The sequence below is a fragment of the Girardinichthys multiradiatus genome, chromosome 14, assembly GCF_021462225.1.
Source record: "Girardinichthys multiradiatus isolate DD_20200921_A chromosome 14, DD_fGirMul_XY1, whole genome shotgun sequence".
NCBI classification, from domain to species: Eukaryota; Metazoa; Chordata; class Actinopteri; order Cyprinodontiformes; family Goodeidae; genus Girardinichthys; species Girardinichthys multiradiatus.
Genome location: NC_061807.1, coordinates 26195385 through 26483742, shown reverse-complemented (window position 1 = coordinate 26483742; position 288358 = coordinate 26195385). Strand labels below are relative to the sequence as shown.

At 40.1% G+C, this 288358-nt stretch overlaps 9 protein-coding genes, 3 long non-coding RNA genes and 2 other non-coding genes across 23 annotated transcripts; 3 read left to right on the top strand and 11 right to left on the bottom strand.

Annotated features, from left to right (window-relative positions):
* Positions 1-13145: 13145 nt before the first annotated feature.
* LOC124880946 (alpha-2 adrenergic receptor-like) lies at positions 13146-18363 on the bottom strand. Its single transcript, XM_047386400.1, has one exon. The coding sequence runs from the start codon at positions 18107-18109 to the stop codon at positions 16787-16789; it is 1323 nt and encodes a 440-aa protein (XP_047242356.1). The 5' UTR covers positions 18110-18363; the 3' UTR covers positions 13146-16786.
* Positions 18364-19460: 1097 nt separating this feature from the next.
* LOC124880298 lies at positions 19461-27705 on the bottom strand. Its single transcript, XR_007041291.1, has 2 exons — positions 25671-27705; positions 19461-22774 (listed from the first exon to the last, which is right to left on the bottom strand). It is a non-coding gene; the product is annotated as an uncharacterized LOC124880298 (long non-coding RNA).
* A 2375-nt stretch (positions 27706-30080) lies between these two features.
* Positions 30081-45796, bottom strand: LOC124881051. Its single transcript, XR_007041519.1, has 5 exons — positions 45442-45796; positions 32641-32866; positions 32337-32568; positions 31559-32240; positions 30081-31399 (listed from the first exon to the last, which is right to left on the bottom strand). It is a non-coding gene; the product is annotated as an uncharacterized LOC124881051 (long non-coding RNA).
* A 36911-nt stretch (positions 45797-82707) lies between these two features.
* LOC124881034 (protein Dok-7-like) lies at positions 82708-130111 on the bottom strand. The gene is made up of 12 exons (XM_047386519.1): positions 130053-130111; positions 129913-129958; positions 128100-128330; positions 122615-122815; positions 115238-115357; positions 110902-111000; positions 109759-110561; positions 108036-108084; positions 101891-101979; positions 99454-99523; positions 89498-89677; positions 82708-84032 (listed from the first exon to the last, which is right to left on the bottom strand). Exons 1-12 carry the CDS (start codon positions 130104-130106, stop codon positions 83878-83880), a joined length of 2097 nt encoding a protein of 698 aa, XP_047242475.1. The 5' UTR covers positions 130107-130111; the 3' UTR covers positions 82708-83877.
* A 2303-nt stretch (positions 130112-132414) lies between these two features.
* Positions 132415-149172, bottom strand: LOC124880279 (hepatocyte growth factor activator). Of its 2 annotated transcripts, none has more exons than XM_047385314.1 (14): positions 148876-149166; positions 148755-148797; positions 146747-146840; positions 144896-144957; positions 144669-144806; positions 142804-142935; positions 141087-141197; positions 140562-140736; positions 139831-139928; positions 137788-138052; positions 136628-136767; positions 135961-136101; positions 135705-135847; positions 132415-132797 (listed from the first exon to the last, which is right to left on the bottom strand). In XM_047385314.1, the coding sequence occupies exons 1-14, from the start codon at positions 148924-148926 to the stop codon at positions 132624-132626; spliced, it is 1767 nt and encodes a 588-aa protein (XP_047241270.1). In that variant the 5' UTR covers positions 148927-149166; the 3' UTR covers positions 132415-132623. The 2 variants fall into 2 exon arrangements, 1 of the variants encoding a protein (XP_047241270.1); XR_007041283.1 differs by having other exon boundaries at positions 132660-132797; positions 135705-135821; positions 148876-149172.
* Positions 149173-150164: 992 nt separating this feature from the next.
* rgs12a (regulator of G protein signaling 12a) lies at positions 150165-213331 on the bottom strand. Of its 3 annotated transcripts, none has more exons than XM_047385612.1 (18): positions 213125-213331; positions 208282-210116; positions 207056-207148; positions 179697-179718; positions 176412-176581; positions 175673-175765; positions 172673-172816; positions 171978-172160; positions 171717-171867; positions 170481-170578; positions 170139-170330; positions 169953-170026; positions 169745-169871; positions 169217-169313; positions 168206-168264; positions 167645-167756; positions 166875-167438; positions 150165-152766 (listed from the first exon to the last, which is right to left on the bottom strand). In XM_047385612.1, exons 2-18 carry the CDS (start codon positions 210043-210045, stop codon positions 152480-152482), a joined length of 4230 nt encoding a protein of 1409 aa, XP_047241568.1. In that variant the 5' UTR covers positions 210046-210116; positions 213125-213331; the 3' UTR covers positions 150165-152479. The 3 variants fall into 3 exon arrangements, with proteins under 3 accessions (XP_047241568.1, XP_047241570.1, XP_047241569.1); XM_047385614.1 differs by lacking the exon at positions 213125-213331 and adding an exon at positions 179320-179431 and having other exon boundaries at positions 208282-208297; XM_047385613.1 differs by lacking the exons at positions 207056-207148; positions 208282-210116; positions 213125-213331 and adding exons at positions 179320-179431; positions 186902-187000; positions 187076-187107.
* Positions 158501-161459, top strand: LOC124880475. 2 transcript variants are annotated; one of them, XR_007041358.1, is made up of 3 exons: positions 158501-160061; positions 161069-161311; positions 161384-161459. It is a non-coding gene; the product is annotated as an uncharacterized LOC124880475 (long non-coding RNA). The 2 variants fall into 2 exon arrangements; XR_007041357.1 differs by having other exon boundaries at positions 158515-159046.
* Positions 213332-217687: 4356 nt separating the features above from the next.
* msantd1 (Myb/SANT-like DNA-binding domain containing 1) lies at positions 217688-223381 on the bottom strand. Of its 2 annotated transcripts, none has more exons than XM_047386239.1 (3): positions 222651-223381; positions 222264-222557; positions 217688-218313 (listed from the first exon to the last, which is right to left on the bottom strand). In XM_047386239.1, the coding sequence occupies exons 1-3, from the start codon at positions 222902-222904 to the stop codon at positions 218001-218003; spliced, it is 861 nt and encodes a 286-aa protein (XP_047242195.1). In that variant the 5' UTR covers positions 222905-223381; the 3' UTR covers positions 217688-218000. The 2 variants fall into 2 exon arrangements, with proteins under 2 accessions (XP_047242195.1, XP_047242196.1); XM_047386240.1 differs by having other exon boundaries at positions 217688-218292; positions 222651-223379.
* A 3466-nt stretch (positions 223382-226847) lies between these two features.
* Positions 226848-246090, bottom strand: dtx4a (deltex 4, E3 ubiquitin ligase a). Of its 2 annotated transcripts, XM_047386926.1 has the most exons (9): positions 245899-246089; positions 245442-245656; positions 241275-242460; positions 230981-231042; positions 229796-229957; positions 229646-229707; positions 228567-228887; positions 228389-228478; positions 226848-228300 (listed from the first exon to the last, which is right to left on the bottom strand). In XM_047386926.1, exons 2-9 carry the CDS (start codon positions 245647-245649, stop codon positions 228070-228072), a joined length of 2322 nt encoding a protein of 773 aa, XP_047242882.1. In that variant the 5' UTR covers positions 245650-245656; positions 245899-246089; the 3' UTR covers positions 226848-228069. The 2 variants fall into 2 exon arrangements, with proteins under 2 accessions (XP_047242882.1, XP_047242883.1); XM_047386927.1 differs by having other exon boundaries at positions 245442-246090.
* Positions 246091-246573: 483 nt separating this feature from the next.
* Positions 246574-246645, bottom strand: trnaa-cgc. Its single transcript has one exon. It is a non-coding gene; the product is annotated as a tRNA-Ala (tRNA).
* Positions 246646-246976: 331 nt separating this feature from the next.
* Positions 246977-251917, bottom strand: si:ch211-119e14.1. The gene is made up of 4 exons (XM_047385227.1): positions 251757-251917; positions 251367-251457; positions 251043-251181; positions 246977-248347 (listed from the first exon to the last, which is right to left on the bottom strand). The coding sequence occupies exons 3-4, from the start codon at positions 251048-251050 to the stop codon at positions 247729-247731; spliced, it is 627 nt and encodes a 208-aa protein (XP_047241183.1). The 5' UTR covers positions 251051-251181; positions 251367-251457; positions 251757-251917; the 3' UTR covers positions 246977-247728.
* Positions 251918-254689: 2772 nt separating this feature from the next.
* coro1b (coronin, actin binding protein, 1B) lies at positions 254690-265272 on the bottom strand. Of its 2 annotated transcripts, none has more exons than XM_047386718.1 (12): positions 265016-265272; positions 264721-264898; positions 261912-262117; positions 261569-261691; positions 260244-260373; positions 258638-258819; positions 258399-258518; positions 257761-257865; positions 257532-257677; positions 256604-256661; positions 256166-256504; positions 254690-256090 (listed from the first exon to the last, which is right to left on the bottom strand). In XM_047386718.1, exons 3-12 carry the CDS (start codon positions 262113-262115, stop codon positions 255968-255970), a joined length of 1530 nt encoding a protein of 509 aa, XP_047242674.1. In that variant the 5' UTR covers positions 262116-262117; positions 264721-264898; positions 265016-265272; the 3' UTR covers positions 254690-255967. The 2 variants fall into 2 exon arrangements, with proteins under 2 accessions (XP_047242674.1, XP_047242672.1); XM_047386716.1 differs by having other exon boundaries at positions 264721-264880.
* Positions 265273-266669: 1397 nt separating this feature from the next.
* On the top strand, positions 266670-266757 carry trnar-ucu. Its single transcript is given in 2 exon segments — positions 266670-266706; positions 266722-266757. It is a non-coding gene; the product is annotated as a tRNA-Arg (tRNA).
* A 687-nt stretch (positions 266758-267444) lies between these two features.
* On the top strand, positions 267445-288155 carry LOC124880888 (oxysterol-binding protein 1-like). Of its 3 annotated transcripts, none has more exons than XM_047386289.1 (17): positions 267445-267763; positions 269837-270012; positions 270246-270454; positions 272400-272568; positions 272714-272825; positions 273120-273303; positions 273740-273857; positions 274412-274469; positions 274608-274772; positions 278701-278946; positions 280728-280848; positions 281116-281219; positions 282722-282817; positions 282910-283097; positions 286101-286336; positions 286453-286491; positions 286588-288155. In XM_047386289.1, exons 2-17 carry the CDS (start codon positions 269876-269878, stop codon positions 286728-286730), a joined length of 2325 nt encoding a protein of 774 aa, XP_047242245.1. In that variant the 5' UTR covers positions 267445-267763; positions 269837-269875; the 3' UTR covers positions 286731-288155. The 3 variants fall into 3 exon arrangements, with proteins under 3 accessions (XP_047242245.1, XP_047242247.1, XP_047242246.1); XM_047386290.1 differs by lacking the exon at positions 267445-267763 and adding an exon at positions 267819-267988; XM_047386291.1 differs by lacking the exon at positions 286453-286491.
* The last annotated feature ends 203 nt before the right edge of the window (positions 288156-288358 follow it).

Here is a 288358-nt window from a genome sequence, read left to right as displayed (position 1 = left end):
CATTTGATGTTGTAATTATAGTAATATTTAAGGCTTGTTTAAAGAGGGGGTAAATTGGACATATAATTGTTACTGAATATAATTTCTCTTCTTCTTTATAAAGCCAGAGGGAATCTAAATTAGCAGCTATTTATCAGGCTGATTTATCGAACCCTACAGCACATTCATCACAAGCATCTCAGGACAAGTTCATTTTATTCTTATTGCTTCTCAACCAGTATCTCACTTCAGTTACCTGGATTTGAACATTATAAACATGAGGCCACAGACATCAAAAGGCTCCTGCCATGATCACAGATGTCATGAATGTAATGTAAAATGTAAGAATCCATTCAGTCATGCATCCCAGGGAACAGCTGTCGTCTGCAGTGTGAACTCAAAAAGCTGCAGGATGACGTTAAAATTTTGTAAAATGCAGCAGAAGCTTTAGAGGTAATCGGAAATATTTATCCAATAGATTCCAGAATATCTCTATGATCTTTACTTTTTTTTGCAGCAGCTGCAGACAGATTAAATAGCTTCTATTATTGCAAAAGAAAAGTAAAGGCAGTTTAGAGTCAGTTCACCCTTTAGATGGTTTTGATTGTATGATATGCATGGCAGAATAACCATGATGAATTGTGATTAAATAATAAATAACACTCACACAAAGGAAATGTTCTCACAGTCTTCTCGGGTATTAGACACTTTCTTTCAGGAGGCAGCTTCAACAGACCTGGCTGACATTATGTGCCAACTCCGCTTTTACTAAAGCTCCAGGAAACCTTCAAAAGCTGCTAAAAAGATCCAATATTGATCAATAGTGCAAGAACATCTTGAAAATTTGAAATGAAAGAATTTTCAGTTTTGCAAAACCTTTCCACACAATTTGTATAGTCGGAAAGTATTAAACGTAATGTTTTTTCTTAGTAAATATATTTCTAAATATATTTTCTAATTCACACCAGAGGTCCACACATTTAAGTAAATTAAAACAAATACGTCCATACATTGTTTATGTAAAATGAAGTGTAATGACGCAGGGAGTAAGTATGGAACACCTAAATAAAGGCATAGAGAGCCAACAAAGTAATTCAAATCGGTCAGTTTGCATAAATCAATCTTGCCCAATATTAGTGCAAATTAATATCAGCTGGTTAATTCCTAATTGATGAGCTTTAGAAAATGTTTCGCATTACCAAGGTACCAAACAAGAAGCAATCTAATGAAGGGAAGCAGCTCTCTCAAGACCTTCATGACATCATTGCTGCAAAGCTTACTGATGGCATTGGTTACGGATGTATTTCTAAACTTTTAAATGTTCTGGCAAGCAAAATTAAGGCCGTAATCCGGACGTGGAGAACAGAATGTAACCAGGGGCTCATCTCAACAGTTTTGACAGAAAAATATTCAGAAGAGGTGTCCAAGAACCATGAATCACGCAGTAAAAGCTTCAAGAGTTGGAATTAGCAAGTACAGTTTTTCCATCAAAATAGGAAATACTGCATTCAACTCCCATAGCCTCTTTGCACACTCACTGCAGAAGACTCCAATGTTGACAAAAAAGTATGTTGAAGGTCATTTAAAGTTTGTTGCAGAACATTTAGACAAACCAATGAAATGCCTGTACAATATAGTTAGGTCACATGGGAACCAAATGTACCTCTTTGGATGCCATCGCAGTCACCATGGTTTCAGAGAAAATGACTACATTTCAACCCCCAAAACACCAGTGAAGTTTGGAGATGATATAAAGCTGTTTTCAGCATCTGGTACTGGTAGACTTCCTGTAACTGATAGAGGAGAAATGAACAGGGATATTCTTTCCAAGAATCTGAAGTGAAATGAGGACAATTATTTTTCTGCAAGACAATGATCACCAAGCCACAGCCAAGAAAACTCTCATCTGCTTTCAGAGGAAGAAAATAAAGCTGCTAGAATGGCACAGTCAATCACCTGACTTTATATTGTTGAAGCTCTAGAGGGTGGATGTAACAGGAGATCAGAGTGCACAGAAGAGGCCACTGATCTCATTTCCTCAGAAAATGTTGGAGTAGAGCTTAAAATGGTGTTTGGTAGCCTACAAACCTGACTCAGTTATGCCAGTTCAGTCAGGAGGAATGGGCTAAAATTCTAGAAAACTATTGTGAGATGCTTGTGAAAGGACAATAAAAACATTTCACCAGAGTCAAACAGGTATAACTGTTTTAACAGTCAGAAGGTAACAGGCAGAAAACGACTTTTTTAATCCATTTGTTTGCATTGCCCTCTAGTGGTAAAAACACACATGGATCTGAAAATGTGGAGTAATGAAAAACTTTTACTATCCACATCATCGGAAGCAAGTAGCACACAACAATTGGCAGGATGGGAGAGAAGCCTTATAGCAGACCGACTGCTGTGTTTGTATCTGATGATGGATCACTGCCTCGGGCTTTAAAGTAGAGCATGTTTAGAGATGAGAGACGTCCCACAGTGGCTTTTTTAATTTATGGGCATTTCTTATTGCAGCTGGAGTGAAAGTCCAATTCCCTCAACAATTAATCTAGTAAAAGAGTTTTAAGCATAACACAGATTTTCAATAATTCCAGCTTGACTTCCACTGTTGTTTCCTCCAGTAAAAAAGCTATTTTTATCACAAGAGGCGGTCACAATTAAACACAATGAATGTAATATTGTTTCCTGTGCCTTCCAAGTAATTATGACATGTAATTATATCTGAATTTGTAACATGCCCCTGGGTTGACATCCTGTAATAATCACACTTGATAAAAAATATGTCTTTACATGGAAAAGCAGCTCATTATGGCGGTAGTTACGCTGGAACAGCTGCAACAAGTTTGGCAGAATAGATTCATCTTGTTAATCAGGTTCTAAAAGGCCTTCATGCCTTCCCTGAGGCTGCTTTACTCTCTGTGCAAAAACAAAACAATAAAAGTGACTTAAGGGGTGTTTAAGGATCTGCTCTTGTTCTTCTGCATCTCAATAAAATCACTTCCCTCTCAATGAAAACAAAATAAGAATAGAGCATTGCAGTATATATATATATATATATATATGAATAAGGGCGTGAACTCTTAACAAATAGATAATTTGTACTTTTAACTCAAGTACACACTCAAATGTTTCGCCACCATCCGCACCCTTCAAAATGTTTATGTAGAAGGTAATATAGAAATCTGTCAATTAGTCATCTATTACATTTATGTTTAGAGGATAAATGTAAGGATTTTTTTATATGGCTTGAAATCTCATACAAATTAAATAACTGGAACGAAACCTGTCTTATTGGCTATGTCATATGATTTTTTTGGTCATATTTTGTCTGGTGAACTATTTCTGTGTTTAATTGGGCACATGTTTCAGAACAATATCCTAACCTATCATTTTTTTGGCTAAAGACATTGGATATTTATTTAAAATACTCTGGTATTTCACAGAGTCCATATGGGTTATGCATTCTAACAAGATTTGAAGAGTGTTTAGAAGGCCCACATCATCAAAAAATCCCCATCATGCTTAACAAGGGGCATGAGGTGCTTTCCACATATTAATCAATTTTTTTCATACCCCCAAAAGCTCTATCTTTGCCTTATCTGACCAAAGCACACAGCTCCAGTTCCATCTGTTTCTGTTTGTGATGGCAAGAGAGAAATGACTTTTTCCTGGCATCAATTCCAAACAGACAGCCAGTATGTAGGTAGTGTCTAATGGTTGTTATGGAAACTTGGTAACCCCAACATACTTTGGTAGTGCACAGCGTCCTCCCTTACCATCCTCCTCAGTGATACATTTAGGTCTTCATCCACTGTTGTTTCCAGTCATTCTTAACTTATTGGACAACACTTTAACTGTAGATATGGCCAACTATAGGTGAGCAGCTACTTACGTTTTCTAATTTATGAAGATCATAACACCTTGGTCTTACCTGGATGTGATGTTCCCTTGTCCTTATCATGTTAAAGAGCTGCTAAAATGAAATGGACCTCTGTGTCACAGCATATTAATATGCAAGGGAGACAGGAATTCAGTAATTACTAATTAGAAGTTCCTTGACGCTTTGACCAACTCAAAAACAATGCAAATGCCAACATGTTTTAGTTACACTTATTTGAAAGGAATTGTTAAACATACCAATTAGTGTGGTACTGATGATTTTGTTAAAAAAACGTCTTAATGTGTTTTTTTCACGTTGTCCTTAAATTTAAAGTTGATTTTTCTATATTTTCAGTGTGAGATTTTGGTATTGGATTGCTTTTTCCACCTCTTTATGAGTGATGCCATTATAATCACGCTGAAAATACTCATCCATACCACATGACTCCTGGTCCAATAGCTTGTGAAATAATATCTCTCTTCTTTTGTGTGTTTAGTTGTTTTCACATTTAGCAGTGATGGTAACCCCACAAGCCTCAGGCCACTTTTTTCAAATTTTGCCTAAAATTGCAGAACAACATTGCTGAAGGACTTCCACTCCCATTGTGGTAGCTGATGAATATTGGAAGTGAACTCATAACAAGCTATACTAGAAAACAACAATGCTACAGCAAAGAACACCATAAGCAGCACTGCAAACAAAATGAGATAAGCATTGAAACTGTCACAGAGGAGATTACAAGTGCAAAATCTCATAGTGGTGGAACCTCCTTTCTACTTGTTCCTGTTCACTTAAAAGCTAGTGCAAGCACTGCAGCACAGCTAGTTGCTACAGGAAGTAAGGAATGTAGCTGTTAAACAACTTGGGACCTCCATTAAAACATTGCTACCAGAAGAGAGGAAAAAACCCATATTTATGTTTGTGCATCTTGTTTTCCCTGTACCAATCATGAAGTAGGAACATGTTGCATACAGGGCTTTTTCCCCGTTGCTAATGATGATGCAAAATGTTTCAAAACTAACACTCATATTTTACCAATGAGTCAATATTTGACTGAAGATCTAGAGTATGGTTGGAACTAAAGGTCAGAGTGTGTACAGAAGAGGCGCCTAGAACTTTAAGATTTGAAGAATGTTTGTGTGGAAGCAAAGGCCCCGATCTCATTTCCAGTGAAAATGTGAGAGTAGGCTGTTTGGTCGCCTGGAAACTCGATTCAAATTCTGCCAGTTAGAGGGTAGTCCTTATACAAGATGCCTTGTTATTACTAAGCAAGCCCACATGTGAGGTGTTTGTGGAATAAATATTTTAAAGACATGAGCTTGAATGCAGCTCCTTTCAGAAGAATATGGTCCTGTGTTCTGATGTTTATAATGATATTTGTCTTAAAATTGGTTAGATAAACATTTATTGGTTCTGTTTCTGTGGAACTATGTAATATCTCATTGGGATCATTTTCAGAAACTAGTATCTATAGGTGAAATGACACTTTTTGACGTTGAGTGATTGTTTTAAGCTTGAATATCTTCCACTCCGAAAGGATGAATTAGGTTTCTAATAGTTTATCAATTGCTTTATTAGCCTCTGATAAGAAATTGTTTATATGTAGAAATGAACATCCAGTTTTGTCTTCAATGGGAAAATAATTCACTGAAACTGAATGTCAGTATTTCTTTTTAAACTACATATAAACAGTATTTCAAGCTGAAAAGACTCACAAAGGAAAGGGATGGCAATTAGAAAGTTTTAATGATGTGAGATTACATGGTTATTTCTTTGGCGCTCGGACCTAGGAGGAAGACATGAATGCTGAGAATGACATGAGTTAATATGAACATTTGTAAGATTTAGATTTAGAGATGTCTTCCCCCCGATCCGACACTGGTGGTGGATTGGTGGGCATGGAGCAAGGAAGCTGGAAGGAGGTGGAAAGGAAGATGGTGGAGGTGGGGTGGAGGAGGGATGAGGTCAGCTGACAAGCGAGAATGAACACCGCTGAAGGTCCTTTAAAAGCAAGGCGTCGGAAGGTGATTGGATGGAGAATCAGGCGGACAGGATGCTGATTGGAAGGCCGGGAGACGCGCAGAAGAGTCATTGGAAGGTGGAGGCAGTGAAGGTGAATCTTTCATTCTGAATTTTCGTCTGAACTCCATATCCTTTTTTTTCCCTCTTTTATCCTCTTACATATGTATTTTTTACTATTACTACAGGCCATACTGCATACATAATCATTTAATTATTCATGTGTTTAGATCATTACACTAGATATGTTTGAAGCCTTTCAGGCTCTATGATGAAGAAAGCTCAGTCTACAGACCCATTAGAGACTTTTTCTCACGTCTAAATGTTTTGGATCATCGAAGAGAAGTTTTTATTAGACAAAGATAACCAGTCTAAACACTAAGTGCACACTTTGAATGATGATTTGATTGATTAATGGGAAAAGCTATAAACCAAACCAACCTGGCCCTTTGTGGAAAAGTTACTGCCCCCTAAACATAATGGTTGATGGCAACGACTGCTGTCAGGTGTTTACATTAATTGGCAAGGAGGCTTTTACATCACTGTGTGCATGTTACATCACTCTGCCCACTTTTTTTTGTTAAGGAATTGTTTTAATTCAGCCACATTGGAGTGGTTTCATGCATCAAGGGCTTGGTTAAAGTTGTCTCAATCAGATTTAAGTCTGGACTTTAACTGTGCCACTCCAAAACCCTCATTTTCTTTTGAGTCATTCGCAGGTGGACTTGCTGGTTTTTGGATCGTTGACTTTCTGTATAACCCATGTACCCTTAAGTTAAAGGTCACAAACTAACAGAAGGACATTATTCTTAAGGATTTTCTGATGCAAAATTCATGGTTTCAGCAATCATAGCAACTTGTCCAGGTCCTGAAGTAGCAAACAGCCTCAAAACATCACAAAACCACCACCATGTTTTACTGTAGGTATAAAAAAGTCTTGGGTATCATCAAGATGTTCAAATGAGACTGGTTTTTGTGTTCTTATTGGTCAGCAGACGTTTGGGCTCTGGGACTCTCCCGGGTTTGATGAAACCATGAATTTCACCAAGTCTATTTCCTATCGTTGAATCATGAACACTGACCTTAATGTAAGCAAGTAAAGTGTGTTGTATTTTAGGTGTTCTGGGTTCTTATGTGAGCCTTTGATGTGCTCTTGAGGTAACATTGTTAGACTAGCCACTCCTGAGAAAGTTCACCATCGTTTCATATTTGTGGATAATGGCTACTGGTTAACTGCAGTCTAATGGCCTTAGTAATGACTTTTTAATTATTTTCAGACTGATAGCCAGTGGCCTTATTTCTCATCTGTTATTGAATTTAGTTAGATCAAAACAGGACATGTTGCATTTAGTATCTTTGTGCATGTGAAATCTGCTTTTTGTATTTACTCATGTTCTCTGTCTGATATTAAAATCAGTTTGATGAATTGAAACATGTTAGTGAGACAAAAGATAAAAAAATGGGTGAAAATTGTAAATACTTTCATTTAACAGAGTAATTATTTTTGAATTCTCAAAACTCACTTTGCAGACAATGAGGTTTTCTAAACTGGTACAAGTTCAAAGGTTTTTGACTAAATTTGGACTCTGTAGGGATTTTTACAGATTATTGCACCTCTCAGCCATATTTTCTAATATGGAATCATAAGGTTGGTGAAAACCCCAACTGCAGACGCCAAGTTATAAAACAATATGAAATGCTAATTTCAGCTGTTAAATAAATCAAAGAGACAACTTCATTTGGCTTCCAGCTGATTCAGTCTCTAGTTCTCATTTCCAAGCGGTTTGACAGGATGGCAAACGATGACTTTCAGCTGCAAATTGCAAAAATCTGCTGTGGCAGAGTATTAGGAGCCAGAAAGCTCAGAAAACCTAATCATATTACATCACATCCAACTTTCATGTCAAATCCTGCATTTATGCGGGGTTGTAGCAGCCTCGGGGTGTTAATGACGTATTAAATGTAAGTTGGGGTTTCTTGGTTTTACTCCAGTCTCTGAGACATCCATTCATTCATTGTCTATACCCGCTTGTCCTTACAACGTTGCAGGGGGGGGCTCTCTGGTACCTTCCTCCAGCGGTTATCGGGTGAGAGGCGCAATACACCCTGGACAGTAGCCAGTCCATCACATGTCTCTAAGACAGTTTCCTCTTATTCATTGTGATTTTTAAGGACAATGTCTGAAACAGCAAAATATCAGACAAATGTATTTTCAAAGCAAAATAAAGTACATATATTTATTTTTTCTGAAGGGCTCACCCTTGGCCTGTGGGTAATCATGCTGTGGCAGTCCCATGAAAGCCTGCACGCATTTTTCACTTTTGGGTCCAATGCTTCACCAAAAATTGAAACCAGTCAGGTGTGGCGGCATTTTTTCCACGAGACTCTGAGGCTTTTCATCCTTCATCAAAATTTACCTGCTGCGATAATGAGAAGGAGGACCTAAGGGGCTTTTTCAGACATATCTCGAATAGCTGCATTGCATATATAATGCACCAATAAAACATGCCTTCTGTGAAAACAGAGCCAGGTTCCTACTTTCTTACATAGCATCCTCCACACTTACTTGGCCCCTTAGCAAAGATGGGGAAAAAAGCCCTAAAATAAATTAATCGTCTATTATAATAGAAAAGTTGAACATTCTGGAAAAATCCAAACTATAAGTTAAATACATTTATTCTAATGTATTTATGTAAAATAATTGTTCTCAACACATTAGCCGCTTGCACACTTATTGGCTTCCTGGTTTCTGTTTTCCAGGAGCATAAATATGATGTCAGGAAATTGCTACAAGACAGTCAGAGCTATAATTAATAGGTGTGAAACAACTGTAACTGTAAGAAACAAGGCTTGATAAAGATGCATATTTATCTCACCACCCGCACAGTAAGGACGATTGTAAGGAAGGTGATAAAAAGATCTCCTAAGCTCTGTTAAGTAGGGTGGAGGGTCTATGATCCCTTTGGGCCTTTTTCTTTTCCAAAATCCAGGGGAACATTGCATGGTGTCCTAAACTCTGAAACACAAGGACATTTTAAATAAAAGTCTGTTGGGCCTAAACTAAACATTGTCATTTGGGTCTGTCAGCAGGATAATAATCCAAAACCAATAGCTGGATCAACTCAATGGCTCACCATCACTAATGGCTTATCTCAAAAATAAACAAAATAAATTTTACCAACATACAGAGGCGTTCAGATCTGCCTGAGAAAGAAAGTTGCAGCAACATTAAACCTGCAGTTTTAGGAGTATGGAGAATCCTGTCGGTTACACCTGTCTGTTTATTTTTATAAAGTGGACAAAAGCTGTTCTTACTAAACTGACAGATCTGTGAGGGTACACTTTTTCTTTAAATCTGAAGGATCTTTGTTAGCTTTGCAAAGAAAAATCTTCTAATTTTTGGTAAAGGTTTAAATCAGTAGGGGTCTTTTCTTTTCACCATTTGCAACTCTGTGTATAAATTCAGTCTGCGCAGCAGGTACATACAGGTCCTTCTCAAAAATTAGCATATTGTGATAAAGTTCATTATTTTCCATAATGTCATGATGAAAATTTAACATTCATATATTTTAGATTCATTGCACACTAACTGAAATATTTCAGGTGTTTTATTGTCTTAATACGGATGATTTTGGCATACAGCTCATGAAAACCCAAAATTCCTATCTCACAAAATTAGCATATTATTAAAAGGGTCTCTAAACGAGCTATGAACCTAATCATCTGAATCAACAAGTTAACTCTAAACACCTGCAAAAGATTCCTGAGGCCTTTAAAACTCCCAGCCTGGTTCATCACTCAAAACCCCAATCATGGGTAAGACTGCCGACCTGACTGCTGTCCAGAAGGCCACTATTGACACCCTCAAGCAAGAGGGTAAGACACAGAAAGAAATTTCTGAACAAATAGGCTGTTCCCAGAGTGCTGTATCGAGGCACCTCAGTGGGAAGTCTGTGGGAAGGAAAAAGTGTGGCAGAAAACGCTGCACAATGAGAAGAGGTGACCGGACCCTGAGGAAGATTGTGGAGAAGGTCCGATTCCAGACCTTGGGGGACCTGCGGAAGCAGTGGACTGAGTCTGGAGTAGAAACATCCAGAGCCACCGTGCACAGGTGTGTGCAGGAAATGGGCTACAGGTGCCGCATTCCCCAGGTCAAGCCACTTTTGAACCAGAAACAGCGGCAGAAGCGCCTGACCTGGGCTACAGAGAAGCAGCACTGGACTGTTGCTCAGTGGTTCAAAGTACTTTTTTCGGATGAAAGCAAATTCTGCATGTCATTCGGAAATCAAGGTGCCAGAGTCTGGAGGAAGACTGGGGAGAAGGAAATGCCAAAATGCCAGAAGTCCAGTGTCAAATACCCACAGTCAGTGATGGTCTGGGGTGCCGTGTCAGCTGCTGGTGTTGGTCCACTGTGTTTTATCAAGGGCAGGGTCAATGCAGCTAGCTATCAGGAGATTTTGGAGCATTTCATGCTTCCATCTGCTGAAAAGCTTTATGGAGATGAAGATTTCATTTTTCAGCACGACCTGGCACCTGCTCACAGTGCCAAAACCACTGGTAAATGGTTTACTGACCATGGTATCACTGTGCTCAATTGGCCTGCCAACTCTCTTGACCTGAACCACATAGAGAATCTGTGGGATATTGTGAAGAGAACGTTGAGAGACTCAAGACCCAACACTCTGGATGAGCTAAAGGCCGCTATTGAAGCATCCTGGGCCTCCTTAAAACCTCAGCAGTGCCACAGGCTGATTGCCTCCATGCCACGCCGCATTGAAGCAGTCATTTCTGCAAAATGATTCCCAACCAAGTATTGAGTGCATAACTGTACATGATTATTTGTAGGTTGACGTTTTTTGTATTAAAAACACTTTTCTTTTATTGGTCGGATGAAATATGCTAATTTTGTGAGATAGGAATTTTGGGTTTTCATGAGCTGTATGCCACAATCATCCGTATTAAGACAATAAAAGACCTGAAATATTTCAGTTAGTGTGCAATGAATCTAAAATATATGAATGTTAAATTTTCATCATTACATTATAGAAAATAATGAACTTTATCACAATATGCTAATTTTTTGAGAAGGACCTGTACATGCAAAACGACAGAAATGTATTCATCAAATAGCTTTGGATCACAGAAATGGCGACAGAATTCCCTGCTGTCTTCTATCACACTTCCCACTCTCCATGATTACACATGCTAAGGAGCTGCTTTATTTTTATGTGTTTTTAGGACATAAATCCCTGGTGACTGTGAATAGCAGTTGGAACAACAGCAGATGGGATCGTAACCTGTTACAAATGGCTTTTAGCTGAATGTGCACACTTACCCACAGGAGGAAAAACTGGAGTTTTGTGTGGGGAATTCACTTTCTTCTCTGTCTTGCCCACAGGGGCTCTGGGGAGTATTAGATTATGATGTTGCCAGAACCAACATCAAACTTGCTGTGCTGAAAGGTCACCAACACTCTGAAACACATATGGCAGCGCACCATCAGAGAAACTGAATGCCTTGTGCTTCTTTGTTCCTATTTCAGACACCTATATTGCTTCCTTGGTGACCCACACCTGTGTCTTAATGTCAAATTTGTTGCTACCAATAAGATGTTTAGCAGTTTTCCCACAACTTTAAAGCAATATGGCATCTTTGTTGAGTGGGTGTTTTGTCGGGTAGTCATGGGCAGGCAGTATTTTACCAGCTTCTAACAACAGTCTAACTTAGTTTGCATCGGAAAATCAACACAAGGAATTGAAAGGAGAAAACATAAAAACTATTTTAGGCGGAACCTGTTCAAGGGGGGATTTACACCATTTCAAACAGCAGAAACTCCATCCATCCATCCATCCATCCATCCATCCATCCATCCATCCATCCATCCATCCATCCATCCATCCATCCATCCATCCATCCATCCATCCATCCATCCATCCATCCATCCATCCATCCATCCATCCATCCATCCATCCATAATTGTTTTACATAGAGAACAGGTCCCCAGCAACACTCTCCTGCTCCTCCCGGGAGTTCCCAAACCTAATTCAGATACTTTAACAAGGTCAGCTAACTACTTTCGATGTGGAGGAGTAGCAGCCCTACTCCAAGCTTCCTGCATTTTTCTTCCCACATTTCTGCAGACTAAGCCATGATCTGTCTGTTTGGGACATAAAAAGGCACTAAGAAACTTGAACTTTGCTCACCCCAAGAGAGTAATAAAAAAGCAGGGCTGCACTCTCTTTCTGCACTTCACTCTATATCCACACTTTATTTTTACACTGCCACCTCTGACAGAACCTGACTATTGGCCTTCGGTCTTAGTATCTTATTGTTGGCTTGATATGACTCATTTAAATAAAAGCATCTGTCAAATGCATAAACATAAACTGTCATGAAATATGGATCATGATTGAAAAACGACACCTAAGCAGCTAAACAAACATCACCTGTGGAATGACTCGCCTAAGCTCTCAAGATAAGGTGAGGAGCTCCATCATCAGGGGAGAGCTTAGTGTTAAACCCACTTTTCGCCATAGAAAAGAGTAAGCTGTAGTGATTTAGACATCTGATTAGGATTTCTCTGGGGCATCTTCCTATTGGGGTACATTCCTCTGCTCTTTGTCCATGTGATGTACCAAGGATGACCCAGAACTTGATGAAGGTATCACATATTCCTTCTCGCTTAGGAACGCCTAGGGCTACCCCAAAACAGACTGGAGATGCCACTATTACACAAACTCAGACATCAATAAGATGATAGATGGACGGACGGACGGATGGATTTAAGTTTCCCCTTTAACAGGTTAATCTTTTCTTAATAGTTACGTCCACCATGACAACTACTATCCTGATTCCCAACTGCCTACTGCAGGTGAGATACTGAGTACACATAACTACACCACACAGCCTCACAAAAAGGTTGTTTACATCAAGCCTCAGACAAAAGCACAATTGAACACCTCACTCTAATGGGCATTGCATGTTTTTGTATTTTTCTCTTTAAACTTAATAGTAAACTGCTCAGCTGTATTTAATTTATATTATCTGTTAAATACTATTTTATTGGAAGATAACACTTCTATAGTCCATTTTTCTTTTTGTATATAATAATAGGGTAAGTCAATGTTTTAAATGAAAAGCAATAAGTTCTCCAAATTTTAGGTGTAGATTAACTCCCTCTGTATTATCGGCCAAAAATCTGAGCATTTTCCAAGCAATGTATTCACTATTACTGTGCATGTTTCAACATCACACCAGGTGACATCAGGGCTTCTTTATCTTTTATTTTTGCACAACAACAAACAGATTAAGCAGAAGAAGGGTGTGTACTGCACTTTGCCAAATCCAACAGCAGCAGCAGAACATAACAGAGGTAGTTTTTTTTTAAATAAATTAACTGCAAAGTAAATGCATGTTTCTTAGCAGTTTAGGGTCATTGTGAAAATTTTGACCTCTATTGCACATCATAAAAAACGTTTCTTATATCTAAGTAAAGATAATGCCAGCACTTCTCACAGTCTTCTCAAAGCTAAACACAATGCAGATGTCAGTGTCAGAGACTAACTTATTGTGTTCAAATCATCATTAGTCAGGTTTGTGTATTACTGTGACAACGTTCAAAGCCTCCAGCCTTACTATTACAGTATCAAGAGTCTGTTTACAGCAGGGTTCATGAAAAATTCAAATGCTGACATCGGCACGAGCAAGCTAAAGCAAGGAAACAGGATTGCAAAGGAAATACTGTTAAAATTTAAGGTAATGGTTTCCAACACTGTGGACGCAAATCCTGGTCAAAGATTAAAAACATCTCTGCACACCAAAAAAACTGCTGGGTTATTTATATTTAGCCCAATTGGTGTGTTTATGATATTTAACCAAACACCACATAATTCACTCTCATCATTCATTCTACACAGAACGACAATTTTAACTAAACATCTTGATTAGATTTCACTGAACCTTTTTCACACAATGAAACAAGAAATGATAAGATAGTAAATGTTGTATTATAATGTTAAAGATAAAGCATTATTTAATTATTAATAATTATTGTATTATTATTTCATTTTATGGTCATGCTGCGGAAAATCAAAGTTTATTTGATCTCTTAGCCTTACAAAGTTGTGTTAATGACTTTAGTTCACAACTGAGATCCAGTTTGTTCTATGCCTATTGTCAGCTAAGTAGTTTGGTAGTTTGGTGGCTAGTGGTAGCTAGTGATGGTTAGGCCTACCTTTTCTTTGACCAACTATAAAAAGTGCAAGCTAGTGCTCTCTTTTTATTATTTTACCAACTAAGTAGTTAGAACAAACTAATGGTAGCTGCTTAGCATTTTCCTCTTAAGTAGCTAGGAAAAACTAGCAGGAGCTACTTAGCCTTTTAACTACAAAGTAGCTAGCACAGGCTAGTTTTAGTTCAACAGTCAAACTTTGACCAAAGACTTAGTAATAAAGTCAATACAAACATACAACAATGTATATGTATTTCTACTTTAAGTTGTCTTGCATTGTTTCTGTATTAGACATTTATGCCTGTTTTAAGTTTGTCAATTGTTTTGTTTTGGAGTTTTAACAGAAGAACCATAGACGGGAACAAAGTATTTAATACAGTTTTATAAAATGAGTTATATATATATATAGTGTTAAACCCTATTTCCATTGATAATGGTTCTGATCTGTTTGGGCCAGTTATTTTTATGAAATATTACATATTATGATCCATGATCAAATCAAATTAACTCCAAGTGAAAACATGTGGGTAATAGACTACTGTATGAGGAAATTACAGAAAAAAACTAAGATTCCTTTAATTCATCAGTTGTCAAAGTAGGTATTGCTCAATTATGTAATCAAAAATCATGGGTACTACAGTATTAAAAATGCAAAGGTTTAACGTTTTGAAAGGGTACAATGACCAGCACTCTATATTATGACTTTGTTGTGTTCATATTTTTTTCTATTTCATGCATATTGGCTGAATTAAACTAAAAATACATATCATTCATCCTATCTAAAACATCCCTGGTTTTGTATTTTAGGTAAATTCTTGCCAATCTGTTCCTAGGTAGCTTTAACATTAGACCTTAGTCCCTTTACCTTTTTGGGGGGCTGAAAAGCTAACCCAGTATACTGGCTCACACCCAACCAATCAACTCAGGAATATTTGACCCAGGACTGGGTTTGCAAAATAGCCAAATTAAACAAATAAAAAAATGAACAGTCAAAGTTTGGTTACAATTTCAATGTAACTAAGAAGTTTCATTTTTAAGAAAAAGTCAACCAAAAAGTGCTGAAAGTTACAGTTGTGTATATTTTTTATGGGTCAAATTGACAGATTCAGCAACAAACCACAGAACTGCATAACAGGTCAATATAAACTGGAGTTTAAATTCAGAAGAAAAGCTGAACTTTACGTGACTAAGGCCTGAAATGATCAGGATTCTGAAAGCAGGTTCTGTTGAAAAGTTATCAAAAGTCAATCTACCACCTCTAATACCTCTTTCTATATTTAATATATATCCAGATCAGTTGGTCTTGGGGGCTGAAGATAACATAAAGTCCAAGAGGGCCCTAGACCAAGGTTGAGCTCTACCATCTTAAAACAACTCCAATCTCAAAAACATCAAATGAGTTTATATAAATGGTGTTTTATGAACCTAAAAGCCATCATGTATCAATTGGATAGGATTTATACTTACAATAAAGATTATTTACTTAGCAAATGATGGTTAGAGGAGGAGCTCCACCAATGATCTTCTTGTGTGAAACACGTACTAAGAACAGAACATTTAAAGTTCAACTGTGTGGTACAGCAGAAATATTTACACTGATTTACTTTTAGATCCCTTTTTACATTTTTTATTATAGCATTCACATAAACTGCAGTGACATTTGTGAAATTGGAGTTGTTTTCAGAAGGTAGAGGTCTTCAAAGCCTCAGCTTCTGAAACCAGTTTATCTGGATTTATAGTAACAGAAGACTGAAGGAGAGTTGTCTACTGCAGGTAAGATATTGACTGCTTACAACATCTTAACAGAAGCTCACTTCAAAATTTTGAACAATTTTTTTACATTTATTTGAACCTGGATTTATTTAGTTTAAACTGGAAAAAATGAAAGTTGGTGGTAAGGATTTGTCTCAACCAGAATTTCTTTAGCCCATAAATTAGCACATTAAACATCCTTTACTGTGCAAAAACTGAAGCTTAACATTAGCAATTCATTCAGGAAGACTCAGCTTGCTACTTCATAACAAAAACAGACACCTCCCTGAAACAGCAAGTTGGCTTTTTTTGGCATTTCCCACAGGTGCCTTCTGGGGTATCTGATAATTCTGGGGATCATTTGCAAACACAAATGCTAACAAAGAATAACCTGTTGCTTTTTCTTGCAATAGATCTTACCACTGGAGCAATGTTTGTTTTATCAGATATAAAGTTATAACTAATATTTCCAAAAATGTCAAGCTGTTTTTTAAACTATTTCACAATCTTAATTGGAATTCTCACTTTGTGCTTCTTGCATGCATTATGCACTTCTTAATTGAAGCTTTAAATAAAACTGTTGATTTATCTTAACAACAGAAAAATGGGAAACTCACAAAGAAAACGACAAACTGAAAAAGGCATGTATCTACTGTACTTATTTTACCTTTTAGCTGCCAAATAATGGTATCTTTCATTGATTTAGAGTTTTACTGAAAATACACCTTTACAGCATTACAGCCCAGACATAAAGGAAGGCCCCACTCCATAATCAGATCAGGAAGGTCTGTAAGAAGCCTAGTGATGAAAATATACAGTATTTTGCCCCAGCAGCTAGTTGAGGGTGTGCGCTTTCGTGACAGATACACATAACAAGACAATGAGATTTAACAAAGAGCAACACAATTCCTTAAATTTTCCTTTCAGGCCTAAGGGGACTTCTTCCATGACTTGCAGAGGATCTTCTGAAAGGCACGCCTGAAGTCCCGGTTGAAAATGGTGTAAATGGCGGGGTTGAGGGAGCTGTTGCAGTAACCGATCCAAAAGAAGAACTTGAAGAGTGGGTCGGGAATCTTGCATGAATCTCCACATACTCCATATAGGCTGTAGGTGAAGAAAAAGGGGAACCAGCAAACCACAAACACTCCCATGACCACGGCCAGGACAAATGTAAACCTCTTCTCTCGTGCCTGGGAGACCTTTTTCCTGGCAAATGAGCTCCGGCGACACTTCCTCCGTGAGGCAAAGAGATCCATGGACTTGTTGCTCACCCCAGAAATACGAGTTGGAAGAGAGCTTTTCTTCTGGCCGCCCACAGGGGCTCTCTGTGATTCCTGCTGCTGGGGTTTGTGACTTTTGGCCTCTGAGGAGGAGCTCTCCTCTATGTCAGCCTCCTCAGTCTGTGGACCCATGGTGACCGTGCGTTGGCTGGGTGTAGGAGGGCACTGGCAGTGACCGTTCTCCTTCTCGCCTTGGAAAGGCGAAGACGGCTTGCTCAGTCCGTTCTCAGTTTGTGTGACACCATCTGGTCTGGGGTTCTTCCCTGATACGCTCCTGGTTCTGGTTTTGGCCACCTGGTATATTCTGATGTACACCAGGATCATGATTAAGCAGGGTGCGAAGAAGGAGGCAGTGCTGGAGGAGAGGATGTACCAAGTGTCATCATTAAGCTCACACTGAGGCTGCGAGCTGGTGTCCTTGTTGCTGTCAACTGACATGAGCGGCGGGGAGGAGATGACGGCAGAGATCAGCCACACAATCAGGATGATGCACTTGATGCGCTTTGGAGTCCGCTTCAGGTTGTACTCCACAGCTTGCGTAACGGACCAGTACCGGTCAAGGCTGATTGCGCACAGATGGACGATCGAAGAGGTGCAGAACAAAACGTCCAAAGCCAGATAGATGCCACACCAAACTTTCCCGAAATACCAGTAGCCCATGAGTTCATTAGCCAGAGAAAAGGGCATCACCAAAGTGGCGACCAGGATGTCTGCGGTGGCCAGAGACACCAAAAACAGGTTCTGGGGGGCTTTCAGCGCCCTGCTCGTTAACACGGCGATGACCACCAGAATATTTCCAACTACCGTGAAAAGAATCAGAAAACTTACGAGAGCCGCGATGCCGGCTATCGCGGCTAGAGAATATCCGCTGTCCAGGCTCCAGGAGGAATTCAGCTGGACCACTGTGAACGCATCCATTCCACTGGCGTTAAGCGACTCCATGGTGGCTGAATTCTGGGATAAATTCACCATCCAGCTCCTCTAACAACACAAGGAGTCCATCAATTGCGCGCGTCGCCGCTGTTGATTTACCAGTGTGATGGGATGAGGAACATGGAGAGGCGCACATGAATAGATCCCCAGTCAGGGTGCAGTGTGCAGCCTAATGATCCGCCTCATCTGAGGATTACACACATTGACAAAATAAATCTGCTGCATGTTGGAATATGAGTGCCATGCCCTCTCCTGCTTGCGAGCCGCTGAGCAGCGTCCAGCCGCAGCTCTGCCTCCTGCAGCACTTGTGCGCTCTCGCTCCTAATAATCCCCATGTGTTCTCATAAATAACACTTCAGCTGCTGCCCCTCCCTCTGCACTGAACATTAATTTCACACATGTGACACGAAACGAACGCAACGTTTCCTCTACATATCCCAAAATAAATAAATGCCTGTTATTAACATTAATATCGGATTTCTAAAAGTAGATTTCCTCTTTGTCTTATAATAAATATCCCTTCCCTGGAGATCTTTATTGCAGCGCTCGCATTCAAGTGTTTTCTCTCTGAAAACAGTTCTTAATTGTCGCTAAAGATCTTGCAAAGTGAGCTGAAGTAAGAATAGGAGTTCTGGAGCTTTACCAGATTTATTTTAGGAACATCATGATGGAGGAGATGTTGGTAGATCATCAAGCTGAGGGAGGATGCTGTGTAAAAATCAGGAGCAGGAAGATAGATCGGTGCATCATCCGCTCACACACAAGTGGTGAGCTTGTATGTTTTGTAAATGTAGTGGTTAGTTTGGAGGATGTGCAGCATCTGTTTTTATAGCTGACAGGCTGGAGAGCCAGACTGTCATCATACTGTAGTCTCTGATTTTAATGAGTGTCAAGTCAATCATCGGAATATGATTTATTTAATTGTTTACTTACTCTTTCTTTCTTTCTTTCTTTCGATTATACTTTTATACCTTCCTCATTCATTTATTATATCTTTAAGTATTTTGTACTTCAGTTTTAGCTCTTTTGGTCAGTAAATTATAAAAAAGAAGTTTTTCCGTTGAAAGGTAAATATCAAGAAACATTAAACCATTTCATTCGTTATAAACCTTTATCCAGATGTACCTTACACTTCTGAAGAATATCTCCTGCTTTGGTTTGGATTTGAGGCACAAAATCAAAACCAATGAGTGACTTAGAAAAAAGAATGTTGTGATGTACTATTAGTTTACAATGCGAACTACAAAAAACTATCATAGACCTCTTGTCTTTTATTTTGTTTTTACAAATTACTATTTCAGACTGACATCTACAATAGTTTCATTTTTTGAAATAACATATTTTTTTATTTTTAAAAACGTAAAACTTTACAAAAAACGATTCAAAAGTATACACTTAAAATAATAATTTTTATGTAAATTATTTACTTAACACTTGTCAACAATGACAAAGTTCAATCACGCTGTTAAAATGAATTCAAATGTATATATTGCAGACTTTTAAAAGTACTCTACATGAAAAAAAAGTGCAATAACAAAGGAAAAGCCAGGTGCGTTCACGGACCCATGGACAACTCAGCATTAGTCGTTAAATTAACAATTTACAACATCTGGGGGTGCCACCGGGGTGGCCAATGTTATTCAAGGCGGGGGAACCTCCTCTGATGCCGCCACTGGTGCCAAGAAGTGTATAGAGTTATGTAAATACAGACTCATTCAATAACTTTAAATACTACTGAAAAGTCCATTTATTTTAGGAACTCTATTAAGTGAAACATAACATAGACTAATTAAACACAGACTGATGTTTTCAAGACATTTGTGTTAATCATGATGATTTTTCTGCTCACAGTTAATGAAAACATGGCATTTAAGATTAGAATATTACATCAGACCAATAAAAAAACATTTTAATACACAAATGTGGGATTAATGAAAAATATGACCCTATTAATAAAACAAAAACAAAAATCAATGCTTCTCCAATAGGTTGGGTCTCATGAAACATTTTTCTTACTGCCTTTGGTGTTCTTCCAGTGATATTTAGTCTATAAATTGTTTCTCCTTGCATCATTGCACACCTCCTGAATTAAAAGTAGTTCCTCTAAGACTGCACAGATTATAATACTCCATATTTTATTCATGTCAGCTTGTTGAGTGTTCCTGGAGGATGTAGTAATACCTAGAAGTTATTCTCTCCAGTTATTTCTGATTGTAAAAAGTTCAACTTCTAAAAATGCTTTATTAGCTTTTGTTCTTCTTGATTAATAACATCTCTTTTTGGGATCACCAGTTGTTCTTTGTGTGTTTCAGGATACATTTTTACAACCGAGAGGCTCACACTTTAATATAATCTTTTAAAAAAGTGCAGGCTCCTGCCTGACCTAAAATGTATGTAAAACGCTGTGATGATTCGTTGGCTCAGATCATTTTCCTTTGAGGAATGATGTTTTTGTTATATAGGGGCGAATACACCATGCAGAAATGGGCTTTGCCCGCTGTTAATGAAACATAACAGCATTTTGAGTCTAGTGTTGCCATATTTTTCATTTCATGCAAAAAAGGAGCATGGAAGGTAAAATGTTATTGGCTTGGGAACTATATTGCACAAAAATAAAATCTCCCAGAAACTCTGCCATTGCTTGTTGTTAAAGCGTTCTGTTCCCTTAAACGTTTGGCAAATGGTTCTTTACCTCTTTAGTGCAAAAATCATTACAGTGTTCCTATACAGAGTCTGAAAAAGTTTGGTAATTAACATTTTTTTAGGCATAGGTGTGATATGTCTTAAAGGTCCATCTATCCATGTGCATTTATCCTGCAGATGATGATCTTGCAATGTCATGTTTTTGAGTAGAAAGTTATTATAACAGTTTATTAATAAACTTTTTATGGCTATTGTACAATTCTGTAAGATTTCAAAACTGTTCCAAGCTACTCCATTAGTCAGTGTTTAATGACATCACAGTGGGGCGATTTCTGTGCTGGCTCAGTGCTGAGTCAGATGAAGAAGAAAGTTAGAGAATTAAGGTCTGACCGACTAAAAGAGACAAAAACAGAACTAAGTAGAGGGACCAGTCAAATGTATAAAAACGTATTTAAAAAAAAAGTGTAGTTTTGCATAGATGTTATTATCCTTGTCACTTTTATAGTTTTGTGACTTTTGATACTAAAAGTGATATTTAATAATAAGTGTGATTATGCAGCTTCAGCAGCACAGCCCATCGCCTGCCTCTGTGACAGACAGGGGTGAGAGCATGACTCACTGCCTTGCCTAATCCTGTTAGCTCATCCAGTGAGCTGAACTGTTGATCTTTCTCTCACAAGTCTGTCTTCACCAGCTTCCTCACACACCTCCTTCTGTGGACGTTTCCAGCAACACACTCGAAGGTCTGAGCATGCTTCCACAAATCCAGTAATGAGTAGTTACAAAGGTCTATTTTATTCTCTTACACACGTGGACAAAATTGTTGGTACCCTTCGGTTAATGAAAGAAAAACCCAAAATGGTCACAGAAATAACTTGAATCTGACAAAGGTAACAATGAATAAAAAGTCTATGAAATTGAACAAATGAAGGTCAGACATTGTTTTTCAAACATGCTTCAACCGAATTATTTTATGTGAGGCGTTTCCTTTGGTGTTTTTCAGAGTGTTTTAGATTGACTTTACAAATCCCTTACAGAGGAAATATTATGATGGTGGGTTGGAGTTGAGATTCATCCAAGATCCCAAGCTTTGGCAGATAGCAAGCACAAGCCATTCATGAATGGCTCCAGTTCCTCTGCTGATGTCTGTCAGGATCATTCCCACAAAGAATCTGGAGAATGTCGGAGGGGTTCGGTGTTATTTCTCAGAACCTGCTTTGGAATGAACAGATCTTAGTGAATGAATCGTCCTTTCCGATTGAAAAATCACGCAATGAAAAAACCACAATATTCTCTTTTGCCATGAAGTTAAAAATTGTTCTGAACTAAACTGAATCAGAAAATCACTTAGACGTGACCTGTTTGACAACATGAAGGAGGCTAGACGTTTTCAAAAAGCAACACATTGTTTTGCAATCTGAAGAAATTTAAGAACAGATGAAATAAAGTTATTGACATCAGTCAGTTTGAAAAGGGTTACAAAGCCTTTTCTAAGGCTTTGGAAATCTGTCAATCACGGTTAGAGCCAGTATTCACAAATGGAAGTGGCTGGGCAACCAGCATTTTCCAAAAGCACTTCAATGACTGATCCAGGAGGTCACAACAGAACCCAGAACAACATCTGAAGAAATGCAGCCCTCGCTTGCTTCGGTTAAGGCCAATAATTCAGCAACAAGAAAGAGAATGTATATAAAAAAAAAATCATTGGCAGGAGAGATCCAAGGCAAATACCTTGGCAGGTCATAAAGAACATATGAGCCTGTCTCCAAAAACTGATCTTGGTTAAGCCTTTTGGGAATATATTTGTCGACTGACAAGACAAAGGTGAATTTTTGTGTTGTACAACTAACAGAACAGTTTAAAAATAAAACATCATACCAAAGTTCAAACGTGGTGGTGGTAGTATGATAGTCTGGGGTTATCACACTACCTGCTATTCTTCTCTCTACCAGAGAATCTGGGATGAGGATGTCACGAGTACGTGACCTTAAGCTCCAGCACACTTGGGATATACAGTAGTACAATGGTCCAAAGATCACCAGCAAGTTCTCATCTAAATAGCTAAAAAAAATAAAAATAAAAATAAAAAAAGGATATTTTAAAGTAGCATAGTCAAAGTCTGGACTGAAATACAATTGAGATGCTGCAATAACCTTAAAGAGGCCATTAATTTTTTAAAGCCCTTTAGTGTCGCTGAACTAAAACAATTCTGTATCAAAGAGGGACGAAATTCCTCCACAGTGAAGTAATCATTATCATTATCTCCAGCGCTTCAGGGAAGTTGTTGCTGCTGGTTCCCTTATAAATGAAATCATAATTTAACTGTTTTTGCATTCACTCAAGTTGTTTTTGTCAGATATTATAAGTTGATGAAGATTTGAACATCTATTTTAAAAAAATAATGACAGGTAGCAAATTTCACAGTAATGCACAGTACTGTGCAAATGTTTTAGGCAGGTGTGAAAAAATGCTGTAAACAAAGAATGCTTCAAAAATATAAATGATTTTTTTTTTTTTTTTTAAGTAAGTGAACCCAAACATACAGCCAAAGTCATTAAGAACTACTGTATCTTCAGTGTAAAGAAGAACAAGAATTACTGAAAGTGATGGTGTGGCTCCCACAGAGCCCTGATCTCAACATCATGAGTGTGACTGGGATTACATGAAGAGACAGAAGGATGTGAGAAAGCCAACATCCGCAGAAGATCTGTGGTTAGTTCTCCAAGATTTTTGGAACAACCTACCAGCCGAGATCCTTCAAAAACTGTGTGCAAGTCTACCTAGAAGAATTGATGTTGTTTTGAAGGCAAAGCGTGGTCACACCAAATATTGATTTGATTTAGATTCCTCTTTTGTTCATTCACTGCATTTTGTTGATTGATGAAAATAAATGATTAACACGTTTTGAAAGCACTCTTTGTTTAAAGCATTTGTTCACACCTGCCTAAAACTTTTGCACAGTATTGTACATGTCCAAGTACAAAAATTATTTGACAAATAAAGTACAGAAAGAGTCATCACTTTCCAAAGAAGCAAAATGGGATGTGATTCAGCATAATTCACATGCATTAATACAGTCCCCTTCCAATACTAACTGGCCAATTAAATGAATAGTTCATAAATTACTTGTGAAGAAATATGTAATCAGGTTTATTAGAGGTTTGAATTCATTTTGATCAGTCAAGAAAGGGGTTCATGCTGAGCTGAACCTGCTCTTTTGTCTCATAGTTTCTTGCCAAAAGCCTCAGGACTACATTTGTGCTCATTTAACATGTGCTTCTTTGATATCCAGTCAAAACTGCTGAACCTGAAGTGTAGAAATCACCAAAGCCTTCATCAGCTTCATTTCTGCCTTTAGGATCATTTTGAAGCCATTGGGAGTGAGGATTATCTTTCTGCTCCTGATTACAAAAACATGAGAATGTCAGCTTCATTTGATACATAAGATTAAGAGTGGCTGACATTTTATAACCCATTTAGACAAATAACTCAAGGGTTTTGAGTTATTTGTGTGAATTCTGATATGTTTTTAAGACGAGTAATATTGCTCTCTGCACAGGGTGCCATGCCATCAATTAAATTCAGTTCAAATCAGTTTTATTTATATAGCACCAATTCACAACACATCGTCTTAAGGCATGTTACAATGTCTATTCAGTCAAATCATACAGATTTCAAGTTGGGTACATATATTCCAGTTAATTCAGTTAAAAGGTTTTCTATCTAAGGAAACCCAGCAGATTGAACCAAGTCAGTGCCTTGCAGCATTTAGTCCTCCTGGATGAGGATGTAGAGACAGTGGACAGTCGCTTGCATTGACTTTGAAGTGGATCTAAACTCCATGGAAAAAAATAGCTCCATCCCAAGAAAAAGTCTGAAAAATGCCACCAAAGTGGGCAGGCGCAAGTGTGGGGATGAGTGAACATAAAGATAGCACACTTAAGACCCAGTTTATATAGTTTATCTGCAAAATGAAGTGGAATTGGAGTTTAGTTCCTCTTAAATCGGAGAAACACCATTTCAATGTTTTTAAGGAATCTAGAGTATATTTGATTATTTTTAACTGCAAATCAAAAACTCTTTGAAGGATTAAACCTTAACTGGATTAGTCTACACAGAACAGAGATTTGTAAAAATCCATTTTAACTCCATGTATTGTAGTGTTGCAAATTAGTATCGAAACACCATGAAACCAAGGTGGCATGTGCAAACCACTAATGCTTGTTAATGCATTAGTGGAACACACATATGCAACACATATCAGGGATCAAATTAGAAGCACCTTTAGTGGTTGGGGTCATGCCAATTATTGCTAATTTAGCTAAATTCTTAAATAAATACCTACATTTATATCTCTTGTATGTGCTACATTTAAATGAACAATCTCTTGCTAATTAAGAGCCTGACAGCAAAATTTAAAATCGCTTTAATATATGTAATTTTAAATCAGTTCAAGCAGCAAGGGGTTTAGATTTTTAAAATTTTGGCCAGCCAGACAACTGCAATGCATAAATGAAAACTTGACTAAATTATTCGACCCTCATTACAGATTGTTTGAAACACAGTTTGTTATTTAGTGAACCTTTACTCGACTCAAGAAAAAAAGTGTGTTTTTAGTTTTCTCAAAAAAATTGCTAAAATCAACATCATGAGTGGTCTTGTCATGTGAGCTGAATGTACACACCTCATATACAGTATTTATGTAGAAAGGCCTGGCCAGGGTGCCAATTATGCAAGATTCACTCATGGATTTTGGACTGGAGACCCAATATAGTTTTAAAACTACAAACAAACACTGAAGGCTAAAACGGAGGAAAGACAAAATAAAATCGCATTTCATTTTATTATTATTATGTCATGTGTAGAAACTGAGCAGGAACTGGAAAAATCTTTTATAAGCTGCCCGTCTCGAATTGCAATACAGCAGAATAAATAAAGACAGTTTATGAATACTCACTGAGTTCGACATGTCCTGTTATTTCTCAACCGGATTTGTTCATTTACTCCATCAACTGGAATATACTGTGCATGTCTGTTTTTTAAACAAGGAAAATAAAGGACATCTTTAAGCAAACTGAAGATTTTTCCTGACTCCTAACACAAGAAAGCTAATTAAAAGTTGCCACAAACGTTATTAAATTTACATGAATGGAAAATCAGAAGCTTCTGTAGTAAAAAAGCTAAAATAATGGCTTCCTGATCTCTGAACTATATAATTTTCAGATGAGTGGATGATAAATAATGCATTTTAATGGATGTTATGATGTTTTATCTAATGTGTGACCTTCAACCTGTGTCTATTGAGGTTAACTGCCTCCCGATTTGAGTAAAGGGGCAATACAGTTTTAAAATGCCAAAGCTCAAAATGCAAATCAGGTTTGTGAGCCTATTTGGGCAGTCACATTCAGCAGCCAGATGAATGCTCCACATCATAATAAAATGTAGACCCCAATCGAAATTTAAAGAAGCCCTGCAATCTCTCCAGTTTTAAGAAAAAATATAGTATCTTTGTATGACATTTTCATCAGCGAATTTGTGTTGACAGCAGGTCCAAGGGGCTGACACTAACCTGGTATCTGTGCATATGTAATATGGATTTTATTCTCCCTTAATGTTTGGATCTCACAGCTAATGCAATTGGCCACATTGCATTGAGTCATATTCTTGTCAGTTTTGAGGGACAGATGCTGTGCTAACTGTCAGATCTTTCATATTTGGAGAGTTTGTCTGAAAAGCATCTTTGTTACACTAGCAGACACCTCAGAATTTTCCTTTGAATGCTGAGCACAGTGTCAAAATGGAGGCTGACACCGCATCAGGAAAATCTTTTCCACATTCAGTGTACTGTTACTGTTTCTATTTGACTAAAATGATAGAGATATCTCCATATGCTAGCTACACATTTTAAGATATAAAAGTATGCTTGGGTGGTCTGAATTGACAACATAAACAAATTAAATCTCAGTTAGGTCAGAATGCTGATTAATTCCTTTAAATTAGGCTCATTGTCTCCCACTCAAAAGAATCTTGAGCTTTGATCTAGCTATAATACTGTATACTTAGTCTTATGCAAAACGTGTGCATATCTCTTTATATAATGCTGCATTTAGAATCCACCACACATCCTAAAAGTGCAAAAAGATGTTAAGCACAAATTTATATTTACTTAAGTAAATATACATTTCAAAACTCTAAATCTGTTATAAACAAGATTTTTACTTACTCATGTCTTGTGCTGAATGCAGTTAGAGTTTTGAAAAAGGCATCAGTAGTTTAGTAGTGAGAACAGTCCACCGTGCTTTTGTAATGAACTCAGTCACAGTGATCAATGATGATAATATATGAGCAGCCTGCCTGGCAGCATTTGGACCTGATAAGTAATGAGATGTGCATAATCTCATTAAAGGGTATAAAGTTCTGTACCGCCTATTGATGGATGTTTAATGACAAATAAATGATCCAGAATGTTCTTAGCATTGGGGTGTCCAGTGTCATGATGCTTGTAGGGGAAGTTTTTATCTTTTAGCTAAGGTGCTGATCGGTGGAAGTTCCAGAAAAACTTCAGCTTTACTCCACATTGAAACAGTGGACATTTTCTACAGTTTGGTGTTAAAGTTCTTTTAAGTATATCTAAAGTCATTAAATTTTTAGTTTGGCATTGTTGTTAGGATGTTTTGAGCTTTATTTCACAGATTACTGTATATGGCCTATAATTTTCCTGGCTTAGATATTTTTATGACCAATAGGTTATTAGTAATAGTTGGGATTGGATCAGGGTCCTGATCATAGTATATTTGAAACATGCACATCTGAATCCCTGACATATCTATACATAACTCGCTACACCTGTTATTTCAAAGTAAAGAGTGAAGATGCTAGCCTTAGCAGGAAGTTGCTCTGCAAGGTACTAGGTGAGGCAGGAGGGGACCTCATACGTCTCCAGTGACTTGTTGAAGATCCTTGTGAAGATCGGAGCGAGTTGATTTGCACAGGCTTTCAGGCATGATGGGGAGACGTTATCAGGTTCTCCAGTTTTCTTTGTTTTCATGTGCTGAAAGAGCCTGTTTACCTCTTCCTCGGAGATCTTTAGTGCAGGCAGAGGATCTGAAGGTAGGGGGTTGGTTACTTTATGGGAGGAATTTGTTCCTGAATGGGATGTGGAGGGGATGATTTGAGGTGTGAATGGCTTCTTGTCATGTCTGCAGTAGAAGCCATTGAGACGGTTCGCCAGGAGACGACTCGGTTCAGGATGGGTGGGAGGGCTCCTATAGGCAGTCAGGTTTCTCAGACCGGTCCATACAGCTGAAGTGTCACCAGTAGAAAGGCTGTACTTAAGCTTCTCACTGTAGCTTCTCTTGGCTGCTTTGATCTCTTTTGTTAGTTTGTTCCTGGCCTGCCTGTACCGCGCCCAATCTCCACTGCTGTGAGCTTCTTCCTTTTCCCTGCGCAGATTCCTGAGGTGTGGAGTAAACCATGGCTTATTGTTCCCAAAGGTGCAGAAGGTCTTGGTCTGCACACACATGTCCTCACAGAAACTGATGTATGGTGTCACCACATCAGTTAGTTGGTTTAGGTCAGTGGCTGAAGTTTCAAAAACAGTCCAGTCTGTGCATTCAAAGCATTGCATCTGCTTTGATTCCTCAGTCCACTTCTTAACAGTGTGAACCTTGGGTTTGGAAGCTCTTAGTCTCTGTCTGTAGGTTGGGATGAGGTGGATTAGATATTGATCCGAAAAACCCAGAGCAGCCCTGGTAACAGCATGATATGAGTCCTTTAAAGCTGTGTAACAATGGTCCAATGTGTTTTTGTCTCTGGTGGGACACTTAATATGCTGTTTGTATTTGGGGAGTTCATTTGAGAGGTTTTCTCTATTAAAATCTCCCAGTATTATGATGAAAGAGTCCGTGTATTTTTTCTCCATGTCTGTAATCAGCTCAGCAAGATGATTTTCCGTGGCTGAAGTGCAGCCATGCGGAGGAAAATATGAGCCAATTATTATAAACAAGGAAAACTCTCTCGGTGAATAAAACGGTTTACAGATTATGGAAAATGACTCCAGATCCGGACTACATGTTTTTCCCAGCACTTTTACGTCTCTGCACCAACCTTAATTTATATAAAAGCAGATTCTGCCTCCTCGGTTCTCCCCCGATAGCTCCGCGCTGCAATCCGCTCTGAGCATCTGGAAGTCCGGCATCAGCAGTGCGCGGTCCGGGATGTTTTCACTCAGCCATGTCTCGGTGAAGCAGAGAACCGCGGATCCACAGAGGTCCGTGTTTTTACCGGTGAGAAGAAGCAGCTCGTCCATCTTGTTGCTTAGAGAGCAGACATTTGCCAGGTGGATTGAAGGCAGTGGTGTGCGAAGTCCTCTTTTGCGGAGCTTCACCAGCGCGCCAGCACGCTTTCCCCTCCGACGCTTTCGGCGCAGTATCCCGAATAGAGCCGCAGCTCCGCTTGCCAGGAGCTCAGTGAACCTCGGATCAATGAAAGACGGTGAAAAAAATCCCAAGAGAGGACTCTCTGATGTTGAGAAGTTGCTCTCTACTGAATGAGACCACAGGATTGTGGCCCGACACCACAGTACTGTGGCTCGAAAAACATAAAAACACACAAAATACAAAAACAAAGAGAGAGCGAAGCTCCGAGGCTGCCATCGTCTGCGCCATCTTGGTTCCAGAAACTGATGATTTAATGGGTTTTTCATGGGTTTAATGGGTTTTTCAACAATGAGTTTTGGTCCACAAAGCTGTTGCTCAAAAGATATTTTGTCTCTTTCAGTCATTCTTAGTAAACCTGAGAGATGGTTGTGCATGAAAAACCCATTAAATCATCAGTTTCTGGAATACTCTCAAGGCACCACAGTGTGGTGTGTCATAAGTGTCAGTGTGCGAGCTCAGGCAGTAGAGACGCAATTCAGCTTTGTGATGAACCACATTGGTAATTTAGGCTTCTGCATCTCCCATCGCTTTAAACTTGAGTATTCCTCCTTGCTTTTTGTCCAAGGATGTACCTGGGTCAAGTTCGGACGACAAATCTTTCAAGGGCTACAATGGTGCAGTGAGGAGGCAGGATGGGTTCAGGGGGCTCCTTGTCTTTGGGGAAAATTGCAGAGACAAGGAGTCTGGTTTGAGGTTTTTAGACCCAGGGTGATAAGTGATGTTGAAGTGAAAGCGAGAAAAAAATAGAGACCATCTAGACTGTCGAGGCGTTTGGTGGACCGTAGGTATGAAAGATTTTTACGGTCAGTGAATACTTGCACAGGAAACACTGCCCCCTCCAGTAGGTGACGCCACTCTTCAAAAGCCAGTTTTATGGCTAATAACTCTCGATCCCCCACATCATAGTTTCGTTCGGTGGGTGTCAAACGATGGGAGAAAAAGGCACAAGGATGAAGCTTATGATCTGAATCAGAGCGTTGAATGATAGCTCCAATGCCAGATTCCGAGGCGTCAACCTCTAGAAGGAATTCTTTGTCAGGTTGCGGCTGGACCAAAATAGAGGCGGAAGAGAATCGGTTCTTGAGTTCGAAGAAGGCTGACTGAGCTTTAGGAGACCAGGACTGTAATTTTTAATGAACCTCCTATAAAAATTTGCAAACCCCAGTAAGCGCTGTAGCTGCTTGAGAGTCTCAGGAATGGGCGAGTCTTGTACAGCCTTGATCTTCTCTGGTTCAGCTCGGACCTGTCCGCCCTAAAAAATGTAGCCCAGAAAAGTCACTGAAGAGAGGTGAAAGCCACACTTTTTGGCTTGAACATAAAGTCTGTTCTCCAAGAGACGTTGAAGGACCAGGCCGACATGTGTCTTGTGTTCTTGGAGGTTTTTTGAGAAGATTAGGATGTCATCTAGGTAAACGAAAACAAAGCTGTCTAGAAAATCCCAGAGGACGTCATTAATGCCTGGAACACAGCAGGAGCATTGGTAAGGCCGAAAGGCATCACCAAATATTTGAAATGTCCGAGTGGTGTTCTGAAGGCTGTTTTCCACTCGTCACCTTGTCGAATGCGGACAAGATGATAGGCATTACCGAGGTCAAAATTGGTGACAATAGTGGAGCCTTGGACCAGTTCAAAAGCGGAGGAAATCAGAGGAAGGGGGTATTTGTTCTTTGTTATGCTGTTTAGTCCTCAATAATCGATGCAGGTATGGAGTGAACCGTCCTTCTTGGAAACAAAGAAGAGTCCTGCGGCCACTGGTGATGAGGAGGGACGAATGATGCCTGCAGCTAGGGATTCATTTATGTATTTTGTCATGGTCTCTCTTTCTGGTTTGGACAGATTGTAAAGACGACTGGAAGGTGGGGGGCCCCAGGGAGCGCATCTGTGGCACACTCGTATGGATGATGGGGAGGCAGAGTGAGATCCTGATTCTTACCAAACACCTCCTTGAGGTCATGGTACTCTGGAGGAATTTGAGCAACGGGGTCATCCTCTACACTGTTAACTGGCGGAGGACAAGGAGGAACAGCCGACTGGAGGCAGGAGGAGAGGCAGGGTATGGACCAGGAGTCAATTGTAAGTTTGTTCCAATTAATGTGGGGATTATGTTTTTGAAGCAAATTGAACAGGGATGGATTGGGGTGAGAAGACATAAAATTCTGTAAACCTCTAAATGATTGCCAGAGATGACTTCCAACAGGATGGTTTGGTGTGTAATCCAGGGTAATTTTTGTCCTCCCAGGGCAGAAACCTTAATGGGGACAGGAAGAGGGACAGTCTTAATGTTGTGGAGTGTAACAAATGTAGTGTTCATGATGCTCTGTTCACACCCAGAATCAATCAATGCAGGGAAGGAAACAGACTTGATTTAACATGATGGTGCCAGATAGAGTGGGTCGGAATTTCTCACCTGATATTTCGTTTTGGTCCACCAATGCTCCCGGATTTACTGGTGGACCCTGTCTTTTGGCTGCAGCAGACAGGCACCCTTAAAATGTCCCTTCGACCCGCATTGCAGACATTCACCTTTTACAAGCCTTTGTTGACGTTCCACGGGTGATAATCGGGTGTGTCCCACCTGGGACACACCCGATTATCTGGGTTCATCTCTGAGAACAAATTCCTCCTTTAAAGAGTCATTTAGGGAGTGAGGAAAAGGCTCCTTTTAGAGCGCTGGGATTCCAGCCTGAAGATGCAGCGAGGGTGTGGAACTCAATGGAAAATTCAGAAACAGACTGATTACCCTGTCTGACTCCACATCTTTCTGGAAACGTCTGTGTCACTGGGTTTGTGATCAAAAGTGAGCTTTAATTCATTAATGAATTCTTGGAAAGAGCATTCAAAACGAGAATACTGTTGAAAGCGGGCTTCGGCCCATCTTAAAGCCTTTCCCCGAAACAACGCCATCATGTAGGAGATCTTAGTCTCATCACTGGGGAAGGATTGGGGTGAGCGGTTAAAGACCAGGGTAATTTGTAAAAGGAACCCACCACATTGTCCGATTTCACCACAGAAAAGTTCAGGAGTAGGTATAGTGACGTCACAAGGGGTAGAGTGAGGTTGCACTGCCGGGGCCAGAACGCTAGGGGTCTCTGTAGGAGAAGAAACAGGTGGAGGGTTAGTTTGCATACTGTTTAGTAATGCTGCGATTTGTTCCATGTTTTGAGTCGTTTGGTTTTGTTGTTTACCAAACTTCGTAGGACACACTCGTGGGTAAGTAGTAATGTTTTCTGTTCGTTAAGTACTGATCTTGAGGCTTCGGCTGGGTCAGACTGGGCTGAGTGTTCTGTCAGTTTTTTCAATTCTTTTGACCCACATGCAGAAACTTGAGACAGCTGATTGTTTTACAGGTTTTATTTTTTGTGCAGTAATGATATTCGGTATGGCAGGAACTCTCAGGGACCGGTTCAGCCTCGCCTTCTATGGAAAGAAGTAGCGGTGAGATAGTTGACCAGAAGCAGAGAGGAATTGGGAGAGTGAATAACTGCTTACGGTGAGAATTGAGTTTTTGGTCCAGGAGGGTGTCAGGTCGAGGAGGCGGCTTGTTTTGCTTGTTGGTGTAGGTTTGGTTCGTTGGAGGGCAGACAGGGTTTTCGGCTTGGGTTCGGAAGTTCGGAGTGCGACTCAGATCCAGAGAGATGGAATCCGGGGAGGTTTTAACCTGAGCTTGACCGTGAAAGAAGAGGGTCCAGGAACAGCATTCAGGTAACCAAGGCACCTTAAAAGAACAGAATACACGTTAGAGATCTCTTCACAAGAAGTCAGGAAACAGCAAGGCACAGAGGACTGGAGGTACCACTAAGGTTGACACTCAGCCGTCGACTGATCTGCAGCCTCCTCCTTTAAAGCTTCCAGATGAGCCTGATTGCACACCAGGTGTGAGAGAGCGCAGCTGCACAGCCCACCCTCCAAATTAACCTGCTAGAGCAGCAAAAGAAAACTGCACAACCTGCAACCTGACAAGTTCAAGTTAAAGCTGTGAAATTAGTTCAAAATATTTAGGCGGGGAACTATGAACATGAATCACTTAATTTTGACCTGGCTGAACTGAATTTAGAACTAGTTCTTATTAAGAATGAACTGGCATAACATTGCTAAACCTGTGATCTGAGCCCTTTGAAGTAAGCCACCAATCTGCACAGGATGTGATTACTACAATTATCATTTTCATTGATTCATAATAAGTTTGTTTAAAGTTATAGTTAATTTCTTTTTCTTTATATAACATATTTCCACAGACACAGCATCAGGTACTGAAACATGTCACAGAGAATCTAACCTGAGCTGCACCACGTGTGACAGCTTCCTGCTATTAATGATACATTTCTTTGTATTTGAGTCTTCAAAGCAAATGAAATATCAGTAGGTTCCTTGTTCACATGCACATTAGTTAATAGCTGCCCTCCGCTATCTGTCTTTGTTCTGAAGTCAAGCAGTTTAACATTCATCAGGTTGAGTCTTGATGAGTTTATTCGAGTTATTTTTTTTCCCCATTTCAATTAGTTGTTTGCTCTTTTCATACAAAGTCATTAGACCAGCTTGGATTATTTATTTATTATGAAAGTTCACTAATGCTATCAAATAGATTTAAAGTGTCAGTTTTGCAGCATAAGTCAGGATGTATGAGCATACAGTGATGCAAAGAGCTTAGGAGTCAGCATTCTGAAATCTTGATCTTCATTTTCTGTATCATTTGCTCTATGTTTCAGGATATTATAAAAACATAGATTTTTCCTTCACTTTCTACTTTAGTGCAGAATCAAATATGTAGAGATATTACTTTTTTATAACTTTCAGTGAAAATATCTGCTTTGCTAAGATGTCCTTGACTGACCATTCACAACCTCCCAGCTGAAAGAAATAACTCGGAATAGATTTGTTTTATTGTTTCTTTCAGGACATTATGTTTCATTTGACAGCATAAAAATCAAGGGCAAGAAACTCTTGTTAAAATGGATGTCAACATTGCAGAAAAATAAAAAGCTGAAAAATGCATAAAATTCTCTCTTTTGTATTATTTTGACTTATCTATAAAAAAAAAATAACCTTGTATCTGTGCAAACGTGATGATATGTTTTATTGGGATTTATCTATCGTTTTTACTGCAGTAATTGAGGAACCAAATGGTCTTGTGATATTTTATGATTTTGTGGTGGCTTCACGTCTTTATCCCATTGCCTGGTTTACTTTCCTCAAAAAGCTCCAATTTATCGCAGGTTAGGAAGATTTCTGCCAAGATAGATCCAACACAAACCAGCAGAGGAACTTAATAGCTAGAGAACATACTGAAGCTTAAGAACCATGTTAAAAAGATCACATGGCCAATAAGGGACATTAAAGTCTGCATGTAGTAATTTCAGAAATCCTGAGGCATTTTACCCTCAGCACATTTCGATGTGAAATAAATCACATAAAAAAGGTTTTTAAATATTCCATCTGTTGGAGGAGTAAATGTCCTGTTTCAACTACAAGATTAGGCTAATAAAAATTGTTTTCTTCAGCTCATCTGATGAAAGGTTCTGCAATGTCCAAATTGGACCACGTTTGTGGAGACTTGTGACTGTAAACTGTATTGCTAAGTCTCACCATCATGAGGTCTTTTAAATTAGCTCACAGCTAAAATCTGTTTTTTAAAAGCCCAATACCTGATTTCTTAGAAAATATGATTTTAGCTTTCAATAGTTCTGATAAGTTGGAAAAAAAATTATCTTGTGCAAATGCAATTTTTTGTTTGGAGGGTGGGGGAGTAGGAGGGTATCGCCCGGGTCGGCACTCATGCATCAGTGGCGACTATCAACAGCGGTTGTTAGCCGAGAGACACCCTGGACAGATCACTCCATCAAATGGCAACACAGAAGCACACAGAAACAACAACAATGCACACACACTCACTCCTAAGGGCAATCTAAACACCCATTCAGCCCCGCATGCATGTTTTTGGACTGTGGCAAAAAGCTGGAGCACCCAGAGAGAAGCCACAAATGCACATGAAAAACTTGCAAACATTATTTAATTTTAATCTCATTTACAGACCTGTACACAAACACAATAATCATAAAACTTCACCTTGGCATTTAAAAGGAACAAAGTACAAAAAAAAACTTCTAAACAGAATATAAACTATGATTTTTCTATTTTTTAGCGATCAAGGTGAACCATTTTAATTCTTGCAGCAGTATATTCCAGGAAGATGGAGCAGAATAAAAGAAGGCATTTTTCCCAAATTCTGTGCAAAATGAGAGGACATAAAATAAAAACCCATGGTCAGGAATTGACCCCAGAGCATTCTTGCTGCAAGGTAATGTCTGCAAAACAGTTCAGCCCTGCTAGAGCTGATACATTACAATCACAAAACAATATATATAAACTTTGGAACAGAAATATTGATTATTTCGAACAGATTCATTTTTAAAAAAGTGCTGGCATATATTTAAGAATGTATTTTTGCACTTTTTAACTTTACCAGTAATAGATAGTATGAGTACAGCAGTGATGGTGAGAAGCAGAGCAACAAAAGCTATTATACGCTACTATAATTTCTTGTTTGGGGGCCGGGCCCAGTATGGCTTTAGATTTAGCGCAAGAAAATTGCCATCTATTGTTCTAAATTTCTGTTTCCTCCTCTGGGATATTATTTTAGATGGGAGCACTCAGAGCTTAAGCAATAGTCATTACTACTTTGCAATGAAAATGAGAAGCAAAGTGTTTTATCTTGGCACTCAGTAAATAACACATCAAAATGAATAAATTTGTCTATGTTAATGTGTCTGCTGTCTTGGAACATTCTCTTGCATGCTTCAAAAGATGGGTTCTGTTGGCAGATTTAAACAAAAACTGTCATAATGCTGGGTTGTTTTGGACCATAATGCAGATGAACACTCTGAAGCAGCATTGCCATATTGAGAGGATTCTTCTCGTTTAATAGTAAAGGTAAGCAACACTTACATGGATCTTCAGTACACGTTCATGAAGCAGGATGGCAACATGGGGAGTAAACAGGAGGACCAAGCAAGGAACAATGATAACAACCAAACTAATATACAGAGGGAGGTGGAGTATGGACCAATGAGAGAGAGGGGAAAGCAATCAGAGGAAAATGGTAACAGGTGAGAAACTGGGTAGCAGGGAGACAGAGGGGAATGTGACTAATTGCAACTGATGAGACCTGACTGCAGAGAAGGGTAAACAAGAGGGACAGAGCAAAAGGAAACTGGGCTAGATAACAAAACGTGGGGAAACTCTGACCTAAAAGGAAAATAAACCAACACATGAACACAAGAATCTAGAAAGTGATAACTTAACAGAAGTAACTACTTAATCAGAAGGAACAGAAAAAAAAACCTAACAGAGAAAAAGTACACTAACAAAAAACCCAAAATGGCAGATCCTGACAAATACAAACATTTATGATTATCAGAGATGCTCTAAAATTCCATTCAAATGGGTTAAGTTGCTTCTGTTGTCCACTAAGGGACAGAAAAAAAAATCATGTTTAAGCTTTGTGTTGTTTCTAAAAAAAAAGAACAGATCAACAAAACATAACATTGTTATATTCATATAAATCTGAATACTATTGAAAACTTCATCTATCTCAGTAACCTGGTTCACAAAATAAAACATTATACAGATTAATTACACACACAGCTAATGAAAAAAGAAAATTAAAGTTTTGAATATTAGATCAGAGCAGGCAGCTCCTGGTGTAGCAGTAGAGGTGTGTTAATGGACTCTAGAATTCAAAAAAATATATGATGACGGGCATGAGGAACAACATCAACCACTGTGGAAGGATAAGAAACAAACACTGCTACTATAAATTTACACCTTTGAGCTTCTAGTGGATTTACACCTCAGAAACGTTGGTGTTTTCTTAAATCCATAGTTTTTGGTTCTGTGTTCTGATTCTTCTGCCACATTGTCATTATGATGGATTAAAATTTTCAGAGTAGCACTCAGAATTGTTGTCTGAGTGACAAAAAGAAGCCCAACAGATTTACTTTCACAAGAAGAGCATTACGGCTAATGCTATAATGCTCTGCTTGATATTCATAAAAGTAACTTTATTAGAAACTGCTTTGGGATTATTTCAATTGCAATGGACATGGAGACGGAAACGAAAAGAAAAAAAGAAGCAAGAAAGAGAGAGAAGTGGGGCAAAAAGGAAAAAGGGAGAGAAGGAGAAAACAATAGTGGAGAGAAAGAAGGGTGCAGAGAATACAAGATAACAGCTGAGGAGACTGATTCTACGCCTGCAGAAACATATATAATAACAGCATTGTTACCGAAACGTGCACGGTACTAATGAATGCAAGATGTATTCGGTGGTAACTGCGTCTTCGTTGGGTATTAGTGTGAGCGTGCTTGTGTGTATAAGGTTTCTCCATAAAGATATGCAATAGCGAGTGTGAGGAGCCACAGACCTGACCTAACCTGACACAAAAACAGGCACACACAGTCACAATCATACATTCCCACGCTCATGTGTACACACAAAAAACTCACACCCACGCACCCAACGTAAAGACAAACAACAATGGATGCCATAGACTCACTCACACTCCTCATACATACTCTATCCTCCCAGGTCCAGGTACCCCAGAGGGGCAACTACCTCCCCGGACCCAGGAGTTTGTCCCCTTCATTCCAGGGTGGAGACAGGCAGACTGATGTACTTTATTTCTTTCAGTAGTGGTGACTCAGTTAGTACACTTTTTGTAGTGTGTATTAAATCCGTGCATCATATAAATCGGTTTTACCATTTGAAGTTTGTCTTGTGACACAGGCCTCAAGAAGCAAATCTTTGCTGTCTTTGTCTTAAAAATGTTTTAAACAGAATGTTCTGAAGATGTCGGCTACATAGACCACAAGGAACGGATTATGTCCCTTCAGGCTAGATAAAGACGGTTTTTCCTTCCTGTTTTTGCAGCCATTCTATTATAATACTATAGCCTCGGTTATCATGTCTGCACAATGATGATTCCACAATCCTGTCATCTGTGGGGTTTCCCTAAAAACATGGAAGGTTTCTGCATCTCCACTGTCAGTTTTAGCCTTACTGCAAAGGCAGAAACAGCATCAGGACTTCCATATTAGTAGAATAAAAGGATACAATTGAAAGGGTTGCAGCATTGCCCAAGTCCAGTCTTTAAGGCTATGTTCATGCTGCACGCAGATGCGACCCATATCCGACATTTTCATGGCAGTCAGAACAGCCCGATTCTGATATTTTCACCTCCAAAAAAATGCTGCCACTTTCATATGTGGTACAGAATCAGATATGTGTCCAATTTCATCCAACTTTTACGTCATCGTCCTGGCTCCGACTACACATCCACAAAGACTGCTCCACAGAAGTCCATTGTTAATAGTTGTGCTCTCTTTTTTTTTTACCTTTCTTCGTCTTGTTTCTTGGTCATAACATTTATTGTCAGCTTCCGTTGCTCAACAACTTAATAATAACACAGAGACGTCGACATCCATTATTACTTCCATAAACAGTGGACTGCTGTGTGATGTCTACATTCTTCATACATACCTAAGTACTACCAATTGTGAACTAAAAGCTAACAAAGAAACAGGAAATTAGAAACTAAACTCTATCAAATGTAACTGAAGACTGCAACTCAGAGCAGAATAGAAATGCACATGAAATACTAAAGTACAGAACAAATCTACAAGGAAGCTTAAAACTAAGGAATGAAACAAATATGAAAAATAAATACTTGACAAATCCACAAATAAAGGAAAACACACACACAAGACCCAGTCCAAAAACTAACATCCAACAAGTTTTAGATGCTTCCCTACTCCAACTGATCTGAAGTATGCAATAGATGAAAAGAAATCCTTAAAGAGGGAAAAATAATCTGTAATCCCACGGAATTTAGAACTCTACCTTGGAAAAGCGGAGGTCTCCTCAACCATACCAATTTCAAAATCTAACGTGGTTGCCTTAGATACATAAAAGTAGTAGAAGTTGCAGTAATAAAGTGTTTATTCATCCGATTGTTGGTTCGTAGTTAAAATGTGTGGCACAAACTGTACTGTACAACAAGCATCTTTTTTTATTTAAATGCATAAAATGCAAAAAAATAAAATAATTATCAGCTTAGATTGGTAATCAAAGTTACGCAACACATCGACTCAAACCTTTGCAAGAACCTGGAGAAAAACATCCTAGAGCAGCATTTAATCTCACCAGCTGACCTCTGTGTTTGCCCCAGCAACGGGTGTGCTTTTGCCGGAGAGGTGGAGTCAAAACATGGTACAGGTGCAAACTTTGGTGAGCATACACCATTAGAGGGTTGATATTTATGTTAAAACTCAGCACAAACAAGCAAATCATAGGCAACAATATATGGCAAGCCTCACAAACCGGCACCATATTGCAACTCCTAGTTGTTGTGGGGAATACTGGATCAGCTGTGCAATTTGGAGGTGTGTGCACTTCTCCACAGCTGGGAGCCCTAACCCACTAGAAGGCCAGAGTATATCATTTTTAAATATAAAGGGTCTAATCACGACGTATTGTTTGGTGTGGAAGTTTTTGGCGGTGGTCATTATATTTCCACATATTATTAATCACACTAAGATTACTGATTAGCTACTTAAAGAAATAAGCCAAACATAAGTATGATATTTAGCTACTTAAAAATAAATTCCAAAGGAATTGAAATTTTGTGTTCAGATAATCATTAGTTGGTTGAAATTTAAACTACCAGTAAAATGTTTTAGAACACCTTTCTCATTTAATGGTTTCCTTTATGTTAATGACTATTTACATAGATCATCACTGAAGGCATCAAAACAGTGAATGAACACATATGGAATTATGTAGCAAACAAAAAAATTGTAAAATAACTTTAAATATGTTATATTTCAGATTCCTTAAAGTAGCTGCCCCCTGCTGTGATGACTGAAATATTAACTTCTGGCCGTGTCTCATTGAATCTCTGGGAAGTTCTTTCAAGACTCTTAGGAAAACTATTTCAGGTGACCACCTCATGAAGCTCATGGAGAGAATACCAAGAGAGCAAAACAGTAAGCAAAGCAAAGGATGGCTATTTTGAAGAATCTAATATATAAAAATGTTTAGAGATATTTCACACTTTTTGTTTACTACATAATTTCATGTGTGTTCATTCATAGTTTTGTTGCCTTTGGTGAGAATCTACAATATAAATAATCATGAAAATAAAAAAATCCATTAAGTGAGAAAGCGTGTCTAAAATCTTTGACCGGTATTGTAAAGTTAAATGGTTTTGAAGAAACAAATGTAGAGTTCGAAGTACCTGACCGCTGGATTCTGGGAAAAGCCTCTAGGTGTCTTGTCCTTTCTGAAGATTCAGAACCAAGTTATTAAAAGTAATCATGCTGGATAAGCTGGGCTTCATCTTACCATGGATATATAAAGTCAAAACAAGAAATAATTTGTAAGAAATGTGATTTAATTGGTATATCTGATGTTTTTTATAACTCTTTAACTTCACAGGGGTGACAATTTGATTTGCAGCAAACTGAAAACCTGTGTTATCTGCCCATGTAAAGCAACCCAAAACAAAGATCTGGTGGTCTCTTGCTTCACCTCTGCTTCTGATAAGGGGATGAATGGTGAGGTTAGAAAGAATTTATCATGTGGTGCTGAATGCATTCAGGTTGAATTTAAGACCTGTGTTAATCAAGGCTTTTCTGGTTAGATTGGAGAGATGGGCTGATGAAAGCCCCTTGACAACAAATTTATTCTACTTGCCTGCAGGCTTGATAAGCGGGACCCACTCAGTTGATTATCATTTAATTAGGCCTGTTATGAATCATCAAACATTGTGCTCAGAATGCACCTTCTCTAAATCTGATTAAAATCAAACTTATTGATGAGCCCCAGAGATTTCAGTATGTCTGCTGCACACACTAATTTGTGAATCCTGGTCAGCAGTGCTGTGTCATGCATACTCCACTGGAAGAGCTTATACAGCATGTACCTTTGGGCTAAAGGCTACATATACAGGTAGATTAACCTTGGTGTCAAAGTTCCTTTTGTGAGGATATGAAATATGCTTAAAAGCCTTAACTGTGTTCTTGGAATCACTGAGGGTAGAGACACTAATAGAAAGAGACAATGGTTTCAAGGGATTGGTAGAGAGTGCATAGGAGGGTGTACTTCCTATCATTCAGTCAATCAGGTGCAGACAAAATATGAAGTCATGGATCTTCTAAACATTTCAAAAAAGAGAGACCATCATCTCATTGTCAGTAATCAGCCTTTTATAAAGGGAAACTTGTTATCAAGCATCATGGTTTTCTTAATATTCCCGTGCATTTAGTCAAGAGCTCCCGTGTGCATGAAAAATAAAATTTATGCACAGAATACTGAAAGTTTAAAAAAAAGATTTAAAAAATGTACTTCCGCTTATCCGGGACCGGGTCGCGGGGGCAGCAGACTCAGCAGAGACGCCCAGACGTTCCTCTCTCCAGACACCTCCTCCAGCTCCTCCGGGGGGAGCCCAAGGCGTTCCCAGGCCAGCCGAGAGACATAGTCCCTCCAGCGTGTCCTGGGCCGTCCCAGGGACCTCCTCCCGGTGGGACGTACCTGGAACACCTCCCGAGGAGGGCGTCCAGGCGGCATCCGGTATAGATGCCCGAGCCACCTCAACTGGCTCCTCTCGATGTGGAGGAGCAGCGGTCCCCAAACCAGACCCCCTCCGGTCCTTGGCTGCATCTAGAAATCCTGTCCATAAAAGTTATGAACAGGACCGGTGACAAAGGGCAGCCCTGCCGGAGTCCAACATGCACCGGGAACAGGTCCGACTTAGTGCCGGCAATGCGGACCAAACTCCTGCTCCGCTCGTACAGGGACCGGATGGCCCCTAATAAAGGGCCCCCGATTCCATACTCCTGGAGCACCCCCCACAGGGCATCACGAGGGACACAGTCGAATGCCTTCTCCAGGTCCACAAAACACATGTTAATCGGTTGGGCAAACTCCCATGAACCCTCGAGCACCCTGTAGAGGGTATAGAGCTGGTCCAGTGTTCCACGGCCGGGACGAAAACCACACTGCTCCTCCTGAAGCCGAGGTTCGACTATCGGCCGGACTCTCCTCTCCAATACCCTGGCGTAGGCCTTACCAGGGAGGCTGAGGAGTGTGATCCCCTGTAGTTGGAACACACCCTCCGGTCACCCTTCTTATGAAGGGGGACCACCACCCCAGTCTGCCAGTCCAGAGGCACAGTCCCCGACCGCCACGCAATGTTGAAGAGGCGTGTCAACCATGACAGCCCTACAACATCCACAGACTTGAGGTACTCAGGGCGGATCTCATCCACCCCCGAAGCCTTGCCACCGCGGAGCTTTTTAACCACCTCGGTGACTTCAGCCTGGGTGATGAAAGAGTCCAACCCCGAGTCCCCAGTCTCTGTTTCCACCACGGAATGCGTGATGGCAGGATTGAGGAGATCCTCGAAGTACTCCTTCCACCGCCCGATAATGTCCTCAGTCGAGGTCAGCAGTCTCCCACCCCCACTATAAACAGTGTTGGCGAAGCACTGCTTCCCCGTCTTGAGGCGCCGGACGGTTTGCCAGAAGGCCAACCGGTAGTCCTTCTCCATGGCCTCACCGAACTCCTCCCAGGCCCGTGTTTTTGCCTCTGCCACAGCCCGGGCCGCAGCACGCTTGGCCTCACGGTACCCGTCAGCCGCCTCAGGAGTCCCACAAGCCAACCACAGCCGATAGGACTCCTTCTTCAGCTTGACAGCATCCCTTACTGCCGGTGTCCACCACCGGGTTCTGGGATTGCCACCGCGACAGGCACCGCAGACCTTGCGGCCGCAGCTACGGGCCGCAGCATCGACAATAGATGCGGAGAACATGGTCCACTCGGACTCTATGTCTCCAACATCCCCCGGAATCTGGTCAAAGCTCTCCCGGAGGTGGGAGTTGAATACATCCCTGGCCGAGGGCTCCACCAGGCGTTACCAGCTGATCCTCACTATGCGCTTGGGCCTGCTAAGTCTGTCCGGCTTTCTCCTCCTCCAGCGGATCCAACTCACCACCAGGTGGTGATCAGTGGTCAGCTCAGCCCCTCTCTTCACCTGAGTGTCCAAAACATGCGGCCGAAGGTCTGATGATACGACAACAAAGTCGATCATCGACCTCCTGCCTATGGTGTCCTGGTGCCAAGTGCACTGATGGACACCCTTATGTTTGAACATGGTGTTCATTATGGACAATCCGTGACTAGCACAGAAGTCCAATAACAAAACACCAATCGGATTCAGATCAGGGAGGCCATTCCTCCCAATCACGCCTCTCCAGGTGTCACTGTCGTTCCCCACGTGGGCGTTGAAGTTCCCCAGCAGAATAATGGAGTTCCCGGGAGGGGCACTATCCAGCACCCCCGACAAGAACACCAAGAAGGCCGGGTACTCTGCACTACCACTCGGCCCGTACGCTGAAATGATAGTCAGAGACCTCTCCCCAACCCCAAGGCGCAGGGATACGACCCTCTCATCCACTGGGGTATACCCCAACACAAGATGGTTGAGCTGGGGGGCAACAAGCTAACCCACACCAGCCCGCCGCCTCTCCCCATGGGCCACTCCAGAGTAGAAGAGAGTCCAACCCCTCTCAAGGAGATGGGTTCCAGAGCCCACGCTGTGCGTGGAGGCGAGCCCGACTATTTCTAGTCGATATCTCTCGACCTCCCACACAAGCTCAGGCTCCTTCCTCCCCAGCGAGGTGACATTCTACGTCCCTAGAGCCAGCCTAAGCATCCGGGGATCGGGCCGCTGAGGTCTCCACCTTCGTCCGCCACCCAATCCTCTTTGCACCGGTCCCTCATGGTTCCCCCTGCAGGTGGTGGGCCCACTGGGGGATGGCCTCGCGTCTCTCGTTCGGGCTTTGCCTGGCCGGGTCCCGCGAGGAGCAACCCGGCCACCAGGCGCTCTCCGACGAGTCCTGACCCCAGGCCTGGCTCCAGGGTGGGACTCCGGCTCCGCCGTACCGGGCGACGTCACGTGCCTCGATATTTTGTTCTTCATGAGGGGTTCCTGAACCATTCTTTGTCTGACCCATCACCTAGAGCCTGTTTGCCATGGGAGACCCTACCAGGGCATTTAGGCCCCAAACAACATAGCCTCTAGGATCATTTGAGCACTCAAACCCCTCCACCACGTTAAGGTGGCGGTTTAGAGGTGTCCATCCCTTAAGAGGTCAGGGTTATTTTGGCAGCAAAATACGGACCAGCACACTATTTAGCAACCCATCATACTTTTATGTCAGGTTTTATGATTGGTGAAGGTAGATCACTGAAAAATACTGGAAATCAAAGCAGGCACTAAAAGCCCCCTTAAGTAGGTTGAAATTGACTGAATAAGTACTGTCTACTATCTCAGATCAAAACTATACCCTTTCTCTATCACAATGCACACTCTTCTCCCCTCAAACACAATTTTTGTTTTGTGTGTTAGGGTTTTATTTCTGTTACTCTCTGAATAGATTCATTGGCAAGTGTGTTTTCCCTTCAGGATTTCCTAAATCCTCCTCAGCATCAGCACCAGTTAGATTGAAGTGCCAAGTCATGTTCAGGCAAAAATAAGTTCCATCACGAAGCCTGAGGATCAGCAGTTAAGGGCTTTTCTTGCTCTCTTACACAGAGGACAACTGTCCATCTGCTCTTTGCTGGCTTCCAACAGAATCAACACTTTTTCTCCAAAGATTCATATCTGGAGTTGTTTCAAAATTAATGCAAATGTCAACAGGAATTTAACATTGTTTGTCCATAAAGCACTTTCTTTGCAAAGCAACATGTTCATTCCAACAGTGGAAACATATGCTTTTCGTAATGGTACCTCAATCAGATCCCCAATAAGCCTTAATTTGTTTTTGTTTTTTTTGTTTTGTTTATTGCTTACACGAGCATGACAAAATCCTTCCAGCCAAATGATTTCCATTGTTTCCCTGAGGTTTCTTGCTGTCACTCTGCTGTTTTCAGTTTGCCTCAACGACTGCAAAGAGATGGGTGAGGTTAAAAGGGGGGCAAAAGGGAATTTTTTCCTTTTTTTGTTTTTGAACAGCTTGTGCTTCTGTGTCTATCTCCACATGCACCTTGAATTCTACATTGTGACTGTTTGAAAGCTCTCCTGCTGTTTCATGGTTTCAGAGGAAGGACAAACAGGGAGAGAATAATTTTCAGCCACACACAAATCCTAATTCTCTATACTAACAGAAACCCGAAACCTTGCAAAGGCATTATCTTTCCTGAACATTTTCCCATTTTGACACAATACAAACACAAACCTCAATATATTCTCATCTTCTTCCTGATCAAAATCCACAGCTGTATCTGAATAATTCTCTATGTCAATATCGCTCAACCTGGTAATTTCCTCCAACGCTTCCAGAGCGGTCATCTGCCTCTTCTGCGCCATTATTATAAAAGAAATCTAACAAAAAAAAACACAGCCGAAGCAAAACAACAAGCTGACTTGGACTACAGCTGTGCGTAATGACGTAATGTGCGCAAAACAGCTGAGACTGTTAATTTTATAACCTCCGTTGGGCACGGAAATTATGGCATAGGAAATCGTCGGGCAAACACGTGACGTACCTCGTTCGAAAGGTGAGGGTCTCTAGTTTCTGTACATACTGGTCAAGTGGGGGCGGACAATACTATGTCTGTGTACAGAAGCATTTTCCCGAAAGAAACACCACTTCCGGTAGGACCTTAAAACAACTTCCTTTGTTTTTAAAGTGCTTTAAAACCCAAAGAATTTGTGAGAAACAAATTTGACAACTTGATTTATCAACATTAAAGCCTCATCTTCCGAGATATTTAGAAAAATAAAAACTTAACCGTGTTTTAACCACTTTTACGGCCGGAGAAAAGTGGGCGGGGCTTTAGCGTACCAGCCCTGGAATGCTCGGGCTTAACAAGTTAGAGATAGGGTGAGACGCTTGGTCATCCGGGAGGGACTCAGAGTAGAGCCGCTGCTTCTCCTTGTCGAGAGGAGCCATATGTGGCTTGGGCATCTGGTTAGGATGCTTCCTGGACGCCTTGCCTGGTGAGGTGTTCCAGGCAGGTCTCACCGGGAGGAGGCTCAGAGGAAGACCCAGGACACGCTGGAGGGACTATGTTTGTTTCTCGGCTGGCCTGGGAATACCTTAGGATTCCCCCAGACGAGGTCGGCCAAGTGGCTGGGGAGAGGGAAGTCTGGGTCTCTCTGCTTAGGCTGCTGCCCCCGCGACCCAACCCCGGAAAAGCGGAAGACAATGGATGGACGGATGGACGCTATAACTGGGAAACAACAACAACTAATACACCTAAACGTTAAATTGAAATTAATTTGATTGAATACTGATAAAATACACAATTGCTTAAAGGCTATGTAAGACAAACAGAGAAAGGTAACTCTGTCTTCTGGAGGAGGTCATAAGAAGGCTGTACAGTGATGGTAATATTTCGCCATTTTAGGATGTGGAAGTATCAGTGAAATAGCTTTAATTACAGCTTCAATTTCCAGTGGTGATATCTATAATGCATGATTACGTACCCAACAAACCTTGCTGTTACGTTAAATGAAGCCTTGTTGAATGCCTGCATTAAAATACTATTTTCTTATTCTTGTCTGAATTTATTTCCTGCTTTGTATACTGCCATTTAATGTCAATGCCTTCGGCTTTCCAAAAGCAAACAGTGATTGGTTTAGACAAACAAGTCACTATAACACTGATGCCGTGGGATTAGTGGTTTGCTAGAATGATACAAAACATCCATTGTTACAATATTTCACTTGAAAAGTAAGAAAATCCTGACAAAGCTTCATTTCTGGGGAATGACCTATCACTAAAAAGCAATTAAGAGCTGTGAGGATGTGGTTCTCGAAGTAGACTCCAAATGCAGACACACAGGCAGAAGCAGCATGGTAAGTAAAAAGGTTTAATAAAAAAAAGCAAAAATGAAAAGCTCGCATAGACATGTGTCTACATAGCATGAGCGAAACAGTATTCACCAGCGACAAGAGAACAGACCTAAGGAGAATAAATAGTGCAGCAAACAGGTAAAAAAAGGAAGACTGATTGGCATGGAGCAGGTGGACTAAATGAAGCTAATTATGGTGGCAGTGGCTGAGAGTAGGAACAGAAGATGATTGGAACTAAACAGAGACACAAAGACACATTAAAACCAAATGACAAATCTTACAGAAGTAACAGAATTACAATGTACCATAAACAGAACAAGTTAGAAAGTAAACCTAAAAGAAAGACTTGACAGATCAGACTAACGATCAGAGGAAAGGCCCAAAACAAATTTACACAATTACCTTGGGGTCATAAATTTAAAATATTATATTAAACTCTAGGTTTTAGATTCCTTATCCAGACAGTACTGTTATAGCAGCTTGGTATTTTTCAGAGTTTTATCCCAAGAACTTGTCTCAGGGTTTTGTTTTCTCTAGTATTGATGATCTATTAAAAAACGTTACTGATAGATGAAATATAAAATGTATTGTTGCCTAACAGATCACAGTGAAGGCATTGTAAAATAGCAGTAAATTACTGGGCTCTTTTCTTGTTGTCTTTTAATATTATGTTACTGTTTTTACTGCATTCAAATCAACAAAGGGGGTAAACAGTCTATACTCAACGCTAGCAAAGCAATTTGAATAAAGCTCAGAATGCACCAAGGAACCTTTGCCCCATGACACTTCATGGTCTCTGTAGCTAAGTTAGAAATGTATTTCTCTCCTATTGAGTCTGTTGATTTTTATTGCGTGTGACTGAGCCTTGCTACAACTACTGCTGAATTTGTTTTTCAATGCTTTTCGACAACTAAGGTGTTAAGGTGAATCAATCTGCCTCATAACAAAGAGGGTGTTATTTAAACAATTTCCTAGGATGCTGACTTTTCAAATCTGTTCAGTAGAGTAGAACACAGATCTTGGCATTACTTTCTGCGGCATTCATATATTTATTTTTTGCTTACACTGTCGGTAAAGATTTACAGTGTCTGTTGACAGATTACTGGCATTCATTGGCACTGTTAGTTCCTGAGTGGGCCACGCACGGTGGGTTGCTCCTTCTTGATTTAGCCCAGAGTGGGGATAACCGTATTGATTCTGTCCTCGTCTTCAATCCATTACCAATCCTCTTTCAAGCCAGCCAGGAAGCCTGTGGTTATCTGATTTTCCTTTAAAAAGGCATATCAGTAAACAGCCACCAAACTTTGCAGTCTGGTCTCAGTGTCAGTGTGTTTACTTGTGATACTCTCAGTTGTATATGTTTGTACTTCCACTCTACATACTTGTTGTTCTCATATTGCTGATTCCAAAGCAGAGTAAGTGACTTCGATATGCCTGAAGCCTGGTTTCTTAATTGCCCTGCTAGGTCTAATAATTACTTTATAATGACTTTGTTTCCCTTTGGTCTCTTGCTTGCCATATTTCCCGGTCTCTGAACAGGCACTCCTCAAAGCTGTAGTGTATTTCCCCTGAGCGCGCCCCTGCTGAAAACTCAAAGAGTCTCATTATGTCTTGCTGAGGGTTTTCGTTTTAATGTTGTTTGCCTTTTCTGTAAAGGAATCAAAGAACCTGTAATTGTTAAATCTCATTTTTATTTGTCTGGTGGCCACAGGTTTGAATCTAATGTGATCATATTTTTCTGGTTTATTGTGCGTTTAGGATCAATGTGTTGTTGGAACATCCAAATGTCTCCCAGTTACAGCGGTTTCCAGTTAATGGCAGACCTGAGGCTTCATTGTTCCTTTATTTGTTCCCAAACATCCTAACCATTTTCCTTTAATTTGAGGGTGACAATTTGGTCTTCCTCCACACCGTTCCAAAGTCATGACACTTTTGAATAACACACATATGTACCATTTCTTAAAGTGATTAACATATAATCTGCAATGTTTTAGAAATTGATCCAAAATGCTTTGAATTCTCTGAAACTCTCCTTAGATCCTCACTAAGCTCCTTGAGTATCCCTGTTCCTCTGTGTTATTTAATCCAATGAATGCAGTCAGATAAATCTTTTGTCAAAGAGAAAATAGTAGCTGCAATCATTCCTGATCACTAAAAACAAGTTAAAAGACCTCAGCTTTATTTCATTAAAAGACTGTCTAAAATAGATATGTCAAGCTTAAGGTTCGTGGGCCACATCTGACCTGCGAGACAATTGTGTCCATACTGCGAGATAATTTCATGTATTTGTTATTAATGGCCACCGATCACACTACATATCCTATAATGGGGCACAACAGGTTCTACTTGCTTGGAGGTGCAAAAGCTTCACTTGTGTGCCAGTCAGATGCTACAAAGAAACTAATGGCAGCAACACACTTCAAAACAATGATAAACCAAATGTTCCTAAGAGCACATGTTGCACAGTGAGTTCACCCAGCACTTTGTTGACTTTGAAGCTCTACAAAAAAAAAACTGACCAAAATAATTGATTTGTTTATGATATGGAGAGAGCACCTGTTCACATCCAGATTGAGAAACTGCAGTGAACCAGCAGAATCAATGCCAAATATGAATCGGTTTGTCCGGCACAGCTTTCCACCTTCATCAATCAGACGATGTTACAAATTTCACGCCCTGCATGTTTCATACAAAATTCAAGCACGTAGTTAATCTCTTTTATGAGGGTGAACAAACTGTGCACAGAAGCCAACTTATTGATGAGCACCCCCAAACTATTGTAAGAGGTTCACACCAAACATTAAAGGCGACATATCATGCTTTTAAATAGGTTCTGATGCTGGGGGATGGTGTAAGGAATTGTGTGGGTCGATACACCCAACAACTGAACATTTAGACTTATCCACTTGCAACTTCGATGTATTTGAGCTTGAACTACAAAATCGCAGCGAGAAATAAAAATGGCGGATACGCAAATTGGTCAACTGGAAGTCCGTGACCTTGTTTAACAGTTCCGCACCAAATACTGTGATGTAACAGTTCAATAAATGTAACAGATAATAGAGAAAACTGAACGGACTGAAAAATATGACCCAAACAGAATAGAGACTAAATTCGACTTTTTTTCCACTCCTACAGACTCCAAGTACACAACAAAATTTATTTAAGGGCTAAACAAATGGATTTTGGCGACCTCTCCATGGGTGTACCCCACCTCCCGCCCATAGACTGCTGGAGATAAGCACCGGTTTCCCTGCGACCCACTACGGAAGAAACGGTAAAGAAAATGACTGACTGACAAGTGGATTTTGCATATGTCTCCTTTAAAGTTGCCAGTTAAAAAAAAAATCCCTCCACAGAAAATGACATAAAGATGAGAAAAATAGAAATGGTACAGCAGTTGGATAAAAACCTCCACCATAACAACTGAGCAGGGTCCTATATTTCAGATCCTACATGAGGAGATTCCTGCAAGAATAGGCTGGTTGTTTTGACTTGACCTATGTTTCTTCAAGGATAATTTAGAGTGACCTGGAGAAAAGCACTTAAGTTGGTCAAAGCTCACATATGATGGCAGGCCGCCCAACAACACTAATGGCTCGGCAGCAGTTTTTTTCCAAACTAAATTGGAATACAGGATGACCGGCAAAAATATTGATGGAACAAATAAGAGCTTGTTGAATATATGATATACTGTTCTGCTTCCTAAGCAAACAGGGACAAGCTGTTTCTTAAACTAAATAAGCACTGCATGTTAAAGTCGTGTTAATCAGCAAACATTATTGTTTACTGTTTTAAGATAAACTACTCTAAGACATGGTTATAGCATCAGCTCTATTGATGGGGATTGAGCACCTGAGTGTTGAAAGTAACGTAATTTAACGCTTGAGTTTATAAGTAGTGTAAAACAGCTGCCAACTGTTCACTACTGACAGTGTAAGACACAGTTACATTTAAACAGAAATCAATTGGAACATGAAACATGGCTGGGAGCACACAGTCACTCTTCTGTCCTTATTTATGAGCTTCTCAACGCTGTCTGAAGATAATACAATCAGCAGCGTATTCACCATGAAAGAGCATTCAATACCGATGCCCCACGACACTCATTACAGTCACATTTTATACAATACACCCCACTATGTATCTGCAGTGATGGCTAATCACAACAGAATGTATGTGTTTCATTAGCTGTTTTTTCATCACACATCATTACTCTTACTTAAAGGGAGCAACCATTACCCTTCACCAACAAAGCCATGTCCCCCCGCCTGCATTAAAATATATGTGAGCCAATTATTCATGAGAACATTCATTACAAATTGCTAGAGGTGCAGCGCTGCTGCGTAGGTCCATTGTGTAAAATCTGTTTGAGGTGGCATGCTGTGACAACACCCACTCATCAATTTGTGTTCACGGGAGGAGAAAATGAAAAAGAGCAGGAAGATTTTAGACCCATTTTAAAGTACTTTGTCTGATTAAAATGGGATTTAAATAACAAACACTGAACTGCAATGTATTGTTCTAGCCTATATAATACTCTATGATTTTGTTATCACACTCCTCAGCCTCCCTGGTAAGGCCTACGCCAGGGTATTGGAGAGGAGAGTCCGACCGATAGTCGAACCTCGGCTTCAGGAGGAACAGTGTGGTTTTCGTCCCGGCCGTGGAACACTGGACCAGCTCTATACCCTCTACAGGGTGCTCGAGGGTTCATGGGAGTTTGCCCAACCGGTTCACATGTGTTTTGTGGACCTGGAGAAGGCATTCGACTGTGTCCCTCGTGATGCCCTGTGGGGGGTGCTCCAGGAGTATGGAATCGGGGGCCCTTTATTAGGGGCCATCCGGTCCCTGTACGAGCGGAGCAGGAGTTTGGTCCGCATTGCCGGCACTAAGTCGGACCTGTTCCCAGTGCATGTTGGACTCCGGCAGGGCTGCCCTTTGTCGCCGGTCCTGTTCATAACATTTATGGACAGGATTTCTAGACGCAGCCAAGGGCCGGAGGGGGTCTGGTTTAGGGACCAGTGGATTTCGTCTCTTCTTTTTGCGGATGACGTGGTCCTGCTGGCCCCCTCTAGCCAAGACCTACAGCATGCACTGTGGCGGTTCGCAGCCGAGTGTGAAGCGGCTGGGATGAGGATCAGCTCCTCCAAGTCCGAGGCCATGGTACTAGACCGGAAAAGGGTGGCTTGTCCTCTTCAGGTTGGAGGGGAGTTCCTGCCTCAAGTGGAGGAGTTTAAGTATCTTGGGTCTTGTTCACGAGTGAGGGAAGAATGGAGCGGGAGATCGACAGACGGATCGGTGCGGCCGCCACAGTAATGGGGGCGCTGTGCCGATCCATTGTGGTGAAGAGAGAGCTGAGCCGAAAAGCAAAGCTCTCAATTTACTGGTCGGTCTACGTTCCTACCCTCACCTATGGCCATAAACTTTGGGTCATGACCGAAAGAACGAGATCCCGGATACAAGCGGCTGAAATGAGCTTCCTCCGTAGGGTGGCCGGGCACTCCCTTAGAGATAGGGTGAGGAGCTCTGCCATCCGGGAGGGGCTCGGAGTAGAGCCACTGGTCCTCCACATCGAGAGGAGCCAGTTGAGGTGGCTCGGGCATCTATACCGGATGCCTCCTGGACGCCTTCCTCGGGAGGTGTTCCAGGCACGTCCCACCGGGAGGAGGCCCAGGGGACAGCCCAGGACACGCTGGAGGGACTATGTCTCTCGGCTGGCCTGGGAATGCCTTGGGCTCCCCCTGGAGGAGCTGGAGGAGGTGTCTGGAGAGACGGACGTCTGGGCGTCTCTGCTGAGTCTGCTGCCCCCGCGACCCGGTCCTGGATAAGCGGAAGACGACGAACGAACGAACGAACGAACGATTTTGTTATATTGTGAAACATGGTGTAAAACTAATGGTGAATTTACACTAACAGGTCAAAAACATTAAAATGTCATAAAAAAGTTTAAGATTTGTGTCCCTCTTTTCAGAAAGAGGAACCTATATATTATATACAATAATATATAATAAATTAGAATATGCAATTTGATGAGGTTTGTTGGTCAGATTAAAATTATCTTAAGAAAATAACAACCTTTTAGTATGTATTTAACATACTTTTCACTTATTAAGCATACCATTCTGTATTAAAAATGTGATTTTATTACTCAAATCTAAGATTCTAAACTTTATTGTTGTGTTTTCATTAGCTGTAACCATATGCCACCATTTGCTCACAAAACAAGATGGAGAATGCACAGCTGGTTTTTTAGCTTGTGGTGTTGTACCACATTGTAATAGCAAAAAGTTTAATAATGTCTTAATGGGAACAGAGAACTCAGGCAGGGTACAGGCAGGAACACAGGGACACAGAACAGAGAATAAGCACAGCCTCCAACAAAGAACAATGAAAACCAGAAGATAAAAGTTCTGAGGTAGGGAGAAGAATGGACCAATAAACAAGGAAGGTTAATCAGAAGGGATCTGGAGCAGGTAGGAGATGCATGACAACTGAAGGAGGGAGGCTAATTAATTCAGATGATCAGGGAGTCCAGGGACAAAACGAAAAATCAAGTGAACAGAAGTAAGTAAACAATGGAACTAAAGAACATGAACAGGGAGGAAACCAGATCTACAATGAAATATAAATTTACACATCTAGTCGAGGAATCCAAGACATTAAACACAATAATGAATCTAGTCAAAATGAATGAACTAAAATAACAGCAACAGACGACATGGCAGTGAAGAGAAAACAGAAAGAACTCAACCCTAAAAACTAACAACAATCATGACATCAGGTACTCTAGAATTTCCTGGCAAATGCCCACGTTAGTTGTGGATTTTTTGAGCTGCACTTTTACTTCCTATTACCATATTTTAGATCTTTAATAATATTTATTTAATATATGCTATGCATGGGGCTAATTTCTATCTCAGATATTATTTTCTGTTAAATGTTAACTGAGTTAGCAAAGGGTTTTATCATTTGAATAGTTTGACAAGCCTTTGTCCTGCTTTTTCTTTTCGGTCGCACTTCAGACTATCTTAGATTCTGATCAACAATTAGATCTCGAGACCTCAGGTTGGGCTTGGGGCACATTTTTAAGACGAAGACATATGCTGAGAGGGATCTAAAAAAAGGCTAAAGATATGAATGCCTGACTGTGCACATAGTTGTAGCTATGCTAAGAGGTAACAAAGCTATATATGGGAAACCGTATGTGCGCTGTCTGTACGTTATTCCTTGAGATTTCTTCTATATTCGGTTTAAAGGGGACATGTCATGCTTTCCTTCTTTTTCACCCTTAAATCATTACTTGTGGCCTATATAAAGTGGAACTGCAATGCTTTGGTCTGAACTCCTTGTTATTGCAGGCCCCTCTTTTGCCCCTATTCTGAGGCGCGTCTGAGAGCTACTTGTTTTGGTGCCATCTCTTTAAATGCTGTCAAGGCGCTTCACACCCCGCCCTACTCGAGGTCAAAGAGCACCTCACCTTAACCCCTTTGGCCACTTTTGTACTTTGATAACAATTATCTATCGCAGCAGAAACAAGAAGAAAAGAAAAATAATGCAAAACTGTTTATGTAATAAAACTATATAAAACACCCAGTACGGTTTTGTCCTCAAGGAGCTAAAAGCAGCACATAGCACTAACTAACCTATCCTCTTGCAGCTCTGGCATATTTGAGCTTGGGCTACAAAATTGTAGCGAGAAATAAATATGGTGGACATACAAAATTGATCAGATGATAGAGAAAACTGAAAAAATGACCCAAACAGAATATAAAGGTATCTACCTGGAGTGACTAAATTCAACCTTTCTGCACTCCTACAGACTCCAACACAACTAAATATATTTAAGTGCTAAAAAAGTGGATTGTTCATGATATGCCCCCTTTAAGACGCCTTTAGTTCAGTGCCCAGATCTGTAATTCTTGATGTGAGCCTGGTTGAAATAAAATCCTTCTTTGATCAGCTAAGTCAGAAACAATACCATTTAAAGATAACCTGAATAAACCCAAAATCATCCAAACTAACCTGACCCAACTTCTTACAGCATAAATTAACAGTACAAACACCACCAAAATATAGTTTATAGAATTTGATTTACATGTAGCTTAATTTCAATAGCAACACTTCAGATTCAAGAAATCTCCTGACTGGAATGTGTCTGACAACATGAAGTAAGTCCCGATTTCAAGACATTCAAGAAAGTATAAAAAAAAAAAAAAGTTATTGACATAAGTCTGGAAAGGGTTACAAAGACATTTCTATAACTTTGGTCTCTCTGTGAACCACAGAGAGGCTGGATCTTTGGACTGACAAGACAAAAGTGAACGCTGTTGCAGATGAGCGTCCGGTTACATCTTACACAAAACAGCATTTCAGAAAAAGAAATCATACTCACAGTCAAATATGGTGATATTAGTGTAAATAATTTATCTTCTATTGACAGAGAAATGTGTGCAAGGTACATGCACTGGCTACTTGAGATCCAATGCTCAGGTTAAGAGGAGAATCTAAGAGCTGCATCCCAAAGTGAAGAGTAAAAATGACTTATTTAACAAACAGCCCATTGTCAGATTTGTCAAGAAGCACCACAGTATCTACAGAGTTCACATTTACTGACCAAGCTGAGATAATCGTGCAAACATTTTGCTGAGCATTGCTTCTCCATTCTCACGGCCCACACTGTTGAAATCTTGTGACTCATTTGCAAAATGTCAAGGCTTTCTGGGTGTGTGACGAAGGCCTCATCTGGCTCTGCCTTGAAGAGCTAATTGAAACCCACATTTCTGCTCCACGCAGATATGCAGGGAAGCCCTCCAGAAGACATTAAGCTAATAAAATGTCCCTGTCGAAGGCAGCAGATTTTATTTCCTCATAAATCTCCAAGCCCTCGAGGAGTAATATCTAAATAACCATCTTTGACCAACATTTAATGATACCAGGAGTATGCTAAAGAATGTTTTGAACTAAGAGATGGCTCCTACACAGTAAGCCAGAGCGTGTAATATCAATACTTTGACAGGTTATTTATTCATAAAAGCCCAGTAGTTCTCACAGTCTGCTTGGAAAGACAGATGACGTTATTTAGTCAGTATGTGTCACCTACAGGGGTTGGACAATGAAACTGAAACACCTGGTTTTAGACCACAATAATTTATTAGTATGGTGTAGGGCCTCCTTTTGCAGCCAATACAGCGTCAATTCGTCTTGAGAATGACATATACAAGTCCTGCACAGTGGTCAGAGGGTTTGTAAGCCATTCTTCTTGAAGGATAGTGGCCAGGTCACTACGTGATACTGGTGGAGGAAAACGTTTCCTGACTCGCTCCTCCAAAACACCCCAAAGTGGCTCAATAATATTTAGATCTGGTGACTGTGCAGGCCATGGGAGATGTTCAACTTAACTTTAATGTTTATCAAACCAATCTTTCACCAGTCTTGCTGTGTGTATTGGTGCATTGTCATCCTGATACACGGCACCGCCTTCAGGATACAATGTTTGAACCATTGGATGCACATGGTCCTCAAGAATGGTTCGGTAGTCCTTGGCAGTGACGCGCCCATCTAGCACAAGTATTGGGCCAAGGGAATGCCATGATATGGCAGCCCAAACATCACTGATCCACCCCCATGCTTCACTCTGGGCATGCAACAGTCTGGGTGGTACGCTTCTTTGGGGCTTCTCCACACCGTAACTCTCCCGGATGTGGGGAAAACAGTAAAGGTGGACTCATCAGAGAACAATACATGTTTCATATTGTCCACAGCCCAAGATTTGCGCTCCTTGCACCATTGAAACCGACGTTTGGCATTGGCATGAGTGACCAAAGGTTCGGCTATAGCAGCCCGGCCGTGTATATTGACCCTGTGGAGCTCCTGATGGACAGTTCTGGTGGAAACAGGAGAGTTGAGGTGCACATTTAATTCTGCCGTGATTTGGGCAGCCGTGGTTTTATGTATTTTGGATACAATCTGGGTTAGCACCCGAACATCCCTTTCAGACAGCTCCCTCTTGCGTCCAGTTAATCCTGTTGGATGTGGTTCGTCCTTCTTGGTATGCTGACATTACCCTGGATACCGTGGCTCTTGATACATCACAAAGACTTGCAGTCTTGGTCACAGATATGCCAGCAAGACGTGCACCAACAATTTGTCCTCTTTTGAACTCTGGTATGTCACCCATAATGTTGTGTGCATTTCAATATTTTGAGCAAAACTGTGCTCTTACCCTGCTAATTGAACCTTCACACTCTGCTCTTACTGGTGCAATGTGCAATCAATGAAGACTGGCTACCAGGCTGGTCCAATTTCGCCTTGAAACCTCCCACACTAAAATGACAGGGGTTTCAGTTTCATTGTCCAACCCCTGTTTAATGTAACACAGTAGGATCTCTGCTCAGATCTAACCCCTAATGGTGCTCCAGACCATTTTCATTTACCTCACCACATCAGTGATCCCACGGGAGGCACCCAACAACTGCAGCCTTTCTCATTTTATGGTGCCAGGCCCTTTAAACTCTGTGAAAAAGAAACACAATGGGACACGTGACTTACTTTGAAGCAACACTTACAGCTTTTCATGGAAATTCAGATGGTTCTGACCACAAAATAAAGAAAAATAAACAGGTGCAATTATCATATTTTAATAATTTATCTTACAGAGTAAATAAAGACAATTTTTATGTTTAGTTTCCAACAGTAATAAGCTAAAAGAGGACATGTATGCACTTTTCAAATTAGTGCAGAATAGAAGAACATCTGGAAGAGTCAAGGTGAGGCTTTCAGACCTTATGAACATTGTAATAACCATCAAGCATAGTAGTGGCAGCATCATGCTATGGGACTTCTTTGCCATCAGTGGTACAAAGCGGATGGAATGATGAAGCAAGAGGAATACCTTAAAACTCTTAAAACATGACAAATCAACAGCTGGATTTTTGACACAACTAGGTGTTCCATCAGGACAATGACCCACAACCTTCTAGCTGCAAGTCAACGGTGCCAACAACAGTGCCTTTGCAGCCCTATACTCACAGGCCCCCAGCTGGACAAACAGGTTGGCACATAATGCAGTCAACTTGGCGTTCATTTCATCCTGCATCCTGCATCTTCTCCCACACAAGATCAGTGAGCACTGGCGCCCCCAGGTGTGTGTTCTCTCCCCACTCCACTTCTCCCTTTACACAAATGCATCTCAGCGGGCCCATCTGGGAAAGTACTGAGGTTTGCAAATGACACCACTGTCATTGGACTGACCAGGACAGTATTGAGTCTGCATACAGACAGGAGGTGGATGGGCTGGTACACTGGTGTGGTCTGAACCATTTGGAACTTAACCCACCCATTCTGCTGTGGACCACTTCCGGTTCCTAGGAACCACCATTTCTCCAACCTGAGATGGTCCTCACACATAGACGATGTTTGGAAGAAGGCCCAGCAGAGAATGCACTTCCTGAGTCAAATCAAGAAGTACAACCTTCCACAGGAGCTGCTGGACATCTTCTACACTGCCATCATTCAGTCTGTCCTGTCTTCATCCATCTCAGTGTGGTTTGGCTCATCCACAAAACAGGACAGGTCCAGACTGCAAAGAACAATCAGGTCTGCAGAGAGAATCATCAGGGCGGACCTTCCGTCTATCCAGGACTTATACAGGTCTAGGGTCAGGAAAAGAGCTGCTAAAATCTCTGCAGACCCCACGCATAAAATGTTTAGTCTTTTACCTTCAGGTTGAGGTTACAGAGCACTGTCTGCTAAAACCAGCCGCCACAGAGACAGTTTCTTCTCCCAGGCTGTTTCTCTGATGAAAACCTGACAGTCAGAGCTCCAGAACAACACCATGCATACTTGGACTGATCTCACATTATATTCTTAACTTTTATTGTAAAGTCACATGTGCAAATGTAGATTTAAAAAGAGATTTCTTATCACCATTTATTATATATATAATAAAAAAAAGTCAAATTCCTTTGTTTGTGTGCACAAACTTGGCAATACTGAAACACTTTGGTACAGATAAATATTCAGCCAGCAAAATTAATTGCGTGATGGGTTCGTATGAATGAGCTGCATTCAGATCTCTGGTGCTTGCCCTATTTCTGAGAACAATTCGGTTCTGCCGTGATGCAAAAGGAGACCGTCAGTGTACCGAACAACCTGGGCCTAATGGAACAGAGCAACTTCTTTAGAGCAACTTCAAATTGATAACTTGATTGGGTCGAGACTCAGTTGTCAACCAAATTGGGTTGGAAGGGCATGTTTGCAGAGACCAATCCGGTCTTTTGAGATGTGAAACAACAGAATTCTGACCCAAAGTACACAAGCGCTCCAGTGTTTCTGCTGTAGCTGTTGCCTGGAGCTGGAAGTTGGCTGACCCAAAGGTAGTTCTAAAAACTTTGACTTTCTCCATTTCTTTATTTTAAAGTTAGAATTAGGCCATAAAATCATTCCTTTTGGCCTCTGACAACTCTGAATGTCTTGGAAATCCTTCCACTTTTATTTAGTTAATTAATTGTGGTTACAATGTTAATTTCCTGAAAAGCAATTCCAGATGGCCATTTTTTTTTTTTGTTAGTTCTTTATTTTCCTTTATTTTCCTTTATTTGTTTTAATTCATCTGCAGTAAGTAGAAATTAGTTTTTGAATAATAAATGTAATTCACGATTTTATTAGTGACCAGCTTTCGTTAGTTTTTACTATTTGAATAAAACGTTTGGTAATCTTTGAGTTAGTTTTCAAATCCTTCTGAATCCTGAGAAATATACAGAAATATTTTTTTTTTGTGTGACAAACGTAGCCATTCTTTTGAATAATTTTGATAAGTTATAGGACTAATTGGATGATAGACATTAATATGCTTTAATCCATTTTAACTACATTTTAAAGGGGGATTATTTGCACAGTGCTTGTACCTTTTTTGACAATAAACGAATAAAAATCAAGAAATACAAATAAACTGTATTACATTGATTTTCTTACTAAGTGGGTTGTTGTTTTCCTCTGAGTCTGTTCAGTGCTTTTGTTGTTCCTCCCTTCCAAGTATTGTTGATTAAATGAGCATAAGGCCAGCATGTTTGGGCTCTATTCCCCGTTCCTCAATGGCTAACAAATAAATGTCAGCCTCCTGTATGGCACATTATGTAACTCACACCGAAACAAAGCTCACTGCAGCGGTACAGCTCCCAGGCTGTTCCACAGAGAGGTCAGAGATGGAGCATTTATTTTCTTTTTTACCAAAACAATCGCTCAGTTGTTCATACACAACAAAACCACAGCAGCTGTTGGTCAGTTTCACACGTCATGTTGTGAGACCGAATGTTCAGATATGTCAAGCGTACAATATTTGCCATCCTGTGTCCTGAAGCTATTAGTGAGTGAACCATGACCGCAAATAAAAACATAGCCTGTAGCTGCTTTAACTGATGATGTGAGACTGAGAAATGACACATTATATATGTCAGCTGGACTGATCGCTCGATTAATGCGCTGTCAACTGTAAGAATTAAGACCCCTGGGAAAATCTAACCCAAATACTTTCCTTTTGTTTCTTCTGACAACTTACTAAACTTTTGTTAACAATGAGAATGTATCTGTTGGTTAAAGAAAGCAATTTACCTTCAGGGTTTACATTAATGTTCCACAATTTGTCACTTTACAACAACAAAATGCAATGTTTTTTATTGCGATTTTATGTGACAGAACATTACAAAGTAGAATATAATTGTGAACGGCAAGGAGAATGATGAAGGAAATTAAATTAATTATAAATGACTTAAGACTCTGAAAAACAAAGTGTACATCTGTATTCAATCCTCTTTACTCTGATATCCCCAAATAAAATAATCTGCATCCAGTAGTCTTCAGAAGTCAGTCGCCTAATTTGTAGATTTTGTTCATCTGTGTGTAATTTGAGTACTTCTGTTCTGTGAAGGCTTCAGAGGTTTCTTAGTGAACCTTATCGAACAAACAGTAAAGACCAAGGAACACCAGACAGGTTCAGGGATTACGTTTTGGAGAAGTTTAAAGCAAGATTTCTAAGCTGAGCAGTGTACAGTTTAATTGTGGAAAGAAAGCTATAAGTCCCCTGTGCAGTTTGATGCAAACAGTCTAAGGGATACAACAAACATGTGGAAGAAGGTGGTCTGCTCAGATGAGACCAAAACAGAACAAGGTGGCATTAGTGCTGGAAATCTAAGAGTGAACATTACCCTCAACATACCATCCCCACTGTGAAACATGATGGTGGCAGCATAATGCTGTGGGGATATATTTCTTTAACAGTGACTAGGAAGTTGGTCCAAGTTCATGGGATGATCAATGGAGCTAAATGGAGGTCAACCCTGGACGAAAACCTGTTAGAGGCTGCAAAAGACTTGAGACTGGGAAGGAGGTCCACCTTCCAGAAGGAAAACAACCATTAACACACAGCCAGGGCTACAATGAAATGGACTAGATCAAAGCATATTCATTTGTCAGAATGGTCTAGTCAAAGTCCAGACCTAAATCTAAAGAGACAATTTGTGTCAAGTCTTGAAAACAGATTTTTGCAGACGATTTCCATCCAATCTGATTGACTTAAGGTATTTTGCAATGTAGGAATTGTTGAAATATAAGTCTCTGGATATGCAAAGAAAGAACTTTCTCCATTACTCCCAGTACAGTACTCTCACTTCTCAGAAACAGAGCATTATGAGGGAGAGAGAAAGTGCAGATTTAAAGAGGTACTGTAGCATAATGTATGAGGTTGAATTTCAGTGAGCCAGATAATAATGATGCCTGTATCCCCAGCTGCCCTTTACACCACACTAACCGTCTGGAATATTGCACTGGTTTATGAGACCACAGTGTAAGTATCGCAAATTATACTCTGTTATTACCCACTGAGCACATTTGAATCCGAACACAAATACAGAAATCATGAGGGTATCAGGCAACTGAACAGCTGTGGTTCAGTTAGAATGAAGGTTGTGTAGAGAAGTAAAAAAAAATAGATTAGGGCATTTCCTTTTCAGATGCCTCGTGGGCAATGACTGCAAGAGCCTCTTTGTGTGTTTTTGTGAGACATTAGAAGTTGTAATTGAGTTGGGCTGAACATGGCCAATGACCAGAACAAAAAGGTCAGTGGCTCGAGTTTATTGGGTTGGCGTTTGGAAATGCTACTGAACCCCGCAGGCTTTGACCATTTGCAACAAATCACCTCCGACAGATAAACTAATCAGCTGCTATTTGTGGATGCATAACATTTACTTTGAAAGCATAAGGCTTTAAGCATCTGTGTCTTATGAATTGGGAAACCTCAGCTTAAGACTTTGTGAAGCCATTCTAGACAATTCAGCCGTCTAGAAAAAATGAGCATTAGATTATCTACACTTCAAGTCAAGTAAAGTCATCTTACAAATTGCTGATTTCAAAGTGCTCTGATGAACACCACTTGAAGAATGTGAGTGCGGTAATCTAATCTACTGTGCATCCCTGATGAGTGTATATGTTTAAGTGGTAATTCAGAGGTGCAGTCTAGAGATAGAGGAGGTCCATTTCAGCTCAATCAGTATCCTATTTTTGCATTTAGCAGATGATATTGCCCTAGCAGAGCTGGCTTATACTCACCATAGTCAACCTTGCAAACGCAGAACAGACCACAACTGGTGTTGCAGTACCTGACCCACTAGGAACTTCTGGCAATTTCATTAAAAATAAACCCTGATATAAATTAAACTATACATTTAATTGGTCAGTTTGACAATAATCTGTGCTTAACTGAGAAAGGTAACTAATTTTATCATTGTAATGCTTGTTAATGATGACCTGACAATAATATTCTGGGCGAGATATATATATCTATGTAAAGCAATTATGGGGAAAAAATATTTTCTTAGGTCAATAAAAAAACAAAGTACACTCTTCCTGCTTCCATAGAATTAAAAAAAGAAAGGGGATCAACCGGTCATTGGCAGGTGCTACCACCTCAATGAAAGCAGCAGATTTGATAGTTTTTTTTTGTTGGGTCTGAAACATACTCGGTTAGGTGCAAATACATTAACAATCACCTTAGAGAAGCAAGTTTTTTGCTGCTCATTAATCTGGGAAGAGTTAAAAAGCTATTTTAAAAAAATGATGTCCCTGCAGTAAGAAAGATTATTCACAAGTGCAAAACATTTTAGTAAGTTGAAATCCTTCCCTGGAGTGGATGTCCCAACAACACCCCATGTTCAGACCTTGCAATTCTCAGAGACATATCCAAGAATTCAGGGAGCTCCTTCTCAGACTCTAACGGCCTGCATTAGAAGGGTAAATTGTAAAGGAATTGTAAGAAAAAGATTATCCGTGTTAAGCCAGCTGTTATCAAACTAATTTTCTTCCTGATGTGGACCCTTTTGTAATAAAATTTTGGAGATTGAGCCATTCAGTTACCTTCATAAAAATGACATTTCCTCTCTTTGGTCCATTTATTTTCAATAAAAATGTTAGGACTCGCGAGATAGAGGACCCCAGAATGCAGACTCGAAGGCAGCATGTCGGTAAGTGCAAAAAAAATGTAATTAACAAAAATTCACTCTCAGTAAGAGGCAGGAACAAAATAACAAACGGGCAGGCAAGATAGGCAAGGCATGATCCAAACAAACAAGGTGTGATTAAGAATTGACTCCGCGATGACTAACTGAACAGGAGTGTATATATGGAGAGAAAACCAGGTGGAGCAAGGAGACAGATTAGCTTAGAGCAGGTGAACCGAACAACGATAATTGACAGACAGAACAGAACGTGGCTGGAGCAAGAACAGAGACTCATGAATACAAACAAAAACTAAAGCTTGACCAGAACCAAAAACCAAACAACCCCAAATCATAACAAAAAACTCATTAAGCGTTTCAGTTTGGAAGGAAATTATCTAAATGCTAAAAAACATGTTTATCAAACTGTGCCATCAACAACACAATGATCCCAAGCACAGCAGCAAATGTACAACAAAAATGGATGAAAAGAAAAGATCAAGTTGTTGAAGGTCACAGTCAAAGTTTAAACACTAACCAGATTACAATGCTATGCCAGGGCATTAAATGAGAGGAGCTTTAAATTACTCAGTGGCAATGCAGATTCACACATTTATTATGTTTAAATATGTCTCATTTACATATGGTAAAAAAACATACATTCTATACTCTTTGGATTAATGCACTGGTAATTACAAAGTGTGCTTATTGTTCCTGCTTAATGTTACGTCAAGAAGCTTTTCACATAAAGGGGACATATGCAAAATTCACTTTTTTAGCCTTTGAATGCCTTTTGCGATGTAAGAGTGCAGAAAAGTTGAATTTAGTCTCTCTAGGTGTTGCTACAAAATGGCCAAACGGGTTAAAGTGCAGCGTTCTTTGACCTCGAGGGGGTAGGGTGTGAAGTGCCTCCACAGCATTTAAAGAGACCGCACCAAAACGAGTTGCTGTCAGAGACACCTCAGAACAGGGGTAAAAGCGGAGACTGTGGAGCTACAATAACAAGGAGTTCAGACCAATGCATTGTTCCACTTTATATAGACCAAAACGGAATGATTTAAGTGTGAAAAAGAAGGATTTAAAAGCATGCTTGTCCCGTTTAAGTTTATATAAAAAAAAACAATGAATTTACTTTAGTGTAAAGAAGGCTGAGTAAAACATCAGGTTATGATAATTTAACAGACAGTGATGGCTCAAGTTCCTGTCTGAGCAGGCAGTAATGTATGTTATTTTCTTGAATAATTATTAATGCACTTCATTGTGGAAATGTACAGGCTGGCCTAAGTGTTTTTTGGTGACCTAGATCCAACTCTTTCTCATTGTTCCTACATAATTAATGACATTTAAGTCTTTATTTCCTCTGTGAAGGCAAAAGCAACCCTGGTGAAAGAGCGGTTAAGGGAGAATGACCTTGAATGAATAATTAAGCTGACTGAGATGTTTGAATTTATTTGCCGAGAATTGTATGTAAGACTGACAAAGCAAAGCAGACAGTTTGATTAGCAAGTACCAATTACTTATTCTGCAGCAGTAATTTTCTTAGAGGCAGAGAAGGTTTCACATGACTGATCCAGTACAAAGAAGGGAATTGAATGTCTCAGGATTGTATGTGTGGCCTTTGTTGTTTGATCCTAGAAGGGTTATCACTCTACAAACACTGGCCTGTCATACTCATGTGAACTACATGCATTCTATAATATTGGGTGTTCAGGCATGTCAGACTAAATCTAAACATTAACTCTGGACAGAGTGGCTGTAAGAATCCAAATAGATATTTTACCTTTCAGTCATAAATTGCTATTGATGAAGTCAATAACTGAAGCTGCACTCCAATGCCCCTTGATGTTGATGTTGGCCAAGCTCTGCACTGGTGGCAACACGTTTCTGTGGTTCACTCCTGGCTCTTGCTGTAAATTCAGACTTAAACTAGATCATATTTACAGTTGAAATCAGATATTAACATGCACGAACACGTGACTGTTTGACAATAAATAAGACTACACTACTCCTGATTTGGTAGTAGTTAGTATTGACAAAATTCCTTCTGGTTATTAATTTTGTTATTGCTTTATTTTACCTCAAACGTTTACATACTCTTACTTAGTTTCTGGGAGAATTCACAACTTGGTTCAAATGTTTTAGGTATAGTTCTTCAAGATTCTCTCAATTGCTTCCTGCAGTTTGGTTTAATCCTACTGACAAAGGTGATATAACTGCAGGTCGCCTTTCTTGCACTCATCTTTTCAACCCTACCCTTACATATTTTATGTGAACATGTTTTCTCAGAGTTGCTCCAAATCAATTTGTTATTATTTGGTGGTATGTTTAGTGTAAATGCCCAATTTGAGGACCCATTTGCACGAACTTCAATTTCACTCCTGATGTTTTGAGATGTTGTTGCAAGATTACCACATAATGTTTTTTCCTCAGTGTGCCATCTAATTTGTGAAGCGCACCAGTCCATCCAGCAATAAAAGAAATGCCCAAATAACATAATGTTGCCAAAGCCATACTTTACAGCTTGGATGGTGTTCTCGGGCTTGCTAACTTCTTAATTTTAATCTAAATCTAACTTTGGACTTATAGTCAAACACTTGGATTTTAGTTGCATTAGACCTGAGGACACGTCCCTAAAAACTAAGGTTTTCTTATCTGAATACATTTGCATTTTACGTCGAAATGCCTTTTTCTTGACTTGGGCCAATTCTCTTCACTATATCTATGCTTCCAATAGGTAAAATTATCAGGCAGCATGGGATAAATTTTCACTGTTACGCTGATGATTCTCAGCTTTACTTATTGTTGAGGTAAACTAATTCCACCACGTATAATAATACAGCCTCAACACCCCAGTCTGGATGTTGTGAGAAAGAACAGATGAAGAGCAAGAAATTAAGATTAACACAAGTTTAATTTGGTAAATGATAAGTCCAATAATTCCCAATGCATAGTGAATACAAAAGAATGATACAGAGAAAAAAAAACACAGTTTACCAAAGGGCCCTCTGGGAGAGACTCGGTCAGCAAAACAAGGCCGTATCACTGAGTGCTCTGTCTTACAATAAATGTTAAAACCTCTTATACCTTTTGCTTGAAAGCTTACAGACTGACCCTCCCCTCCAAGAATTATTACGAAGTCTGTGTCGGCGCTGTAAATTAGCCAACCCCAATGTGAGTACTTTATTATCTATACCATGCCCAACAGCCGACATTTATTGCTTTAATGCCCATACAGCCGGCTTTTTACTGCTTACAGCTGCTGGGAAAATCCTAACCTGGAATTCACCCTTGTTCCAGCCTGAAGCCTGCTGTGACCCTGTGACTTCTCTCCCTAAGGCTCACACATGTTAAATCTCAGTTTTATGGTTATACGTGCGAACTGAACTAATAGCATAAAAGTACATGATTTTAATCCTCAACAGTTCCCCCTTTTGACCTCTGCAAAAGAGGTCAATATTCAAAGACGAAGGAATGATAAGTAACAAATAAAAAGAATAATGTGGTCAAATTGGCACACCAAAAGATTAGTACTCTGCGAAGTAACAAAGGAAAGCCATGAATTACAAATGACCCACTAATTCCCAAACTACAGTAACAACATTTTGCATCATATTATATGGAGGTGCATGAGTCAGTGCCCCTTTTTCAATAGTTGATGTTGTAAGCCTTACTGTAAGTGAGCGAATACATGGCACACAAAAACATCCACACGTTACTAGAATACCAAAAATACAGACAATGAAATCAGCAATGAGATAATTATATTCCTCCACTTACCAAAGGTGTTGGTGAACCACTCCTCCAGTCCCCCACCAATTCCTGAATATTCATGCATTTCCTTTCTTAACGTATGCAAGCCTTCTAACGCTCGAGTCACTGATCCATCGGGAGCAGTATTATTTAGAATAAAGGTACAGCACATGTCACCAAACATTGCACACACACCACCCTTTTCAGCCAACAACATGTCCAGAGCCCATCTATTCTGCACAGCCATAAGAGAAGTAGGTGCCAACTGCTCTGCCAACCCTTCAACCGCGTCTCGTGTCAGATTAGCCAACTTTTAGACATCGTAATGTATGTAATTGATCCTGTCTACATTTTTATTTGGGGTCACAGGAAAAACTGCTGAAATTACCGGTACATTTTCAAAATCAGCTTCCACTTGATCAACTAATTTATATTCATCAGGAACTCCACGCACAACACCAATTGCATAAATATAAGTTAATGAATTGTCCATAAGATCAAAGGACCTGGTCTTCCTCACCTTTCCTCCATGTGGTGATTTCTCCCCCCACAGAAGCAATGACCAGCCTCACCATTGCACAGCTTCCTACTGCCATAGGAGAAATTTGGACTAACAAAATATTTCCACCACAATAGTAATATAAACCTTCTCGGGCCCAGTGTCCTAGAGTGCCAGCTGGGTAAGTTGTGTTACACCATGATGGAGAGACAGTTCTCGGTTTTAACTGTGGGTTTTTAGTAACCCCTGTAAAATTGAAACAGGGGTAATCATATCCCTCACTGCGAGGAGAAAAAGGGCCTACCAGTGAGCTATTGCTAATTACTGGAAACACTTTTGCTAAGGTATGACATGCAGGGTTTTCTTTACCATGAGTTAACAAAAGCATACATTTCAATCCTAGTATATGGGAGCAGGTACAGTGACCAGAGAGGGTCTAGCAGCCGCACATGCTATACAATTGCTGAATCTGATGTTTCAGTCATTTTCCGGAGTAGATGACAACAGCTGCGGAAATTGGGACTGGAAGTGTGCTCACCACTCTGTAAAACATCACACAACAAGAATACAATTATTCCCACAAGTGTCATTATTAAACCTCCCCCACATTTCCATTTCCAACTAACATCCCAACCATGCATCACCATTTTTATGCTTTGTACCAGATGAATACCACTTACCCAGGAGCTTAGAACCTGCACACACTGTGGGATTTACTCAAGAATGTCGATTCAATGCCATACATCAAATGCATAAAACAACAATAACATAAGCAATCCAAAGATTAATAAACAGAGAAAGAAACACTACATTCAATGATCACATAATCAGAATCAAGAGGCACATATGTTCCTGATTCCAAGTCCTGAATTTATCTGTTGGGTAGTTGAATGTAATGACTCCTTGTAGTGGATAAATCCTCTTCTTTTAATCTTGAAAACTAAAAGAAAAAGTCTCTGGAGTGGATAAATCCTCTTCAGCTCAGTGCGATCACACCGGTGAGCCTCCAGGGGAATTATTATGCCCCTTTTAAGAAACTTCTGGTGCCTGTGATCTTTTCCAATGATACCAGGTTTCTCCTTTTCCTCTCAGATGAACCGCATGAGATGTTTTTTCCATTACTTGGAACGGCCCTGTGAACCTGGGTTCCTGCCACTTCCGCTTGATGACCTTGAGCAACACCCAGGTGACTCCTGGTACCACAGGGGAGCCTCTTGTTCCCTCAGGTCCTCTGGAGAATTCTGCCGCTAGGGTCTGCAACTCATTAAAGAAAGTGTTAGAAGATAATTGTGCAGATTCACCTGTTTGTCCTGGGATCCGCTGTGCTGGTCCCAGTCTGTAGTTAATGTGGGGCATAACCTGTGGACTGATTAACAGACATCCTGACAGACATCAAAGCAACTGGCAAAGCATCCACCCAATTTAATCTGTGCACAGATTTTAGCCAATTTTGTTTTCAATATTTGGTTTATTCTTACAACCTTGTCTTGTGACTGAGGATGATATACTTTACCGAAAGCATGTTTTAGTCCCAACATTTGTTCCACCTGTTGTAGATCCTTGTTCCTGAAATAATTTCCATTATCAGACCATATCTTTTTCCAGGAAGCCATGTATGGAAATGCTATGATTAATTAAACATATTACCACAGAGTATCTCTTTCCAGGTTGGGTGTAATTTTAAACTTACCTGGAGATGAATGCACAGTAAGTTTTGGATTAAATTATCCACAGATGGAACAGTTCTTGATCTTGATCGTATCTTTCACCATATCTTTAAATATGGGTGCCACCATGGTTCCAGATTGATGAGCACCTGCGAAATACCTACATGCAATGTTCCATGTGCCTCTTCCAAAATGTGTTCTCTCATGTTTGGTGGCATCACAACTTTACCATCCGGGCCTCTCCAAAGGCCATCTTTTATCTTTTGCTCCTTTTCTCTTCCGCACAGTAAGTACTCCTGGATCAGTGCTTTTTTGTTCTCTTTGTGTCTCTGCTCTGTTCTCTCAAACCCCCAGTCGGTCGTGGCAGATGGCCGCTCACACTGAGCCTGGTTCTGCTGGAGGTTTCTTCCTGTTAAAAGGGAGTTTTTCCTCTCCACTGTCACTACATGCATGCTCAGTATGAGGGATTGCTTCAAAGTCAACGCCAGTGACTGTCCACTGTCTCTACATGTTCATCCAGGAGGAGTGAATGCTACAAGTCACTGACTGGATGCAATCTGCTGGGTTTCCTTAGATAGAAAAACTTTTTATCCAATTTGAATAAATAACTGAATCTGACTGCACTGTTCAATGATTAGGATTAACTGGAATTTATGTACATGACTGTTGTGAAGTGCCTTGAGACGACGTGTTGTGAATTGGCGCTATATAAATAAACTGAATGAATTGAATTGTCTGAGTGCTCTTTTCACTTATTTTGTACAGGACTTGTTGCACTTTTTATGCCTGCATCTTCACCAGGTCTCTTTTGTGTGTATTCTGAGGTTGATATGCACGTTTTGGACCAAAACAAGTTAATCTCTGGGATACAGTACTCATCTACTTCCTTTAATAAATGGACATTCCCACTATGTTTATACTTGCATTTAATAATTTGAACAGACTGATGTTTGAAAGAACCTTCAGGCATCTGGAAACTGTACCCTGACTTGTGGAGGTCCACAGTTCTCATCCTGATATCTTAGCTGACCTTTGACGTCCCCACGTTGTCACACAAGGAACCTGAGTATTTTTGGTGTTGCCTCAAAGTACATCCACTCCAATGCCCCCAATTTACTTATATGTTTTCAGTTATTACTACATGATTTGAGCTTTCCCAAAATCATTTAACTGTATTGCAGAATTAGTGCAGGTACACTCTTGAATTTGAATAAGCAATGAAAATGTTCTCTTTCATTATTCTGGCATTAAGCAAATAGAAATAATTTTGGCCATTATAACTAACATAAATCAGACAAAGTTTAGTCTGATTTAATGTCAGACAGTGAGAAAATGTTTTTTATCTTGGTATACAGTGTGTGTATGGATAAAATAACTTTCAGCTGCATAATAAAATGGGAGAAAAATAACTAAGGTCTAAAGGTGCAAGCTCATTAAAGCTCTTGTGTGGTGAATGATTTCTAAATTGTATACATTTGTAAATGTTTAACGATTGTTCAGCTTTTTATATGAAAGCCTCAGAGTGCTCGCATTCAGTTCCTTTGTCAACATCTCTTTTGCTGTCACTACAACAAAGAATGATGCATATCTGACGTTTAGAGCCGGTGGAGACAATGACATGAAAAGGATCAAGAAAGAACACCTTTTCAAGGTGATTACCTTGTCAACATTCAAAGAGCATCTCAACTTCAGAGCTGGGTCCCCCCAAAATGTTTTATCTTTTATCAAAAGATATCTACAGGGATGTTATATAAAGTCGGTGGCACGAAAAAGTTTGTTTCCTCCCCAAAAGAAATAAAGTATTAGAACCTTTAATTATTGAAGGTGTAAAAGTAGTGATTCAAAAGATTATAGTGCAAAAGTTTTAAAAACAGTCAGACCTCATTGTAAACTTCAATGTGGAGTTAATCAGTCGTTCTCTAGACTTTCTGAAGGTCGGTTAAAGTTTTAATCAAATACATGCTTGAGAATGATGTACAAATTATATTTCATGTCATACTGAGTTTTTTTTCGCATTTTTCATAGATTCAGCTTAAGACATTGGAGCAAATCATGCCTTCATGACTAGCTGCTGGTAACAAACTGATCAACTAGGGAAACTTAAAGCAGGAACCCGTCAGGAAACTCATAATTCCCTGTCTGTGCACACAGTCTTGGCCAATAAAGCTGATTCTTATTCTATCTAAATCTGGACCGAATACAATTAGCATACCACAATTCCTTCACTTTCATTTAACTAACTATAATTCAAACCGAACTATAGCTATCTTAGTGATTGAAAATATATTTTACGTGCAAAAACAGTATGTCTGACACAGAAGGGAGATTCATAACTATTAATATATTTATAAATGACAACGATGACTGTGTTGTGCACGTGGTCCGAATGTGAATGATCCCAATTTTTAATCACACTTTCTTTTCTATACTTTGAGCTCACACTGACACAAAATTGGTGGTAGTCAGGGATTTAACCTCATTTTTAACCTAATTTTCAAACAGGTTCAGCAGATCCTCTATGCTAAATAATTAGTAACCAATTGCAATACATAAAAGTAGTATGAATGATTTTGGTCTGTGTGATCCCTGGCTCTCATGCCACACAGAAATAAGGGGGTACCATTTTCTCACCTTTCCACCTCCTACTCCCATGTAGACTTCTCACTAACCAGCAACTCTAAAACAAAACATCTATATTATGCACAAATTCACCCTATTGCTCCAAGTTGCAACACGTCAGTAAATGTGATGGAAAAGGGGAAAAACCAAACCACCCGCTGTGAAACTTTGGAGATTTAACGCTGATTATTTGAGAAGGAGTGGACCATCTACTTTGAGATACAGTAAATGATCAGGTCAATATCTCCCATGGTGTCCTCTGGGGGACAGCAAAGGTTGTCATGTAAGGCAAGATCATTTCTTATTTATCTTACAAACACAACAGAAAAAGTAACTAAACTGGAACTAGACCAGAGAATAAAACTAGAATATAACTTTAAAGGCAGTTCATGCCACATCCCAGGAGGAAAACCGGAAACAAAATAATAAAACTAGGACTAAACAGAATACGATAGGGCAAGGACAAAGAGTGTTAGGATTATGATTATTGATTAATTAATATTCATCAAGAATTATAATTAAAAATCATAAATTTCTAAACCAAAAATCCTCATTTATGAATCGAAACCAGAGATGTCTTCTGGTGTTGTAATTGTGGCTCAACGCCTTTGATAATTACAACCGTTAACTACTCAGTAATAATTAATAACTGTTACCAGATGTCACTGTTTAATCAACCATTTCTGCCGAAACGTGGGGAACTTTGACCTTATTTTGACTGATGAATCACTCTTGCACAAAATAAACACAAACGACTTCTCTTCATCTATGTGAATATTTATTAAATCAACAGCCTGATCCACCTCGCTATTCCGATTCAATAATCTTCACCCAATCAAACATGCAAAGTTCTACACAGAAGGGTAAAATATCTAACTAAACAAAATCAAACAAAACAGCAGTGGGTGTGTATGGAATCAAACCAGCAGTTATGGCAAAGGTGATAATATGACAAAGGAATATGGTGTTGAACGGAGTTTTGAGAGCGTAGATCCCCCAACATGTAGCTTAGTTACGGTGAGCCATAAAACTTCCCCCACCGCTGGGGATGTTCAAGAACACAAAGGGTTATAAAATTTTTGGCGGCAACTCATAAAACCCGAAGTTGGAGACAAAGAAAATGGTGAATTTCACCATGAGGTTATTATAGCAATCAGTCTTACGGCGCACCTACACTCAGGTGTTCGCACGGTAAAAACACAACTTGAGAAGCGCGGCGGCTTCAGAGTCCAACAGCAAGTTTCAAAACAATGGCATGTACATACAATTCAGAACACATCAGACTATAAGTGGCGAATCTAATCGCACTAAAATCCTATCTCTACCCTGCCCAGACTACTTTACTAGAAATAAAATAATAAACAGAACGGAGTTACTTGGTGGAGTCTTCCTTCTGGGGCAACGAGTGAGGAAAAGGGGGAGGGAGTTACTGCGCGTCCGCAGTTAAACTCTAAGAAGAGCGGTCAATCTCCGTCCTGTGGCCTCCTTTGGCGAAAGGGGAAAATATGATCTGACCGTCAGCAGTCGACTGGAACAAAACAAGGTGGTGATCCGTCTCCTTGAAACCTCTGTGAGGGTTTTTTTCTTCTGTTACGTGTTAAACTCACGTCTTCGATCGGCAGAGTGAAATTTCTGGCCTTCTTATTCCAGAAACCTCTTTCATGAATTCTTCTTTTTTGTTGGCCAACGGAGGAGAATAAATGAAAATCCACGTGGGATCTCTTATCCAGAATTGATGCTCCAGTTGCGTGGTAACCGTGTCGAGGTCCCAAGCTGAAAAGCAAGCTCCTTACCACGGCCACCTTCCTATATACTTTCCTGTGACGTCAGACTTGGGACGCCCCGTCATATCACCTGCAGTGCCCGCTGGGATTTGTAGTGGCGGACTATACTGGGATACACAATGGCCGATGATGTCGGAAGGCCTGGTGGTGTCCAGCAACGTGCAAATGGTCCAATATTCAGCAAACAAGTGGTCCAACAAGAGTATACCCAAGGGCAAAGCTCCAGGATCTGACAGCTTCCCCACACAATTCTTCAATGAAAGGCCACTAATGTCCCCATGTTCTACAGGATGGTCACAGATATTAGGGACGCTTTGACAACCCCTGACTTGAATTATGCAAGTATCAATCTTATCTTTAAGCCTGATAAAGATCCTACACTGCAATCCACAGACTGCCCAATATCACCTACGAGCACAGATCTTATATCATCTGCAAAACTCTGGACACTAAAATTTAAAAAAGTAACTTCTAATATTCTACATCCTGCCCAGACAAAATTTATAAAAAATCTTTTTAGTATCAAAAACATAATACTCTTTAATTTAATAGATTACTGAAATATCCAAAATTAGACACTGGTTTCATTAGATTTCATTAGATGGAGAAAATAGCTTCACGGGTGAATTAGCAATGTCTTTATACCGCACCACAGAAATTCACAATTATATATAATTCCTTGCCATGGATCAGGATATTGTAGAGCTTATAATATTTGCAATCAGACATATACAATTAGTTTATATGCTGATGAGTTTTTGCTCCTTCCTGAAACCTTTCTCCTGCATAAATAACCAATTCAGATTCTTCTACTATTTGAAAAAAATTAAAAGTTCATCCCACCTCTTCGAATATTCATCTCAATGTTACAATCCCATTACAGACTGGGGACATCTGGTACCTGGGCATTAAACATTTTCTAGCAGGCTGCACTATCTGATGCAATTATATTACATCCCATTACTTTAAGCAGTAGATGTTGCCTCCAAACATGGCGGCGAACCGTTCACCTCTGTCTTATGGGAAAAGTTGTCATGTTTGCTTTAAGTTTGATTCAGGTGAAGGCAACAATTACGGACACAGCATTAAAGTGTTCTATGTCTTTGTTTCTTTCTTTCCAGGAAGAGGTACTGTGATCAACATTCTGTGCATCCCCTTTGACACTAATTTCAATTCAGTTCAGTTTATTTATATAACACCTATGAGTCTCACAGGTTTTTATATCTGTTACGTACGTGTCTGTGGCTGTGTCTAACAGTTGGTGCTCTCCAATATGTGGTGCAGTGAGTTTTTTGTTGTTGATATAATCCATGGGAAGAATAAACGCTATGGTACCTTCCTCACAAACAGCCACTGTGTCCTGTCAGTGGGTTTGCAATCTTATTTCTTTTGCTTTATTTATACCAATATGTGGCCACAGAGACAGTGAATCATACATTCTCTGCTCTCTCAGTCCATTTAAAGCAAATCAGTTTCTAAGAAACACATTACTGTGTGGTTTTGTTTCAGGTCAGTCAATTTAGCGGCCAACAATTTATGTGCTTGTATGGTAAGTCAATGTGGATAATGATGCTGTATGAGCTGACAGTGCATATTAAATTCAGAACACAAGTGTTCTTTACTGATTCAGCATTGGTGCACCACTGCATAGTGACACACCTCTGTGCAATTGATGGACAATATGAACAGTTTATGTTCTCAGCAGACCAGCACTCCACTTATAGTTGTATTGGATGTGATATGATTATGCAACATCGGGGGAGACTTGTTGGTGGAGGCTCTGGAGGAGGTTTGATTCTGGGGTGGAATGGGTTCTCTCCACTTCTTCCCTCCTCTCCCTTCTGTGCTGCTGGTTTCTCCATGAGGGCAGGGCTCCATTGTGACTCACCTGAACTCATTCACTTCATAAGTCACTTGGCATTGAGGGATCCAAAGGGTTCCTCCCTACCTAACTATGACTACAGTGGTAATTCAGCTCTTTTTGTGTAATCTTTGCAACATGCTTTCTAAATGACCTGCTTTCCTGATGTTTCCATAGAACCTTCCTGAGCCCAACCTCAAGTCTCCTACTCATCAGGCTTCAAGCTGCTGGTACACCAGATATTTAGAAACACTGCACTGTATTTTATTTAGGGGCATCACAGTATAGGGGGCCAAATACATATGCATGTCACACTGATTTTTAGTGGAAAATAAAATTGTAAATCATGTGTCATTTTCAAACCACATCATATGTATGCAGTGCTTTGTGTTGGTCTATGCTCTTAGGCTTACAATAAACACGGTTTATTGTAAATTAATTATCGGGCAGAGGAGATGTAAGCAGTTTTCTACCTTCTTTACGCTTTTGTACTTTGGATGGCGAGATTTTAAGCTTCATTCAGATATCAAGGTTTCTCACTGACAACAGTTTTACTGAAGTGTGCTTGAACCAAAGCAGTCATTTACACCACAGAATCATGTCTGTCTTAAGTGTGAAAAAGACAGCTACTCACTTCGCTCTTAAACCTCACCCTTTTGAGTTGGTTCTCCCACTCCTCAGATACACTTTAAACCCTTTTACTTCACTGTATAGTAATAACCAATTTTTCATATTGACATCAGATTAAAGTTTACATCTGTTGGGATGAACAAAAATATTTCTAATTGTTAAATGCCACCTCGATTAAAGAGAAATTGTTTTAGTTTTTCATTACATCCTTCAAATTCAAAGATTTGCATTAAGTTTAAGTGACAGCCGGATGATGATGGTATTGTAAGCTTCATTGCGCTAAATGAAGACACACTTGTGGATGCAATTTAGGCCAGAACCCCATACCGTTTACTCCCTTGTGTGACATCACAGAAAAGCCCAAATAAATCAGTCAAAACATCAGAAAGAGTATTGTGGACCTTGAAAGGTTTGGTTAATCCCTGTGTACAATGTCCAGTTGTCTGAAGTTGTCACATTCATTATAAAACAGTCATAAGCCAGTATAAATAACATGGGAGTGTCCAGCCAGTATACTGTCGAGGAAGAAGCTGGGTTCTGTGTGCAGAGATGAACACAATTTGTTACGAAATGTGCAAATCAGCCCCAGAACAAAAGCAACAGACCTTGGAATAAATTTTGGAGAAGTTGTTCGCTCAGATCTGGCTAAAGACCAGGAATTTGGCTATTTGGATTCGCCATTGTAAAGCACCAGCGAGATTCTGAAGGTAACAGAAAAATTAAGAGTCAGCCTGACCCAAATAATTGTTGTTATCTGAATCTGGCTCCCCTGCACGGCCTTGATGGCTGGCTATCTTCAACCTCTCCTGGAAGTTATGTAAACATGACGCTCTGCTCCCTCGGCCCCCTCCCTTCCCTGAGGACATCTGTGAACCTGCTCAGAACTTTGTGGCCGGTTGATGAACCTCCCATCGTACCATCAAGGACAACGGCCTCTGTGACAGTGCTTCATGGACTTACTTTGCACACACTCACATGCACACACACACATGCTCATATATGTTGCCTCGTATATGTGTTGCTTTTTGTGCTGAGTTTTTTTTTTTGATATCTCAAACTGTATCCTGCTGAGGATAAAGTGTGAAATATAATTTTTTTCCCTCCTCTTACTTAATGTGGTCTTTCTTCTTATCCTCTTTTTCCTTAAATGTGGCTCTTAGATTTTTAGATTTCTTAGAAGGATTGTATTCATACCAGTAAACCCCCAAGGATTATTGTCATTTGATTTGTTTTTCTGTTGTTTGATTTTCTGTATCATTGTAATGTTTTTTGTTATGTACAGCGCCTTGAGTGCCTTGTTTCTGAAAAGCGCTACATAAATAAACATGACTTGACTTGTGTATACCTTGCTTGAACAGCCACACAGGTAGGAAGAAGCCATTACACCAAAAGAAACATAAAAAGGCAGAATACACTTTTTAAATATGTATATTCATATATATTAAATTCATATATTCATATTATGAAGTGTATGAAGACATCTTTTTAACTGCATTTTTAAAGTGTTGCTGTTAAATTGTTCAGCTGTTTTTGATGTTTCCAATTTTTTCATTTAATTTCTTTTTGAATTACATTTTCTAAAGTTGACCTGTCCAGGTTGTTCTTCACGTTTCCCAGAAACCTCAGGGGTTGACCTCAGCTGCTGATGGGTCATGTTTCAACTCCTTGAAGAATCCAGCGACCGAAATTAAAGTAACGCAGGTTTTGAAAGGTTTTCAATTCTTTCTATTTTATTTACAATTTACATCTTTTTTCAGAAATTCAGTTTTGTTTATAACTGCATAACATGATTATCATACTGTAACCATATAAATGAAAATACAAATAACAACGAAAACCACAGACAGGGGTAAACTAACCTCTTACAGCACTGATGATCTGAAAGGGATGCAGCATTTAATGAATCTCAGACTCAGGGCTTCATTTGAATACTAAGTAACCCAACATCTTCAGATGAATGAGAAATTTTCTGTACAGGAATTACAAAAATTGTCCTAATCAGTTTCAAAATAACAGATTCACTGTACTGTCTTTTTTTTTTTTTTTTCAGATTTGAGACATGTTTTATAAAAACATTTTTTTTTATTGCAACACTTATTGCATATATTAGAGATGTTTTAGATTAAAACATTCCCCATTATTCTTGTGGTGGTCATGGAGCCTAAATTGAAAATAAAGCTACAGCAATGTCAGACATGTAAGTTCATCTTTATCTTCTAACTTATAACAAGTGTCAGGATGAAATGAAATCCCTTTTTATCATATTCTGACAATGTGCTTTATTTGTTGGTTTCTGTTGGGGGGGCGCTTCCAGAGCCGGGAAATCACTGCTTAACACTCGTTTGGCAAGTGGATTCATTAATGTGGTTCAAAGGTGTTTTTTACAAATGCTACTCTATTAATGTCTTGTGAAAAATAAATAATGCATCCAACTGGAATTCAGCTGTATGGTTCTGGTCAGAAGTTTACATACAATTATCATGGGCATGAATATTATGAATTGGGAGCTTTTGAATATACACACTTTCCCTTTCTTTTTCCAGTTTATAGTTATTTTCACCACTTTACAGAAGGTTTGGAAACATACAAAAAAACAACACTCTCAGTTGGAAGGAAATTATAAAAGGAACACGCCACAAGGCTGCAAAGAAGTGGAAAAAGTTGGAACACCAGCATCACCACCCACAGATAGAGTGTCAACCAAGGAAAAAACCTGTGCTCTAAACTTTACATCTTGGAGACGCCTATATGAGTGAGACAAATTACTTCTGGAGAAAACTTTAATGCTCAAAGGAATCTAAGTTGGAGCTGTTTGGCCTCAGTGTCGATAAGTACGTTCGGAGGAGTTAAAGTGAGGCTTTCAAACTTAACAACGTTGCACTAACTATAAAGCATGGTATGGGCAGAGGCATGCTGTGGTTCTGTTTTGCCACTAGTGGTAGTGGTACATTGCATAAAGTAGATGGAATAATGAAGAAGTAGAACTAAAATTAGAACTAAAAACAAATTCTTCATCTTTGCCTCTACTCAACAGCAATTGAGACAGAATTGGGAGTTCCGACAGTACGATGATCCCAAACACATCAAAATTAGTTTTGGAATGAATAAAGCAGGCAAACATTAAGTGTTTGGAATGGTCCTGACCTGAACCCTGCAGAAAATGAGTGGACTAAGTTTAAAAGCATGGCTCATGCGAGGGAACCATCCAGTCTAAACAAATTCTGCCAAGAAGAGTGAAATGCAGCTACAGTTCTTTTGACGGAGAGAAAAAGGGCAGGGTTGAGGTACAAATTAAGGTATATTTGACTATCATCTGCTCCATATGGTATGCCTGAAATGACATAACAGGACACATTAAAAAAGGAAATTTAACTACGTGTGTATGCATGTATTTGACCATGCATTAGAGAAAATTACCAATAAATTGAACCCTCCTTGAACCGTCACCTTAACGTGGTGGAGGGGTTTGAGTGCTCAAATGATCCTAGAGGCCATGTTGTCTGGGGCCTAAATGCCCCTGGTAGGGTCTCCCATGGCAAACAGGCTCTAGGTGATGGGTCAGACAAAGAATGGTTCAAGAACCCCTCATGAAGAACAAAATATCGAGGCACGTGACGTCGCCCGGTACGGCGGAGCCGGGGTCCCACCCTGGAGCCAGGCCTGGGGTCGGGACTCGTCGGAGAGCGCCTGGTGGCCGGGTTGCTCCTCGCGCGACCCGGCCGGGCCAAGCCCGAACGAGAGACGCGAGGCCATCCCCCAGTGGGCCCACCACCTGCAGGGGGAACTGTGAGGGACTGGTGCAAAGAGGATTGGGTGGCGGACGAAGGTGGAGACCTCAGCGGCCCGATCCCCGGATGCTTAGGCTGGCTCTAGGGACGTGGAATGTCACCTCGCTGGGGGGGAAGGAGCCTGAGCTTGTGCGGGAGGTCGAGAGATATCGACTAGAAATAGTCGGGCTCGCCTCCACGCACAGCGTGGGCTCTGGAACCCATCTCCTTGAGAGGGGTTGGACTCTCTTCTACTCTGGAGTGGCCCACAGGGATAGGCGACGGGCTGGTGTGGGTTTGCTTGTTGCCCCCCAGCTCAGCCGTCTCGTGTTGGGGTTTACCGCAGTGGATGAGAGGGTCGTATCCCTGCGCCTTCGGGTTGGGGAGAGGTCTCTGACTATCATTTCAGCCTACGGGCCGAGTGGCAGTGCAGAGTACCCGGCCTTCTTGGCGTCCCTGTCGGGGGTGCTGGATAGTGCCCCTCCCGGGGACTCCATTATTCTGCTGGAGGATTTCAACGCCCACGTGGGGAACGACAGTGACACCTGGAGAGGCGTGATTGGGAGGAATGGCCTCCCCGATCTGAATCCAAGTGGTGTTTTGTTATTGGACTTCTGTGCTAGTCACAGATTGTCCATAACGAACACCATGTTCAAACATAAGGGTGTCCATCAGTGCACTTGGCACCAGGACACCCTAGGCAGGAGGTCGATGATCGACTTTGTTGTCGTATCATCAGACCTTCGGCCGCATGTTTTGGACACTCGAGTGAAGAGAGGGGCTGAGCTGTCCACTGATCATCACCTGGTGGTGAGTTAGATCCGCTGGAGGGGGAGAAAGCCAGACAGACTTGGCAGGCCCAAGCGCATAGTGAGGGTCTGCTGTGAACGCCTGGCGGAGCCCTCGGCCAGGGATGTATTCAACTCCCACCTCCGGGAGAGCTTCGACCAGATCCCGGGGGATGTTGGAGACATAGAGTCCGAGTGGACCATGTTCTCCGCATCTATTGTCGATGCTGCTGCCCATAGCTGCGGTCGTAAGGTCCGCGGTGCCTGTCGTGGCGGCAATCCCAGAACCCGGTGGTGGACACTGGCAGTAAGGGATGCTGTTAAGCTGAAGAAGGAGTCCTATCGGCTGTGGTTGGCTTGTGGGACTCCTGAGGCGGCTGACGGGTACCGTGAGGCCAAGAGTGCTGCGGCCCGGGCTGTGGCAGAGGCAAAAACTCGGGCCTGGGAAGAGTTCAGTGAGGCCATGGAGAAGGACTACCAGTTGGCCTCGAAGTGATTCTAGCAAACCGTCCGGCGCCTCAGGAGGGGGAAGCAGTGCTTTGCCTACACTGTTTATAGTGGGGGAAGGAGACTGCTGACCTCGACTGAGGACATTATCGGGCGGTGGACGGAGTACTTCGAGGATCTCCTCAATCCTGCCATCCTGCATTCTGTGGTGGAAACAGAGGCTGGGGACTCGGGGTTGGACTCTTTCATCACCCAGGCTGAAGTCACCGAGGTGGTTAAAAAGCTCCGCGGTGGCAAGGCTTCGGGGGTGGATGAGATCCGCCCTGAGTACCTAAAGTCTCTGGATGTTGTAGGGCTGTCATGGTTGACACGCCTCTTCAACGTTACGTGGCGGTCGGGGACAGTGCCTCTGGACTGGCAGACTGGGGTGGTGGTCCCCCTTTATAAGAAGGGGGACCGGAGGGTGTGTTCCAACTACAGGGGGATCACACTCCTCAGCCTCCCTGGTAAGGCCTACGCCAGGGTATTGGAGAGGAGAGTCCGACCGATAGTCGAACCTCGGCTTCAGGAGGAACAGTGTGGTTTTCGTCCCAGCCGTGGAACACTGGACCAGCTCTATACCCTCTACAGGGTGCTCGAGGGTTCATGGGAGTTTGCCCAACCGGTTCACATGTGTTTTGTGGACCTGGAGAAGGCATTCGACTGTGTCCCTCGTGATGTCCTGTGGGGGGTGCTCCAGGAGTATGGAATCGGGGGCCCTTTATTAGGGGCTATCCGGTCCCTGTACGAGTGGAGCAGGAGTTTGGTCCGCATTGCCGGCACTAAGTCGGACCTGTTCCCGGAGCATGTTGGACTCCGGCAGGGCTGCCCTTTGTCGCCGGTCCTGTTCATAACTTTTATGGACAGGATTTCTAGACGCAGCCAAGGGCCGGAGGGGGTCTGGTTTGGGGACCAGTGGATTTCGTCTCTTCTTTTTGCGGATGACGTGGTCCTGCTGGCCCCCTCTAGCCAAGACCTACAGCATGCGCTGTGGCGGTTCGCAGCCGAGTGTGAAGCGGCTGGGATGAGGATCAGCTCCTCCAAGTCCACCCTCCGTAGGGTGGCCGGGCACTCCCTTAGAGATAGGGTGAGGAGCTCGGCCATCCGGGAGGGGCTCGGAGTAGAGCCGCTGCTCCTCCACATCGAGAGGAGCCAGTTGAGGTGGCTCGGGCATCTATACCGGATGCCTCCTGGACGCCTTCCTCGGGAGGTGTTCCAGGCACGTCCCACCGGGAGGAGGCCCAGGGGACGGCCCAGGACATGCTGGAGGGACTATGTCTCTCGGCGGGCCTGGGAACGCCTTGGGCTCCCCCTGGAGGAACTGGAGGAGGTGTCTGGAGAGAGGGACGTCTGGGCGTCTCTGCTGAGTCTGCTGCCCCCGCGACCCGGTCCTGGATAAGCGGAAGACGACGAATGAACGAACGAACCAATAAATTTAATCCAGTTTTTGCTTCCAACAGGTCTTTAAGGTTTTAACAGTGTTACATCCTGAAAACTAACTGTTCAAATAAATCATTAAAGTCCCTAAATTAATATGATATTCATGCCCCTGATGAGTGCATGTAAATCTCTGACTGTAGCTGTACACAATGATAATGTAATGCTTAAAAAACACTCAAAGCTGTAGTTATAAATAATTCACAAGAATATAAAGAAAAAATTAAGAAAGCTTAAAAAGCAGGAAATATAATTCTCCATATTTCTTAACTTTACATCTCCATGTTGTATCAAATGTTATCCTCAAAATAAATATGTTCTAAAAGTTAAAAGATTATCTGACAAAAAACACAATACAACAGTCTATTGGGAGGGTTAGATGTCAGTGTACACACAAGAAATAAGGAAAAATTAAAAGGACACAAAATTTAAATTATCATTGTCATTTAAAAATTTCAAAGAAAATCTCCAAACATTAGTCTTCTCAGCTCTGCAGAATTCATGAACAGTTTCCCAAAGTAAATCCCACTCCATGAGAACAGATAAAAGAAAGAAAGCAGCACTGAGGTTCTGTTCAAACAAAATACATCAGTTTGTTACAGAAGGCTAACACAGGTCACCAGGAAACGTGTTGAAGTATGAAACCATGACAGGTTCTCCTTCTCACGGGTGAGATTACGGCAGCACTCGGAGTTAGACTGGATGAACAGTCACACCAAATCTGAACCAGTTTTGTGCAACTCTGTTCATTAGAAATTACTGATTTCCTAATAGCACTAAACAGATTATTGCTTCATCTAAGTTGTCCTCCCAACTGATGATAAAACACACATCGCATGCTATGTGGGACCGTCATAGATGGAGCTGAACCATAGCTGATTAGGGGTTCGTGAGTCATCTTTGGACTAAACCTAATCTGTGCTAAAAGATGTAAAAAAACAGAAAAGACAACTTCCATTAAGTCCTTCCTGGCTCCGACCGATGCAGATACAGTCCAATTCATTGAGTCCGCTGTCATGGTAAAAACATCCCGCTGGGATCAGTCTTTCGGTGGAGCCAATGTGGGGTCCCTTTTTCTTCTCAGTTCCAGAGTGTGCAGCCCCTCCTGCCGGCCCAGGGCGTGCTGCGTGCCAACTTTGTGGGCCATCTCAGTTGCAGTGATGTCAATCTGAGCATACTTGGTGGAGCTCATTCCTGTTGAAAAATTACAGAAGTAGCAGCATTTTCATTACCAGTTCTGGAAAGGGTTTTTATTTAGGTCTAAATCCAGAAAAAAAGTTTGACTTAATTTGAGCTAAGTAAAACACATAGTAGAGTGCAATTATTTTATATTTGGTATATTTGGCCTTTGCAAAACAGCTGTGAGGAGAAGAGAGACTTTGGATAACCCAGTTGATAAAAACAGTGAACAGCTAAAAGTTCACAGTACTCTAGCCAGAAAGGTTTTATCCGCTAAATTATTTGTGCCAAACAAAAAGTGTCAGGAGGGACCAAAGAATCCTCTCTGAAGTTACCTGCTGGTATGTTGGCCAGGAAATGCAGAGTAACTGAACATTTCTTTCATCCATACCAGGTAACAACATCTTGCATCTAGCTTGTTTTTAAAAATAACATGAGACGCACAAACGCATCAACCATGTGTATGGTGCTGAATATGATTACGCAAAGCTTATTTCTTTAATGTTTATACCTGCTTAAAGCATTTTAGTCTGGTAAATACTTCAGTGTTTGAGTTTAGTTCTAATAAAAGACATCACATAGATGTCATGAATAACAAAATGACAAACAGTTATGCCCTAAGCTGTTTGCCAAAAGGTACAAAGCAGAAAAGAGTTTGCGTATGCTTTAAGGTTCAGGATTAAACTTAGATGCCTTGTGGGATTGCATCGGCATCAGAGAGTGGAGTATTCAATTGAAATTTCATCCTCTGACAAAAAAAAAAAAAGTTGATAATAGATTCATAGATTGACTTACAGTAATACCTCGGCCATACTATTGCTTATCAGCAGTTGGTTATATTGCATTGGAATACCATGCCATAAGAACACGCATCACCTTCCTGCACTTTTACCCACTATAGCATACACTTTTTGATTATCACACAATTTCTGCTGCCAACAATTTTTTGTATGTTCAAAAATCCTGCCACATGTGCACCACTGCTGCAGAAACAATGCAAAGGTGACTCAAACATTTGAGCGCTGACCCAATAGTAACAATAAACAATCTCGTGCCTTCCTTTATGGATCAGTTTGTCCTTTCATATTATACAAGTCGATCCAGTGGGCCCTGTGCGTTTTCAGAACATCTAGCTGGGATTTCAAAATCAAACAGACGTAGCTTACAACGTTTAACATTCACCTTGTATTGCGTAAGATGTGTCCCCAACGGTCACAATTGTCATGTAGGCTTTTAAAACCCATTCAGTGTTTAAAATATAAGCAGGGTTGCTGTGCTACATCTTCAACGTGTTAATTGCAAGAGATTCTGCAGAGCAAACTATTTCTTGGATCAAACGGACTGTGGAAGGTCATGCGGTACCTCTGCTGCTTCTGCAGGTATCCTCACGATCATATCACAACTTCACACTCATTCCTGAATTTCCTATTACCCCTCACAGTTCATAGCAGGTACAGGACTAACTTGGACAAATAAAGGTTATTAAACAATCATCAATATTTTTTAGGTATTAAAGGTTATTTAATTGGTCAAGTTAAAATTCTTTACAAAATTAGACATTTCTGTGAAAAATTAGAGCAGTTTACAATCACAATAAAACAATTGTCTGCATAAAGTGTATTTTGTGTATTTTGTCTCTATCTAGAAATCAGATTTGGACCATTAGACATGTAGTTTGAGTCCTGTAAAACAACTGACACTGCTTTCAGACCAGTACAAACGCCATTTAACCAATTATATATCTTCCTCTGGTATATAAATTTCTCCCTTTGTACAAACTGTATTAAACTACTAACCATCAGTCACTAACTCCTGATAATCAGTTGCCCACCCCTTTTTATGTCAACCAGTTACCAAACACAAACCAGAGAAATATGCAAATGATTCAGCTAAATTACAATGACGCTTTGTCTTTTATATCCTAATTGCTACAATTAATGTAATTAATCCTCATAAAATATGACTTTCAGAATTGTTGAAGTAGATTAAGCTTTTTATGATATTCAAATTTATAGAGATGCAACTTTAGCATTTACACTCACAATATTAATGCAAAGTGATGCTATTCCACACCTCAATTGTATGTTTTCACTTCTCAAAGTGGAAGAAATCCAACCTAGCTCCTCCCGGTCTTCACTGGTCCCAGTAGGATGATCCCATTAGAGAGGACAAACTCACAGCTGTGATCTGAGTGCCCCATGCACCCTCCTTCAGAGGTGAGGCAGGACACCCTTCCTCCCAGGTGACAGATTAATAAGGTTGCATGCCGAGAGATAAACTGTAACGCTGCCATCAGGCATTAACCTCGGCCCTCCCACCCATCTCGTGTTCGATAAGACTGAACCCATCAGTAAACTGTGGCTCACTGCTACGTCTCCAGTGACAAGGACTCAGATGTCTTTCAGTGAAAGTTTCAATCATCAGGCAGTGATTCCTGCAACACTGATGGGACTGAAGTCAATTACCGATGATTCATGTTCCCACAATGACTTTTCATCATCCCCTGATATGGCCTTGATCTTGGCATGCTGGCTTATTGTAAGTAGGCTCTTTCAGAGCGGTCTGCAGGTTTTGAGCAGAAAATGCCTGATTTGAAAAAACAGATGGATTCAGACAATGATCAGAAATAAGAATGCTTTCTGCTCTCAGTGAAAAATAAACATGAAGGTACAGTGCCTCCAACATCTACTCTTTACTTCTACTTTTTCTACTTATTTTATTTCTTAGTGCAGGTTATTGATCATGAACACACATATAATTAACGGCTTTACACCAAGGCCCTTCAAAATGCCTCTTCATGACTCTTTGATTAGCAACAACAACCTCTTCTCTCAATGATATCCTGACTATTAGGTGTTGCATCCGGTCTGAATTTGAAACGTTATGCTGAAGGTGCCGTCTGAATGCCTGTGAATGTGTTTAAAGTATCTCCTATATTAATGATCCTATTTTGCCAATTTAGGAATTCTGTGCATAATTACTGTAGTTACATTTGAACGGTGACCAATATGTTACTAGGTTAAAGCGAGCTTTTCCTTTTATTTGATGAAATGATTAAATGCAGCAAAGCTTGAATGTGAAACAGCTTCAACCCATATAAACGGTTTTATCTACTATTCTGATTGTTTAAATTATTCTGTCTCTGGTTTAGAGATTATGGTACAAAAAGAATTTCTTCTATTCTTCTTATTGCGGGCTAGCAGAACTTTTGACTGGCTGATCCGGCACTCGTAACGACTTCTTCCCCAGAGGTTCTAGCTCCTAGAGAACAGCTGAGTTCTGGGACAGAAATGGAGAAAGCACAACCACAGAACCAGCAAGCAGAAGCCCAGCCAAGGCAGAACCAAGACCTGATCAATGTCTTGAGATGAGGTTGCCATAAATGGTTTTATCTGCTTTACACACTTTTTATAATTATGCTCTAAAAAGCAGCACCAAGAGAAACCAGCACCACTTGCCACCAGCACCACTTTTTAGGAGGGACCTCAGGCCAGAAGCTTACTGCCCCTCCACCTCAGAAACAGTGCAGTCTTGTCTGATCCACAGTAGGGACTGCCTTTTCCTGTTCTATCCCTGATGTTCTGCTTCAGTTCGCTGAATGTCAAGGCAGTTCTAAGAGTTTGACCTCATTGCTTTTTTATTGCACTCCAAAACTTTTTCTTTTAAATTAATGTAAGCTTTGACAACACAAAATTAGGTTGCTCTTTAAACTTCCAAGAGACCAGTTAAACTTTTGATAAAAGTTATGATAAAACATTCAGGAAACTTCACCCAAACATTCGTTTTTGAAATTATTACAAATCAAACTAATGTTAGCAGAAAGCCTAAATACACAAACCTTTTCACCATATTTTCATTAGCAGTCTAAAATGTCACCATGTAAAGACTAAATTTAAGCTTTAAATTCCAAAATGCAACATAGACTTTAAAAAGAAAATTGCATCATATCTTAGAATAGAAAAACCTAAAATGTTTAAGGTACAAGAAACAAATAGTATCATCCTTTTATCTGTTTTACAATTAATAATTAATAATAATAATTATCATTACAATACTTTTCGGACATTAAAAGAGCCTGTGGAGCCTCACCTCTAAAACACAATCACTTTCACCATATAAGGATGTGGACACTGTGTATGTCAACAGTAGACTGCAAGTGAAGTTTACTTTAAACAGAAAATGAATTGTTTTCTTGCCAAAAAATACATTTTGAACAATAATATGCCACTCATGGCAGCACAGGAAAAGGATGAAGTTAGCCCTCTTACTTCCCCTAAAGATCTTCTATGCAGGAAATGGGTGAGATTTGTGAAAGAAAACATGTTAAGAGGGCATATTTCTCCTGACCCTTCAGAAACATAAAATCATAGGTATTGTTCCTGAGCTTAATGTTTCTCAGGTAAGAAAATGTATTGGGTAGCTTTATAGTAATTTTTAGTGAATAAATAACCACTGTTTCTAAATGTTGCCAATGCATGTTTACCCATAATAATCAGATGTAGCAACACCTACCTGAGTGCTGCCAGAAATTTAGTTTTGTAATTATAGTTTTTTTCAGCGGTATTTCGACATAGTGATGAATTACAGTTAGATTGGACTCACCACAGAGTACTCATTAATGCCTGGTTAGAGTGCCGGTTTATTATGTCTCCAAGTGGCTATATTCAGAGAACATTTCTCCTGACTATCGCTTACTCACTGGACAAATCCCCATGTTAATCTTCACTTTATTAACTCACATTACAGTTGGAGACTACTACTTGGGAAGTCATTGTGTTTTGTATTAATGCCAAGATCACTGATTCACATGCAATGTCATCACTCTTCAACAACTTTTATTTATTTTTCTTTACACATTTGTCAGATTCAGACTGGGATGTAAATAAACTATAAGCTATGAACCCAGCAACAATTGAAAAGGAAAAGATAAAAACATGATATAAGCCTCTCAATGTAGTTGCTACTTTTATTGCAAAATATTACTAACTTAAGGTAAAGTATGAACTGGTGTTATTTTAATTATAGATATTTAAAACTTGAGCCAGAGTAAAGCATTTATGCATATAATAGGAATATTTAAAGACATAGAAGTCACTCTAGTTATTAATGTTAGGCTTTACTACCATAAATTTGAATTCCAGTTTAAATTGGCTAAATTAGCCAGTATGGACAGTTGGAAGCAGTGCTTCTTCAAATACAGGAAAACACAAAAAACAACAAACCTGCTGCTCATTTCCATTTTATCATACCTAAGATTTATTCCTATAAACCCGGAGAGAGTTTGATCAAGCATTCTCTGTTTTGTTGTGTATTGTAATTTGTTGATGAAAAGTTAGCCTAGTTATTATTCTACTCTTAAATCTTTTCTTTGAGGCGTCTTTTTATATGCAGGATGCTTAGAAACCAAAATAGTGATGCTTGAAGACTCTCTTCAGATGAGGCCTCTTATTTCGCAGAGGTCATTCCCAATGAATCCTTACTTTGAGCTGGCAGATGTGCGACAGTCCCTCTGGTACTGTGGCCCAGGTCCTGCAGCTCCAGCTCCATGTAGTTGAGTTGTTTCTTAGACGTTGGGCTGATGGGAATATTCACATATGTCACGTTTTCACTCTGAGGTCTCTCAGAAGGCGCAGCCTCTGGAGGGAAAACAAACACTGCCTCTGTAAATGCAAAAGATAAACTTAATTTAGGTGGTTGCTTCTTCATTTTCTGTGTTTATTTATCTTGTTTTGATCAAGGAAACTGAATCCAGGACGTGATTTATCTTGCTGACAAGATAGATCTGTGGAGTTGAATCTCCATAAAACCTTAGGTGTTTCACATGGGCACACTTACTTTAAAATGTCATGTTGATGCAATGGTGTGTGTCTAGTCATTTTGTCAACTTAATCAAAAGCAAGACAGCCGCCCCACCCACCCAACCCCCCATTGTTCATTTGCTCTGAGGGTCTAATTAGGCATAATTAGCAGTCCTTATTCAACTATTTTACTTACTTTTAGTTACACCATTTAGTCATTTGTTGGCTCAGGCATGCTGCTAGTTACTTCTTACTCAAGATCCAAGCTGTTAGAAACAATGCCCATGGTAATTTCTCTACTAACACCAAGGACTATTTCTATTCAGATGAGAAGAGATTTATTCTTACAGAAAAAAAGGAAGGCCTAAATGAACATGTTAACTCCTATGCAGTCAGCAGAACAAAAAGCCAAAATGTCCCCTTAATTCATTTTAACTGAACAGCTTTTTTCTGTCAAACACAAAAATTATAGTGCACCGTAGACTAAAGGAAGTTGTCATCGCCATAATTTAGGATGCATGATGGATGGGTTAAAGTGGCAAGGCAGCTTTAGGAGCCTTAAGGCCAAGCTGGATAAGCAGTGCAGCGTCGAGATTATTACTTTCTGTAGAATGGCGGTTTAGGACACTGCAGACTGGAACACCTCAAAAGAGCTGCAGTTTTGGGGATGCTCTGACCCGGTCGTATAGGCATTACAATTTGGAACTTGTCAAACGCACTTAAATCCTTGAACTTGCCCATTTTTCCTGCTTCTAATGCAACAGCTTAAAAAACACGACATTCACTACCAGTCTATTTTCATCCCACCCACTAACTGGGGCAATGACGAAGAGATAATTTGTGGTATTCAGTTAATCTCTTTGTGGTCATAATGTTATGCCTGATTGGTGTATATGCATGTTTTTGCTCTGTGATTATTTTTCAACATCTGCATCTGCATCACTGTACACTGTAAACACAGCAAGAACCTTTACAGGGACAAAAAGCACATTCAAAGCACTCTGAGCAGCAACTATTGTGGGGAAATCGAAATGAAAGTGAGAAACATAAGAAAGGAAACAACACTTTTGGATCTAACCCAAGAAGACCGCTCTTTGCATGGATTATGTAGCCACGTGCATCTTGTAATGCAAGTTACACAAAAACAACACATAAAAGAAAAAAATAATTAAATGCTGGCCAACCTTCAGTAGTATAGCAGCAGTATAACAAAAACATACATTTGGATTAAATACATACATACATATCTTTCCTCAAATATCTAAATTATGGAAAAAACACTGGAGGGTTTATTAAATGATCAAATTTGAACATAATTTGGTACACAGGCACAGCAGTAACGGGTATGCAAAGGATTCGGTTTCCAAGGAGCTGGCATGTCTACACAGCAGGCACCAGCGTAGTGCCTGTTGTACAGGCATAAGCGATGGCATCACGTCAGCTGGGACTTAGGTAAGAACACCAGGTACAGAGAATACCTCGTAGAGACATTAGACAGTTCTAGATGCTTAAATACAAGGCTAATGGACTTCCTCTCATCTAAAAGTCTCCTCAGTTTGAACTGAAGAAATCAATTAGACGATCATACTCCTTTAATCCATTGGATTTTTGTGGGTGCAAAAATTATGTGTCATCCTTGTCTTTCTGACCTTGTTTTCCCATTTTCCCCTTAAGGCCATCTTTAGTTTTAGAAATGTTCTACCTTCTCGTAAACAGTTCTAACAGCCAAGTTGGAGTTTCTTGTAACCCAGAGAAATCTAGTAGCTTTGCTTTCAGTGCACAGAAACAGGTGGGGGAGGGGCAGTACCGTCTTACATTTTGGAGAAACCGGAGTATGAGGTTCAGTCCCTCCAGCTCTGTCTTGGACATCGTATTAAAGGGGCTTTAAACCAAAGGAACAGTAAAATAAAAACATTTTCTTGGTGGTGTTTTTTTTATATACCTGTACATATTACTATTCTGAGCTTTAAAAAGAAATTGATTGCTGTTACAAGCAGTTTAGGGTAAAAGTGTAAAAAAAAAACATAGGTGTCACATATATTGCAGAAGAATTCACTCGTCTGCCTTCACAAACATATTTTGTGTCATCTCATTCTTAACTCAAAGCGTTTAAATTGATGTTGGCACACCCTCTGCAGTTATAACAGTTTAAACCTTTCTGAGAAGACTATTCAAAAGGCTTACCAGCTTATGTGTTAAAGGGAATATCTGACCATTCTTCCAAAAGAGGTCAGACAATAACCTTGGCTCGCTGTCTCCACCCCAATTCATCCCACACTTGTTCAAGACTTCCTTTCACTGAAACTAAAGAGCTGAGACAAACTCCTGAATAAAAGCCCCCCATCATAATTCTTTCTGCGATAAACTTTGTACTTGATACAGTACAGTCATGCAGGTGCCAATCCCCTGGCAACAGCCAAACACAACCCACTGGGCCACAAGATAGAAAGATATGATTCATCAGGGTTCAGATGTGACGTGCTTTACACAATTACATCCAACACTTTGCATTGCACTTGCTGATGTAAGACTCGGGTGCAGCAGGTTGACCATGGAAACCCATTCCATGAATCCCTCTATGCACTATTGTTGAGATAATCTGAAGGCCACATGAAGTTTACCCTCTGTTACTGATGACTGCAGAAAGTTGTTGACCTTTGCACACTATACATCTCAGCATCGGCTGAAACCATTCTGTGGTAATTTCATTTCAAATTGCTTCAGTTTGGTTACAACCCACCTAAAAGGTGACTGTGGAATATTTAGTTGCTAATAAAATCCACTGCTGGATTTACTGCAAAGGGAGGATCCTATCATGAACCAATTTTTTAAAAATGTTTATAGAAGCAGTCTTCCGGCCTAGGAGCTGAATGTTTTACACCTGTGGACAGGGAAGTGCTTGGAACACCTGCCTTATACAAAACACTTTTAGCAATATATCGCACGATCACTTAAAATGCACATATCTATTTGTGGTTGTGTAGAAAAGACCTAGCATTTCTGCAGACACAAATTCAAATGTGTGTTAAAGCTCAGAATAGATAAAATACAGTTTGTGCTGAGAAAATAGAAGCATGTGACGCCCTCTATTTCAGTGACTCCTCCTGAATGGCAGCAAGCAGAGGCCATCACCCACAGCTCAGTAGCACCAACCCCAGGGGACAGTTACGATCAGTGAGAGGCCATTAGACGCCAGCAGAATCTCGGTGGGTACAGCCTTTGGCAAACGTCTAACCTAATTGATCAGACAGCAAGCAGCCCTCGAAGGAGTGTGGTGTTTTATAATGGCTACCATTAGAACATTGGGTTGCCCACAGCAGTATGGCTGGGGGACTTTTTTCATAATAAACTTTGCAGAGCCTCCATGGGGGATGTTAGAGGCAGAACCTGTTGGAGCTCAGTGGTCCAAACTTACAGTTAAAACCCTCATACGAAGACTCATTGACAGCTTTGTCTTTGAGGTCGGCAGACATCTTTACCACGTGGTTGTGTCAATGTATGGGAAGGTTTACTGTAGGATGCTGGAAATGAGGTTTTAAGCAATTGTTGGACCTTGGATTCAGGGGAAGCACTGTGGCTTTCATCCTGGTCTTGGAAGACTCGACCAGATCTTTATCATCACAGTCCACATGTGTTTCGTGGATCTGGAGAAAGCTTGCAGCCACGTCCTTTGAGATATATAGGGTTCTACGGGAGTATAGGGTACCAGGGATGATATCCAGTCCTTGCATACACCTTGCTGTTTTCCTGTAGTCTGTTTTAGGACTGATTGCAGAATGGAGCAGAAGATGGACAGACTTGGGGTCTGGGCTCTGCTTCTGTCAGAGACCGGGTGAGAAGCTCCATCGTTTAGGGAGAGCTTGGAGTAGAGCCGTCAAGTAAGTTAAGGTGGTTCAGGGATCTGATCAGTATGAAGTTGAGACTGAATACTGTTTCTTGTTTGAATGAAGGCCACTAGTGTAATCAAATAAATATTATTGTCACTGTGGAAATAATCCATAAACATTTTAAGAAATGAGCACATTTCTATACTGTTCATAAACTATGCACTCTGAAAGTTTGTGATATGTGGTGAAATTTGAGTGTCCAAAATAAGACTTAAACATACGATTATATTTGATAGTTTTTTCCAAACTTTATCAAGATTTAAATATGCGTTTTTCCAAACTTCACAGTGCAAAATTGTATCTGCATGCCCAGTTCAACACTCTATGTGACTTCTCTGTTCACTCCAAGAAGTCAGAAAATTAAGATAGACCAGAAGAAAGTCAGAAAATTATTTTAAATTTACATGCTTCTCAATCCACACAACACGGGTTTACACAAGTAGCCGGATTTAATTTTTTTATTTTTTATTTAACCTTTAATCAGACGAAAATAGATAAACAAATCCCAATCTGCAATTACATTTCCTGCTTCCTCATGCAAACCTGTGCCACTGGGCCTGAGCACCTCCTGCTCATCCCCGGCCATTATCTGCCTGCTGAGGCAGGATAATGAGAAAAATGCCATGGAGGCTGCTGCAATGTGTGTGCGTGAGAAGGTACCCGAACATGACTGATGGGTTTGGTGACAGACTGTGGCAGCTGCTGGGGCTTTGTGGAGCAGGTATGCGTTAGACTGAGGGCATGTGCGCGTGGGATGCTTAAAGTGGCCAAACGTCCGCTGACACCTGTCCTCTCACCTCATGTCAGCGCAGCCGCCCCGCTACACATCACTGCACTCGTTCAGAAATACATCTGGTTACTTTACATACAAGTGGCTCTTATGCAACTGAATTTTCTGGTGTTACATAAAATGCAAATATTGAAAGAAGAGGTCCTCATATACGCAATGAAAACAGCTGTGAATTGCGTTAAAAGATATACAGACTTATAAAGTTGCCAGTTTTTGTCTGTGCTTTAAATCACAATCACATCCAAACACAAATCATAATAACATAATAACAGATTAACTTTTGCTTAGCAACTACAGTTATACAAATTATTCTATAGGAAAATCATTGATGAAATAATTTCTAAATTCCTAAAATAGTTTCTATTATGTTTTACAAAATAAAATCACTTCACAAGATAACTTTGATTATGGCAGTAAGCATGCAGATGTCAGAGTCACATATATTGTAAAGGTTTTTCATACAATCAACAAACTACTGTGCCTTTTAAAAGTATACAAACCCCTTACATTTTCACATTTTGTCACATTAAAACCACAAGCTACACATTTCAGGATTGTACGTGACAGGCTGACACAAAGTGGTGGATATTTGAGAAGTGGAATGGATACGATGCATGGTTTTACAATTTGACCACAAATGAAAATCAGAAAAGTGTGGAACGCATTTGTTTTGGCCTTTATGTACCACCACCCATCTTACCATTACCTCTGACCAGTCTCCCTGTCCTTAGTAATTAAAAGCATCCCCACAGCATGATGCTTCCACCACCATGATGTGTTCAGGGTGATATTTTAGTTTTCAGTCACAAAAACTGTTTTGCCTGTAGGTTAAAATGTTTGGTTTTGTTCACATCCAGCAAGAACACCTTCTTCTACATGTTTTCTGGGTCCCCTCCACCACTTGTGGCATCCCGGACTCCTTCTTGGCTTTCTTTCATCAATTGCTTTTCTTTTAAGGGCCTGATTTGTGGAATGAGCAACTAATAGCTACAGGCTGTCAACAAATTCTCCCACCTGAGTAGGGATTTCTGCAACTCCACCAGAGGTACTATGGGCCTCTAGGCTGCTTCTCTAATTAAAATTCACCTTGCATGGCCTGTCAGTTAATAGTAGGGGGAACACCATGCGTTCATTCCGGTTCAAGGGGAACCAGAATAAAAGGGGTTACATACATATAAACGATACCACTCTTAAGATTTTGTTTTTCTAAAAAAAAAAACAATGAAAACCATACATAGTTTCCCTTCCACTTCACAGTTATGCACTACCTTGTGTTGGTCTATCACATTTAATCCTGACAAAACACATTGAGGTTTTTGGCTAACATTAGAAAATGTGAAAAGGTTGTGAATACTCCTGCAAGGGGCTGTTTTTTCAAGCATTATGGATATTAACAGGGATTCTTAAGATCTTCTGGCACCTTGCAGTGGTGATAAACTGTTTATATACTTTAACTAACAGAACTAAAATACTGTTTTATGATATTTACTAAAAAATTAAAAATGAAATAAATAATTAACATGCTAAAAGGTTCCAATTATCAAAATGTGATCACACATTCTTACAAGTCCTTGGGTACTGTAGATGAAACTATCTTTAGTCAAAGTACTTAAATTTTAATTTATTAAATTTAGTAAATTTGACTTGTGTGTTGGTGGTAGTCTTCAAAGAAAGTTATACACCAGCTCGTTAAATTGTTTTTAATTAAATTTATACAAATCTAGAGCACAGATGTCAACAAGGCTACAGGATCAACTGGAGCTGTGAAGATTTCTGCACAGTTATAACAAAACCTTGGAAAAATTGCAACTTATGTTTATCATTCTAAGTCATAAACTTGTTCAAAAAAATTAATAAACTTCAATAGAAACAAGGCATTCGTGTTTCTAAAATATCTTTGCTTGCCAAGTTCACAAGAATATATCCAAAATTGTGCTTTTAGAACATTTCTGGTGTGTTCCTTGGTCTTCACGATGCTCTCTGCGCTTTGAACAGAACCCTGAGACTATCACAGAGCAGGTGCATTTATACGGAGACCTGATTACACACAGGTGGATTCTATTTATCATCATCAGTCATTTGGGACAACATTGGATCATTCAGAGATCCTCACTGAACTTCTGGAGTGAGTTTGCTGCACTGAAAGTAAAGGGGCCGAATAATATTGCACGCCCCAATTTTCAGTTTTTTATTTGTTAAACAAGTTTGACACATCCAATAAATTTAATTCCACTTCACGATTGTGTCCCACTTGTTGTTGATTCTTCACAAAAAATTTGAATTTTATATCTTTATGTTTGAAGCCTGAAATGTGGCAAGAGGTTGACCAGTTCAAGGGGGCCGGGTAATTTCGCAAGGCACTGTAGATGACATTGAGGATAAAAATTGAACTAAAGTAAAATCAAAAACTTGCTGCTACTCTGAAGGGAGATACACTCTTCAAGAGGTCGTAATAGAGATGTATGTTGCATTTAATGTAATCATGATGACAAAGAAAAACAGTATTATGTTGTCACACAGTCTTAAATGTAAACTCTGCTGAAAAGCTGCTAAAAGAAAATCAGTCACTGTTTCTCAACATTTATTATATAAGAGCTTGAAATGGACCGTTTGGAAGAACAGAAAACTCTTGTGAGGTTAAAGCAAGGAAACGAAATCAGGATGTGGACTGAGAGGTTCATGGCAGCTTTAAAATGAAGAGTGGCTGTTCTCATTACTGCGTAATCTTAAAATGTCATTACTTATACAGTAACAAAGAAAACCACCTTGTTGCTAGAATATTTCTAGCTTTTCTATATTTGGAAAATACAGTTAACAACAATCCACGAGTCCAATTTTAACCAAACATGACTAATTCATTTAACAACTCCCTTTGTTATGTTTATACCACGCTTTGATTTTTTAAAATAAATTATTTGTCTTAGAGCTCCTTTATTTGGCTCGAAGAATTCATCGGGATACTTTAACAATAGACATGAGCCGCTTTCTGGTGGGAAGGTGCAAGCTTTTAAAAAATGTTGCAGATTCAAAACCTCTGCTATCATACAATTTCTGACGTGTGCTTCCCCTCCCCTGCCTATGGCAAGTATTATGATGAAATCCATTACCTAACTATTACTGCTACAAAATTAATACTATATCAATATGTGATATTATCTTAACAAGAGTAGTAATAGTAGTTAATGAAAGGCGACTAAGAGAGGAAGAAGCCATTATTCCAAAAGCACGATTAAAAAGCCACAATACACATAACAATTGTATTTGTTTAAAGAAACATGCCCTTTGGTCTGAGGTAATTGCATTTCAAGTGTTTGGCCATGACTGCCATTGTTACACCAGAAGGAAAAAGGGGGAAACATACAATCCTGATAATAGCATCGCAGCTGTGGCGTATGGTGGTGGTGGTATCATATTGCCGGGGGGATTTGCTGCAGGAGAGACTGGTGCACTCAACAAAATAAATGGTATCACAAGGAAAGAACTCAAGATCATCTAGGAAGTTAAAGCTTGGGCACAAATGAGTCTTCCAAATCAACAATGACCCTAAGCATATCATCACGCAAGTAACAAAGTGGTTTAAGATACAAGATACTAAGAACATCTAGACAGACTTTTGAATTCGAACAGAGTAAAATAAAAAATTTTCATCTTGTTAGTCTTTCATTTAGCAAATATAAATTATTTTGGTATTCCGAACTGACCCTAAACAGGAAAAACTTGTCAAATAAGGCTAATTATTTTCTATTATCATGAATATCCAACTGTTTGTACACAGACCCTACATGATAAGTTTTAAATGAATTTAAACTGAGATGAATGAAATGCAAACCCACAACATTTAACCAATCTGTAAAGGTTAGCAGCATCCCTCCACAAAGCTCCACCCGAGGGGATTAGGGTAACATAAAAAGTACTACCTCCCCAAGAATACCGTATACCTGGAGTAGATTTCTACCCAGGCAACCTGCGGTTACCTTGGTAGATGCCTTAAAACAGAGAAGGCAAAGTAAAGAGAACTACTAAAAGAAAATCAGACCTTTGTTGTAAATTTCCGGCTGCTGGTTTTTGTTAGATTTGACCTGGTGCTCTGAGTCAATTTCAGTTTCTCTTTAGGAACTATGAAAAACCATAAGAACAGCACTCAAATTCAGGCCACAATGTAGTAATAGTAACCTGTGTTTGTATGAAATTCAACCATTTGGATTATTTGTGTGTTGGTGCTTGGGTGTGTATGTTTTTTCTACACATACACCCAACCAACCATTCACCAGTCTGAAGGCTGAAAATGAGTCAATTCCTGTCACAAGCCAATATCTCAGTGCATCTTTCCAGAAAACAACGCAGGTTCCTGGAAAAGGGTTCCTGAATTCGTAACACACATATTTTCTCTGAGCTACAAAGACTGATTTCTTAAAGCAAACCTTCAAACAGTTAATAGTTTCACATTTGACCAAATGTTTAAATAAAAAACATTTTCTCTGTAAACTCTGATGCAGCTGCAAATCATAATAGTTACAGGTACAATTTGCAATTTGTTGCAATTAGCAAAACCAATTTTCATCAATGGTGTAGTTCATTTGGTCCATTTGTCTGAATAAAGTAAATTACAGCGTGGATCGTCCTCCCTCCTCAGAGATGTTACGCCATCTGTTAGTCTGCTTTTACAGACTGAGTTATTTCAATAGACTCATTTCAATTCATGCACACCAAGCAACAGGTGAAGATTTAAAGCACGTCTCATTTAAGTGAGTGAATCATCAATGTATTTCACTATCAGTAAGTGGTTTGGGGCTATTTTAGGAAGCCTGAGTAATGCATCACTTAAAATGTTTAGTTAACTTAAAATTACTAAAACATGTAAAACAAGTCTGATTTCCATATGTTTCAGGATGACTGGATCAAAGCAAATGAAATAAAAGCCTACCTGGTTATAGTCACCAAATAAAGTTGGTTTCACTCACCTTCAGCCTCTTGGAGGAACGTCTGCTGGCTGTAGCTGCCCATTAGCTCATATTTGCTTTTCTCTTCAGCCTGAAACACAGAAAAGTGAGCACTTTTCAAAACAACGGCAGTGAGTTACCATACCAAGTACATAAATTCATTACATAAGTGTGATTTTCTACATCTTTTTCTACTCAGTGGACATGTCAGGAGGATTTACAGACAGAGTGGACAGGCAGGATTTATTGAGAGCTCAGAGCCATGTCTCACTTGTAGAAACCCAGTCTGAGGTGTTATTATCTAAGTGTAACAGCTTTTTTCAGACTGCAGCCCTTTAATACCAGATACCAACAGCAACCGTGCTGGGAAAATTGCTCAAGGACCACAGCCATTTCAGCTTCAGTGGGAAGCCATGGGATGGACCATGCTCACAAAGACATATCTTTCTTTGGCCACCATTATAACCAAGTCCAGAACATAAGATGCAGTTTTTTCAATTAGGAGCTTTTATCTGAGCCAAATCATCACTGCCAGTTTATGAAACATTATTATATTTTTTAATGAATTAGTGTGTATGTATTATTTGTGTACAGTTAAGCCGAAACATATTAATTGGGCTTAATTTTCTTTATTGACTTCAGAGCTTCAGAGCGACTTCTATCAGATAATGTTGAAAAGTTATCCTAGTCCCTGAAAGACTTAACACCTAGTTGTTAGTTTTAACCCCAGTGAACTGTGTAGCTGCAATTTACATGGCCAAATGTCATGAAATCAAATTTCATGGTTGTCATTATACAAAACTTTCAACTGGATACTGATAATATGAAAAATACTCAATACTCGTACTGTTTTTGATGCCACTGCAACCTTTTTTTTGAAGGCATAGAGTTTTTTCTATAAAGAGCAGAAAATGACTAATTTACAGTATGACAATACTTTCAATGTATTTATTAGGGCAAAACCATAAAGTTGTTGGTAATTCATCATCCATTTAGAAAAAAAAACCAAGATAACATCCAGTAGAAGTTTTATATTGTCTGTGGGTATATACATTGGATTCAAATATACAAATAATTGGAACTTGTATATTTTTGCAGTGTAAATATAAAAGTAGTTTTTTTTACAGTGTAAACAAGGATCTGTCCCATAAAACATTTTTTTATTTACCTTGTCAACAAGATTCCAGGTGCAACAGTACAAACCAGAGGAGGCAAATACCTCTCCACAACACTTTTGCCTTTTCAACTGAAGGTAGTATCAAAGGCTCCTCTCTCAACCTGTTTGCCATCTAACCAGAGTTTTAAACATCCAGCAGCAGCTCAGTGTTTGATTCTCAGCCACTATTGTTCAGACAAGTCTCTGCAAGGGAGGGGAGGGGCTGAGTCTCTGTATGTCTGCAACGCTGTGGTGTGAAATTGCGCCAATTCGGGGAGGTGAAAATCAATCAGTTTGAATTGAATTTGATCTAAATGAGTATTTTAAATAATCATTTTTTAACCTAATACCATTTGTTTTGACAACCCTAAAAGATAGACTGTATTGGTTGTTGCACATTCCTGTCTGTATGTGCCATTTGACCGGCTCTGTGCACTGTGTTTAGACCAGCTTGTTTGTGTTGTTGTCAATGTAGCAATTTTGCAACTATAATTTAGCAAGTTTTCAAACTCCTCTAGCAATACCTTTAAAAAAACAAAAAAACCATTAACTTTTTGTAGTGTTATTGGAGACTTTCAGTGGCTCTGACCTGAAAGCATGTGACGTTCTTCCTCTGTCGAAGGCCCCTTTCCCACCCCAAAGCACAACAGTCCTTCCCAGCTGCAGTGAAAGCCCTTCTGCCTCCAAACTGCAAATGAATAGTGAATGCATGAAGCCGTCGCTGGCTGATCCTCTCAGTCAGGGTGGAAGCAAATGGTAATTTTTTTTTTTATAAATCACTGCACCTATATTTTCACTTTATGACCTATTTAGGTAATAAATGTAGGTTGTATACAAAGAAAATGTTAAAAAATATCATAGCTAAACAGTTGTGTTTAAGTGACTTCATGAAGGCTTCTATGTTTGGCAATGAAAGTAATTGAAAACCGTATGTCAACTAAAGAGCATTTAGGTTAATACATAAGGCAACACATATTGTAACATGCATGTTATGGGATTAATTGAAATTACTTAGGCTCACCATCACATAAGCCGTATAACAAGAAACAAACCAAATACAAAATCCTGAATATTTTATTTTATTACACACACAGAAAGATAAACTAAAAATTACTACATTTAAAACAACAAAATGTTGAAAACTTAAATTCGTCTTCCTGAATTTGAGATTTAAGACTTATACCCGGTAATAATGAACTTACAGGGGATCCAGCTTGATGTTTTACATCACACAGTTACACAGTCAAAGTGTGTGAACAGCTGATAACATATAGCGGGTTAAAGTGCATTGGATGGACCTACCTCTGGGTGTTTCTCCGGCGCACGACTCTCCATGATCTCATAAGCAGGATCAGCTCTCCGCTGTTCTTCTTTACTATTAAACTTTTTCTCTGTCAGGACAGAAGTAAATGGTTTGTTTTTTTTAAATGACACCATGCAGACAAAGTATTGTTTCTTTTAAATAAAATGATTTATACCCCTTTAGTAGATCTAACAAAAGGCCCTAAATTCTAAATTAATTGTCTTTCACACATTTTGGTGAAAATCCCAAATACAATAAGCACTACAGCTTAGTTAAATTTTATGGATTTACAGCTATTTATCGGGAATTATTTTGCTAAGATACAGTCAGTTGAATAAATTAGGACACCCCATTATAATAATATGCTCTTTCTAAATAACTTTCCCAGATTAACATTCTAATCTTTTTTATTTATGTCTGGAAAGGAAAGATATTCAACTACAGATAAATACCAAAAGTGAACCTTGTTTTTTTTTGAGGAAAAAGTTAGGACACCCTACCCTCTCATAGCTAGAGTAGAACTTTAGACTTTATTGTCATTCAACTGCACATTCACAATGTACATTTGAGCGTATATATATATATATATATATATATATATATATATATATATTGCAGGCAGAATAACACGAAGGAATGCGGCAAAAAATAAATTGATAAAAAAATATGTACAGAAAAACATATATGATAGACAATATTAGTCCAAGTATCTGTACCAGCAGGATGTAATGTAACAGAGTTCACAGTGACCATGTAAAGTGACTAGTGTATGTATGGGAAGGGGGGATTATTGGGAATTTATCATTCATATGATGTGGGGGATGAAACTGTTGTGAATTTGGTTTTTCTACATTTGAAACTGCAGAACCTGATGAATTAATGAGGAGGAGGGTGTGACTTGGCTGATTTTTCTTGAAGTCAACAACAATCTCTTTTGTTTGGTTGACAGTCAGGATTAGATTGTTTGTTTCACATGTCCACCAGGTGTTTCATCTCCTCTCTGTGGGCCAGTTCGTTGTTGTCCCTGATGTCGTCCACATACTTAATGCTATGATTTGTTCTGAACCTGGAACGGTAGTCATGGGTTTTCAAGGTGAAGAGCAGAGGGCTAAGTATGTAGCCCCGGGGGGAGCCGGTGCTGAGGGAGCCAGGCTCCGTTGGAGCGTGGAGGGAGCAGCATCCTCTGTGGAGCGGTTGGAGCAATAAGCAAACTGGAGCAGATCAAAAGAGGGGGCAGTTTGGAGATGATGTGGTCCTTCACCAGCCTCTCGAAGCACTTCATCATGATGGGGTTGAGTGTGACAGGGTGGTAATCACTGAGTGATGAAATAGTTGTTTTTCTGGGCACTGGTATGATGGTGGCAGTCTTGAAACAGGATGGGACGACAGCATAGGTCAGCGAGGTGTTACATATGTCCGTTAGGACTGAAGCCAGCTGGTCTACACCCTCCTTGAGCAGTCGTCCCGGTATGTTATCAGGGCTCACTGCTTTTCATACGTTAAATCTTCTCGATGCCCCCCAGACATCAGCTGTCTCAGGTCTCAGGGCCAGTTTATCTGGGTGGGGGGTGGATTTCCTCACAGGAATATAGTTGAGGGCTTCAAACCCACCAAAGTAATTATTGAGTATGTCTATGTTGTCCTCACAGAGTAAAGGAGCAGCCTTGCCACATGCGTCTGGTGTTTGTCGGGTCGTGGAAGAAACCCTGGATTTTTTGACCATAGGCACGCTTTGCTGTTCTGATGGCATGGTTCAGATTGGCTCTTGCTGACCTGAGGGCCTCTCTGTCCCCACACTTGAAAGCTGCATTTCGTACCCTTAGCATTGCACGTACCTCATTTGTCATCTAGGGTTTCTGATGTGCTCTTGAGGTGATGATCTTGGTCACAGAGACATCCTCCACCCACTTCTGGATGTATGCTGACACACATTCGCCATACTCCTCTACAGTGGTCTGTTGGTTTTCAGTTCCAGCTTCCCTCATACTGGGTTTTTTCTCTGGTAAGCAGGGGTCTGTATGCAGGAATTAGCATTACAGAGTGATGATTCACCCGGACACTTCTTGTAGCCACCTTCTCAGACCTCCGTCTCAGGAAAGTTTGCCATACTCCTCACTTTCATCTGTGAGATACTTGAAGGGTTTCTTGCATGTCCAGCAAGTTTGAAGTCACCCCACAGCATCTTAATGAGATCAAGATCTGGGCTTTGACTCAGCACCAAGACTTTCCATTTCTTAATTCTTAGCTAGTCCTTGGTATGTTTTGGGCAAGTGTCATGTTGCAGGGTCCATTACTGCCTTAATTAATTTTACAGATGGTCTTAGATTTTTCCTAAAGCATCCTCTTTTTTATGTAATAGTGAGCTAGTAAGGTCATGTTGAAGCAAAGCATCATCAAACCATGACACTTCCACCTGCATGTTTCACAGTTGCTAAGAGTTTATTATCCTGAAATGCTGCATTTGGTTTATCCCAGCAATATCCTCTGCTCTGTTAATGTTCTCATTATGTGCAACTGTTGTGAAATACTTGTGTGTAATCTTAATCGCCAATTAAGTCATCTTAATTGTCATTGAAAGGAAATACATGTGGAGGAGTCCTAGTTTATTCCTCACCTAAATTAGCATTTTTACTACAATTAAGACACATTTTAAAAGGTCTTTTTTATTTATATTTAAATATCTATATGTCTTAATATGTTAGAAAACACAAGATGTTATAGGGTGTTTGTCCACATGATTGTATATGCTTTAATACACAGTAATAGTAATAACAATCTTCATGTTCTGTGTAATCTGTTTTGTAAACCAAAGCCAGAAAGAGATGAAAATATGTAAGGTCAAACACACCTGGAGAGCAGAATCTCACTATATAAGGGACAAAGAGAACTCCACACATGCTGTTTAAAACATTCAATATGCACGATAGTTCAGAATGAGTTTAGTCTTGTTTCTTGCACATGCACAAGACATATTGCTACTATTACGTTTATAATATGGAGACTCTTTATAAAAGGTTAAGAAAGGGTTTATATTTGACCCAAACTGGACAGACGACCAACACAGATGATACTGACACTGACAGAAGTTATAAAAATATGCATATTTTCAGGATACATAACTATAATCCATAATAAGTCCATTGCTATATACACATACTATAATAGTCACATAGTTGCTGAATTAACCAGAAAATAAGTCCAACTGCCCAGCCATGGCAGCAACTTCAAGAATTTAGTCTACTGAGGGGAGACAATCTTCATCAGCGCAGACAGAGAGCCTGCATAACAATGCAAGGATTTAAGTAACATTGCATACTGGGTCCTTCGTCTCTCATTTTCGACACTTGTACAACAGACATATTTTTGTCCAAGGTCCAATCCGAGGCTGCCTGACAAAGCTGGAGATCAAAACATCGATCCTGTAGTATTAAATGTGTAGAAGGGCTATCCTGGGACATTATTTACTTAAACAGCATAACTTTGCAAGGCAGTGTAAAGCAAGACAGATACACAACAGTGGGACAGGGATCACTACCCACTTTGTTAGCACAGATAGCACAGTTAATAAACACTATTTTAGCACAAACAAGGTGATTTCCAAAGACCCAGAGATCAAAACTCAGATCAACAGATGTTTGTTTTTTTTAGACCTGATTCTTGTAAACACAGTGCAATATGCTGTCATTGTGAGTCAATAAAGGATTGGAAATTAATAGAAAAGCATCTGAAGTTCAAAAGAAATTTAAATACCTTAAAATACCTTCCAAAAATCTAGATAAATATTAAACAAGACCACCTTAAAATATTGCCAGGAAGGTCTGTCCCCTTGGAAGCTACATATTAATTATTGGTGGTCCAAAATATTTGCACAGCACTGATATATTTTAAACATGTTTTTAACCAATAGATTTTAAAAGGATGATTAATGCACATTTTAAAGGGGACATATGGAATCCTTCCCTTTCACATTTAAATCATTCAGTTGTGGTCTATATAAAGTGGAACTACAATGCTTTAGTCTGAACACCTTGTTATTGTAGCTCCACAGGCCCCTCTTTTACCCCTGTTGTAAGGTGTGTCTGAGAGCAACTTGTTTTGGTGCCCTCACCTTAAATGCTACTGAGGCCTTTCACACCCCGCCCCCCTACAGGTCAAGGTGCACTCCACTTTAACCCGTTCCGACTTTTTTGTCATTTGATAACAGAGATACAATTATCTACAGGCGCCAAAACAAAACAAAAACAGCAAAAACAATGCAACATTGTTTATGCTGTAATACCTTTCAAAACACGCAGTACGGTTCTGCCCTCAAGGAGCTAAAACCAGCACACAGCACTAACTTCAGTCTTTCAGCAAATCCTTCTTCATACTGGGGGAGGTTGCTGAAGGTACTCATCCTTGAAGAGCTTCACACAAAAAAACAGGAATTTCCCCACTGATGTGGGAACATTTCCATGAAAAATTAAATTTAACCAGGCATTTTAAAAAGGTTCTGATGCTGGGGGACAGTGTGATGAATTGTGTGGGTTAATACACCCAACAACCGAAAATTTAGACTTATCCACTTGCAGCTCGACGTATTTGAGCTTGGACTTCAAAATCGCAGCAAAAAATAAAAAGCAAATACTGTGACGTAACAGTTCAAAAAACGTAACCAAAAACAGAGAAAACTGAACGGACTGAAAAATACGACCCAAACATAATATAAAGATAGACTAAATTGGAGAGACTAAATTAAACTTTTCTGCACTCCTACAAACTCCAAGAACACAACAAAATTTATTTAAGGGCTAAAAAAGGGGATTTTGAATGATAGGTGCCCTTTAAGACATATGTTTGGTAGGGATTGTATTTTAAGTCTTAAATGATCATGATCTTATACAAACTCCACAAAGTCATGAGTTTCCAACATAATCCAAAAAAGGATTTACTAGAAAGATATGCCGCTAATATTAAAATTCAAAGTCCTGAAACTTTACAGTATAATTAGTTTAGGGAGAGTTTAGATGTGGGCTGCACGGTGGCACAGTGGGTAGCACCTTCAGCAAAAAGGTCCTGGGTTCGACTCCCGGGCGAGCGTCTTTCTGCATGGAGTTTGCATGTTCTCCCCGTGCATGCATGGGTTCTCTCCAGGTACTCCGGCTTCCTCCCCCAGTCCAAAGACATGCCTGTTAGGTTAAGTGGTCTCTCTAAATTGCTGTTAGGTGTGTGGTTGTTTGTGTGTTGCCTTGCGATGGACTGGCAACCTGTCCAGGGTGTACCCCGCCTCCCGCCCATAGACTGCTGGAGATAGGCACCAGCTTCCCCACGACCTTCTATGGAATAAGCGGTAGAAAATGACTGACTGACTGAGTTTAGATGTAAATGACAAAACAACCAGTGCAGTGAGTAAAAACCTATTTAATTAAACAGAAGTTGCCTCAAGGAATAACAGGTGAATAAGAATGAAGAGAAGATCCACTTCAGAGGATCAAAGGCATAAAGGATATCAGGGGGTTTCTCTTACCTTCATTTCCTGTCGAATCATTTACATCTTCAGGCTGACACTGCTCATCAACATCTCTGAGCAGTTCATGAAGCAGCTCCTCATCAGCAGTGCTATCACTGTCTTGGCTTTTCTTCAGGTGCTGTCCAGATGGGAAGCTTTGAAAACCAGAAATACCCCTGCTGCGGGGCATTTTAGCAAGCGCGACCTGTAGCAGAGGTTGGCAAAGCTCTCCATGGCACTTCAAACAGTTTTCATAAATGACAGCTCTTTTGTCCTGCTGGGAGTCCCACGGTGTAGCTGAAGCCAAAATGAGCTCATTTGCTGGAGCAGGGCTCATTGACTCGTACAGGTTCGGCGTGTGTGGTTGGCCGCCTTCACTTAGAAAGCTGAACAGATCAGATAAGAGGTTGGCTATTTTTTTCTCTCCTCTCTTTGGCAGCATTGACTCCTCACGTGGCTGCACTCTTGGCGACTCTGTGATGCATTCAGTAGAGGCCTGGGATTTTTCCAGAATTTTCTTCACTGCAATGGTGTGCATGAAAGTGTATGTCTGCTAGATTAATAAGTTTTCCCAGCATGCATCAATACTTCTGTTCATGCATGGGAGGAACAACACATGCACCACAGTTAAAAAGCTTTCAAGACATTTTTCTTACCTGGTAGGGTTGGTATCCCTGAAGAACCCATTTGGATGTATGGTTTAACCTATGAAACAGCAAATATAACATTTTAATGCATCCAAATCATTTCCCTCATAGACAGTTTAAGAGTCCTTAAGCATTAGTAACTTTTTTCCTGAAAATCATGTTTACTTGTGTCACGATTTATATCAGAAATAAATGATAGGGTTTTAGATTTAAAATCTATCAAAAATTAGCTGCCAGTGTTGTGTTTTTACACGATCTGTAGTTTCATATGCTTCACATCTCCAAGTTTCCTGCTGACTTAAGATGACTTCTAGCACTTGATGTATTTAGTACTAAAATAAATCTTAATTGAGCTTAAATGCTTCCTTCTCCTATTAGAGATCACCTTGATGAAGAAGCTTAGATTTCATGATCGTAACTTTATCACCAGTGATGTTGTACACCTTGAAAAACTGTTCAGAGCCATTAAGTTTCAAATCACCTGTCCACAGCAGTCAGCATCAAGCCCACCACCAGTTCATTTGAGTAACACATTCAAGTCCATCCTCTGAATGAAACAGGACTTGCCCAAAACATGTGGGGACATTAGTTTTCACTGTAATGTTGGACAATACAAATTTGACGGGTACAGTAGTTTATATAGTTCAATACACCTGTTGCATTGTTTGTTAACACAAACAGCAAATTGGTCATCAGCGGATCAATGCATTTAGGTATCTACACAAAGTGAAAACCGAGTTCAAACCGAGCATCAATTTGGGAATGAAACGTGTTGAACCTTAGAGCAGATGGACCACAGCAGCAACAGACCACACATAGTGTCACTCTTGTCAGCTAAGAGCAAGAAATTAAGGCTAAAGTTCACTCAGACTCATCAAAATTGGAAAGCTGTTGCCAGGTCCGATAAGTCTTGATTGTTTCAATCATTCAGATTCTAGAATCAGAATTCGGCCTAAATAACATGAAAGCATGGACCTAACTTCCTTGTATCAATGCTTTAGACTTGGGGTGGTGTGGAAGTGTACACATCTTCTGGTTGGCAGTTCCAGCTGCCTTCCAGAAGCCAAATTAGGGTTCCCCATGGCACAAGTTAGGCGTATCTAATAAAGTGTCCAATGAAGGCATATTAAAAGGAAACCATCATAAAAATTAGTGAGCAAACCTAGAAAATCAGCAGCCAATGAAATATATTATAAATAAAATTTAGGGATTACATCACTCCGATCATAATCATCGAGTTTTGATTTCTGCTCACCCCGAAAATTATTCTGTAACAAAAAAGCTAGTAAACACAGGATCCACACCATCTCTGGTAAGAGCATAAACATAGAAGTCTCTAATTATAACAACTACATTTTACTTTACTCAATAGCAAAACCTTCACAGACACATCTACAAAAGAAGAAAGGAAACAGTGAGGGACACAGTGACTGCTCAGCGTAAAGAGCAGACCTGATCTAAACAATGTTGGTGTGTAAATAAATTGGCCGCTATGCTGACTTGTTAGACAGATGGGCCGTGGGTTTGTTAGTTGTTCTGCCACCAAATGTAGAGAGGGATCTCCGTCAGCCTGCTTAAAAGCACAAAGATCACTGTTACAGGAATCCACAGAGCAGACGAGACGCTGCTGATAGCGCAAACACACAAGACAGGGCTTTCTGACATTCATCAAGAAAAAAAAATCAAAAAGACTTAAAAAGCGAACCACAAAGAAAAAAAGAGTTTCTCTTACCTTAAACCCACCACACACTGAACAGATGGCCACAATAGTTTTGGAGGCAGTGAGGGAGCTGCAGGTATGAGAGGAGCCACTAGAGGTCACCACGTTTGTTTTCCTGCTATCCTTTGAGACGCCCTGTGCTTGTACAGCAACTGATTGTCTTTCTGTGTCTTCAAAGTTAACCTCAGCGGTTATTGCTCCACCTGCTTCCCCCTTCACAGACTCTGTTGGGTGGTCTGAAGGGACAGGGTAGTCTTTAGTTGAGTTTAGATTAAAGGGCTCACTGTTTTTGTCACCCCCACTCGCTTCTTGTAAAACACTCCTGGGAGAGTCATAGAGATACCGAAGAATCGATGTTGGCACCTGGTACACATGACCAGGAGCAGTAGGACAAATGCAAGGGCTCAGCTCTTGAGCCAAGTGGGGGGGCAAACTGAACACAGAGCCAAAATCCTCCCCAGGAGTGATGTCAAGGCTGCCTGTGTACGAGGAGAAACTTCCAGAGTAGGAGGAATGGCTGCCGGTGGCGATGCCGCTGTCTGAAGAGCTCTGACGGCCGATCTCTTGAAGATGCCGGGGCGGCTTGGCTGAAAGTCGGCCCCCATTTCCCTGGCTGGCTGAAAGTTTTTCTACAGTCTGCAGCACCACCTTAGCGCCCACGTGACAAACGCTTCCTGGAGGGTTTGAGGCAGGTTCGGTCCAAATGGCCAGCCGGCTGCCAATGCTGCAGTCTGACTGGCTGGTGTCGGACGTGTCGGAGGAGCCGGATATGCTGCGGTCGTCTCCCCCAGCAGATGGGAAGTACGTGGATGAGACTGCCAGGAAAATAATTATTTGTTTAGCATTTCATCAAGCAAATTAAAGCATCATGATACAATTATTTATTTTTCCTTATTGATTAATTGGTATTCCCTTTATTAATGAACCAATACATAATATGCATGAAAAGGGTTACACTTGCTCACTTAAATTTCAGCATAAATTCCCATTTTAAAATATTCTGTAGAAGAAGTGAAAGAACAGTTTCCAGTCTTGAGAGGTTAGAGCACAGGTGTCAAAGTCCAGTCCAGCAAACACATCAGAACGTTGCAGGACACTCTGGCCCTCAAAGACTGGAGTTTGACACCCCTGGGTTAGAGGAACTTACGATCCTACCTGTGCTGCTCACATGAGAGAGCATGCTCAGTCGCTTCTCCAGCTCCTGGGCTTCCAGGTTCAGCTTCTCCTCTGAATTTGTCTGGCTTGAGTTGGGTTCTGCAAAAAAAAAAAAAAAAAAAGCATCTCAAACTACACCACAAAGAAAATATATTTCTTTAATATTACTGGAAAAAAAAAACAATTCTTCAGAATTATCACAGGAAAAGGGTGTTATGTAAGCTTAAACTCTGGGAATATCAAAGCTTTGGCTTGGCCTAGAAAGAGGGTTTTGCATTGCAACGTTTGTGCCCTACTACAGGGTTTATTAATAGCACTGCCACGTGGCTCTTTTGGCATGCTTTCTATTGCTGCTGGTAAGATTCTTGGAGCCGGGAAAGGATCTAATGTACCTCCAATCACCAAGGTCAACTTCCACATTGAATTGATTCAGAGGTCTGTTTTGTGTTTGATCTTTTTAATCCTGCACAGTTTTTAGTAAATGTAAAATTATGTTACATAAAAAACATTTTTACTCAACAGAAAATTACTTAAACTTACAAAAAGACACATTAAGATAAATGGTATTAATAACCGCTCACAACAGGAAGGCTTGAAAAATATATTTTGCAACGTTTTTCCTACTAACGTATTAGAGTGGGCACACTTGTGCTTTTAACACCTAGAAAAAGATTCCAGAGAAAGTTCAGCTGTGAGAGTAATTTTCAATGACAAATCCCACACGCTTCTCTATTCTCCAAAACAGGAGGTCATTTTAAAAGTATAGTTAGTGTGCTATAAGAATTCAAGAACATGTGTTTATCGGTAATGTGCAGACTAGCTTTTTTTACAGTTTAAATCTGCTAAAAAGTCTTCTTAAAAAAGCCAGCCACTATGTTGATCTCACTACTTGTAACTGAAGTAGAATCTAAATGTTATTTTTTCTAAATAGCTTTGGATGAAAGAAAGTTATTAGAAAATCAGGTAAGCAGCAGCTGTATACTCCATCTCCCTTGTCTTGCTCTCCCTATTTGCCCATGTATGAATATCAATAAAGCAATAAATGTCCCAGACAATACTATGGAAACTGTAATAATCAACATACTGTGTTTTTGGGCTCCAACTACGCAAGAAAATATATGTTTTGTTTAGCCAGACACAGGTCTATTGGAAAGGAATATCCCACTAACACACAGAGGTAATGTTTACACTAATTAGGTGACTTCAAAAGGCAGTTGACCACAGTTTTCAAACTTTTTTTAAAGGATTGTATTCTTTCTTTAGCATTACATAACACTTAAGTTAAATACTGTACTAAAGTACTTTTGCAAGGCCTCTTATTAAACACAACTTTAAAAAAAACTGAAATTTCCTTTAAAGGCTCATGATAAACAGGCTTTAACAAGTTTTCCTATTTCTACAGGTATGACATATGGAATCAAAACTTACTAAATCCTATACAACGTGTACAACTTCTAAATATGCTCACAACATGCTGACCGCTTCACCATTTTAAAGACACTGCTTGTATGAAGAAGGCAGATCAGGGAGCCATTAGAGTTTCTGATATAGAGCCCCAAAGGGACAACATAACAGCTCAGAGCAACAAATGAACCTAGCATCATAACAGCAGTTAATCAAAGCCGACAGCCAACAGAGGTGGAGAGATCCGGTCAGGACGATAAGGTGAACCAATTGTCAAAACAAGATGCATAACAATAGTACCTAAAAAGGGACAAAAATCAGCAGGGAGAGATGAGCGCTGGATGACTGATCAGAGAAGGCAGCAGAGGAATGATGAGGATGAGGTTACACACACGCTCAGAGTGATTAGGAGGCTTTGGCTTTCTCTGCTTGTGTGAACTGTGACTTTGACCCCTCAGGCCCTTTTCCAGCATACCCCCTGCTATTTATTCCTCTTCGCACTCTAATAATAGAAAAATGAGCTCAACCTTTGATTGGACGGCAAGATGAGTGAAAACTAGAGTACGCACAAAACTCTGCAATTGCATGCTTTACACTTTCCTATACATACTATAGGTAGTATTAAGAGAAATAACAAGATAGTTTCTTACAGGAGAGCTGATAATAGTTTCTGTAACAATTTCAGTAAGACTAAATATATCATTCAAATGTCTTTAAACCTTTAAACTTTTAAGCAAAATTGGAAGATTTTAATTAAATGAGATAGTTTCCTGGAACAGAGCCTTTTAGTTAGGTCCAAGAATATTTAGTCTTGCTGGGGTCAGAGCTTTCCAAAAGCTTATTTCTATCCTGCTCCATCAATTTCAAAACAAGTTTTAATGTGTGTTTGGGATCATTGTCTCAATGGAACACCCAGCTGTATGCCAGTATCAACCATCTGAACCAAACAGTCTCCCTCAGAGGAAAGAAAACTGTTAAGGATGATTAGAGACAGTACAAGAACCAAGGCGCAAGCCTGTCATGACTTGGAAACTGCAGGAACACCAAAGTTACTGTCCACATGAAGCAAGTTTCACATCATAGTAATCTGAGACAGATGCTGACTTCCTCTGATCTAAAATCAACACTTTCAAGCTCAACTAAAGCCAAATGCCTTTTAGAGAAAACGTTTATGGTCAGACAAGACAAAGATTGAGCTGTTTGGCCTTAATGACAAGTTAACTATTGCCCCTTTTTCATGGCCTCTGCTTTGGCAAACACCACTCCACTGCACCCATTTTGCAACTGGCTTTCTAGCCCTGTATTGGCTTAGTTGTTACCTGCTCAGCAGCAGGTCCCATTGTGGCTGAGCGGAGCCGAAATGTGACGTGAACAGATTGCTGTTCGCTGATTGGCCATGGTCGTCTTGAGCCGTAAGACTCTGACAAAAATTTAGCTGCAGCTCGATAGAGAGGCGAGAAATGAGAAGATGCTCGCCAAGGTAGCAGAGAGTATTAAAGATATTGAGGATCATTTATGGCCATCGTCCCATGAGTTTTGGAAGGGAGAGTGATCTGGACTATGCAGCCTCAGTTTTGGAGGACATGATGTAACGGTGAGGGTTTATTTTACTTTGCACAGCACATGAAGCTGACAGCTGGAGGTGGAGCTTCAAGCACCACAGGTGGAGTGGAGCCGTGCAGTGCTGAAACCGTGAATGGAAAAGAAGCATTCATTGCCAAAAGGACATGGGTCACCCCTCCAAATCATTGAACTCAGGTGTTTCAGTCACCCCCTTGCCCACAGGAATATAAAATCCAGCACCTAGGCATGCAGACATCTATAAACATTTGTGAAAGAATTAGTCACTCTCAGGAGATCAGTGGATTCCAGTGTCATACCGTGAGAGGACGCCATCTGTTCAATAAGTAAATTAGTGGAATGTCCTCTCTTCCAAATATTCCTCATTAACTTTTATTAGTATAAAACAAAGTAGAACTGATTGAGAATGACAGCAACTCAGCCACAAAGTGGTACGCGAGTGACAGAGCGCATTTAATGGGGTCAGAGTGCACAGAGGTTATTAATGTTCTGCAGACTCAGTAGCTACACACCTACAGACAGAAGCAGAGAGTTTCATGCCCTGAAAAAGTGTATGTAAACCTTTGATCGATTCAGTTTCCCATTTAAATGTTTTATAATTTAAACTTATTATTGACTAATGTGGTTTCAAACCACTGTCTAATAATTAAAGCAGAAAACATTTCTGTCTAATTCTTGTTTGACCTCATACCTCTGGGTTATCAGTTTCCAACCCCTAATAAAAGAAAATAATTGCTGTTAAACTTAGTAGTTAACAGAAGTGACTTTTTTTCTTACTTCAATGTTGGTTCCTCTAACATCTGCAGACATGATGAAGAAACCATAAAAAGCTCTTGACTCCATGGAAATAATAATTTATTCCAAACAGACCTCTAGTAGCACCAAGCCCTTGATTATAAATACTATGTTGCCAGATTAAGCAAAAGATTTATCCTTGTGTCACGTTTAAGGTGACCTGGTATTCACTTAAGAACACTTAAATCAGGTGTTAGGATGTTTCTCTAAATGAATGACTGATTTACAGGATTATCTAATTAGATGGACAATGTCTCTCAGTCATAATTTAGACAGAAGGAGGAATCAATTTATTCTACCACAAATGGCTGCATTCAAGCAGCTTTGATGGATCTCTGCAAGCAACAGAGCACACCTGTGTCAGGCAATGTTTAAATTAAAATGATATATTTGAACATGAGGTGTTCACACCTGGCAACAGTGTCGTATCTTTAATGCATATTGCCTCTTTTTTCATGCACTTCTTCTGGTTTCTGGAAACTCCCTGTATTATTTATTGAATGATTCTGCCAGTGTCTTTCAGAGCTTAAGAAGAGGAACGTTTTGTGGTACTGACCTGGTAAAACGGCCCGCAGTCCGAATGGGCCTCTGCTGGGGCAGATGCCTCTAACAATGCAGTCGAACAGATAGCTGATCTGCTCGCCCTCTGCAGCTGCGAGAAGAAAAACACCGGCCCCTGTAGAGAATGGACCTCATTAGTCTAACACACAAATATCGAAAAAAGACCAAAGGCACTCTCCATTTGTCTCGCAGTTGGTTATTATTAAAACACTTCGATATAAAATGGCCGTTTCTTAATTTTTCTTTACTAAAATAACTTCTGATCTCCATTAAGAGAAAAAGCAGCATGAGTGTCATTACTGATATGCAGAACACGTTTTAAAACATAAACATAAACATGGCTCAAACCATGCTAATAGCTCCATGAGGGTGTACTTTGAAAACAGAACATTCAAAAAGCCCAAATGTTGCTGTGCAACCTACCAACATCAGTAGGTAAAATGTTCACCACAACCTAAAAGGTGCTGAAGCTGAACAGGAGGATATCTTGAATCAGAAACAGATTAGGCTACACCCTTTGCAAACTGTAGCATTTAAACATAAATAATGTAGTCTTTATCAGGTTTTAACCTTACTGAAATCACTCAGATGTTTCCCAAAATCTTTTTCAGATAACTTTCTGGAGGATGTAGCCAAGGCTTCCTTGGAACTCTGTCGCTAGATTATTGAGTAACACTGCTTACTCGCAGTTACTATTTTTTTTACTTTATTCTATGGTACGTTTTATTTATATATAATAATTATTTTTGGCCATTAGTCTTTCTGCCTCATGTTTATGTGCACTTTAATTGTACAGCAGAACAATATCCTGAAACACTCCAATCAGTCCACCTCAAAATGGCTCAAAAAGAACAAAATAAAGATTTTGAAGTGGCTTAGTCAAGGTCCTGGGATTGATTAAGATGTTCGCTTTGCTCTTTATTTTTTTAAATAACGCACCTTGGAATGCATGTGGAGAACATGCATACATGCTCCATGTAGAAGAAGCCCAAGCCAGAATCCAAAACGGGACCTTTTTGCTGGAGCACAAGGCAATTGTGCTACTCACTGCATCACCGTGCAACACAAAGCTGACAGTTTAACAAGATGAATGAACATGATAAATGCAGAGCTTAGTGTATATTTTCCAAATTATCCAAGGCAAAATTTTATGTTGTGACTGAATGAGTGCCCATTTTAAACAGATATTCTAAAGATAAGACAATATAGGTTGCACTGCTAACTTGCCACTAAAAGCTCTGAGGTGACATTCCTCAGTCTCAGCGAGTTACTGTGAAATTTAACATCAAACTAATGAAGCAAATTGAGACTAAAACACCTGTCTTTTAGCTTGGAGCCTCAAAGAAAACAAAAACTATCCTAAGGTCAGAGGTCACCCTCTCCAGACATCTCTTACGATGCAGCTGCCTAACCACTACAAGGCGTAAACAATAAAAGGTCGCTCCATCACCCTGTTCTCAGGACCACCCGTGTAAATTGCATTTCCAACACCACCCCTGCAGTAAGCCAGGTCAACAGTCAGCAGTGAAATCTGCTCGAATGTCTACACCATCTGAAACTGAGAATCTGCCGGCGGCTCGCTGTTATGTTAATCTAATCAAGGCACGTCGCGTCCAGAGGAGCAAACTAACTACTGATCAAACTTTAAACTTGTGACTTTATACCCACAAGTCATACTTTTATTAGCAGACAAACATCAGGTGCACCGCCAATAGCTGGAGTGGAAAAATCAGAAACAAAGCCCAGGTGGCAGAGTTTATTTGGATTTTTATTATTCAGAGTTGAACAAAAAACAAAACAAAAAAAACTCAAGTGGGCCCTTCTGGTCTCTGCTTCAACAAGTGACAAAACAATGTCTATATAAAAAGCAACAGAACTTATTAAACTGGTCCAGGAGGTAGGAGGTGTGATTTTGCTTGAATCTTCACAGGCGATTAAAAGCCAAGAGTTTTTATTACCAGCAGCACAGTCAGCCTAGAAGCAACATAATCATTAGGATTTTAGGAAAAGTACATTAGTGTTTCAGATGATAGTTAAGGGTCTTCAATCACTGAGAAGCTTTTTACGAACAGACATTTGTTCATAAAACGTGTGCGCCTGAGTCAAAACTCAGACTAACTTTGATGTAGTAACAGCTGTAAATCCTTTGGTATAAGTCACTATCAGCTGTGCACATCTTGAGACATTTGTTACGCACTCGTCATTGCAAATTAGCTCAGCCTCTGTCAGATTTTATGGAGAGCATCTGTGAACATAAATTTTCAAGTCTTGCAACTGAATCTCAATTGAATTTAAATGGGAGTTTTGATTTGGTAATTTCAACACATGCATATGCTTTAGTCAAAGCCTTAATGTTGCATTTCTGGCTGTATGTTTAAGGTCGTTGTCCTGCTGGAGGATGAACCTCTGCCTCCTTCTCAAGCCTTTTGCAGCCTCTAACAGGACTTGCAGCCCCAACCCTTCTCCCAGTATTACTCTGTATTTAGCTCATCCATTTTCCCATCAACTCTGACCATCTTCTCTGTCATTTAGGAAAATCATCCCCAAACGATAATGCTGCGACCACCATTTTCTCGGTGTAGATGGTGTGTTCAAAGTCATGTCAGTTTCAGCCACATGATCTACAAGAAGGACTTCTTATGACTTTCTTCTAACAATGGCTTTCTTCAAGCCACTTTGCAGAAAGTGCAGCACTAGTAGTAACAACAGATTCGCCCACCCTAGCTGTGGGTCTCCGCAGCTCCTACAGAGTTACCATGGGCATCTTGGCTGCTTCTGATTAATGATCTCCTTGCCCAGCCTGTCATTTAAAGTTGGTCTCCACGTCTTGTTAGGGTTACATCTGTGCCATACGCTTCCCATCTGCAATTAGATGGCTTCCTGATTAGAAATAAGAATCAACTTGTCACGTTAATTTTTGATTAATTTGAGAGTGACAATTATGGCTTTTATTAATTGAACTTTTATGGATGGCAAAGATATCCGCATGTGAGAGTATTAAAAATAAAAACAAAATGTATTTAAAATGTCTGGCGTCAAGGGTGCGTCCTAGCGTCATAGCTCACATTGACACTTAAGTACTGACCGATTTAAGCCCCATATTAGTGTGAAAAACTGGTTTGACCTTAAATAAAGCACAATGGTCCTCATTTTTAAATAAAATTTGTCCCAAAAATAATCATGTGACAAATTGAACAGCATGAAACTTACTAGCCAATCCCAGCATGTGAACAATCGAGTGATAAATATGGCGGCTGGAGCCAGATTAGATTTAAAGTCCATGCACCTGTTTAATCATAGCTTTGGTGACCCCACCCAAAACATTTGTACACAGAATGAAACATGGTAAAGAGACATATTTCCAGGGCGGCTCGTGCTGTAGAGGTAGAGTGTGTGCCCCATTTACAGAGGCTTGACACAGCCGGTGACACAGGTTCGATTCCCAACCATGTTACTTTTGTTGCATGTCTTCCCCCTTTCTCTATCTGTTCATTTTCTGTCTCAGTGCTGCAAATACAAGCCAGTAGGGACAATGACATAACACAATATGATTGACTTTATGAAAGACAAACAAAACCTAAAATGCTATTTCTTGCACAAATTGTTGCAAATGTTGAGCAATATTGTGATTTACAGTAACACTTTAGCGGTGCTGGACAAGGTCGCGTTTCTGAAAAGGTCTCAGAATCATATTAGTTCACCAGGCTGCAGAGCCTCAAATTAAACTATCCAGGCCACAGATCAAAATGATCTGTGTGAAGAGGAGACTTTCTCTAGCTGATCCAAAGCAGACCCATCTCTCCATCAGTAACGCAATGAATTTCCTTATTGTTCAACTTTTTGTGTTTTTTATTTTTTCAACTGTAAAAAAAATCCAGTGTTAATAATTTTAAATTTCTCAAGTTTGAGAATCAATTAGCCGTAATGCTCCACTTGTGAAAGTAAATCTGTTGGGCTTCTTCTTGGCACTCAGACAACAATTCTGAGTGCTACTCTACTGGACAGAACACGGTTAAAAAAATAAAAATAAAAAATGCTGTGCATTAGAGCATTTTGCACTATTGTCCTGATGATCTGAGACATGGTGTGGGATTTGAGCGCATCTAACCCTCACTGCAAAATTGAATCTCAAAATCATAGGCTAATTTCTGCCATATGCACGGGCTGATATGTTTAAAAAAAACAAGAAAATTGTCCTTCCCAAAAGGTGGAAACAGAACAAAATGGATCCAGTTTTAACACAAAAACTACAAAGCACAACAATTCGCTGGAGATACATGAGGGGGAGATGCAGGCGACTGCTAAGATTTAAAGGTTGCAGCAGCAAACATGGAGTACAGTTTCAATGATACACATCAAGCAGTGTATGCTAATTACTGATGTTATTCTAACACAGTTCCCCAAGGTTGTCAGTCAGTCATTTTCTACCACTTATTCCATAGTGGGTTGCAGGGAGCTGGTGCCTATCTCCAGCAGTCTATGGGCGAGAGGCGGGGTACACCCTGGACAGGTTGCCAGTCCATCGCAGGGCAACACACAAACACTCATTCATACACCTAAGGGCAATTTAGAGAGACCAGTTAACCTAACAGGCATGTCTTTGGACTGTGGGAGGAAGCCGGAGTACCTGGTGAGAACCCACGCATGCACGGGGAGAACATGCAAACTCCATGCAGAAAGACCCTAGGCCGGGAATTGAACCCAGGACCTTCTTGCTGCAAGGCAACAGTGCTACCAACTGCGCAACCGTGCAGCCCTCCCCAAGGTTCTTTAAAAAAAGTCTGCATTTATTAATCTGTTTTGCTGAAAAGGGTATTTGAGTACTAGTGTAAATTTCTGACATAAAGCACCATTTTAATAATTTTTAAACAATTCTGATGAAACCTGAGAAAAAGGTTAGGAGCAAAAATGAAAAGAAAGAGTCAGTTAGTCCATAGAGGCAAAAATAATTTAAAGAACAAAAATGTTGCTGTATATTTCTGGGTGTCCCATGTCATATGATCACTTTTTATAACAATGCAACTCATTTTAACCTTTTTGCATCATTTGCAAATAAAAAATAACCAGTCAGTCAAAGATTATTCCCATTACTTATTAATGTGTTGACCTTTTTAATAATAAATCTTTTAGCATATAAAAATACCAGACATCTATGGCTCAGGAATCCTGTTTTAAATGTTATTATAATCCAACACAGGATACAAAGAAATTAGAAAGCAACAATTAAAGCCAAAAATCTAACTTAATTTGTTAATTTATTCATTTATTTTACAGCGATTTTGTGAACTTAAATTACTGTGATCTAAATGTGTATTTAATATCACATTATGTTTTTTTTTAAATCACACATTAGTACAAAACTTGGGGCTGTGTTAAAACAATAAATAATTAATTTATCTGACTGCTTAGTCATTAATTGCGTGTCTTACCCCATCTGTCATTGTAGCACTAAGCTATACACACAGTTGCAGTAAACACTCAGCAGACGCTTGAGAGATTCTGGCAGTGTGGCTCATATTTCCTACTGGAAAACCACAAAGGAGCAGCCGACAGAGAGGACACGGACTGCAGCTTAGTGTGCTGCCAAAAGAAGAAGCTTCAACTAGACTCGTCCCTGAGCTGCTGTGGATAAACTGTCCTGAGAGATTATATTACACGATTGTACTTGTTGTTTTGTAAGGGAAAGTAAAAGCTGTGTCTGGTGATCTTTATATCGTAACAGATATGCTACACCATGCTCGTTGCATTCACACTTTAAATAGGAACTCATAATAAACGTAAAACGCATGATGGGTTACTCTGCAAAATCTTGGCCATGTTACCTTGAAATTTCCTGCTTGATCCCAGTCTAAACTACTTCAAGTCAATTTTTTCCATGTTTTAAAGAACTATGCAATTAAAATTACTAACAACCAAACACCTTTGTTTTTGGTTTGTTCGGATTTATCCATCCTTCCTTTTCCAGCTGAGCAGAGACTTTCTTATCCCCAGCCACCTTTTTCATCCTCTGAGCTTGTTAAGCCTGAGGCTCAGAAAGCTAAAAATGCACCAGGAATGAAGTACTGCGACACAATATATAACGGATGCCAACTGGTACCTCTAACGCACAGAAAGCATCATGCTGCGGGCCAAGAATGACTAAACTACATAATCAGAGTTCATTCCAGTCTGTTTTCAGGAGGTTTAACATTTAAGGTACCTTTACTCATACATTTAGAATAATTTTGAAATATTTTTCTTCATATTTTTCTACCAGAATACTTCAGAGACCAAACAGCTCACTGGTGTAAACAGACTAAACTAATTCTAAACTAATTTCTAAACAAAAACGATCTTTCTAATCAGAACATGTTAAAGAGATATGTACCTTCTCATAGTCAAAAGGATGGAGTAAGCACTCTTATTTTACCCAAAGAGGGGAGCTCTGATTTTACTTCCAAATTCAGAGGTACATTTCAGACAATAGCAAACGTGGAACAAATTGTGACAATGTACATTAATCAGGCAGAGAAAGGAAGGTGGCTTGTCTGGAGATTAAATACATCATGGCATCTGGATGAAGAATGTCCTCCATTTCTAGATGGTGAGCTAGACTGCAGCTCACTAGCCCCACAGTTACTGGTGGCATTGCTCTGTTTGTTATGTTTAGGTATGCAACCACAAGCCCATTGATGAGGGACTACAATACAGGTAGAATGTACACAGACGTTGGACAGGAGGTTCTGTCCGTATGCATCTGCGTATTTGACGCTGAGCATAAATGGCCCATAAGTCTGTTCCTTCTCACCTACCAAAAACAGGGTAAGTGGACCGGGACACAATAAAGTTCATTCTATGGATACGTCAGATAGATTTATACCCCTAACACCATGGTTTAGCAACCACACCAAATCATAAAAAAGCAGAGCACATGCTTTGATGTGTTTCATCAATCATTTCTTAACCCTTGATAAAGTATCACCTAATACAAACAATACCAGCATGATCAAGATCCCCACCTTGAAGTTATTACTTCAGTACATGATGAGTTTTCATCCAAAACCCCATAAGTTTAAAACAGATTCTGAAGAACATGATCAATTTCCTCTGGGCTGCTGGAGCAAAATATTATTTCTGCAGACCATTTATTAATTCTGTCAAAATAAAAAAAACATCCTGCTTTGAGCTGGATGTGAGGAATGCTTTAGAGTTGGGATGTAAAACCAAAGTTTGAGACACCTTCATCAGTAAACTAAACATACAATGTTTGCATTATTAAAAATTAAAGTGCTCCTCTGACTATAGCCTGAAAGGCTTCTTCAAATATTGAGTGGTATGGAACATTCTGGCTAACAATGCCACAAATATGAATCACCAAGAGTAATATACTTACAGTATCCACATCTTGTTCCTCCTTCAAACACAAATCCATTTGGCACTGGTCCGTATCTGCGCAGGTCCAGTAGGTTCCAGTGGCCGATAATGGCAGGAGGAAAGTCCCGGACGAGGGCCAGAAGATTGTTGCACAGATGAAGATTTGCAGGTCCACTCTCCAGCTTGGTCCCTGGTAAAACTCCAACACTGAATCTGTGAACTGAGCAGACACCGAAGTTAAGGCTGAGATGCAACAGAAACACAAGATGCAAACCTTTATTCATTTACCTATCATCTGTTGGCATATTTAGTAGATTTAGTATATTTAGTGCAGTTGCTGAAATAATTCCACTTTTAAATAGGTCACTAATGTAACATGTTTAGTTTTTACCGTTTTTAGCCACGAAAAGACTAATGACCAAGACAGGCAGGAGCATTAAAACACAACCGAGAAAAGTTTAAACACTGAACATATATTAGTCAAGACATTATGACAATAAATGAAAGGTAAAATAAAACAACTTAAAGCTGCTTTAGTGGCTAAAAAGAGGTAATTTGCAACCAGATGTAACTGCTTCTGAATTTTTAAGATTTCAACATATTTAAGTTAATCTGGTCCTGAAGATTTATGTCTAACTTGAGTTTAGGTTAGCAAAAACTGAATCATTCTGACATAAACTAAAGTTAGATTTTCTATCTGATTTTCATTAACAAACCATCTCTTCCTGGAGCCAGGACATCATCACTGTGATTTCTAGAATATATGTAAACAAGTCCTGTCAAAGTATTCACAACCTCTCATCTTTTCCTCATTTATTCATATTCCAACCATTTATTGGAGAATATTAGTGAACAAATAGCCTCATAAAGACCAGGGAACACAGCAGACAGGTCAGGCAGGCCGTTGTGGAGAAGTTTAAATAAGGGTTAGGTTACCACAGCCACAATCCTACCAAGACACGGCTGTTGGAGTCATCCATTTTGGTCGCACATTTTGACATGCGCAGCTCAACAGACATCGCAGCTCTGACGTCACCGGGATTATAAATCCGCCGAAAATAAAGTTTCATTCCCATTTCCTGCGTGTCTCACGGGACGACGCAACAGAGGCGCATATCTGGAGAGACAAAAGCTCGCAGGCGAACCTTTGCTCCACAAGGCCATGCCCGGAAGAGCTTGAAAGCTGGAAATCTGTCTGATACAAGGTCAGAAGATTCATATACCGATCGAAGACCACGCCGACACCCGGTGCAGGTGGAAAAACCCACAGAGGTTTTATTTCCAAGGAGATGAGTTTCCTCCTTGTTGATTCAGTCGACTAAACGGTTCTTCATATATTCCCCTCCTGGATGGATGAGAAGTTTACCGTTTTTTTTTTTCTTGGACGCGTGTTTTTGCAACATCTCTTGGTTGTTCTTGGGTCTTGCCTACATATAATATTGTGTTTTCCAGGTGGAAACATCATCCTTTAGGTTTTGTGTCTAACTTGTTCTGTTTATGGCACGTTTTATGTCCTGTTAATTGTCCTGTAAGATTTTCCTTTGGTTAGATTGTGTGCTTAGATTTCTGTTTAGTTCCAGTCATGTTTTGTTTTCACTTTCTGCCATTGTAATTTCAAATTGTTCACCAGTGCCATGGTCTTTATATGCTCTGTGTTTCTTTCTACCCCTCGCAGATACATATTGTTATCATGCCAAGCCTGTCCATGACTGTTTGCATTGCCATACCTGCTTGTTCATGTCAAGCCAAGCCTATCCATGTTCTGCATCTGTTGACCTTTTTTATTCACCCCTCTGCTTCCTGCCTGTCTGCATTCTGGGGTCTGATCCAAAAACCACTTCTTGACAAGAATAGAATATTTTCTAACCTTATTTGTTTAAAAGTGAAAGATTCTAAGGTGCATGAACAGTATGATGGATTGCTGCAAAGTCAGTGAAGCAACTGCCTACTGTCTCTACATGCTCATCTAGGAGGAGTGAATGCTGCAAGTCACTGACTCGATGCAATCTGCTGGGTTTCCTTAGATAGAAAAACTTTTTAACCAATTTGAATAATAAACTGAATTTGATATCATTGTTCAAAAATTAGTATCTATTGGAATGTATGTAGTTGACTTAGAATATGTATGATTTGATTGAATTGACTTTGTGCCTTGATATAAACTGAATTGACACTGAATTGAATCAACTCTCGTTTCCCCTGTGATCCCCACAGTACCTGTGTCCGTGACCTGACATTTTTGTGTGTCATAACTCTGTTTCTGCCTCTCTGCCTTCTCAGTGTCTGTGTTTGATACAGCGACATTTCATCTCTACTTGATAAAATGAAAATATTTATCGGTCCAAACAACATTCTCCCTGCAGTCTAAAAAGGTTTTTCCTTCGATTGGCCCAAGCGTTGTAGAAATTCACAATACTTCACTTTTAACAAGTGTGCTTCCAAGCTCAGTCAAGCATGCTGTTGTTGAGCAATTATTAAAAAGCTGCAATTTGGATCCTACACAGTTTAATAATCAAAGGCTTATTCTCATTATGTCAAAGGTTCTTGAAAAGGTATTGGCAGAACATCTAATTTATTTTATGGAAAAACATTAGATCTGTGACAAAATTCAGTCTGGCTTTTGTAAGCTCCACTCCACAGAAACCGCTTTAAGCTTTTAGTGACATTTTGATGTCAGCTGACTCTGGAGGATCCACTATTATGGTTCTTCTAGATCCTACATCTGCTTTAGACACTGTAGATCACATTATTTTGATTAACAAGCTCTAGTTGATGTATCAGGTGGGGCTCTAGAGTGGTTTATCTCCCATCTCTCTAACAGAACATTTAGTGTTTTTGCAAACCAGATCATATCAGATTCCAAGAGCTTGCCAGGTGGGGTACCACAGGGCTCATTCGTGGGCCTATTTTCTTTCTTTTGTATATTTCCCCACAAGGACAATTCATCAGGCAGTTTTGTGCTGTTCTTATCATTTCTATGCTGATGACATTCAGTTCTACTGTTCTTTCAAGCCAACTAAATATTAAATCCTTGATAAACTGTTTTAGTAGCATCAGTGGGTCTGTGACAACTACTTGCAGGTGAACTCTGATAAGACAGATCCCCAATTATTGCTCCAGAGAACAGAATGACTCAAATCAAGCAATACCTTATTAGTCTCTTCTGTCCAACCTAACCCCAGAAACCTTGGTATTATTTTTGCTTCTTCCATGACATTGGAGTACCATTCTCGTGGATTTTTCAGAATCTGTTCTTTCAACTAAGAAATATTTCTAAGCTTTGAACTCTGTTGTCAAAAGCTGAAATAGAGATGATTATTCATGCTTTCATTTAATCTTGATGGGATTATTGTAACAGCCTTTTTATGTGTTTGAATAAGAACAAAGAATGACCATCTCCAGTTGGTGCAGAATCCAGCTTCATAGTTTTAACCAGCACAAAAGAGACGGTTTTAATCTCTTCACATTGGCTGCTGGTTAATTCCAAAATTTATTTTTAAATTTTAGTCTTCACTTTTAGATCCCTATGTGGTCAAGCCGCTGCTTATATCTCTGACCTTCTAGAGCCCTACACTTCTTCTTGCAGTCAGGGATCTTCAAGTCAAAGGCTGTTAATGGTTCCATGAACACATATTTTTAAGCACTTTGTTGCTTCTGACCTGTGAAAGGTGCTATTTAAATAAAGTCTATTACATATTTACTATGAGCAGCAGCCATAATCTGACACACAGTAAAACTGGGAGGAACAACTGTGACGTAATTTGTCTCTGGCATCTTTTACAAAGTCATCTCCAAGACGATTGTCATCAGCGACATATTTACAGTTCAGATGCCAACTGATGAGCAGTTCAATGCTATTATTAGCATCTATGTAGCTTATCTCCACAGTGCACACGTCAGTGTCTCTCTGCAATGCCAGAAATGCTCAATGTATAAAAACATTTTTACTTCATAACCTTGCAAGCTCTATAAAATGAAGTATTTCAAATTACAAATCACTATAATGGAAACAGTCCATTTTATTTTATTTTGTTAATTATTATTGTTTAATATTAGGTTAGCCTGTAGGATGTCTAAATTTGTTTTCAGAAAGATACATTTTCTGACTGCAGAGGTAATTCAGTCTTTTGCTGGCAATTTATTTTAAAGCACCACCTGTTCACTGGTAAAATGATTTAAAAATGATTTGTTTTCAAATACAGATCACTGTGTAAGTTATTTTTCTTTCAATTAAAAAAAAACATCTTTATACTGTTTTAGTTATTCAATGATCTGATTCTAATCTCAAGATTTACAATCTCTCATATCCATTTCACTGCATTCCTCAAAAATATGCCTGTGAAGTTAAATATACGTGCTTGTCACATCCCAACATGAATTTAACTCCATGTTGTTTCCCTATGAAATAAGCTCTGAAGAAACCAAGCTAAGTTGCTCAGTTTGAGAAAGTATTTAAAAGATTTTTTTAATGGGTTTGCTTTAGGGGACTAAGGTACACGTATTCGTACTGAAATACCTGGTACAGCCCTGTCGGTTCAGTGTACTGAACCAATACAGCGTTTTTAATTTAAAAAAATAAACCAAATCCCCAGTCAGTTCTACAGTTGCCAATTTTTATTTGTTTAACTTGTTTGAAAAAATGTACCAAACCGTGACAGAAGTACGAACCTTCATTTTTGTGTACCATTACAACCCCTAGTATGTATGCAAGTCTTTCTATATTTCTAAAGTCTGAACTGTAAAGGACTTTTTACATATACTGTATATCCTGTTCATGTTAAGATCAAATGACTAAAGAGTAGTAATGCACCAATGAGTGAGCCAGAGATCAGAATCTGCCAATGTTCCCATGATCAGGTCTGACTGGTTATCAGCAGCTGTCAAATATTAAAAAATCTAGTTTTATTCCTATTTTTAAAATGCATGAAAAGTAAGAGCTGCCATCATTTTCAGTCGACAAACACATAAACCAAAACAGGTACTTTGATGCACTTATTTTAAATTTAATAGAAATCTGATGAACATTAAGGAGATATGCTTAGATGTATGAATTGAGATGATCTTGTATTTCTCATATTCTTCCGCTTTTGTGTTATACTCTTGAGGGGAAAAAAATCTGATTATTTAAACTTGGTATCAGACAAGAAAAGTCTGACCAGAGCATCACTAGTTAACATTTTAACAATCAATCATGCTCAGTGTGCGGATGCTGGTTATCAGCTCAGTGAGACATCAAAGTTTTCTGTTTTTTCATGTGAAAAAAATGTGCACGACAGGAGCAGAGTGATTCAAATAACAACACAAATAGTGCATTTAATTATTTTCAGTATAAATAAAAACACCAGTTCACCTTCTTTGTATGGGTTAGCAGAATCTAAACATCTTATGCATGGAAAAAGTAAGATTAAGAATTAAATTAAATTAAATATTGAAACGTTTGGTAATTTTACCAAAGATAATGAATGATGTCATTTGGAAATGTTTTGGAGTCAGTTCATCCTCACCCTCTCCAAGGCTGTACCGCAGACGGAGCTCCCAGGCCTGCAGGGCCTCCCTGCTGTCGAAGCCCAGCAGAGCCGCCTGGTTCAGGCACAAGATGGCCAGAGTAAAAGCCACACCTTCATACCACCCTCCAGGTTCCAGGCCGCAGATCTGTTCCAATGTGACGCACACCCTCTCTTTGTTGCCTTGGACTTTGTCTGATTTGTCTTTAAAAACCACTAACACAAGGCAGTCTGGAAGAGAAGGACAAAGAATTTCACGCAACACAAGCAAAAAAATACTTTGTTGTTTTTTTTATTTTTTTGCAAATGAAAAAAAAAAACTGAAAGGTACATACATATAACTTTATAATGGCTTTTATAGAGGTACTAATTAATGCTGATGTTTAGTTCCTGCATTTGATTTGAGCAGTAAATACATCTCTTCTTGAGACAGGAAGAGAGGACTTCTTTTTCACTGGTGATGAAATCCAGCCCAGTGTTGTTAAATAAGTAATTGCATACATAACTTTTTCTTTCCTTATACACAAAATACATTTTTATTCCTACTTTGACTCTACACTCTGACCTACAGTAGCTGCTGGTATGTCCTCCAATGTGTTGACACTTCTCAAACAATCAGTGTCAACTGACAAAACAACAGTATCTCCACATATTGCTGTCCTTCACACTCACTCACTCACACACACACGTAAGAGTACAAAGCATTAGTGCAGACAGCTGTAACAACACTGACATCAAAGATCTGAGGAGGAGCAGCAATCAGCCTTAACTTAACCTGTGGAGTATGTTAAGCTGTCCAGCACCACATATAACTACCACCCGCTCATGAAGTATCAATGCATCTGCAAAGAGTTTCTTTTCTACACTGCAAACAAATTAAACTATTATATTGTATTGTTGACAACTTTAATTTTTTAAGTCTTAAAAGTATGGTATGTATTAATTGTATTATGCATTGAGCTGAATAGTAATATAGCAATAATCCTACTAAGTATGTGAAATGATGAGAAACTGTTTAAGATTTTGCATATGTCACATAATATTGTATTTTTTTTATTTGTTTTCATGATATTTTGTTATTCCATTTTCCAATACAATTGCCTATACCTTATCCTTACCAAATAACCTGACTGTGGGAGGAAGCTGGAGTACCCTGAGAGAACCTAGGTATGCACGGGCAGAACATTCAAACTCCATACAGAAAAACCCTATGCTGGAATTTGAACCAGGGACCTTCTTGCTGCAAGGCAACACTGCTCCCAACTGGGACACCATGAAGCCCCCCAATTTGTTTTGTTTTTTTTGCAGGGGAAAAAAATCTAAATGAGTACTGCCTTAAAAGGGAGTTTTCAAACAAACTGACCATGATTTATCCTCATCTCAGGGCACTTTACAAGGCAAAGAGAAAATACTAAGGCTTAATTATTGCTTGATTACATTGAAATTTGTAGTTTGTGTTCAATAAATCCACATTGATTTTGATATTCTCAACTTTTATGTGCCTAAACCATCATCCTTCCATCGCCTTCGAGCTGTTTTTTTTTTTTTTTTTTTTTTTTTTTATGTTTCCTGTTTACATATAAACAAATATTAGCAACATGTAACGTTAAGCATTAATTAATAATTTATGGGCCCAAAAAGTTTACATTTAAACAAATGAACAAAAACAAAATCAATTCCCTTCAATGCTGAAGCCATACATGCTTGAAAGTTACAGTCCAAACGTCAAAATTCACGTTTTCCTCCATTATGGCGCTAATAAATCTGCGCGCTGATATGAAAGCGCACAGTAAACACATCCATGTTTTCTTACCTGCTACAGGCGACGGCTTGCGAAATACGAGCCACCTAGTCTTCCACTGTGAGGAAAACAAAACAAAGTTTTATCCAGCGTGTGTGCGGCAGTTATTGAGATGTTCTTCACCACAGAGAATAAAGACAAAAAGCGAGCACCTTTCTCCCATCTCTGAGTCTGGCGTATCCTTCCACGACAGCAGAATCCGTCATCTTCAGTCATGGTTCCTGACAGCTGCAGAGTCGCTGCCTGAATGAAGGGTCACTTTCAAAATAGCTGCGCTGGTCGCTCTGCCCCCACCCCTCCACCCACAGCAAGGAGGGCACATGGGGGAAGAAATGCCATGACCAGGGCCTGGTGTCTTTCCATGCGTCCTTTAGGGAACCAGCAGCAGGGGATCTACTGCTGGCTGCCACCTGGACTGGGACGAACCACCTGCTGCTGCTGGGAACTCTGGTGGATACAAGCTACCGCATGACTCAAAAATTACACAGGCTAAAACTTTAATACAGTGTTTTTCAAAATCATATAACACAAGAACATTTTCATATTTTGTCACATTGCAACCACAAACTTCTAAATAGATTTTATTTGGATTTTAGGTGACAGATCAATACTGATGGATGCTACAATCTACACCACTCCAATGTAACTCTGGCTGTAAGGTTTTCTGTCTTTGTGCTGGTAGTAGGAAACCCTCAGCACCAGTCTTAAGGTTTCTTTGTAAAACAGGTTTAGCCCCATCCATCTTCTGTCATGTTTGGAGGTGGCTGAGGACCCACTTAGCAAATGGACAGAGGCAGATACATAGTGGAATGTGGAATGATGGGATTAAAAACAGAAAAAACTTACAGGAAAATCAAGATGCAGCTCCGGGACATGGCGACCAGGGCAAGAGCAACAGGAGAAACCAGCAATGAACCTTATAAGCTATACAGAGGTGGGATTGTGACATGGAAACCAGATGGGTCCAATTACAGAATAAATGGCAGCTCGGGTGGAGAGCAAAGATAAGGAGCTTAAGAGACAAGACTAATGACAATACAGAACCATGGAATAATTAGAGGTTGAACCAAGCACTAAGAAAACAAATATAAATATAGAAAAAACAGAAATAACTCAAAAAAGACCCAAATTACAGAACTATCAAAATCCATTAGGTCATGACATCTTCTCATGAAGTCTAATCAGCTTCCCTGTCCCCACTGAAGAAAAGCCTGCCCACACCATAATGCTGCCTTCACCATGTGTCATCATTGCAATGTATTCAGGGTGAAATGAAGTGTTAGTTTTCTACCACACATACTTGTAGGCTATGTTCAAAAGTGGTCTAAATCCATTTTTTGGCCCATATGTGAGCCACATCTGATTTTTCCATGACAGTCTGATCAGCCAGATTCAGTAAGTTTTTTTTTTGTTTTTTTTTAATTGGACCGAGCCCACTTTCATATTTAATGTCCTGAATTTGATATGTTTCTTACAGGCAGTTGCCTAGAGTGGCATTAGAATAGCTGGTGCATAAGCACCAAACAATAATTACAGAAATTAAGGAGGTTACTGAGGTCTGTAGTGTGTTGTCATGTTTTCTTCTGCACATGTGGGTCTTTTCAGGGCCATAGACTGCAGTTTAAACATTGTCTTAGTGCATGTTGGTCCAAAGTTCAGATTGATGTGTCCCATACCTGGTTTCTGGTAAACTAAAAACAGCACCACTCTTCCATGCAGACCAGATTCCTGAAGCGCATGACTAATAGTTTCCCGATTTTTAAATCTCCTCACAGTGTTATAATGGGCCTTTTAAATGCTTCTCTGATTGCCTAATATGTCACGTCAGGTGGCTGATACCAATGACGGTTCCATTAGATGTTCAAAGCTTGGGGTATTGTTTTACAGCCTAACTATGCTTTATCTTCTCCACAACTTTTTCCCTGACCTGTCTGCTGTGCTCCTTGGTCTTCATGATGCTGTATGTTCACTAATGTTCTCTAACACACCTTTGAGGCCTTTAAAGGACAGCTGCATTTATACTGAGATGAAATTAGACACAAGTGGAGTCTATTTACTAATTAGCTGAATATTTGAAGGCAGTTTGTTGCTGAGAATATTTTGGGGGAGCAGGAATAATAAATATCTAAAGCTCACTCTTAGAAAGAGCAGCAATTTTTAAGACTTTTTTCACATCTCCTCAGCTGCGTTTTAGTGATGCTTGTTGGACCTGCCTCTTAACCTCCACTAGATTTACTGATAATAATCACTCCACAAGACAGGAAGGACATATTGATACTTCTAAGGTCTGATCTAATGTAATCTGGCATAACTCTGTATTTTTCCCTTTTTCCCTCCCAGAATAATTGCTTTTTTGGCTGCTGTCCCTCCACTTGGATCAGTTTAAATCTCGTTTCTTAAATACATGACTTTTACCTCCTGTTGACAGTTTCCTTAGGCTGGAAGAAAAAAATTGATTTACAGGACTTGAAATCCATCCATTTGTTCAGATAAAAACAAGTTTTGATGCAATCATTTTGTTATAAAGCATTTTTATTAATCTTAAAGAAACAAGGTTTGTCAAGTCATTTAAAGTTTATTCACTCACAATGTATTTCACAGTTAAAAAGTATATGTTTCTCACATACTTCCAAAAATATTATGAAAATATACAACAAGTAAAATATAATATATAAACTACAGAGTATCACAGATAGTACATCAAATTTCCAGGTATAGGGCTGTCATGAAGTCCTGCTTTTGCCTTTGATTATTGAATGGATCCAGTCGAGATAACTGACCACTCTTGTGTAAACTCCAGGTTTTCCTGGCTGGTCGCAGCCCTCGCCCCAGCTGATGATCCCGTACAGGAAGCTGACATCACCCTTCGCGCAAGCCAGGGGGCCCCCAGAGTCGCCCTGAGGAAGCACGTAAGTAGATACAGCTCACACGAGTAAACATACATGACAGATCAAAGCGCACACATGCAAACAGCTGAGTCACACACTTGAAACCTAATGCATAACTAAAAATTGCTCTCTGCCGAAGAGGTAAACAGTCCGCTGTGACATTCACAGTGAGAGGATGGGGTTTAAATGCAGCTGCTTGTGAATCTGTCAGAGCATCTCAAACTTCCACTTCTCTCAGGGAAACCCCTGCTGGCATCTCATGTGCTGCTCTTTACTGTTAATTAGAAAGCAAGTTATTAACGTCAGTGCTCCAAAACCCAAGCAGGAGGTCAAATTTGGAGTTGATTTTGACCAGAATTCATCATGATTAACCATTACTCCCAGTATTTAATGGGAAAAAAAAGCAGAGGCAGGCTGGACTAGGTTTATCTGTTCCCCTTTAACCTGTAACCCATCAATAACTTAATAATTCAATGAAGAAAAATACACATATAAAATGTTTAACCTAAATTTCTCAAAAACAACAGAAATAAAACTTTGAATGAAGCCTTTCTTTACAATATTAGACCAACACTGTTTTCGCCATCAGAAGCAAGCAGAACCTTCGCTTCTCTAAAAACTGGAACACCTCTTTGGAATATAATATTACACATGTAAACTTCAAAACGCTGTACTTGATGATGCATTGTACAGATATAAACCGTGTTGTGATATAGAAAAAATAAGACCAAAATAAATCCTTTCAAAACTTTTTCCACCTTTGATGCAACACATATCCTTTACAGTTTCCAAATTGATGTTAAAAACTTGTTTCCCAAAATTGAAAAACCCAAATTTCTATGACCTAATCCAATAAATACAAACAGTGCAATAACCTGGTTGTACAAGTCTGCACACCCTTAAATTAAAAGACTTTTGAAGAACATTTTGATTATATTTTAGGATTCAGCCTTCTTGAGTTCACACCTATTTATCGCAATTAATCTGATGGACCTCAAATGACGTTCAGCCAACTTCAGAGGATTTTCTTTACATTTGCTCTTTTTTACATTTACAACCAAAAACTTCAATGCATTTTATTAGGATTTTATGTGATAGACAAAGCAGCAAATATTCGTGAAGCAGAAAGGAAATTATGCACAATTTCTTTTTAAAGGGTGATGTGGATTTGTGTTCAGCCCCCTTTACTCTGATACCCCTTAACAAACCCAGTGCAACCCCTTGCTACTGAAAGTCACCTGATTAGTAAGCAAAAGACTTGAGACTGGGATGGACGTTCAATATCCTGCAGAATAACAACGCCAACAAGAAGCCAGGGCTGCAACTTGGGGCACTCAAAATGATTGTCTGCAGCCCGCGATGCGAGAATGGTACAAATTTTGCCTGCCAGCACCGACTATCAATGTAGATGAGATTTTTAAAAATACATTTCTTAGTGTGGGATTTTCACAAAAAGAAGGCTTTTTAAATTAAGATGCAGACAAATTAAAATTTTCCTGAAATGGAAAATGCTAGGCACAACACAAAGTATTGATTTGTTTACTATTTAATTTTTATTTCACAATAAAATGTACCACACACATCCAGACACTGTTATTTAAAAGCTAATTTAGGTGCATCTATTCATTCAACTGGACTAAATGCAGCAAGCTTTCTCCGAGAAAAAGCACCACTGTACTTTCACTGTTGCTAAGAGTAGATCAAATATTTTTTTCTAGACCAACAAGATTGAAAACAATTGACTCCTGTAGTAATTTATATGCCTTGGTTTTTCAAAGGCAAACTTGCTGACTACTTTGTTCATTTAATTCAAATATTGCATGTTTAGTGTATTGTTGAGCATTTAAAAGAATCGCAATGAAATAATGTTTTTAACTAAAAAAAGGTAATTGTGACCTGGAGGTTTTCTCAACTTAGATCTGCACACTATATGGAGTTGCAATCATCATTACATTTTCAATGTGTGCAATACTGCAATTGCGAATCACTGCTTGGATGCAATATTTGGTGGAAAAGTTTATTTCTAGTGGGATGCATTCATGCTCTGCATATCAGTGATAAAATAGTAACACTGTGTGTTATAAGTGATGTTCTAAAAAACACCCATGGTTTATATCAATATACATAAATGTGTAGGAATGGTCCAGTCAAAGTCCAGACCTAAATCACATTGAGAATCTGTGGCAAGACACTCTCCAATCATTCTAGGTTGGCTTCAGCTGAATTACACTTTGAATTATTAAGGCAACTGGTTACACATTTATTTAGGCACATAAAGGGGGCTGAATACAAATGCATGGCAAACTTTTCAGATTCATTTGTAAAAAGTTTTGAAAACCAATTATAAATTCCTTGCACTTCAAAATGATGCACTGCTTTATGTTGTTCTATGACAGGGGCGTCAAACCCCAGTCCTCCAGGGCCACTGCCCGGCAACTTTTTGATGGGTCCCAGGTCCAACACACCTGAATCAAAGGACTAAATTACTTCCTTGTGCACTCAAGTTCTACGGGGTTCTGCTAATGGCCCAATTGTGTGATTCAGAGGTGCTGACGGAGAGGCACATCTAAAAGTTGCAGGAAACCGGCCCTAGAGGGTTGGAGCTTGACACCTGTTGTCTATGGCATAGAAATCCCAGTTAAACAAATTAAAGCTAAAATTGCAATGTGACAAAATGTAAAAAGGGGTTGTGAATACTTTTGAACAGACCAAATCATTAAACATAAAATTACTAATCTGGGTTCCAGCTTTCGCCTCCTTCCTGTCACTGTTAATGTAATTTATATTAGATATAGTACCTCAGAGTTGGGTTACAGTTTTTCCTCACTGTCTTCCCAGTAACCGCTGCAGTCTTGATTCAGAATGGAAGCTTTAACCCCCCTGATCATCCTCTCCCCATCTGAATGCGGCCCCTACCTGGCACGCGTCCACGCATCCACTGAGCCCCGCACAGATCATGTCGTCAGTGACGTGGTTTCCGTACACTTGTGGCCTCTTGCAGACGTCATGAGAAACCAGCCTGACTCCTGCCTCCTGCAGAGTAGAGTAACCATTTGCCTCTGTAAAATCAAAACCACAAATAACTCATTATTTATGCAAAAGATAAGCATCTAAAACTTCTTCTAGAGGATTGGGAAGTAAATGAACTCCTCTCAGAAGTGATTTCACTCACTTTCGCGCGTGCGTCCCCAGCCAGTTATAGCACAGCAGTAGCCTGCAGGAAACTGCATGCTTTTTTCTGGGAGACAGATGGGCCTGATAAACGGGGTTTTCCTCACGCACCGCCCGTCCTGCTTTTTCAGCTTGATTAGAACTGGGAGAAAAAAAAACACAAACTTATAAAATGGGTTTGAAAGCTGTGAAACAAGTGGTAGGCTTGAAGACTCCGCTGCCTCATAAGGTGGCCACACCCAACTATAAAGAGCACAGGGACACAGCTGCTCAGTGACGCACAGCTATGAACACAGGGTGGGGGTCTTAACTCATTTGAGTGTTTCTAAACAAAGACAGTAATTCTTCAAACTACGGTGACTCATCGGGACATTTGTAACTGAATCTTTAATTTTTTTTTAAGTTTTAAAAAAATGGGCTGCTTGGACTGTATCTGTCAGCTGCAGCTTAAACATGTTTTTTATTGCTTTTATGCATCTAATGGCAATGTTGAGTTGGTGCTTGCTGCTGAGAATGGGGAGACTGTTTTACAACCTTTTTGAAGGACTGCAATCTGTTTCATCCCACTCCAGAGTTTAGTGAATTTCCTATATTTTATTTGATTAGTAGATTGTAGATGGAGGCGCTCTTCCAGGGCACCACTAATGCAAGAACCAAGGATTACTTACCGATGTCATGTAGTGTCGGATTAAAGGTGGAGAACTGTTTTTGGAAGATGTAGTCCTCCACAGCAAAGGTCTGAGTGTTGGGACCGGTGACGTTGAAGTGGTGCTGGCCGAGTACCACACGAAGCTGAGACTTCAGGGGGCTGTGGGAGGACAATCAGTTTGTGAAATGTAAAAAACACAGGGTGGTCTCAATAAAATAGGACTTTTTTATATCAAAAGCAGCTAGTCTGTCCAAAGCCAGATCATCACAAAACTCCTCACTGAGAAGGGAATCTGCCAAGAAGGATCCCCACAGCGTAATCTAGCCACTCTCTTCTTCAGGCAGCATAAGCACACAGGCAAACTTTACTTTCGTCCTTGTTTTCAAATAAATCAATGAAATTAATGTTTGCAAAAAAAAGCAGAAATTAAACAAAACAAACAAAAAACCTGTCAGGAATAGGTCAAAGACCTAAAAATAAGAGAAATAGCACTGGCAACATAGCATCTTGAGCACTGTTTAGCTAGAGAGCTCCACTACTTGATATAATTAGTGCAGTGAAGTAGCCTTTCGATAATGGGTGCATTGTAGGCTGAAGATATTTACATAGTAATAGTTTCTTCCTGCCACTTAACATACATTATTTAACCTTTTTTATTTTACCTTACATACATACATTTTGAATATACTTCACAAAGTCATAGATTTCATAATTATTGTGAACCAATAACAATTTCTGTATATTTTCATTTAGCTAAAACCCTCAGACATAAATATGTAGTAAGTAACAGAGTGGTGTGCATAACAAGAAAGAGGCATTTTATTTTCCACCGACACAAAGGTAAACATTTGGTTTGCTGAACTCCACTGGGGCCTTACCTGGAACGATGAGTATGAGATTGAGCTCATCAGCTACAAAGATAAAACTGGCTTACAAAATAGCAGTACCCCCTATACTTTTAAGTAAGGTGGAGGATCCGTGATGCTGAGTCTGAAAGTGAAGCTCTAATGCTAAGGGAACTAAACTAAATCTCCAACTACAATGGTTTAAAACAGTTAGAGAACCTAATTCTCCCCTTTTGCTGCTTAGAGGTTTTCACATCTTGTTAAGAAATATATATAAAGTATTTGGATTAAAGACATTTGTTAGTTTATATTTAATACGTAGTGCATTACGTACTTGCTGAAGAAGCAGTGAGCAGCAGAGAGGACCCAGCAGGAAGAGATCAGACTGCCGCCACAGAAATCTGACGGTCCGATATAAATTGCTGCCATCCAAGGATGGGTTCCTGGCAGGGCAGCGTTTCCTCTGAATATCCGACCCCTGGCTACTGCTAACCTCTTCTTGTGTTTTACCCCGCACACAGGATTTCTGGCTGGCTTAGAGGAGTTGTTCTTTTTTATGTTGGGCAGGGCGTTCAATGTGATAATCCTTCGAGAAGAAGCTGAAAAAAAGATGTTAACAGGAAATTATTCCAAACATTAGGTTACTGCTGTTACTTTCTAAATAAATTAAGGTCACGGATCATCTAACAAATTTTAATACCACACCAAGACAATTTGATAAAATACAAATTGGAGCTTTTAAATGATGATTAGGGGAATAAAGTTATCCAAACCAACCTAAACCCTATGTAAAAAGTAATCACCCTCTAGTTGGAGTTGAATTTCACTATCCACACCCAGGCCTGATTATTGCCAACCCTGTAGAATCAAGAAATGACTTAACTAGAACCTGTCTGACAACATAAGGTAGGATGAAAACATCTCAAAAAGCAAAACGATACCCTGATCTCAAGAAATTTAACAGCTATCTGTCTGGAAAGGGGTTATAAAGATGTCTAAGGCTTTGGGACTTCGGTGAACCACAGTGAGGGCCATTATTCACAAATGGAGAAAAATATGAAACATTGGAGAACCTTCATTAGAGAGATCAGGTGCCATGAAGAAAATCCTTAAGGGGAATAGCTGGCCACCAGTTTGTGACCTTGAGCTCAAGTCCACTGCCCCGCAGTGATGTAAAAGACTCATTGTCAGTTATGAAAAATGCTTGAAGGCAGTTGTTGACGAGGGCACAACCTGTAATCAGGTTTGGGGGGTTATTACTTTTACACATAGGACCAAGTGGATTTGGATAGCTGTTTTTCCCCTTAATAAATGATATTGCCATTATTTTTTTATCTGATATAAAAAAAAATTGCTTGAGGATCAGAAATCTGTAGAAGGCAAACACTTTTTTCACAACACTGTAAGTAGTTTCCTTGTGGATATTTGGAGTAATGCTGCTGGTTTTCTTCCTGTTACACGAATCATGAATGCCGCTTTAAGGTGATGGTGTTTGGGTTGACACAACCTCTTCTCAATGCAAATCGTATGCTGATCAGCAGATGGCCATCGCTTGTGAATTCTGTGCGTTCCCCCTGGCATCATGACAACAGAGAGCCAAATGTGCCAGATCCCACTCAGCACACAAACATTCAGCTGCACCTGCCATGACTGGCTGATTCGGGGGGAGTCGTGCCTTTTTCTGCCCCACAGTATCTCACTGAGTCCAGGTTCAAGAAAAGCTGCTTAGATAACCTCTGCTTTTGAGAGCAGCATGACTCAGTGGAGATTAGCAGCATTTCCTGTGCTTTCAATTTTTCTTTTAAAATCACAAACGCCAAGGTCTTTAATCAAACGTCTTGGCGTATAATGAAGTGCTGATCCTATTCTCAAACGTCAAAGTGTCACTGTGTTGATAAATCAAGGCTTAGAGAGTTAAGATACAACTGGACCTGAATAATCATTGCATGGTATACTTTGGGGTGACAAAATGAATGGTGGGTGTGGTTGCAAAATAGTAAATGTGAACTTATTAACAGATAAGACTGATCGACACTGTTTGCCTTATTCTTATTATAAAACACAACTGAATACAAATAAGCCTTTAATTATTTGGACACTGATGTATTACAGAACCGCCTTAACATCTGCGATCTGGACACAGGTACTGGACTCTTGACATGACCCCCTCATATTCCAGACATGCCAGCTCCTTGCCCATCACTGTACTGCTCATCCACCAAATTACAATTAAATTACGCCGTTCTTTCTAGTGTCACATCTTCTCTGAGTACTTTTTCATGCAATTGACTACATATTAATGTCCAGACCTAATACAAAAGGCCAGTTTTGTAAAAGTCAGCAAATGTCCTTTGCTCTTTACCCCTCAGTTACTCACAAACTGGCATTACGCAGGAGGGGATGTCGCAGTACTCCCAGGAGATGGCGCTGTCAGTTACCGTGTAGCACCAAGGCTTCTTGTCCCCATCTGGGTTTCTGTGCACACACAGTTGCAATGGATTATACAACATAGAACTCAATCCTCTCACATCAGTTTTTAGGGTAAACAAATGAAAAAAACTGTTTTTCAGTCTCAGATAGGATTCCCTTTCCTGTCATCACAATGAAATGTAAAAATGCTTCTCCTACTCATTTTATAAACCTGACGTTTGATTGAAATTGTCTTTCTTGGACGTCTGGATTTTTTTTAAACGCATAACGTTTGATGTAAGTGTATTATATGGCTGCAGGGTAGTCATGGCAACAGTAACACCTAAAGAAAAACAGTGGGAACCGGACACAGAGCAACTGTGTCAGAGATAAGACCTTTTTCACCATGTGCTTCTCGAACGCTCACAGTGGTTTCATGGTTGCTGGTGGCTTCTGATTACATGCAGTGTGAAGCCTCGTCTACATGGGGCACAAGCGTTGCCATTTGGCGATAAGGGGAACACAGGTTTTGCTAGCAAAGGGTTTTTAAAAAGGTTGGAAATTTCTGCCTTAAAATAGAATTTATAGGAAATATAACAGCAAGCCTGGTTGCCCTGATAAGACTGCCCGCCTGTTTTAATATAAAATTTTGTGCCTGCTGTAATGGCGACTTTGCAGGAGGATTCAGCACGCACACACCTGCAAAAGGCATGGTCCCCGAGACCCTTGAGGGCCGATGCATTCACCGTGCCTAGATGGAGCTCGTCAAAGAGCAGGTCGGAGTTCCAGGGCAGACACCTGGCGCCGGACTCTGTGGCGTTCACCACTCCTCTGTAGCCCGTGCCCCTGCTTTTGTAGCACTCAGTCTCTGGCACTGCACGAGCAGAGACACAAAAAACAAATTCAATCTGGGAAAATAATTCTACTGTGAGAAAATGTCACTTGTCTCGTCACCTGCTGCCATAATTCACACAATAGTCATGAACATACAAATGAAAACAGATATAGTGTAAATGCATCCATGAATAACTAGAAAATGGAAACACTCGTCTTCTGATCTAGCCACAAACAGACGTGCGTCTGTGTGGGATAATCTAAAATACTTTATTTTATCATATTCAGCACGTAAAATGTGGGTTTTATATATAATTAAGCTATTTACTTAGATATCGGATATTATGTACTTGTTTGAGAGTGAAACAAACTCATGTTAGGGTTACTTACCAAGGCTGCAGTTAGGTCCACTGTAACCATTTTTGCAGTAACACACTTCCTTTCCGGTGGATGTAATCAGCCGACATGTTCCCTGATTTTTACAAGGGTTTCTGCGACACACTGAAAAATGAAATGTAATTATGTATTTTTCCTAAAAACAACATAAATAAGGAGTAGAGTAAAAGCGTGCGCTAGCTCTTTGTCAGTTTTCTTCTACATGACCGTTTGTTGTCATTTGTAATGTCAAATAAGGCTTACCAATCTTATTTTCATACTCTGGGACCTTTATTTCCAAATAAAATGCAATATTTACTTTAATTTAAAAAGAGGACTTTGGACGCTGAGCGGCTGTTTAGTCCTTTTCTTCTAAGGTCTGTAAAAACCCTAAAGGAACCTTGTTCTCTTTCCCACAACTGCAGGAAAAGAATAACATCATTGTCTTCCTGGTTTGGGAGTTTTCACAGCTTGTTTTCTATACTGCTATTCAATAGTGTGTGGTGTCCAAACACTATTGTGTGACTGGTGAGAAATTTGAAGTGGGTGTGGTTCATGTGGAAAAGCGGAAATGTTGCCATTCCCTCTTTTCTGCGAGCGAGGAACTTTCCCAGGTGTTAAATCAATTGAGCTTCTTGTGAAGTATGCCCTGGCCAGAAGGAGCTTGGATCCACTTCCCATCACCTCGAGTCAAGAAACACATTTTCTGTTTCTTGCGCAGTATGTACACACCTTTAGCCATGGTAGGACACTTCTGGCAATGTCTCTGGTTCAGGACTGACTTAACACAAGCAATGTTAAGAGTTGTAGTCCATGTCCTGGATATATCTGTGTGTGGGTGTTCTTGAAGCTATGACTTCATCCGCAGTCCATGCCTTGTGATTCTCCCTGAAACTCTTGAATCGGTTTTCCCTGTTTTGTTGTGCACCTGTTTCTACCACACTTTTTCTTTCCACTCTATTTTCTATTGGTATGCTTGACAGAACACTGTGAGCACCTAGCTTCTTTTGCAGTAACATTTACTGTATAAAGGAGAACTGTCATGGAACAATTGAGTAGGTCATAACATAACATAAATTCCAATTTAGCTTTAGCCTCATGGCATAATTGCCTCAGTCATATTTAAGCCCATACCATGATGATGAAAAACTGTTGCACATGGGGGGGGGGATTTAAAAAACGCTCCAGTGCTTATCTCGCTTTTATGCTAGAAAATCTGTCAAATGTCAATGAACATCCTCTGCTGAGATGAAAGCTCAGTGAGGACCCGGGGGGTGTGTCCTATAAAAACACCTAGCCTGAGTCACTGTGAGTCATATAATCTGCCTTTTATTCAAAGGCCAGGTTACTCCTGTAACTATGGAGCTGTGATCAAAGAAAGGGAAGGGCCGGTGCTCCATATCTCCTTCTGCTCTGAGGTTCTTTGAAAAAGAAGAAACTGCTTTTTCCGTCAGAATGAGAGGAAACACATAATCTCAATAAGAGCAGCAGCTTGTTCATGCTGTTCCTTCTACATGTTCATTTATAATTTTTTCTTTAAAAAGCTTTGAATGTTTAGGTTTCTGTAACGTGTTAGCACAGTCACTGTTACGGGACATCAAAGTAAACACTGCTCAGGTCACTGTAACCTCTCATACTGAGTTTCACTCTTATTAAGCCAACAAAAGGACGCAACAAAGCACAAACAGGACACGGTTTAGGCACAGCAACAAAGGCAGAAAGCATATCTTACTTGTGTAGTGGACTCTTTGACAGTTGATTTCCCCTGCCTCACATGTGCACTGTTCCACGTTACGGAGGTGAATTCGTCCCCAAGACTCTCCAATGTCATAATGCCGCAGGTGTGTTGCTTCATAGCACTTCTCTGAAAGGCAGCGGGTGGAAACATGAGACGAGATTAAAGAGCTCGATGGAGTGTAGCAAGCAGCTCTCTGATGGATGGGCTGTGCAGAATGCATGAAAAGTGGCTTTAATTTTTTTATTCTGTTGTTTTGATTGCAAGTGGCAGAAATAGGGAAACCTTAGTTACAAGTGAATCAGAACTAATTAGATAGTATTTGATTTCTCTGGAAACGCTGGCTTAAAATCATAAGTGTGTAAAAAATACCCCAAAATGCATGCTTATTACAGGGATTTTTTTATAAAATAAAAGCAACTTTACAGCAACATGAAGTGTTTTGCTATGGTCTTCGTTCTACTTGAACTTTTTCCACATTTTGTCACATTTAAACAACAAACTTCACGGTATTTCATGGGATTTTATTTGATAGACCAACACAAAGTAGTGCAAATTTGCGAAACTAAAACAATTAAGACTTGGTTATGTATTTTTTATGAACACAAATGTGTAAAACAAAGATTGCATTTGTGTTTAACTGCTTTACTCTGATTCCTCTAAAATAAATACATTTTCCATTGCCTTCAGAAGCCACCTAAGTAGTAAATAGAGTCCACTTGTTGTATAATAGTTGTCAACATGAACTTACTGGCCAGGTGAGGAGAGCATTAATTAGAGAAGCTGCCAAGAGTCCCATGGTAGCTCTGGAGGAGCTGCAAAGATCAACAGCTCAGGTGGTCCACAAATCTATTCTCAAAGGAAGTGGCTAAATGAAACCTATTGTTGAAAGAAAGCCAGAAGTCCTGTTTGCGGTTTATCACAAGCCATGTAGGGGAGACAGCAAACATGTGGAAGAAGGTGATCTGGTCAGATGAGATCAAACGGAATCTTTCTCATCTTCATACAAAATGTTATGTGTGGTGAAAAAGTTACACTGCAGATTGCTCTAAACATCCTATCCCTGTATTGAAACATGCTAGCGGCAGCATTATACCGTGGGGACTTCAGTAGGGACAGGGAAGCTGGTTAGTGCTGATGAGAAGATGGATGGAGATAAATGCAGGACAATGCTGCAAAAAAACCTGTTTAGGGCTACAAGACTGGGGCCAGAAGAATGGGATTTACCTCCCAATGACAAAGTGACCCTTAGCATACCGTCAGAGCTACAATGGCATGCTTACATCAAAGCCTATTTTGGTGTTAAAATTGCAGAGTCAAAGGTCAGACCTAAATGCAATTTGTGGCAAGATGTGAAGGTTGGTGTTCAAAGATGTTTTCCATCCAGTCTGACTGATCTTGAGCTTTTTTGCTAAGAAGAATGGGCAAAAATGTAAGTTTCTAGATATGCAAAGCTGGTAGAGATATACCCTAAAAGACCTGCAGCTGCAATTGCTTCTATGTATTGATTTAGGTGGGCTGTCTACAAACGAACACCAATCAGGCTTTTATTTACAAAAATATTTAACTGCATCATTTTCCTCCCTTCACAATTGTGCACTACTTTGTGTCGGTCTATCACATAAAATCCCAATAAAATACTCTAAAGTTTGTGGTTGTAACAAGAATACTTTTGCAAGGCATTATAAAGATCATGTTTGTTGTTCTCTTTCAGGTATTAATCATCAAACAGGCCATGTACATCATGCGGGGCTTTGTCCAGTCAACTAAATCTAACTCACTCTGTTTATATTATTGACAATTGAACTTTTCTTTGCTGAATATTAAATCAACACCAGTATAAAATTAGAATAATAACTAACTTTGCTCGCACCAACTCCCGGTAAACGTCTCTGGACACAAACACTGAAAAGAGCCTGTTTGCGGGATCGCTGTGCAGACACCTCCGTTCTGACACGGATTATTCCACCGACAGGGATCAAGTCCTCTACGAGATGTCCCTTAGAAAGGCAGAAAAACAAAACTCAATTAAGGAAGTGAGTGGAACTGCACTTAAAATGGACTGGCACGGTCAGTTAGGTGCACTCACCACTAGATTGAGCACAGAAGCCCCACTGTCTGTCCCGATCAAAGTTGTGTGTAAGGGAGCACCTACGACAGGAGAAACAAGAAAATTTCACAGTTCCCTTTTCTTTTAGTTTGAACTGAGCACTGCAGGTGGGTAAGATGCACAGATGAAGATGATTTCACTTTTGATTTGTGCACAATGTATTAAAACACTTGCACAGTTTAGTTTTAAGAGAAATAAATATACCTTTAGGTATATTTATTTCCTGACATACTATATGTTTGGTTCATATGTTGGTTCTCAACAATATTGTCCATCAGCTACCTTATATGAGTTGGTATTTGCCCTGCACTATCTGCTCTGACTGTCAATTGCATTTGTAGATCCACACGTTTTACTACGTAATGCTCCAGTATTGCCTTTCAATTCACCTGATACTGTAGCGTATCTATGTAAGTTTCCATTTCAAACCAAAAAGGCAAGCCAGTGGTTGTCAAATATAGCAGCAATGGGCTAGTAATATTGTTAATCAGTCTCATGCAGAGGTTCTGTCTGCACAGATGAATGTTCCCTCACCCTCAATGTCAGGGCTGCTTTGCTGTTATCTGGATATGAACGTATTGCTTTAGTCGAATTTGCTCTCTACCTGAATGGCTAAAAAAACGGAAGGTTTTGAAGTAGCCTAGTCAAAGTCTAGACTTAAATCTGCTTGAGATCTTGCAACATGACCTTAAACAGGCCACTCAAAAACCCTCCAGTGTGGTAAGTGGGCCAAAGACTAGATGATACAACTAGTTAGTTATTAGGTTTAAGAGGCAACAATTTTTCTACGTAGGGGCAGTTAGGTCAGACAGCTTTATTCCATTACTAAATGAAATGGTAAGTGGTCTGCACTTGTATAGCGCTTTATCAAGTCCCTAGAGATCCCAAAGCGCTTCACAGTACAATCAGTCATCCACCCATTCATTCACACATTCACACACTGACAGTGTTAAGCTACATTGTAGCTACAGCTGCCCTAGTCCAGACTGATACATACATTCAAAAACGACTTTTTGAATGTATTCTTTGCCTGATATTTAGATTTGTTCACTAATCTGCAGCAAAAACACATTTTCTTGCATTTGTCAACCTTGCACTTGTCACAGTTCCGCTTAGTGAATTTAAAACACAGAATTACAATCCGGCTGCAACACTGAGCCCATGAGCTCACTACAGAGACATGTGGGGTCTTATTGCAGAAACGTTATGTGTAGGTGGACCTCAGTTGTTGGGCCATATATAATTGCATATAAGTTGCTCTAACTTGTTGGCATCCACCCTTCCTGACTCGTCTCCAAGTGACGACAGCTGGAAAGATCTTCAGCGAGTCTTGGGTTGTTTCTTCCAAAATAATAAATAGGAAGATGTTATGACTTGAAGTAACAAGAAAAGAAATACTTCATTACGTTTGTATTGCAGCAGCTGTTTATACGCCCAAAGGATGAACTGTCTAAACTAACTGTAATATAAACTTCAGGTATAATCAGAGTTTTGGAGGAAGTGTCTGTATTTATCTTATGCTACTTTTTAACTCAGCTGATTGAGATAACACAAAGTAATAAAAATATGATGAAATGATGAAGTCCTGCCAACAATTCAACAATAAGTAATTTATCCAAGCCTCTCTTTTTTGGCTCATTACCTCATTCAGCTCTGTGCTATGAAGACACAGTTCCATAAATCCCCAGCCAGCTGTAATTAGGTGTGACTACACTGCTGAAGTTACAAACAGCAGCAATGATAATTCAGAAAATCGCTATGTCCCAGTCGCAGATTACTGATGGCATGTGCATCTAAAAAAGCAGATCCAGTTGACTGATTGGGACTCACCATGGTTTGGAGCTGGAGATGGTGATGCAGTGTTGATGAATCCTTCCACCTTGACGAAAAGGGAATTTACATTCTTTGCCAGATGTGGTAAGAACTGGAAAAAAACAAAAAGAAAGTATAAAGTGGCTTTCCCTAACTGAAATTTTGTGTACAATTAGTATTCAAACTTGTTAAACTTGGAAGAGCTGCAGAGATCAGCAGCTCAGGTGGGAGAATTTGTTGAATGAAGAACTATTAGATGTGCACTTCACAAACTGGCCTTCATGGAACAGTGGCAAAAGGAAAGCAATTGCTGAAAGATGGATGGCCACAAGCTTTGTAGAGGGAACAGCAAACATGTGGAAGAAGGTTCTCTAGTCAGGTGAGACCAATACATAACTTTCTGGCCTACTGGCAAAGCGCTTTGCATGGCAGAAAACTGCACAGTACACCAAGGTGAAACATGGTGGTGGCAGCATCATTATATGGGGATGATTTTTTTCAGCAGGGACAAAAACCCTGGTCAAGGTTAAAAGGGAAATAGATGGAGCTAGCTACAGGGCAATACTGGAAGAAGATCTGTTAGAGGCTGAATCTTCCAGTCAGAAAACTACCCTAAATATACAACCAGAGCTACAATGGGCTAGATCAGGGGTTCTCAACCTTGGTTCTCAGGACCCCCAGTCTTTCATTTTTTAGATGTGTCTCTGCTCCAGCACACCTAATTCAAATTGTTGTGTGCAACAGTGGGGAAATAACTAAAATATGCAGAACAGAACATGATCTTTTTCGCAAAGAATGGACAAAGGTTTCAGTCTCAGATCATGCACAGTAGTGAGAGAGATATCCCAAAAGACTTAAAGCCTGTACATACTCCACAAGAGCAAATAATTTCAATATTTTACTAAAGGTGGAAAGAGGTTTTTTTTCTGGTCAGGACATTTCATACTTCACAAAAACTCAAGTGCAAAAGTCCTTATAGGTCCCTCCATTGTTGCATTTGTTAAATTAATAACAGTGCCCATTTCACATTTCTGACCAATGGGACATCACGCATGTAGAAAGTTCTGGACATATGATTTATTGAGAACAAGCTGCAAGAACAAGCAAGTCCTGGAAGAGAGAACAAAGCTCTCTGTTAGTGAGGAGTAACTATAGACATTTACATTAGAGGTATAAGAGTAGAGAGGGATGAATACAGATGTATGCCACACTTTTCACATCTATATTTATAAAAAATGTTGAAAACCATGTATCACTTTCCTTCTACTTCACAACATGCAATACTTAGTGTTGGTCCATCAGATAAAATCTCATTATAATACAATAAAGTTTGTAAATGTAATGTGACAAAATGTGGGAGAATTCAATAGGCAGGGACAGATAAGGGTAGCAACGAGTAACAAAAAAGTGTATTTCTAAAAAACATTTTTAGTGCACCATACTTTTAACTTTTACTTAAATAGTATTTTGAAGTAGGGCTGCAACAAACTATTATTTTGCTAATCGATTAATCTGTTGACTATTTTTTCGATTAATCAATTAATAATTGAATAGCAAAAGATAGGAGATGTTTTACAGAATTTGAACCAGGTGAAACTAAAAGTATGCCACTTGAGGGGTGCTGGATGGAGCATATTTACAGACAAACAAGGTTTTTCATCTTAAATACAAATATTTTTTGTGCAATTTTGGCCCAGGTTTTGCTATGAGTGGAGTGTTTTTGCCCTGTTTTAGGGACTTTATACTCCAGTTAACGATTATTCAATTACCTAATTTGATGACGGTTAATTCAATAATTGATTAATCACAATTGATCCGATTAAATGTTTCATCTCTATATTGAAGTGACACTACTATAACTTGAGTACAATATTGGCAACACTACCCACCTCTAGATAGAAAGCCAATGTATATTGGAGCGTCTCTCACTAAAACTTCATTTTACTTCCTTTCCAGAGAGCTACAGCTTACACATCTGTCCCCTAACGCTCCACAGGAGACCCCAGGACTGAAACAAAAAGCCTACCTTTACTGGACGGCGCTATTTCAGATCCAAATACCAACATGCGCTGAAAATTAATGGGGAAAACGTGGTTATTTGACTGTTTTTTCTCTTTTATCCGCACTCAGAAATGGGGAAAACTTACCGCTCCTCCGCTGAAAGCGAATAACAGAAAAGCCAGCGTGATGAATGCCATGCTGAAAGTTTACATCTGGCGTCCAGAGAGGTTAATTTCCTGAAGTCCGTGAAGCTGTCACGTTATATCTGTCAGCTTCAGCCAGCCCTCGGTCATGGGAGACCCGGGAGTCCCTGCAAGTATCATCCTGTCCCTCACGGTTTTAGGCTGCGATGAGTAAACCTGTTGCGTCATTTGACTGATCTAACTCAAAAGCATCCCGTATCCAGGCTGGTGTTCCCTCTGTTCCTCCTCTGCAGCCGCCCACGGTCATCACTGAAACTAATCGACTGAGAGCAGAGAGCAAAATTTTCCACCCAAAGGCGGAAAGCAGAGGTGGGGAGGTAGGGGCCATACCTCACTCCAAAAATAATAAAAACACCATCTTATCTGAGTCACTCTTGATTTTTATTAGTGATGCATACAGGGTGGAGGACTGGCTAGTTGTGACAACCTTATGTAAATTAATTACAAAAGAAAAGCAACTGTAGCTAACGGAAGAAACTATGTAATTAGGTTACATTTATTTCTATTATTTACTGATGTAAAAAAAGTAGAGGAAGTTAAGTGTTTCGAAATGAGTTACCACCGTATGTAGGTCATTTACTACATTCTCCAATTGTAACATAGGTGTGTCTGGCTTCAAAATAAAACACCCAGCATGGATCATGCCATGGCTCTGCAGGAATGAGAAAAAAAGAGACTTTGGAGCACGTTGAAAGAAGTCTTTGCAGGTAAACCTCTTCAGCTGGGTCAACATGTCCTGTCCTGCTCTTCTTTTTTTAGGAAAGAGAAAGTCGATTTTAAGGCTGTATTTAACATCTGGAAGGAGTCACAGTTCTAATGAAGCCCTCATTAATAACTAAACCTTTGAGATAAGTGTGGTATGAAAATAATGAGCCATACTGATCTTTTAAGCTTCATTGGTTGTCAGCATTCCAGCTCTGACATGTTGCATCAAGACAAACTACCCAGTCCCACAATCTAACCAGTAATTTTCACCAGCTGTAATAATCACTCTCCAGATGCTGAGCTGAAAATATAAAGAGAAGGCTGGACAGTTTATCCCCTGATCCTAATGTGTGAGCATGCTGTCTCAACAAATACCTGCAACATTAATTATTTACAGTACTGAGTGACTTAGCAAAGATATTGAATGTGGTAAAAATGTCCAATAAGAGGCTTTAAATTTGTAAAGGTAACACTTTGGGTCACAGCTGAAAAGAACTTTCCTACAAAAGATGAGAATTTCACTTTGCTGAAACTGTCACCATGAAGGTTTTTTATTCATTCAACAATCTAGACAATCTCAAAACCACAGAAGCAGAAAATACAGACAATAGAAGTACTGTTAAAGGTATTACTGTAACAGAGGAAGACCATTTAAACAGAAAATTACTCAAAGAAATTGTGTTTTACCATCTGTTTGAATCCTTTCTACATTGTGCTTCTCCTTTCTAACAGATACCAGCAGTTAGAAAATAATTTTAAAAGTTAGACTGAGATGTCTTTCACCACAGAAAAAACGGATTTTAAGAGTTAGAATATACAATCAACAACATTTGTACCCTGATAGAAAAAAGTTTCAGGACTGTATCGTGATTTTTTTGTCTAACATGGGGAAAAATATAGTTACATTTCACAATTATTTAACAATACAAGAAAAAAATAACCTGTCACTCTCCAAAAATAACAATACTAAAACTTAACAACAATAGTCTGTAATTGTAAAGAGATACACAGTTCCAGTGAAAAGTTTACACTAATCACGGCATGAATGTGAACATAATTTTGTGTTTCTAAGGAAGAATTTGAACCATTCGGTTGTTATGGATGCAATAATCATTCAACAACTTTGTGGATTTTGTGGATTTTCTCTTCTCCACACAGGTGAAAAACTATATAGCTCCCCTCTGAAACATTTGGTTGAATGTCACTTCCACCACAGAGATTGTGTTGCCATCAACAAGGTTCTGGGATAATTCTTTCTGGATATCACTTTTCTTATTAGAAATCGTAGAGTTCATTTCAACCTGCTTGGTTTTCTGGCACTGTTTTAGGAATGGTCCACACATGTTCAAAGAGGTTGATGTCTGAACTTAGGTCAAGCCATTTCAAAACCGTAATGTTAGTCTACTTTGTCCATTTCAGTGTCTGCGTGTTTTGGATCTTTGTCTTGCTGGAAGACCCAGCAGTGTCCATGTTTCAGCTCTCGGGCCCAAACTGTCCCCTTCGGATTGAGGGAAATGGGTTTGAATTATCAACAACAACCCTAGAAACACCCCGGCACTAGCCTGTAAATGGGAATCTGGTTAAACACCAGTGTCAATCTCCACTGTGAACCCACTTTTACAACATCATAGACTGAGAGGTTGCCAACCACGAAAGATACTCCTGCTCCAAAACTCCTTCAAGTTTGAGTGAAATTTGCAGCTGCCCACCTGGACAAGCCGAATGTCATCCAAAGACAAGTTTTATGGTCAAATGAGACAAAGACTGAGTTATTTGGCTTAAAGGACAAGAAAAATGTTTGGAGGATTCAAGGTGAGTGAAGAGCCAAAATAAATTTTACTGAATCAAACCGATAGGAGGGGTTCTGTAGATATAGAAGGTGGTAGTTTGTTAAGATTCATTCAGATATTTGGCAGACTAGGAATCAGTAACACAGTTTTCTTACTACAACACAACCTATTGAGAGAAAAGGTTTTGGAAACTTCTATTAGAAGAAATATATATTTTTTTGTAAACAAAGTTTGTTTTTCTTCTCTGTAAACTAGACGATAGGATAATTTATTTTTCTCACTAAATATGTACAAGTAAAGGAGTGGCTAATTTAGGAACCCATAGAGAGGATTTCCAACCAACCTATGCATGGTGGTGGTAGCATCATGCTATGGGTCTGTTTAGCTACCAGTGCCACTGCTGCATCACACAAAATTAGTTGAAACTTTGACACAACTCAACGTTCAAACAGGATATTGATCTCAAATCCATAAACTGGGATTGGAACGGATAAAGCAGGCTTTACATTAAGCCAATCTCCAGATTTCTGGACCAAAGGCCAGGTGTGTGCCTGGAAATTAACCATTTTAAATGAACATGGCCAATTCTGCCAAGTAGAGTGGGTGAATATACTGGCTGAATTTATGTAGAGGCTTGTTGATGGCTACAGAAAGCATGTGTTCAAGGCACACATTGGTAAGGGACATTCAGCCAAACTTCAGTGAGGGTGTATATATTTATTTCAGCCTGTCCGTATAATTTAGATTTTAATTCCGTTAGAGAAAATCAACTACAATTTCAAAGTTGTGCTAGTTTAAAACCTCTTTGAAATCTCTTTACCATTACCCGGTTCAAATAAACAATTAAAAGCCCAAAATTTATGTAATATGTGCCACTCATGAGTGTTTACAAAGTTCTTACCAAAACTACATCTATCACCATGATATTTGTTTCAAAGAGAGCGAGAATGACATATTTACATGCAGCCCGTTGTTTAACATATCCTAAGTCAGACGTCAGTGCCTCAAGCTTAAAAAGTGCAGTAGTGTGGATGAGGATGGGATTGTTCCCTTCATACAATCGTGGCCTTGTACATGTCTGACTGGCAGTCCTTCCCTTCGGACATGTTGCTGCCATTCTGGGGCATCTGGGCGTTCCTCATTTTGGTCTGGCACTGCCGCAGCTCGGCAACGTAACCCTGAAAGCTCAAGCTGAGCTCGGAGTCCTCTCCCTGGGACTTTTCGAGCCTCACTTCTTCTAGGTGGACCCCCTCGACATCCATCACCTCCTGAAGCGTCTGTGCTGCATCTGCTCTCTCGGCAGGTGATCTGGTGCTGTGGGCTGTTACTATTCTTCTCTCTGTGCACGGGAGAAAAATATAAGAAGAATGAGTTGATGCTTTATGAAAGGGCAAAAATATCTGGGTCTTTGAGGATCACAGGAGGAAAAAACTTCCAAACATTTTGCAATGATTATTAAATGAACATTGCCCAAGGTCAAAACCTAAAAGGGACGCCGATGTACAGCAGTGATTCTTTCTTATAATAAGTACGACCTCTGTATTTACAGTTTGCCCCATAGTGGCAGACACTTTGAAAAACGGCGTACAAAAAAATCAGTTTTAGTTTGTTGCAATATGTCATAAAAACAAGAACAACAAAAAAACCCATTTCTGTTCATCGCCACCAGATCTTTGATTGAAATGGTCGATGTAATTATGTGTTTTATTTTCACTCAAGGTGATATTTCTAGTTTCTAGGTTGAGAAAAATGAATAAAGATCCCCTAAAGTTAGAATTCCAGGTGGAAAAATAGGAGGTTTCTCACATCACAGAGTGCAAAGAGTATGGCACAACAGCAGATCTGTCAAGACATGGTCGCCCACCTTAACTGACAGGCTGGACAAAACAAGTAATAGTCAGAGAAGCAGCTAATGCTTGGTTCACACGGCAGGATTCTTATGCCGACTTTGACCCGACTTTCTGCCGTGTGTGATGTGTAAAGAGTGATCTATTCTGCTAAGGACGTTGCGACGGCTCCAACCTCAAATTCAATGATATGCAACATGTTGGATTGTCTTGGCATGATATCCTAGTGTGTCAAACGAGCACACAGCCTGTTGAATGTGACGTGTAGCCAATCAGAAAGCGAGACGGAAACGCAGAAGGGGAATTACTCTGAAGTCGTGTTTGACCTTGAGTGGGTATGCGAGATTTCCCATCTGACACCTGAATGTTCGTGATTGAAACCTGTTCGTGTGTGGTGTGTTGTGCTTGCCTTGTGGCTTGACACCACACACTCTACGACCAAAGCTGTTATACCTGCGATTTTTTATCATCACGTGTGGGGTCTCTCATGCTTTGAAAATCAACTGACAACTTTAAAATCTTTGCCGTGTGAACCAGGCATAAGAGGCCCATGGTAACTCTACGGGGGCTGTAGAGATCCAAAGCTCAGGTGGGAGAATCTGTTGATAACTATTAGTAGAGCACTCTACTGTGCATTATTGTTTTACTCTGTGCTTTGAACTTAAGAGCAAAGTAGCTAGGTAACTGAGAACTCAAGTCATACACCATGCTGAGTCCTCCTGAGTCATGTTGTGCATGATTAGATTTCATATCAGTTAAAAGAAACTTCGTCATTTGTGCGTTTTTTAAATCTTCTTAGCTTTAACCATCATTTGACTCTGATGCGTTTATGTTCTTTTATCTTGTTGAGCAATCTGCTGCTTTCAGGACAACCTTGATAACATAACTACTTCTGCTCAAACTTGCTTAAGCTGGGAGAGCCCTGAATGAAAACAGACACAGCAAAAGACCTGATGAGTCACTGCTTTGATGTCATTCATACTATTTTTGTAATCAGAGATTTTATGTCTAATTCAGAGCCTTGTTGACCTCATCAAATTGAAACATAATGATATATTAACATACTCTTACATTTGTCGGTCCTTCTACAGGTGGAGCCTAAAGTTTTTGGCATCAGAGTCGTGATGAGTGATAAAATCTTCTGCCGTGTGGCCTCACAAACTCTAAACACAGAGGGCAGAACAGCTCAAACTGAGCACTTTAACACATAAATGCATTGCAAACTGCAGGTTGTGATTCACTGCTGTCCGGCGTGGCTGTAAACACATGTGAGCGGCAACAGCTGACCTTCACTTCCCCTCTCTGAAAAGCACTGACTTGGAACGAAGCGGGTGAATGACCTTCCTGAACTTCCAGAAGAATTCAAGAAGTTGTGAAAGAAGCCGAAGTATTTAATGTTGAGGTCGATTTGAAAGAAAAATGAAGTTCTCAGCTTCCTTTTAAGAGCTTTTGCCATCTTAAAAAGTACGTTAGTGAATTTTTTCACAATAAGTGATAATGGCGTCACACAGAGTTGCTGGGTGACACGTTAAGAATTGAAGTTTGTCTAAAGCTAAGTTCTTTATGCGAATGAAACTCAAAGCAAAGGCGAACAAAAACAGATGGTGCTTCCCACATCCATTGTAGTTTTTTTAAAGTAGCTTAGGATATAATCTAACCTAAGTTCTGATGATTCTCTCATGAAATATAAATGAAAAAAGTAATATAAGTTACATAAGCAAACAATTTTGGCAACATTTACGGCAGCACCGTTAAATGTCAGACTGACTTATTTGTTTGGTTCTAAACTCCAGAATATTCAGATATATTTCAAGATTTAAAAGTGGAAATTTATCTCTAAGAAAATGCAAAATATGATTTCTATAAGACTCATTCAACCTGGCCATCAATTAATATATAACAAGCATCTGCAGTGATTTTTAAAAACCAGAGCTAGAAGCACAAGTTTGAATTTCCTCCCTAAACTGGGTCACGTGTATACACAGGTCCCTCTTTTTTTGTAACCATGAACAATCTTCTACTGTAACTCTGTCCAAATATTTAACCACTCCTGTTATCAGAGCTGGTAGCATTCAATCAAACTGGTAATTATCCGGCCACTGACTCAGGTTTTAAGCATAGCATTTTTCTGCTGTGCCTGTTAGGCTGCCAGTGGTACTGATCGGTTACATTAAATGGATGGACTAATAATGGATGACTACCTCCAGGTTTAAGTGTGTCTGATTTAGTGAGATGTTGGAGGATTTGGAAGTTGTAGTCCTTCGTTATTCCATCTATTTTGAGTAATGCACCAGTACCGCGCCGCAGCATGATAATGCCACCACCTTGCTTGACATTTTGCACAGTGTTCTTGAGTTTGAAACCCTTACCTCGACTCCTCCAAATGTGCTTCTTGTCATTCTGACTAAACAACTCAATCTTCATCTCTTCTGACCACAAAACCATTCTCCAGAAATCCTTTTCTTCACTGTGGAAAGTGACTCTGGTGTTTTAGCATCTTCTAGTTTATAACAGCCTTGAATCTCTGTTGGTTTCCGAATTGCTTCTGAACATACCCACTAAATTGCTTTCACTTGAAGTGGATCAGTTTAGGTTGATGATTACCACAGACATGAAAACTTCCTGCGCAGACATAAAAACCAAGGAATTTTAATTATCTCTATTATTTGTGAGAGCAAGAGTGGTCAAATATCCAGCCAGAAGTAAACCAGAAACATGGTACTAAATGAAAAATGAAGGAGGGGGTAATGCTACAAATTAATATTAGTGAGGGTGTACGAATATATTTGAGTTTTATGTATTATGTTATTTTAACCCCATTAATTATGCCACTCATGCCAATGATCAGCGAATGTAACCCTACCACCAGGACTACATCTATGAACAAGCTATTAAAATAATTTTTCTGCTTGACAGACTGGAGCACATTCTGCAAATTAGTGGATTTAAAACTATGCCCTTGGTTTTAGGGCAGTCCTGTCTTTTTCAGCCAGCATTCTGTGGTAAAGCACTTCTACAGAGATAATATGCTGTGTTCCCTCTAATTAAGTTAAAGTAGTTGAGACAACTTGAAGCATTCTTGTTTATCTTGCTTCTATCTGCATACAGAAACCTCAGTCGGTGTGCTCTTCCTCTGTGTAACCACACGTCATCATCTGGCTTTCTTTAAATTTATGATTTCTGTACTCCAGCCCTCAAACTGTGCAGTCAGACATGTTAAAACAATAAGTGTTTCGACACAGCCCTGCCTCCTGCACTTATGGCAGCAGCGTCAGCAGCAAGGTTGGAACAGACCCAGGTTTAGTTCTCACCAAGGCCTGCTGCCAGAGATCTGTGCCACGTCCTGCTCTGACTGTCAGATGGATAATGAGGCTGGCCCAGGGTCAGCAACTGTTAGCTCTAGGACCTGATGCTGGGACTGGAGGAGGGTGGCCGTGGAAGAGGAAAACTGGAGTCTTACTGCGCCTCAGGTGCACACCTCTGAGACAAAAATGTAAAGCTCAAAGAAGACCTGGCGTTAGCATGCAGTCAAAATGGGTCCTTTAATCTAGTGATGCACCAAATAATGGGTCAGTGAAGGAAACCTGCCAATTTTTCTTTGATTGGTTCTGACAAGGGCTGCAAAAGTTACCTGACATTATAAATGATAGCAACTACAGTAATCTATCAATATATAGTTTTTAAGATTTTATCCATTTTAATTGTTGTTGTTAACTAAAGTTGCAACAGCTTTGAGGGGGTTGCCGCAGTCTGCAGCCGTACATGTGCTTGCTTCATACCTCAGCCGGGTTTGGGCCCGGTCTGGCTGATAGGTTCTGTGCAACTGAAAACAGACATGCTGAATAAGGCATCAGCTTTGCTGTCAAATGAGCCTGGTTCTAAAAGCTTTTCAAAGACCTTAAAGGCAGCAGTGATCCAAAGTCTGGAAGTGCCTCAACTTACTTGTTGTGTAAGTTAAAGTACTTCCACGTTACACTGGTATGTTTTCTTGTTTCTAACAACTAAACAAGAGTAATGCGTGATCACCTGAAGAAATGTCAGTCAGAGGCTTCAGAAAAAGCTGTTGAATGCACTCTTTGAAATACATCGTGCAAATAAACACAGTTTCAGTTAACAAAGAAAAAATCTTGTCCAACCAACCGGGTCCTATTTATAAAATTGGTTTTGCCACCCTTGGCTGCAACAACCGCCATCGAGTGTTTGTGAAAACTGGTAATGAGTGTTTAACATCACTCTGGGGGAATAGTGACCCACTCTTCTTTCCTAAATAGTTTTAATTCAGCTACATTGTCAGGTTTTTGAACATGGCCTGTTTATGGTCTTGCCACAACATTACAGCCCGGACTTTACCTAGGTCCCTCTAAAACCTGCAGTTTTCCTTGAACAATGTTATAACAATCCTCACATTTTAGCCAACGTTAAGTTGACAGACAGGTTATTTTTAAGGGATTTCTTGATTCTACAGGTCTGGCAGTAATCAGGTCTGGGTGTAGCTAATTAAACGTAGGGCTGCTCAGTATCGAGAACACATGTAATTGATGAAAACTTTCGACTTGGACTCTTTTCTTTGTTTTCCTTCATCACTATGTCCTCAGAACTCTTTAAGAGCTTTAGCATCTCAGCCATAGGTCAAACATGAGCACAGAAGCAGTAAAGGTCCATCCAACAGGCCAGATATGTAATTGGCAGGCAGAACTTGCACATACGGCAATTGAAATTTAATATCGTACCAAATATTGCATCCTAGCAATTGCGATATTGTAAATAATACTATCACAATGAAAGCTGTGATTTAATATATTGTATAGTCCTAATGAAAATAACTTATCTTTCCAAGAAATATGGTAATCAGTTAATTCATGATATAACAAGGTGGCAATTACTTTTCCACACATAGCAATGTTAGTTTGGGTAGTTTTTTTCTCTTAATAAATGAAATCATCACTTGAAAATTGCTTTTTGTATAAACTCAGGTTATCGCTGTCTGGTGTTAAAATCTGTTATATGATCTAAATGATTATAACATCTAGAAAAAACAGAAGAAATCAGTAAAAATAAATAGTATCAGCAAATACTTTTCAAAGGAACCCATTTGACTGATTAATGTGCTTGTGTTAATATACAGACTTTGTGCAGCAAACAAAATAACTTTTACTTCATCCCATTTTAATCGCATTTAATTCTAATGATATGTTCAAATCTAACCGAATCAAATTTAAATCAGAGACTAACTAATAAATAAAAAACAAAACTAATAAATACTCATTTGTAAGTCAGGGTGTTGGGAATTGGGAGTGTCTTTCCTGTGCTTGTCCACCAGAGGTCCTCCTGGAGCCACTGCTGACTCTTCTACAGGTGTTCCAGATCTTTGGCTGATTGTGTATACCTGGGAGGAGTATTTAGGAGCCTGCCACCAGTCCTTCGTTGCCTGAGTGTTGTTGCCCAAGTGGTAATCACCAGTCAGAGAAACTTTGTCAGTCTGACTTGAGCCTGCGCTAACCTTGTTTGTTTTTCCCTGCTTCCTGCTAGAAACCTGTGAGGTGTGGGCTATTACCTTCGTACCTGGACTCGGACATCCTGCACCCTCTACTACTGTTTGTGATTTTGGACTATTCATCTCAAGACTGTGGTTCGGTTCCTAACCTTCCTAACTCCAGCCTCTGTGAGAACTCTGACCTCGTCTGGACTGTATTATTGGACAAGCATTCTGGATCGCCTAACTCCCAAGCCCAGTGGTACTATTCCCCTGTGTATCTCTGCTCTGTGATCAAAGTAAGCTAACACCTTGGACTCTATGGTTATTACTTCTTTGTGATCCGAACTAATTAATACTTATCTCTTCAGTGGACCCGAAGAACCTGCCAACCATTGTTTCCGGTGGAACTCAACTTTGTAGTTGTAAATAAACCTTTGAACCTTGTCTGGTCTCCTGAGTGAGTTTTGCATGTGGGTCAAACAATGACAGAACACTCAGGCCAACAAGACCCAGCAGATTCACTCAGGATTCAACTAGCTGAACAGCATCAGTTAATCCAGTCGCAGGACTCCAAGCTCCGATCGTTACATGACCAGCTTTCTGTTACCAATCAATGTTTGGAACAAATGGCAGGACAAATGCAAAGTTTTCTTCACAGTCTGCAATCTGGTGCTGGTACTACCTCCGCTCCGCCTAGTGGCGCTATAGCTTCTCCGGCTCCTCACTCCGTAGCCTTACGTGACGTCACAAACCCAAACCCGGAAAAAGTCTCTGGCGATGTGGATTGGGGAGGTTTTCTACTCCAATGTTACTTAATGTTTAATCGCTCTCCCCACTCCTTTCCTATTGATGATGCAAGGATATCATACATTTGGCTTTACTAACTGGTAAAGCACTAAGTTGGGCAGAAGCACGATTTCAAAATCCTACCTGCTTTGATTGCACCTACAAAGAATTTATTGATGAATTCCGTCTAACCTTTTCTACTGTTTCTGATCGTCCTAGTTTATCCCGCCGTCTCCTGAGTCTCAAACGGGCTAAGATCTGTTTCTGAGTTTTCAATTGAGTTTCGCACTCTGCAGCTGCCATTGGCTGGAACCCGAGCGCTTTAAAGTCTGCGGTTTTTCAAGCATTAAACAAGACGTTAAAGGATTAGCCACTCTAGATGAACTGGAGGCACTCAATGATTTCATTGCTTTGGCTACCCGTATAAACAACCGTCTTAGAGAAAAGAAGCGCTCTCGTCCTGTTGCTGGAAAAATGGAGAATCACACAATTCTCAGACCTGCTCACCCCCAGCAGTGTTGCCAGGTTAGAAATGTAGGATTATTGTACTAGAGACGTAAAATTATCGTATTTTGAGGGAAATGATCGTACACTCGTCATAACCAAAATAACAAGTCTGTTGACGTGTTGAATAGCGTCTAACAGGTACTCGCAGCTTTGTGGCGTGAGTATGGAATGGATTTATCAACATCTGCAGCCCCACAGTGCCAGGCTCTGCTTCTTCCTCTTTTCTTTTTTTCTTTTCCTCAATCATGGGCGGGCGCAGTGGACTATTCAGCCAATCATGGCCGTTGTTCTGAGGCCAACGCATTCAAGTCACTCGTAGGTCACATTTAGAAAAGCACAATTGGCTGCAGTGTTGCCAGGTGTACGATAATTATCATATTTGTACGATAATTTTGCCCTCTGTACGATCAATATTCCTAAAAAAGGGCCAAATGTACGATAATTTGACCATTCCGTGAATGTGTGGTTGTAATCAGTTGTCATCAGCCTATCGCCAAAGTCTGTCGGAGTTTTTTTTGTGAACCCTGAATGCATCTGTGTCCGGATTCGGGAACATCATACAGAGAGCAAAATTATTGTACAAATACGATAATTATTGTACACCTGGCAACACTGACCCCCAGACTCTCTCTAGTCCGTCTTTGGAGGTTGAGCCCATGCAGATGGGACGAGCCCATCTAACCCCTGAAGAAAAACAGAGGAGACGAGCAGCTAACCTCTGCCTTTACTGTGGTTCAAAATCACTTTCTCCTGGACGCCTGAGGCTGATGTCGCTTTTAGGGCCTTAAAGGAAAGATTCTGTGCTTGTCCACCAGAGGTCCTCCTGGAGCCACTGCTGACTCTTCTACAGGTGTTCCAGATCTTTGGCTGATTGTATATACCTGGGAGGAGTATTTAGGAGCCTGCCACCAGTCCTTCGTTGCCTGAGTGTTGTTGCCCAAGTGGTAATCACCAGTCAGAGAAACTTTGTCAGTCTGACTTGAGCCTGCGCTAACCTTGTTTGTTTTTTCCCTGCTTCCTGCTAGAAACCTGTGAGGTGTGGGCTATTACCTTCGTACCTGGACTCGGACATCCTGCACCCTCTACTACTGTTTGTGATTTTGGACTATTCATCTCAAGACTGTGGTTCGGTTCCTAACCTTCCTAACTGCAGCCTCTGTGAGAACTCTGACCTGCTCTGGACTGTATTATTGGACAAGCATTCTGGATCGCCTAACTCCCAAGCCCAGTGGTATGATTCCCCTGTGTATCTCTGCTCTGTGATCAAAGTAAGCTAACACCTTGGACTTTATGGTTATTACTTCTTTGTGATCCGAACTAATTAATACTTCTCTCTTCAGTGGACCCGAAGAACCTGCCAACCATTGTTTCCGGTGGAACTCAACTTTGTAGTTGTAAATAAACCTTTGAACCTTGTCTGGTCTCCTGAGTGAGTTTTGCATGTGGGTCAAACAAATCCCTAAATTAATGAATAAAAAAAAGGTTTAATTGGTGGTTCACAAAACGGGTAATGGAGGCTCTACAGTTTATTAGTAGGTCAGTTACTGGAAAATCTGATTTTTTTTCTTTTATATATATTTTTTGTTTTAATTAATTAACAAACATGATTCACTATCTGAGTTCAGTAAAAATCAGAATGTGGGGTGCTAACCTTTATTTACTCAATAATAAACGACTCCTTATTGGCCTAATATACAAAAGTATAGAGTTTTGAGTAGATCAGTTCCTTATGAAAGACGATAGACTGTGTAATGTCGCCCCCTAATGGACGCCCATACTACCAACAGAGCAGCTCCAGCATTCTGGATTGATACCTGATCCCCCTTTGAGTTTTAGCTTAACTATTCAGTCAAGGATAATTTGCACCTTACAGGCTAAATTAGGCAATCAAACAACATTTGAGGCTGTTTCAGGATTCACTAGAGGCCCATTGCCTTTTTTTCTGCAGCAGAAGCCAGTCAGCTTTTTAACAATTACACACACTTGTGTGGCATGGCGCTTTCATCCACTTCGGCTGTAGTTTTAACAACGTTACATAGTTTGTGTGGAAATGACTAGCATTTCCCTGGGAACACCAGAGGGCGTCAGTTTAACAGTAATGCACCAATTAAGAAGGGGCTAATGCATAGGAAAATGTTATTTTGTGTCTCTGGATGCCTTCAGAACAAGTCTTTATTCTTAAACTTATCGTGAAGCCCAACCAGCACGACTTGCCAACTGAATACAAATATAACAATTCCATAAAGTCTACAAAAAGTGGGAAAAAGCAGAGGTGTGTTAAACTTGTTGCACTTCCACATTTTCCAGCAGTGAGGTGGCTTTACTGAATCATAGCTGTGTTTCTATTTTGGCTGGTGGGAGAGAGGGAGAGGAGATGGATGAGAAGCAATAGTGACAGTATCTATCTGTAGCGCAGTCAATCCGAGGCTAAGGTTACCATGGCTCCCGGTGGTGGGAAGAATCGGTCTGATGTGCTCAGCAACAAGAGAGGAGACTGTGCCATCCTTCCTCGTCATCATTTTATTTTCTTTTTTTTGTTTTGTTTGGATCTTATGAAGACACGTTGATCCCAACAGGATATCTGTACACATTTACTGTGGAAACAGCCTGCAAAATCAACTGTTTCCATTTAAAACTCTGAAATTAGCACACTGAGGCAAAATAAGAATTAGACAATGAAAACAGTTCATCTTGCTTGCTCTCAGGACATAGAACAGGAAGCAATGAGGCAATAGATGCACAAAAGACAGACTTCACCAATCAAGGATGTCAAAGTTCAATAGCTCACAAAAGTATTTGTTGTCCTGGAACCTTTTCACATTTTATCACCTTACAACCAAAAACTATACTTTAGGGTTTTATGTGACAGATCCTCACAAAGCAGTTTAGTGGAAGAAAGATGACCAATGTTTTTCAAAACGTGTTGCAAATAAATTGTTATAACTGTGGCGTGCATTCATAGTTGCTTTGTACATCTAAATATTTTCCATTCTTCCTTGTAATGCATTGTAAGCTCAGTCAGACTGGATGGAGAATGTCTATGAAAACACAATTGTAACTTCATTGCCACAGATTCTCAATAGAATTTAGGTCTGGACTTTGACTAGGACATCCTAACACATGAGTATGCTTTGATCTAAACCATTCTACTGCAGCTCTGGCTCTATGCTCTAGGTCATCGTCCTGCTTAAAGGTGAATCATCTGAGTCTCAAATCCTTTGCAGCCTCTAGCTGATTTTCTTCCAGGATTGCCCTGTAATTTATCTCCATCCATCGTCCCGTCAACTCTGAGCAATTGTCCCAGTCCCTACTTAAGATAAGCATGACGCTGTCACCACCATGTCTCAGGCTGATGGGAAAAGTTAGTTTATTATGTTCTTCCACATGGTAAGTGTGTCCCCTACATGGCTTGCCAGTCCAGTAAAAAAAAAAAAAATACAGCAAAACACAAGTTTTCCTACAGCACGATGATGCCACCATTATGTTTCACAAGGGGGCCTGGTGTGTTCAAGGTGATTTGGAGTGTTTCTACCACACATAATGTTTTGTATGGAACCAACAAGTTCAAATTTCATCCCACCCATCCAGAGCACCTTCTTCCACATGTTCTACATGGGTTGTGGCAAACTTTAAACAGGACTTATTCATTTCTTCTTGCCACTTTTCCATAAAGGCCAGATTTGTGGAGCACACAACTAACAGTTGTCCCATCAACAGATTCTCCCAGCTGAGCTGTAAATCTCTGCAGCTCCTCCAGAGTTACCATGACTGTCTGATTAATGCCATCCTTGTCAGCTAAGGTGGGTGACCATTTCTTAGAAGATTTTCCAAGTTCCATTGACTACAAGATGATGGACTGAGCAGAGCTCAGTGAGATGTTCTCTCTGATATGTCTGATGTGTTCCTTGGTCTTTATGATGCTGTTTGAGCTCTAATGTTCGGTAACAAACCTCTGAGGCTTTGCAGAACAGTTGCATGCACACTGAGAATAAAGTACAAATAATGAACTCTATTTACTAACTAGGTGACTTTTGAAGGTGTCAGAATAATGGGGGCAGGATTATTTTATTACTTTGTGTTGATCTATCAAATAAAAATCCAATAAAATACGTGGCACAATGCGAAAAAGTTTAAGGATTATCAATACTGCAAGGCACTGTTAACCCACACGCAACACAGCTGCGATCCCAATAAAAACAAACATTGCACCACAACAAAAAAGCAGACCAAGCCAGCAAGCAAGCAAAAGACTGAACAAACAGGCCACAGCTAACAATCGGAGCAAAAATCATACTGCTCGAGCAACGCCGGCGCCGAACGGGCGTACACAGGGAAACTACACAAAGGAGTGAGAGTTAATGAGTGGAGAACGCCACAAGATGAAAATGAGATAGAGCCAAAGGAGAGAACTGGAAAAGGCATGAGGAGGCAGAGAGGAGGTGGCAGCAGGGGCTGCAGGGAGAGAAAACTGATCTCACGAACGTGTAAAAAGACAGGACGAGAGTGATTTCCAATTCTGACATTTATTAGATCTATTCAGTCACAGGTACAGAGTTTATTGGCAGTGATTATCTACAACAGGCACCTAGAGAAGGAAGCGAGCGAGGTAAATGACGGGCACTTCAACAATGTCACTGACCGATGACTAATTATTTTCACAACTGCTCAGATTGCTGCAATGTGAGCAGACATGAAGTTTGGTGACTCACTGCTTTTAAGGAATTGTGAAGTAAAGAAATGATAGAAAAACAAAATTTCTGATAGTGACATTGTTGAGTTGCTCTGAACTAGAAGTGGTGGGATGGAGAGGAGTACATTTGTTTGTAATGGGTGTTCAGGGTTTGAAGTCTCATGGCTCCAGTTTACTCACACAGCTAACGTCACCACTTTCAGTTGTTCAGCTGGACTCAGCTCTACTCTTCAGTACAACATTGATTGTGCAATAAATACTGATCAGAAAACCTGTATGTATTTCGTTTGAAAAAAAAAAAAAAATCATAAGACCTGCAAACAATTACATTTGCAGGCACCCGAAACTACAAAACAAAGTGGAAATGTATTCAACTTGGTAAAACCCAGTCACATAGTCAACCCCAACAGTTTGCAGCGCTGGACTTTTTAGGTAAATGTTACTCACGGGAGAAAATATACACATCACTATTTACAGGAGTGTTATCAGGGTTGATCACACACACACACACACAAACACACACATACACACACACACATACACACACACACACACACACACACACACATTGAGTTCAGACCCGGCAAATTGAGGGAGTCAACATCAATTTGTCATTAAAGTGCATCAGTCAGTATAGGAGTTTTACCATGGTAGTGGTAGCATTGTGACCACATTAAACAGACATGCAAATACAGTTGTATTCAAAGTAATATATAGTCCAACCTCACAAACCAAATCAATCACTGTTTTCGGTAAAAAGACATAGACTCAACAATCATGACATGCAAGTTGCCGATTCTTTGCAACTGAATTATTCATTGAAAGTGAGAGTGTTCATAATAATAGCAGTGAGGACGTACATCATGTGAACCAATAGGAGTACAGGTGATGTGACCACCAACAGGTGGCCCCTATTTAAGAACGAAAGACTGCAAACGTTGTATATGCATTAAAGTACATTCCTCCCTGACAATCTGAGTAAAGTACATCATTCCAGACATGGGTCAGAAGAACATTGTACTTCTTTTCTAAAGTTTATTGGAGAGGGGCAAATTTAAAGAGGTGCAGAAATGATAGGTTTTGCAGCTGAAATTGTCTTAGCTGCTTTAAAATGGAAACATAAGAAGAAAGACATCTGAATGGATAAAATGATAGCAAAAAGGGCTCAGCCAGTGTCGACTTCAGGTTAATCACTGGTACTTTGGAGTACTGTAATCATTAGAAGGCGGTAATATGAAGCAAAATTATAGACAAGAGAATCCTGCGAAGTCCCAATATTTGAAACAATGACATAGACTAAACACTGGTCTGGCCTAAAGGGAAACGGTGCAACATCTTAGTGGCTGATCAAACCTCGGTTGTCCTTTTTGTGTCTTGGGGGATGCAGACAGTTTGTCAGATGACCCCCAAACACTGAATTCAAGCCACAGTATATGGGAATATTGCTCATATTATAGTGTTGGAACCTACTGATCAAAAAATAGAGATCAAGGATCTGTTAAATCAAAATACTTGACTTCTTGTTGCGGAAATATAATATATCCATTATGGTGGGTTTCAACAAGTTGCTGGTGTATGTGAACAGCAACTTGGTTTCAGACCAGCAAGATTAACATTTAGAAGCGGCCAGCCTGATCCCAGAACCTTAATTTTGTAGAAGATTTTGTGAGGTGACATCAAACATGTCGTTTCTGAGACTTAACCGATAAAAGATTGTTCTGGGTTGGAACATTTGTTCGCATGTGCCAGAAGATGGGCGACACAAATTATAAAACTAAAAATTTGTTCAGTGATTCACACAAAAGCTACATCTTCAACTTTTTTTCAGTTTATACGTTAAATGTTTGAGTTTGTGAAGTTTATTTTTAAAATATTCCCTTTTCCTCATTTCCTGATAAGTGATAACGAATTTGCAAAAGTTTTCCTTCATGTTTTTATTTGCAATATAATGTGCAGACGTTGTTTGCATGGTGATAAAAGTTATCACCATGAAGTTATCACTTCATAAGGATGTTGAACTTTATCACATATTTTTAAACACACTGCTATTACTTTGAACACAACCTCATACACACACACTCACACACGCATCCACAGACAGACACACACAGTACTGGTTTATTACTGGTTTGTAGAAATACCTGAACTGGACTTTCCCTCTCCACCTGTGTCTTGAGGTTGGGAGCAGGGAGTTGGTGGAGTGAAGTTGGCCTCAGGGAGGCTGATCTCCAGGGATGGGAAGGATGAAGGTGAAGGGGGTAAGAGAGTACTGTTGGGGCTGCTGATGTCGCCCTCACCCACCAGGGTCAGGTCGGTGTGGGCGTCCTCCTCCACTGTGCGTAGGCTCGGCCTGGAGTCAGAAGGCCGGGGGATGGGGGAGAGGTGTGTACCGAACGTAGAGTGCCGGGGAGGTGGCAGCAGGCACCTCCTGGCTGCCGAGTGTCCGTTGGCACTGGAGCTAAATGAAGAGTCCAGGCTCTCCGAGCGCAGACTGGATATGAGGGATCCCCGAGGGGAGATGACGTTCTCTCGGCTCTGCTTCAAGGAAGCAGGGGTGGAACAAGCCAGGTCAGAGGAGGCGGAGCAGGAGGAGTTGGGTGAAGTCAGGCGCAGGAAGTCTGGAAGCACCAGGTCTTCTTTGCTCAGGAGTCCACGCTGATCGTTGGCTCGGGTGCTCTGAGCTCGGCTTAGCAGCTCAAAGAATTCTAGAAAAACAACAAATTTTCCTTTATTTTAACTTGTCAGAAAGACAAGAGAAACATTAGTTGGTCTTTAAAAGCACCAAAGCCACCACCCATCAGACACAGGTCTTCATCAGTTAGTTCAGAGGCACAGCAAAGCACAAAAATCCACCCAAAGTAAAACAAATAAGAAAAGAGAAATCAAGAAAAGGGGGGAGGGGGGCATTTACCTTCAGCTTCATCTATATTTATCTTTTTCTGTTTTCTCTTTTCCCCTGGGAGCGCTGAGGCTGGTCCACTCACTCTCACAGAAATGTCCTTTGGTGCTGACCTCTCATCTCCCTGCAGATGCAACAATAACAATGCATTCTGTTAGGGGATGGAGCGATGGGGTGTGGTCGCAAGAGGAAGGCTAAGCAGGAGCTGCTAAGCACTTTACTGAGTAGAGTCCAGATTTCCAGATACCCCCCTTCAAAGACAAACCTCTCCCATCTGTCAGCTATGTGTCTTTACTGATCTAGACTGTTCTTTCTCTATGTTGATGCAGTTCTTTATAGTAGGAAAAACATGAATGAGTGAGTCAACAATAGATTGAGTTAGAGTGAATAATAAAAAAAAAGCATGACAGATTAGAATCAAGTGAATGTCAATAAAGACTAATTTGGGAAAACTATGAAGTAATAATAAATTTTGCAGAAGCAGCGATGAAATAGAAGAGGACAAAACGACACCTCCACAGGGCCCTTTTATACAAGACATGTAGAAGGGCAAAATGTGTTTGAAGTACTCACTGCAGCAGAAAAACTCCTGGTTGGAGGGTGGCTCTTCAGGGAGGCAGACTTGGATTTTTCTATTTGACAAACATAGAAAGAGGACACATTAAAATTCATCTGTTTGAAGACAGAAGCAGGCAGACAAAGAACCAGTGGGCACTTGACACAGATCTATGTTATAAAACATGAACCTGTAAACTGCCTTGCTGAAACATTTGAAGTTTGGTCACATAAAAAAAAACGGTTTTCAAAATGTTTTACAAATAAAAATCTGAAAGGCGTGACATGCATAGGTATATATATATATATATATATATATATACTTGGCCTTCCTTAGTCTGACACCCCGCATGATAATCCAGTGGAACTAATTGCCCTCATTATTCTCACTGAGCGCTGTTCAACCCATCATCCTGTAATGGAAACAGTATGGCAAAAACTGCGAACCCATTAAAACACGTCCATCCACCTAAACAGACAGGTCAGGCAAAGAGAGCATTAATCAGAGAAGCAGCAAAGAGGCCAGTGGTAACTCTGGAGGAGCTGCAGAGATCCCCAGCTCAGGTGGGATAAATCCACAAATCCAGCCTTTATGGAAGAGTGCCAAGAAGAAAGGCATCAGTGGAAGAAAACCATAAGAAGCATCTTCTAAATTTTACGGTTTGCCACAAGCCCAGATCAGGTTTGGGCAAAGAAGGTGCTTTGATCAGATGAGACCAGAAGTGAATATTCTGTCCTACACAAAAAGGCTCTGTGTGAGGAAAACTGACACTTTACAGCACCCTGAACACACCATCGAAATATGGTAGTGGCAGCATCATACTGTGTGGTAGTTTCTTCAGCAAATCTGCATAACACTTTTTAGAAAGATGATATCTAACCAAATACTACAAGCATTGTTTCTTCCTTTTTATGAATCACTATTTTGTGTTGTTCTATCACCTAAAATCCCACTAAAATAGTGTTTAATACTTTGCATGGCACTGTAATGTTGGGTGTGCAAAGTCGGACAATTTGAACATGTATTACCTTTGCCTGAACATGGGTCTGCTCGCTCCAGCACAACTCGCAGGCCGTCCAGACTCGATATGGGGGCACCCAAATCCAGTGGCTCGATCTCTCCACTCTAATCATCAAACACAACATGTTAGTGTCGTCACCTGTTGCTCCGTAAATACCTCAGACTGTGGCTGATATTTGAGTGCGTGAGCATGTGGCTCATTTGTAAGCTCTCTTTCAGCTTTGGTCTACTGTATAATGCAGTTATAATGCCTGCAAACCCTCAGGACTGAAATAATCCTGACAGGGGTTAAGAGGAGGGCCAAAGAGTCGGCATGTTTGAGGGGTGTCGTCATTCTTAATTACAGCCCTGCTGCTCCATCTTCACATGCTGGGCTGACTCAGAGCTCTTAACCACTGTGTAGAGATGGAAAAGGATGTGGTCGTCTCCCTTCCCCCCTGACCATGATACTCCACCCTTGCTGCATAGGCTGCTCAGTCTCAATGTACAGGAGCTTCAACAACATTAAAGCATTGTAGCCACTGGGGACAACTTACTATTTTAGCCACGAGATCACTGAGATTCAGGCCGTATTTGGCCACCACGGGACGGAGGACCTCTGTGACTGGTTTTGTAGGTTTGGCTTTAAGACCAACGGAGCGATTAATAGGCACCAGGTCCAACCTAAGAACAAACAAATGGCAAAGGTTACTGAGGAAAAAATTAAAGCAGAAATGAAACAGATAAGAAGAGAAAGTTTTATACCGGAACAAAGTACGCTTCTCCAGTCTTAGGTCTCGTGAACACAGAGTCATACAGTCTTGGTCCAACACTAAAGGCTACAAGAAACAAAAGCAAGACATCCTATTGGATTGGAATCCAATTATACTTGTCCAAACACATTAGTGAAGGTGTTTCTATCATAATAAATTAAAGAAAGTCTTTCCTAACCTTCTCCCCTCCCACAAGGAAAAGATCCACAGCAGCAATGTTGACGCATATGTTACGACACAGATCTTGGAGGACCTCTCTAATGGAGGCACCAGGCCGGAGGGTGATGGAGGAGCAGGAGCCGTCGGGCAGCAGCACGCTACAGTGCCTGGCCGTGCGTTCCCACGCTCCGACTGAGTGGCGATTGTCAGACTGCGGACACAAGATTCATAAAACTACTCAATTTATCACTCACTTGTCTTTATATTGCTCAAGAAAAAAATGTGTGCGGGCTTATCAAGTGGAAAAAAAAGATGAACTCTGGCCTTTTATGGTGAATTCACCTGACCAGGGCGGACCTACCTCCATTTTGGCAGCAGAGACAGAATTGGGGATCTCCAGACTGGCACTGGACGACAGGGAGCCCTGGGACTCTCTCCGACCGTTGCTGCCCCAAAAGTCTGCAAGAAAACAGAAGAGGATGAGCCTGATAAAGAAAACCTCTTTAGATTTCTAATGGTGGTCAGCCAAGGCTGCAAAAAATGATTTACCATTAAAATCCCATTTTAACATACAGTGTATAATTGGACACATAACCTTTTTTTCTCATTGTCCCAAATTTTATCAGACCAAAGTTTTACTGTTTTAGGTAATTTAGGTATAACACAACTATTTCTATTTGCTAAATGGAAGAACAAGAAAATGTTCAGATGTTTTTACTTTCAGATGTTTGTATACACTAAGGAGACTTTAAACAATTTGAACAGGTTAGATCATGGTTTTGTAAGCTTCTGATATAGATGTACTTTAGGGCAATACCTCAAGCATACTGCCTCCTTGTGTGAAATCATGGGAGAAATCTAAAGAATAAGCCAAGAAATAACGGAAGAGAATCGTGGGCGTCCACAAGTCTGGTTCATCTACGAGTACAATTTCCAAATGCCCGAAGGTTTCACCTTCATCTGTTCAAAGAATTATGTGCTAGAATAAACAGCATGGAAATGTCCAGCCATCACATGGTTCAGGAAGGGGACGGGTTCTGTTTCCAAGAAATGTGCAAATCAACCAGAGAACGAAAACAGAAGACCCCATGAAGATCCTGGTTGAAGATGCCTATTCTACTATTCTTAGTCTATAAAGTCCAATTTGTTGATGGAACCACCATTGCCAGCAATAGCAACTTTAACTATTCTGTAAACATCTTCTACAAGGTTTAGGAGTGTGTTTATAGTTAGCTGAGAAAACTTGAATTGCAGCCTCTGCCCTAATTCATCATAAAGGTATTCAAGAAGGTTGAGGTCAGGACTCTGTGCAGGCCAGTCGAGGTTCTCCACACCAGCCTATATACCTGCAGCCATGGAAGTGATTGCAACACTGGAATTCATTAACTTGGTGCTCTGACCCTATACTTTTGGCAATATAGTGTACAATCCCAATTAAACAAAGTTTTTGGCTGTAATGTGATAAAAAGTGAAAATGTTTAAGGGATATGAATACTTTTGCATACATACCTTAATCTTGTGCTAATTTAACATTATTTCAATAATATAGAATAATAAGGGCTTAGGCAAACAAAGCACGACACTCATTAATTCTAACCTAGATTAATGTCACCAATGTCTTTCTTCTTTGGACCCTTCCCAAAGCTTCTGTTGCGGGACCAGGAGAAGAAGATGCCACGTTTCTTATCTGCGTTCTCGTCCTTGGTGTCTTCATTCGGTGACTTCCCAGATCTCTGCTTTCTGATGTCCTGTGCGTGGCAAAAACGAAAACCACATATTATCCTTAAGGTCTGGCCATGAGCGAGCGGTGCCAAAAACCCCAAACGTGCTGATATAGCATGCCGTTTAAAAGCGCTACCTTTTTGGGAGTGGAGAGGGTGGAGCGGTCAGAGCTGGCGCTGTGTTTGGAAGGCGCAGGGCTGCAGGGGATCTGGTAGGGGTCAGGCAGGGGGTGACCATCCTCTTCAGCGCGCAGGCATTCCAGGTAGAGGGAGGACTTTAGGAAACGCGAGTAGCTGTCGAACTTCATTAGGTTGAAGATCTATGGATATATTAAAATTAGAGTGAGATTTAGCATTTGGAACCCAAATAATAAAATAATATCCTGAGTCTGAAGACAAGACAAGAGCCAGGAAGAAGGGCAGTCCCAGTAATAACATACACTTCCAGCTGATGTTATGACAGCAGCCTTATCCGTTCACATGTAATTATTCTAATCTACAAGCTGAAAATACACAGATTTTTGACTGCATCTCTATGGCTCCCTGTGTGTATACTGTGTGTTGAATTCTCTGTGGGTGTATGCCAGTTTGTGTTTATCTCTCTGGTAAAGCCTCTGAGCCTTTCTGTAAACAAACCCAGATGGCCACCAACAAAACCTCAATATGCTTGCACAAAGCGAATGGAGGCTAGATGAAACCAAAACCCCCTGCTACACACAGAATCCCTCCCGTATTAATGCTGTCCAGAAGATGCCTTTATTACCAGTGTGATACAGAACAGCTGAGTTCTTCTAACAACACAGAGGACATAAAAACGGTGAGGATCTAGTACCTGTAGCTGCTGGGTCTTGAACATGTCAGGCTGAGGGGAGGTGAGGACGTCATCTGCCAGCTGGGCCTGGCTGTCGATGTTCACTGGCATGGTGGCCTTGCTGGACAGGAAACTGTTGTAGATCTCCCCCGCTCTCTGGGACAGCTGCGGGAAAGAGCGTTGGTGAGGTTAGTGGCTTTTATTTAGAGAGACCTTACATGTAAGTAAGTAAAATTTTATTTATATAGCACCTCTCAAGACACAGATCACAAAGTGCTTCACAACACTAATACAAAGTACAATTGGAATAATATATTTATATATGTAAAATAGAAGAAGATAAGATAAAATCAAAAATAAACTAACCAAACGCAAGCCTAAAAAGATGAGTTTTTAGCTGTTTTTTAAAAGACACCACCGAATCCGCAGTCCTTATACACAAGGGGATAGAGTTCCAGAGTCGGGGAGCTAATGTTGCAAAAGCTCTATCACCCTTAGTTTTCAGCCTTGTGTGATGTACAGCCAGTAGGACTTTATCGCATGACCTCAGAGACCTGGGGGGATTGTACGGATATAAGAGTTCACTGATATAAGTTGGGGCTTGACCATGAAGACCTCTATAAGTCAAGACCAGAATCTTAAACTGAGCTCTGAATTTAATGGGGAGCCAGTGCAGCTGGATGAGTAACGGTGTGGAGTGGGAATACTTAGAAGATTTTGTCAGAAGTCTAGCAGCAGCATTTTGAACAACCTGGAGACGTTCCAGGGAGTTTTTGCTAAGACAGGTAAATAAAGCATTACAGTAATCCAAACGTGAGGAAATGAATGCATGGATAGCAATCTCAAGTTTAGAACGTGACACAATGGGACTTAACTTAGCAAGGTTACGTAAATGATAAAAACAAGAGTGAACCAGAGATTTGATGTGGGTATCTCAGGAGAAAACAGAGTCAAAGGTTACACCAAGGTTCCTGATGGAAGATTTAGCAAATTTGCCAAGAGGACCAAGAGTTTCCATTATCCTGGGTATAAATCTATCAGGGACACAAACAAGGACTTCAGTTTTTTCATCATTAAGTTGGAGAAAGTTATCAGCCATCAAACTTTTGATAGATTCAAAACATACAATCAGCAACTGTAACTTAAAAACATGTTCAGGTTTAAAGGAAATATACAGCTGAATATTGTCAGCATAACAGTGATAAGAAATGCCCTCAAAAGTGCTCAGGATATGCTGTAAAGGAAGCAATTACAATAAAAATAACAAGGGCCCTAGGACAGAACCTTGGGGGACACCACAAGAAAGGGAGGCTGGAGAGGACCTGTACCTAGAGGCAGCCACACAGAAGCATCGTTCAGATAGATATGAAGTGAACCACTCTAAAGCAGAACCAGATACACCCACCCAATGTCTCAGCCTATCGAGCAAGATATGATGGTCAACAGTATCGAAGGCAGAAGGTCCAACATCAGCACAACAGAACACTCTCTTGCATCACTACGTAACAAGATATTGCTAGAAACTCTAACAAGAGCTGTTTCTGTGGAATGAAACTTACGAAAACCAGACTGATATTTGTCAAGGATATTGTGTTTGTCCATGAAGGCTATCAGCTGCATAGATACAACCTTTTCCACAACCTTAGATAAAAAGGGTAATTTTGAAATTGGTCTATAACTGTTGAAAATAGAAGGGTCAAGCTTGGGTTTCTTTAAAAGTGGGTAAATGACAGCGTTCTTAAAGTAAGTGGGTACTTGACCAGAGGCCAGTGAAGTGTTAATTATCGAAAGCACACAGGGACTGATATGACGGTAAACATTTTTGAACAGAGAGGCAGGTAGAATATCAAGAGAGCAAGAAGATGCTTTCGTTGAGTCCACTAATTTTACCAGCTCAATTAAAGAAATAGGAGAAAAACTTTCTATAACATCAGGCCGAGCTGGAGCAGGTACGGTCAGTGAAGAACCAGACGGGGAGATGTTAGATCATATATTACTGATTTTATCTACCAGAAAAGAAAGAAAATTATTACAATCCTCATTTGAAGAAATTGGAACAACAGGTAGAGCAGGAGTAAGGATATCAGTAATTGTGTCAAATAACACCTTTGGATTCCCTCTACTCTTTATGACCAGGTTTGAGAAGTAAGCTGCCCTTGCATCTTGGACTGCATTATTAAAAGAGACTAAAAGATCCTTTAAGTGAAGCAAATGAACGTGTAAACGAGTTTTCTTCCACAGACGCTCAACTTTACGACAGTCACGCTTTAAACAGTGAATGCTGTCATTTACCCAGGGTGAAGGTTTTGAAGCAGGAGCTAAACTGGATTTAACAGGACAAACTTCATCTAGAATAGACAAACAATGATCATTACAATGATTTGTTAAGTGATCAACATCATTACAGGGAGATAAAAATAAATTAAACCTGTCAGAGAATTTCTCTGCAGTGTTAAAATATTGGTGACGAAAACTATTTTGTCCAATGTGTAGCTGTCCTTTTATTGCACCGTCTGCCATCAATGGCACCCCTCGTAAATATGATGAAAAGGAGATTTTTCATGGGCTTCCTGCAATCTATCTATCTGTCTGTCTGTCTGTCTGTCTGTCCGTCCGTCCGTCCGTCTGTCTGTCTGCCCTGACTGGAATTGTAGTTTATCTTTCCCATTTTGAAAAGCAGCGAAAAGAAAAGGCACATCATATTTATAGCCCAGGGAAACAGGAAATCATGGATTAAAAAAGTTTGCTTTGATTAACTTTAAAAAGTAAAGTATAAACCACAAAATGCTTCAGCAACATTTGTTTTATAGGAATTGTTAAGGGAGTCAGTAAGTGTGACTTTGCTGAAAACAGATATTTCTTATTCTGTAGCTTCTGTAAAAGATCTTTACCAAGGGTGCCAATAAGTGTGGAAGGCCCTATGTGTCATAATCTTCTAAACTCAAAAAAAAAAATTCACATTCACAACAGAAACTATGCGGAAACATAACAGCATCTGGTTCCATCTGTAGCTGTTCTTACCTGCTTTTTGTCTGTTGCAGGGACATGACTGAAGTATTCACAGGCCTGCCAGAACAAGATATTCTCCTCACTGAATTCTTTCTTGAGAAATTCCTGTGGAAGCACACCATAGGTTTTACATAATCTGAAGCAGCCAATTGTTTTCCTGTCTTACCCAGAGCTGTTGAGACCATTAGCGAGGGCAGAAATTACCGGGTGCAATGTAACAAGACTGGTGTATTGTAAGCGTGGGCGCAGGATGGTGTGGGCGAGAGAGAAGCTGATCAGTGTGGAGGGAGGGTGAGTAGGGAGGTGGATCTCTGGAGCCAGCACTTATTGCCGAGCTTTCTGAAGGTGTTATGGACTACATTCACTGAAACATCTTTAGTGTGGGAGGACAGAGTACAGTATAACAAAAGTGTCACTGCTTAAAAGGGGGACCTTTGATGAACTGCTCTGAACTGGAACCATTTGCAAATATCAGAACGTTATTGCCAATGCATGACTATGTAGATATGTACATTATTGGCCCAGACGTTGGCTAACTTCTTAAGTCCAATCCAGTTTCTTTATGTACTAAATTTCATTTAGCAAATGGAAACTCCAAGGTATAGATTCATAACTAAAACACAATTCCTCCAAGGGATTATAAAAATCAAAGTGGGGTTAGTAAAAAGAGCTTAGCCATTATTGATTTCTCAATGATTTTCCCAGAAACTTGCTGCTTGGGAAAACTTCTTTGAACTTCATGCCAACTTACCGAGAAGTAACGCACTCCCACAGAGTCCTGGAGAAGCCGCTCAAAGCAGGTGGACCAGCCAGCCACCCGGTGCTCAACGGCCCCTGGATGGCTGCCGGCTCCTGGAAGACTGCCATTGCTGTTTAGGCTGGTCTGGCTGCAGCATCCCTGCAGCTGGATTCTACTGTAGTCTGCAAGAAGCAAAACGTAATAGGAAATGGGGAACTCAAAAATTTCGTTTGTGTAAAACTTTTGAGTGTTGTCAGTTAGTCCACCAAAAATATAACTCTTTCTTTTTAAATTAATTTTCTTCAAGACTTATTAACATAGCACAAAGCACCCTGGACAATCTTTCCCATCCTGGAGAAGATTTGTTAAAAGCCTTAAAATAAAATCTTTATAGCAGTAAGTAGCATAACTACACACTGAATAATTTATATTAATCCAGCCTTGAATTTGGGCACATTTATTTGGTAGCTTCACTAGGCAAATGTTTGTAATAAAATCAGCCAAAATTGTTTGTATAAAATAAAAAAAAGGCCAAATGATATTACATGATAAAACATGACTGCAATACTATTGCTGATTACTTGGATAACCAAATATACCAGATATTGCATCCAAACAGTTGTAACTGCAATTATGCACACTTTGATATGTCGATGGCGGCTGCAATTCGATATTATGTGCAGCTCATAAATAATGGTAACTGAAACTGCTTTTTTATGAGATCAGAGTAGTGATTTCATTAGGTTTCCTTTTTTTCCCCTGGGTTACTATTTGTTTGATTTGTCGGAGTTGGAGCTCCAATCTGGGAATCACATCAAACACACATTTAGATGTGAAACACATAAGCGGGGCGCTAATTGCTAGGGTGCCACTATCAGCAATAAAAGACGACAACAAGTATTTCTCTCCATTCCGTGCATTCAAACAGTAAAAGAATGCGCTAATCAATATGTGTTGAACTAGTTTAACAGATAGAGGTAAAATATACTTTACATCTGCTACTTTCACTGTGTTTTGCATGTATGGCAGGCATATTGAATAAAACAGAATTTCAATTTCAAGGGGTGTTTTTGTTTCCGACCGAGAAGTCACAGAACGCACAATAAGAATGACCTGACAAAGAGGCCAATCTCTCCGGGCGCTCTTCAAAATGGGAAAGACAAAAGAACGTGCCACTCTCAAGTAAGACAGGCATGTATGTCAGGAAATGGCAACCATGTCAATAATGAAAAAGTTTAAAACAACTGGAACTGTGACAAACAAGGTTGGATGAGGACCATTATGCCCTGGAAGGAGGATGGTAAGAGAGGTAAAAAAAACCCCCCAAAAAACAAAGCTAATTGTGGCAAAAAGTGGCATTGAGTCTCCATAGCAACCACTTATTTTAAGGCTCTTCTACATACTTCGCTATGAGTTGTGTCAGTGATTGCTGAGGGTGCTGAATGTTTTATGAAATCAGACTAAAACTACAAATGTACTTAAATACTACTACAGTATGAGCAAGGATTTCTTCAAGAGTCTTTGTAGCACATAACAGACAATTTAGAGTCGAATAATGGGAAACATGAAGTAAAAAAATAGCAGATGTTGCTATAAGGACGGGAGAAGAAAAAGAGAGCATTGTAAAAGAAAAGGAAAAGAAAATGGAGTGGGGGTTGTGGCTGATTGCAGGGACACAATGAGTAAGAGTGGGCAACTATTTAGCAACTGGTGGGCGACTAAATTAGCGCCTTAGCCTGAGCAGTACCTGCTGTTATGGCGACAGATGGCCACTTTAGAGCTGTGGGCAGACCAAACAAGGGGTGCTCAGAACAAAAAGGTCCCCGCACAGCTGGTTACAGATGCACATTCGTTTTTATTCTGAGCAGTTACCTAGTTGTCATTGATGCTTTTTAGGAGGTGCAGTTATACATGTCTTCATGCTGCTAATATACATGCATGAGTTTGAAGGATTTAGAAACAGGCGCAGCTCATCTGTGACCTAGTGAAATAAATAAAAAGCATCATAAATAGTAGCTGAGATCAGAGTATGACTAAAGCCTCAGTGTGACCTTTTAAACCCACTCTGTGAGCGAGTTCTTTTGACTCAGTGGGTGTGTTTTTAAAACTACATACAGTAACTTGGTGTGGGTTTATTTATTTCAACACCATTAAACAATATGTTAGACTGTGTTACTAAGAGCGGCTGTTCAAATATAGCTGATAAGCCATTTGTTCGTGTTTAGTTACAGCACTTTTCAACAGGTTCTGCAAAGTTTTTATCAGTGTTGATGTTTAATGTACGCCAATATTGCGTTACATTGGCATGGACTGATTACCGATCAGGGAGACTGACCAGAGCTTTGCTGTGGGAGCACAGAGGAAGACAGAGCTGCCCATTCCCAAGCTAGATGATGTGAACTGCCAGTCAGCTGGCTGAAATAAAGTGACTATGATTTTCCTCATACTTACTGAAAGGACAAGTTTCGCAGTTTGGCAATATTTAAACTGTAAAAACTGAACAAGTCCATTACTCTTATTAATGCCACACAATCATAAAAGTAAAAACTGACAAGCTACAAGATGATTGGCAAGCTGTTTTTAAATCGTGTTACACAATGTCTTTGTGTGAGCACTAATGCCTTGGTATTTGTTATTCAAGGTTACTGTACTGTGGGAATCTCCCATGCCTTATTCCATGGATATCAACATTTCAGCTTGAGTTGTTTTAAAGAGCTAAAATCCACTAAAACATCCAAGTGCCTGCTAGCCTTCCATCACCCAGAGTTTCTTTACTTTTCTACAATCTTCCTGCAGTATCACTTCTGTCTACTATAGATGAGGGAACTAATCCTGACAACAACTTTACAGAACCTCCCTTCAGAGAATCCAAACTATCGCTTTAATGTAACATGACCGAAGCTTTGGGATCTGAACTTACCACACTGCTCAGTTAATGAGGTAGCTTTACAATGGATCTGATGCTCAGTAGCAGCAGCAAAAGGAGCCCAACTGAACTCTTTGCTGCAGACTTGTGAATGTTGCCAAATGCTCTATAAAAAGAGACAACCAGACAGCTTGGGCGTTAACCCAACAGGAACCCCAAACACCCTTTGTTAATGAGGCATGCTGCCTACAATGAACACACCATCCTCAAGGAGAGACTTTCATTAGGCTGTTTTTCTCAATTAGTTCTGTGCAAATGAGCAAAACAGGGCATGCTGGTCAAGTTGTAAGAGTTTCGGTAAGGATAGCTTAAAGGAGAGCTTAGGATTTATTGCTGCACTGGATTTTAGAAAAAAAATGAATTGTACTCACCACCATCTGAAGAAGCGGCAGACTGAAAGAGAACAAAGAGAGACGTGAATGAGAGGCTGTCCTCATGACCTGCAGTGCTGAGAGAAGAGACCGAAGCCTGATCTGGTGGTGAAGTTTCTTCAGGCATCACAACCAGCTACTTTGAGGAGTGTGTCTCCCTGGTTTATTTTCTGAAAGTGTGAGTCTGCACCTTCTACCAGTCAGCTCATTTGTTCCTGGGCGGACCTTTGGCCTCCATGATACACACACACACATACACACACACAGCTGTTCACATCTCTCCACCAGTATCCACCCTTTCTCTCTCTAAAACACACACATCCCTGATTGTGAGCATTCCTGCTCACCACAGTCAAAACGACAAGGGCTCATCAAGACTGTTTACTTAGGAGGCCATCAGTGGCTGCGATGGTCCTCTTTTCACTTGCTAATGCAGGGAATGAGTGGCCCATGTCCCTGAGCAATGACACCACAAGGTAGCCATGTCAGCCACATGTTGAATCCTCCATAATTATTTGCTAAACCATTAAAATAAACATTTAAATGATCTTGTTTGTTCTTTTTCTTTCTAGCTCCAGTTTCTGTATTTTCTGCATTGTATAACAGTAAACTAAAGTCGTTTTCACACGTCAGCGGAGGTGTCATCCTACATCAGAAAGTATTCCAGCAAAAAGGCTTGCTGCATAAATCAAACCTTCACACATTTGCAGCCCATCAAGTATTGGGGATTAGGCTTCCAAGCTGCCCATAATGAGTATTTCTGTATTGATATTAATATCACACGTCAGTAGATACTTGTGATGTGAAAAAGAGAGCTAAAGCATAACGCAGCAGCTCTTAACTGTAAATTTTGTAACATGAAGTCGTTCTGAAAAAAAATCTTTCTATCTCTTGTAGCTTGGTTCATGCCTATATTTTATGATAAACAAGACTTAAGAGGAAATCAACTTTGGTTTTATTACATCCTGAAGATAATGTTAACCTAACAATATAGTCTCTTGTATAATCCTTTTTGTGTAAAGGAAGCTGAGAGAGATTCTAAGCCCAAACCGTCAAACTGTTTTCACCATTACATTTAAATGTTGGGAAGAAAATCCTGGGAATAGCTCCAAGAACACTCACAAAAGATCGGTGCGTTGGAGGATACAATCTGAAAAGGGGAGACTATTTCCAGTGGAGTATTTTCTGATGTGCCACTTCAAAGTGAGAATATGCAAAGCTGAGAAAATGCATAAACAGACTTTTCTTTTACAGGCTTTGCAAAGCACACAGGTATTAGGCCTTGAATAATATTTAAGAGCTGGGATGATAAAGAAGAAGCAAAGCAAGAACTGATGGAGCTAATCTGACAGCTAAATGCTAAAATGATTTCACATGATGTTCATTGTAGACCCAGCTGGTCATTTGAAAGCACACAGGGGGCATGACGTTCAGTTCTATTCCAGGACTGGCCACATGAAAATCTCAATCAGACATAGACCACCGAACCACTAATTGCGTGTCATGGCCTCTTTTACAACCGTGCTGCTGAATAAACCCCTACAATCTTCAACACCCAAAAGCCGCTTCTTCTGTGGTGGCTTAGCATGTGTTTGGTAATCACAGGAGGGGAGGACCAACATGAACAGAAAGAGATACAGAAAGAAGAAAGTGAGCAAGAGAGAGAACGCCCACGGCATCTATTTGTCCTTCTGGTTCTAAAAATGGCAAAACCTCAAACTTTAAATCTATACGGGCAGAGTTCACTCTGGAGAACAGGGCAGACATCATGTCACACAGCATGACGTCAGTTTTTGGTTTTGTCCGAGCGAAAGGTCTCCAGGTTGAATGCTGAAATTGTGAGTTCTGGCTGTTAGAAGTGCCTCACTGGTCCAAGGTCACGCCTATAACAGAAAATGTATAGGTGACAAATGTGATAAATACCTACTTTGTGCAAGAGCAGAGGTTTTCCAGAGACGAATGGGAGAGTTAATCATGCTGTCCTGACTCATGGAGTTGATGCAATGTCTCATTGTTTTAGCTGTACTCATGCTAGAGAGAGTTAAATCGGGGCTAAAGATCAAGTGGCTGTCAGAAAATAAAGTTTAGCTTCAATAGAAACATTACTAGCCGTTTGATTAGCTTTGTTTAAATATTAATAACAACTGATTGTATATGTAGAGGCATGGAGAAATTGGATGGTAACTTGATACCCTTAAAACTTGAAACAATACTTTTTAAAAGTTAAAAGCTGAAACTAGTTGGAATTATCCCAGCATTCATTTAGTATGTGTTAAAGTTAACAAATATAATCTATTTATGGTTTATTTCACAAAGTTATGCTAAAATATAGGCATGAACCAAGAATTTGGTTGCCAATCACTATTAGCCAATTTCCTACTTCATCAGCCATGACTGGTGATTGAGAGTCAAAAACTCTAACATCTAATATTTTACCGATCAGTGAATGCGTCACACCAAAGTGCTACCAGGTCATGCTGACAATAACACTGTTCGTTGTGGATGTTGTTACTGAAGGAAGACTTAAAGTTAACTATTTACACTGTCTGTCAAGTAGTCAGAGGAATTGCAAAGGTTTAAAAAGCTATTTAAATGACAACTCTGTTTAATAAGACAAGTAAGTACTACATGTCTTACTAAGTAAGACATGTAGTACTCAGTAAGAGCAACACTTTAATCAGGTAACAGGTAGGGTAAACAGAGTAAAGTAAAGTTGCTCTATTTCATTATGTGGAACTTTCAATCTCTGTCTTATGAAACACGATGGATTTGAAAATGTTGGCAGCCATTTGGAAAACTCAGGTTAATTCACACAGATGTGTGGGATTACTGAGAAGCCAAGGAAAGTAACTACTATCTAAACACAAGAATCATCTTGAGAAAACACACAGAAAGCTAGGAGAGCAAATTGCTAATATAGGATACTAAAGTCAGTCAAAAACATCAATGCCCCAATCTGTGGTGATCCCAGTGTGTGATCTAATATTAATATTAATAACCTAAATCCTACTAAAACAGGACAGATTTGTTGGCACCCCTAAAGCTGGGGTGCAGCCTTTCCAATCTCAGCAGCTATTTTTGCCCACACCTTTTGAAAAAATACTACTTATAATTTTTGAGAAATATCTACTATAGGAAATTTGTTGTCATTTTTAAAGAATTACCATTTTATTTTTATTTTTAGGTCTTAAAATAAGAAAAACAAAACCTTTGCAAAACAAGGATCGATACATTTTCTTACATGAGATGTTGTGAGAAATTATGTAAGAAAGCACACAGTTTCAAACCTAATGAGAAGAAAAATAGATCTAAAAAAATATTACTCTGACATTTAGTGTCATTCTATTGTAGAAATTCAATGCAATTATTCCTTGAAAAAAACTGCATTTGTTATTGTATCTATACTTATAAACATTTTTTTGATCTTTATAATTTTCAGCCAAAGTTATTAAGAGCCATTGTGGAAGGACCGAAGAGCCACTAACAGCTCTGGAGCCGCAGGTTGGAGACCCCTACCCTACGGAGACAATTAATCCTTGCATTATAGTCGTGTTTCAAGCTGTTTTACCCCGATTAATATCCCATGTGCCTCCAAGCCTTTTAGCAGCCATTTAGCCTATTTAAAGGGGACAAACATAGCACTGGGTTTTGTTTGGTATGCTTCCATGCAACATACTGAGAAAAGACCAAAGAAAACAAAGAGGAAATATGTCTGAGTAGCTCAGAAAGAAGATTATTGATAATTATGTTAAAGTTAAATGTAAAGGATACTGTAGCATTTAGCATTTAATCCTGCACATCTTGTTATTGTTGCATTTTGCATATTGTAAAAGGCAACGCCAAGGTTGTTCAAAAGAATAGAACAGAAGAATAACCAAAGACACATGAATCCATTGAAGACTATTCAAGCTGAACTCCAAAATAATTGTGCATAATTGTCTGATGGAACCATAATGGGCTTCATAGGGGAAGACTAGGAGACCTGTGAAAGACACAAAAAAGCTTCACTTGAATTTTGTGTTTCTGGAAGAACATGTCCTGGCCAGTCACATCAGCTCTATGTTTTCAAATGGAAAAAGTAAGCTTTAAAAAAAAAAAAAAAAAAAAACACCATACAAGCTGTTGTCATTATTCACCTGTGTTTGATTCTTGTTGGTTTCCCTGCTTATGTTCTCTAGTTGTGGTTATTTCAGTTCATTTATGGTACATTAGGTTTTTGGTTCATTCTTGTGTTTAGATAGTAGTTACTTTCCTTGGCTTCTCAGTAATCCCACACATCTGTGTGAATTAGCCTCAGTTTTTCCATTGCTCTGCATTCTCCCTACCACCAGCTGCTCCACATTTCACCTGATTACCCCTTCTTGTTCAGTGGTCATTTCTCTACACTGCCTCTGCATTTAAACTATCTGGTTTTCATTGTTCACCACTGGATCGTCCTGTTGATTACTTGATCTATGACACAATTTACCTGCCTATTCCATGCTAGTTACTTCACTGTTGTTTCATGTCCTGCATCTACTTGTTAGTTACCAGTTCTTCCTCAGCTCCACATGACAGCAGTACTACCAAGGTAAGATATCCTGAATTGAAATGTACTGCCCTGTATCAGAACGTTGCTGGGCCTTGGGTCCCCCAACAGGTTAATGACCCAAAACAGGCAGCTAAAATCACTGAAGAAAGGCTGAGGAGAAAACACTGGAGTTCTCCCTTCAAGACCCCGTATCCCCATTTTGTACTCTTGCATTGCCATTTAATTTTTTCCAACTTGTAGTTGTTGCCTGTAAACAAACCACTTCTTAACCATTTAATTAAACCATTGTTTATCAGCATTTAAGTACTTTCATATAAGATCAGAGTTCAATTCTCATTTGTAATTTAATTACACTGTATGTAGGATCTTTGTATTACACTCTATTTCCAGTGATTAGGGTGCAGATCCCCATTTTGTAAATTAAAAATTATGATCCCTGATGAAACTATAACAACTTTAAGTGACCTTCTGTTGGTAGATATTATTTATTTGAATCAACTAACATTTTCTTACAGCAGACTATTATAAGGGTCAAAGTAACAAAAATAAACTTGAAATGAATTGAAGGTGATTGAGTGTCGTAAAAACCGACTTGTAATTAATATCACCTCTGTGAAAATTAGAATCCGTGAATTTGGAGGTCATTAAAATGATCACATGGTAAATATTAGTGTTATAAATATTAAGGTTATCAAATTTAACATTACCTTTTTTCATTCACAGGCTTGATTTTAGCGCCACCGTTTTTACCCCTTTAGTTTTATCGTTCATCGCGTTCACAGTGTAATTTTTATTACTTCCGGTAGATTGGAACACGGCAGCAGCCCTGGCGCAACTGCGGAGTTTTGTAGTCCGTGACCCCTAATTTCCCATGATTCATTGCGGGTCGAAGCGGATTGATCGAGCTCGGGCAACAATGGCGGACAATGGTGGCAAAAATTGTGAATAAAAAATTATACGCTTTCTGTGACCCCAAATAAACTTTTAAGATGTTTTTAGGTGAGAATGTCGGTTTGTTGAACTTCAAATATCTACTCAGTTTATTAAGATTCCAGTAAATTTTAAAAAAGAGGTTCGGGGTTTCTCTGCTCCAGCCAGGGCGAGCGATTTCACTGCCTGCTCCTGAAAACGCTTGGGAATGGCGACGGACTACAAGTACTTCGGTGTCGCACCGGCCATATTCCAATCTACCAGAAGTAACAAAAATTACACCGTGAACGTGATGAATGATAAAACTGAAGTGGTAAAAACAGGGACGCTTAAAATCAAGACAGTGAATGAAAATAGGCAACGTTAAATTTGATAGCCCTAACATTTATAACTTAATATTTACCATGTTTAAATATTAATGACCTCCGAATTCACAGATTTTAATTTTCACAGAGCTGAAATTAATCACTAATTGGTTTTTATCACACTCAATTTTATCAAGTTCAGTATTTCACACCTTCAATTCATTTCAAGTAAATTTTTGTTACTTTGACCCCTCATATACTACGAGTAGATTATAAAAAATTACTTTAAATGCCCAGTTGTCAAAGCAGGCACCAAGAATCCCTTTGGTGGGGAGGATGCAACATTGGTGCAAAACCTCCCAAAGAAGACGACACCAAAACTCTAAAGGTGAAGAGGCAAAATAACCAAGACTCCACTGAGAAGTCAAGAGGTCACTTAATGGCAGTGATAGCTGCATAAGAAGCCACACAATCTTCTGTATGGAATATGGAATAAACAAAAAAGGTTTTTCGGCTAGACCACAAGTGCTAGTCTGTATTTTATGATTTACAGTGTCCTTGCCCACCAGTCTCCTACAGTGTGGCTAAAGTGATGATCCTTGTACAGTCACCTCTTGCCCATATGTTCCCCTCCACATTTGGCATCTCTAATAACAAACTCCTCAGTGTAGGTGGCTCTGCAGCATTTACTTAAGACGATAGTTTAAAGGTTCAACCTCCCAGCTAGAGTCTTCAGAGGTCAACTAAATGGATAACATAGATGCTCAATTTGAAAAGCACATGATTTGGCTTTCCGGTTTGGAAAGGTTTTACACTGGCATAACCTTCTGACCATATAGCCTGAATCGTTAACAGATGCCAAGGTAGTGAGGTAGAGCATCACCAAGAGATAAGGCTGGCAAAAGTATGAAATGAGTAGAAAGGAAGTAAACAAATACTTGAGAAAATCTTGGAAAAGTGCACCAGCACCACTCCTTCACAGGGTATCTCAGATGTTTCAAAATAGACTTCTATTATCTTTAAGACTTTGGGTTATTACAATTTTCACACACTTTGATGAACTAAGACATTTCAAAACTAAACTTTGACTCAAGTTGAGGCTGATTCTAACATGCCGCTAACAACCGCAGGTCCCTGCCGTTACAGACAGCTCCTTTTAGTTGGCCAGAAAAAGAGACGAGCGACAGAGACACAGATTAATGAGAAAAACAGCTGGCTGAACAAAAAGAGTCTCCTCGCTTTGAGCTCTAGAGGAAGAGGAGGCTCAGATGGGGAGCCTACCGTTTACTTACAGTGTTGAAGTTCCAGCTCCTCTTGAAGGAAAGTCTCTTTTTGAGACTCATTGTTCCCTGGTCTGTTACACTAGAGGCATACAGGCAGAATCTCTGTGTGTGTGTGTGTATGTGTGTGTATGCGTGTGTGCATGTGGTAATGCATACCTGAACATTCCCCACCCAATACTCTGCAAACCATGTCTGTACAAGTTGGAGAAAGGGGGACGAACGGGAGGGTGAAAGAGGAAGAGACTTGACAAGGTACTGGACAAAAAAAAATCAAAATCAGAACAAGAAGGGTTGGGTTGCTTTTGAAGAGGGAGCGAAAGCTTTTCTTACTTTGCAGCTGTTGCCATGGCAGCCTGCCTCACAATACACACAGTCTCTGTCAAAAGTGGCATGAAGGAATCAGGAGAATTAACCCCAATTTATTCTCCGGCGCAAAATCCACACTCGTTATTTAGAAAAAGGCACAGTGGCCTGCCCCCGCCTGCTCCTTTGTTTCCAGTCGGGGTGCTTTCAAAGGGAGGAGAAAACACTGAGTCAGTTTAAATTGAGACCATATGACTTTTTGTTTAATCTAAATAAAAGTTAGGTAGGACCAGAAGCCTGAACTCGACCCTCGTTATCCGCTGTCGCAGAGCTTTCCTTCTTGCAATCACAATGGCAGTTGTGTCAATTGGTGCCTTCTGCTTGCAGTTAAGCTCATATAGCAGCGATATTTAAATATATACACATATTTATTTGGAAATAAGTCATTCCTTAAAATCCGTACAAGGAGTGGTCTCATTTTGAAACAGACCTGTGGCATTCAAGATGAAACTCTGAAATTGTAGAACATGTAAAAAACTGGTTAAGATACAGTATTAATAACAGCTCTGTCACAATGGTAGATTTTCCCAACGTGATTAAATTTCACCACAGTTTGACAGCTCGGGAATTAGAGGGCATGGCTGCATCTATAGTTAGGAGCATGCAGTATCTTGTCGATCTCAGGAGCGGTGTGAGTTGATGCGGGTAAACCCTATTAACAGAAAGAGAAAGGATACAGGAGGAAGGAAAGACAGAGTTGTGAGTTATGGCTGTTAATAATGATATTTAAAATAATAAGGAGCAAAAATATCGAGGAACGTGACGTCGCCCGGTACGGCGGAGCCGGGGTCCCACCCTGGAGCCAGGCCTGGGGTCGGGACTCTTCGGAGAGCGCCTGGTGGCCAGGTTGCTCCTCACGGGACCCGGCCGGGCCAAGCCCGAACGAGAGACGCGAGGCCATCCCCCAGTGGGCCCACCACCTGCAGGGGGAACCGTGAGGGACTGGTGCAAAGAGGATTGGGTGGCGGACGAAGGTGGAGACCTCAGCGGCCCGATCCCCGGATGCTTAGGCTGGCTCTAGGGACGTGGAATGTCACCTCGCTGGGGGGGAAGGAGCCTGAGCTTGTGCGGGAGGTCGAGAGATATCGACTAGAAATAGTCGGGCTTGCCTCCATGCACAGCGTGGGCTCTGGAACCCATCTCCTTGAGAGGGGTTGGACTCTGTCCTACTCTGGAGTGGCCCACGGGGAGAGGCGGCGGGCTGGTGTGGGTTTGCTTGTTGCCCCCCAGCTCAGCCGTCTCGTGTTGGGGTTTACCCCAGTGGATGAGAGGGTCGTATCCCTGCGCCTTCGGGTTGGGGAGAGGTCTCTGACTATCATTTCAGCCTACGGGCCGAGTGGCAGTGCAGAGTACCCGGCCTTTTTGGTGTCCCTGTCGGGGGTGCTGGATAGTGACCCTCCCGGGGACTCCATTATTCTGCTGGGGGACTTCAGCGCCCACGTGGGGAACGACAGTGACACCTGGAGAGGCGTGATCGGGAGGAATGGCCTCCCCGATCTGAATCCGAGTGGTGTTTTGTTATTGGACTTCTGTGCTAGTCACGGATTGTCCATAATGAACACCATGTTCAAACATAAGGGTGTCCATCAGTGCACTTGGCACCAGGACACCCTAGGCAGGAGGTCGATGATCGACTTTGTTGTCGTATCATCAGATCTTCGGCCGCATGTTTTGGACACTCGGGTGAAGAGAGGGGCTGAGCTGTCCACTGATCATCAACTGGTGGTGAGTTGGATCCCCTGGAGGAGGAGAAAGCCAGTCAGACTTGGCAGGCCCAAGCGCATAGTGAGGGTCTGCTGGGAACGTCTGGCGGAGCCCTCGGCCAGGGATGTATTCAACTCCCACCTCCGGGAGAATTTCGACCAGATCCCAGGGGATGTTGGAGACATAGAGTCCGAGTGGACCATGTTCTCCGCATCTATTGTCGATGCTGCTGCCCGTAGCTGTGGCCGTAAGGTCTGCGGTGCCTGCCGCGGCGGCAATCCCAGAACCCGGTGGTGGACACCGGCAATAAGGGATGCTGTTAAGCTGAAGAAGGAGTCCTATCAGCTGTGGTTGGCTTGTGGGACTCCTGAGGCGTCTGACGGGTACCGTGAGGCCAAGCATGCTGCGGCCCGGGCTGTGGCAGAGGCAAAAACACGGGCCTGGGAGGAGTTCGGTGAGGCCATGGAGAAGGACTACCAGTTGGCCTCGAAGCGATTCTGGCAAACCGTCCGTCGCCTCAGGAGGGGGAAGCAGTGCTTCGCCAACACTGTTTATAGTGGAGGCGGGAGACTGCTGACCTCGACTGAGGACATTATCGGGCGGTGGAAGGAGTACTTCGAGGATCTCCTCAATCCTGCCATCATGCATTCTGTGGTGGAAACAGAGGCTGGGGACTCGGGGTCGGACTCTTTCATCACCCAGGCTGAAGTCACCGAGGTGGTTAAAAAGCTCCGCGGTGGCAAGGCTTCGGGGGTGGATGAGATCCGCCCTGAGTACCTCAAGTTTCTGGATGTTGTAGGGCTGTCACGGTTGACACGTCTCTTCAACATTTCGTCTCTTTCTACACCTTTTAAACTGATGATTAGTTAAATTTGTTTTATAGAAACTAGTGCTAAAGACTATTATTTCTTAATTCCGGACTTCCTATCCCCTAATTAAATGTACTCCAATTTAAGGCCTGATTTTTCAGATTTCTCAGGGTGATTGTTTCTTCTAAAGGCTTTTCACACATCTTTACCAGGGGCCAAAACTGTGGAGGGCGGCGTATATTTTACTGTCTGAACCCATCTGCAAGGACACACCGAGTGCTTTTTTAGCCGTCCATGCACAACCTAAAAAATTCTAACTGTCTGGACTATAAATGTGCTTGAGTCAATCTTCAGCGTTTCCTACGACTGTCAGTGTTCACACCTCCGCAATGTTTCAATGAGAGAAAAGGACTGCAAACAGCTTAATGTGCATGTGTAAAGCTGCACTATGAATAAACCTGCATGCGTCCCTCCTCAGTCACGATCGGCTCAGGGCAACCGCCGAGGCCACTGGGATTTCAGCTCAAAATGTATTAAAGCGCAAATGCAGTGGAGTCACAGTCTCATCTGCGTACCTTTAAATGGCACAGCAGTTTCAAAGCAGAACCACCCACGCAGTGAACGTCTCTAAGACCTTCTGCATTGCTGTAAAAACCAGCCAGGCAAAAATTTGAATCCATTTTTTTCTATTTGATGTAGAACACAACTTCTTCCTAAACAGCAACACATTTAACAGCAGTGGAGGTTTTTTTAAGTTCTTTTGCTAATAGAATTTCACATTTAGATCTCTGTACTTGCACACCGACTGAAATTACAGTGTAGTCTTGTTCCAGCGAAAGAGAAGACTTTATGTCAAAATGTAGACTGAGAACAACCCACCAGCTGACACTTTGAGGAAAAAAAGTTGAGGTCCCCCCCCCTAAAAATTACATCTAAAAAGTCAATTAGTATGCCTTTGATGGGCCCTAGTTGCAGCTGGAAGACTTTGTTATTGTGAATTGCACTAGAAGAGCTCCTAGTGCTACATGAAGCTCAGAGTCTAATGATCCCACTGTGTACTTAAGGCGAGAGCGCAGAAATGTGACACAGAAAGGGAATGAAAATGCTTTAATGTGGAGATAAAATCTGTTATGCTGTAATTAGAAGCTGTACTCAGTAGTGAGCTGAGTTATCAACATCTGTAGTAATATGAATCTCCAGACACATAGCAGCTTGTTTCAGCCCTGTAGGTCTGATTTTGCCCTCTGACCTCCATTACACAGAAAACTGACTGCTACAAGGTGATACATTTAACAGCGGCTAACTCTGTCCTAACAGAACTTGCCTTTAGCAAAGCAACTTTTCAAGTTTACTCTTTAGTGCTTGTGACAGAACGTACAAAGAGCGAGAGCAGTGCCTCTGCTTGATTTAATCGATTTGTGAAACAATTCCAGAGAAAGTTCATGACATCAATAGTTACTGCTTGTCACAAGACTTAATTGCATGGTAAGTGCTCCGCCAGGCAGTCTTGACTGCAAAAAGGCTGAGGATAATCTAGGTTTGCTATCTGTGGAAGCAGACAATCTACCCCCTGAAAAAATCAACAAGAAAGAGCCAACTTCCTTTGGAGGGAGGGAGGTTGAGGGTGCGGTAACTGATAAAATGGAAGACACATTTCTTTCCAGCTCATGGGAGGAACATGAGGAAGTGAAGGAAATTGAGAATATTGGGACTTATGAAGCGCCTATGGCAATATTTAAGTAATTATGGAAACCTAAAAATCAAAATGAATTTGATTTCGGAATCTAGAGATTGAGATGCACTGTTTTTCCTCTAGGGCAAATTTTGTTGAACATAAAAAAAATTATATTTGAATGTATCTGATAAGCCTAGCATGCCTAGAAAAACTGTTCATCCCTAGTTTTTTTTTTACATGTTCTTACATTACAACCACAAACATTAATGTATTTTATTTGGATTTTATGTGATAGACCAACACATAATATAAAATAGTAAATTTGCTTTATGAGGACTAATATATCGAGGCAAGTGATGTTGCCCGGTACGACGGAGCCGGGGTCTCACCCTGGAGCCAGGCCTGGGGTCGGGACTCGCCAGAGAGCGCTTGGTGGCCGGGTTGCTCCTCGCGGGACCCGGCCGGGCCAAGCCCGAACGAGAGACGCGAGGCCATCCCCCAGTGGGCCCACCACCTGCAGGGGGAACCGTGAGGGACTGGTGCAAAGAGGATTGGGTGGCGGACGAAGGTGGAGACCTCAGCGGCCCGATCCCCGGATGCTTAGGCTGGCTCTAGGGACATGGAATGTCACCTCGCTGGGGGGGAAGGAGCCTGAGCTTGTGCGGGAGGTCGAGAGATATCAACTAGAAATAGACTGGCTCACCTCAACGCACAGCGTGGGCTCTGGAACCCATCTCCTCAAGAGGGGTTGGACTCTCTTCTACTCTGGAGTGGAAGAGGCGGCGGGCTGGTGTGGGTTTGCTTGTTGCCCCCCAACTCAGCCGTCTCATGTTGGGGCTTACCCCAGTGGATGAGAGGGTCGCATCCCTGCGCCTTCGGGTTGGGGATAGGTCTCTGACTGTCGTTTTGGCCTACGGGCCAAGCAGTAGTGAGGAGTACCTGGCCTTCTTGGTGTCCCTGTTGGGGGTGCTGGATAGTGCCCTTCCCGGGGACTCCATTATTCTGCTGGGGGACTTCAGCGCCCACGTTGGAAACGACAGTGACACCTGCAGAGGCGGGTGAAGAGAGGGGCTAAGCTGTCCACTGATCACCACCTGGTGGTGAGTTGGATCCGCTGGAGGAGGAGAAAGCCGGACAGACTTGGCAGGCCCAAGCGCATAGTGAGGGTCTGCTGGGAACGTCTGGCAGAGCCCTCGGCCAGGGACGTATTCAACTCCCACCTCCGGGAGAGCTTTGAACAGATCCCGGGGGATGTTGGAGACATAGAGACCATGTTCTCCGCATCTATTGTCGATGCTGCTGCCCGTAGCTGCGGCCATAAGGTCTGCGGTGCCTGTCGTGGCGGCAATCCCAGAACCCGGTGGAGGACACCGGCAGTAAGGGATGCTGTCAAGCTGAAGAAGGAGTCCTATCGGCTGTGGTTGGCTTGTGGGACTCCTGAGGCGGCTGACGGGTACCATGAGGCCAAGCGTGCTGCGGCCCGGGCTGTGGCAGAGGCAGAGCATGGGAGGAGTTCGGTGAGGCCATGGAGAAGGACTACCAGTTGACCTCGAAGCGATTCTGGCAAACCGTCCGGCACCTCAGGAGGGGGAAGCAGTGCTTCGCCAACAACTGTTTATAGTGGGGGTGGGAAGCTGCTAACCTCGACTGAGGACATTATCAAGCGGTGGAAGGAGTACTTCCGAGGATCTCCTCAATCCTGCCATCACGCATTCCCTGGTGGAAACAGAGGCTGGGGGCTCAGGGTTGGACTCTTTCATCACCCAGGCTGAAGTCACCGAGGTGGTTAAAAAGCTCGGCAGTGGCAAGGCTTCGGGGGTGGATGAGATCCGCCCTGAGTATCTCAAATCTCTGGATGTTGTGGGGCTGTCATGGTTGATACGCCTCTTCTACATTGCGTGGTGGTCGGGGACAGTGCCTCTGGACTGGCAGACTGGGGTGGCAGACTCAGCCTCCCTGGTAAGGCCTACGCCAGTGTATTGAAGTGGAGAGTTCGACCGATAGTCGAACCTCGGCTTCAGGAGGAGCAGTGTGGTTTTCGTCCCAGCCGGGGAACACTGGACCAGCTCTATACCCTCTACCGGGTGCTCGAGGGTTCATGGGTGTTTTGTGGACCTGGAGAAGGCATTCGACTGTGTCCCTCGTGATGCCCTGTGGGGGGTGCTCCAAGAGTATGTAATCGGGGGCCCTTTATTAGGGGCTATCCGGTCCCTGTACGAGTGGAGCAGGAGTTTGGTCCGCATTGCCGGCACTAAGTCGGACCTGTTCCCGGTGCATGTTGGACTCCGGCAGGGCTGCCCTTTGTCACCGGTCCTGTTCATAACTTTTATGGACAGGATTTCTAGACGCAGCCAAGGGCTGGAGGGGGTCTGGTTTGGGGACCAGTGGATTTCGTCTCTTCTTTTTGCAGATGACGTGGTCTTGCTGGCCCCCTCTAGCCAAGACCTACAGCATGCGCAGAGGCGGTTCGCATGCCGAGTGTGAAGTGGCTGGGACGAAGATCAGCTCCTCCAAGTCAGAGGCCATGGTACTCGACCGGAAAAGGGTGGCTTGTCCTCTTCAGGTTGGAGGGGAATTCCTGCCTCAAGTGGAGGAGTTCAAGTATCTCGGGGTCTTGTTCACGAGTGAGGGAAGAATGGAGCGGGAGATCGACAGACGGATCGGTGCGGCTGCCGCAGTAATGGGGGCACTGTGCCGGTCCGTTGTGGTGAAGAGAGCTGAGCCGAAAAGCAAAGCTCTCAATTTACTGGTCGGTCTACGTTCCTACCCTTACCTATGGCCATGAACTTTGGATCATGACCGAAAGAACGGCGGCTGAAAATGGGCTTCCTCCGTAGGGTGGCCGGGCACTGCCTTAGAGATACGGTGAGGAGCTCGGCCATCCGGGAGGGGCTCGGAGTAGAGCCGCTGCTCCTCCACATCGAGAGGAGCCAGTTGAGGTGGCTCGGGCATCTATACCGGATGCCTCCTGGACGCCTTCCTTGGCAGGTGTTCCAGGCACGTCCCACCGGGAGGAGGCCCAGGGGACGGCCCAGGACACGCTGGAGGGACTATGTCTCTCGGCTGGCCTGGGAACGCCTTGGGCTCCCCCCGGAGGAGCTGGAGGAGGTGTCTGGAGAGAGGGACGTCTGGGTGTCTCTGCTGAGTCTGCTGCCCCCGCAACCCGGACCCGGATAAACGGAAGACGATGAGTACGAGTAAATTTGCTCAGATTCAGTCAGACTGGATGGCTAATGTCAGTGACCATCAATATGTAATCCTGCTACAAATTATTATTTGTATTTAGGTCTGGGATTTAACTAGGCCATTCTAGCATATTAATATGCTTTAGATTAAACCATTCTATTGTAGCTCTGGCTGTATGTTACCATGGGCCTCTCGCCTTCTTTAAGCAGAATACTGTGTATTAGTAGGTTTGCAGCTGTGCCATACACTTTCCTTCACCTGATGATGGATTGAAAAGTTCTTCATGAGATTTTTAAGGTTTGCGATGCTTTTTTTTATAACCTTTTAATGTTCTCTAACCTCTGAGGCCTTCACAGAACTGCTGGATTTATACTGAGACTAGATTACACACAGGTGGTCTGCTACTCAAGCGTCTTCTGCAGGCAGTTTTATCTAGGGGTATCAGAGTAAAGGTTTCTAAATACATATGTATAAATCATGTTTAAAATCATGAATAATTTACTGTCCATTTCCCAATTATGCTTTACAACATATTGGTCTGTCACATAAAATCTCACTAAAATACATCTGACTAAAATAAATGTGTACATGGCACATCCAGTAAGTAATATTGTTAGCAATCTTATGGCTCATTTTATCATTACATTACGAGCAGGTTTTTTTTTTTTTTTTAATCAGGATTACTTTATTAGTTGAATTTATACTTTGAACTTTGTGATCTTGGGGGTATGAATGTGACAAAAACTGGAAGAAAGCAGGTTTGATCCCTCAATACACATTTATTTATTTTTTTTGTTGATAAAGGTTAATAACAATTGCAATATGAGAAGACAATAAACAGATTTAGAGGCAAAAGTGTTAATTTGGGTATATTTCTGTATCAATTTACCTGAAAAGCTCATCTAAACTAATTACTCTCTTAAACAGATAGCAATCTTCTTTAAGGCACTTTAAAGGAGCTGAGTGTTCAGATGTCTGGCGCCTGGCCATGACCCATGTAAACACTCCAGACTTGCATAGAGAGACAGGGCTTTTCACTGTAATCCCTTCTCGAACAAATGAGTTGCTCACAGAGGTGCATGGGTGACTAGCATGCAAACACAAGACCACATCACACTACGTTTTAGCCCTTAATCCTTCCGATCGTCACTAATCTACTGCCTGTTTCCCAATTTGCCCAGGTTCGCCACAGCAGATGGTTAAAGCTCTTCCTCTTGTCTGGATTAAACCGGGATTATCATAATTTATGCAGAGCGTCAGTCACTTGTTGCTCGAAAGAAAACAATTAAATAAAACAATCCTTAATTGTCCTTCAGTGGGGAAATTCAGAGTAAAAATACATATATTAAAAATAGAAGCTACCAGTTAGATCTGGGGTTGCTTTTAAAGGAGAGTTGAACTCTTTTCTTTTTGCTCTCCAGTTTGCCGCTGGGTTAGTAACATAATGCTTCAGCCTGTGACAGAACGTTTCAGTTTCACTTCAATATAAGGTTTTATCCTAAAGGGTTTGATCTGCCTGTACCTGCATAGCCTGTAGCATAGGACTCAAAACCCGAAAACACAAGTTCAAATCCAGCTCTATAGAATCTCTGCATGCCACTAGCAGGCTTACTGAAGGTAATGTGACACAAAACTAGTGAAGAAATAAAAGGCAGAGTTGAGCTCCACTACACAAACAGAATAACTTTAGAAGGAAGGAAAGAGCACACATCATGACCCCTCCCACCACAATTTATTATAGCAGGGAAGGAACTCTGCTGGCATGAGCCTGGAGGGCCTGAAGTGGATAAACCACATGAGATACCACCACACCCTTGTTGTCCCCTTTCTCAAACTCCCCCAGAAATGGACTTTCCAACCTGAACCCGATACTTATAATTAGCTCTTTTAGCCCTCCCCCCCAATCCCCCCAGTTTTCCACTGAACTAAATAAAACCTGGTGTAGAGTGTTTTGATAATCACGGGTGGATGGGTACATTTGTTGTGTTTTGATGAGAAAATGATGTGAAACAGTATCTGCATCCTGAAATATTTCCTGGATGTTGCCAATACCAAGAACTGTCCTTACTGTTTACTTGGTGCACAAGTGTGACTGAGCCTGCTCCCTGTTTTGGTCATGGGGAGCATCTGATCCATTCCAATAAAATTTTTCTGTTTAACTTTACTTTCCAGTACCGTAGGTATAGAGTGTCCAAGGCTAAAAAAAAATCTACACATTTTCAGCACACTCCTCTCTTATTGGCACACCTGGTAAAGGTGAGTAAAAAGGCTTAAAATAAATTATTCTTTTAATGCAGCTGCACCTAATAATGAAAATCTTCAAAAAATAATCCAACCTTTAGCTTAGGTACATTTGTTCAGTTGGAAAAAAAACTAACAATGAAATAATTGTTAAAATCACCAGTGGATCAGAAAACCTAGGGACTTTTAATTAGTAATCTGTGACTTCCTGTTTCCCTCTAAGTCACGGATCACACTGTTTAAAACAACTAGAACCTTTGTTCCCCACCCTACATGTTCCTGCACACTGCTGGTGAGCTGTCTAAAATAAGTCTACTACTCTTTTTAGAACTTACAGAAAAAGTGAAATTTGAAACTATTTAGGAAAGTCAGGTGTGGAAACTGAAGGAGATCTTCCATCCCTGTCATGAAAGTAACACCATTTTTTAATCTACTGACCTACTGAGTTTTTTTACAGCTGTATTAAGCAGAGAGTAACACAATGCTGCCCCTCGCCCACCCGTTTGCTCATACTGTCTGCTAATGCTACTTCAATCTTCTTATACTTACAGAAAAGATCAATTGGGGTGTTAGGAAATACTTCTGGTTGCAAAACACAGACAATGATGGGTTGTCAACTAAAGCAGCGCTATCCATCAGTCTTATTAGGGGGAACACTGTTCTTAAACCGCAGCTTACAAGCTGTTTTAATAAATTTTTTGTGTAAATACTGTGATATTTTTACACAATGTTATTATGCCATGACAATCTCACACAAGCTCATGCCTTGACCCAAGTTTATGTTTACACCCCTGGTTTAATGTACCTGCATTTTGTGTTTATTAGTTTCATTGCTGTTGCTGTGCAGCAACTTGTTTGTATTAAAGTGCAATATAAAGTTTATATAGACGAATGAAAGAGTTGCATGTTGGGTCACAAAGTCTCACTAAGAACATTTTTTAAAAGGGTTTTGTGTAGATCCTTACTAGGGGTGCCAATAAGTGTGAAGGGGGCTATAAGACTCTCAAAGGTCGATGGCTTAAATATATAGAAGTAATGTAGCATCAGATACCTGGTTTTCAGGTTGCTTTTATTACATAGTTCTGATAAAATGATTACACATAATATAGGCTATGAGAACAAGACATAGCATGGCTTACAATTTAGGAAATAGGAGAAAACATTACCAATATATTTTTGTTTAGGCTACACATTTGTGACAAAGCTTCTGAGCCAAGCTGCTGTCTGAATAATCTAAGTTTATGACTACCACGGGATAAGGTAGACATTAGCTTGGAGCTGGTTCTTGTCCTGAAGCCAATCAGTCATCCCTTTCACTCTGCACAACGCAAGTAAACATGTTTTGCCATTATCTGAACTACAGGTGTTGGGGGAGAAAAGGTAAAAATGTCATCAGTGTGTAGTATGCCTGACATGCCTGTACTGTTAGCAGAGAGAAGGCGAAGTTAACAGAAGAAAACAAAAAGTCAAAATCCAAAATGTCGATTGATGATGTCATGGCAACAGTGAGAAAGAACTCAAAAGTGGAACTGCAGTTGGTCTCCATCCAGAGATAGTGAGTATTTTCCGTGGTTACAGTTTGGTCAAACTGCAAGCTCAGCAAAACCACATCCACATCTGGTCAGCTGGTTACTGGATGCAGCATAGTCATACTTTGAGCAGCTGGACAGTTAAATACCTTCTAACCAACTTGTAAAAGCATTACTGTTTTCTCTTTCCAGCTGTCGGGTTTGGATAAAAGCTGCACAGGTTTAAAGAATACAGAATTTTAAAGGAGGAGGAAAGTAAAGGGGGAACTACAGTGTAGACATTTAGAAAATGTCATTCCATAATGCTAGCCTTGGGGACACTTCATGAGCAAAACTGACCCCCCCTCCCGCAAAGCTGGCCGTGTGATGTCAGAGAGATAAAAGTGTGTATTGTTGGCCTGAATCTGCCGCTAATCCCACAGAACACACAAATCCTCAAGTCAAACAGAGATCAAGGCATATTTTAATATAATAAAGACTAAAATCAAACATCAGAAATTCATAGAGACAAACTCCGTTTCTCTGTGAATACGATGTACCGTAATTATTCGTTGCAGTGAAAACTTAAGGACTGATCAAAGCATTATGTAACTATATTGTTATATTCAGGAATGTTGTATTGGGGTTTTTCAAAAGCTTCACAATAATTTGACTTGGTTTTAATTTTTTGTTATTAGTTTAAGTGAAAGACTAAGATTAACAGTTTATAACTGATGAAAAAAACATTTGGCTGAAGCAGATAATGACACATTTTGTAATATCTAGAAAAAACGTTCTGCTCAGTCCATCCAACTAAAGTTGTTCTTAAACTCAGAGAAACTATTTTTACTGTGGCTCAAATAAATGGTCTTCTTTTCTCATCTATCTAAATGACTAAAGATCTGATATTTTTCACATCATGATGCAGATCCAGCTAGAAGCTCACAGAGAGGGTTCCTTCAGTTTTCTATCATGGCCAGGCCATTTAACTTCACCTGTAGCTCAGGTGAAAGTCTCTCATCATGACCCTGATGATGCTCATTAGTGAACCTCCACCTCATGTCTTGCTGGGTGAATCAGTGATTAGTGCTAGCTTTCAATTAGCCCATTCTGAGCCAGCTCTCAGGTGTAACGCTAACTTCAGTCTGAGTTAAGCCGCTCTGCTTCCACCTGTTCCTGGGCGTACACACCCACCAAGCTCCCACTCTCTGGCTGGCTCCACGGCTGCTCTGAAATGAGCCTTCTATCTTATTGTGTTTGATACGCTCAGTGTAACTTTTCGAGTGATTAATGAGGCAGGCCGACACTCCCGGACTGAACAGACGTTCTGGACTTGTCCAGAATGAACAAATTGCCAGTCCTCCTGAGCCTGCGCCCGTAGTTGCGCAGTCACAGTATCGCTTGTGTGCAAATAAGCACTTTTTGCCTTCTTTTCCTTTAGACTCCTTGTCAGGTTGGGTAGATCGGGCAGTGATTATATGGAACACAATAGAAACAAATCTGATTGTTTTTAATAAAAATGTGAAGTCTGTCATTTTGGGGCTTAATGCATCTTTTCAACAGACATGAACTCCTAAATGTCTTCTTTCATCAGATTTGGGGCTGTTCTGCAGCTTCAGCCCCAGAGGTCCAGGTGACGGGTCTAACAAAGCACCTGGGTACCATTGTAATTTAAAGCTAGTCTACATGCACCGTCATTCAGTGTGTCTGCGTGTACAGGTGTGTGAGAGCGGCATAGAGAATACTAACTTAACAATACATATACAGTGTTGGACAATGAAACTGAAACACCTGTCATTTTAGTGTGGGAGGTTTCATGGCTAAATTGGACCAGCCTGGTAGCCAGTCTTCATTGATTGCACATTGCACCAGTAAGAGCAGAGTGTGAAGGTTCAATTAGCAGGGTAAGAGCACAGTTTTGCTCAAAATATTGAAATGAGTCCACCTTTACTGTTTTCTCCACATCCGGGAGAGTTACGGTGTGGAGAAGCCCCAAAGAAGCGGGAGAAGCCCCAAAGAAGCGTACCACCCAGACTGTTGCATGCCCAGAGTGAAGCATGGGGGTGGATCAGTGATGGTTTGGGCTGCCATATCATGGCATTCCCTTGGCCCAATACTTGTGCTAGATGGGCACGTCACTACCGAACCATTCTTGAGGACCATGTGCATCCAATGGTTCAAACATTGTATCCTGAAGGCGGTGCCGTGTATCAGGCTGACAATGCACCAATACACACAGCAAGACTGGTGAAAGATTGGTTTGATGAACATGAAAGTGAAGTTGAACATCTCCCATGGCCTGCACAGTCACCAGATCTAAATATTATTGAGCCACTTTGGGGTGTTTTGGAGGAGCGAGTCAGGAAACGTTTTCCTCCACCAGTATCACGTAGTGACCTGGCCACTATCCTGCAAGACGAATGGCTTAAAATCCCTCTGACCACTGTGCAGGACTTGTATATGTCATTCCCAAGACGAATCGATGCTGTATTGGCCACAAAAGGAGGCCCTACGCCATACTGATAAATTATTGTGGTCTAAAACCAGGTGTTTCAGTTTCATTGTCCAACCCCTGTATATTTACCTCATTTTGATTTTCACTCTTTTTACAAGATTTTTTGTTGACCAACAGTGAAAAATCGTCTGTCCATTTTTTTGAAAGTACAACCACTCTCACCAGCGACTGAATCAAAAGTACAGCAAACAGAGAATGCTTGGTGGAGAATTCGGGTTAGGTGATACCAAGATGTTATTTTGCTGGCAAATGAAAATAAAAGAAAATCAAAAAGTTTTTTATGCATTATTTATTTGTAAATCAGAGTGATGTTATTATATTGGGGGGTCATATTGACTTGATCAGATTTTGTTTTTGGTTGGGGGGGGGGGGGGGGGTCATAACCCCCCTAACCCCCTGGCAAATTACGCCCTTGGTCATGATTCTACTGCAAAGGAAGAACCAGCTGAGGTGTCTGTTGTGTCTGTTTGGTTGTGTGCACTGATTGATGACTGCAGCTGGAAAATGCTATCTTAATTAGGTTTATTAGCTACCCTGACAACAACACTCCACGGTTTGGATGCTATAACTGAGTGAAGACTCAATTTCAGCTGTTTTCAGTATCCGTAGGATGCCTTAAATTAAGTCAAAGGCAAAACAGAAATTTAAGATGCCGTTTAAAAGGAAACTGCATTTTCTATACAGGTATCTTATTAGGCAACTTATGCAGACCGTGATGCAGTCTATTCAAAGAGCAAGACTTTAAGCAGATAATATTCTTCAAGGAATACATTGTTTTTGTAAAGCTAACTGTGCTAACCATGTAAATTGTGCTAACCACTGAGACAAGATGCTAATCATATTTAATAAATCACAATATGCATTCCGAGGAGGCTCGTTTGTCAGAGTAGTGCCTTTTTAAACATACTTATCAAAAATTCTTTTTTGTTGGTCTGATGTAATCTAATCTTAAATATCATGTTATCATTAGCTATAAGAAGAAAATAATCGTAATTACCAGATATAAAGGCTTAAAAAACATCAAGCTGTGTGTAATTAATCTTTAAGTGTTTCAGTTACTGCAACAAATGAACTATTAATAATATCCTAATTTAAATAATTTGGAATTTACCAAATTTGCCTTTTAGCTTTCAAATTTCAACTAAAGTCTACCCAACAAAAAGACATAAATGTCTACACTTGTTACACCAGTTTTATAGGTTAAATGTGAACTGTGTTTTAACAGTGCAGTGCTGTTCTAGTAAAGCTGGTGAATCAAAGCAGGGACATGCCTAAACAAACCAAATATGGGTAAGCTAAAACCACAGGCAACCACTTCAAGTTCCAACTCAACTGTGGCTGCAATGTGATCACAACACAATACAAGGCGACTGAATGTCACTGCTAATTTAATCCCATCTGACAGCAACAACCTCTGCATCTCTGTGTCCTAAATGGAACTTCTCTTGGTGCTGCCAGCTCACTGGGAACGGGGTCATTTCCCAGGGCAAGTGTAGCAGAGTGCACTTTATTCAAAAAGCCCTGAAATTAACAAGAATAAGCCAGGGTCATAAAAACTCAGAAGAGTCTTTTAGTATAAGCATCTAAATGAAAGACAGCTTAGATCCTGCTGCACGAAGCAGGAGCACATCCTGCTTCATACAGCAGCACAGTGTGTGTGTCATACAACACATGGGAGTTCAGCTGGCACTGGTCAAAACATTCCTCTGACAGACCACACAAGCTAACCACTGTATGCTGCTACAACAGGATCCAAACAGAACCCGAAGAAGGAAAAGTGTGGAAGATGAAAATGGCATCAGCCCGAATTAGAAAGAGCTCGAGATATGACGACTTACAGAGTTGAGAGTTAAAGTTTGCTCCATGTAAAGCCCTGTGTGCGTGCGTCTGGCTCGTTTTCAGCGCTGGTCCCTGTGGCTGGTGCGTGTAAAAGGGTCCATCCGCTGGATATCGGCTGAGCGTGTGTGTGTGAGAGTCTGTGCGTTTTGCACTGCGGAGAGACGGCGCTAAACGGGAAAGGAGGAGGAGAGCGCGTGCAGAGAAACCTGAAAATCCTGACAGCTACTGGGAGTTCAAATGCTCCCTCTCTGATGCCGGTTCCTCTCACTCCCTCCCTCCCTCTCTGTGCTGTGAAATCCTCCTCTTTCCCCTCTGTATTTACCTCCCTCACTGTCTCTGCGTCCTCATGCCTTCCCTGCTACACCCACAAGATAGATCTGTGCCCTTCAGGCATGCAAACAAGTGCTTATAATATCTCAACACCTAAAACGAAAGGAGAAACTCACAGAGCAAAAAATTGCCCCAGATCTCCCAGCAGGGTAAAAATGGTGTGCTTTCTCTAGCTGTTTACATGAACAGATGTTTTCATATGCAACCATAAAACACCTCTGAAGACAGATCAGAGTGAGCGTGAACACAGATAGAGGAGCCGACTAATGGTGTCATCTCTGCGGAGCTGAACACACAGTCATCTGCTGAGCACAAAGCATCTGTTTGGGGCTGTGATGAGTAAATACCCGCAGAAAAGTGGAGCGCTACAGTGGGATGCAGAAGCATCTGCTTGACGAGCACTGAAAGGTAACAAGACAAGAAGGTACAAAGCAGAGCATTCTTTGACATGCCCAAACGTAAAGGGGATCTGACGAATCTCGCGGCAAGCTATAGGTGGAAAAACAAATCAGACAAAAACAGACATGGATTAACAATCGTTTCTCCCTCTGCTGAGACAGAAATGCACAACGAATACAAACAGATCATATGTGCCCTATACTGCTGCTTGTTTGCAGCACCTATATTACGACAAACACAGAGAATTAGTTCATTCTTCCACAAACCATTGCCACTACAACCACTGAAATAAGAGACAACCAAAATGTGTTTGATCTGTGCTCGTCTGCATGCATTAAGGCTCAAAAGGACTCATCCAAAAGCTGCCCCTAGGGGTAACGAGGAATAAAAGAGTCTCCGAGTGTCCTTGTGGGTCCAGATGCATGCACTCATTCAGAGGTTATCATGTATTTATGCTGACCTTGTCATTCAAAACATCCCGATGACTTCAGTTTAAGTTTGTCAAGAAGGTTAAATCAAGAGTTTTAGTAAAGTCAAGGAAAAGTTCCCCAAATGATGAAAATCTGCAACATGCCACATGCTTGTACTGATTCTGTTTTTGCTGCATTTACTATAGACTGCAAACTGTTTCTTTGGGTAAAAGTTTCTCTTCAAGAGTAAACGCTTTGAGGATGGATGACCAAAATAAAATTATTAGGGATGTTGAGGCATCTGTTGTCCAGATTGATTGAATCTCCATAGATGGCATCTTAAAAGAAACAGAGCTGATTTCATGAAGGGGCCAATAAATCATTTGAAATTATACACATTTCATACACCTGCTAACTGTACAGTGTTCCTGAAACAGGAGGTGATCCAACATCATTTGCTATGAGAATATCACGGCGTTATTTAAATATACAACAAAATATTATTTATTACAAAATATCAAGACCCTTAACAAATGTTGGAAGTATGAAGGTATAAACACCCAGGGAAACCTACTTCCTTTTTCTGCCAGTTTTTAAAGTATAAATACAAAACTTAAAGTATTTGTGGAAGATTTTTCTACATGATTTAAAAATGCAACCTGTAAAAAACACAGATTGTAAGGAAAATGGATGGAGGTATGTGGGGATGGATGGATGGATGGATGGACGGACGGATGCACCTTTAGACTTTCAGTAGGAAAGAAAATAAAATCTTGAAGTGCAAATATCTTTCCATACATTCATTACATACAAGTGTACAAACTCTATCCACTCAAATTCTCAAGCCCTTTTTTTTTTTATGGTGGATTAGTCCTATCCATGTAATAGCACAAGTTCTGTTCACTGAAAGGTGTCAAGAATGTGTACCACATAAGCAAACTAAAGGTATGGGGCGAGAACACAAAGCAACACCAGCCAATGTTATGTTGTGCAGCCACTCGCAGCTTCTCCATTCATATTCACCAGGGTATAACCTCATGGTCATATAACGATTCCAGGAAGAGCACTACATCAGTTGCTCGAAGATACTCAGAAGCAATTTCACTATTGATTGATGTGCAGTAAATTGCAACTTCTTGGAAGCCATAGGAAAGAAACAGACCCAAACATGATCAAGAAGACAGGAACCCTTAGTGAGGTGATAACCACTCATCCAACTTTCATAACTTCCTTAAAGTGGCTTTAAGGTGTACAAATGATGACATCACAGATTCTCATACTGCTTTATGAACATGCAAGGAGGATGACAGCAAATAAAATGTATTAGGACAGTGAATTACTAATGAAAGAAGGAATGTGTGCTTCATTTTTACATCTGGGCCGAACCTGCTCTGATGATGGAGCTTTCAAACAACTCTGTTCAGTGTGCGCTGAAACAAATCTGAGCAGCAGGTTTCCGGTCAGCCTCTCTGAGTGTATGACTCATACATATTTACACAATACAGCATGCAATCATTTGGTTTGTTTCCCTGTTTTCTTCATGTGCATGTAAAACGGTGGCATTAGGTAACCGCAAGCGAATATGATTCAGTGCGCGTAAGTAATGCAGATTTGCTGAGGGAGCGGGAAAAGGCGAGTTGTTCAGTGTCATTAATATGAGGCAACGTAAGCACCAAATTTAAAATGTGCAGCAAGGCTCATTAGCAAGACCAAACAAACAGGTCCATGCCTCTCGCTCACACAAAGAGTACTTTGTGAGCCACCTCTCGTTACAAGTGGAGCAGCAAACAGAGTTCAAGGCAACGGAAATGAAAGGTTAGAGAGACCTGAAGGTGCAGCGAAAAGGAGAACGTTTCAGTTGAATGTCAACACTAAAGACAAAAACTAAATTTTTTTGCAGCCAACCCTGGTGAAGAAATTATTTGAGCAAATCCCCAACTGCAAATACTAAATGAAATTATAATTTCTGATGGGAACTTTTACTCTATGACACTGAATTGAGTTATTTAAGAATATGCATTTGCAGATACAGTATATTCTACCTGTCTCATACTTACTTTAAATTCAATATCAGGCATATGCAATTAAAAACAAACTATGTTTCATCCGTATGGCCAGCATTAGTAATGGGATTGTGCCCTACTTAACTCACTCAGAAATGATCCACTGGATTCTACCACGTCTAACACTCTGCCCCAACAAGATTTTCTACAGCGCAGACTTATCCCTCTAAAACTATATCTGACCTAACATATAAAGCCAGAGTTTAAAAGCCAGAGTTTTCAATAAGCTCTTGTCTTTCTGCTGCTGACGGTGTTTTCAGGTCGATGCTAGCATGTGTACCCTTGGTTTTTGACATGACTTGGGTTGTAACGTCCATCACTTTTTCATTTTACAAATACTGAGTATAATAGAAGTTGTGCTCATTTATAAACCTAGCTCTTTGCTTTGAACGTTGTAAAAATTAATTGATAGCGTTTCAGGTGCTCTCTTCACAGCTCTGAAAGCCGACTAACAACAGTATGCAGAGAAGGTCACAAACAGACAGGACGCTACAGCAGGCAATACAGTCTCTCTTTCACTGTAAATATATTAGCACTAAAATGATATATAAAATCAGCCAATTTTAATCATTTCTTGACATATTGGTATCAGTCCCATTAGTAAAACCAGGTTGATATTACCAACCGTTATTTATTTCTATCTTGTTTCCGTCTGTTTGGTCATGTGAAAGTGATAGTGACGCAGCGCAGGATTGGGGGGTGTTTAACTGAAGCAGAGAAGTAATCTTAGCAGTGTGGTCATGTCTTCATTGTGTTTCTAGGAAAATATATATAACTTCAGTAAATATTGGTTATCAGCCATAACAGCAGAAAATCAAATCGGTGCATTCCTTGTAAATTTCATTGTAGATTGTTAGAGAAAACTTGATTCTTTAGCTCAACAAATCAATGTGCATGGCCTAAAATACAATTCTGTAGACTTGTGAGACATAAAATCTCACAGGACACCAACAACAGGGGTTGTCAGCTGAATTTCATCAACAACTTCAAATGATTGCTTAAAATGCCGTGATAGGGTTCCTGGAGATGATACTTGGGATTGGATCAGGGATTGGATCCATTATATACAGAATCTTCAATTCAATTCGATTCAGTTTTATTTATATAGCACCAATTCACAACACATGTTGTCTCAAGGCACTTCACAACAGTCAGGTACATACATACCAATTAATCCTAACCATTGAACAGTGCAGTCAGATTCAGTTATTTATTCAATCTTACCTCTCATCATACAGTATATCCCCCAAAAATAACTTAATGCCTACCTCGAGATCATCCAGAGATCGTGCCATGCTGAGACGTTTGGAAGAACGACGTTTGGAGGCGCGGGCAACACCTATGCCCCAAAACCTGGATCCCTATTAGAGAAGACGATTGAGAAGAAAACACATGACTGCACTGTTTAGAGCGACATCACACTTTAATCATTTAAGCAGGTTTAACTGAGTTTAGATTTAGCATACACATATTCCAGTTTAAAACGCTGCATTTAACTACCTGAAGCACTTAAAAAAATACTATCTATTGTGATTGTTCTGATATAAGACTAATTGTTTAATAAGTTGCTTGTCTGCAGTTTTTGTATGTAATTGCAATAGATCAGAGTTACTCATCTAAATGTTCAAGTGGACCTGAAGTAAGCAATTACCTTAAGTCAGTCTCCTAAAAAAATCCACACACAAAGATCACAAATTTTAAATTCCATCAACGTCAATCAGACAATCTGAGACAGAACCACCTTAAAAGGTACTGAATTTCTTCACCCACCACCCAATTATTATGATAGCAGAGGCTATGGCTGATGTTTAAACTAGAGTTTAAGAATTGCAGATAATTACCAATGTATGAAATGGGCTCTACCCTGTAATTTGCCAAGCTTCCTGTCTAAAGTTGTCTTCTTTCAGATCTAAAAACACAGCAGGCGCACAAAACCTAGCTCTGAGTTTGAAAATTACCATAATAAATGCAGAAAACGATACAGTTATCCAACACATACTTTGAGTACTTTTGATTTTTTTAAAACAAGCAGGGATTTGCCAACACAGAGCCTAATAGGAGCTCTTAGTATGCCCAGAGAAAGAGAGAGAAACCACTCCAGTGAATCTGTTTTAATTCATTGGTGTTTCCCAGAAGGGAAGCTTGTTTCCGGAGCTGCATGGACACACAGGGACATCTTGTGGACAAAGACAAAACCAAGAGCAAGGAAAAAAATCTAACTTTCTTCCCGACATACTTTTTAAAAATGTGTAAATACTCATTTCAGAAAACATCCATTTAAAGCCATCCCACTGTTTTCTGAAATGAGCATTTACACATTTTTAAAAAGTATGTATTCTGTTTGAGAAGGCAGACACTTGAATGAGTTGAATAGTTATTTTACTTTGAGCCACATTAAACCAGTTTATATAAACACATTCTCTATTTTGAATTGAAGCTTCAGATTTCATCTTTGAATTGAAAAGTGTAATGAGAAGTTAGGGAAATATCTTACATTTCTGTAGCTGCCCTCTGTCCGCAGTTTCTGTCTTTGTTCAAGAAACCTTTTGGTCCATTCTTCTCTGGGAGGCATCATGACCTCTGTGGGCTGGTACCTGTCTGAGGGTACCTGGCTCAGTGGGTAGGGAGGGTTATTTGTGGTGAAGCCAGTGTTGGTGGATGTCTCTTGATGTACAGAGTCACTGCTTAGGGCTTTAGGCCACTTTGGCTTTGAAAACCACCTTTGGCTGCTTCTCATAGGATGAGCCAGGAAGTTTGATTTTTTACCCAAGGGTAGAGGAGGAGGTGGGGGCTTGAACTGGAACTCCAGCCTGGGTGGGGGACCTCCGTAGAAGCTTGTTAGAGAATCCGGGCCAGGTAGTGACTCCGAAAGGGAATGTGTGCTGGCGCTGTTCTCTGGATTAAATTTCTGGCCATTCTTGGCAAGGTTTATCAGGGCGACAGCTTCAGCTGAGGGATAATCCCATGGACAGCTGGGGAGGTTGGTCCCAGAAAGATTTGGGATATCAGAAGGGAAATCCCTGTCCCCTCTCTCCTCATGGGGAGAAGAATTTTCAATTCCGCTGTCCCCACTGCTGCTGGCGCTGCCCAGTTTGCTTGTGCTGTCAGTCTCGTTGGCCTGCTGCTGAGCCTCCATGTCCAGTTTAGCTCTGAGCCTTTCCACCGCCTCCCCAAGGTCGCTATAAAGGACTGTTACAAAGTGTAGCACATCTGGGGGAGTCTGAGGAAACTCAAGGCAGCTCAAAGCATCTGGATCTGGAGTGCAGCCAAAGCTAAACCGGCCAGCAATCCCTATGTGATCCTTATGGTTTCCCAGCTCTGGGTCAATGAAGAATACGTGGCAGGATGCCCGAAGAGGACCATCTTCTGGTACACGACCATTGATAATGTGTGCTGTGGTGACCAGACAGAAGAAACGTGGGTCTTCAGCACAAACGGCCCCTAAGACAAGGTTCTCAGCAGGAAAGGCGGCCAAAACAGCTCCTGCATCGTCACACAGCCGAATGCAATCAAACATGATCTTCATCATCACCAGAGTATGGGTATCCTGCTCTGTGCCCAGCTGTCGTATTCTCTCCCGTATGGCCTTTAAACAGTTGCTCTCTGAATCACTGGTGTTCAGAATCAGTTCTGTGGAGCTAAGGTAGCCGACCACCAAAGTCATGTTTAAAACAGTCCAGTCTGGATTAACTTCTTCAGTGTCAGAATCTGTGTCTCTAACTGTGTGCGTTTCCTCCTTTGCCTTCTCAGATAAAACATTCAGCTGTTGTGACCACAGCGACATGTCGGGCTCCGAAACCGGCCTCTGTTTAGTGGTGACATTGTTGGCAGAATTAAAGGATGGTCTGCTTGAGTCATGTGATATAGTGCGGAGAACACCTGGTTTCTGGAAAACACTGCCTTTTTGCTCAAACCCAAACTTGGCATCGTTAAGGATGGGGTTTCCCATTATTCTGCGTTCGGAGAGCACCACCATATGCAGGGGTCCTGTGCAGCCACCGATCAGTTGCACCACTGTTTCGTGAGAAGCAGCGGACACATCGACTCCATTGATGGCCATGATCCGATCTCCATGTCTGAGCCCCACCACATAAGCGGGACTCCCCTCCATGATGCCACTCAGCAGACATGGTTTCTGTCCTGAAATTGTAAAACCGTATCCAGCCCGACCACGGATGACCTCCACGTCCCGGAGTTCACTAGCTGCGTTCAAATCCAAACGCCTCCTCGCACCCTCGGGCTGGCCTTGTATCCTCATTTTAAGTCTCAGGCGCTGTGAGATCAAATGGAAAACCTTTAGATTGCCAACACTATTGTGTCGTTGTCATCCTGCAATTAGATGAAGAGAGAAAAACACAGAATACTCAATAATCTTTAGATTTATAAATCATAATTTGGCCATTTGGGATTGAGTACCATACAAAAAATATTTAAAGCTGCATCTACATATATTCAACCCCCACTGCAATCAATTTATATAGTCAAAATTCTAGGTTGTTCAGGTGTTTGCAATAAATTAATTACACAAGAACTGTTTAAATGGATAAATGAAACTAATATGACAAGAACTGCATTCAAAGTTAACACTAAATGCGACTCACAATGACGACTGCAATCTCAACATTATTCAACACCCTGATTAGACACATTTGTAAATCAGGTGTGGTTTCAGGCACACGTGGTGCAACCAGTCACGTTAAATATCTAGACAGTTGATGGAGACATTTCATTGCATGTCACAAATATGGCTAAAAGAATTATTTTTGCTTTTGATTTGAAGAAACCATTGTAATATTTCTTTATTGGATCTATTAAAATGCTTTTCGTGTGATTTGTTTACTGCAAACAGCTGCTCCGTTGTATATCTTGCCAATAAACCAGTTTTGCCATAAAGATCTTAGGTGACACTAACCTGATTTGGTAAATAACCAAAACTTTAAATTGTGTTGACTATACTTATCTTTTTAAATAACCAAAATAGTGCTGAAACAATTAATCGGATTAATCGTGATTAGTCAATTATTGAAACAATCATCAACTAATCGAATAATTGTTAACTGGACTATACAGACTATAAAACTGCCATTTGTTGAAAGAACAACCCATTCAGAGCAATAATAAGGCAACGATTAACAAAAAATATATACATTTTGCATATAAGATAAAAAAAAGCCTTCTTTGTCTATAAATATGCTCTATCCAGAGCACCTCAAGTGGCACAGCTTTAGCTTCACCTGGTTTAAATTCTGTAAAAAACTTTCTATTAAGCACCTTTTGCTATCAGACTAATAATCAGTTAATCAAAAAAATAGTCATCAGATTAATCACTTAGCAAAATAATTGTTAGTTGCAATCCTAAACCAAAAAAAACCTTTTAGCTCTCTCAGCAATTTATTTTTGAACTTTAGATTAAAGACAGGCTAAAACACTACATTGGCCGGCAGTAAATTAACCTAAGAATTGACATCCTTTCAAATATAAGTAACATTAGTAGCCATGATGCATGTACAATGCCTGAATATATAATACAGACAGTGCTTTCCACATTTATCACATTTATTAGAGGTCCTGGTAAAGACGTATGAATAATAAATTAATCTTATAAATGTAGTATAAATTGAAAAAAAAAAAAAAAGCTTTATTTTAAAGGAACTGTTAAGGGGTCAATAACAGTTGCCCTGGTAATTTAGGTAAAAATAATCTTTTAGAATTCCACTAAAATATATCAAATTCAAAATAAATGTAAATAAAACGTAAGAATATACTCAAATTAAAGGCTGGATCCTTCTACATTTTCAGAGTGAGATATACTGCTGCATTAAACATTTTTTTCTTTTATATGTTTTTTTTTATATATATACCAGAAGTAAAAAGAATGTGCTGGCCACTTCATGCATTGAAAAACATTTGTGTTAATTTACCATTATCACCAAGCAATGGTATCAAAACTGCTCAAACTTTCCATCATATTGTTCCTACAGTTTAAAGTCCTTAAGAAATGCCTGAGTATTAATTGGCAAAATAGCAAAAGCATCGTTCTTATCAAGGCAACAGTTTTGAAGCTATTGGCAAGCTACAAGCAGCATGCATTAAGCGGCCAACTGCAAGCAGTCCAGCTGAGAAGTAGCCTGACTAAATACCCAGCTAATAAATGCTTATTATACCTGTGTTACTCTAGCGGAACAGCAAAGTGGTATAGTATTGTGCACAATACTCTTTTGAAATCTACTACTAAACTCAGCTTTTGTTTATTCCATGATTTTACTAAAACATTTATCAAAATCAAAATAATAATAAATAATTATCAGAGATAATATTATATTAATGTAATAAACAATGGTTGATTTTCTGTTTCAAATAAAAGAAATGATGTTGTAATGTTATAATTTATTTAATTATGTATACTTTTTTGAAGATTGTAGTAGAAATACCACAATACTCTAAAACAAGGATAGTTTTTATTATACATGAGAATCTTATACCAGCCCATGCCTATTCCAGACAGTTTTCACTGCTCTGTATTCTATTTAAAAAAAACTAACCTAAAGTAGAACAAGCTCTGTTTTTATGCTTAACACCAACCAAGAAAATACTGAAGCAAATTCAATGTATTTTCACACTATGCAAAAACAAGAAACCCTGTTAATCTACAACGTATTAAAACAAGATTATTTAAGACATTTAACTAAATTATCCCAAAACATATCTGCCTTAGTTGAATAGCATGTCCTCTAGTCTTTTCAATGTTGGATAAGGCTTTGGTTCAATTAATCTTATACAAAATCTAATATTGACAAACTTTCTAGTACCCACTTATTTTAGTAAGGAAGCTTTTCTTTGGACCAAGTTTCAAAAATATATTTCTAAAACATATAAAATAAATTACTCACATGTTAAGCAAAGGTTTGCAGTGATTTTTTTTTTTTTAGCTTAATTCAATTCTATGCTCTCATTTACTTAATATGTATAATATCTAACTAGCGAAATTGACATCAATCTTGTTTTAGCAATTATCTGTCAGAGATGTAACAGGTGGATCTTTTATGTCCAAACACAGCTTTTAAATTTTATTACCCACTCTGGTTGATTCCCCACCACCCTCTCCCCCTCAACACAGCGCCAGCTGGCTTCTTACTCACCAGCACTTTAATGATAAACAGACACTTTTGGTTTAAAAAATGTTCCAACTTACCACAGAAGTTAACTCATTTAGGACATACTTAAACCGAGGCAACATGGCAGTCACATGTCTAACATTTGCTACAAAACAAGTACTATCGCACCACAATTCAGATACTTTTACGCTTTAAATAAGACGATAACATCTATATTCCTACCTTTTTAAGCGTTAAAAAGTTCCAATAAATCGTAGGATTTATACGTACTCCTTAAAATAACTCCACGGGTTTGCATTTCTAACGCCACACGTCCATGTTTTCTTTTGATATATATATATTTTTACATTATTTATACCAAAATCCTAACATGATTCAGGGCTCCATATGGCTACTCGCAACAGCAGCAGCACCTCCTCCCTCCCTCGAGAAAATCACAAAGCGTCTTTCATTGTAACCATGACAGCGTAACGTCTCTCGAACACGTGACGCCTCCCTCTGCCCAATCACTGCGCCTGTCACGTTCAATATTCAAACGAGCGGAGTGACGCTATTGGCTAACAGCAGCGGCCGTTGAAAGTGTTAATTTTGCGCTGAATTTGATAAATTTTTAAAGCTCATATTATATTTTCGGCTAATTTCCATCACAACCTAAAAGCAGTGCGTGGGAAATGTCACTCTGAAGTCTTTGGTTATTCTTAGTAAACGTCCCGAAAGAGCACGTTAATATCTACAACGTTCACAATGTAAAATAAGGGTAAGTTCTTGTCCTAATTTTAGAAATATAAAAGCATACATCTTACCAGTATGTTTTAGAAGCCTGGTGCATTAATTCATCATGTTAGTAGTCCTAGCTTTGCTCCACACTATCATCACAGGTGCTGTGAAAACAAAACCTAGGTGGTCAAAGTGCTTCAACGGTTGCACACATTGTTTTTCTACACATGTGCAGCGCAGTTTACACTCCTATAAGTCAAAAAGGGAGGGACAGAGCTTGTTCAAACACACGTCTTGTGATAAAAGGGTTATCAGACAACCAGTCTAGTTCTACTTTGCTCCATTCATTGTAATGTGTGTGGGTGTGCACATGTGTCATAATGTCTCTGAGAGTAAAACGCTGCTGCTTTGTTTGTAATACAGACCTAATTCATATCCTCTAAGAATAAAACTGGGTCAAATTACAAGGGGACTCCAAGCAAGCTATCTTTGCAGCAGCAAGAAACGTAACGGCGAATAAAACCAGCAATACTCACTGATATATAATATTCACATGCTCAAAGAAGCGGACAGAAGTGTAAACCTATATTACCCATCCCTTTACCTGCGACATAATTTCCATCACTTCTTATTCATCAAGAGAAACATACTTAATTTCATGTAACATTTTTAATTAAAAACCACCTTTATTTATCTCTAATCGTTTTTTTATAACAGGTATTCAACTGTTTCATGTTTGGACATTGCTTCAGCTCCACAATTAGGCTGTTCCAAAGACAATAATACAGAAGCTTTTTCTTGTCATTCTAATCATCTGTGTTTGATACAGACTTATACCTCTTAACTCCTTCCCTTTTCTTAAATACGTTTTGGTTATTTCCTGGCAGTTGGGTATTTTTAGCTTTATACATTAGTAGAGCAAATTGTAGTTTAACTATGTCAGTAAGTTGTAATAATTATAACGGCGCATGGGTTCTATCACTAGCCAGGTTGGGTTCTGTTCTCATTTTAAATAGCAGATGTTGCTGCAGAGAAAACCTGCCTCTATTCAACAAATGTTAGCAGAAGAAGAATCTCTAACCCCACATTTGACCTCTTGAGTTTTTCTTATGGGCTTTTAGATCTGAATCCGAGTGGTGTTTTGTTATTGGACTTCTGTGCTAGTCACGGATTGTCCAAAATGAACACCATGTTCAAACATAAGGGTGTTCATCAGTGCACTTGGCACCAGGACACCCTAGGCAGGAGGTCGATGATCGACTTTGTTGTCGTATCATCAGACCTTCGGCCGCATGTTTTGGACACTCGGGTGAAGAGAGGGGCTGAGCTGTCCACTGATCACCACCTGGTGGTGAGTTGGATCCGCTGGAGGAGGAGAAAGCCAGACAGACTTGGCAGGCCCAAGCGCATAGTGAGGGTTTGCTGGGAACGTCTGGCGGACCCCTTGGCAAGGGATGTATTCAACTCTCACCTCCGGGAGAGCTTTGAACAGATTCCAAGGGGATGTTGGAGACATAGAGTCTGAGTGGACCATGTTCTCCACATCTATTGTCGATGCTGCCGCCCATAGCTGCGGCCATAAAGTCTGCGATGCCTCTCGCGGCGGCAATCCCCGAACCCGGTGGAGGACACCGGCAGTAAGGGACGCTGTCAAGCTGAAGAAGGAGTCCTATCGGCTGTGGTTGGCTTGTGGGACTCCTGAGGCGGCTGACGGGTACCGTGGGGCCAAGCGTGCCGCGGCCCGGGCGGTGGCAGAAACAAAAACTCGGACCTGGGAGGAGTTCGGTGAGGCCATGGAGAAGGACTACCGGTTGGCCTCGAAGCGATTCTGGCAAACCGTCCGGCGCCTCAGGAGGGGGAAGCAGTGCTTCGCCAACACTGTTTATAGTGGGGGTGGGGAGCTGCTGACCTCGACTGGGGACATTATCGGGCGGTGGAAGGAGTACTTCGAGGATCTCCTCAATCCTGCAATCACGCATTCCCTGGTGGAAACAGAGGCTGGGGACTCGGGGTTGGACTCTTTCATCAACCGAGCTGAAGTCACCGAGGTGGTTAAAAAGCTCCGCGGTGGCAGGGCTTCGGGGTTGGATGAGATCCGCCCTGAGTACCTCAAGTCTTTGGATGTTGTGGGGCTGTCATGGTTGACACGTCTCTTCAACATTGCGTGGCGGACGGTTTTTGTTTTTTATTAAATTGTTTTTCACGTACCATCACGCTGCCTGCTCGTCTGCATTCTGGGGTTCTATCTCGCAAGCCCTAACAGTCTCAAGTTTGCTAAATATTATTTAGACTTTAACTGGAACTGAAACAAAGCATGAATAGGTAAAAAAGCACCTCATGGACACTGTAAAGTATGGTGGAGGGTCTGTGATGCTGTGGGCCTGTTCATCTTCAATAGGCCCTAGGGCACCTTGTTAAGAGTACAGGGTATTATTTGATGCAGTGAACCACTGCAACCTTGTGAAATGTTGAAGAAGACAACTAAGTGCTGCCCTATTGCCAAAGGGAGATTGCACAAAGTATTAACCCCCAGGGTGCCAAGAAGAGTAGCATTGGTGACAATGTACCAGTCAGCTTGACCACTAACAAGACCGCTGGACAAGTAGAGAACAAAACGAGGGAAGGATAGGAGCTGTTTTAAGCAGGGAATACTTCCTAGATAAGAGTTAAGGGTTTTTAGAGAAAAATAAAAACAAATATTCAAAGTTCTGCTGGAAAGTGGTATTGGACTAAAACAAAACCAGTCTATTTTGTTCCATGTTTTGTGTTTGTTTTTCTTTTTTTTAATTAAATCAATAGATCAATTTCAAGAAATTGCAAAAAAAAAAAAAAAAATACACAAATGAACTGTACATATTAATTCTGTTGTTGTTAAGTGGTTCTATTGTTTTTGTATGTTGTTGCGTAGTCCTTTCTTTGCATGTGTGTCGGTGCACAACAGGGTATTTATAGTGTACATTGAATGTAACACAATATAAATTCCAACACATTTCAACGGCCATAACAACAACAGTAAAAATGAAAGTTGCCAGTGAGTTAAAAAAAACATGAAAAAGAGTATTAGGATTTTAAAACGTATGTTAATGAACATATAACTAATACTGGACTTGCTGCAGCGCCTTCCCCTACTGCTTCTAGTCGATCCTGAAGCAGGCCACACGAGGAGCAGAGAAGAGCCCGTGTATCTCAGGAGACATTGTACATTAAAGATCTTTCTGAAGGCATTTAGGTACGGGGCTAAAAATGTGTGGAAAAACAGGCAAAGTCCACAAATAACAGAAAGATCTTGTTAGGAAGCATTCTTAAACACCAGTTTAAACTAAAAATCTTTGGGTTATTGAAGAAAAAAACAGACTGATAGACTTCTAGTGCAAGAAACTTCACCCACCTTGCCTTCTGATTGTGGTCAGAGGGCAGGGTGGTGCTGATTGTATGGCAGCCTCACTTCAGTTAGTACGCTCCAAGGCAGCTGTAGCCATTGTGTAGCTCAACACTGTAAGTGTATGAATGTGTGTATGAATGGGTGGATGAATGGGTGGATGACTGATTGTAGTGTAAAGCGCTTTGGAGTCCATGGAATTGATAAAGAACTATACAATGCAGGCCATTTACCCTTTAAATTATGCAAGAATATTATTGATCTTCATGAATCAGTGACAAATATAATTTTAACTTGTTCTAAAATCAAAATAGCAAAATTGGACAAAGATAAAAAAAAAAAAAACATAAAATTAGACAGATTTAGCAGACTTTGAATTCCACATAAATGAGCAGCACCTTGAATGCTTTACTCAAACAAAACCTTTCATTTGAACTCACAGCGTTCTCTGTTACTGTCAGATGTGCAACGTCGAGGAATCAAGGTTACCTGCAATTATATCTAATCTGATGTTTGCAAGAAGGAATTTCCCACAAGAATCACATTTTCAAAAGATCTGAATAAAATCCTTGACACCAGAATGGATTCGATGAATAATTAGATTTCTGCCTCATGATGCCACAAATTAGCTTGTGCTGCTGACATGTAATTACAAAGGCACAGTGAACAAAAAGACAGGATTTTCAAAGGCCGTTTGTAGTTATTTTAATTGGATACTTGGCATGTTATTGAGAAATATTTTACACAACTAATCCTAAACTAAAAAAGACTACATTAGGAGTGTTTCCTAAAATGTTGACAAGGTTCTTTACAGTTCTTTTAAAAATTATGTTCAGGCACCCCCAGAGAATTGGTGATGGCATATTTTGGTGACGGTGGTTATCAGAAGAGTAATAACAGTTATTGTATCATTTTAAAATAATAACGCAATTAATATAATAACCAAAATAAAAGAGCTTATTTTTCCTATGAGTGGGGAAATCCCATGATTTTTCCCAGCCTTCAAGGTTTCCCTGGATCCTTTGCCCCGCTCTGACTCCAAACTGCCGATGTGGAGCTGGGGAGCTGGATCATTTTCTCCAGGAGGTTCATCATCCTCTCCTGCAGCTGCAGACACTGGACCTGCAGGAGGTTCTGTTGGTGCATGGATCGGCGGAGCTCCCGGCACGTCTCCTCTATGGCCTGGCTGGACTTCTTGTGCTGCTGGAGCATGGCCTGCATGACCTGCAGCTTCTTCCTCTTCAGGGACAGATACTTTCTGGCACGCCTCTTCCTGGCAGAGACGGGGTGGGAGCTGAGGAGCAGAGAGGAATACCTACAAAGGTTTGCGATGGTTTTAGCCAAGTATTGGGTTTAAAAGAAGAACACATGTCAGGAATGAATTAATATTTAGTGGACGTTCCAAAAAACTACATATATGTATTTGTTCGCGTTATATCCTGACCATTACAGTATATCGTGTTGTGTGTTCTTTTTAAAAAAAAAAGGGGTGGTTGAAAAAAAGATACTATTTCATACTTTATACCTACAAAAACCTGACACACAGCCCCAGAGATGCATCAGTTCATTCAATGTTTTAACCTTGTGTGAAATAAAATGCAATACAGAGTTGATTAACTTCACCCATTTGAAAATTAAAATGAACTTGTCCTCAATCAGCTTATCCAGAGCAGCACTGTTTATATGTCAGGTGGCTCCTATTAAATGCCTGGTGATGAATTTAACAGCATTTATTGTGATTGTTTTGGTTTTTAATAAACTCAGCCCTCTCTGGTTCAATAGATCACTCTTACTTTCTAACACTGATGTTTAAAAACAGGCATGAAGCTGTGAAGGTGGACCGTGTCTATATTATGGACATTCTTTGTGGCTAAAGATCCAGTTTACATACTTGTTCATCACTTGTTTTTAAATCGTCAGAGCTTTTAGTTAACTTTACTTAATTATTTATTGTTTCATTTTTTTTTTTTTCTATTTCTATCTGCTGTTCGGACCACAGCCATGGGTTTTCAACACTAAAACTCCGGTACATACTTTCCTGGAACTTTTCAAAATAAAGTGCATTAACCTTCTTCCAGCACAGCCAGGAAAGGGGGTAACTGCGGACTTCCTGTGGCGCCATTATCCAAATAAAAGCCCCACCTTTCAACAAGTCTTTCTCTTCCACGCGGCTCTCCATAGGAACCGGATAGGAGGGAACACAGCGCGCTGAATGTCTTTTGCTGGTAAAAAGACATAAATTCAACTGGATCCAAGGACCGATCACCGATCATATGCAAAAGTTAAGTAGAATGAAATACTGTCTGTGTATCCGGTATTTTCATTCATGAACGGAGAAATTAAGGTGTAAGAGTTGCTTACATTTTCTCTTCGAAGCAAACGGTGTTTCGAGAGAAGCCGGTGGAGAAGCTGTTTCGACAAAGCCGAGTCTGGAGGAAAGACGACGGCCGCAACCGTGTTTACGGTAACGAACAGCTGGTCACCTTCTGATCGGGAGAAACTGAGGAAGTTAGCGGGAAGCTAACCTTTGTTCACAGAACAAACGCACCTTCGGATCGGATATCTTCTTCAAACTTCGCCCTTGGACAACATTCCCTCAACAGGTTCAGAGGTTAGGTTTTGGGCAGATTAACAGATTGGTTTAGGATGAAATGATCTAAACGTTTTCATGTTATGAAGTTTGTTTTGTGGAACTCGGCTATCTTGGTGCTAGCATGCTACCTGTAGCACCCAGGCCGGTTCGTGTTCTTTGTATGTTTTGAAGCTAAGAAACTTTATTTAAAGGGTGGTTTTAACCAGAACATTGCTCATAACGAGCCGTCAGCGCTTATGCATTTTAACCCTGGTATTTTAAAGGTATGTGTTGATTCTGGCGCTAAGCTATCTCTAGCTTAGCACTTTAGCTAGCTTCTTTGTTAGCCCAACGGCCAGCCGGTAAGAACACGTGTGCTAGCATTGAGGCTAGTCAACAGAAAGGTTGTTAGTTTTCAAGCTAGTGAATAATAGTCCCTGAACATCATTTACTAGAGTTGATAACTAAGTAAACACCATTAAGCCCCATTTCTCCAGAAAGATTTGGCTCTTTTCCAAAATACTCAATAATATTTCTTCAAATATTATTTTAATAAATAAAGGCAGTTAATTAGACACCGTTGAGAATTAGTCATCCAGGAGGTTGGTTTTATTCAGCAGATCATTATTTAAAACATTATTTTATTAAAATAATGTTTAATCTGATCTTGCATTGTGAAGAGTTGTCTAGATGTTGCTGATTATTTTCTAAGTTAGTTCCAAGACTAACTTAACTTAACTTCCAGATTCTTCAAGATAATCCTTGGTTCTCAAATATAAACATTGCATATTAATGTTGCATCACTCTTTTTGGTCATAATTCCTAATCATCTTTAATCAACTTGTTTATATTGTACATAGCCCATTAGTCTTCATTATTCTTTAATTCTGCTTGGTAATTTAGTTGGATTGTTTTAGCATAGTAAAGAGTTTGTTGATTGAAATATGTTTGATTTTGAGTTGACTTATTTTTGTTAATAAATTCTTGTATTTTAAGAAATTGTGTGAATTCATTCCATATGTGTGCAGAGTTTATGCTGTTCAATAATGTCAGAGCTCGTCTCACACCTTTCTATTTTGTCCTAATACCATCGCCTTACTGGGCTGGTATTCACAGGACAATCCTTAACAGACCGGAATATTATTTGGTAAAATATGAATATTAAATAATATTCTCAGATTCATATTTACAACACTGCATACATTTTCCAAATGATTATACGATCTATTTGTGTTTTAGTAATGTATTTCTATTTTAGTTATTTGCAACGTGAGCTGATATTTTATTTTCTGTTTGATTGTAATGTTGCTTTTCTTTATTTTGGATTTCATCTTAAATAATTTGATCTTTTTTTTTTTTAGATTCAGTGTATTTGTTTTTTAGACATTTTTGCATTTATTTCTAGTGTTTCTTCACTAAACCAGGTGACTACATTAAAGCAAAAAAAACAAAAACAAATGTTCTTCTGAAAATGGTCAGGTAGTGGACTAAAATTGTGTATGAAAGCAGCTAAAGACTTGGAGCTCATCACCAAAGATAAATCGTCAAAATACCAGTGAAAACATACAAGAAGCTGCTTGCTATAGGAAGGGATTGTTGCTTTAATGACAATAAAGGGTATAGGAGAAGGGTGTAAACAATGTTTCGTCTGCCATTTTTTAAAACTAATGTGTCACGATGTGGAATTTTGGTTTGGTGTTTGTTTATGTTTATTCAGTCCGGTGTTTTTCTGTTTAGTACTACATGGTTATTTCGTGGTTCTATATTTCAGGTGCGTTTTCCTTTCCTTATAGGTTGTCTAGGTTCTGCTTTGCTCTGTGTTCTTATGGGTTTGATGATTGTTTAGATCTGTTCCTCCTGATTTTAGTTATGAAGTTTATTTCCTGCTCTGTCCTTCTTGTCTCTGTTCTGGTTCCCTGGGTTTGTTTACAGTTTGTTCCTCATCTAGCTCCTCATGTTCCTGTTACTCCTAATAACCAGTCTCCCAGTCTGTCCACACCTGTGCCCTGTTCCCCCCTGATTACCTGCCTTATTGTTTCATGTCCACCTTCGTTTGTATTTAAGTTTATCTTTGTCCTTTGTTCCATGCGGTGTCGTGATGTCTCTTTGGATTTCGTTCTTTCTTCAGATCCTGTTAGGTTCTATTTTGAATATGCCTTGTAATCAGGATTGTCCTGTCACCCTGCACCTCACCTACATGTAAGTGGACTCGCTTTAAATAAAAGAAGGAGTTTCGAACCCACTCTGCTTTTCTCCGTGCTTATCTGTCTTTGGCCCAGCAACAAAACAGCAGTTATGACATAATGCTCCTTTTACATTGTTTTATTATCATTTGAGAGATGCCCATCTCATTTGCTATCAAAAACAAGCTTCTTAGTTGGATGAAAGTTGTTTTAAAGTTAAGTCTGCCAGGGGTATGAGCAAATTTGGGTTTAGCAGAGGAGGTTTAGATTAATACTTGATATTGCCATTTTAATATTAAAATTTTAGGAGTAGAACATAACATACTGTAGATAAAAAGTATTCTATTGACGTTGAGTCTTAATATGTAGCTTTTCCAGATATGGAACATAATAAGGCAAATATGCAATAAACAATAACAAGCAGCATAGTGAAAAAGAACTAAAAATATGGTGCGTTGCCTTATGATAAAAACACTGGACACTCATTTTGGTGTTTGGTCTTCCTGTTACCTGGAGCCCAGCATGTGCTCACTGTCTGAGCTGGAAGAGTCCAGCTCCTGTTTTATCTCCATCTCATCTGAGGAGCCAGTGTACTCTGGCAGGAATCCAATCACGCCTTCCTCTGACTGGGAGATGGGGTTGTCTGTGGACTGGGATGAAGTGGAGGGACCTGCTCCTGCGGCCTGAAACTCCAGCGAGTTCACCCTGCCATTCTCCAGCGGCTTGGAGAGGATCTTCTCGATGGGCTTGTAGTAAGGCCAGTCTGGCGTCTCGCCTGATTCGCTGGCTGTGGCCTTCAGGCGCCTGTAAGAACAAAGAAAGATTTTTTGTTTTTCTTTATTAGTCGTGCAACATCTGGACCTGTGAAGGTACAGCTGCTGGACGTGGAGCACTTGCCTGAACTGGAAAGACATGTTAGTGATTTTCATCTTGATCTCCTCTTTGAAGCGCTGCTCTCCAGTGAGCTGGAAAAACCTCTGGGACATCTTCTCGTAAACCTTGGCGTTCCTCTTGCTCGTTTTTAGCTCATTGTGGAATTCCTCCCACACGTACAGGAGGGCCTTCATTTCGCCATCGGTCCAGTTCGGGGCCCGCCTGTGTTTCTCGCTGTGGCCTGGCATCAGGTAGCTGAAACTATCGTCTGCTGCCATTTTGGAGTTGGCTTCTTTCTCTCTATATGTCTCTCTCTTGGCCTGTGCTGGCTGTGGGTCTTTTTGCAAAGATGGAAGCTTTAGAGCTTGAATTTGAAAGTCTTTTTACTGTTATAAGAGCTGGTTTGAGTCTGCAGGGAAGAAGGGATACAAGTGAGAGAGCACACACAGCCGTCCTGCCTGCCTCTGCCCTTCCCCCTAGCCTAGCTGAAAGAGGACTCAAAATGGGGCCTAAGGCAGGAGAGAAATCCGGTTAAAAGCTTTTAATACTGTGTGATGTCACTGTGACATCAAGTTGCCTTGGCAACGGTGAGAGAGGGCCATTTTATCCCCCAGGCCTCCCACCCCCTTTGCTAACCACTCCCATCCGCTCTCTCTTTTGCCCTCCATTCTGCTCCACTGGCAGCACAAAAAGCTTTTAGCTGAAAGGCAGCAGTGTGAGCACACTAGATTGCTGACACTCTTGAAATATGAGCCTCAAGGGGAGGGGAGGGGAGGAAAAAGGAGGGAAAAAAAAGAGCAGGTCGGGAACACGATGGTGTGTTTCCCTGGTAACAAGGCACTGGATTTGGTAGTCAGCCAACACGCTGCTCTATTTAAAAGCTTTTAATAATAGACAAGACGTTTTGAGAAGCTGCTGGGAGGGTGGAATAGCTGCGTCTGGATTTATGCAGAAATACGAAGCAAACAGCAGCTCAGATCCTGACCAAAAAAAAGCAAGTCGTTTCACTGGAAAAGTGCTAATCTCCAAAGGCTGGAATTTTCAGGAAGAGCCATCAGGTAAAAATGGCAACATGTGGTGATCAGTTGCAGAGGAATACAGCCTGCTGTCCTTTGTAAGCAGCTTTCTTTGCATAGCCCTGGGTGATGTGGACTATAGAGCCCTGCAGGAGGGGTTTCTCTGACCAGTTGAGAACCTCCCCCCCCCCCCCCCCCCCCCCCTTAATCACCTTAATCTACTGGTGCATTTCTTGCTCTCTTTGCTGTTATTCTCATTTCTGTCTCAGCTTCATGTTGAGACAAACACCAGCGCAGCATTTTCTGCAAGTCTTTCCACCCTTGCTGCGTCTCTCCCCATGAAACCTAAAAAGAGCAAAAATACAGCTACAGTTATGCAAGTCATCCATTATCACTTCATCTATATTAGTGCTACTGTTTGCTGTTGGTGCGGCTTAACCGAGGAGTGCACCAATTCTTAACCCATCTGCTTCTTTTTAACCTGACAGTTCGCCTGGTGCATTTTTTTCACCCCTCCACATATTGATGCACCACATCTGCCACTTAAATCAAAGCTCTGTCGTTGCAGATACAAAGAAGCAAAGGAAAGTTGATCTGAAACGTTTTCAGTGTGCAGTGTTCTGGATCATCAGCAAATTTAGCAAATTCATGCAGAAGTGCTGAAGTTCTTTTCATCACTTCATTATATCAGTTCAGCCCATGTCTTTTTCATTACCAAAGCAGACTCTTCTTGAAGCCTGGGGTCCTTTATAATTGCATTTTGTTGCTTCTGTAAATTCCTCATTCATTAAGGTGGAAGTAATCCCGCCAGCTAATCTAGAAACCAGACTAATCTGCAGATAAACTGCTCATCCTGAGAGGCAGAAATCAGGATTGTGAATGATCTACATAATCTAGCCATTTCCAAATTTACAACAAGGCACAATGGCCTGGAGATTTTCATAAACAAGATCTACCATGCATTCCCATGTTTCTTTTTATAAGCAAAAAATTTGAAAAATTACAGTCCTAAGAAAGTCTGCACTGGATTAGGAAACAAAACAATGGTATTGGAAAGTAAATGTAAATATAATTACGGCTTACAAATCAGGTTAGCTTCCTGATTAAAGGGTCTTCTTCTAACCCCGACTCTAACGCTTATCAGCTTTATCATTAGCAATTATTGTCTTGTTCTCAAATTTGGCGGAAATACCTGGGAATGCTGAAGCTCAACAAGCAGCCCAAATTTTGTATCCAATACCGATGCCACACATAAAGCACGTCATTTTTGTGTTTTAAAACTTAAATTGAGAGAAATATATTATTATAATCTTGTATTGCTCATAGTTTTTAGCACTGGGGCTAAAGCAATCTAACATAACTGTGCCTTATTTTATCCTATATTTTATTTTATCCTAGATTTGATCCTAAACCCTTTGCGAGTAGTCTACTTCTGGTGTAGTCTTCTTTGCTTGATTGCTGGGGAAAGACAATAGGGGAGTTTCAGTATTTCTTGACATTGAAACAGATGCTGCAAGTTCTGTGTTACGGACTGTGCCAATCAAAAGAATAATATCTGTGGTCCAGAGCTGTGCCTTCTGAGCAAAACACTCAGGATTAGTCTACACGATTTGTAGGGTAATCCTGTGTTCCCTTTTCTTCCCTCTTGTTCAGTCTTGCTGCTCAATTTGCCTTTTATTTACAACCATGGTCATGAGGAATTACACCCATTGTCAATTCTTGGGTTTGAACATCTAAATAACCTGGTTTTATAGCAGTTTCTAAAATATTTATTTAACTGCAAGCCTACAGTAACCAAGCACCTCAGGTTGCGCTATGTCACTATTTATTTATTCAAGAAAGATAAAGCCTAAATGGATTTTGCACACACTAAAACCTATACATAGTAGTCTTATAACCGTCTTATAACCGATTTTGAGCTTGTTTTTTTTTTTGCTGTCCTAAAGAAGGATACAAGCATTGGAAGCATTATGGCCCCACTGTGTCTTTTTCAGTGTCTTTATTTTTCCCTGCAATTGACAATGTCAGTGACGATATGTTGAAACTTCCTTGTGTTTCTTCTCTGTTTGGCTCCTACCCTTCATCTAGGTCTTCACTTCCACTTATCTAGGATATTGGGTCCAGGGCTTGGGAAAGACTCAAAACAGAGTTACTCTCCATGGTAATTGCTTTCTGTCACACTGGATGTCAGTAACTGCCAGAGATAGGTCCAGGAAAAAAAAAACCCAGAAAGGTTTTTCTATGAAAAAAGGTTCAGCAGAAAAAAAGAGAGAGAAGACAGGAGAAAGCTGCTGTACAATCTGCCACGCGTGTTAAGCCATCAGGAAGTTTCCAAAGACAAGTTACTGTGCCCCATTTACACACCAGATGTGCCTGTTTGTGTGTGACAGCACATGTACTGTATTGAAAGGAAAGCAGTGCATGAATGAGTGAACTGTAAGATGTAGTATCGCAATCAGAAAAGTTGTTTATATTGAGTTCATTTAAAGATGTGGGAGAATAATAGACATAAGTGGAGTCAAAAGTTGTTTCGTAATTTTTTAGACTGACACGTTTTGCATCCCATTACACCTTCTCACTGCTGACAAAAATAATCCAATAATTAAATCTATTATCTGCACCCCAAGTAAAGATGTGCAAAAACCCATCTTTCATTAAGTATGGTAGAGTATATGTGATGCTGTGGGCCAGTTTCTCTTTCCAAGCTGTAATCAAGATTGAGCTTTTGGAAAGAAACACTCCAGGTGGGTCCCACATAATACAAAGAATGAACATTTGGAGAAGCACTGCTAAGCATGGTGGATGATCAATAATGCTGAGGGCCTATTCCTTTTTCTTGGATGTGATGTTTTTTGGGGAAAAAAAAACTCCAGGTAAAACGAAGGATAAATTTGCCCTCACTTAAATGCTGTGGGCCTGTTTCTCTACCATAGGAACTTCAGAAGACACGACTCTTGTGGCATTTGCCAGAAAATTCGAAATGGGTCATCCCTGGGTTTTCTAACACGATAAAGAACCATAACAAAAGGCAACAAAAAAAAATTGTTCACCACACACAAAATCAACCTTCTTCCATGGATATTTAGTATGATCCTGTAGGTGTTTACAATAAGTCTCCCTATAAATTTAATCTTAAACCCCATTTCTTAAGCATACTCATATTTGTACAAAATGAAGGTGAACCAAATAAGACTTGCTCTCTGAATCTTAGAAAACAGTTTAATTAAATTCTTTTGCACATAAAACACAAACATACATAAAGTATCATAAAGTATAAATGTTTACCCACAATAGTATGCCCCCACACATCTCCAACATACCTCAGTAGAACAGTCCACTTAATGCAAACTGGCTTTGGCCAAAACTGAATGCTCTCCATGATAGTCTTTTTGCACCTTCTTATGATAAAAAGTGAACATGACACAAAAATTAAAAAAAACATTCACCACATTCTGGAGTTTGACTAAAGGTTGGTGTCTTTTTGTGTCTTAGAGACACACAAAAACCATTAGATGCAAACTTGTTTTCTTTCGATGCTAAGTAGAAAGCTCTGTGCAAATCTGAGTTCAGGCAGGGGGTCTAAATCCTAGCATTTCTGGGAATATGCTCTTCCCGAAGGGACGATAATCCATAATTCAAGGCTTTTGTCTTTCAGTCCTGAACAAGACACAGAATGCTTGTAAAAGCACACACATACTCTGAGGAACAAATGATTAAGAAATGTCCATTTGAAAGTTTATCAAATACAAAATCCTGAAAATGGTGGTTCAAAAAGAAAATACATTTTTGTACATCAGCACACTATTGGCCCAGGCCAATAAAACAATACAATGAAACAATATATAAAATAAAATGGTAAATTAAATATAAAAACAAGAATGTAGCCAACATATATCAAGTACTGTAATATCTAAGAATACATTTATAAATCAGACGGAAAAAAGGGAATGTAGTACTGAAAAAGTGCCACTAGAGGTCAGCAAATATCCATGCTCAGATGTCCTTTTAAACATTTTGGGTATTCTGAAGTTTAAAATCCTTTGCTTTGTTGACTAAGACTTAAAAACATAAAAAAAAATGTACCTTTATTTAAATTCTTCAGAGTCCAGCAAAGCAGCAACTGGTAAACAGGTCAAATTTACTGAAAACCTCAGTTACATTCTCATCAGGCCTCTCACTTAGGAAGTCTTTCAGTAAGAAATGACAAATATCCTTTTAAACTATTTTGGGCTTATATAGGTCCTGTGGCCTTGATGCTTATTCCGCATCAGAACAGGAAAAATCTGCCTCAGTCATCAGAAGCTGAAACTATTCCTGCAAAGTTTCTTTGAACAGTTGTTAAATTACAATCAATCTGTTCCATAGCTCTAAGGACTCCGTCTTCACTCCCAATTTATCAAGTTGTTTGTGCTCCAAGCATCTATTGCTCAGTCTCTAGGTAGACACTCTTCCTCAGTGATGCCCTGAGCCCTCAATTCCTCCAGCACATTGTCCAGGTGGCCCAGGTCGGGGTAGCCATGGCCCGTGAGGTTGGATCCAAACTCGGTCTTGTGGTGCACCTCGTTCCAGATCACTGTGTCAGACTCGCCAGTTGTGCTGGATGTGCCCACAGAGAAAATGAGCCTGCGGTCCCACGCTACCAGAAGCAGTCTAAGTACCTGAGCAAGGAAATTAAGTGTAAGTATGTCACTAGGTAATCATTGTGGTACTAAAGTTGTGAGGAAGAGGACATGCGTCTTTATTTACCTTGCGACCTTTCTCACTGTCAGGGAGATAACAGTGTCTGGGGAATCCACGTGCTGTGAATGGTTTTCCTGGATTTGGGTGTTCAGGGCCCTGAAGTACAAAACATCCCAAACAAAATGAATACAAAAATGCCTCTTCTCATGATATTTCTGCTTTTCAGTTATGTTCTGACTGTTACCTGGATGCCAGGAGGGATGTTGTAGATTATGCGGATGGTTTTGCAGTCAGGATGTCCTGGCAGCGAGTGGGGGATGACGTGGTACTCCATCTTGCCTGGGGGCTGATTGCCTGTCTTGACCCCATATATGGTCTTGCAAGTGGGGCACTGCAGGCTGCCATCCTTGTTGCCATTGTTGTACATGGCGACAAGGCACTGGAGGTGGTACTGGTGACCACACTGCGCCAGGCGGCCCACCGACTCGGCCCTAGAGATGCCACCAACGCCGGGGCCCTTGTAACCCGAAGGTCCTGCCAGGGCCTCCATGCAGATGGTGCAGTCCTGACAAGGAAAGATGAGTCAAGCGTGTATCATAAATCCAAGGATTCTTTGTCCATTTCTTTATTTTTAGAGGCTATGCTCGACCTACATCCTACTGATAAAGTCTATAAATGAGTTGAAACTTCAGGTAAATAAAGTAATATAACGAATTGCAAAAGTGTTCATGGTCCTCAAACGTTTTTTGACTTTACAACCACAAATTTCAACATATTTTTATGAATTTCAGCAACACTATAACCCTTTATGATGCTATTTGTTCGGTAGAATCTCTGACGGTTTCAACAAACAGCTGTATTTATACTGGGGTCCCATTACACCCCGATGGACTTACTAAATTATGTGGCTTGTGAAAGCAGTCAGTTGCAAATAATTTTTTTTATGGTACCTGAGTAAAGGGGGCACACTATGTCTCCGTTTACAGTTTGCCACAAACCACGTAGGTGACACAGCAAATGTAGAAAAACGTGGTCTGGTCAGATGAGACCAAAATTTAAGTATTGAATCACCCTGAACATACCATCCTCACTATGAAACATGGTGATGGCAGCATCATGCTGTAGGGATACTTTTATTTAGCAGGGACAGGAAGTCGACCAAAAGGTGGATAGAGCTAAACTTTAATTTACTCCAAAATAACTACTTGTATTGTGGCAAAGTGTTAGCTTTGTAAAACTTTGCAACACATACTATAACATCAAGTCTGAACATGCCAAAAACAGTCAAACTAATTTAAATTGACACTCAAAAGGCAAACTCACTTCTTCTGGAGGATTACGGACTTTATGAAGGTAACGCTTCACCACTTCCTCTGGTGTCTTGCCTATTAGATAAAAAAAACAGCAAGTCAAGTTTATTATCTTGTTTTATTAGCCAATAAACCAGACCACTGCACAAGCCAAGAGGCCCACCTTTCCGGGCCTGCTTTTTTGTGGTCTTGCGGCAGCAGTGGCCCAAACCAGGCACAGGTTTGATGTCACTCTTGCTGACAGGTGGGGGATGGAGTACCAGCTTAGGAGGGCGGGTGAGGCAGACAGGAAGTCCCGCTGCACTCATCAGGATGCCTGTAATACCTGTAAGCAGCCAGTAGAAGGAGGTTATGTTTATGCTTTTCCCCACAACTGCCTCTTAAATACAGCATCTTGCAAAAATAGCTATACACATTGAACCTTTTCACATGGATGCCTTGTTTTAAGAATGTATGAGCATTTGATGCAACACAAAGTAGTGAATAATTGTGAAGCGGATCCAAAATGATACATTACTAATTAAAATCTAAAATGTGGCATATTTGTGTATTTATTTCCCCTGAGACAATACTTCATAAGCACGACGCTTACAGCTTTGCACATGAAGCAACTGAAATTCTTCTTTCCAGATAGCTCAAGCTTAGCCAGAGTGGGTGGATAATAGCAATGTTCAAGTCTTGCCAGTAATTCTCAGTTGGATTTAGGTCTGGAGACAAGAATATGCTTTTAGCTTTGTAGCTTTTGCTGTATAATTAGGGCTATTGTGCATCACTGTGAAGTCTTTGTTACCTATAAGTATTGGCCAAGATTTAGCTTCATATATCACCCCTCCAATCCTGCTGAAGAAATGCCGCCACCATGTTTTTCCATTGTAATGCTGTGTTCAGGAGGATAGTTTCCCACTATTCACATAGTTTGCATGTAGGTCAGAAGGTTCAGTCTTGCTCTCATCTAATCTAGAGCACCTTCTTCCACATGTTTGTTGTGTCCCCTTCATGTTTTGTGCCAAACTGCAAACAGAACTTCTTATGGTGTTGAATCAACAACACATTTCTGTCTGTCACCCTGTCAGTTTTTCAAAAAACATCTATCCGTTCCCATCCTCTTCATAGTTACAAACTACTTTGTGTTGTTCTAGGACATACAATCTCTACAAATACATTGAAGTTTATTTATAACCTGACTAAATGCAAATACAAGTTAAAGGTGTGTGAATGTGTGTGAAGGTACTGTCAATGAGTTGTTAAGGAGTAAAATGTATTTTACCATAATAAAAAAGCTCAAAGGGGCTTTTAAGAATCGAGGCAGTTTATTATTTCTAATGAGGTTGTGTGTATATTTTTGTACCTGCCAGGGCAGGATGCACTGGGCTGGATCCATTCAGGTTCTTTACTGGAACTGTTGGTACTCTAAAACACACGAGAAACACAAAGTTCTATTAATCCACACGGACAGAAGTCACGGGATTGATTGGCCGGGTCAGCTCAGCACAAGCCCAAGCCATCAGGTTCAATACATGCCACCAGGTTAAGAGGCTTTTGCCTAGTCATGTGGAGACAGGAATAGATGCTGCGTTGTTAGGACTTCACATACTGTCCTATAATTTATCCAGACACCATGTCAAACTGTTTGGGGTTTACCCGTGTCACCAAACACTTGGCTGATTCTGAAATGTCACTGAAAAACATCTCAAATATTTACTATGCAGCTGATTATTTAAGACAAGCAAAAACCAATCATGTATATCAACCTATAAACATTAATCATCAAATCAAACATTTACAAATCACAATTATCAATTTTATGTGAGACAAATTGACCAAGTTAAATTTTAAAATCAGACACACCTCATTTGATTTATGTGTAATTTACATCAGAAACATGACATTTGAACACACACATCTCTTTCAGTGCTCATTATGGGGTGAAAAATCCACACAAATCTTAAATGTGTTACTCAGTCAGCGAGGAACACCAGCTGTCCTGTCAGAGGTGTGTACTTACGGTCTGCCATGTTTAATAACAGTCATCGTCCTTGCTCAAACGCACCGAGGTGTTGAGATGTTCTAGTGACAAAATTCACTGATGGGACTGGTTTTTTTTTTTTTGGTTTTTGATTTTTTTTTTTTTGCCTAATGCACTATGTGAACTACCTCTGCCTCTGTTGCGCTCTTCCCCCGCTTGTGTGCTGGTTTCTCACATCTCTTTCCAGCTTTTAAAGGGCTAAGCCACCTGGTCCCATCTGTTTATTGAACTCTGGTTAGAGGCCAACGATTGGCAGCGGGAGGGATTACCTGTGAATTATCATGTCACTCTGCCAGGTGGCCAAATGGCTGGCAGAAACAAGCTCAAACAACAGCATTCAGCAAAATCAACACAGATGTAGAGATGTTACAACTATAAACAATGACTGGATGAATACTATTTCTGGAGCCATTGCCTGTAATATTTAAATGAGTCCTATTTACTTCAGATGTTTCAGGTTTTTCTTTAATTCTAACAGTTTTTCTGCTTTACGATTTAACGTTAGAAATGTTTGTTATATTTCTGTATTTTGAAAAAAAAAAAAATATGTGCATAAAATAATCATAGTTATGAAAGTCAAAATATATCTTTTTGGGCGGGGGGGGGGGGTGTTTTTTGATTGATTTGAACTGTAGTTTTCTTTAGCCACTTTATTATAAAGCATGGAACTGGAATTATTGGAATTGGTTAGCACATTTCAATTCAAGCATGTGCCTATTAGTAGCCATTAACAAGCTTCTGAAGTTTGATCATTCTTCACATCAATAATAGTAGAGTTAATTTAAAATGGTTGGCAGACCTGCCTTGTAATCATTGTCCACAACATTTCAGAAGAGTTATGAGTTTGAGAAGAACATATCAAAGCCTTACTGTTAGTCTGCTTTATCCATTCCCAAACTAGCGTGTTTAGGATCATTGTCCTGTAGAAACATCTGACAGCTAAGTTTCAAACATAAAGCGGTAAATAATTTGAAGGGATCCCTCTGCCTTCCTTATTCCACCCACTGGCAGCAAAACGATCCCACAGCATGATGAAAATACCCCCGGCTGCAAATTTCAGCCACTCTTGACATTGTCAATTCTGGAGCATTTAATTGTGTAAGATGGGCTTCAAACCATGTGCTTCCTGATAACTGAAACTAATTGTTTCATTAGAGGTGCACGGTTCTTGACATCATCCGAATCGTGACAAATTCCTGAATCATCAAATAATTTTTACTGGTATATTGTTGTTTAAACAGATCATCTTGGAACCTGCAGTTTAGAAATGGCTACAAGAACCATAAAATGCATAAATCAACAATTCTCTTTCTTGGCCGACTCGATTTTGAGTGAGGTCCTTTGACTTTTCAATTTGTCTAATTATTGGCAAAAATCTTGGTGAATGTATGTACATATTTTCACCTGTATTTATAATTTAGATAATCCACCACAAATTCGGAGTTGTGCATCCATTTCCTCTTTTTACAATGCTTAGAAGGTTTTGTTTAATTAATCCACAACAGAAAAGGAGCCATTGAAATAAATCAAGAAAAGTCTGAGCTCAACATGCCCATAATGAACATATACAAACTTCTGACTGGAAGTATATTCTATATGGGGCACAACATGTTTTCCATCCAAATAATTGATGTAACATTGAGTTGGAAAAAAACTCACTGTGCTGTCCAGTTCCAGTATTAGTCAATCTGATAACACACTGTCACTAAATGCTTTTTACCAACAAGGTGACCTAGCTGTGGCATTAGCTTTTTCAGTAGGTGCACCTTCCTTACGTGACTCAGAAGACATGTTCCCTGACTGACGTTTTTGTGTCAGGCAGGAAGACGTCAGTGATATGATCAGAAGATTAAATGAATTTGGCCGAGCATCAGAGAAAGGGAGACAAAAGAGGTGGAAAGCAATGTCACCCAGTCACGTTTGCTTTGATCCCGAGCTAATCTTGTAGCATTAGGGCAGCCTCCATCTGCAGCTCTGGATGATGGCGATATACAAGCTGCCGTATGTGGCAGCAGGTGCTTTCCAGATGCAAAGCTCATATGTCAAATTAACCCAATTTAATGGGATAAACACAGGCAGCAGAAGCAGAACAACCAATGAGACACAAATGATGGAGGAACGTCACACACAGTGTAGCGAGAGAGCGAAAGTGTGCAACAGGTGTGGGCAGCCGAACCAACTTTCGTCACTGTGATAATCGGTAACAACCCACTGAGAGCAGTAACTCAGCCAAAATTGTACAAAACAAAATATAGATTTTGAATTTAAGTGGCATGACTTTAGCTCCACCTATTTTAAACTCTCATATTAAGTATCTTTTGCAATCTGATTAATAATTGATTAATCAAAAGAAATGGTCAACAGATTAATCGATTAGCAAAATAATCGTTAATTGCAGTCCTGATTTTCAGACACATTCCTGTTTTTGTTGCGGTTTAATCTTCACAGTTACATGTTTAAAAGTGATTGATCAATAACATTTTTAGTGAATATATGTTTTTTTTTTTTTCAGTCCAGAATTAATCACTTTGTCACAATCATTTCACAAAAAGAAAAAAAAGTATTTTATTTCAACTTTATGGGCAAGAGAGGAAAGACCAAGGCCCACATACTTTAGTACAACCCAAAGATGCCTTCTAAGCACATCCTCTAACAAAGTTACCACCCTGTCTCCCACTTCTCTTATAATATGTTATAAATTCAATCAAAGTCTCAGTCAGATTCTCTCCAGTTTGGTCTGGTTCACAGTCATTATTTGGAGGCCAAAGTGCTTTTAAACTGCTCTGCCTTGTCCCAACAATCATCAACCATGACATTATCTTCTTTGCTGCCTAACATAAAAACAAAAGTTTGAGAATTGTTTTTCAGACAGCTGTTTCTCAGATCATATTGTATTGAACAAATATAGATCACCAAGAACCGTTTTACTTCAAGGAGTGCAAACAAGGGCAGCTGCAGACTTAATAGATTATTTGAACTGTGCTCCATAGTACTGTGAAATCAAATCATTAATGTGCATGACTGCTTGGCGGATGAGTTCAGTATGTGAAATAACAAAAAACAACCTCACCACTACCAAAAACAACATTATGCAACATTTTCTAAGAAATGAATCCCACTTTTTTTCTACTGGGAGCTTTGAATAATAAGGAATATTCCAACTTTTTGTCTTATAAGCTGAACATGTATAAGGTATCAGCCCAATCTAGAACCAGAGTTTGGTTTGTCATCTTATGTCAGCGAGTTTGTTTTGCAAGATGACAGAGGATGAATTTTTGCTGAGCACTAATGAAAGTATAGTTCTATATACAGACAACACAGAGCAGTGCACAGCTGTAAAGTGTAAGAAAAATGATGCAGTTTTTTCAAAATTATTTACAACTAACACATGAATACGCTACAATAATCATAGATCCACACATTCCACGCCCCGACTTTTCGTCCTGCTGGAATTTAAACTTCAACCCCGTCTTTTTTTTATAGCCACTCTGCTTAGTTGGCTCCATCCATCTTCCTTTCAACCCGGACCAGCTTCCCTGTCTCTATTGAAGAGAAGCGTCCCCACAGCATGATGTAGTCATCACCATGTTTCATCGGAGGGATGGTGTTTTCTAGTTCCTAATTAGGTGACTTCTGAACTCAAAGGTTTTAACTTGATTTTATGCAGAAAGAATAGAACAATGGGAGCTAAATGCAAGCCACACTTTTTTAATTAGGCCCGAGCAGCTAGGCGAAATTTTCAAAAAAGCCTCCACATTGACCGTACTTTATTGTACAGTTATGAAATTTGGTACACTTGTAGAACTCCCCAAGACCTACCTAAAACTCTCTTGCACCCACACCCTACACCAAACAGGAAGTCGGCAATCTTGGATTTAAGTTTCAGTTTTGAACCCATTTTTGCCGTTTATAGCCTCCGTATTTGATCGAACTCCTCCTAGAGATTTTGATCCATCGGCTTGAAATTTGGTCAGTTTGCTCAGAAGGGATGGGGAATCTAAAGTTATCAAAATTGTTGGTTTTTGAGCATGTTAAAGGGGAGGAGCCAGGCCTCAAAGTTTAATGACACAAAACCTTCTGGTATTGATCCACATCTTGCCCTGAACAATATTAAATAGTCAAATCCTGACATCATCTAAGCCCTGGCCCTCTGAGAACAGGAAGTGTCATCTTTTACTGTAAAAGGTCCATATTTGACCCCAGTCACCTAATCAACATAAAACTGTCACCAGTGACAGATAACAAGATTATCTAAGTTGGTCTCCAGTACTAACAGTTTTGGCTACAGGGAGTGGATGTGGCGGCACGCCGAAGCCCCACATTGCGCCATGTCCTTACATTTGCTTCTGATTTCCACATTTTTGATCCGATCGCCACCAAATTCAATATGATTGATATTGGTCCAGCTCCCTACAGATATCCAGTGAAATTGGTGGCCGTGGCTTAATTGCTCCACAACGCCCTCTAGAAGCACTAAAACAACCACCCCCAAAGCATGCTATGTCCGAGGTTTATGAAATTTGGAACACATATGTAATTTCTCAGGACCTACAAACCCCACAGGAAGTCGGCCATTTTGGATCAAAGCCTCTCATTTCTCTCATTTACACACGTCGAATCTGAACGAACTCCTCCTACAGCTTTCAACTTAGAGACTTCAAAATCAATGACTATAGTCTTACGGCATTGGGGATCAAAAGTTAACATAAGCTTTTTGCTACATGAAAGTATGTGGGTGTGGCCAAGCCTCAAAATCTGACGTCTCGCCATAAAACACGAAACTGTTATATTTCTTACAAGGAAAAGCCAGAAAACTTTCTGGGATTGATCCATATGAGGCCCTGAACAATATTCAATGGTCAAATGCTGACATCATCAAACCCCGCCCCCTGAGAACAGGAAGTGTCATGTTTTCCTTTAGATGGTCCATATTTGATCCCCTTCATGATCATGGGTCAATGCCGAACATGTTGACACATTCAATTGATGACATCACTTTATCCCCGCCCACTAAGAAACAAGTGAGTGTAGCTTCCATTAGGAAGGTCCCATTTACTCCAAACTGCATATAGTTGATCTTTGTCAGCCCCTAAACAGCTCTATTGGATTACATAAAAATTTGGATCAGCAATACCCCCTAGCACACTTCAACTGTTCTATCTCCCTAATACATCTTTGGATCCACCTCAAATTTAGTATGCATCATTGTGGATCAATGCTGAACATGCTCGCGCAGTCAATTAATGACATCATTTTAGCCCCGCCCACTAACAAACAAGTAAGTGCAGCTTTCCTCAGGAAGGTCAGATTTCGGCCAAATTTTGAATGCTTCTTGCCAGAGCAGTACTCGGCTTGAGCGAAGATTGTACGAAAGCCTGCTCACACTGCCGCCTAGTGGTGAGGTGCAGAACTGAGCGGCAGGATCGTTGGTGGTGTGAAGTAGGCGATGCCATGCCTACTTCACACCACCTAGGCCACATAGGCTGAGCGGCGCTGAGCTGCGAGAGCTGCCCAATGCTGCTTGCAGCTTTAATTTAAATTTTTTTTCAAAAACATGTATCATTTTTCTATCACTTCACCAATAAGAGCTAATTTTTGTTGGTCCATTACGTAAAAACTACAATAAAGCACATTAAAGTTTCTACTTGTGAAAAAGGTCAAAGAGTATAAATACTATTGAAAGGCCATCAATTTGAGTGCAGGGGAAGATATGCAGAAGGCCTTAAGTTCGTGAATTGAACCCAGGACGGGACCACAGTCTCTGCATGTGGGGCACCCACTCTACTGCTTCATGACACAATGACCCTAAGTGCATCTATGTCAATGAGTCCTTTTTCTTTCCTAAATGAACTTCAACAAAATAATAATGATTTTTTTTACTCTGCAGTTTATGCTTAATTTAATCTCTGAAATTATTCAAGATAACAAGTTTGGAATGTACTATTAATAAAGAATAAACAGACTACTTAAATATGTTCCTACACCCAACAATTTATTTTGCCCTCCTGATAATTAAGTGAGGTTAATAAAGTACACACAAGCGTGGATTTAAAGACCAAAACGTCACCACACCATTGTTTGTAGCACCACTGTAAGGTGCTACAAACAGATTTAGGAATAAAAGCAGAGAGTGCTGAATCTTGGAGTGATGGGATCACCCTTTATCTGTGACGTTCCATGGGGCTTTACTGCACCAGCAGGTTTGGCCATCTGCTGCAAAGATGAACACTCTCACCTGCATCGTTCAAAGACGTGAGCCGCCGCACAGCAACCTGACACATAATTGACTGATTACCCAAAACACAAATATTAAGCCCCATGTTTTGTTTGGTATTTAACTGTGGCTTAGTGGTTGTGAAACTGGAATGTTATCTAGGCTGTTTTGGGTAATGCCAGGATTTACAAAAGTTGTGTCACTATGCTGGGCCACTGTTGGATTTGGTCACATGGAAATGATCCTCAGCATGTGGTAGTGTCTTATGTTTGATTGCAGCTGAGGGAGCTGCTTTGTACAGATCTCCGAGCAGAAGACATGGATCTAAATAATGGCGGATAAAAAGAGATATTTTAAACATTTTCCTACAATTTGACCTTATTTTGCAACTATATAACAAATGAAAATATTATTTTCCAGTGGAGGAAAACTTTTGGTTATAATTAAAATTTGGCAATATGGAGATAATATAGAAATTTCAAAATAAATGACACAAACAACAAAAGCTTCTAAAGGGGTAATTGATTGAAAGAGTAAAGTGAGATTTGTTTACTAACCAGCGCCCCCTGGCTTTGGTTCTTGGAGATAACAACATCGCTCACTAAACTGTTTTTAAAGTCCTAAAAACCACAGTATTCCAAACATGTTTGGCATTTCTTTTTTACAGTCACACTTTTTCAATACACTAAGTTGGAAAGGTTTGGAATAACAAATATTACAGCCTTATCCTGGGTTCCTACATATTTTTTCCAAATTAAATACTTTTCCACACTGAAATTACCAGACTTCTAAGTCCTTTTTAGCCACGTTTTAAAGTATAAATGCAAACGTTTAGTATGAATTTAGGGCCAATATTTCTACAGTGGTCAGGCTTTCTTTGTTTACAGCATTTTTTCACACCTGCCTAAAACGTTTGCACAGTACTGTACATGTAAAAGGTACAAACAACACAGAATAAGGATGGGTGAATAGATGTATGGATGGATGAATTGATGACACTTAGACAATGAAATAAGTGGTAACAATATATATATATATAAATTCTGGAAAAACAAACTATTTTCTGATACTCATCAAGGTATGGAAAACAGATGGAAACAGGCTGTCAGAACACTGTTTATCATTGATTCCTTTCTACACACACTGCAGAACCACATCCATTCTTTGTGTATTGCACAATATAATTGAACACACTGCTTTTCTAATGATTTGTTTCTGTTGCTCAGTGCAGCTTTCTTCGCAGCTCTCCTCTACTTGCATAACTGTCAACTTTTGCCAAGGGATGAAGCAGACAAATAATAATCAATAATACTGGCTTGTAGGAGTGCCCTTTGCACACTGACTAGTAGTAAATTCAAAATTATAACAGTCTTGATTTTTTTTTTTTTTTTTTTGGTCTATAAATTAAGTTAATATGTTCAAAAAATGTGTTTACTGGTATAAATTAATAGTAATGAGGGACAAAATGGTAATGAATGATCCAGAGCCAAGCTAAACCCAGGCGCATTGAAATAAACACATCAGAGAACTAACTCACTCCTCAAAATATTTCACTGAAAACGCATCCTGCGCAGAAATACTAAGCATACTAAATGCTTTGATCCCGAGAGAAACAGGAGACAACCAGACAACTCTGGAAAAAAACTATGTTGGCAAGTTGTTTAAAACATTTTGAACTATCTTCTCGCAAAGTTTAGATCATGCTGGTTTTATATTCTGTGGTCAATGACTTGGCTTTTATTCTGGACTCTGATTGTGTTCTTTTTTGAGAACTTGGAGAGGGGCGCAGCACAAGAAAGACTAGAAGGGGAAATAGTTTAAGGATTTACATCTCACGTTTCCTAATCTCCTGAACAAATAATTTCACCACCCTGAACTTCTAGAACAGTTTGTTGCATACAAGGCACAATACAATCAGTACTCATCAAACATTTAGCAAACATGATTCTGTCATGGAAGTTACTGAACCATCTGTAAAACACTTCTAAAACCTCCTGTCAGTGAACACAGTTTCCATAAATGCAGCTTAAAACTGTACCTTCTAAATGGAAAATGTGCAACTGAAACCATATATTTACATGCATTGTATTAAGATGTCTTTTTCAGGATACCTGTAAATGTTTCCTGTTTTAGGTCAGTTAGAATGAACCAAATCACCAAAATAATGAGAGAGAAAGAATTTTGGGTAAAACGTTTTGGGTATCCTTCCAGAACATTTTTACTACAGCTTGCTTGAGTTTTGGTCCATTCGTTCTGATAGAACTGGTTTAACTGAGTCGTGTTTGTGGGTTGCTTTGCTCACACAAACCATTTCAGCTCTGCGCTCAAACTTTCTACTGGACTAAGATCGAGGCTTTGTGATGCCCACTTCATAACAATGACTCTGTTATCCATAAGCCACTTTGTAACTGTCGTATAATTAGGGTGTTTTGAAGATCTATTTGTTCCCAGGCTGTAACTTCCTGACTGATGTCTTGATATGTTGCTTTAATATATCCACTAAATGTTGTCATCTATTTTCTAGACTGCAGGTTTACTGATGGTTCCTAGAGACTCTAGAGGTAGAATGGGAGGCAGATCCTTTAGTTATCAGGCTCCTCTCCTGTGGAACCAGCTCCCAGTTTTAGTCCGTGAGGCAGACACCCTGTCTACCTTTAAGGCTAGACTTAAAACTTTCCTTTTTGATAAAGCTTATAGTTAGAGTGGCTTAGGTTATCCTGAGCTATCTCTGTAGTTATGTTGTTATAGGCTTAGGCTGCTGGAGAACATAATGACCACTTTCACCCTCTTTGCTACATTCTCACACTACTCTCCATTTTTGCATTATTTGCTGTTATTTCAGCTTTTAACTTTATGTTCTCTCTCTTTTCTCTTCCTAGAAGCTCTACCTGGCCTGACTCTGTGTCTACCTGTGACACCTTTCTGGAGAGGAGCATCGTCCAAGCTTCTGCTGGCAAAAAAAATATATTTCATCCTGCTGGCATTTACCAAGGAGAAATAATTTTGGTAATCCTGACTGACCTAAATCAGAAAAAAATTTATGCTGATTTGATATCAGTCATTATTGTTATGTCTCTTTTTATATGCAGTAGTAGCCTTCTTTAAGGCAAGATGACTGGCAGGGCACAGCAGCAGGTGGGCTGCGTGTGTTGCTGTATGCTACACACACCCTGAGAAACCTTTGGTCACTACAGCATTTATCTGGCATCTTGTAAAAGGACATTATTGCCTTTGTAGGATGGAGGCTCAAATATTTTGTTCATTAAGAACCAAAGATCCCACCTTAGACGAAATGTTCATGAAAATTAACAAGCCAAAAAACTTAAAGCAATCCATCTAACAAACAGTTAGATGGAAAAGCAAATAACACAACCTCATTAAGTAGCACATTTTACTACTCACCCAGAGGCAATAAGTGCTCGCGACTGAGCCATGGCGATACGCTGCAAGGCAGGACGGCTCAGACCGGCGAGGCTAGACCGTGGCGGCAAGGGGGCCGCACAGGCAGCAGCACCCGATGAAGACACTGGACCGAGAACACGGGCAGACGGCGACGGCGTGCAGGTGGAGGCGGCTGTGGAAATGAGAGCTGGGGCTTGAGTTGGCTGCGTGGGGACCAAACAGGAAACCGAGAGGGGGGAGGAAGCTGAGGTTTGAGGTGGAGGGATGGCAGCCGACATGGGAGCTGTAGAGGGTGGCGGAGGTGGTGGAGGAGGGGGTGGGAGAGGAGGAGGAGGGGGACGTGTGGATGATATGGAGAGAGCGGCAGTAGCTGGCCCCAGCAGGGAAAGCGAGTGTGTGAAGTTATTTCCAAACCCAAAAGTGTTACTGCCAACACCACCAGCACCAATAACACCCAGCCCTCCTGTACCTCCCATACCAGTTACATTGTAACCACCAGTCGCCCCAAGTCCTGAAATCCTGTGAGGAGAAAGAGATCTTGATGACAGCGATGGGGGTCGTGGGAGAGTCAGAGAATAAGAACTTCCTGGGATGGGGTAACTGCTTAATTTGGGACTGGGTGGCTTAGTCTGTGGAGGTCTTCGACCCAGAGTGTGGGCAGTAGACATCGTTCCTGCTTTGAGACTTAGCACCAACATACACTGCTGACAGGCACAGGGTTGTCCTAAAGAAGTGATGGCTGAAGCAGGAAGTGCCCCGCTTGGGTAGGCGCTCCCATTTCCAGTCCCACTACTGCTCATCCTCATCCCCATGCCTACACCGGAGACGTCAACACCGAGCAGTCCTCCATAGCCAGGTATAGATGCAGGTCCCCATGCGTGGTGGGACTTGGGTAAGGGTCCGGACACCAGCGGGTATGCTAAATCGGAGCGTCTCTGAATTCGTCGGCAGCGCTGTGTCTGCCCATTGATTTGGGTCATGCTTTCAAAGTCAATCAGGTAGCAAAACCCCAGCGGCGTCAAGTCCAGCCAGGGCTGCTGACGGTCACGAGCTGCCTGGATGGCGATCCCCACCTCTGTGTCGTACGGGGTCCAACTGCCAGCGTCGTTCTCCCACTCCCACAACCAACCTTGGCCTGGTGCTGAGGCGAGATCGTAGAAGCTACGTCGTACAGGTCGAAGGGTACCTGAAGCAAGAATCACAGCAAAGGCAAAAGATCCATATCCATCAGGAAGATTGGGATTGATTATTAGTTCTTATCAAGGTTGGATGTACCATACAGTGGCTGCACCATATAAAAGAAACACTGACATTTCTCTATTGATGATGAATATGGATGATTACTCTTTCTTTTCCATCTTCTGAATGTCAATAAAACTCTACTTGAGTGTTAGCATTTCAGTCACCAAGATTTATACCAGGTTTAGGCTGAAAGGACAGCGGAAAGTCCATCTAACTGGCTACGTATAATATTGGCAAGGAGAGCTTGAATCCATAGAACCTGGAATTGTTTACCACAAAAGGCATTACATCAGACCTAAAGGAAGCTACTTTTTTCTGTTGATCCAATAACTATATGGTATCTTTTCTGTGGACATCACCTTGTTTACTTGGTTCTAACCTGAATGTCAATCTGATAAAACTGTACAATTCACTTTTTAAAACGGTCAATTACTGAAATAAAAACCCATGAGGAAGCTGCCAACGTCCCACTTAGCTGTTAGTTTCACTTCGTCAAAGAATACCTCCCAAATTCTCCAAACTGAGATGACAAACTGCTGTTAACTAAGGGTAGGATACAGACAGCTCATAACTACTCCACACATCCTCACTTTAAAAGAGCCAAACTATCCCTTGTAGAGAAATTCTTTTTCCTGACCACTAAACAAACAGCATGATGTTGTATGACAGGAGGTAGACACAATTTACTGCACTGCTATTTACACTGAACAAGGAGAGTGTAACCTTGACAAAAATCAACATGGTTATAATTTACTTGCTGTGAATCTGGGCAACCACGTTGCCCCTGGTAACAGCGGTCCGTGTTCTGGATTGTGACTGGCTGAAGGCCTAGATTTGTTTCAGATGGATGGGCTTGTGAGGTAGAAATCTTTTGAATACAAAATAGTATTTTATCACATATGTATTTTAACCTGTGTCTGTTCTCTTTTTTTTTATCACAACATGTTTGAACAATTTTATGATCTGAGTGTAAAATAAGTATTTAAGGACATATGACAGAAAACATGAATGTGTGTTTTACATTACTTGTGTCATACAGTTTAGTATAGGTTAATTTTTCAAATCGGTTCAGTTCAATACCCTAAGACTACTGAAACTCCCTCACTGGTCTCCTTTCTTTCGCTTGGGGCACAAAGACTTTGTCTATTTTCTAGTCTGGAAAACAAACATCACAAAGACATTTGTCAGCCAGTGCCAAGAGAGACGACTGTAACATTGGAATCTCTGCAAAAAAGCTAACTGCTGTGTACTCTTATATTTGACTGATATGTACATTTCTCTGTTTAAAGCAATTTAAGATTTTATCAAGTTTGTGTTTAAAGCACACTTTAGCGGGCACCCATACACCAATAAATTTGTGTCTGTAGGTCCATTTGGATTTAGTTTTTATGGGGCCCACTTCAATTTGCTAAAACAACCCGTATCAGCAAATCCAGTTGGGCACCCTCTGTAGGTCATGCTCAGTCGCAAATTAAGAACACTTTAAATTATGCACATGTAAGACCCATAAGGGTTCCCCTTTTACCCAGAGTTGTCAAGCATCACACAGATGCCTCTTAATAACTTAGAATATAGTCAAAAAGTGAATTTATTTCAGTAACTCAATTCAAAAGTCATTTAGTATGGATAACCATGACTCACAGAGAGGTATATTCAAATGTGCACTTCTGTTCATTTTGATGAATGAACATGAAGCCTATAAAAATACTCCATTATTAAGAGAATTTGAGCATTACATAAGAAGATTCACCCCTTTCAGATTTAGGTTTACTGTAGTCTTTTAATTTTACCAATATGTTTCTTCTGACTTGGAGTTCCTACTTGAATCTGACAGAGAATCTGTCGACGGAGCTAAAATTTAGGGTGATTGCAAGAAGACCTTCTAACGTCCACTTAAGACAAATTGCAAAAAGCTGCTCCTCAATTATAAGAAGGGTTTGATTGCTGTAATGCCAATACAGATTTCGCCACAAGTTATTGGGACTAATAATCTTCGACATGGATTGTTTTCATAAAATGGAAATAAAAACATTAATTATTATTTTCAAAACTTTTATTGTCTTTTGAGATATGCCCGTCTCATTTTCCATCAGGAAAAAAAAACAAACTTCTGTTTTTGCTTTGCGGGTGGGTCTTGCAGCACACACTCAGTGCCTTGTGAATCTCCCCCAAAATCTTGAATAGAATTACCATCACAACACTCTGAAGGCTGCCGGTAACGTTTTTGCTTACAAACTTTATCCTTACACCAAACTTTCTATGAGCATACAGCTTCTTTAGCAATGAGCTTTCGTGGCTTACCCTCTTTTGGAGCGTATCTATTATGGTCTGCTGGACAATTGTCAAGTCAGCAGTTTTCGACATGATTGCATGAGTCATAACATGGCTATAACTTAACATTTATTTATTAAAATCTGTTTTTGTTGGGTTTATTAACAAAATTTAATTTTTTATTATCATCATAATTAACAGAAATAAATATATATCCCTGTGTCTAATAAATCTGTATGATGTGAGGTTCACTTTTTAAATTGAAAAACGGTTATAAATTAACTTTCCTGGGATATTCTAATTTCGCGAGATGCACTTGTATGTTCAAAATTAACATGGCGTTATCTAATCCCAGTTGGGGCCCATTCTTCACACCATTTCTTGCACATATGGGCCCCAGATGTAAATACTAGCTGTATATTTGGAAGAAAGTATACAATAAAACGCAATAGGTAGAATTAAAATACAATCTATCCATACGATTATCCGAATCATATGGAAACAACAGCAACAAAGCATAAAATCACCAATTCCTGCAAGAAAATGCTCCCATCGAATCCAAATAAGAGAGTCACACTGGGAAGAAATAAAAAAAAAAGGCCTTTCTCCTCCATGTCACTGTTCCACCCTCAGTCTCTCTCCGCTGAGTCTCACCTGTGTCTTGTCGGAATTGGTGCATGGATTGTAAATCGATGATGTAGAGCGAGAGGCGAAGGTCCACCTGGCCGAGGACCACGCTACCACTCCGCGGGTCGGTCCGGATGACTGCCTCGATGTGGTGACAGACAGCCGGGCTGTACGGCCGCCAGCGTCCGTGCTCGTTCAGCCATTCCCATACCACCACGGCGGATGCTAATAACATCCTACTCCTGCAGACACAAAAAACAAATAAGCGCAACAACAGCTGGGCATATATATATATATATATATATGAGCGACGATAAACCGTGAGAGGTGTTGGCGGCGATCAAGATATTAAAAGACGCCCTGCAGCCGCCTCTACGTGCATCCTTGTGCACGGCGGCTTTGCATCCATCTTGCAGCCCAAAATGCGTCCTCTGGATGCGGGTGAAGGCGCACATCCAGGAATGACAGTCCACGCAAACCGTACCTTCCATGTTTGTGGTCTGATGTATGCAGCAATCAGTAGGTCCAGTGTTTTTCCCTGGCAGAGACACAGAGGTTTTCAGGTTCCGAGGAGCCTGCTCGCAGGATGGTTGCATCTTACTCCCTATGCAGATGAGTGACGTCTGCTGAAATCATTTCTTAGGAACAGTCAAGTTTGGGTGAGAAGGTAAGATGCAAACTGAATCCTCTACAGTGATACAGCAACCTCTGTAAAAAAGTCACAGATATAGTCTGACTTTGAAATAATACGATTATATTCCTGAAGTTCATTTTGATTTTCCATGATCGGTGCCTTCGCTGTTTAGAGGGATTGCATGACTATTGCACATTTCTGTGTTGAGAGGACTGGTAGCATTTTATGTATTATTTTTTTTGTTGATAATAATTATACTTCTGATTTGCTTATTGGTTTATCCGTTATACCGCCGTGAAGTAGTCCATGAAAGATTAATACCGCTTTCCATAACACCCACTATCCAATCAGATTCGAGAAAGAGCATCTTTGACCAATCATAAAGTGAAGTCTTATTTGAAAGCGTTATATTAATTTTTATCCCGGAAAGCGGATTTATGTCAGATCTATGCCATTTTAGCCACTTGTTTTACTTATGTTACCTAATGAGTTGACAGCAATCAAGAAAATAAAAAGATACAAATGTGGAGATGCCGGGGATTGAACCCGGGACCTCATACATGCGAAGCATGCGCTCTACCACTGAGCTACATCCCCAATGCAAAACGCCTCACAACCTATGAATATGATACGAATCGCTGAGGAGTACCAGTGAAAACATTACAATAAATATGTTATAATGTGATAAAAGTACTATTACAGGGAAAAATTTAAACAAATAGAGGAATCTTTAGAAAACGATTACTTAAAACAGATAACTATTATGAAATCAAAAAGGATATATAAATAGGAACGCAGAAAAACAGCAGCTTTATATAAAAAAAAAACATTTTTAAGAAATATGAAGACATTTTTAAAGTTAATTGTTTTAAAAACGGAATGAAGAAAAAAATACTCTCATAGAATAAAAAGATGAAGAATATAAAAGTTTTGATTATTTAAAAAACTTTTATTTAAATGAATACAGTTATGAAATTAGAAATTTGAAAAGTATGGTTCGTTTTGTAGCAACATATACATAATGAGCATTGTATGACGCGGCCAGTTTGGGTATGTTAATACTTTGTTTCAAAATGTTCTTGTGACAGAAAGTATTTATATTATTATTTAACGGTTACCTTTTCAGTAGTTGTTTAGCCTACTCTTTTACAAAACAGTCAAAGAGAGGCAATTACAACATACTTAAGTAAATATTCTAAAACAGTTTACATTGAAAAGGTGGACATTTCTCTTTGTTTCCTCCCAAAAGACTAAACTATTCTACTGTCAGAGATGTCATATTTTGACACATGACAAAGCAAACAACAGTGTCACAACAAAACAAAATAAAATATATTTTGATGTACATTTTTATAAAAATTGCCATAAACATTTGAAGGATTAAAAACATGTTTTAGTCAAAGTGACAAACTTTACACAGACTTTACAAGGAACATTCAAATGCATATTTAAAACAGCTTCATTCATCCATCATGTTTTTCTCGTGATGACTCAACATCAAAGGCATTACGTTAAAAGATGTAACAGAATGAGGAAAAGCTATGTTGACATTGTTTTCTAAGTTTTATTTCTATTTTCCAATATTTAGACTTTCACCATGGCTTACTTAGAATAGTGACATCCACTCCATTAAAAAAATCCTTTTCACACCTCCCTGTTAGACAAATTCTGCTTGTGTTTTCACAGTGCAGTCACATCATGGCCCTGACCCTCACCTCCTTCCTCTTCAGACCAGATAGCACTTCCAGAGAACTGATTTAGGTCTATCAACAATCCAGTCCCACCACTTGCTTCTACTTTACCTTTTTCTTGTTCCTCTTCCTCCTTCTTTTCCTTGCTTTTATCCTCCACCTCCTCCTTTACCTCTGGTTTATTATTAATCAACCTATCTTGCTCTCCTGCCTCTGAACTCTCCACACTTGATTTATCCCCTTCTTTCTCCTTTGTGCTACCAGAGTGGTCCACACTATCCTCCTCTTGTTCATCCTCTCCATCCGTGTCACTCCCCTGCTGGTTATCACTAGCCTCCACTTCGCCCTCCTCATCATGAACGTCCTGCATCTCTTCCCCTGCATCATCACCGTGAGGCCACAGCTGGACGCCTAGATGTGTTTCCACAGCTAATGCTGCCCCTCTCACCCAATCCCTGACCCCACCTTCCTTGTATACTATGCGCCGGATTGTATATTCGCCATCTGCGTCCCTGTTCAATTTCTTGTACAAGAAAATCAGCAGGACAATTAGGATAATCAGGGTGAGAAAAAGAGGCAGCACCATTGAAATGGAGGATGACATTTTCCTGAGGTAAGGAGACAAAAGAAGTTTGGAATGAGTAAAACAGTGAAAATTAAGATCTATAAAGTTTAGTAAAGTCTTATGAGTTTTGAAAGAAAATATGTTATTTATTTATTTTGTAGTTAAATTAGCAATTAACACGTTCAGATGTGTGCAACAGAAATGTTGGCTAACCTTTTTCACAAGTAACCTCAGCTTTCTTCTAATGATTAGCTTTAGGTATTAAATGTACACAAACTTTGAAAATGGAGGCTAAAAGAAGCAGTCCCCCATTGAGTTCAGGGGAGACCTCAACAGTGGTGATCAATGTAACATATAAACAAATAAAAAAATAACATGTTAAACAACATTACTGGAGGTGATACCATACAAGAGGTAACTCTTTCACAATAAATCACTGTGCTGTGGCAGATTCATGATGTCTAGTGTAGCTCCTAGTTCTGTGGTTGATTAGGTCTGATGAAAACCTTTCAGTTTTACATCAAATTTGAGAAGAGGGAGAAAGGTAAAGTGAAATAAATGAAGTAAAATGAAAATTAAAGTTAAAGTTAAAGAAAACCAAACACAACTGTTGTGATTTTAAAAATTGTTGGGGAAGTCTTATTTTTCCTTGAACAAATAGCGTTGGAAGGGATATTCTAAACTGCCTAAATTAAAAACAATTCTTAATGTGTCTTAAAGTAAAAAAAAAAAAAAAAAAAAAAAGAATTGTCATGAATTGTGACAAAATGCTAAAAAGCATTTCTATATATCTACAGTATCCTATGAGGAACAAAGCCAGATATAAATTTGTCTGCTGTCTCTGACATTACTGAATGTTTCAAGCCAAGTTCCATTTTAAGGTTTTAAGTAGTTCACACCTGCAGCAGAAAACGCACTTAGTGTCCGAATTTTGAATAAATTTAGATTAGGTGGTTCCAGAAGCTGAAGCTAGGCCAAAATTAGCCAAAACTAAAGTGGACTTCCAGCATCATAAAGCAACTTTAACCTCAAAAAAACCTCATGGAAATTTATGCAAAAATTTTTCTATGAACCCTTTCATTGTTGGTATTTTAGTAACAATGGAGGCGGTGCACCACCAATGAGCATTTTGTCTGAAACTGAAACCAAATGATGTAAAGCATTTCCACTCAGTCTAATCGTCTGATATGGTAAGGCATTCTAAAAAGACAAAGTACTATTATGGTTAATGTACTTTTTTATTGATTTTACATTGTTTTTGGGTTTCTATTAAACAGTTACCTGACTTGAAACACTTATGTGTTCCATTCTAGTACATGTTTCATACAGGAAGATAATTGGTGGTGCACCACCCCCAACCTCAGTCGGGCCCTGTCCCTATTCCCACACTACACCCTACGCCCCTCTATGAACTGTGTACTTTGTACAAGTGCATGTAAGGGTTGAAGTGCGTTGGTTATAAGCGTGCACAATTGGAGAATTGGGACAGTAGGGGTTACGTCATCGACTTGCACCTTTGCACCGTAACTGCAACACCAAAAAGGGCGGGAACCGGCGCTGTTTTCACAGTCTTGATGCAAAAAAAATATTTTAAAACTGCAACTAGCAATTGTTTTGAGGAGAAGAAAGTGCAGGAAGCGAAGGAGGCTCTTACACCAGACTCTCGCCGCACCAGTGTTTGTTTGAAAGGTAACTTCATTGTTATGGACTACTGACTGCCCAGACTCACTCTGAACCCAGTGGTATCTTACAGTGTTTAGCCTGGAAAACCAGTAAAAAAATCTATATTTGTCAGCTTGGTGTCTAAAGTTTACACAGTTCTTATTATTCTAATTTGATGGCTGATTACATTGATGGTTGTGATATGTTTTTGTTCAGACTGTCATCTGAAGCAGTGAATTGTGGGAAATATACTTCGGCGAAGTCCGTTTAGATGAGCGCTTAGCCGAAGTGTGGATTGAGGGCACAAAGGGGGCGCACTCGAACCCATCAACTGGAATGCGCAATTCAGGGACACAAGGGTGGAAGTGCGAGTATTGGGACAATTATTAGCTTCCCTGTTTAAAACATCCCAAAGCAAACATGATGAGGGTTTAAAAGTTGATAAAATGATGACCCTCACTTTAAAAATACCAAATTATTGCTTTAAGCTACAATAAACCTTTTCTTAACAGTATGCGACAATTAAGATCTTAAATAATATCCACAATAATTGGATTTCATACAATGCATATGTATTGTATATCTTTGAAACAGGCCATGAAAAACCACAATATTGTTTTTTAAACTGCAACCAAACAGATCTTTATTCACTAACTGAATTAACTGCTAATTCTTAAACCTCCAAAAGACCCAGCCATGCATGTTGTTAACACGTTTATCAAAGACTTAGCAGTACTTGTGTTTTCTAGAAATTAAGAAAAGCAGCATTCTTGGTTGGCTGACACCAGCTTCTAGGTTGCTTAGCCTAGTCTTTTACTTACTTTGAAGAAAATATAGCTTAGTGTGTGCTCATGAGGTTCAATGCTAATGATCAACAGCAAAAATATCTTGAGTTTTGTAAAATAATCTGTAAGAGGGCAAATACTTTTTCACAGCACTGTATATATAGTTAAATTGCATGAAGGGTTTCATCTACCTCTCATGTACAAAGTATCTACATATCCTGTAGTTTTCAAACTGACTATTTGTTAAATAGTGCACAATTTTCCCTAAAGTTATTTTGTAATATACTTTACCTTTGCATTAAACCTTCCGACTGTTAAAAAATCTCTAATGTTTTTGTTTCAGCTGCACTGTGCTGTCATAAACTCCTGGTGCTTTCAAGGGAATCTGGAACTTGACATCTGACAGTCCATCAGTATGATGACATATAGCCTAGAAAACAGAGACATTACAAAAGTAAAGGATCATTTAACACTCAGTTTTATGAATGTGATGACTTTGGTAAACCACTTTTTAAACTTAAATTTATTTTATTGAATGTACAATTATCAGCTTATGTTTATTTGTGAACAACATCAGAATTAGCATTGGATGATTGCAAATTGTAATATACATACTCAAGATGTCTATTGCCTTCCCACTTTGAGCTGCATGTACTGACTCAAAAGACAGGAAGCTCAACAGACCGCTCTCAGTGCTGCTGGTTTCCTGTAAAACTGATAATTTAGCAGCCTCAGTCAGTCTGCTATGGCACAAAACATTCAACTATACCTCATCAAACTGAGACATTATATACGGCAACATAAAACTTAGAAATACTGTAGATACATAGTAGTAGTAGTAGTAGTAGAAATGCATTAAGATGTAGAGCGTTTGGATAACTATTTCAGTTATTTTACATATTGATTAAACAACAAATTTAACTCTTGAAAACAATAGTTAAACATATAAAAAACAATGAATTTATCAGATAAATCAAAAGCCAGTAAACTATAAAAAAAACTTACCAACGTCGTTTAGAAGTGATATATCTACAGTTTGTGGCGCCAAAGGCAGAGGACTGGCAACGGGACTTACTTACATATCACTAAGGGTGTGCTTGAGAAATGTCACAGCGTGTATGCAGATGAGAAGGAAAGAAGAAGAGCATCGGGGAGTGATGCCTGACATTATGTGAAAAAAAATAACTGAAACTGTTTGAGGTAGGTCGAGACTGGGGGGAGGCGTGCAGGCACAGATTAAAGTCAAACTTGCAGCAGGGTGAGGTGGAAAGCACAGATATGAAAATGCACAAATATTTATAGAAAGAGGAAGATGTTTTTGTGATTTTTTTTTCTCTTTGAAGGCAGACTTGTACCAGTACAAGTTGGTGTAACATGTGCAGGGTAGCATTATAGGACATATGAAAAGTATAATGATAAACTCACTGAAGGTATTCAAATTGAACAGTGTATTTCCTGTTCAGTTTTCTGGCAAATATCTCAGCTTTACAAAAGAGAACAGAGTTCAAGAAACAGGTCTTCATTCAACTTGGATGTTATATGAACCAATACTCAAATTGGTGTGAGCTTTAAGAATAAGACATCTTAATGTTGCATCTGCAAAACTGGAACCTCCTAAAAGTGCATAAAATGTTTAAACGCTTTGCAGAGCTGCTGAAAGGAGTTCGCCACATCCTGTTTCTGCACTGCTGGCCGGGCTCACAGGTACTCTGCACTGAACAATGATGGCTCCAATCAAATCTGTACAGTAACTGTGCGCCTTGGAAATACTATAAAAAAAAGTTAAATTTACATGTGAATAGCTCTATCATGGCCAGCCATCATTCAAAGATTTTTCTAGGCTAATTTAACAGGAAAAAATCTTAGTTTAGAGTTCCAGTTGTTATGGGACTTCTTACTGCATTGTTCACTTTTAATATAACTTTCTTCTTATAACCTATAAAATAACCTATAAAAATATTAGCAGTACATCTTCTTCAGCTTCAGATCAAACTCAACAGCTTTCAGATGGAATAACTTCTAGAAATGTTTCTAAATAAAGAAATCAATAATTTTTAATCTGTGGTTGGCTTTAAATCTTTCCGTCTTTAAAACCTTGCATCTGAGAACGAAGGAACTCGAAGGCTGTTTCAGTGGTTTGCACAGTTGACTGCCTTTGAGCTTTCATTTTGTCAGACCACAGATTTTTCTTTGTGCTTTTAAGCCTGTTTAAAAAACAGAACAAACACACACTGACTTTCGAGCACCAAAGTTCACTCTTTGTTTGCACGTTTTCTTATCATCCTTGTTGTTCATTTCCCTTTTTAATACCCCAGAACTTTTATAAACTTTTACTCTCTAAAATCAAGTCAGACCTGAACACTGTCTTTGGATATTTTCTTATTCTTTAACAGTGTTTCACCAGACATTTTATCAAGAATGCCAAATTTAATTTTAAAGGAGGTCCATTTATCAGCTAATAAATAATAAACACAGTTAAACTCAATATTACAGTGCAATTGTCATAAAACTAACAGAATAATAAAAAGACGAGGGGAAACAAAGCACAAGCTACACAAATAGTCTGCAATTGGACTATGACCTTATTGTTTAGGAGCTTAAAAAACCAAAACGATGCTGACATTAGTTCATGTCTAAGAGAGGAAAAACTGTACATGCTTTAGATATGAATAATTGCAATACTAAAGAACTCAAATCAGACTTCAAATTGTGCTTATTTTTAGCAGCACCATCAAATAACTGCTACAAAATCATTTAGATTAGGTATACATTTCACTCTATGCAGATGGCACCATGTTTAAGCCAGAACATAAACTAGAAATTGTAGTCTTAATCAGAGCAGCTACAAGTCTTGTGATCTGCAGTCTTTACACCAGATTCTTACACTTACATGCCTTTAAGGTACTATAAACTGTAGTAAGCCTGCAGTTTCTGGTTCTTTAAAATGTACCGTCTGCAGGCAGGGAATTCTCTGTATGAACCTTAGCTTCAAATATTCTCCTCTACTTTCAAAATCAGTTTAACCAGACACTTTATGAATAAGATATTTTATTAGGAATGGCAATTTTGGATTGTAATGAACAATGCATTACTCATCTATTTAACAATTAGCACACTCAAAAATAGTATTCGTAAGAATTATCAGACTTAAAACTGACAACAAACATCTGAATGGAAGGTTTTGTAAACCAAAGGGGATTTCAGACAAAGTGTGAAACAAAGGTTAGTGAATCATCACAATGTAGTCTAGTCTAACTTGTTTGTATCAGTGCTATGAGGTCAGTGTTTACAGAAGTATTTAAAGGGTAAACTTCAATGTAACACTGTTATCCTACAACTGACATCTACTTAAGTTAGATCCGTGCCTTTAAATAAAGAACTTTGAAGAACACACAATATTAAACAATTAAAAGTGTAAGTTTTTTACATATTTTAACACAAATACAGATGCAGCTGCACACTAGAAAATATATTTTAGGTTGAACAGAGCATGTTAGAAAGACGAAATTAAGCACAAAGAGTAAACGATTGATCTATGACTTCACAGTTCTGCAGCCTAAACTACCTGAATGATAAATCTAAGAGGTGATTTTCATGAATGTCTGAGAAAGAAAAATAACACATTTGGCAGGGAATTGAAGTTATATTGTTATGCCAGCCTTAATTAGATTCTAAATAGTCATGAAGAATCAAAGCCTTAATTTTAAAAATTCTAATTTGAATCATTAGTCAAAATTCTTCAGTTTTGCTATAAATTTCACACTAAGCAGATAACATTATATTAAACAGGAAAGTCTTCTCAAAGTTGTGATCTTAATCATACCAGTGCAAGCTACTTTTTTTTTTGCACTAAGACAGCTTTATGGTCAAGTTAACTGTAGTAAGGCTATGATCACGATTGTACTCTCCTACTTTCAGAATCAACTTAACCAGACACGTTAGGTATGGGATATTTTATTAAGAATTACAAGTTGGATTAAAAACAAAGTCCATTCATTATCTATTTAACAAAAAACACACTCAAACACAGTATTGAAGTGTAATCAGAACTATAACTGATCAGAAACACTTAAACATGAAGGGAACATTAGTGTAAACCAAAGGCTTTTTCGTACAAAATATGAAACGTTTAGTCAGTCAGTACACTGTAGTCTAGTTAACCTGTTGTTCATATCAGTGTCAAGAGGTCAGTGCATATGGAATTAATGTATTAAAGGGCTAAACTGGAATTTAACATCGTTTTCCTACAACTGGCTGCTACATAAATTACACAATTAACACCTCTAAATAAAGAACATTCAAAAACGTACAATTAAAAGGAAAGAAATGAAACGAAAAGTGCTTTACATATTTGAACAGACATATTTTCTGCTGTAATTGTAGGCAAATGTTACGTTTTATGTTAATTTCCCGTTTCTTGATGCTGAAACAATTAAAAATGCATATGTATGATATCAGTCAAATGCTTTACTGCATAGTGACCCATTAAACACACCCTCTGTTCTTGTTTAACACACTAAATCACTAGAGCTTGACCTTTTTTTGTTTACGGGAGCAACAACACAGAATGAAACTGCACATAAATATTCAACAACATTCCCGCCACCTATCACTCACATGGTTCTCACTGTTTTATATTGAGATTTTAGGTTCATACATTTGAACGACGCAAACTATAAAGAAGAGGGAAAACAAAGCACAAGTCATGGAAAAAGTTAGCCCATGACTTGATAGTTTTGCAGCTTAAACTACCTGAATAATAAGCCCTAGAGGTGACTATGAATATCTGAGACAGGAAAAACATATTGGAGGTAATTAATTGCATTGCTATAAAATGAGAACCCTTAGCAAAGTTCCACAGTATGATTATTATTACCTTTTGGATTAATTTAAGGAAGTCGGTTTACTGTAACTGCTCCCATCTCGCAGAATTTAACCATTAATTTTAAAATGCTCAAGGTTTTACCATCTAATAATTGTGATACAATTCTTTAGTTTTGCTACAAATTTCACTCTATGCTTATGACACCCTATTTACCAAAAAAATCATCTGGAAAATGTAGTCTTAATCATAGCAGCTGGAAGCCACAATGATTCACAGTATTCACACACAATCTTTACACTCACAAAGCTTTAAGGTATTGTTAAGACTAGTGAGGCTACAGTCTATAGTTTCTTCAGGAATACTGCCCGATTGTAGTCAATTTCTTGCCTCTTCACACGTCACCATCTTCAATCCGGGCTAACTGCCTTTCCAGCAGTTCAATCCGCTGGTTCTGAGCGAGGACGACGGCCCGTAAGGCCTTCATCTCTGCTAACAATTCACTCAGCAATTCATCCTGAAACAAAGAAAAGCAACAAATTAGAAAGCAGTTGTGAACACCAAGATTTACTGTGAAGGGATGGTAACGCGCCTCTCTCCTTGGCCTCTCAGTATTTCCATCTGTCTCCCTTGTGGTCACTCGTGGCAGCGGCGTCTCTTCTTCCTCTTCCTTGGTGGCAGAGGTAGGTGTAGTTGTGGAAGGGGCTGCTGTTGTTACTGTTACTGTGGCAACCTCAGCTCCAGAATCCTGAGAGCTTAGCTTGGGCTTGCTTCTGAGGGTGTCTCTGTGCTTAGATGGAGGGGCCGCGTACCCTCTGCTCAGAGAGACGAGCAGAGGCGGTGCGTCCTGCCCTGCGATCCATTCGTCTGACAGCAGAGCCGGCTCCGGGCCTGCAGTGTCTGGGTAAAGGTCCCCCTGGAAAAGATCTGACTGTTGGGGCAAAATTAAAACAACATAAGGGCAAACCTATTTTTTAAATTGTATATTTATCCAAAGGTCATCCTTTGAAAGACCATGTTTGCAACTTACTTTGCGTGGTACAGTCATAGAAATGGGTTCCACTTTCCTTTCATGCAGCTTATAGAACCTGCAGGTAAGCAGGACATTAATAACAGTGCATAATAATGAGTAGAAGTTGATGGTGCAGTATTCAGTCTTAATTATACTGAAGGTAAAGGTAAGTGGTGACTATATTTATTTAGAAGTGGAATAAATACACATTAAATCATCTTTTGAATACTTTTCAGGCAGTCTTGGTAGTGGCAGCAGATACAGTTTGACACGACAGTTGTGGCATAAATCTGCACAGAGCAATGTTAATCAGATTAAGACATAAATCTCCAAATAAGAGTCCACAGGGATGAGAGCTGTTTAGTTAACAAGTTAGAGACATGAAAACTAAACTACAGTAACACAGACTGCTAAATCAAGCAGAATAATGGAAAAACTGCTTATATAGCACCCTCCACCCAAGATATGTGAAAAACATTCAAATATATCAATCTTTTCCTGAAGTAGCATTTTCTCATAATGAGCATTATTTAGGAAAACCCTATCAACATCCAGCAAAATTAATCTGAGTACATTTAGTCAGTTGGGGGAAAAGTCATCAACAATAATAAATATCTATTCCCAATCTTCAAATTGAAAAGGACAAGAGATCACTTCATTTAAGTAAGGCAGATATGTGTTAAGTCGAAGACTGACAAGAGTAAAATAGTTCCTCATCTAAACTTGGCCATATCTACAATTAGAGGAGTAATTAAAAAGTTTAAAATAACTGTAACAAACAAGGCTGGACGAGGACAGACTCTCCAGATGAGTCAGAGGTGAAATGAAAGAATATGTGACCAAGAAGCACTTCACGACCAGTTAAGCATGGTGAAGAATCTGTGTGAGATTATGTGTTGAGTATTGTAGACATAATATCTCTAATGTATAGATTTAAAGTGCTAACCTGGCAATTTCACACTTGTTGACATCTACACCTCTTTTACAAAGAAATCCTGCGCCTCTCTGAGGCTCCTTGCTGCTGTATAAACTGAGGAAGTGAACATACGGCGACTCGTCTGTCACTTCAAAATACCGAATGGTGCAGTCCCCCTGAAATGAAGAAAAATCAAAACTGATTTGCTTGACAATAAATGTGAGGCTATGTTCTACATTCAAAGCTGTTTTGTAATTACCTTTCCACAGAGGTAGACCATGTTTGTGTCAGGGTCATAAAAGGGAAGAAGAACTCCATTACTTGTATCCATTTCTTGCACAGCCATTGGCTCAGAGAGATCTTTCTGTAAAACAGAAACATGGATACAGGATAAATTCATTTAACAAGTGAAGTGACTTGCAAAAAACACTGACTTTTTTTTTTTTTTTACATTAAAACTACAAACTTCAGTGTGTTTTACTTGGATTTTATGTGAAAACTGGTCAGAGTTGAGGGGAAGATGGAGACCGGGGAAGAGGTCTGCCTTCCAGCTGGACAACAAACCTAAAATACAGCTGCAATCGAATGGCGTAGATCAAAACATATTTATTTGTTCAAATGGCCCAGTCAAAGTCCAGACCTAAATCCAATTGAGGATTTGTGGTAACACTTGACAGACGCTTGACAGAGTTGGTCTAGCATGTACAATCCCCAATAAAATAAACTGAAGTTTGAGGTTGTAACATAACAAAATGTGAGACAAAGAAAAAGGTCATGGGGAATAGATATTTTCCTGGGGTACTGTATGACTAGCAAACTGTGTCCTGTAATGTAACAATATTTGCAAAGCTCTGTAGTGGGGTTGTAAACAGCTGAAGTCTTGTGCTTGAGACTTACTGTGTCCCACAAAGCGAGCTGCCTTTCGCTCATACGGCTGAAGCCTGTGGTCAGGATTTTTCCGTCAGTGAGGAACACAGCTCTCATGGGCCTCGTACCATCATGGACCTTCTCTCTAACCTTTCGGAAGGATTTAAGACTGATAATGAACTCTTACACAACATGAGCACTGATTCCCATTTTCCTACATGTCCGCATACACAGACAAACACACACGTATATATAAACCGTAAACCTACCTTCAGCACAGCGCCCCTGCGTGGGTCGATGATGCGCAGGGCCTTGTCCTTGCACACAGTACATACGGCGCTGCCATCCTTGTTCCAGTTGACACTGTAGATCAGGTCCGGGTGGGCGTCAAGGAGCTGGTACACAAGCTCACCCGTGCCCACATTCCACACACAAACCACATTATCGCAGCCTAGAAAGACGACAGATAGAGTAGCTTTCAACATAAACCAAAAGATGGGGAATCGAGCTTGACTAATTCAAAAAATACTCAAAGCAGGAGCAGGAAGACACTATAAATGAGCCTTAATGTAAATGTGTGTATTGGCTTATGTTATGTAAAAGATCCTGTCTTTGAAGCAACGTGGAGAAATATACACACAGATTTTGTATGTAATTTTAAACAGTTCTTTTGATTTTTCTTGAATTTTATTATTGGTTCAACAAGCCAAAACTTAAATAGACACTTGAGAGCAGAATCAATGAAATTGGACCGTCTGAAGTGGAAGCTAGTGTTACTTGGACACATTTCAAACGCAATGAATCCTGGCAGGTTGGGCATGTATACAAAACTGTAATTATTTGTCAGGTTATTTACAATCTCCTTTAATCTTGCCACATGCCATAAATCCCTGAGAAGGGAAATCCTATTCCCTGCTTGTATTATGCAACAGTACTGGAAATGGCTGCTGTCACTGAACACCAACTCAGGAAGAGAAGAGCTGCTCTTCAACTCTCACTTTTTACAGCACCCTGGTTAAGATGTGGAAAAAGCCTTTATATAAATTAAAGTTTTATTGCAGCAGAATAATGCAACATACTCCATATGGAACACTAACAAAAATATAGCCTTTATTTGAATATATTTATTCAGATGAGGAAAGAAAGAATATCACATGTTGACAAAATAATGTGTGCTTCACTTTTTAAATTAATCACGGTGTGTCAGAACATTTATAAAGCAATCTACAACTTCCTGTTTCCCTTAAATACCAATAAGATGTGACACATATGACCATCTCTCTTCACCACTCTTCAAAATGGAAGAGAGAACAGAACAAGTCATTTGTAGCAAGACAGATGTGTGTTGAGTCTCATTGCTCCTAGTTACTCTCTTCAAAATAGGAAAGACAGGAGAGCATGCAATTCAAGATAAACAGACGTGGGCTGAGGCCTATTTTACTGAGCTATCCCTCAAAATTGAAAAGACATGAGAATAGACCCTTTAACTAAGGCAGATTTGTGTTGATCTTCAAGAAACGGTTACAGGGTAATAACTAAAAACTTCAAACAATTTCATCTGTGGCTTAATAGGATTCCAATTTAATCTTGCTATGATACACAGAGAGGATGGTAATGTAGGTAAAGAAAAAATTTATACTAAAAACTATAACATGGCTTTAATTTCTTAGTAAAACTCGAAGGTGACAATTAAATAATCAGCAAACACAAGCTGTTGGTATTGACCAACATCTTTGTGTACATTTATATAATAGTTATTATCAGGTAATGCATAACCTGCACTTAAGCTGTGGAAAACCTAAAAAAAAAGCAGTGCCCTATCAGGGGATCTCAGTCAGGCTTACAGGAGACTAGAAGGTGTAAAAATGATCCCACCTGCAGTTAATAGGATGTTGAAGGCACACGGGTGCCAAGCCAGGATTCCCACTCTTTTACTGTGGCCCTCCAGGGTGACAATGGCATCAGTCATCGGGGTGGTCAACCCACCATCGGGAATCTGCCACACCTTCAAACGACAAACAGCAGACTTTAAATTAATTAATTAATTTAATTACATGATGTTTCAGCTTTTTGGGGCTTCCCTAAGAAGTTTTGCCAACATTCTGTTTTCTGTACTAAAACAGACCCGATTAGAATGTGTGACACTTGAAACCCAACGCTAGCCTTCTCTGTGTGAAACGTTTTTGCAATACAAAATGTTAAAACAACAGTTTAACTTTTTTCCCCAAAGTTTCACCTGCCTTTCACAGTTGCAGTTTTCACCTAGTTTATATATCAACTATTTAAACTCAGTTGCAGAAAACTTTTGTTGACCTCACTCAGTTTGTAGAATGATTACCCAGACAATAGAAACTATTTTCAATTATTTGTTTGAGTAGCTGCCTTTCATGATTCTAAACAGAGCTACTAGTTTCTAAATGAAATGATTATAATTTTGCAAAAACAATGAAGATATCTGGTTCAAGCGAGTAGCTTACATGCACTGGTCCTGAGCATGAATGTGATGTCACTTTGGGGCTTTGAATGGTTTATTCAAGTTGCTCTTTTCTGGGTTGGAGTGATTATATATCAAAGAATTTCAAGAAATTTTATAAACAAGAATTTGAATTATAGCTTTTGATTTGAGGCAAAGATTTGGAGGTTAAGCATCAACATTGTGCAGTGTATTTGCACACTGCACAAAGTGGGTGCTTTTCTCCAGGAGATCCCTGGGTTGTTCATGTGGGCATCTACAAAGTTTGGCTGCCCTTGGTGGTGTGAATTAAGACCCTGCCAGTTACTGGCAATGTAGCATGTTCCTCAAGGTAGACAGTGACACTGGTGACCCAAAGGTTTCAAATTCGTAATAGGACTTTGGTAGTCCCTGAATTCTTCCTCAACAGTTTCCTTTCTTCTGATAGTGGCAGAACTAACAGCAAGTGAACAGGTTCTGTTGGCCTGTCAAGTTAAAAGATCAAAGTTAAAAGACTTGGCATGGTGAATTCAAACGTCCACAGCCAACTCTTGTTTTTAACAAAACACTAAAAGTAGTTCGTTGCATAATCCTTCCAGCCTGGAAAATGAGTTGTTGAAGAAAATCTCTAAAAGCCCAGTCTAAGATCATCATAACTGTACATCTGAAAAACTTGTGGTAAGCCAGAGGTTTACCTAAATTCAACTGATAAGGAGCCACAAACCACCTCCACATGAACTAGACCTGCCTTCACTGTGCAGTCCTCTGAGGCACTTGCAATGATGTTGTCATCATGAGGACACCACTGGACGTCCAACACGGGCGCCGCGTGTCCGCAGACTGTGGGGCAAGACTGGTCAATTCTGCCGCTCTGTTTGGAGAAAACAAAACACTCAGATCCGCTGGCTTGAAAGACTGCATTACACATACCGTGTCTGGAATCAGGCAGCGGACCTGTAAAAGTGCTGTGTGTGCATTAGTGGGATATAAAGGGTGAGGTCATAGTGAATCTGACAAAAAGCTTTTGACTTTAAAAGAAAAGTATTGATCCACAGTTTATCAGCCACAGAACATATTGGTGAAGGTCAAACCTTGCTGATCGGAACAACGAGGAAGGCCCCTCCTCCGCCCGCTTCGATGATGACCGCAATAAACTTGGGGTTGACCGCGCAGAGGGGGCCGTCCCACGTCACCCGGGACACTCTGACGTCGTCGAGGCACTGCTCAGCCTTCCAGGCCTGAGCGAAAACATGGCGGAATTTACTTTGCCGGACCACGCCTCTACGGAAAGACATCCCTGCGGACGGAATGAAAAGGAAAATGCTGTAGTAAAACTTTGCTCTCTCGGAAAAACAAGTTAAATTATAATAAAAATTATTTTTCAGGTAAAAGCAGATTCATTAAACCCATTAAGGCCAAGCTGTCAATTTGCCTTGATTAAAGATTGAAACTGAAAGCATAAGATATCTTTATAGTAAAATAATAAAGACAATTTGCTACATCTTAAAGCTGGGTTGTCAAACTCCAGTTCATGAGGGCCGGTGTCCCTGGTCCAAACACACCTAAATCAAATAGCTGAATTAGCTCCTCGGGATTCAGAGAAGTCCTACAGAGTCTTGCTAATGTCCTAATTATTTGACTCGGTTGTGCTGAAGCAGAGACACATCTGAAAGTTGTAGGACACCATCCCTCAAAGACTGGAGTGTAACAGGTGTGTTATAAAGAATCCCCTATAATTGGCTGTCTGTTAGTGAGAGAAAACTGGGTTGTCAAAACAACAGGCAAATTCTTCCGTGCTTAGACTCTGTCCTGGCAAAGTACAGTCCAGACTGTGTAGACAAAAAGGGTATGAGCTGCCTGAGATCAAAACATGCTGTGACAGAGGAAGGAAGGGGGGTTGGGCAGTGGAAGCTGCTGACATCAAGCTAATGCTTTACAGCTCGCAAAGCAACGTATGCACGAGAAGAAATGAGGGATGCAGTCCACAGCGCATCGAGTAACTATTCACACACCTTGAAGTTTTTCACATTTTGTCACATTACAACCGCAAAATTCAATGTATCTCACTGGGTTTTTATGTGACGGGTCGACAAAAAGTAGTGCAGAATTGTGAGAGGGAAGGCGCACATTTGCATTAAGCCCCTTTTATTCTGACACCCCTAAATAAAACCCAGTGCTGCCAGTTGCCTTCAGAAATCCCCAAATTAGTCCATTTGTGTGGGATGTTTATCTCAGTATCAACCTAGCCATTCTGTGAAGTCCTCATAAGTTTGTTAAAGAACAAACAGCATGATGAAGACCAAGGACGACAGAAGACAGGTCAAAGCGGCGTTAGGATAGAAAACACTCACTGAAGACTGAAAAGAAAAAGCTATGGCACAACTGTAAACCTGTCAACACCTGGCCGCCCAGCTAAACTGATAGGCTGGGAAAGAGGAACATTAATCAGGGACGCAGCCAAAAGGCCTGTGGTAACTCTGGAGGAGCTGCTGAGATCCATAGCTCAGGTGGGCGAATCTCTTAACAAGACAACTATTAGCCATAAACTTCAGGCGTCTGGGCTTAAGAGGAGAGAGAGGGAGAGAGACAAGAAGAAAGCCACAAAAAGCACAGTTTGCCGTTTGCCATGAGCCGTGTTGGAGACACAGCAAACATGAAGAAGGTGCTATGATCAGATGTGAACATCTTTGAACTTTTTGGCCTACATGCACAAGCTAAGACCCTTAACACCCCTGTTCACACACTAAATCATAATGGTGGCAGGATCATGGTGTGGGAAAACTGTTTTTTAGCAGGAAGAGGGAAGCTGGTCAGAGTGGAAGACAATAAACCTTTTAGAGGCTGAAAAAACTTTAAAACTGCAATGCAGGCATTTTCAGACAGGACCATAAACATAAGCATACAGCCAGAACTTCAGTGGAATGGACATTTTACATCAAAGGTTATTTATGTGTTAGATATAGGGCTGCACAATGTTAGGAAATCTTGCGATGGTAATAATATAGTTAAATATTGCGATATTAGTTGCAATATATATATGCTTATTCTCTTCTGTCATTTTCTGTCTCATCTGTGCTTCCATCACTCTGTGACCTTTAGCATTTTGGGCGATGTCATTTGTGTCCTGTGTGAACATCTGCTGCCGTGAAACTCTGTCCACCTGGCTAAAAATTACATTGGCATGTACAATGCAGTTTCATAACAGTTGGGAACTATTGCACTCAAAACAGTCCTTTGTGATATGTGTATCGCACACATTGATGACGATATATCCGCAATATATTGTGCAGCCCTAGCTAGGAAGACCTAGTCAAAGCCCGGACCTAAACCCAAGTAAGAATCTGTGGCGAGATTTAAAGTTGATCACAGACACTCTCTGTATGTTTCCGCTATTCTGCAAAGAAACTGGCAGAAATTACAGGAGACGAGGCTGGTAGAGACATACCCTAACCTCACATACTATGGATCCTTTTCCTTCTTTCACGATTAAAAAACCCAATAAAGCAAACTGAACTCTGTGATTGTAACGTGACAAAAATTGAAAAAGCTCAAGAGGTATAAATACTTATGCAAATTCCTGCTATGCATAACTTGCAAATGAGGAAAATGTTTCAAAAGCCTACAATATTCGGATCTATGTTGTTATGTGGACATATCCAAAGCATCATGCTACAGTTTTACTCAATAATTAAATCCCTTGCATCAATCTAATTATTTTTCAATTATAGTCCTCCTTTAATAAGAGATATATAACTACAGGCTCTCGCCCTACAGAAGTGACTACGGGAATGAGCAACAAAGGATGGGCGTCACGGCGTAGTTAAACCCACAGTGAGGCGTTTTTTTTTTTTTTTTTTTAAAGAGGAACGCTCCCATTTATTTTCGAGGAAAACAACATACCTGTTCTTTTTTTCTCTTCAGCGATTCTTCTTAATTGGAAACAGGATCACCAAAGGCTGGTGGCAGGCGTGACAAGAGGCCAATAAAATAATCCGCCGCCAGCAGCAGTAACTTAATCCCCTCCCGTGTCCAGGCAGGCGTACGCGGCTATTGCGCAGACCTATAATAAAACATGACGCTGGGGTAAAGAAGAAAAGAACGCACATGCTTCTGTTGTTTCTGAACATTTCACGCATTTTAGACCATTGCGATTGGTTTTACTCAAAGTCTGTAGCAGGAAAGTAAATATTCTAACCTCAAAGAACATGTCCCGAGCTGGTAAAGCCTTAATAAATGGTGCACAGCGACGCTGAAAGGGTCCCCCTCTGTTGGGAAGAGATGCAAACGCTCCGTCTCCCTATGCACACGCCTGGTTAAGAGCGATGGATTGAGCGGAATCCCAGACACTTCCGCTCCTGGGAGGACACATCAAAGATACGTTGGGAGGACAAGATAGATATCTTCCATTTGCTTCCCTGTGTGTTGAGCTGTGTCCCCCTGTGACCCCCCTCCATTCACGCTTCTACTCTGTTATTTACGGCAGCGCTGTAATTCCACGCTGCGTTCAAGTTAAGCCGTAAACTACGTTGTCTACATCGAAATACCCTAAATTTATTTATTTATTGTCCTCAGTATGTCGCCATTTCATCAGCACTTGTAAAATAACACCACTGACCATTGTAAAATGGGGTTTACTGTTGTGTATTGGCTTCATTTAATTATGAAATTTGACAAAAACGCCAGTCCGTTCTACACATGGCAATCAAAAATAAATAAATAAAACAAAAAGAAAATTAAGTTGAAGAAAAAAGAGTGGAAATCAGCGTTCCTGAGTCTTGAGGAAAGAGTGGAGAGAATTAAAGTTGCCTGAGGTACAGTGCAAGGTTTCCAGCCAGGGACGATTTTGAGAGCCATGTTATCTACGGCTGTTAGTCCAACACTGTGTAAGCTATTTGTAGGCATGCACCCAGGGTGGGTTTATATTATGAGACCATAATGGGGCTCTTTGGGATCATTGTCTGTGTGACCTGTGACTTTATGAAACAAGTTAAAGGTCACACAAACAACTGCGGCTGACTACCAGGGCATTTCCCATCATGAAGATCCTTATTTCATTTCCTAGAAGTAGGCCTACTTGTCACTTGTCTGCCCTGCCAAAAGAAAACAAAAAAAAAAAACACTTCTTTATGTAAGGAATCTATATATCTATATGAGTTTAACTTTTTAAGTCGAGTTTCTGTTCTAATTTGACTTTTTGATTATATTCAACTTTACTGAGATGCCCCTAACAAAATCTCTTTGTCAGATTTTATATCTCAACAAAACAATTGTATAGAAGTAAATTGCTTCACAGTTCAGTCATTTGGGAATGATTGAATAAGACCTTGGTGACATTTAACTATTTATAAATGCGTTAATCATTATGGGGTTTAATGAAAATCGATGACCAAGGATAGGACATGAATACACCAGTGAGATAAAACACGGCCGTAAAACATTGTATAGACGCGCAAATGTTGGAAAAATAGATGAAGATCCTAAAAGACTTTGCAACATCACACATCCATTAAAACAGTCCGGTTTCAGGAAAAAGACAGCTGTACGTATTTGGAAAATAAAATAATTTCAAAGTGTTATCTTTTGTTACCACCATTGAATGTGTGGGATTATTGAGACGTTTGTGGGCCAGTTTGTAGATCTATAGCGCCATCATGTGTTTTATTATGGCTACAAAAGTAGCATTACGTTACCGCCTCATGGAGCTGTACTCTGTGGACGGTATCCCCTTGGGCACTTTTCTGGACCTCGCACACAACAGAGTCGAAATGTTCAAACCCACCATTAATCTTTCCAGACCGGCTGTGTTTTTTTTGGTTCAAACTCAGCAGTGTCGGCCGGTTGCAACAGGTGGCTCCGTGGCGCAATGGATAGCGCATTGGACTTCTAGGCTAAAGTGAAGTGATTCAAAGGTTGTGGGTTCGAGTCCCACCGGAGTCGATTTTTTTTAATTGCTAAAAATAAGTATTTACTTTCACAAATGAATTTCAGCTCTACTTCAGTGGCTGTACTTTAAACACCAGAGTTTGGCAATGGTCGCTGATAAAATCGTCCCTTGACCATTTGGCATTTTTGTAGTTTTTGGTCGTTTTAAGTACAAAGTGAAACCTATTTTGCATCTATTCGTACCTGCCCGGGGGACAGCCGAGGATGATAAAAAAAAAAAAAATCTACTCATAGTCTACTGTAAGTAAATGTGGTTTTGTCACCAATAAATATCTACGAATAGTCTTTGCACAGAGTTATTTTATCAAAAGAGGAGAGTTTTACAAATTTATTACCAATTAAAATGCAAATGAATTAAATTATAGGTAAGGTCTGGGCATTTATTCATGTCTTTTCTAAACAATTTACGAAAATAACGCTTGCCACGGGACAATTTGCCCTGATAATGCTTCCATTTGTACTCACAAGGGGGATGTTTGGTACCCCTTCGGTGAATATTGAACCAGTTAGGGAGTTGTGTGAAACAAAATTTGAAATAAACTGATGATGTAATAATACCAGAACTAAAAACGAAAGTCAAACCTTTGGACCATAACCTATCATTAAATCACCAGTTAAGTACAGATATTAACTTGTTTGATACAGATAATTTAGGGAAAATTAGGAGCGTTTCCACACGGGCTTCAAACGAGTTGCACCGGGTGTCTCCCACAAGCTAATGTTAGGCTAGCTAGATGTAGCCAGTTAGCTTTAGATAATTATCATCGTACGCAGCAGTACGGTGAACATTTCAAACAGAACTGTTTAAGGACAGTGATAGCACATCATAGCGTCATCTGTTCACAGTGACACCGTTGTTATCGTCAACGTCCTCTGAGTTATTTCCAGCTTTAGCCGTGCAGCGTTAGCTCGGCTAGCCTGGCAGCGTATGGGTTGTCAGAGTTAGCAGTGACTTCACTGCCTGTCTGGTTTCCTCATCTGGCATTTTGGACACGTCAAGGTAAACATTCAGTCGCCAACAAATTCGAGAGCTATCTTGTTCCGAGGAAATGAATATTCAGCGGTGTATTTCGCCCGCATTTTTTAATGTCGGCTGAACTTCTGATCAAAGGTGTCAGGTTATGTTTCCTGACTTTAGCTCATATTAGCTGTGAGCGGAAATCAGCGCAGATTTGAAAGTTTTTTTTTAATCTGCTGTCAGTGCAGGCTAGCTCCTGCATGTCAGGTTCGTAGCTGTTCGAACAACTTCATCGAAAGTGTGTTGTCATTGTGGGTTTATTTTGTCTCAGTGGGGCTGGTTCTTCATTAGCTTAACATTTGTCACATTTATACTTAAAATACAATCAGTATATTTAGTTCTAAAACGCTCAAATTGCTGTAAATAATATATAATGTGTAATTCAAGACAAACCAGTGCAAGACTTTATTTAATTTATCAGCTAGCTTTTTGCCAATAAGTGCTTTGGGTTTTAAGATGAATTCTGGTAGCAAGAATAGTTAAACATAAATGTGTATTGATTCATTAGTTAACCTTTGACCCGTGATTCTACATTCAAAGATCAACCAAAGCAACCAGAAACTATTCATATGAAAATAAAGTAAACTTTAGGATATTTTAGTTTGCACATAAGACTGGAGTGTAAGTTAAAATGGTTTGTTACCCAAAAAGTGGAACGTTTTCTCTCTAACACGTTTATGACATGTTTGGTAAATAATGAAAGTTCATTCATAAACAATGAATTGGAATAAAGAAAACGTCTCCCTCTGGTGAATCACGTTAGAAAAACGTTAGATGTTTAGGGTGAAATAAAGAAAAAATTGCATTGTACAAACTAAATCAGCAAAGTTTGTTCCATGTGATTTTCCTTAGCATTTTGTATTGACTAGATGGAATTTCATCGATACCTGCTTCCATTTCTCACTTTGTACTCATTTACTTAACTATCACCGATCAGTACATTTCCAGCTGTGGGTAAGTATTTTGATTAGTAATGCATTTAAGTGCATTTCTCATGTTTAATTTGATATTGTTCTAAAGACAATATTTCAAGATACACTGATAAGAGATTTTGTGGTCGATTTCCAATCATTGAATTTGTGAAGCTCCCCCCTTTACGATTTTACCTGATTCTGGTTTCTATTTAACAACTACAAATTACAGCAAGACAAGTTTGTTTACTTTCTGGATAAATTACGAACTTAAAACTATGATTTTTAAAAAGCAAACAGCCCAGATCAACACAGCTGTCTGTCTCAGCATCACTGACAATCATAAAATACTGTAAAATCTTCTTGGTTATGGGACAACGGTATCTAAAAAGAAAACCCATCTAAAAACAATTTGAGCATGTATCCTTTGCAGGACAAATAGGTTTTTTTGGACATTTGATAATAACATTTTCTCCATATCACATAGTTTTCATATATTTCTTTTTACTTATCCATTTATTTTGGACCTGATACCTGTTTGGACTAGCCAACTCTTATTATGACCTCTGATCTAGAGAAAATGACTCGGAGGGGCATCTTGTCAATAGATTTTTTTTTTATATAACCACAAACTTTCAAATCATGAATTGTCACTGTGGGTACAAACCTCTCCAACGTATGTACAAATTGATATGTATTTAATAGGAAATATCTGTTGACAAATGGCTATGAAACAGGAACAACTACAAAATGTCAAGGGGGATGAAGTGAACAGCATCAGAGATTTGAAAAGCAGATTTTAAAAATGATTTCCTTACATTATGTTGGTTTGGATGGAGGGGTTATTGACATGTTCTGGTCTCTGTTCTGGTCTACAAAACAGAAGTGAAACATGCACACATCCGCACTAAACCCATTTAGTTGCAAGGCACAAAAAATGTGACTACTACTTCTCAAAAAACAAATTGTCGCCGTCAGCACATTATTTGCTTCCAATGTAACCTGTAAGTGCTCTGAAAGTGTGTGAATAGTCTGGAGACAGAGAAATATTCTTTCAAAGCAATCTCCTCTGCTGTTATTAGTCATCCTTGAAAAGTTTAATCTTGGAATATAAATGTATAACTTTTTGGAAATCTTCCCTTAGAGGTTTCTCTAATCTGAATCTGGATTTCGGGGGGGTGTGATGTCAGAACCGAAAAGCCCCACTCCCACCCCTGCTGGCGACACGTACAAAGGATGGGTCTTCAAGTGGACAAATTACATCAAGGGTTATCAGCGGAGGTGGTTCGTTTTGAGCAATGGTCTGCTGTCATACTACAGGTAAGGATTCCTAGCAGAAAGCATAGCTGTGTTAGTTCACACCCATTTAGCCTCACCATATTACCTATTGTTTCTTATGCTTGTCCGACTGACCATTCTCTTTTTACAGCCCCGTTAATACTTAACAAGTATCACCCACAAATCTGAATTGAGGGTTTATCGTTTGAAAGTTAGATTTTGAAATACTTGTTGCCTTTATGTCCAAAAGTCAACTTAAGATGTTTCATTATTAGGACCCAGGCCGAGATGGGTCACACGTGTCGGGGCACAATCAACTTGGCCACAGCAGTCATCTCTGTAGATGACGCCTGCAACTTCGTCATCTCTAACGGCGGAGCTCAGACATATCACCTGAAGGCCAGCTCGGAGGTGGAACGTCAGAGGTGGATCACTGCCCTGGAGCTGGCTAAAGCCAAGGCAGCCCGCATGCAAGCTGAGTCAGGTACTTGAAAATGCGTCTATTCAGTTCTTTATTTTGTGTGGTAAAAACTTAACTGGTTTACTTTTAGGTTTTTTATGTAACACACAGCATTGTGGATAATGTGACATTACCATTATGTTTGTTCACTATTAACTTAGTAGTACACTACTAGGTTTCAGCATTTAGTCTTATTTTACTGGACTCTATCATCCTCTGAAGAAGATGCTCAGGTCAGGTGAGACGAAAGTCGAACTTTTTGGCCTACATGCAAAATGACATTTATGTTCCAAAAACAAACACCTCGAACATCTTCCCATGAGGAAACATGGTGGTGGCAGCATCATGCTGTAGGGATTACTTTCTTCGTCAGGGACATGAAAACTCATCTATAGAAAGTTGTATGGTACTAAATACAGGATAATCTTGTAAGAAAAACTGTCAGAGGCTGCCAAAAGACTTGGGATAGAGGTTCACCTTTCAGCAGGACAAAGATGCAGCTAAGGTAACAGAAGTCCAGAAGAAAATCCAGTTGGAAATAAGTGCTCTCCATCCAATCTGTGAGCAATTTTGGTAAAGAACAGGCAAGAATTTAGTTTCTAGGTTTGCAAAGCCGGTAGGGACGTACCTCAATACAATTGCAACGGTAATTGCAGCAAAAGGTGGTTCCACTGAGTATAAACTCAGGGGGCTGATTACAAATGCACACCGGAATAAAAAACCCCAAAAAGCAAACCGTGCACCATTTTCCTTCCACTTGACAAATATGTGCTGTGTCTATCACATAAAATCCCAATGAGATGCACTGAACTTTGCTGCTGTAACTTGACAAGATGTAAACAGGTTTAAAGGGTGTGAATACCTTTGCAAGTCACTGTAAAACGCAAATTAATAAAGACTTTCTGATTGCAGGGAATTATCTAAATGGTGAGAGGACTGAATTCATATCACGCTTTTCTAATCATACTGACCAATCAAATCACTTCACATTAGAGCCACCTTCACCCAGCCGCACTCTCAAATCATACGCCGAGGTGGCGGCAAAGGAAATGAGGCCACAATAAATTATTTCATTGTTTTTTTCATCTTTAATTTGATAGATGTCCTGCACAATTTAAATGTAGCTGATAACATTGTGAAAGAGCTGCTTTAATGTTCATCAAGTACCAGATGCAACATGCAACAAGAGCCTGCAGCATTGCAAGAAGCTTCCACAGTAAACATCCAGGCCTGGCAAGAACCTCTGAAAGCCTGGCGAGAGATTATAGGATGGTCCAATGAATCTGAATGTTTGGGCCAGAATTCCTTAAAGTATTTTTGAAAAACAAACAATAACCAGGATATCGTTCCCATAGTGAAACATGGCGGCGACAGAATCATGCTCTGGGTTTACTAAATAGTTTTTTCTGTGCAGGTGGATAAAATTTTGAGCATTTTTAAATACCAAACAGATTTGATTGATTTTGTTTTAAAACAGAAGATGAAGATCGGTTGGTAGAGTATTCATCTTGCTGTCCATCTTCATTAACCATTGTTAACAGAGCTAAATCTAATGGTTTAATAGAATCTGTGGCATTTTAACAGGATGATGTAAACTATTTTTTTTTTGCATGTTATGCAGTTGCAGTAAAATGGTAGTGGACTATTTTAGACATGGCACCAAAGCTACCTTTATATTCAAATACCAACTGCATTTGAATTTGAAATGGCAAATATACATTGTAGGGTATATAGAAAAGCACCTAGATGTGTTTACATTTAAAGATGCTCTGTGAGAAGTATTTGTACCCCTTAATTTAAGATCACCGTAAAATCAGTGAAGTGTGTGGCTTAACATGAACCCTCCCCCCCCCCCCCAACCCTAACCCTGGGTTTTCCTCTTTAAGCTATCGTTACAATTATACTTTTACAAGCCTTAACACGTTTTCAGTCAATATTTGTTTTTCCTTTTTGGTGTAATTGTGAACAGACGACTCTGGTGACGACTTCCCCCCATCGTCCCTGTCGGTGGGCGGAGGGCAGGGTGTGGGGTCCCAGAACTCAGAGGTCCAGTCTACTCTCAGAACACTAGGCAGTAAGGTTGAGGATCTCAGCACCTGCAACGATCTGATTTCAAAGCACGGCTCTGCCCTGCAGAGGTCAGTCTAACGCAGCGTATTGCAACTCTCCTACAGAGGCCTGGCTTGTTTTTCCTGTTTTCCCGACTGAACGACATTCCAAAGCCTTAATCTTTAAATCAAATACAGCTTTTTGTAAATCTTTTTTGATGCTCGTGTATTTTAGGTCTTTATCTGAACTGGACAGTTTGCGGCTGACCGGAGAGGCCGGGGATAAGATTCGTCAGGTGACGGAAAGAGCCACATTGTTCCGTATAACCTCTAATGCTATGATTAATGTAAGTGTCAGCTGCTCTGTGTATGTATCTATTGTTGATAGAGACTCGCACTAAAAGTGGTCCATTTCAAGTTATGCCATTGGATATTTAATCATGAACAAATACTCTACAGCTTATAGCCTAAACGTTTAAGCTGCATAAAAGCCATAATAATAATATTATAATATTATATACAAAGCCGGGCTTTCTTACAGTTGCTTTGGTTTTGATAAAAAGTGCTCCTACCTATTGTAGAACAGCTCCTTATCCCTGCTGTTTTCTATTAAAATCCTCTTGTTTTTTGGCTGCCCCCAGGCCTGCAGGGACTTCCTGGCCCTGGCGCAGACTCACAGCAAGCGGTGGCAGAAAGCCTTGCAAGCCGAACGAGAGCAGAGAGTGCGGCTGGAGGAGGCTTTAGAGCAACTGGCCAAACAGCACAACCACCTGGAGCGAGCGTTCAGAGGGGCCGCGCAGGCTCACGCTATCGTGGACAATACAGGTAAACCTGGAATTCTGTGGTTAACCAGTTCACAGTGGATCTGCTTACTGGTTTCTCTTTTTCTCTTCATCTTGGCCTTTTTAAAAAAAAAAAAACCACAGTGTTCCTCAGTCAACAAACAAACGATTCATTCTTGATATTTAACCTTTTTATGTCATTTAAACATGTGCACCGGTGTACTTTCATTTTGCGTTAGGTTTTTATTTAAGCATCACCACTGATAACTGTCATATCAGCTTTGATGTCAGATTCTTTCTTTTGTTACCCATCTTTGTGTGAATTGAACTACTCTCCAACATTGTATTGATGTACAAAGTCGGGTTTCCTTTCTGCCAGCTGCCAGCACTGTTTTCATTCAAATTCTGACATTTCAGGCTAAATCAGTCCTGCGTTCAGTGAGAGTGAAAGTGAAAATAAGCCGGCTGTTATTTTTCAGGGGCCACTGGGCCACGAAAAGGTGAGGCAAGCGATGAGGATGATGATAATGAGTTTTTTGATGCCATGGAGGAAGCCCCTGAGTTTATAACCGTACCTGCAGACCCTCAGTTCCACAAGTCAGTGTCCTCTCTTTAAGCCCTCACATATTTATTAAACTTGTTTCCTCATTTAGGAAATGGCTTACTTGTTAACATATTTGTTGTAGGACAGACATGGTCCAATATGGTATCATAGCCTTTAAGTAAAAATACCTCAGTTTTACTATATTTACACAAATGTTTAGGTCTAAGTAATATATATGATATGAGGCTTGTTGACTGTAAATGTTGTTTTATGACTGGAAAATATTTCCAAATTGCTGAATTTTTCAAAGGGAAAAATGCATTAGCCTTCTTTCAGACATCTGACCAAAAGTGTGCAACAACATGTGGCGGATAGGCAGCCCTGTGTTGTTCTGGTTGCTCCATATAACCAGAAAACCAGGCATCTTCTAAAATAATGTTAACCTTAAGGAACGGTGTAATAAAAAATGTTCAAACTCATTTTTGAAACTGTGGTATACCATGATGCAGGTAAAGGTCTAGGTTAGGATGTTTTTTAGCTATTTATTGTTAGTTAAACTGTTGAAGAGCTGCAATAGAATCTGTACCTTTTTTACTTTATTTTTCAGACGTTCGAGCAGTAATGCGAGCGGTTTGAACAGTGATATGTGTGCAGATGATCAGTCGGTAGGTCCTATTTCAACCTGCCTATGCTTTCATGCTGTGATTCTGCCAATGCCTGTATTGGTTTTGTTTTAACATGAAGGACCAAATCGGATTAAAGACATGTCGGCATGTTTACTGATGAAAGTGTCCTGCTTTCAGCTCAACGAGGAGCCTCTGACAATGAACCAGGAGTCGCCCTCTCAGGAGCTGGTGCCGCTGAAAAAGAGGCGAACGCGCATCCCAGACAAGCCCAACTACTCTCTGAACCTCTGGAGTATCATGAAGAACTGCATCGGCAAGGATCTGTCCAAGATCCCCATGCCTGTGAGTAAGGCGCGGCTCAGGTTACTGAAACCGCTGTCGCAGTTGTGCTGTGCTCTTCTGCTGGCTTAATTAAGGCGCACTCATGTTCAACCAGTGAATCGGCACTTAGGCAGAATTGTAACTGATTTGCTAAGTTTTCCTAATATAAAATACTTAAAGGAAACAAACCTGTTAGTGCTCTGGTTTTTGGCATAGACACAAAGGAGGAAGTTGGTTTTATTTATTTAGTGATGGTCTGATAAACTCATATCCAACTTGATCTTAATTTTGATTCAGATAATTTGATTTATCAGTCCTACATCATTTAATACCCATGCAATCTGAAACCATTAAACCTCATTTCATTTTAATTTAGCATCACTCATTTTGATCGTTTACCAAAAAAAAAGAAAAAAACAATCCAGTCATCTCGGATTTACATAAAGTGACTGAAAGGGTGTAGGTTCAAATAATAATAATACCTCAAATATTAGATATTTCCTGTTTGTTTTTTTTAAAGGAAAGGTTGTCCAGATTTATATTTGACCTTTTTATTATTGTTATTTCCATCGGATAGTAATTCCCACATGTTACTGTGGTTTTATTCTTACCCCCAAGCCTTCTCAAACCTCCACGTTTCTTTTACAACTTGTTTTGTTTGTAATTGCGTCCCATCTTTTTTACACACTGTTGAATAACTAGCAAAATAATCCTTACCTCTGTTTTATTTGTTAGAAAAAAACAACAGCAAATGATTTATATCAATGAATTTTGTAGCAACTATTAAAAATCAAAATAAACAAGGTTAAGGAAGTTTTCACTGAAATTTGTATTTAAACTTTATGTAATAATTATCTAACGACTTTTTAATTTAGTCTTGTGGGTTTTTCTATACAATGCTTTATTTGTTTAAATATATTCTAATGTTTTACTTAAGTGCTTCAGTTAAACCCTTCAAGAAATAAATCATGAGCAGTATAAAAAAGAAAAGATAATCGACTTACATCTACACTTAGGAAAATTAGCCGGGGAAACAAACTGTATGTTTACAACAAGGCTGTTTTATAGACGTAAACATCAAGCAGTAAAGCATAAGGCCACAGGCAGTATGAGCTTGTTTTCCTTTGCCTTATATTGTTTAGGATCTTAAGATCAAAACACACCAAAGTGCCTCCTCGCATTTCTTGGCAACGGTTCTCTTGTTAAAGTTCTACCGAACCGGTGCAGCAAGAATTTTCAGGAGCTCCACTTGATGAGTAAGGCTTTGCTGACACATTTACTGTTGAATTGGTTATTAAGCAATGCTTATTTAACACACAAAGGAAGCCAACTTACTCACCGCATCTGTATTGTTTGCGTGACTTGCACGCAGAGTTTTCCCTGAACACCTGGTCCTTTTAACATAAGGTTGTTCTGGGTTGATATCGCAGACATATTAAGATGGTATACGTCAAATCTCTGCGTCTATTCCTCTTTATTTGTTGTTGACTCCGTCGTAAATACGAGAGATAAATTTAACATGGGAGGGCAGGTGAAAATTTACCACATTTCTGCAAATCAAGTGCTGTTATTGATTAAGGTGCATTATCAGTTTAGAGGTGAATCAATAAAGAGACAAAACAGCAATAGATTAGTTAAAAATGTGGACTTTAGTGTTCTTAAAAATAAGTTAGAGGTTCAGTGTTGCAGTACTTGTACTGAGGAACATTACAGGTCCTTCTCAAAAAATTAGCATATTGTGATGAAGTTCATTATTTTCCATAATGTCATGATGAAAATTTAACATTCTTATATTTTAGATTCATTGCACACTAACTGAAATATTTCAGGTCTTTTATTGTCTTAATACGGATGATTTTGGCATACAGCTATGAACCTAATCATCTGAATCAACGAGTTAACTCTTAACACCTGCAAAAGATTCCTGAGGCCTTTAAAACTCCCAGCCTGGTTCATCACTCAAAACCCCAATCATGGGTAAGACTGCCGACCTGACTGCTGTCCAGAAGGCCACTATTGACACCCTCAAGCAAGAGGGTAAGACACAGAAAGACATTTCTGAACGAATAGGATGTTCCCAGAGTGCTGTATCAAGGCACCTCAGTGGGAAGTCTGTGGGAAGGAAAAAGTGTGGCAGAAAACGCTGCACAACGAGAAGAGGTGACCGGACCCTGAGGAAGATTGTGGAGAAGCGCCGATTCCAGACCTTGGGGGACCTGCGGAAGCAGTGGACTGAGTCTGGAGTAAAAACATCCAGAGCCACCGTGCACAGGTGTGTGCAGGAAATGGGCTACAGGTGCCGCATTCCCCAGACCTGGGCTACAGAGAAGCAGCACTGGACTGTTGCTCAGTGGTCCAAAGTACTTTTTTTGGATGAAAGCAAATTCTGCATGTCATTCAGAAATCAAGATGCCAGAGTCTGGAGGAAGACTGGGGAGAAGGAAATGCCAAAATGCCAGAAGTCCAGTGTCAAGTACCCACAGTCAGTGATGGTCTGGGGTGCCGTGTCAGCTGCTGGTGTTGGTCCACTGTGTTTTATCAAGGGCAGGGTCAATGCAGCTAGCTATCAGGAGATTTTGGAGCACTTCATGCTTCCATCTGCTGAAAAGCTTTATGGAGATGAAGATTTCATTTTTCAGCACGACCTGGCACCTGCTCACAGTGCCAAAACCACTGGTAAATGGTTTACTGACCATGGTATCACTGTGCTCAATTGACCTGCCAACTCTCCTGACCTGAACCCCATAGAGAATCTGTGGGATATTGTGAAGAGAACGTTGAGAGACTCAAGACCCAACACTCTGGATGAGCTAAAGGCCGCTATCGAAGCATCCTGGGCCTCCATAAGACCTCAGCAGTGCCACAGGCTGATTGCCTCCATGCCACGCCGCATTGAAGCAGTCATTTCTGCAAAAGGATTCCCGACCAAGTATTGAGTGTATAACTGTACATGATTATTTGAAGGTTGACGTTTTTTGTATTAAAAACACTTTTCTTTTATTGGTCGGATGAAATATGCTAATTTTGTGAGATAGGAATTTTGGGTTTTCATGAGCTGTATGCCAAAATCATCCGTATTAAGACAATAAAAGACCTGAAATATTTCAGTTAGTGTGCAATGAATCTAAAATATATGAATGTTAAATTTTCATCACGACATTATGGAAAATAATGAACTTCATCACAATATGCTAATATTTTGAGAAGGACCTGTATGTAGCTGTCTCTGCAGCTTGTAAAACTGGATCCTCATCAGAATAATAGAAGCTGTTCAGTCTAACTTGAGCTCAGCTTTCATGATGTGCGTAAACTACAGGTGTGTCCCAGTACATTAAAATATCCTCCAAACTTATTTAAAGTTATTTCAGTAATTAAATTCAAAATGTTAATCTGACTTATTCCATGCCTTGGGAATCCTTCCCATAAGCATCTTTTTTTCACAGCACTTTTTCCATCCACTAACATGCCATTGAAATGTTTAGATGCAGCACTTTGAACGTCCAGTCTCTTTAGCGATGATCTTTTGTGGTTTACCCTCCTTGTCTCCTGGAGAACGTTGAACTCAGCAGTATTCCTCTTAATAATCTAGGTCATGACAGAACATTTCTGTATTAAAAGTCCTCTTTTTATTGGTCATGCGCAATATTTTACTTTTCTGTAAAGCTGAATTTTAGGGGGGGGTTTGCTGTTAGAAGAAATCATCAAAATGAACACAAATAAAAGCTTAAAATATGTCACTCTGTTTGGTGAATCTATATAATATACAGGTTTGCTGGATATTTGGCTCTTCTCATATGTTGCCTTCACCTCACAATCTGATTCACGTCTTCACTTTTTTCCCGCTGTGTGTTTCGTTCACATGTCAGCTCAAGATAATTTGGTGCTTGCTTTATGTTTGGTAATCTGTTCACCAAAAATGACGCGAGGTGCATGAATTCCTTCCTTCTAGGTGAACTTCAACGAGCCGATCTCCATGCTGCAGAGGCTGTCGGAGGACCTCGAGTATCACGAGCTGCTGGACAAGGCAGCCAAGTGCCACAGCTCCCTGGAGCAGATGTGCTACGTGGTGGCCTTCTGCGTGTCCGCCTACTCCACGACGGTGTACCGCACGGGGAAGCCCTTCAACCCTTTGCTGGGAGAGACTTTCGAGCTGGACCGCCAGAGAGAGAGTGGCTACCGCTCCCTCTGTGAGCAGGTACTTAAAAAAAAAAAAAAAAGAAGGAGAATAAGTAAGATACGGGTTCTGATTCAGGAAGTGGTAGTGAAATACTGAGAGAGTGGAAGTGGTATTTATGAGGCTGTTTATTAACAAGGGCTTTTAGAGACCTAAAACTTTATATGTTAGTATTGTAAACAACAAAAAATATGCTCTATAGGTGGACACAGAATTAAAGAGCCTGTGATACGCTTTTCCCACAAATGCAGAAATTGAAAGAAAACATCTATATATTGAAGGAATTGGGCAGTAATTGACATGATGTTAGGATTAAAGAAGTGATAAAAGAAATTTGTGACACAAAATTCAGCGTATTTCAGCGTTAAATTTTGAGTTCAAAGTGGCCTGGAAATGACGTCTAGGGGTAAGTCTCCGGTCATTCATTGTGTGAGCATCAACGATAAACAGTTAAGGTAGAAGCCATAATCCGAAATTATTATTATTAAAATAAGATAAATTATACGTGCATACGATATATTTAAATAAATGTTTCTATAAAGATTCTAATATAAAGTAAAAAAAAAAAATGACACACCAGGTAGTGTCTTAAATCATCCCTGCTGCTGCTACTGCTCCATGCTGCTCAGCTTCGCCTCCGGTTGTTTCACTCAGTGCCGTATATACACTGTATCTGCTCCGGTCCGGTCCGCTGCAAAGCCTGGAGTAGTCCCAACAACCATACGCAGATCGTGCAATAAAAGCCAGTTATAAATGTGGTAGCATTTCTCAACAACTCATTCTGTGGGAGTTAAACTGCTTCATTTTTCATTTTTTGCATCCAGATATTTCCATGTGTTTTGTTCTACAATGGGTGAGTACACTGAGTGCAGCGAAGCTATATTTGTTGCTCAGTTTGGTGTTTAATTGTTGGGTTAATAATACCTTAGTTAACCCAATGACTGATCTAATTGATCTAATGTAAACAACTGCTAATATATACACATGTGTATATAAAAATCTGTGTGTATTTATTAATATAGCAAGATCTAGTCTGTCTTTAGTGAATTATTTTTGATAATCCGGATGTTATGCTCCTGCTGTTTCCTGGTGGTGCGTTATGATTCATGCAGATTGACTTCAGCTGTGCCCCGACATCCGGCGAAAATAGACTCTGGTCGAACTAGATGGCCGTCTGCACGCCACAGCACTATGTGCTCTGCCATCTGATGAAAGCTGACTTTCTTCTCCTGACTCTGCTGGGTCTTTCTCTGTTAGTGACTGAAATTTATCTAAAGGAATATCAGATTCTTCGCTGCTGTCTGGGTTGTCATCCATTGTAGCAGCAGTCGGTTTACGTGCCGGTGTTCCCTTTTGACGTCATAATAAAGCGCAACAAAATGCAAAGGAGTAGTCTGGAAATGCCTTTTTAGTGGCATTTATGACCATATATCTCAACTGTTCATTTCAGTGGCATTAATTCACTTTAAAAACATTTTATCGATGTTCCTGTACATGTAATTGGATTTTGAGTCATGAAAATTTGATGTTACAGGCACTTTAAGGAATAAATGCATGTAGGCAACGAAGGAGTGGGGAGGAGGGATTCTCTAATCATATTGAAGATGAATGCTTGGAATTAGATTTACTATGCAAATGGGATTTCTTTTCTGTTCTGTTGTGCAATATTCGTTGTGCTCTTAAGAGGAATTTCATTTAAGAACTGAATGTACTTTAAACGCAGCACGACTGGGCGGCAGGCACAAACAGTTACGCCACGGCAAATATCTTTCAGTTAGATCATTTTTTTTCTCCGCTGACAGGTGAGCCACCACCCCCCTGCGGCAGCGCATCATGCGATCTCTGACCGCGGCTGGACTCTGAGGCAGGAGATCACTGTTGCAAGCAAGTTCAGGGGCAAATACCTGTCCATCATGCCCTTAGGTGAGAGCTGACATCTTAGTGGAACACATGCCTGGAGCTCTTGTTGTTTTTAGTTTTGGGCGTGATGCAGGTTCTGCATTTTGTTGGATTTAATGAAACACGAAGGGACTACGTGAACAAATGGACAAACTATTTTGATGTAGCCTGATAACAATAGCATTGAAAATGTTTCTGACACACCTGTTTCTTTTTGCTTGGTATTATCAGTCATCTTTTGTTGTTTTAGCATACTTAGGTTTTGTTTTTGCTGTACCCTTTTTATCACAGGCACAATTCATGCTATCTTTGAGAAGAGCAACAATCACTACACATGGAAGAAAGTTACCACCACAGTGCACAACATCATTGTTGGGAAGCTGTGGATTGATCAGGTGAGAGTATTGGAGAAATACATTACTTGGGTCTAAACATGAGGAAATGAATAGGAATTTCTGGAAGATCAAGACCTGTCACCTCTTTGATTTATGTGCATTCTGTTCTTAATATACTGAGATTAGCAACGTGGACTTCAGGGTTTCGCTGTGTCACCGTCTTGTTTGCGCTGTTTTTCTTATAAAAGGATCAACTTGGCATCTGGAAATCTGGGAATCAGCACTATATGAGTGCTTTCAAGTGATAGTTATTTGCCAATTTATGCAAATGGCAAATGAAGCCAAACATTTCAGTTTCAAACATCTGGGATCCCAAGGTAATCGAAGTGTCTTCATAGTGCAGTGTGAGTCTGTGGCTGTCGTCTTCAACTCCAGTCCTCGAGAGCCGCAGTTCTGCAAATTTATGGTGCCTCTAATGCCCCAACAGACCTGAGTCAGATTACTGAATGACCCCCTCAGCGTCACGTTGTGCAGAGGCCTGTTAACAAGCTATCCCCTTAATTCATGCTTGCTTAAACAGGGATTCATCCTAAAATTGCACTGTAGTGGAAATTTTTCCGAAGGGCAAAAATAAATCTGTGGTATCCTCCCTTAGCTGATGATCAAATGAAGTCGCTACAGTGTAATAGGAGGATTAGGAAGCTTCATTTTCCTATGGCATCATTGTCTTTTTACTTCATTGAAACAAAGGACGGATGCATAATAGTGCGATGGGCTATTGGTCTCATTTGATCAAGTCACAGTTCTTGTTAAAGTTCTAGTAGAGGCTAAGAAACTCCACGTTTGTGATTTGGCCTGACTCCCAAAACAACCGCCGATAGACTGCATGTAGATTGCATCCAATGGTTGTTATGGAGACTTTTGACCCCAAGGTGTCACTCTTTGAAATAGTTCTTAAACTAAGCTTCCGAGACTTTTTGGAGTTTCCTTATCATCCCACCCACCTTGTTGGTTGCAAGAAGAACTTCTCATCAGGCATTGTTTATTACAGTTCCGGCTGTTTCATACTGTTTAAATATTGCTCTCTAACTCCTCTCAATTATAGGTTAGTAGCTATTGATCACGACTAATGAAAATCAATACCCAGCTGCCTGACTTAAATGGCATGTTGTCTTGTTTCCCATTTAGGGGTGTGTAAGAGAACTGGACCTTTGTGCCACGTCATGTTCACACCCCGGTGAAACAGGAAGTCGTGTTTTACTAATTGTTCCCAAGTTCATTTTGTTAAAAACAATTATTTCTTAAGATAGGGCAAGTTCCCCACTGAATAAATGTACTGAAATTAAAGGTTGGATTTTTCTATAATTTTCGGTATGAGATTATGCCACTCCTATAAATGAGGAATTAATTTGAAGAATTTTTACATCTCTTTACCAAGAGTGTCAATAACTTTAACAGTTGCAGCAAAATAGATGGTGCGATGTTAATTCAGATTAACATTTGATTATTAACTGTTTATGCAATGAAGCAGTTTTAACTCCTCAAACTCTGTTTCCTCTCAGTCTGGAGAAATCGACATAGTGAACCACACCACAGGTGATCGCTGCCACCTGAAGTTTGCTCCTTACAGCTACTTCTCCCGAGACGTAGCCAGGAAGGTCAGAAAAGAACCTGACCATCTTGCCATATTTATTTGTCTTTTTCTTGCTATCCTGGTTTTGAGCTGTCTTTCTGCATCTCTTGTTCATAGGTGACAGGAGTGGTGATGGACAAGGCCGGAAAGGCCCACTACGTGCTGTCAGGCACGTGGGACGAGAAGATGGAGTTCTCCAGGGTCATGCAGAGCAGTCGAGGAGGAGAGAACGGCACAGAGGGCAAACAGAAGACAGTTTATCAAACCCTCAAAGCCAGAGAGTTGTGGAAGAGAAACCCATTACCGTGAGTGATTTTTGTTGCAGGGTTTTTACTGCAACCCCAGAGGCTGTACATACAGTACAGACCAAACGTTTGGACACACCTTCTCATTCAAAGAGTTTTCTTTATTTTCATGACTATAAATATTGTAGCTTCACACTGAAGGCATCAAAACTATGAATTAACACATGTGGAATTATATACTGAACAAAAAAGTGTGAAACAACTGAAAATATGTCTTATATTCTAGGTTCTTCAAAGTAACCATCTTTTGCTTTGATCACTGCAGCACCCCATCACTCTCCTTCTTGGTCAAATAGCCCTTACACAGCCTGGAGGTGTGTTTGGGGTCATTGTCCTGTTGAAAAATAAATGATGGTCCAACTAAACGCAAACCGGATGGAATAGCATGCTGCTGCAAGATGTTGTGGTAGCCATGCTGGTTCAGTATGCCTTCAATTTTGAATAAATCCCCAACAGTGTCACCAGCAAAGCACCCCCACACCATCACACCTCCTCCTCCATGCTTCACGGTGGGAACCAGGCATGTAGAGTCCATCCGTTCACCTCTTCTGCGCCGCACAGACATGGTGGTTGGAACCAAAGATCTCAAACTTGGACTCATCAGACCAAAGCACTGATTTCCACTGGTCTAATGTCCATTCTTTGTGTTCTTTAGCCCAAACAAGTCTCTTCTGCTTGTTGCCTGTCCTCAGCAGTGGTTTCCTAGCAGCTATTTTACCATGAAGGCCTGATTCACACAGTCTCCTCTTAACAGTTGTTCTAGAGATGTGTCTGCTGCTAGAACTCTGTGTGGCATTGACCTGTTCTCTAATCTGAGCTGCTGTTAACCTGCGATTTCTGAGGCTGGTGACTCGGATGAACTTATCGTCCGCAGCAGAGGTGACTCTTGGTCTTCCTTTCCTGTGGCGGTCCTCATGTGAGCCAGTTTCTTTGTAGCGCTTGATGGTTTTTGCGACTGCACTTGGGGCCACTTTCAAAGTTTTCGCAATTATTCGGACTGACTGACCTTCATTTCTTAAAGTAATGATGGCTACTCGTTTTTCTTTACTTAGCTGCTTTTTTCTGCCATAATACGAGTCTATTCAGTTGGACTATCAATTGTGTACTGTATCCACCTCCTGCACAACACAACTGATGCTCCCAACCCCATTTATAAGGCCTGAAATCCCACTTATTAAACCTGACAGGGCACACCTGTGAAGTGAAAACCATTTCAGGTGACTACCTCTTGAAGCTCATCAACAGAATGCCAAGAGTGTGCAGAGCAGTAATCAAAGCAAAAGGTGGCAACTTTGAAGAACCTAGAATATAAGACAAATACATTGTGCATTGTCCTCTATATTAACAAAACAATTTAGAAGTTTTTCTAGTTAATATACTTAGTAATATACAAGAAGGAAATTACACCTTCAGATTTCAGTGGACCATCTTAGCTTTTGTTATTGTTTTATTATTGATATGTTTAGGCAGTGTGATGAGATTGCAGCAGTAGGTGTGGCCCTTATTCACCAGCCTGGATTGTTCATCAGATATTATAAAGCAGGGCAAGCCATTGTGCAGCCTCATCACGCCCTCATGTTGTGGCAGTGTTCCAGGAAATAACCTATTCTAAGTAACTTATTGCAATAATCTTGTTACTGAAAAGAAAACAGCATGGCTTTGTTGTTCTGTTGCTACAGACTGTCATACTACACAAAGTATGACATGTATTTAGTAAAGCAGGGCAGGTTTATTTAGCACATTTCAGTAGCAAGACAATTCAAAGTGCTGTACATGTAAAAAATAGAATGAAACAAAATAGGAAAAGTACTTTACAGTGGCATAAAGGTAAATAGATAATTAACAAACAGAAATAATTAATAAAATAATAATTAAAATAAGATGATATTAAAAAAGATAAAAAATGACAAATTAGTGCTAAAATTATTGATAAGAAAATGAAATGAAAGTTGGACTGAAAACTTAACTAATAATGTTTAGATGGCCCAGTCAAAGGCCACTCTAAACAAATACGTTTTTAATCTTGATTTAAAGCAATTTAGGGTTTTGGCGCTTTTACAGTTTTCTGGGAGATTATTCCAGATTAGTGGATCATAAGAACTAAAAGCTGCTTCTCCATGTTTGGTTCTGGTTCTGGTTCTGCAGAGTAGATTTGAGCCAGAAGACCTGAGAGGTCTGGGTGGTTGATACACTGACAACAAGTCTGTAATGTATTTTGGTGTTAAGCCATTCAGTGATTTATAGACTAACAGAAGTATTTTAAAGACTATTCTCTGAGCTACAGGGAGTCAGTATCTGGACTTTAGAACCGGGGTGATGTGCTCCACTTTCTTAGTTCTAGTGAGGACGCAGGCATTTTTCTACGTTGTTGACACCGAGTCTCTGCTCAAGCTGTGGTCCAAGCAGTGTTGTGTCCTCTTCCCTAAGCCTTGAAATCTTGGATTTATCCAAGAAGGATTATTTCAAAACAGAAAGAGAAGAAATCTATCTTTCTGGCGTTTATTTCTGCTGAGCCGTTCTGTGGCACTAACGAACGGCAACGCGTCTTTTAATCCTTTTAAAAAGTTTGTTTTATTTGAATTATTACATTTTTTCAGTGGGATAGATTTGCAGACCTCTTGTTATAACCGCTACAGTCGTTGTCCATATATGGTAGTGCCTTCCTGTTTAAGGGGGTGTGAATCAAGGACACTTAAAATCATTAATCTGCTTTAAAAAAAAAAAAAACCTATGTAAAAGTTGATTGTGACGTAGTTATGTTTCTTCCTTTTAAGATTTTTAGGTTTTCTAAGTTACACTATGATGGTATTTACAAATTTTTTTTTTTTTTAATGTCTTTGGACCTTGCAAAAACCCCTCATCTCTGCTCAAAATAATTTTCTAATTTCTCATTTCTGAAATTTGCAGTGATCAGCTGAAGGTCGTTGTGTTTCTGATTCATGCAGAGTTGCTGTGGACCAAAAGTTGACTCGCTGTGCTCCTTGTATTTGCTTTTCTCTTCAGCGAGGGAGCAGAATCCATGTACTACTTCACCGCCCTGGCTCTGACCCTGAATGAACCCGAAGAGGGGGTGGCGCCCAGCGACAGCCGGCGCAGACCCGACCAGCGTCTGATGGAGGACGGTCGATGGGATGAAGCCAACAGTGAAAAGCAGCGGCTGGAGGAGAAGCAGCGCAGCGTCCGGCGCGAGAGGGAGCGGGAGGCCGCGATCCAGCGTGCATCAGGCCTCTCGGAAGAAGGTAGGAGGAGAAAGTGTTCATTGTTTTGTATTCCTCTTTGGTTTGCTTGGGGAAAATTCTGGAGTTAATGAGGTAAAACCAAATCTCTGTGATCCTGCCCTTTTCTCTTCTAAAAGCTGTCGATGAGGACTCTTTTGTTGATCACTCCATGAAAAGCAAGTATCCCTCTTTAATCTGCCCACACCCCACTTCCTTATGCCTAAATCTTTAAAATCTTCCATACATATTCTCACAAGTTCTTCCTCTTCCAGGTGCACCTCATGACTCACACAGAGCCCTGTGGTTTGAGAGCTGTGAGGACCAAATCACAGGTGAGCAAGTTCACATCTATAAGGGAGGCTACTGGGAAACAAAGGAGCTCGGCACCTGGGAGGGCTGCCCAGACATATTCTGACCCCTGAAGCGCTCTAACGGGACTGACACTCATCAGAGCCGCACGGACGGCTTCACAAAGCACCGGTTGTCCCCTGCTTGGACGGCTGCTTCCCTCCAGCAGCTCTCTGTTCTGAGAGATCTCCCCCCTCCGGATGGTCACTGCTGTCTGATTCAGAGGCGCGCGAGACCTAGAAGGATCTAGCCTTCTGCATCCAAACAAGTCTCAGAATCGACTTTTTTCCCCTGCTGTCACATATCCAAGAGGACTGGGATTGAATATTTCTCATCTTTTTCGGGGGGCTCTGAGTTGGTCGGTGCAGGGAAATAAGCAGTGCTTCCAAATTTGTTGAGTCTGTGCCCAAGTCAGATTAGTTGGAGAGAAGGTTTCTTCAACTGTTCTGTGTGATAAAACAATCCACAGCACTATCTACTTTGGTAATAACGCTAAAAAAGGGTAAAACCTGGCTAATATGTAGTTATATTTAAATGTGCTTACACTTTCATTGAAATGTCTACTGGTGGCCTTCAAAATGTTTCTGTTTCTTTCTGATTTTGTGTCTTAATGTAAAGATGTGAAGGTTTGCTTGTTTGTCTGCTTGTGGGTAAGACATCCTATCTGCTCTTCCATTAATGAAAAAAACAAAACACAGCTGCTGTGGATTACAGCGAGCTAGAGAAAAGACTCGATCATCTAGAACACTTATCGACCATCAACACTGTCATATTTTATACATGGAACATTCTTTTTTAACGAGGTCTAAAGGAAGATATGCCTAAAAAAAATAAAATAAAACACAAATCACAACTCGGCTACAAGGTTGAAACATGTATCGCCTTAAAAAAGAGCAGCCTGCTCTCATCTGCTCTTTCTTCACAGCTAAATGAACAAAATACCTGTATTTATGTGCGGTTTCTTCTACAAACACATAAGATGTCACAGGAATATTCGTAGTAAGAAGTAAATTGAATTTACTCTCAGTTGAAATGCAAATAAAGAATAATGAGTTTACAAAGTATGGGTACACAAAATACAAATAAAAAGCAAATATTTGAGGTGAAAGTAAACATCACAAACCCCCCTGTGTGTCTGCTGAGGAGTTTGTTTATATGCAAGTATAATTTAACACCAAAAACAGGAGTTGAAATGTTTCCTTGTGCGTTTGTATGTATGTGGGTGTGAATTTCATAAATTTGTAAGTGTACTTAAAAATGAAGAATTCAAACACAAAGATGTGGCGAATAACAACGAATTTATAAATGTATAGAAATTCACATTATAGGTTTATTTTTTTTTCAAATGTCTGGTTCTTGTAATGTGGGAGGACTGTCTTCATTTTTCTGAAACAAAAAGGGAATTATGTACTTGACACAGAGTAGAGACTTGACATTGTTCAGTATTTTGTATTAACACAAAAAAGTAATAAATACTGAGATGTCAAAAATATTTTCTCATTCTGCTCTGTTTCTCTTTCAGTTCTTTTAATGGGGAAATGTTTCATAAAATGAGCCATCCCTTCACCTTTTACACAGCAACCTAAATGCATTTTTAATGTGAAAATCAGCAATTTATAGAAATGTCATAGAAAAAAACTCATATATTAAAGGGGCCAATCCACTTTATTAGCTCTTGAATACAGTTTGTTGTGT

Excerpts from the sequence above, each read along its gene's own strand:
- LOC124880279 (XM_047385314.1), bottom strand. The coding sequence starts at position 148,926 with ATGGCATTCATCACGCTGGCTTTTCTGTTATTCGCTTTCAGCGGAGGA. Across the intron at positions 141,198-142,803 it reads TCAAAGAGTCCACTACACAA|TGTGTCGCAGAAACCCTTGT; the intron begins GTAAGATATGCT and ends TTCATTTTTCAG. Across the intron at positions 138,053-139,830 it reads CTCCTGCGTAATGCCAGTTT|CTTCTTCTCGAAGGATTATC; the intron begins GTGAGTAACTGA and ends TCTTTTTTTCAG.
- LOC124881034 (XM_047386519.1), bottom strand. The coding sequence starts at position 130,106 with ATGACGGATTCTGCTGTCGTGGAAGGATACGCCAGACTCAGAGATGGG. Across the intron at positions 108,085-109,758 it reads CAGTGTGTGGTGGGTTTAAG|GTTAAACCATACATCCAAAT; the intron begins GTAAGAGAAACT and ends GCTGTTTCATAG. Across the intron at positions 99,524-101,890 it reads CGCCGGAGAAACACCCAGAG|GCTGAAGAGAAAAGCAAATA; the intron begins GTAGGTCCATCC and ends TCTGTGTTTCAG.
- dtx4a (XM_047386927.1), bottom strand. The coding sequence starts at position 245,649 with ATGTTATTAGCATCCGCCGTGGTGGTATGGGAATGGCTGAACGAGCAC. Across the intron at positions 229,958-230,980 it reads AGTGCATCCTGCCCTGGCAG|GTATTACAGGCATCCTGATG; the intron begins GTACAAAAATAT and ends GGCTGCTTACAG. Across the intron at positions 228,479-228,566 it reads ACATCCCTCCTGGCATCCAG|GGCCCTGAACACCCAAATCC; the intron begins GTAACAGTCAGA and ends TTTGTACTTCAG.
- coro1b (XM_047386718.1), bottom strand. The coding sequence starts at position 262,115 with ATGTCTTTCCGTAGAGGCGTGGTCCGGCAAAGTAAATTCCGCCATGTT. Across the intron at positions 257,866-258,398 it reads AGCTCGCTTTGTGGGACACA|AAAGATCTCTCTGAGCCAAT; the intron begins GTAAGTCTCAAG and ends TCTGTTTTACAG. Across the intron at positions 256,505-256,603 it reads CTATGACTGTACCACGCAAA|TCAGATCTTTTCCAGGGGGA; the intron begins GTAAGTTGCAAA and ends TTGCCCCAACAG.
- LOC124880888 (XM_047386289.1), top strand. The coding sequence starts at position 269,876 with ATGTCAGAACCGAAAAGCCCCACTCCCACCCCTGCTGGCGACACGTAC. Across the intron at positions 272,569-272,713 it reads CACGGCTCTGCCCTGCAGAG|GTCTTTATCTGAACTGGACA; the intron begins GTCAGTCTAACG and ends CGTGTATTTTAG. Across the intron at positions 282,818-282,909 it reads CCCGAGACGTAGCCAGGAAG|GTGACAGGAGTGGTGATGGA; the intron begins GTCAGAAAAGAA and ends TCTTGTTCATAG.
- LOC124880946 (XM_047386400.1), bottom strand. The coding sequence starts at position 18,109 with ATGGTGAATTTATCCCAGAATTCAGCCACCATGGAGTCGCTTAACGCC.
- msantd1 (XM_047386239.1), bottom strand. The coding sequence starts at position 222,904 with ATGGCAGCAGACGATAGTTTCAGCTACCTGATGCCAGGCCACAGCGAG. Across the intron at positions 222,558-222,650 it reads AACATGTCTTTCCAGTTCAG|GCGCCTGAAGGCCACAGCCA; the intron begins GCAAGTGCTCCA and ends TTGTTCTTACAG. Across the intron at positions 218,314-222,263 it reads GAGCACATGCTGGGCTCCAG|GTATTCCTCTCTGCTCCTCA; the intron begins GTAACAGGAAGA and ends AAACCTTTGTAG.
- rgs12a (XM_047385612.1), bottom strand. The coding sequence starts at position 210,045 with ATGAGGATACAAGGCCAGCCCGAGGGTGCGAGGAGGCGTTTGGATTTG. Across the intron at positions 179,719-207,055 it reads GATCTCTGGATGATCTCGAG|TCTGCCGCTTCTTCAGATGG; the intron begins GTAGGCATTAAG and ends GTTCTCTTTCAG. Across the intron at positions 169,872-169,952 it reads GAGAAGCGTACTTTGTTCCG|GTTGGACCTGGTGCCTATTA; the intron begins GTATAAAACTTT and ends GTTTGTTCTTAG.